Source organism: Periplaneta americana, chromosome 4 (genome assembly GCF_040183065.1).
Source record: "Periplaneta americana isolate PAMFEO1 chromosome 4, P.americana_PAMFEO1_priV1, whole genome shotgun sequence".
In the NCBI taxonomy this organism is placed as follows: Eukaryota; Metazoa; Arthropoda; class Insecta; order Blattodea; family Blattidae; genus Periplaneta; species Periplaneta americana.
This window is the reverse complement of record NC_091120.1, coordinates 15,151,434-15,380,965: the sequence shown is the minus strand read 5'-3', so window position 1 is coordinate 15,380,965 and position 229,532 is coordinate 15,151,434. Positions and strand designations below refer to the sequence as shown.

Sequence of the window (229,532 nt, the reverse complement as noted above, 5' to 3'; positions counted from 1 at the left end):
GTATTAAATTAAGATTAAATAAATCAATGAATACCTTACTATTTGCTGACGACCAGGTTTTGTTCGCCGAATCTGAAAATGATCTGCAAGAGAATGTAACAAAACTAAATAAAGTTTTGGAAACCTTTAATATGAAAATATCTATCAATAAAACCAAAGTAATGGCTATGGAAGGAAAATACAACAGAAGAGCTAAAATCGTTATAAAAGATCAGTTAATAGAACAGGTGAATACTTTTAAATACCTGGGATGCGACCTATCCATATATAATTTGAACCAAGATCTTGACAATAATGTAATAAAATATAATTAAATAAATGGATGTATTAACAGATACTTAGGAAATTCAATGAGGAAGGAGGTCAAACTCAGATTGCATAATATAGTATCGGAACCAATGTTACTTTATAGTAGTGAAACCTGGATAATGAGGAAAAAAGACAAAAATAAAATTGAAAGCTCAGAAATGAGATTTATGAGACGGCTATTAGGAGTATCTCTAAGAGACAGAGTGAGAAGTGCAGACATAAGAGCGGCACTGGGTGTAAGAAGTAGCATAGTGCAAGAGGCAATTCAGTACCAAAAGAACTGGCAAGAGCATGTCAATCGAATGTCCCCTGACAGACTACCGCAGCAAGCTTTATTTTATAAACCAAATGGAAGACGAGATATAGGACGGCCGAGAACCAGATGGAAAGACCAGTTTCAAGAATAAATGTCTTTGGCGCGGAACGGGATAAACCCCAATCCTTGGAAAGGCGGCAGAAGAAGAAGAAGAAGAAGAAGAAGAAGAAGAAGAAGAATATACATTCTAACCTTTCAACTCTAAACAAAGAGTATACATTTATTACCCGAAATTTTGCTTATTTGAAATAGGGTCAGGCCCCTTTATTTCTGTTAAAAGAGGTTTTCCTATAATTCAATAAAGCAGTACGGTACGCAAAATTTATGGTTCACAGTAGTACAATTCTAGATTGTGTGCAAAATAATTTAGTCCATTACTACAAAAGATTTAATTTCTTCAATTGCAAGTACTGATAGCTTCAGCTTTATTAAATGTTGACAAACATATAATTGACTCTTACTTGTAATCAACAGGAACATACCAGTCCCTCTTCTTTAGTGGCAATATTCTCGCGATAAATTAATTTACAAGTAATTAAAGCTTAAATGTGACGTATCATTTTTCTGTATTACAGCAGAATCCAAGGGATCAGAGTCATTTTGGATAACATGTGTCTTTTTTCGGTAAAGCACTAACAACTGCTTACCACCTACAGCATCACAGAAGTGAATACATGTGAAATTTTGGCGTAGAGGGAGGGTAGGTAGATCTAAGGTATATAAATAAAGAATAACTTTTATTTGACACGACAAACATAGATACCAAATGGCTGCTACCAAATACAAAACAAGTGAACTTAGGTTGTGGAAAGCAGATTTCTCTACCTACTGTAATCCTTAGAAAACATTCAGCCTTATTTGTAATCTTTCTGTGTGGTGAGCACAAGACAGTAGCTGTCTCATTGATATGCACTGACAGACCTTCGGAACACGATATGCAGTTATATTTTATAAAATACTTTTACTTTTTTAAGTGCGTATTATGGTTAAAAAATACAATATGTATTTTTACTCCACCATTCAGGTTAAACAGGATTTTGCTATATTATATTATTAATCATCAACAAGAACTGGACATAAACATTTCGCAACAACGTAGGAAATTACTGAAGGATATACCTCCTGAACCCAGAAGACTGGCAGTTGCAAGCTTTCGTCTTAACACTGAACATGACATTCTGGGTAAACACCTCAGTCGTCTTGGCATCCTTCCATCAGCATCCTGCATTTTGTGCCATCAACAGGAAGACATGGATAGACAACATCTTGCAAAATGCCCTGCTCTGAAATCCTCCAAGGAAGTCAACTGCTACTGGGAAGCCAGAGCCCGAATGTTTTTAATTACTTAATCCGTAGTCTTGTTCACCATTTTCTTGTTTTTCCCTCAGTCAATGATAGTAAATATCATGTACTAGTCATTAGACAAATAAATATTGTTACAACATATTTCGTTATTATTATATTCATCCCTTAACAGACATTTCTTTGACACTATTTATATACTTTAACATATTATTAGTTAATTACTTGTTTAGGTGAGCGGTTTGGACTTTTTCCATTGTTGGTTGTCACAATAAAAAATTAAGACACAACATTTCGAAGGGTGGTTCTCCCTTCGTCTTCAGGTGTAAAGGAGAGGAAGGAAAAAAAACCTACTGTTGGGATCATTACGTACAGCTATTCTGTATGACATTGGGTATCTATTCTGTATCAGTCATATAGAATAGCTATACGTAACGATCCCAACAGTAGGTTTTTTCCTTTCTCTCCTTCTTTCCACCTGAAGACGAAGGGAGAACCGCCCTTCAAAACGTTGTGTCTTAATTTTTGATTGTGACAACTAGCAATGGAAAAAGTCCAAACCCCTCACCTAAACATTAATGATCCACCACTGCTTTCGAACCCCTCATTTAGATCAACACTAGTTCATTACTTGTAAATTGCACAGCAACTATTGACTTAAGAATTGTTTGGATAGAGAAATAATTTGTGAACATGAATGATAAGATATCATATATGAAGTTAAGTGGTCCTGTAAACAATTGCAATCAAAGGAAAGCAAGAAAATTCCCATTCCAAGTCAAAATATGGTGGGAAGAGAGGATAACAGATGTGAATGAAGTGTGATTATAGATATTGAGAATCCTTCACTCTGTATGAAGCTATTTTAGACCAGATCATGAATAGCATAGAAATTAATTTGACTAGCAGAATAATTTAACATGGTTGTGAAAGCAGTGAATGTTCTAGTAGAGTAGTGTTAGTGTGAATTACAGAGTAGAGAGGAAATTTAATTATAAACGAAATAGTTACATGGAAGATAAGAGGTGCAGGCGAATTTATTAATGTATGTAACTTTATCATCATTTTAATATTTCGAATAGCAGGTGTGTTATCACATTATTGTATAAATTAATTTGTGTTTATATTTACTGGAGATGGTGGACTGAGAATTGGGTTACATCTAATCTGCCATGACCATGTGCATGAATGATAAAATAAAATAAATATTTGTTAATAATAATTGTGGTAAATTTTACCTTTTATACTCCTCCAAAAGCTCTAGATTGTAATAGAAACAGACTACATCCAGCTAATAGTGCAGTCCTGGAATCCTGTCTGCACGGCGAAGCTCTGTGAAATGCTAGAAACCAGCAAGTATGATCAACTATAGCCACTGCCCTTAATGACGCCGATTACAACACCTCTGAAGAAGTACATGGTCTCTCCGTCACTGGCAGTACACAGCATATAGATATAATAGCTTTCGAGAAATCTACAAACTCTGTATGATTAGTTATAGCCATTCCCTTAAAGATGCTGATTACAACACCTTTGAAGAAGTACATGGCAGTACACAGCACATAGATATAATAGCTTTCAAGGAATCTACAAGATCCAGATTCATAACTGACTCTACTGCTCATTTCGAAACGAATGAGGAACAGCTGGCAGAAGTCGATAAGGAAAAAAAGAATATCTACAATCCCACCAGTCCCTATTACCTCCAAAGCTACCGGCTAAAAGAGCTTAAAGTACGAGGGGCGTCCAGAAAGTAAGTTTCCCTAGGTCAACAGAAAGAAAATGCAATTCCACGGACAAGCTTTATTGTAGCAGATACAGCAAGTGTTGCATTATTTTTCCACATAACCACCACCAGAACTGAAACATTTGGCATACCGTGGGATCAACTTTTGTAATCCTGTGTCGTAGAAGTCTGCTGCCTGGGATAGGAACCAGTGTGTAAGCTGTTACACAATGCCTGCAACTTAATATCACTGTGATACACGTGATGCTGATCAGCAGGCTTCGAAACTTCGGACCAATAGAGCAGTTCAGTGGGAAATCCACATAACGACGTACTGAGTATAGTGGTAAAGCGTACAGTGGGTGGGGGTACTGTAGAATGAATGCCAACAAATACGCAAAGGAAAATGCTCTGGATTTGAAGGTTCTGACGAATAACTTGGTTTTCATACAAACCTATTTTCAAACTGTGTCTGAAACTGTTACACATTAGAAAAGTAAGAGCAAGAGATGCCGGAAGCCCTCAAATTAATTTAGAAAATGATGCAGAGAATTAATGAGACATCAAGTACACCGGGTACTGAACGTGTAAAACAGAAGTGGAAATCAATTTTATGTACAAATAACGGATATGGAGCATTGTGAAACATAAACAGCAAATTTGTGGACATAGAGTCACCCGAGAATAAAGGACTGTCTCTTAGAGACTGCAATGATGTTAGGTTTTTTTGTTTTGCTCCTATCACGTCATGCAAAGTAGAGCGCAGCTTTTCACAGTACAAACTTTGGCAGGTAACAGAAAAAGATTTACGTTTGAGACACTGAGGATGTATCTTGTAGTACATTGCAATTCGGTACTGTAACTGCACTTCCTAAAGACGACCAATAGGATAAATGAAAAAATTAAAATTGCTACATGCTTATTTCCACCATTAACACTGTGTATAATTAAACACAAATGCTTATAAAAGACAGGAGAATAAATGCTTTTCACATTCTTTTGACATTGTCATTGTGTAATGTATATTTACTTTTAGAATGTACATATGTGTGTGTTCCCCCATACTACCGTACTCTATTCTAAATAGCAACGTTGTTACCTCAACACATCTCTATCTACCTGCAGCGAGTCAACAACCTATAGTGCATGCACAGTAAACTTATTGTATCGGGTCCAAAGTCTCGAAGCCTGCTGATCAGACAGAAATTTCTTGAGGTGCAAGAAAAGATGGAAATAGCTGGGAGCGAAACCCTGGATATAGAGTGGAACTGCTGCGGAAGAGCTGTTGTGAGCCGAGTGTTATCATGCAGGATAACACCTGCACCGAGCATCCCACCCCGCTTGTTCTGAATGGCCCTTCGCAAATTCTTCATTGTTGCACAGTAACGTTCAGCATTCACCGTCTCACCTCTGGCCAGGAACTTTTTTTTTATTATTATTATCCAATTTAATAAACCCTATTTCACCCTGAGGTATATTAGGGTTATAGTTGGCATCAAAATACATATTTTATAAGCAATAAACAATAATAAAATTATAATACAAAATTGTGGTCAAGGTTACAATTCATACGAATTATGTACAAGAATGCACCTTAATGAAAGAATGGATCCTGTTAAAGATTAATGAGATGTTTGAGGAATAATCAATTCAAAGATATACAAGAATGTCTAACCCTTTCAGAGTAAATACACGACCTAAAAAGATAATCATTAGTACATTAATATAACAGAGTTTGACTTTCACTTTCAAATTTATATTTAAATCATGAACAATGGAACAGTTAAGAGTAATAAAAGGATATTACAAGCAATGATTTATGGTTACAAGTTATATACGTGATTCAGGAACAGGTACAATAATTGAAATAATAGCACAAGTAATGACTTATAACTAACGAAATTCTTGAAGGGCAATATATAATAGTAGGGGCAATACAAAAGATTTAAAAACAAATGTAAACAGTAAAGGAATAGTAGAAAAATTGACTTAAAATTACACATTCTTTTTAAACCAATAGGTAACAACAAATAGATACTAATAACAATACACTGACTGTAGTTAGAGATTAAACACATATTTTAAAACTTGATGAACTGGCCAGGAACTTGATGAGTAGAATGTCCTTTCTGTTCTAGAAGACTGTGTACAACACTTTCTGTATCGACAAAGTCTGCTTGAATTTGGTCATGGTCAGAGATCCACTGTGACGCCAATGCATTCACTGCTGTTTGGTTTCTGGGGTAAAATGTGCAACCGATGTTTCATCACCTGTCACGATCCAGTCCAGAAACTCGTTGCCGGCATCATGGTCAAATCAATCAAACTCCTGTATCTCCTCATGAGGAGCATAGGGCATTCACAAAGTGCCTCCATCGGACCCTATTTGTAGCCAACTTCTTCACTTCGCTCCATGTTTTCCCCTCCCTAGCAATTTCCTCCAAAACTGTTCTCTTCCATGTATTTTTTGGCCTTCCTCTTGTTCTACTACCCTGGGGGTTCCAATCCAAAGCCATTCTTTCTACTGCTCCATCTTCTTTCCTGATTGTGTGCCCTATCCAATTCCATTTTCATCTTTTGATTTCTATTGTAATTTCTTTCTGATTTGTTTTCTTCCATAGTTCTGAGTTTGTGATTATATCTGGCCATCTAATTTTTAAGATTCTTCATAAACATCTATTAACAAATGTTTGCAGTTTATTTTGTATAATTTTACTTGTTTTCCATGTCTCACAGCCATACAATAAGACTGATTTCACGTTACTGTTAAAGATTTTAATTTTTGTAGATCTAGATATAATATAAGACTTCCATATTGGGTACAACTGGACAAATGCACCGTTTGCATTTTTTATTCGGTTTTTTACATCCTCAAAGGCTCCACCATCCTTGTCAATTATACTACCCAGATATTTAAATTCTTGAACAGTATCAATGGTATTATTATTTATTATAACTCTATCTGTATTTTTACTATTTAATGTCATTTCTTTAGTTTTCTTTAAGTTTATTTTCATATGAGCCCCTTTTATTACTTCTAATAAAGTATTAACTTTATTCTGCATATCACCAAAACTATGGGAGAGCAAACAGATATCAGCGAAATCCAGATCTTCCAAGGTATCGTTTAATCCCCATCTTATACCTCTTCTAGCATTGCCAACAGACCTTTCCATAATATCATTCACAATAATCAGAAATATGATCAGAGAAAGAATGTAACCCTGTTTCACTCTGCATGTAGTTGTTATATTTTCTGACAGCATACCTTTGTGTATGACATTACAAGTATAGTTTTCATAAGTTTAATTAGTCTACAAATTTTTTCTGGTATACCAAATTTTGTTATTGTTCTCCATGTATAATCTCTATTCAGCGAGTCAAACGCTTTTTCAAAATCAATAAATAGTAACGTCATCATGGTATCGCTCCAGAAATGCCAATGCTGATCCCATGTGCTTTGTTTTGTGTTCGGGTATCAGTTGCTTCGGCACCCACTTGGCACACACTTTCTTAAACAACAGGTACTTCGTGATAATTTCATTTAATAAAGAGCGGGAGATCTGCGGAAAATAGCTGGCAAGTTCCGTAATCGTAAAGCGACGGTTCTCCACAATGTGCTGCCGCACTTCCTCCACAAGATCGTCCGTGGAGAGGGCTGGCCGCTCACTGCACTCCATATCATGCACATTCTGCCGACCTTCTGAAAACTGGCTGCACCAGCAACGCACCATCTGCTTGCTCATGATGTCCGGCCCATACACTTGACACAGTTGACAATGGATTTCGATCGGTGCCATGTTCTGTGCGTTCAAATACTTTACCACAGAATGAACCTCGCAATTGGCAGGGGATGGAATTAGAGCTACCGTATTCAACCGCTATACTGGTGCTACTATGAGAAATCAGGCAGTGTCAGGCGCTAGCCTGAGTAATGACGTAGCAATTTATTTATTTATTTATTTATTCTGGTGTAGTGAAGGCCATTAGGCCTTCTCTTCCACAACACCAGGAATACAAATACAATAATAGAAATAAACCGGAAAAAAATACACTATAATATACAAAGTAAAGCTACACAAGAATAAAGAGAGAGAGAGAGAGAAAAAAAAAACACTATAAACAAAGTAAAGCCACACAAAAATATACAGATTGCAGTCACACAAACTTTAAATGAGTGATTAAGTATCATAATTAATTCTATCCTAACTAATTAACTAACATAAACAAGAAACTTGCAATTTTAATGTAGGTTAAAAAAAGAAAAAGAAAAAAAAACACAAATCAATACTTCTAGCAATACCTAAAAAACATTAACTAAGACAAAATTTTCCAATTTAATTTTGAATTGTGATAAAGTCCGGCAGTCCCTGACATCATTAGGTAACGAATTCCAGAGGCGAGGTATTTCTACAATGTAGGAGGATGAGTATAAAGACATTCTATAATGAGGGATAGAAAGAAGTGCTTGATGCCAGTTTCGAAGAGTTGTAAGAAATTGAAAGCGCGATAACAGATAATTCAGAGTAGAAGTATGCATGATTCTAAACAGAAGAAACAGTGAATGTATTGTTCTTCATTCCTTCAGACGCACCCATGAAAGTAACTGGAGGGAAGGTGTTATATGGTCAAATTTACGAGTATTGCAGATGAATCGTATGCACACATTATGAACACGTTGTAGTCTCTCAGCTAAGAGTGAACTTACATTAGTTAGCAAGGAATCGCAATAATCAAAATGGGACATTACAAGCGTCTGAATAAGATTCTTTTTTAGACTAAGTGGTAGAAATTCTTTCATATGAAACAAGGAGTGAAGTTGAGAAAATATTTTTTTGCAAATGTGTGTTACTTGAGTATTCCAATTTAGATCGCTATCCATAAAAATGCCAAGAATTTGAACTGTTTCACTGTATTTAACAATAATCCCATTCAATATTATATGTGGTATAGTACTACTATCAAGAGTGCTTCGTAGACGATTATGTCCCATTATGATTGCTTGCGATTTCTCTGGATTTAACCTTAATCCAAATTTGTGTGCCCACAGTGAAATCGAATTTAAGTCTTCGTTTATTTTTGTTTACTGCGTCACTAGTCTCGTCAGGGTGGAAATGCAAATAAATTTGCAAGTCGTCAGCATACATATGGTATTTGCAGTGTTTTATCATATTAGTCACGTCATTAATATAGATCATGAAGAGTAAAGGTCCGAGAACTGATCCTTGTTGAATTCCAGATTTCACGACAAACCATTTTGAAGAATAATCGCATGCAATGACACATTGTTGACGGTCGCGAAGGTAGGATTCAAACCAAGTAACAGAACTTTCAGAAAGATTCAGAAGTCTTAATTTACATAATAGAAGGTCCATGTCAACTGTATCAAATGCCTTACTGAAGTCAAGTAATGTCTGTAATATTAATTTACATTCATCCGTGGCTTCACATATATCCTCATTCACTTTTAGTAGTGCTGTAGTCGTACTATGTCCATTTCTGAACCCGGATTGGTATTCATCCAATAAGGCATGTTCGGTTAGAGAGCAATGGTACGTGCCAGGTGACACTGCCTGATTGGAGTGTGTTCATTATGTGGGGACATAAGGTAGCATTTTTAAACTACCAGGCCTATTATATGAAACTTCATTATAACTGATACCTCAATGAAAAGACAATATAACTAAATACAACACAGCTGTTCAACATCTTTTGTTTTTATGGAATCCAACCTTTTTTTTTGGTGTCCACATACTTATGACTAGACACAAGCACATTACAAAAAATTTTGTCACAATATGAAATTATCAAATAAATATTTCAATGCTAAAATATATTCGTTTCTAAACTATTTGGGGCAGGCTTAAATCATTATTTACATAATAAACCTTTAGGGTTTAATAAACTGTCAAATAAAATGCAGTAAATTTGCTTAATTAAATGGTTTTTCGGCATCATCAAATCTTTACCAGAATGCAAGAACTAGATACTGCATTTTTTTTATAATGAAGAGGAAAAAAATAGTTCCTGTATCAGCTGAACTCAACACTGGTTATATTACAACACAAGTAACTTCGCAAATTCTGGCAAAAGATTACACTTTCTGTACAATGAAAAACCCATGAAGTTAAAAAATGAGAAGAAATTAAGTAGACAGCAAAACTGATGGTTGAAACACGTTTAAAACATTAATTTACACATATAAAAGTACACATGAAAACATTGAAAAGATTTGCACTGGATTCGAAAGAATGAGCAAAGATGGCATAGGAACCACATTTGTTTTGACTTCTCGAATTCGTTGGCAGTACAAGTTCAATGACTATAAAAGAAAATTTGGAGGTATTACTTGCCCTTAGGAATCCTGGAATGTTGGTGGAATGGGCGACTTGGATTGTTCCAGTGTTTCCTGGAAAACATCTTTATTGTCTCATACTCGGAAAGCCCAGTTCAGTATTAATTATAGAAATATTAATGCAGGAGAAAAATCATGCAAAATATGAAAAACATAAGATTTTTATGAAATAAGAAAATTTGTTTGCAGTCAATTGCCTTTTACATATTGTGAACTGTGAAAATCCTTGTTACCATACTGCTAACAGAAATGGTTTAGAATATGAAATTTCATATTTTGCCTGTTTCTACTTATACTGCGACATTATCTGTAACAGGATTCATGAAAAGGAACCTAGAGAAAGTAAGAGACTTTACTTTAAGAGAGGAAAGTGGATATTATTATCATTATGTTAAATAGGAATGTTGCTCACTGTTTCACCACTTTATTTTACAATTTATACCATTACAAGCAACTCATAATTGTAAACCATTCTTGGTTACCCCATTAACCTACACATTTTTAGAAATAAAATGACTTCTTATTGTCTGGCAGTATAATAACTCAAAACGAACCTCTCCATAAGGCCATTAAGTGAAAATTCAACAGGTTTTGAATCAAAAGTAAGTTAATTTTCAATCCTAGTATTACAAACACAGTGCCAGTTGTTACAACAGTCTGGTTGCCTTTAATAAAGATGTTTTTACATGTTAACAATATTAAAAGTTAAGCTAGAAGTTTATAAAATGATCCAAAATCCCCACAATTTTCTAGAAATCGTTCCAATAAAATTAACCCATATATCTTTAACGAGTCTAAATAAAAATAATTGCAACTTAGTTCCCTGACACCTCTTAATTTTACATATATTTTGTATTTGAGCTTGGAATTAGGTTTAGAAGTACTAATCCTAATTAAACATATGTATTCGTAACAATCATATGACAGGTAATGTATCAATCACTTCAATATGCAATTCAGCTTCATATGTAATAAATAGTAACTTGAGTAACAAAGAAATATTACCAACATAAACAAGTTCTATAATTTTTCCCCACACCAGATTGTAGAACTTTTTGATTACTCACATAAAATACAGAAACCTCCATATATGATGCCAATGGACATGCAGAAACACTGCATTCCACAGTGCACCTGTTGTACATGCCAAAGTCCAAGGGCATTTGTTCAGTGTTGCATGCATGCAGTTCACCTCAGACTATATTCTTATAATTGAATAATCTGTATTACATGACTTATGTAGTCATCACATACATACTATTATTGGAGAAAAATTCGTTCTGGCACCAGGAATCGAACTCAGGACTCCTCAGCGTGCCAAGCTGAGAAGTCCTGGGTTCAATTCCTAATGCTGGAACTAATTTTTCTCCAGTAATAGTAGTCACCTCAGACTGTTGTGAGCTACTGAAGGGATTCCTCATTTATGCATAATGTAGTGCAAGCTATTATTTTACCTAATTGTTTAAGAACACTGAAGGAATTACTCATTCGTGAGTAGTGTAGCGCAAACTATCGTGTTTCTTATAATTTGTTTGAGAACGGTGTTATCATATAAAGAAACAAGTTTTTGTAGTTTTAAATTATGCAAAATGTAGAAGCAAATATCTGTAAAGTCATTTCAAACATTTTGCATGAAGGGATGAGGGAATGTCATACAAACTATGTTTGTACGAGATTATCTGGGGTCATCTATTTGCTGAGACAATTAAAAGAAATTGGACTCAAAGACCTATCTCAAGAATGCCACTTATGTATTTTTTAAACATCATAATGTTACATGGGATTCATATATGGGGTAATGACAGTAGCATTTCTAAGATTTTAATCCTGCAGAAAAAGGCTATTCGTATTGTTACTGGTTCTTTTTGTCTTCTTGTACACCTTCATTTGTTGAGGAGGGTATTCTGACAGCCATTAATCTTAATATATATTTCAGTGTTCAATCAAACTTAAAAAGAATTTAAATCAATACCAGGAGAAATCTGATGTGCACCAGTATTCCATTAGGTTTATTTATCAGTTAGATGTGCTAAATACAAGAGTAAATGTAACTAAAATGTGTTTTACAACTGTGGCTTTAAAACATGTTTAATAAATTACAACTAGAAGCCCACATTATTAATCTGATTAATATGCAGCTGCACTTAAACAGTGGCTTGTAAATAATAAATTTTATAGTCTTAATGAGGTTTTTAATATGAATGTGTTTCTTTTTAATCTCTATTCATTTATTTTAAATAATATTGTTTTCTTGTAAACTCTTAATACTGCAGATTAGGATGCAAAGCTGAACTGTAAAGAATCAAGTCACTAGAAGTGGTGTGATTTGTAACAATTGAGGCCATTTCCTGAAGAAGAGCACGTAAGACAATATGGTGATTCGAGTAATCCTAGTTTAAAGATTTTGTTTTAATTTATTTCAATGAACACTTTATTCTTGCATACAAGATTAAATTAAATATATGTAGAATATCATTATGAACCCACTTTCACAATACAAAGCATCTTTATCAATATATTTAATTTTAAAATATTATTTTTTATAAGCCATTATGTGCCCCTTTTCCTGAAATCAGTCTAAATTTGAAACTATAAAGAATAGTACGTTCTTGGATGTTGATAAACTGATTTAACTGTTAAAGCATAATAAAACTTTACAATACCGGTACTATATGATTTTTACAGAATATTTCTTTGTGTAATATGAATATAGCACTGCCCTACATCACATAACATTATTTATTTTTCTGCTTGCTGAAATAATGTTCAAACCATTCTGTCCAGAGTGGAGAGGTGTTTTAGGCAATTTTTGGTTGCTGGTGGCTTTCTTCAAACATGCTGATCAACCAGAAACAGCTTTCAGCATCCATGTATTGAAACAAATCTGTGATATCCTCTTATTTTTCTGGCTTTACTGGACTGAAATACACCATGGAAAGTTTAATGGTTTTCAGACCTTCAGTACTGTGTTTCTTTTCCCAAATCCAGAAGGATGTGTAATCAACTGTGTACGTTATTAAGGCTAGTACAGAACCATCGGCAGTATTCAGCAGAACATACTTCTGTATTTGAAATACAGTTCCTTTGACCATCGGTTGAAAACGTATGGTTCATGACCTTCTTTCCAGTTTATTAGTTTCTGTCCATAAAAACAATAAAGGGAGACGGATGACTTCTGGCCATCATCATCACTGACAAGTAGGGTTTAGCAGTAGATATGGTTGCTTCTTCACTTTTGGCTTAATAAGGCCAAAGTTTTTTGATCACATTGACCAAACGAATGTCCCCGAACTGGTAAAAGGTGGATAACCTCCATGTTAATATCTTTAGCTATTCATTAAGAAAATGACATCACCACTGAGATCTTATTCTGACCACCACAGGCATCGGAGAGCAGAACAACATGCTTCACGTTTGGAAACTCCAACTTATTTTCCAATGCATCATGAACGAATGATACAACTGAGTTGGAATCTTTCTTGGCTTTCATTTCCAAGAAACAGTACATAAACGAAGAATCGTCGTTGTGTATATGGACATTGACAGCATTTAACCACAATAAGCATTTATAAAATTGGCTAGTCACATTTTGTTCGGGTACAGGATGATTCTGTGCATAATCAAACTCCATAACAAGATGAGTACACTTTTAGCTTTACAAATAAAGTTCTGCTTCATTTTTAAGTATGCCTGTACACTTCTTTTGTGGGTCATGTATTCTTCTTTGCAAAGATCATTTTTGACAGCATTAAGTTTCATTTCACAAGCAGTGCAAAAATCACAAACATCAGTTTTAGGCTGTTTGAAGCTGTAGTTACAGTGTTGATTGAAATATTTGAAGTTACGTAACATAACTCATTTGGAGCTTTTTACCTCTAAGAATTTCTTCCAAAAAAGATCGTACAGTATTCTGACACTTAGATTCGAATCTTCGAAATACCTGAAAGAAGATTTGTGTGAGCAGTAATGGCTTTCTTGGCTGGGAATTGTGTTTAGGCGTTCTTCTAACATTTGCAAATATTAGCCTCTATTTTGTGAATGTTTGGCTCTTCCCTCCACAAATGAATCATTGGCCAGTGTTTTATCTTGAATAACTCTGAGTCTTTTAACTGATACCTGATTTAGCCTTAATATCAAACCACGACAAACTTTCAATGTAGTGCCATCTGTATGGAGAAAATATTCCCACATATTTTCCCTGAGCTTCTTTGGATTTAATGTTGCCTTCCGAATGTGTGTATCTTGACTTCTTCGACATACATTGGCTTAAAAATGAATCCTGTGTTCCTTACCTTGATCACTACAAAACGTTCCAAAAAGCTCTTCTTGCTTACTAATAGGTACTTTGAGATAGCACTGTTCTTGACAACACAATGATACTGCTGAAAATGTTTTTTCTTTTATGTCAATTCCGTTGCTTGAAATGTAGGTCTGACTGATCTGTCGTTTTCTCTTCTTTTTTTTTTTCTCTTGTTATTAGAATCGTCATAAGATAGTCTTTTTTTGCCCATTAGTATGGCAGGAATAGAATGGCTATCGTACTAACAACCGCAGCCTGAACCTACTCTACACTTGATGTATTATTAGCAATGAATCTGAACAACTTTACGCTCGCAAAGAAAATGCTCTCCCGACCTCTAGCGTAGAGATAATGAAATAAAATTTTGGTGGAATAATCTACCTAATATAGCGGTTACGTTTAAACAATTTCCCGAAAAAGGGCCTATAGGACTATAGGCCCATCTTCCGGAAATCGCCTCAATTGTTGTTATAAGTGCATATAATGTATTTTTTTTGTTAAAAAATTGAAAAAAAAAAAGTTCTGTACGAAGCAACTATGGGATTCACAACACATTTTTAGTTTCAGTATACTAACCAATTAAAGAAATAGTACTTCTGAATACTCCATTCTCTATTTGTAACATTATTTTACCCTTAAAACTAAAGAAAAGAAAAGGTATTTTACAAACAGCTTCAAATTAGTGTAACTATGAAAATATTGAGAATAGGACCCGACCCATGTTTATATGACTTTTTCTGCTCAACATATCTTTGGAAATAAGCTCTCTAAGTAGCGGTAACTCCTAAATCACCCTGTGTATGTTCTTTGTATTTTTTTTACTTGACACTGTATAGCATCCATGGATGCTCATGACTGGAATAAAGATTGATTCATTGATATTTCAAAACAATCTTCAGAGATGTCAACAATGTACTGAAGTAGACAGAGGATACTTTGAACATCTCTTGTGTGCTAGGTAAGATGCACTTGTGTTCATTTTTAAGTTGCTTAAAATTACTTCTGTAGAAATGGCGGCCAATTTTGCAGTAACTGTTCAAAGCATGTAAGGCCTATATTACACTATCAAATTATTGTGTCACAGAATATGATAATATTTTAGTTCAAATATATATGATCAAATGTAAGATTTAGACTATATTACTCTATGTCAAAGCTTTGATCATATCTTTCATCACAGTTCTAATAATGGGTACACAATAGTTCTATGCTTGTTGTAACTGTAAAATATGCAGTAATGGTTATTGCATTAATACTGAAGAAGAAATTTTTAAAAATGTATTTCATCGCCTTAGAGTTTAAACCTGCTAACCAACAAAAAGGAAATTTTACAGGAGAAACAAAAAACTGAGTATAACTTAACTCTGAAACTTTAGGACCAAATCCAAAATACAGGTGATGAAGTCTCAGAGATAATTCATACTCAGTTTTTTGTTTCGCTTGTAAAATTTTCTTTTTGTTAGTTAGCAGGTTTACACTCTAAGCCGACAATTTGGGTTAGAGATTGGGATAGGGAGAAAAGATACAAAAGGAATCCATCAAACTCTATTGAGAGAACTTCAGCATGAAGATGTGAAATCATATACATATACATATATATATATATATATATATATATATATATATATATATATATATATATATATCGTCCCTCCTCTGGCAAACTAGCAAAAGTGACAAATAAGTGACCCTGCACTTAAGGTCTAAATTGTACTTAGTGCAATATAGACCTTAAATGTAGGGTCGCTTATTTGTCACTTTCGCTAGTTTGCCAGAGGAGGGATGATATATATAAGTATTTAATAACAGATGATGAAACATTTCATGTGACTCATAATGTGACATTAAAAGTTTTGTGGTTTTCACAGACCATGTGTACTTAATGTCCTCCATTTTCTTTTTCTCAGTCACAGCTTTTATCAAAGGTATGATGATGACCATAACTTTTATCACAGAACTATGTCACAGCTATATGTGGTCAAAGATGCTATATTACACTGTAAAAGATTTTATCATATATACTTCATCAAACTTCTGTGACACAGAAATTTGATACTGTAATATAGGCCTAACAGAAAATGCCGCTGAGCTTGTGGCATCATATAAGGAGGACTGCAACTGTTACGAATAGTAAAGATGTACAATGTGACATTTTATCAGTTTCAGCTACTTTTTAAGTGGGATAATTCAAACAATTTCAGTAAATAGAATAATTCGCAATATTCAAATCCAGTTTATACAAACCAAGCTACAGCACTTGCTGTACAATTTTCTCAACACTTCACTGTTTACTGAAGCAGGACTGCCCCATTCTTGTATGTGTTTAATTACGTCCGTTTCCAAACTCTTCCTTTCTCTTGTAGACTGTACAGGACTACGTGAAGTGGGGCTTACTCAAGCAAAGTTTGAACTTGTTAATATTTTTAGGTGACCGCACATTTTAGTTTTTTGATTTCATAAAAGAAATTGCTACAATTTACTGTTTCGTCGATTCTGAGATTCTGTTTAACTTATTTTAAATGTGATTGTTACTATTATGTCCATTTTACATCTCTTCACAGCAAAATTAAGTCACTTGCATTCTTCATCGATTATAATAAAAAAATGTACTATGACTAAACGAAAATTACAAGAAGAGCAAGACTTGTGTACACTCACAGCAGAACCACACAGACTTACTCTCTCATATCACACTTTAATACATGAGATTAATATAAGCTAGCATGACCTAGAGGTCGCCCACTAGTACTTTCAAATGACTGTTGGCATACTAATCGTCAAGTTCTAGTTACAACCCCTGTCCCAATCACTAATGTAACCCTCATTCAACTACAAATGTATCTGGATTTTTTTAAATATATATAATGACGTAATTATAATGCTTTATACCCAGTCTTTTTATATATATATATATATATATTGTATATTCATATAATTCCAAAAATAGGTACACTGTATCATGTTAATTAACCACCAAGATAGCACAACAAAATGCTGAACATAAAATCTCTCAATGTTTTTTCAATTTCTTGGCAGTCGACATATTTACAAAGAAACAAGTACATCTATCTAATAAAAAGGAAACGACTTCTCCATTTTAAAGCTGAAAATGACTAATTTAAAATATTTTAATTTTACAGTCTTTATAGTACCTTCTAAAACATACTTAGAAATTATGCTTTATACACCATAATGGATACCCACATCAGTGTCTCTGCAGATAGGAGCGAAATTGTAAGATTATGCTTTCCACATGAGTTAGCGATTAGAAATTATGTTCACTGCATAGGAATGACTTCAATACATCAATAGGAATTACAACATAAAATTTAAAAGTACAAAATAAAAAAAACACGGATCAAACTTACGAACATAGTAACACAACAGATTTGACTGACACACTTTGTGCACACTCACCATGCAATGTTTATGAGTTCTGATCTACAGGATCAGCTCTATCTACAGTTTCGGTCTTCATACATTTTAACTAACAAATTTACAATAAAATAACAGCTGAGAAGCATTTTTATAGGATTTTCTTTATTTTCATAAGACTATATTATAGCCTGAAGTAGTCATGTACATTCAGTCTAGAGTGTCGCACACAACACTCTGTTGAACTCTTAGTACAATCAAGTGGAAGTGGCCACATGCCTTAGTTAATAAATTCGTAATCACTTGAGAGAAATACGAATGAAAAAGTGGTATATACTAATCTTCTGCATGGATATTATTACTTTCATTCTCTAAAAGGGATAATAAACCAATTTAGAGTGATTGGAATCTTACCGGTACTAACATTTGCACGAGGGACATATTTTAAACAGTTGGCTTCAATCGGAGGAGTGCTAGGTTAATTGGTTTCTAGTAAATCAAGTGTTAGAATCTTTCTGTTGCTATCTCTCATGTCTTGTACAAAATAATAATATGTCGTCCTCTCTTACGACATAGGCAAAGGTAGGGAAAAAAAAAAAAAACAGAGCTATCTATAGACCAGAAAGTGAAAAAAAAAAAAAAAAATACTAAATGAATTTCATGCCACAAAAGCATCTGTGCATGAGTATCACCTGCTACAAAACAAACCTCAGCAAGAGTCATGAAAGAAGGGAAATAATGAGGTACAAACAACAAATTCTTCCTCCAAATCAGAAAATGGAGGCTAAAAAAAAAGATTTTGCACCTTCAGATAATTTCGGTCAGAAAGTCATAAGACGATAATTTCTACACCAGATAAAATTGGAGGCTAATCTTGAAATCATCCCTTCTTGTAAAAAAAAGTTTATTTAACAATGCTTGCAACTGTCGACGTTATATCAGCCGGAATTTTGTCTTGCAGGAGTTCTTTTATATGCCAGTAAATCTACTGATATGAGCCTGTCACGTTTAGGCACACTTAAATGCCATCGACCTGGGCAGGGATCGAACCCGCAACCTCAAGCACATAAGGCCAGCGCTATACCAACTACACAACCCAGACCAACCCCTTCTTGTATATCATGAAAAATTTTTGAGGAGGAAAAACGTCATCATTAAGAAAGCTTGGTACATACATAAATAATATGCTGGGTATATTTCCTTCACCTTCTATTACAGACTACAGAAGTTCAGATCAGAAATAGATATTTTTTTAGAGAGAATAAGACACAGTCACAATATATATATAGGCTATTCTTTGCAAACCTTAATCCAAACAAAAGACACTCTCCTTACATGTTAACCTAGAATTTAAAATCTCATATTGTTGATGCTGTTAAGATTCTGATCACTCTAAGTTTGGCAACATGCTGTAATCAATACAACTGGTAGAGGGAAAGCTGCGGAATGGATAGAAGTGAAGTACAGATGAAAAGAAATGGATCCCAATTTCCATAAATTGAAGAACATTGCAAAACTGTACTGATTTGCCAGGAGACTGATTTTCTCAAGTCTCGCCTTTAGAAACAACAGGAGAACAGATATATCTGTGGCAATAGCTATTGTTTTACATCAAGAATATTCTCATGCATGTCAGGGTATGACTTTGATCATCTCTTGAAAGAATGACAGTCTGACTGTTTGAGCATTACATACAACAGAAATGCTCATACAGTAAGGAAATGGTAAGAAGAAAAAAACAGGCTCACATAAATGAAACAGTATTATGTAACGTTAAAGCATTATAAGAATACAATTATGTTGTGTGTATTGCATGATGCCTATACTCGACAATTTAACTTCAATAAAATAAGGCATTAATGCTGATAATAAATGCAAAGCCTGTCTCAAAGTTTCAACAGTTCTGGAAGCGCTAATAAAACTATCTTCATAGTCTTTTGAAAAACATCTCCACAAGCTCTAGATGATATCTTTTATTTGCACCATTACGAGAACGATAACATATAAATATTATTGGCAATGAAGAGGCCATTAAGTTATAAAATTTGCAATTATTCCAATATAATACACAGGAAAATATGTAACATTTCAATCTGCTAAGATTCATATTTCTGTTCCATTTTATGGAAGGAATAACTTGAGTAATGAATACAAAATGTGTATTATCACATCCTATATTCTAATTTATCACATGGCTTAGTACCAAATCGTGTGTTCCAAGGTTGACAAGACAACAAGGAAAAAATGGCGTCATTTCATAATAAATTACCTACATAAATACAAAAACAATTACAACTCTTTTACATATTTAATATCTTTGGCACAATTGTTAAATTGCTCTCGTTAATTTCTTTGTATCGAAGTGCAATTTCATTGATCCCTTGTATGTTTTTATTAGTGAGTGATCATTTGCATTAAAAGAATGTGTTATTAGTGAGGAAAACTAATGTACAAGTGTTCAGAAGATTGATTTTGATTTAAACTATTTTAAACTTCATAGGTATGAAAAATATCAAGTGCAGAGATATGATTAACAATTCTTTGCTTACAGTAATACTTTGCACTTAATATCAACACAATGTGCTATAAAAATGCTTCTCAACCAATGTTAACATCAAAGCCTTAATATTATTTCTCCACTTATTAACACTTGTTAAAGTAAACATTTCTTACTGATTTTTTGCTTAAATTGACTTGACATGTCAAACGAATCCTCTTAGAGTAACACAATAGATTTAAAACTAGACAAATGTATGTTCTGTTAACATCTTGTAATCATAATATCATTTTTGTCTAGCTGTTAATGACCGGATACAAAGCGAAGAAAGTGATTTCTGTCAGATTTATCATCAGGGCAGGAAGCTACTGTATATTCCAGTATAGGGATCCCTGTTCCTAAATTTCATATAAAGACTGTACATTGATTCACCTCTATGTTAATGAAGTTGGAGAAAGCTGTTGATTTGTCTGTGACCAATCTTGATGGATATATTTACAAACTCTTTTTCCAGTTTTTTCTACATAACAGGAGTACAATTCTTTCACAAGCAGTTCCAGTACTGATGTCCCTAATCTTAGCCTAGATTATTGTTGTTGTTTGCTAATGCTCTTGGATTTGGATACCAACCATTTGCCGTTTTGTACCCCAATAGTACTTTTCTAGCAGAGAATCTTCATCAGTAGACTTCGTTGAATTGCCACACGCAGCATGCAATCAGGTTGCCGATGTACGGTAGTATAGAAGAGGTGAACGACCGCCCTGTCTCGTAGTATAAGCAGTTCATGTTTAGAGATGTGACCGGTCCAACTAGATAGAGCAGCTACAGCTAATGTATACCTATGTAAGCACTTGTTTTTGCATTACTGTGGTTGGAATAGTCAAAGCTTAACATTTGTTCAGTGCAGACAAGAATTCAATCAAACATACTACAATGAGAATGTTGCTGTTCCAAAGAATTGCCTCTGGAATACCCTTACCCCCGCAGCCAGTCTTGACCTGTTGGAAAACATGGTTGGATGCTGTTAATTATTATGCAGAATATTACGACAAAATAATGGAGGTAATTTATGCATTGGATAGCACAGACAGTTCCGCTGTTGCAGCTGTAATATCATTGCCTTCTGAACAGCTATTGGAAGATATTCTGTTCATTGATTCTAATTTTAAAATCGTGTCCAAAAGCATTACCGTGTTAGAATCGTCTAAACTACAACTCTCAGAAGCCCTTAATATAGTGTATAAAGTATCACAAACCGTTATCCAAAATAACAATTCACTAATTTCAGAAAAAGTGAAATGTAGGTTGGGAAACATTATTGCTAAAAATTCTGCCTATTCACAATTTCGTATTATAAATTATGTATTATCAGGTCACGACAAGACGTCTGAAGTTGGTGTACTAAAATGTAGTGACTTTCCGTTCTTCAAATATGTACGTATTACATCGTGTGATGTTGAATGTACATTTTCCCAATATAAAAACTGTTTGAGTGACCATCGGAGGAGGTTACTTTGCAGTCACTCAAAATGTACGTAACTCTTCACTGCAATGCATATATTCAAGGATGATGTGAGTATATTACATTAAATTTTAAGAGTTAATATATCTCACTACAAAATAATTGTGTATTTACATGTTTAGACATTTCCTACTTCAATGATCATTCATTATATTTCTTGAATGCAGGATACAGGTTTTATTGTAACCGCAGTATACTGCTCAGTGTTTACATTAGAGGCATACTCCATCCGTTGCACGTCCCTTTCTCATACAGTCTATACCTCGTGCGCAATAAACCTTACGATTCTCGTGGAAATTCCACAAAGTCTATTCATCAGTATCAATCTTCGTGAGGTCTCTATTAATTTCTTGCCACTTTCGTCATAGTGGGCAGTAAGGTGATGGCTGGACTGACATTCTGTGGAGGTGAGCTGCCAGTAACGTCCTGTGTGGAGACTGAATAAAGCCAATGATGTTGTCCTGGGAAAATCTGAGATTAGGCATTTACGAGGGGTAGTCATAAAGTTTTAATTATCATCTCGAAAAAATGAAGCTGCGACCATGAAACTTGGTGATGGTGTTAGTCCTTTTCTACATATTCACCCTTCAACACGACACATTTTTCCCAAGAGGAAGAAGTCACTGGGTGCCATATCAGGAGAATATGGGGGGGGGGGAGGGGTGAGGCAAAATTAGATAGCCTAAAGAAGCAGCAAGTGTGACTGTGTCCTGTGCAGAATGAGCTGGGGCGTTGTCATGAAGCAAAAGGACAGCTTCCCGCGACACTTCGTCTTGATAGCCTCCCGTAACCTCGTCAGGAGATTTCGGTAGTATGCTCCTGCGATGGTTTGCTCCTTCTGAGCATAATCTGTCAGCACCACACCTTGGATGTCCCAAGAAACACTCAGCATCACCTTGCCCGATGATGGTTGGGTCTTCGCCTTTTTCGGCAGTGGTGAATCCATGTGTTTCCACTCCTGTATTCTCCTGATATGGCAACCAGTGACTTCTTCCTCTTTCCTCGGATGAAGAAACCATTGCGTGGCAGGCATTTCCAGAATGACGACGAGGTGATTTTTGAGGTGGAATGTTTCCTGAACAGCCAAAATGCAACCAAGGCCTCTGTCAAGTCATCCATCATTGGGAAAAATGTGTCGCGTTGAAGGGTGAATATGTAGAAAAGGACTAACACCATCACCAAGTTTCATGGTCGCAGCTTCATTTTTTCGAGGTGATAATTAAGACTTTATGACTACCCCTCGTATCTTCCAAATTTCAAAACACTGTTTATTTTCACTTTTAGTTATGGAGTGCTCTTCAGATTTTCCTTTTAATTTTTAATTTTGCTTACTTCAATGAAACTGCAGAGCTGCTTGCAAAATATTAGTACTTTTTCTTTTGTTTTGGCAAGAAAGCCAGCATGTTCATTGTCAATCATCAGTCAACACAATTGCATCCAACGAAAAAAAATTACTTTTCGTAGATTTTGTTATGTAGGTACTTCACATATTGAATTATTTAATTTATTATCTAGTTTTAATGTGAAGGTTTTGCTACTGCTTTGAATACTACTTTTGAATCACATAATAATACTGTCTTTTTAAAAAGTTTGTTGTAAGGAAAGTTGTTTCTTAACCTACAGCAGATAACAGAACATTTGTTTTGAACCTCTTACCATTTTACATATGTGTGGGCCTACTGTTAATGCCAATTTTCAGGACATGTTGTAAGAATTTATATAATATGTCAATGTCAATAATGAATATATTAAATGAATGTTAATAAGTGGAGACTATTTTCTCACACAAACTAATTTTAAACTGCAGCATGGAATTTTCAGAACTAGGATGTTTGTATTCTTGCAAATAATTTAATCTGATTCAGAGATCAATAAATAAGTCAAGTGGTTGAAGTACATTAAGCATAAAACATAACAAGTAATTGTACAATAATCACCGACAATAATGTGTAATTTCTCAGTCGTCTTCTCGAAAAACTTTCACTTAATAAAACATTCGGTATCACCCATCCAACCAATGTGTGTACTGAGATATTTTAAAACAGAGCTTTTATTTCTCCCAGAGTATAATTTCGAAGTCAACATAACAGCTTCCACTTCCTTGGTAGGAAAATAAACATTTCTACAACTCCTCTTATTTCTTCTTAAAATAACCAGCCAGAATAAATAAAAGCTTGTTAATACAGACAGTAAAGTGGAAATAGTACATATATTTTTATAAGTGCAGGTTTTTTTTGACATGTTACAGAAACACTGCATCCACTTAAATATATATGTCTAATTGCAATGTAAATAAAGAAAACTTACATGAAATTGTTTTCAATTTGTAATTAAGAAATGTTCATTGTATTGGATATAAATAGAACTAATAATTTTAAGCTGATTTCTTGTGTTTCCCAATTTCTCTGAACAAATATAAAGACTATTACTTCTATGCATATTACGATCACTCTTTTTCGTATTATTTTCCTTTTCCTATTAATAAATGTTCCATTGCTTTAACTCAAAACAATCACAACATTTGTTAAGGAACATATACAGGAATTACTCAATCAAGTAAGTAATTAAACTGGAATCATACATATTATCTTTAAAATACAGAACACAAAGTATGATACGGAATATTATTAAAGTAAGAGAATAAATCCTACAATCAGAGCCTGCTATGAACTGTGCTACGAAATTTCTCTGTTGTAGGTAATAAGATGCTTAAAAATGGTTTCCAAAATAGTAAATTGTATGCTTCAGGTAACAGTATTTTACTACAGATAATTTTAATGCTCTCTATGTCACTTTTGCATCTTCAAGAATTTTAAATTATTTTAAAAATCTGTACATGGAATACATACAACAAAGCAAGTTCTGCATGGCCATGAATCATTTCCGAAGATTTTTATTCCAAAATACACAATTTTCAGACAAGAACTCTTCGATGTAATAATAAATATTCATCAAATGAAGCAGACAATCAAAGCACTAGTCAATGCAAAAATTCACATATAAGTCATTCCAAACTTCTTTACACCCACGAAGGCTCAAGATCATAATCTTCAGTCAAGAACAATTCCATGCTGCACGTCACTAGGCTATACAATATCCTGATTACATAAAACATTCAAGATTCAGATTCCCAATATTCTGACATAGTGAAATTGTTTACATACAATTTCTTCATACTGGTACTTAAAAATAGTACGATAAATAAAGACTATAAAAAGAGGATATTGTAAGTGGCAAGATGAGAAAACTTATACTGAAATGTCGATTACAACACACTGTTGCAATACAAATTCACTATGGTGAGCCTAATTTTGAGTCTTTACATACAATATTATTCGTTTTATTAAAAGTTGTCTTATGATAACATTAAACTAGCATATGTTACCTGAGCAAAAATAGTTCTCAATAAAACTTCATTAGAATATTGTAAAATGTCTATAACTAAAATAAATTTAGATTAGAACTGATGGAAAAGAAGAATTACTTAACACAAGTGCTATCATGGAGGCCATACGGGGCCATACATCATATGGGAACCTACAATTTTTTTAATTAATCATATGGAGAAAAGAAAATTTTGTCTGTATGGAGCCATACGGCATATGGGTGCCTAAGTTTTGTACGTGGAGATCTGTATAGATCTAAGATCATCTCTTGCTGTTCCTAATGTATTTTGTTTGATGTTCATAAACAAAAATTGTTCACCTCTGCAGCACTGGAATCCAGAATTATATAAAATAATGGTTGAAAAACAACAAGTGCTGCAAATACGCAGTCCAAGTCATCGAGACAAGTGTGCATCTACGGTGGTGCTACATGATGTATTCTTTAAATCAAACTTGTTGTACAATTAAAATGTAAAGCAAAACAATTTCTTTATTTCTTCTTTAATATTAAAATAGTACATTATTCAACGAGCCTATAATGGTAGTAATTAAGACGCGAGTATGTTTATGAAACAAGCGCAAGCGAGTTTCATAATTTTCATACAAGCGTCTTAATTACCATTATAGGCAAGTTTCATACGACTTTTTATGCTTGACCACATTTCTAACTTGAAATTATTCATAAGTATTCATGTTGTTCTTATCTGACTGGGGAGCAGAACTGACTTTGTGCAATATATCGTAAATTGTGAGATGTGCGGAGACGCGAAAGTATTGATTTTTTCCGAGAAACAAGTGTCATTGATCCTGATATAATCTAGAGAGTAAAATAAACATTAATCTTGATATAACCTTGAAATTGATTTAGACATTGAAAAACGAGATGACAAATTGAATTTATTTGAATATTATTTACAATTAACGCTAATTATTATAGTAACAGAACATAACCTTCTGCGACAGTATTGGATTTCCAGCCTCCGTGACGTTTCGCTAGTTGTCTTTCGATTGCATATCCGAGAATAATCGGTACTTGTGCTTTCATATTGCTACAATGGTGTTTTCTGATTGGTGGAACACTTGAACTTTAATGAGGTCCATTAAAGGGCTGCTACCAGGTGTATAATTACTACATTTCGCCATGGTCGAGCATAAAAATCATTAAATGACAGTCAGAGAGATAGAGAGAGGAGAGTAAAATATATTTCAAGGAAGAAAACAAGGGGTGGGGCATATGGCCAAGAAAAGAATTACCATGACAACACTGCTTAACACTGACCTTGGCTTTCTTTCAGGCAGGCGAAGAAAGGTGGGGGAGAATTTACAACTATTCATAAAATTGAACAGCTGTTTCAACACACGTAATATTAAAGAAAAATGTTTGCTACGCTGGAGAAACAAATACTGTAATTATTATCAGAAAGCTATGACTCTCACTAGTCTTGCTAACAATATCAAAACAAGATTAAAACTTTTCTTCCTCCACACAACTATCTTCCTACAACAATGGTGTAAAACAATTCGTAACGAATAAGGCTACAACCTTAACTGACCAACAATCAGCAGTCGATAAATTAAAATGGAACAATTTTTTTTATTTATTTTATTGGGTTATTTTACGACGCTCTATCAACATCTAGGTTATTTAGCGTCTGAATGAGGTGAAGGTGATAATGCCGCTGAAATGAGTCCGGGGTCCAGCACCGAAAGTTATCCAGCATTTGCTCATATTGGGTTGAGGGAAAACCCCGGAAAAAACCTCAACCAGGTAACCTGCCCTGACCGGGATTCGAACCCAGGCCACCTGGTTTCGCGGCCAGACGCCCTGACCGTTACTCCACAGGTGTGGACAAAATGGAACAATTCACAAGTGAAGTGAACGGAGAAAATTCACAAAGTCAAGGCACATACATCATAAATGGGAGTGGACATGTAAACAATGGGTAGAAAACGATAGAGCATGATGGTGACTATAGCACTTGACATGTTTACTCTCAATGCATACACAATTGCTATACCCAGATGTCCCAGCGCAGGGAAGATATATTGGATTTTCAAAGTATCTGGCAAGAAGAGATGTTAGTTGTCACTGCTGAGGTTTACCATAACAGCAAATCTACCAGCAACGTATTCACGAAAAAAACTTGGTGGCTGTCTCTCTGAAGCAGCTTATCTCCATTTTTGTTACATTTTTCATCACACAACCGAAATATATTCTAATTTCGAGCCGTCAATATACTGCCAGGTTTCTCCCTACTCAACTTCATTGTTTCTCCACTGAAATCATCCCTTCTAGCTAACATCATGAGAAACTTGCTTCTTATTAGAATTGTTGGACCTACTTTGATCAACATAAACCTTGACAACTGCGTTAAATCTTGGTTGCTAAAGTCCGTCATGTTGCATGAGATGTCACAAGGAAAGAGCATAATAGGAAAAAATTAAAATATTGAAGAAATGATTATGCTGTGGAAAATCTTTTAATACTTTGGGTACCGGTATGTAGTTTAGTAAAAGTCTTTGTTGCAAACCTATTATCTTGTTAACCCAAAATGGCAGTTTATACTAGCATGGATTTAATTTGTATTTCTTCTGAAAATTGCATTAATATGTGAAAAACAAAGGCCAATTATATTTTTAACTGGACAGTAATAATTTTCCTCCTATCACGTCACTAAATTTTATAGAGTTCCACCATCTTTTCCTCTAAAAAAAAAAAAAAAAACACTGTGTATATACTATATGTGTTTTACTATTGAATACTTAATTTGAACAATTTCGATGCATTACAGTATTAAAATGGATATATACACAAACATTAAATCTTTTCGAGTAGCTTAAAAAACATTGAACATTTCAGCCACGTAGCCCTGAAACTAACACATAGGAATGTGTGAGGAAAATCATATAAAACGAGTAGAGATCACAATACACGAAAGAACAGTTGAGCAAATTTCTGATATTGCATATTTTGAAAACAAGTTTTCAGAATACAAAAGTACTATCTGAGAAATACCAACATTGGACATAAAGTTTTAAGTACTTTATATAGTAACAGGAATTAGAAAAATGCATTCAGATTGCTTAGACAGAAACACATCCCTATTAGCATTTCATGAGCATACATAATAACTGGTAAATTCATGATGATTATAATGATTCTGAATTAAGGATGCAAGGGATAGTGAAGTGCATTCCATAACCTCTCCTATCCAAAACCCAACCTCAACCTGCTCGTGGTGCAACCTGCTTTTACAGATGAGGCTCTGGGGACCGAAACCACACCATCAGAAATAGAGGAAATGCTATTTCATCTCTTACGCTGGACTGCCACAGCGTAGAAATGTTCCACAAGTGGTGCTTGTGAGAAAGGTCAGTGGACTCTTAAAATTCCTCCCGGCTAGGTCCGATGGACCCATTAACCAACGACAGGTGTGGCCCTCCAGACATACTGGGGGTTTACGTGAGTGGGTGATGTAACCACCATTACAAACAAAAAATTGGTGCCCACTTAAAAAACGGTTACACTTATGCTAATTAACCTAATAGCAAATCCTTCAGATAAGTTTTCCGGAGGCAAAATAGTCCCCCTTTTCGATCTCCGGGTGGGGCCATCTGCAGGACGTCATTTACAGAACATCCTTAAAATTCTCCAATTAAAGAAGAAGAAATGACTGAAGATCATCTACAAACCTGTGAAGTTCTACCTGATGGATCCACCACAGAGAAATATTGGAGAGCAAGAACGCTATTGGCTTTGTTGCCAAAGCCTGGCATTAGATAACAACAACAACATGACTCTGAATTATGCCTATACACATACCCACAAATACGCACATATATCAGCACTGAAATACTAGTCAAAACGTAGTTAGGAGATAAAAAAAAGTATTTCTGCAACCTCTGAAAATATATTCCTCCCCTTGTTATCCTACAACTCCCAAGACTGCTGTAACTGAAGCAGAGAAAGAATAGGAAATAACAGAATCGTGTGTGTGTGTGTCTAATGCTCTGGATTTAACAATGAAGTCCTCATCCTTCTTGCTTCCCAATATTTTGATGGAAGGTCCACAAATGTCCTAAGAGTTTCACAATTAGCCAGGTGCTCCATCTCCATGTCCTCTTCTCTGGTGCACAGTAAGCATTTAGGTGAATTCAGTACTCCAATACGATGGAGGTGTTTACTGAGGCAATCATGACCAGTAATCAATCTAAACATGGTCAAGGCAGATTTTCGAGGTAGATAAGGAATTAGTTTTGGATCTTTAAATGATTCTTTCCATTTTGAATTTTGATGTTTTGCCTGTTCGCTGTTACTTATTCTTTTTATGACTCGTTTTATTGATTCATATGGGAACTTGAAATTTTATATCTCCCGCAGACCAACAGGTAATTGAGGGGTTTGCTGGAAGAAAGGCGGATAGACCTCTACGCCCTTCTTTGGGAAAACGGTTTAAAATGTAGTGAATAATTCGCTAATTATAGTAGCGAAATTTTGTTTTGATTGTACTGTACATACCTGCAGGACAGGGCTGCGTGCGTGCACGATTTAGTCATCAGTCTACAAGTAGAGCTAGTGCTGCACGTTACCGCATACTGTACTGTGTGTGTTTTCTCTTGGTAGAGACTAACAAATATATAGGCCTATAGTTCAATTTAGTCAGTCCAGTTGTTTCCTTTGACTACTTTTTATGTTCATTATTGTCCTTGTTTTAAGAGTAAACAAACTTATGAAACTCACAGATTCAGATGGAAATATTTTATGTTCTATAAAGAGATTTGTTACAATATTCAGATTTTTGGGCTTATTGTTATCAGGATTATACAAAGAATAAGTCTTATTTATGTTCACACAAAATGGAGATTTTATTTTTCTGTTATATTCAGAGATTTTGCTTTGCGTACTTAATGTCTACTCAGTATATCTGAAATAATGTAAATTACTTTAGAAGTAGATAATAAATGTCATAAAATGTATCTTTGTTTCAATTCCGTGTGAAATTTAAATCTGAAATCTACATTAAATCCCCTAAGCAAATCATTATATGGATAAAGGGCGTATAGACCGAAGTTTTATATGGTACAAATATAAGGAAATTTAATAATATAAATTGCCTAAATGCTACAAAACATTTATACTCGCTAAGATTTTTAATTTAATGTATAATTTTGTTCACTATCTGTATAACATTTTATTCAGGTGCGTTTTAAAATCTTAGATTGCCTGTATCTCAATTCACCATATTGATGTATACACCCTTTTTCCGGCAAACCCCTCAATTATCTATGCTAGCCTGTCATGGCATAGAGATGCGTCCCACAGGAGGCAGAGGTGGAAATGGTCAGTAGACTCAAGAAAGCCCTCCCGGCTAGGTCCGAAGGACCCACTGACCAAAGACAGGTGTGGTCCTCCTTTCATATAGGGGGTTGAGAAAGGACAGTACAACTGCCAACTCTTAAAAACATGGTGTCTTTCAAGAAAATGGTTCAAATCAGCTCATCAAAATGTTGCATCCCAAAGTAAAATAACAGAATCGAACATTCACATTATGAGTCATTCCACGTCAAAGTAAACACCCACTAAACACAACATTTTTATATTGGCTCCAAACGTTTTACATTCGTTTAATAGATCAAAACAATATTTTTTAGTAAGGGCAATATATCTATATTTTTAATTGCATGCAATTTAAAATTTTCGAAAATTGGACATGTAGCATTATAATGAAAGCCGTCTCCTACAGGGTATGTCGAAGAAATACAATACTGTACTTGGCCATAATGTGCCACCTTCTATTGGTCATTTTTTAAATTTGAAGTTGATAAATTCAGAGTGCCACTGATGAAACTCCTAGTTTGGGTGACAAATCCATTTTCAATTTTGATAACATTTCAAGAGATATGTCTTAACACATTGAATGCCACTTGATGCATATACACGTCACATGGACCTAGCACCATATGCCAATGACGCTTATGGATGTCATAGTTGTTTTCTTGCTTTCCTGTACATTATTCCTTCAGTATTGTTATGTAGTATTACTTACTGGAAGGGTCCTGCTACTTATTATCATTCTTGGTTATTACCTTCCACTCATTTAAGTAGAGGAATCATGGATGACAAATTAGATTATAATTTTGAGACGTCTCCAGGTCCTTCAAATGCAAAAAATCGTAAAAGTGCGCCAGATAAACTTGCAAGGATGACGAAATTGCGCGTCTAGTGAATACTTCAATGCCTGATTCGGACAGTGACAGTGATTTCAATCCAAATGAAAGTGAAAGTGAAAGTGATAGTGATAGTGATAGTGAAAGTGAAACTGATTTTGAAACATCTAATAATTCAAGTACTACTACAGTTCAAAATGTGGATATTTCGAGGTCTTATTTATCTCGATTGAATTTGAAGACAGTATTGTTGAAACAGTAAATAAAGAGGGCAAAAAGTACAAAAGCCGCATGCAATTGAAAAGTATAATAACCACATGTCAGGCGTCAATCAGCAAGATCAAATGCTTTCGTATTACCCATGTGAAAGAAAAAGGTTCGATGGTATAAAAAAATTGACATCCACCTCTTCCAAATAATGTTACTGAATGCACATAATTTGCATCCTCGGTACACCACAAGGAGTAGGATTTCGTTATATGATTTCAGACTTTCAGTAACACGATATTGCTCTCGTATGCAACACTCAGCAGTCCAACAATCAAACTGGTATCACCAGCTGTGAAACACCTGCCTACAAAACAACGCGCTAATGGGGGGGGGGAAAAAAAAAAAAAAAAAAAAAGATACGCTGCAAAGTGTGTTACGCAGAAGAAAAGAATCAACTTTCTACTGTCCTGATTGACATGGTCAACCTGGATTGTGTGTCGATCCCTGCTTTGGAATCTACTACAAATGAAGTAAGATAGGCCTAATTTGTTTTTCTCTAACAATATTTCAATATACGGTCACGTAAAAACAAAAATAAGTGTGACGCGTAAACCTGTCAAATGGCACTGATAATGGAATTAACGCGGTGCCGGTGACGCGTAAATGCATCATCAATATTTCAAACATTGTCTGTACTCGAAAATTGTATACAGAGGTTAAAAATTATTCATAGATACTATTACATGACAAACACAAAAAACTAATCAGCTCCTGGGGATAGAATTTGCAACAATACAGTCGGCAGCAAACGTGTTAAAGTTTCTCCCTCTGTTATAAATAGAATTCGTGTTTTGAACAGATTAAATCAGGTATAGTAATGTCACTTAATGTTCATTTCATGTTTTCAATGATGTGCACTGCAATTTGTAACTAAATATAGACTGGTTGAAAGCAAGAACACAGGAGGGTGAGAATAATGGTATACTTTCTTTTTCTCATATTTTTAAACTAATGATGTGTGTTTTAAATTTATTTTTAAGATATTGAATTATGTAAAACACGAAACATTTTTTGCACTGACTTAATTTTTAAAATTATATCTGGTTAAAGAATATATCCTGTACAATAAATGTCACTACAACAAATATTTTTACTAAGTAAAACTTGGATTACGAGCATAATTTGTTTCGAAAACGTGCTCTTAATCCAAAACACTCTCATATCAGAGTGACATTCTCCATAAAAACAATGCAAACTCAGTTTAATTCGTTTCACAACCTTTCATTCATATAAAACACAGTATAATTTAGGTAAAATTCAATACAATTGTGCAACATAAATTAGTTTACTGTATTTTGTTTTAAAGCGTCCTTCACCTGCTTTACTGCTTAGTAAACTTCTTGAACATTCAAATTAAATGTTTTCACTATCACTAACGGAATCACTTCTGACTGCCTGACTAACTGGAATCTTTTGCTTTGACTAAGAACCTAGCCAATGACACTTTTGCCTCGTTTTGAGGATTTTGAGGAAATGTGACATTGCATTGTCATTAAACAAATTTATCGCACACACTGCTACAACCTTAACAAGGTGGTAATCAATCAATCAATTAATCAATCAATCAATCAATCAATCAATCAATCAATCAATCTTCTTAATGTATCCAGCTGTTTGCTGACAACATAAAGTCCACTATAGTCCACTGTAGTCCATTCAGTTGTTGTTTTTCACGAGAAATGAGGGGTATTTTGATCGGTGTTCATTATAAATGCCTGTTGCTAGTAGCCAGAGGTGGGGTGTAGTCAATATATACTGCAGGGCTGTGTCTTCTGCAACTGGTACTGATGATTTTAATTTACTTCTTTTGTGGTTTATGGATGGACAGTATAGAAGAATGTGTTCCAGATCTTCATCATGATTATTACACCACAGACAAGTAGGATTATCAGAAATGTGAAATCGGTGTAGGTACAATTGAGTGACAATGTGACCTGTTCTGGCTCTTGTTAAAAATGTTTGAACATGTCTGGGCAAGTTTTTGTACATTTCCAGGTCATTTAGTTTCTTTTGTACAGACTGTAAAATTTTTCCTTTGTCAGAAGAGAGCCAAATGATGATCCATAGGTTTGTAAAATGAGAATATACTGAAGCAAAAGCACTGGATAGAGATATCACTTGAAGAGGTCTTGGTTGCAAATATGTTGCCTGTTTTGCAATATCGACTTTTTCGTTTCCAGGTATACCACAATGACTAGGTATCCATTGAAATGTTATTTCCTTTTGGAGTTCTTTTAGTTTACTTAGTTATTTCTGAATTGGAATAATTCTATGTGCATATAGGTTTGATACATATTTAATTATATTAAATATAGCCCCTCTTAACAAGGTGGTGAGTTTGAACAAAATTTTGCACTCCTTTCCATTTTTTACACACCTCTTTAATCTCATTTGAAGCAAGGAATTCGTCCACTCTTTTCGCCTCTTCCTCTTCAGACGAAATCCAATTCATTGCCTCTTGTTGTTGCTTGCACCATCAGTTCATCGGTCGTTACGCACAAATTGTGCTGCTCATATTGCAAGACATCGCTCGTTTATCAAACAAAAATGTTTTCTCATTGTTCGCTCGTTTTGCAAAACCTCATAAACAAGTTACTTGTAATCCAAGGTTTTACTGTAATACTATGATAGAGATATTAATGAAGCATACAATAAACCAGAGAGTTCGGTTCAAATCCCGGTCTACACTAAATTTGTAACTTGTGTTGGGCAAGCTTTTGGTCCAGACAAGACTAGGGTTTTTCCAGGTACATTGGTTCCTTTGTGACATCCCAACAATTCTCTATCATCATTCATTACGAATATAATGTGGACCCACCATCTATGGTGCATTCTGGGATAGTCTATGACTAAGAAGTCTATATACTCAGCACTAGCAACATCTATGAACCTGCCCATAGAGTTGGGTCAAATAAATTAAGAGCCCTGCCATTGAGAGGAAGGGGAGAAACAATAACAATAATAATAATAATAATAATAATAATAATAATAAATAAAATATATAAAATGTTTTCAATACTTAATAGTACATTATGCAACGAGCCTATAATGAAGGTAATTAAGAAGCGAGTATGGATATTTATGAAACGAGCGCAAGTGAGTTTCATAATTTTCATACGAGCTTCTTAATTACCATTATAGGCGAGTTTCATACGACTTTTTATGCTCGACCATATTTCTAACTTGATATTATTAATTTTCTTTGTATCTGACCTTGGCCAATGTTCCGTATTTTGTGAGATGTGCGCAGACGCGAAAGTATTGATTTTTTCCGAGGAACAGATGTTCACAATGACCTTGCTAGGGCATAAGAACCTACAGAGATAACATTGAAATTAAATTAGACATTGAAAAACGAGATGACAAATTGAATTTATTTGAATATTATTTACAATTAACGCTAATTATTATAGTAACAGAACATAACCTTCTGCGACAGTATTGAATTTCCAGCCTCCGTGACTTTTCGCTAATTCTCTTTCGATTGCATATCCGAGAATAATCGATACTTGCAGTTTTATAACGGTAGAAAGCTGACCTGTCATTGGCTGAACAGTTGTAACCTGAGTCGTCATTGGCTGAAAGACCTGACCTTTAATGAGTAGGTGTACTTGAATGAGGTCCATTAAAGGTCTGCTACCAGGTGTATAATTACTACATTTCGGCATGGTCGAGCATAAAGATTCTTATAGTTTCGGCAAGAAAGGAGAGAGAGAAAGCATTCATGTTTGATCCTTTGGTGCTTATATCCTCATAAAGAAAAAGGTGTTGAATTATTTTCAGAAGTACCATCTGCCAATACTTGGATTATTAAAAAGCAAGTCTTTCCAGCTCAGAGTGGAGAGAGATGATAAAAATGACAGCCATGGTAGCACCAGTTCGAGCTCTTCCAGGACATTCCATAGGCCCATCGCACTGCAAACACTGTAGTGAGTTTGAATCCCTACCTCATGTGCTTGGGAGGTGACCTTGGGGAGAAATCTTGAGAATAAAACGACTTAACATCATTCGTTCCCTTCTTGCTGCTGCTCTCCAAAACAAAGGTTTGGAAGTTTATAAAGAAGTTCATTGTTTGGCTGATCAAGATAGTGTACGGAGGATTGACATTATCGTCATCAATAGGAAAAAATCTGGAGCAGAGATCGACCCTACAATTCACTTTGAACAGTCCAAAGCACAATCTAAGGATGTTGATAAAAAGAAAAAATAAATATACGAGTCAATACATTACTTCCGTAACAAATGTAACTCCCAGAGTATCATAGTGACAGGTCAGCTGTTGGGGTTCCGAGGAACAGTCCCTAAATTTTTTGTGACATGAAAAGGAAAATATAAATTAGGCAAAAATATTCACGACGAAATTGTCCAAAACATAATCAAATACTCAATTGCCATTTTAAAAAATCATCTATATGGTAAACACTCCACATAAATGTTAAAATTATATATTTGTGATCAACAATCTGTGTTTTTTTATGTTCAACTTTTATCTACGTTTTTTGTTTCATATGCTCATTCATGTACAACCATTATTGTAAATTGTGTGTTATTCTGTGTCTGTAGGCAAGCTTTGGAAGGTCAGATAATAAAATAAAATAATAATATATGAAAAAAATATTGAATAAAACCTGAGACATAGAAGTAAAATTTGCATTGTTTCTTGTTCACTTTAACACTTGTTTAAAACTTAAAACTTTTTTAGATAAAACGTTAAAATTGTAACAATTTTAACATTTCAACTAACAAATGTTTCAAGTAAAATTTGCTTCAAAATTGGTCACGTCAATGTGGAAGGACTCGTATCTTAAACTCTCCAACACATTGTTAGAATGCTCAACGCAAAATGCTTTCAGATTAAGTACGTTGTTAACTAATGCTGAATACTTGGCAATAAAGTCATTAACTCTCACTATCTCCAATGTTTCTAATAGAGTGGATTCAGAAGAAAGTACTGGGCATGGCTGGAGATGATCTGATCCATTTTTTTCTGAAGACTGCATAATGGACAAAGTGGCGAAGAATTACTCTGATTTTGTTCAAGTATGACAAACAGTCATGTCCTCTGAATACTCCAAAGGATGCAACAGAACTTTACCGAAATCTAACATTCACAAAATCCTGGACAATAGCAAAAATATAAAAGGACACTAGAAAATTGTGTTCACAATTGGATACAGAGAACTGTAGCAAGAAGCAACAAAGCTATTCTCTGCATGCATTACAAGGAAAATGAGCAGTGTTACATAGGATTAGTAAAGAAAAATTTTCTGCATGTGGTTTCACGACAAGGAAGAAGAGACAGCAACACTAATACTATGTTATCAGACAATCAAAATTACAAAACCTAATTTCCAATAGAAAAACTAAATATAAAAATTCAATGGGGACAATTTCTTTATCCTCTCCCCTTGTTCATCTAAGGGTACGTACACGTTGGAGCAATGATAAACGATAAAAGAAATGATCTAGCGATGCTTTGGTATTATCAAAGAATCAAGTGTTCATATAGGAGCAACTAGATTGCGGGAAGCGAACATTTTGTTTTATCAGTAGAAGATATTCTATGCATCCATTTAATGAAAGAAGATATATAGGAAATATCAGCTGCTAAGTTCAAGGTTAATGTGACTTAAATACGTACAAAATTCAACCCATTTCTCATCCCGAAGATAGTATAAATTCGTTGTGTTGTGATTGGTTCTTGTGATCACATATAACGAATAAATACACAACTGATCAATTTGTCAATATGTACAATAATTAATTTAATAAGCCGAAATAATAATAAATCGATTAATATTCGGATATATTGATAACCACCGGTATATACACCGGTTAATATTATCTTAATCAGAGATCATATGAACGACAAGAGCGAAGAAAATGGAACTTTGGTTTTTCGTCGCTTTTATAGTGTATCTTTGCTTTTATCGTTACTCCAATATGCACACCTCAGGGGATTATTCCTGTGTTCGTCCATGGTCTGGAATTTAGGTTAAGTATAGATTTAAGACCTCTCCTGGCACCACATTATCATAATCATCCTATCATATCATCAGGGTAATGTAACTCCGCCTTCCAGGTGCCTCAACCTCAGAAGTGAGTTACAACTAAGCCAATGCCAGGAGAGAAGACCAGAAATGTTGAAAAGACAACCTGGTGGCATTGGATTAAAAAAAAAAAAAAAAAAAGAAATATGCACACCTCAATGACAATGCATGCTTCAATTCTCTCTGATATAGCATCGCTGCTTCTTTGATCGTTTATCGTCGCTCCAACGTGTACGTACCCTAAGGAAGAAGGTAGGTCTAGACTTCGAAATAAGTTTTCTACATTTCATCAGCAATCTAAATTTCTTCTGTAAAATTACCATCGATTTCTCCCCTTCTTTAAAAAAAATCTATACAACTCAAAATTCTTTGTTCTAAAGTAAATTCTTTAAGTTTACAACTAATTTAAAATATTCCACGTTATGTAGCACTATCACAAAGAAACTTCTATTGCTTTCGTCCCTTCAAGAACTTGGAATACACAAATTATCAATTAAAATGAGAGCTTAAGAACATAATGAAAAGTAAAACATAAAACATCTGGTCATCTTAAAAATTGATACCATTAAGAATTGTCATTTTTAATGAAAATAATATTCTAACTGTAGGAGAGAGAACTTGTTGGCCACTTGCATATTCTGAGCAAGTAAATGTAAACACATTAATGCTTAAAACTCAATCTGACAAGCCTACATTTGACAATGTGTTGTACTCAGTGCAGCACAACATTCACATTAATGTCATCAACTGAAATAAAATAAGTCAAAATAATAAATAATAGTTTTTCACGTGGAATAACAGAAGATGGGGAATCTGACGAGAAATGTTGTTACATTCATTGTATTTTCAGTACCAGCAATCATACCTTCTCATTTCAACAATAAAATAATAATAAAAACCTGCATTTGTTGGAATAGATGAATCGGATTTAGTTTCAATGCAGCTGATGTTATGAAATAGAAACACCCGGAAATGTGATGAAACTGCAACATAAAACATAAAAATGTATTAGTTCCTTAACTATGTCAACAAATTTAGGATATAGGTGGATTAACGACTTAAGTAAGAAAATGAAGTTTTGAGAAAATCGCAGTCAATATTTCAGAAATTATGGCAAATAAATAGTATTTAGTAACTGATGCTTAACTCATAATGATTTACTTCGATTCGTTGGATATCTAATACAAAGAAATCAACCTACAAGAAATAGAATCTGAAACAGCTCAGAAGCACTGGTGGACATCAGTCTTCACACCAGACCAAGAAAGGAAGCAGTGGCACTATTCCGCCTCAACACTGGTCATGATCTCCTTGCAAAACTCCTTTTTTCGCCAACATCAGTATGTGAATGTGTACTACCTAATTCTAGTGAAGAACTGCACCGTCTTCACCTCCAAGTGTGCTCTGTATTGCATTCCTCTTCAGAAGCAGAGATAGGAAGCCAGAAACTTGTTAATGTTTTTCGTTAAGTTCGTGGTTTATGATTTTATTACCGTACCTGACATTAGATAAATTAATTTTCACTTAGCCTCCTCACCTGCTATAGTATAAATAAAATTACAATAGTTCAAAGTTATTGTAATAATAGCTAGGATTCAGGGACGGATGCAAGGGGGGGGGGGATTAAGGGGATATATCCCCTCCCGAAATTTTGAGAAAAATACGAAACAAGAAACAAAAATAATATTAATTTTAATTCGTGAATGTACATAGGAATTAGAGAGTTTTCCACGTAAATTCTCTTTGCTAAAATGTTAAATTCCAAGAACTGCAGGATGACAAACATAGCGTTCTTACTTCAGGACAGAGAGTCATGAAGAGTATATTAGGCTTGTAATTTTCCTTCTCTTCTTAGACTATTTCATTGGTCAGCTCAAGGACAGGTTTTTAAATCATAAGGGAATCCTAAAGTCCATACAAACTTTTCTGCCTAAAAACATAGTGCGAGCATCAGATGAAGATTTAGAAACTGCTGTTCAGGCTGTAGTAAATCAGTGGCCCAATGATGTTGATGCATCACTAGAGTCTTTCTTCAATGAATTGAAGATGTGGAGAAGAAATTTCCTTGATCAAAAAAATCTTCACCTAATACCTACTGTTTTTATATCATCTTTGAACAGGTGCAATGAAATTATTTTTCCCTGCACTCGCAAGGCGCTGAAACTTTTCTGCACGTTGCCTGTAACTACAGCAACACCAGAACGGTCGTTCTCAACATTGCGGTATTTGAAGACTTACTTGAGGAGCAGACAGATTAAATGGACTGATCTTGATGATACATAAAAATGTAGAAATAAAAGCTTATGAAGTACTTGATGAAATGTCTAACAAGCCTCGTCACCTTCTTCTGTAAATATCATTCTGTCATTGTTTTCGTATTGCAGTCATTGTAAATGTTAAAATTAAAAAATTGTGGTTTATTTAACAACGCTCGCAATTGCCGAGGTTATATCAGCGTCGCCGGTGTGCCGGAATTTTTTCCCTCAGGACTTCTTTTACATGCTAGTAAATCGACTGATATGAGGCCTATCGCATTTAAACACACTGGGTTGGGGTAGAGCCCGCAACTTCGAGCACAGAAGGCTATACCGACTACGCTACTCAGGCCAACTTGTAATTGTTTGTGACTCGGAAACAAATTGTGAGTATATAAACTTATTTCTCATTACTCCATTTTTACTATCTCCTCAAATCCTTCCCCGAAAAAAAATCCTGCGTCCACCCCTGCTAGGATTTTAAACACTGCAGATAAAAAGTTTCGTTAGCAAACTGGTATTTAAAAAGTAACTAAGTCCAAAGATTTATAGATATACACTCAATTACATAAAAAGAATTTTGTTTCATGGAATATATATAAATAATTAGAAAAAATTATTAGCATATTCACCTGGAACTTCATGCCTGAGAAGTCAAATTAATAGGATGAATATCAGCCTCAATTTACAATGCTGTCCCGGCCATCCTGTCAGTTTGACCTAAAATCCCATTCTGTTCTGTTTTCATTTGAAATGGATTTCAAATATGATTCAAACTACAGTGCTTCTAAAAGAAGACATCAAATCATTAAGGGTACTAGGTAGAGCTGTTTGCAGTATTTTCGCTTATAAATATGAATAAATAATTCCCCCCCCCCCCGTTTCAGTGACTGACCATGACAATATCTTTGAAAAGTACTGGAGTGCAAGAAGTCAAATGACTTCACTGTCAAACGCCTGGCATCAAAAAACAACAACAGCAATTTAAAGTCACACAGTATAGTGTCTTTCATGCTGGATCACTGACGTCAACCCACTCGAGGTATGTGGACATAAAGAATTGGACTGTGATTGTGTATCGTTCCTGAATAGCTTAGTGGTAGAGCATTGGTGCACTTAGCCAAAGGTCCTGGGTTTGATACCCGGTCCCGGAATATTATTCACTAACATTTGTTTATCACATGGTGCAAAAGACATTAGTCTGTGTTTCATAGAAAGAGGAAAAAAATATTTATATATTCATATTTATAAGCGAAAATACTGCATACAGCTCTACCCAGTACTCTTAAGATAAACTGAATATAATATAATATAATGTAATATAAATTAATATAAAGTAATGTAATATATATAACATAATACTCAACACTTTATCTATACATACGTGGTACAGTCATTAAGTTCTGACACTGACGCCTGAAGGGTAGGCACTCACAAGAATCTGGATGTCTCAGAAGATGCCGCATCATACGGCGTACACTTAAACAGATCGACATCCTCCCTCAATATAGTCGCCATTGGCTGCTATGCACGTCTGCCAACGTTGGTGTAGCTGCTGGAAGCACCGCTGAAAGATGTTGGCAGGAAGATGCCGTACGGCTTCTCTTGTGGCAGTCATGACCTTTTTGGCCGCATAAAAATTACGCCCTCGTAGGATTGATTTCATGAGGGGAAAGACAAAAAAAGTCGCATGGTGCGAGATCAGGTGAGTACGGAGGGTGTGGCAAAACAGCGACCTGTTGCCTTGCAAGTTCCTCTTGGACAAGGATGGAGCGATGTGCAGGGGCGTTGTCGTGTAGTAACAGCCAATTCTTCCTATGCCAAAGCTCAGGACGCTTACGACGAATTGAATTGCTTAAACGGCCAAGAATCTCTTTGTAGAGGATCTTGTCTACAGTTGCACCTTGTGGGATGAATTCTATGTGAACAATTCCATTTGAATAAAAAAACTGTTAAAGCATCACCTTGCCTTTTGACCTGTCTTGTTGCGGATTTTTCTGTCGTGGAAATAATGGTGTTTTCCAGGTGGCGGATTGTCGCTTCAGTTGCGGATAGTAAAGGAAACACCATGTTTCGTCTCCAGTTATGATCGGTTATAGCAGTTTCGCCTAATTTCTGACAGAACGTCACGTTTGCCCGTTGCTCAAACTGCAACATACTCGAGTTCCGACGCGCGCATTCAAATCACCGTCACAACAAAGACCGTAGTTCTGCTTACAGTGCATGCACTCAACTGTCTCTTGTTGGGTCGAGAGACTAACTGAGAAGGTATCATACCATGGCGCCACCTATGCGCTACAGTGCACCACAACGCCACTTTGCGCTCAGTATTAGAACTTAATGACTGTACCACGTACAACTATACTGGCAAAAGAGATTCTTAAAATCGGTAAAACAGAGGTTGCACCCACTGTACACAGCTCTACATATTTATAAATTGTATTACTTTATTTTATTACAGAAAGTGAACAGAAATTCACTGTCTGTTTCAAAATCAGGGGAGAAGATAGTATCTTCACAAGTAATGTAACAATACACTCTAATTATAATATTCTAAGTTTTGTGAACTTATTTTCTGAAAGAGAGGGAACTGATTTCAGGCATCTGTCCTGATTTTATTTTATTTTATTTTTACTTGTTATTCAATGACACTATATTAACTACTAGGTCATTTAGTGTCGATCAGATTACCTGACATTCGCCTCCTGATTTTAATTCAAAACTCGGTGGTTATGTCCCGCTTCTGACTAAAACATAATGGCTACCGTACAAATACATATTCTGAAGCCTAAAACTATGTTCATAAATACCAACCTGCATAGGCAAGTAGACTGAAAGGCAGTCAAATCACTCTGAGGAAGAACTGTCATCAGCAACTACGACCTTGTGGCCAACTCTTCCAAAGTAAATGGAGTCACTTGGTATAAGAAGCATCGGTTACACACTCGGACAGGTTTCATGTGACCATATCGGGGGAGTGGGACGGAATTGGAGCTGCACCTTGCACAGAAAACCTGGGAACAAAATTAATATTATGTGATCAATACACTCACAAATGTGACTGAAGAAATGGCAATAGAAAACTGTGTTTAGAACATAGAGAAGTCGCAGAAAATAAAATGAACAGACAAATGCATAAACAAATATCATATGTTTGCAAGATGCTGTACTTTACATACAATATTAAGTTTCAAGCCATCGTATTAAAAAAAAAAATTATAATAAAAAATGGTACATGCACTCTGCAACCAACAACAGATGAAATAAAGTTCAGAAGTTAAAAAAAAAGTAACAATTTAAAATTTTCGTACGTGATATTGAAATGTTCGTAAGTAATGATAACGTAAAAATGAAATATCTTTGTTTTATAATATATAATAATAATAATAATAATAATAATAATAATAATAATGATAATGATAATGATCTATTTTAGCTGGCAGAGTTAAGGCCGTAAGACCTTCTCTTCCACTCAACCAGCAAAAAGTATACATACATATGTATGAACTTACAAAGAATTCAACAATTTGATTTAGATAAGTGCTACATGTATACAAGAGTTATTTACGAATTAAACAACAAAATACTATGAACTATTAATTAAACACTGAAATACAAACTATATAGCAGAATTAAGCTAAAATACATAGAATGTTAATATATTTCAAATAATGTTAGATAATAGAAAGAGATTAATATGAGACAATTTTGAAAATACAGCACTATCAGGATGCATGTCTAAAGGAAGGAGTAACAATGTATACAGTGATAGTTTAAGTCAGTATGATTGGAGTGAAATGCTAAGAAGGTTATCTTTTAAGCTGTTTTTAAAAATGTTTATTGTCTTGCAGCCCCTAATACTTTGTGACAGGGAATTCCATTGTCGCAAGGTGGATACTGTAAAAGATGATGAATAACGAGATGTTCTATGAAGAGGTATACTTAACGCGCCACAGATAAGTGATCTGGTATTTACGTCGTGGTTAGAATATAGATAAGAGAAACGAGACGAAACGTAATTTCGTGTTGAAGTGTGCAGAATTCGAAAGAGTAAAGACAAAGAGTGTAAAGTTCTACGTTCTTTAAGTCGGAGCCATGAAAGACTTGCGAAGGACGGTGATATGTGATCATATCGTCTGATGTTGCACACGTATCTGACGCACATATTCTGAACTCGCTGTAACTTGACTGACAGTAGGAATTTAGTAGGGGATTAAAAATATGTACGCAAAACTGAAAGGTACACAAAATAGAAGTCTCCTATACTGAGGAATACTTAAATCGTGTTAACTTCACCTAACTGGACTTACTTTTCCGCAGTTTCTGCAGTGATGACGCCTCCTCACGACTGTGAACACAGCTTCGCATGACATGCAGCGGGGAGCCATGTCATCTGGAATCCAAGGCGGAGGTGACTCCACTTCTGCTGGACTAGCTGGCGACTCCCAGCCTGTTGAAAGTGCTTCTTCAGCATTTTCCACAGGACGAGACAAATCTGAGTACAGCAAATTTAATACTGCATAAGGATACAACACTACAGAATATCTTACGACATTAGAACCGACTCACAAGAAATGTTGGAAAAACATTAACAATGTAACACTAACACAAGTGTGGACATTGATGGTATCTTATAATAATGATAATAATAATGATTTATTTAACCTGGCAGAGTTAAGGCCATATGGCCTTCTCCAACACTCAACCAGGAGTAAAACTGCGTTACAAAAAACACTACAAATTTACAATGTACACTACAATTTTACACACAAAACTGAATAAGATAATAATAATAAAATATAAACAACAAGTATCAGACATAATATATAACATACAGAAAGAAAGAAAAAAGCATAATAAAATGTGAACAGCAGGTCAAAATAAATGAGACATACAAAGTATAAAGTATAAACAAAAAATAAGACAATTATTAATATTAACAATAATGATACAAAATAAAAATAGTAGTAGTAATAATAATAATAATAATAATAATAATAATAATAATAATAGTAATAATAAAATAGTGCAGTACAAAGCATACAATGAATACAATATTTTTAAGTACACACAGTAAGGAAAATTATGATTATACAGTATATAGCTCAACTTATCACATTATAGATATACCATTATCGGAAAATATGTACAGTACGACCACTTTCAAGGTAATCTCCCTCAACCAAAATCGGTAAAACTGCTGGAAACAGACAAGAAAGAAATTCTGCAATCAACCAAAGGACATGTGCACCATACAGTTAACTTCTTGTGATGGAGGAATCCTACCTACAACAGAATTTTTGTGACCCACATCCATCCGAGATCAGACGAATCTTATCAATTCTATTCAGGTCATTACATGTCAGTTTATGATGAACAGATGCAACTTCAGAACTTCCTTTAGAAGCCTCATATCTGGCCATGTGTGAGAAACTACACTATCTGGTTTCAATATTTTGTCTCGTCTCTGCTCAACTACCGTTTCATTGTACATGTAATATTGCCTGGCTTAATATGTTGCTTGGTCAGGAAGAGGTGGAAGCACCACATTCTACTGACAAGGAAGAGGTGGAAGCACCAAATTCTGCTGATAAAGATTAAAGTGAGAAGGGCTGGAGATAGCTCATTCATGATTTCATAAAAACCTTTTCCTCTCAGCAGGTGAATAATTTGAGCAGTCATAGCCTGTATTCTTTGTCTGACATAGTATTAAATTTATAATAGTATTTCATAAAATAACGCTTATTATATTAAATTACATTAATACTTTTCATAGCAATACAGACCTCACCTTATAAAATAGAACAGAAATGTAGACGTATAATTAGTCTCAACCATGTTAGTTTTCTGAAAAATCTGGCAGAAACCTAAAAAACACAACCTTTGGCAAACATAGACCATTCTGTATGACTTGAGGCTTTCCCAGCGTTTGATATAGAATAACTCTTCTCGGGTTCTCAGCCAGGTGAGTTGGAGATTAGCTTCCAAGCTTTCGACGGCTAGCTCTGCCATCTTTTTCAGGGATGAAGTGATGTGGGACCATGTCTAGCCGGTATATATGCAAAAGTAGGGCATCCCGCTGCGGGCCAATCAGGAGCTAGTTCCTAGTCCCAACCAATTAATTGCTTCTTATTTAAAATAGATTGAATAATCAATACTTTTTGAATGCAACCCAAATGTTATACTTAACTACTATCCTATGATGCTATGAGGCGCATTCTGGTTGGTGGACGTGGCAGCCAATCAGGAGCTACTTGCTGGTCCTGACTGTCTGCCGTGTGGTGGTTGTCTAAGCGTATTGATGGCAGGTTTCCATGCTGTACTCAGCTGTAGACCCCCGTCTCTGTTGAAATTATTGCCATCTAGCTGGATTTCGATGGCTTCCTTCATAACCAAGTCCCAGTAACTTGATGTCTTGTCCAAGATGGTGGTGGCGCCGAAATCTATCTTGTGATCAGTTTCTAGGCTGTGTTGGGCTACTGCAGATTTATGAGGATAATATAGTCTTATGCTGCGTTGATGTTCCTTGCAGCATTCCATAATAGTGCGTCCCGTCTGCCCGATGTAGCATTTCCCACACTCACAAGGTATTCTGTAGACACCAGGTGTTCTAAGACCAAGGTTGTACTTAACTGGACTCAGCAAGTTCTGGATCTTTGTGGGCGGCTTATGGATGGTTTTAATCCCGTGTTTTCTTAGCATTCTGCTAATTTTTCCCGAGATGGGGCCGTAGAACGGGATGTATGCCATGCCCTTCGTCTCCTCTTGTTCCTCGGCAGGTGGTTTGTCCGAAAAGGTCCTTCTGAGGGCCAAGCCGATTTCCCTGTTGCCGAAGTTGTTCTGTTGGAACGTCTTACGTAGGTGACAGATCTCAGAAAGGATACTCTCTTTGTCCGAAATCCCTCTCGCCCTGTGTAGAAGAGTTGACAGGACCATTCATTTCTGTGCCAGGTGGTGGTGGCTGTGTCCATTCAGATATAGATCAGTATGTGTCGGTTTCCTGTATACTCTGAGACCCAGTGTGCCATCTGGCTTCCTGGAGATGAGAATGTCTAAGAAGGCGATCGGGACTAGGAACTAGCTCCTAATTGCCCCGCAGCGGGACCCCCTACTTTTGCATATATACCGGCTAGACATGGTCCCACATCATTTCATCCCTGAAGAAGATGGCAGAGCTAGCCGTCGAAAGCTTGGAAGCTAATCTCCAACTCACCTGGCTGAGAATCCGAGAAGAGTTATTCTATAGACCATTCTGTGTCTCGTACTCTGGAAATATGACGTCGTCATCATCATCATCCCTCCAAATATTAGGCCATGTAGCCCATTACAGTCTCAAAGAAGAATTGTCCCTCCAGCATTTCTTAGAACGTCCCAGTGATCTCTCTCCTCGAGGGAGATAACGAAGCATAGCTCTTGGAATTCTGTGTGATGACATCCACTGTAGATGGTCCATCCAGTTGGCCTGGTAATTTTGTATATAGTGGAGAAATATAACGTAACAATATGAAATGTGGCACATTTTGTTCTGTTCAAATAATGAGTGGCATATACCATTTTGAATAATTCATTAATAATAATATATCTCATTTTGCTCTATGTACTGATTTTATCCATGCATTTTACATGCCTAAAATAAACCATTTTCAAACTTAACCCCTCATTGTGTAAAGTCTTCAATCCAAATTTGCTAATGACGTCAATAATTCAGTTTCTAAAAAGAAAGTCACATAGCTCATTTTGATCGTGGTCCCTCAATTAACTTTACTCAAGTCATGTACGTGAAAGCTTAAACAAAGAAAAACGATGAAAGAAACATTACAAGTTTGTACTGGGAATCAAAAAGGAGAATGAGATGAAAGTCAAAATCCTGTCATTGTGAACAAACAAAAAAACGTTAGTAATAAAACCTATTAAAACAAATATACATACCACTGTCCCCTGGAGGAGGAGATGGCGGTCCTTGTTCTACTGTTTCAGTGGTCACAGGACTTTCCTCCAAATCATCATCTTCGACATTTGTATTACTTGCACTCATAAGAAACACACACTTCAAAATGTGTCGAAGATCGCCTGCAAAATTCGTCTGCAATTGATCTGCCACACCAGCAATGCATACAAATAAACGATGCACCAAGTCTTCACTTGACCTGTTCACACAACACAATTCAGAGTCATAAAAATAATAAGAGCTACAGAAAGGTAATAAGATTGTATACATATACATCCAAAAGTGAACCTATCATTACAACATTTATCGCACTCTGTATCATAGTCGGTGAAAACCATAATATTTGTGAACAACAAATCACAAACTTTGAAATCTATACTAATAATAAATCTGTAGCAGAAATTTTTCTGGTAATTTTGGATTTTCCAAAAATAATTGGTCCTAACATATAATTAACCACCCTGAAACAGAAAATCACTTTTTTGAAATTTTTGTTTGTATGTCGATAATGGCTGAACAGATTTCGATGAAAATTGGAATATAAATTAAGTTCGTTGTAACTTAGAATTTAGGCTATATGGCATTCAAAATACACTATTTAAAAGGGGGGTATTATTGATTTTTGTGAAATGTGTTACATAACGAAAGTTTCTTTGAAAATGATTTCCGATAAGTTTTATTCTTTGCAAAATTTTGATAGGACTGATAGTTAATGAGATAAATGAGTTTTAAAATTAAAATACAATGCCATCTAAGGCGGAGTAATGAAATGAAAACAAATGACTTCGTCTATAAGGGACCTTGGACAACAACAATCGAAAGCTATGAAACATAGCATACAGAGAATGTTTCTGTGTTTGTATGAAGTAAAATCGGAAGCTAAATTAACCGATTTGTATAATTATTATTTCACCATTGGAAAGTGTTGTTTTTTTAGATGGACATAATTCTATGATGTTATTACAGTAACTTCTGAGTGAATCGAGGAAAGGTAAGATTAAAATAGCTTCTTATGCAAAGAAAACTTGATAGGCTATTCTGTACATTCGTTTCCTGTATTTCTTAAAATAATGTTTATGTGCACATTCATTTCATCAAACACAAATGTTCCCTGGATCAAACGTCCTATTTTAATTGTGTAATTACTTTATATTAATTTCTAATAAGTGCAGCAGAGTGCACGGGTACAGCTAGTAAATGTAATAAAACCAAAAGGTAAAGAATGAAACAAACCTGAATTTGGCACGAGCTTCATTTCGATTGGCTATCTCAGCAGCTTGCATTGCCAAAGCAATTTCCTCATCATCCTGACATTCAGAATTAAAAGACGAAGTTTCACTGCTCATGCTGCAACTGAAACAAAGTTGAAAAGATAATATTAAATATGCCACAGCTTCCTGCAGTCTATCTCTACTTGTATTGGATCTTTCGAACACTTCAATATCAAATATATAAATGTCCACCAATTAAAAAGTAAATGGCAATACAATTAAATGGAATAAAAATATATACATATCTCAAATAAACAATTTCCAAAATTAAATAATTGCGATAAAATTCAGCTAAAAATACATACAATAGAGCAAAATAATGAATACATAGTAAGAGACGAATTCGAAATAAAGCAGTGAAACAAGTGGACAGCTTCAAATACTTGGGGTGTACTGTAAGTACTAACATGAGCTGCTGTCAGGAAGTCAAGAGGAGGATAGCAATGGCAAAGGAAGCTGTAAGGGGAGTTGGTCATTATCACATGCAAAATAATTGTAAAAAATAGCCTATCTTCAAGCAGTCATAAATATAATACTATTTATCAGAGGTCTTTCATTTTTGTTAGCTATGTGTCTATGCATATTAAGCTTTAAAATGAAAAGAATGGATATTCTAGAGTAAATCTTTATCCTTAAATTAATTTTTTTAATTAAGCACAATTTTTTTTATAAATTCACTATATGTCTGTCATTAGGTACACTCTATTCACTTATTATAGCACATATTGAATTGAAATTTTGACCACTTACTGCTAATAGATACTAAAACATACCCTACTAAAATTATTCATGTATCTGTAATATTATGGGCATAGGACTTATAGAAATGATCACCATGAATAAATTTAAAAAAATTGAAGATTAGTGTAAGCCCTATGCCCATAGTATTACAGATATTTTAACAATTTTAGTAGGGTATGTTTTAGTATCTATTAGCAGTAAGTGGCCAAAATTTTAATTCAATGTGTGCTATGATAAGTGAATAGAGTGTACCTAATCACAGGTATGTAGTGAATTTATATAAAAAATATGTTTAAATTTAACAATTAATTTAAGGGTGGGATTTACACTAGATTAACCATTATTTTTTCATTTTAAAGCTTAATATGTATACATATATCACTAAAAAAATGAAATAGCTGTGATAAATAGTATTACATTTATGACTGCTTGAAGATAGGCTATTTTTACCATTACTTTGCATGCGATAACGTCCAATTCCCCTTAATAGAAAAAGGAGCATCTTCTGCGGACCTCTGGAAAAAGAACTAAGGAAGAGACTAGTGAAGTGCTTTGTGTGGAGTGTAGCATTGTATGGGGCAGAAACATGGACATTATGACGAAATGACTGGAAGCATTCAAAATGTAGATATGGAGAAGATTGGAGCAGGTGAAATGGACAAACAAAATAAGAAACGAAGCTGTGCTAGAAAAAGTGGGTGAAGATAGAACAATGACGGAACAGATCAGAAATAATATAATGTAATGTAATATATGAAGCGTCCAATTCCAAAACTGTCTAAATTCATTTTTTTTTAATTGAGATAATGGCAGTTTCGTCATCTACCTAAATGTCTCTAGCAATTTTCTAATGAATGTTGTGCCTAAATTCCCTCTTTCCTTCCATAAATAAGCTTCAAATATGACGAACACTGCAAACAATTAGGAAAAAAGTTATCAGTTTTTGGCGTTTCCTGAATATTGTTAAAAATGGATGTAGAGAGTTTTGGAATTGGAAGCTTCATATATAATACTTAACACTTTATCTATACATACAAATATACTGGCAAAAGAGATTCTTAAAATCGGTAAAACAGAGGTTGCACCCACTGTACAGAGCTGTACATATTTATAAATTGTATTACTTTATTTTATTACAGAAAGTGAACAATAATTCACTGTCATTTCAAAATCAGGGGAGAAGATAGTATCTTCACAAGTATTGTAATAGGGTCCGTCTTTCACTGCCATACAGCAATGTTGAACTGCTAGTTTTACATGTTTCCAGTTTTGTGTGTTTTTTTTTTTTTTAACTTAGTTTGGTTTGAAAATTATTTGATTCAACAATCCTAATTAATATTTAAAATCTTATTTTCTCAGATTCTAAACTATTTTACTAGCATAGGGAGAATGTGACTACCATTCCCACCTCCCCAGTTAATGAAGTGCCTACCTGTCGGAGCTTACTGTGATGGAGCTCTGACAACTTGAACTTGTGGAAGAATAGCTGCTAGCTAGTGGCACATCAAGGCTCCTAACAACACAGTTTACAAACGGTATTAACAGTAATACCTAACAGGGTTGAAATAACAATACAGATCACTGAACTAGAATCGCAATATGAGAGGGAAGGAGAGAGGGGCAGAGGGAAGGAGGGAGGGAAAGCAGAAGAGGGAGTGTGAGGGAGAGGAAGGAGGGGTAGAGGGAGAGAGAGACAGAGGGGATGGGGAAAGGGGAGACGGAGGGAAACGGAAAGAGTGTGTGAGGAAGAGAGAGGGAGCGGGGAGAGGGGATGGGGAAGTGGGAGAAGGAGGAGAGAGAGAAGGGAAGAGGAAGGGGAGTGCGAGGGGGAAATAGGATTGGTTAGGGGAGAAAGGGAGGGGTAGAGACAGGAGGAGGGATAGAGGGAGAGGGACGGGGATATTGGTGGAGGGAGGGAGAGGCAGGAGATTGGGAGAGGGATAGATGGTGAGGGGAATGTGAGGGACAGAGTGGAAGGGGAGGGAGAGGGGAAAGAGAGGGAGGGGTAGATGAATGGGTAGATGGAGGGAAAGGGAGGTGGAGAGAGAGTGAAGGGGAGGGAGGAGGGAGAGAGGCGGAGAGGGAGAGGCAGGGGAGAGAGGGTTAGAGGGAAGAAGAGGGAAAGGGGAGTGTGATGGAGAGAGGATGGGAGGGAGAGAGAGGGAAGGGGAGAGGCAGAGGGAGGGAGATAGAGGGGAGGGTAGGGGAGAGAGGAAGAGGGGAGGGGAGATGGAGAAAGAGTGAGGGTTAGGGGACGCCGGATATGGAGGGGATGGAGAGAGATCAGGGAGAGGGAGAGAAAGGGTAGAGAGGAATGGGAAAGGGGGAGAGAGGGATGGGGGAGGGTAGGGAGATAGAGGAATGGTGAGAGGGGGAGGAAGGGGAGGGGAAAGGCAGGTGGTGAGAGAGGTGGGATTGGAGGAGGGGGAGGGGTTGGGAGATAGAGAGGAAGGGGGATGGGGAGAGGGAGAGAGGGAGGAGAGAGTGAGGGTTGGGGAGAGGGATGGAGAGAGAGAGGGACAGATGGTGAGAGGGAGAAGAGGAAGAGGGAGGGATAGAGATAGGGGAGAGGGGTAGGAGGAGGGGTATATATGTGTTCATGCTGTCAAATGCACCTCCACCTTGCTCTTTAATAAATGTTCAACTTTAAACAATATCTCAGATTTGTTTGTGTAAAACAAAGAAATTTAAGTTTTACAAATGCAAAATAGCCACGGTTATAATAAAATAACTCATGAGTAAAAAAACAGCCCTTCATGGGCTGTCACGCCACAAGTTACAGATAAGTAAGAAGTTGCTTGCATTTCATCTTCTGAAAACCTAACGTGAATATAGCTATAAAATGCACTGAAGAATCAAGACAGACACAAAGCAACAGCTAAACTGAGACTGTGAAAGTAATATCGTGTGTTAAGGGGGATGATGGGTGAAATTTCAATTTGATATTTCGTACACTTCATCCCCTCGCTGTAAGTATTCTTGCATGTAAGTTTCATCATGATCAAAAGAATGGGTTTTGAGTTATTCAAATTAATTGAAAAAAATGTGAATTTTTTTTATCGTATCACTGATATGGTTAGAAAAGAACTAAGCACCCAGAATTTTAAATTCATATCTACAAATGAAGAGAGAATTAAATACCGTATATATGTGAATACTCCGGATTCTAATTTTAGGAGAAAGAAATTGGCTGCAATGTTTTATTTACAAGAAATTAGGCCTAATCCTACGTAATGATGAGGAATCCAGTGTTTGAGGCAAAATGGTACCAATCTTATTTCAAATAATATGCGAGTACCAGTTTTTAGCTAAATTCTGGAAAAAAAAATATGTGAGAGTATTCACATATATACGGTATATACATACATGCAACTTCAAAATTTAAATTTTTAGTGACCACTCACTAAATGTTTTATTTTTTTAATTTTGAAAGTATTTATTTTATGGGAGAAAAAAGATAATGTGTTTCGCTAACAATATGCTATATTACATGAAGTAAAAATTTCATGTTCTTAAGATCAGAATTATAAGTCTTTGAAAGTGTGCATTTCAAGTTCAAAGTGCAGCCATTTAAATATGGCTTAATTTTTATGCTTTCAAGTGTCGCAGAACACAAACTTGCTCAATATAATATAAATAAGAGATTGCTGATTCATTAGAAAAAGATGAAAATGAATTTTTTTACTGAAAATGATCAATATTTCACCAGTCTTCCCTCATAACAGACTCGTGACCTTCTTCGCAAGTCCTACAGCAATTGGAATGTGCAGTACAAAAAGTAACAGGCTACTTTTTGCTTGTATGTGAAGAACATTTGCAGCTTCAGTAAAAAAGTTGCACAACAAAAGTAGTAACAATGTGTGATCATATCTTAAATTTTCAGCAGTACATTTACGAGGCGCATCCAGAAAGTAAGTTTCCCTATTTAAAAAAAAAAAAAAAAAAAAAAAAAAGAACACACACATTCAGGAAAACATTCATTGATTTATTGGCAACAGGTACAGCAATGTTTCAGCTATTTTTCAACATAGCCACCATCAGAATTGAGACACTTGTCGTATCATGGGATCAACTTTTGTATCCCTCTGTCGTAGAACTCTGCCGCCTGTGAACGGAACCAGCGTGTGACAGACGTCTGCACCTCTTCGTCATTGCCAAAACGCTCACCGGAGGACAGGAATTTCTTGAGAGAGAGAGAGAGAGAGAGAGAGAGAGAGAGAGAGGGAGAGGGAGAGGGAGAGGGAGAGAGAGAGAGACAGAGAGAGGGGGAGGGAGGGAGGGGGAGAGAGGAGGGAGAGAGAGAGGTGTTCGGCACATAGACCTGACAGAGCTGCCGATGAATTTCAATTGGCGCAATGCTTTGTGCATTAAAGAACTTTATCACCGACCGAACCCCTCACAGGTGGCGAGAGAAGGAATAAGAGCTTCCATTTCGGACCACTGCTGCCATGCTACTGGCACCAGGCGGGACCTGTCCGGCTGGCATATGATTGATACGTCATAGATCTGTTACACATGCGCAATTGACACGGCTAATTACGTTTACTTTCAAGGGGAAAAAATCGGGAAACTTACTTTCTGGATGCGCCTCGTACAACAAACATTTTTGAAATCAAGTTTATGTCACCGTGCTTCAAATACGTACCTCCCATTTCGACTAGGAACTACTGTCAATGTTGATCCACCCTGCTGAGAATTAGTGTCATTAGCACTAGACAAGGAAGATGAAACATTATTCGAGGAACTGGCCTGAATAACAGGTTTTCTGCTTCTTCTGACTCTAACAATATTTCGTTCCACATGACTAGTAACTGTTGTTGAACATTCAGGACCCAGCTGAAGCTTCGAGCTCGCAGGTTGCTTCCTCATCAGATGTTCCCAATTGCCTGCGTAGTTCAACAGACGGTCTGGAGTTTGACTCTGAGCTCCACCAATTTCACTGCTACTGCACAAAGTACACTGTCCACCTTCATTTGTTGCACTGTCCCAGTCCGCATCTCCTTCTTTTTGTCCTTCTTCAAGTTTAACCACAATACTTGGCAAAGGTTTGTGTTCACAAGTCTCAACTTTATCACTGTGAGACCTAATCGCAGGTCTAGAGCTACACTGTTCAACTGCATTCTCACCACTTTCTCTACTGGTATCATTTTTGTCGGACATTTGACAATCTTGAGGTACATTGGTATTACATAATGCAGCACTATGGACATCTGTGAAACTATGTCTTAGGTTATCAGAAATAAGAACACTTGTCTCTTCTTTACTATCCCGAAGGATATTAGAACACGAACTAAAACTCTCAGGTGTAGTTTCATCACATAAAACTCTGTCGCACCTATCACTTTTAGTAATAGTATAACTTGTAAATTCCTCACATTCGTCATTTAAGACTTCGAAAGATTTAAGATCGGGCGACAATAATTTCTCTTTGTCAAGATTTTCTACTTCTATAGGTAACAAACAATCCTGGCAAGCAACAATACTTTCAATATTACTGACACCACTTCCATCATCCAACATGTTATCACAGATATCATTATTACATTTCCTACGCGCACTTAAACAACATCTTCCCACATCTGCAGTCGCACCCGATTCCCTGGCAAGAGTCCTTACATCACATCCTTTGGCATATAAATCAGATGTACAGTCTCGTAACGGATCAGAACATCTGCCAAAATTAGTGGACACTGTAGGTCTATCACTAAGAGTACAACTACAAGGAATTGTTTCAACCTGCCATCGTTGTTGAAATTTGTGAGCATTATCGTAAGAAGTTTGAGCAGTACCTATGGATGACGACACATTTTCCACATTTCCTTTCGTTCCACTTGTTATTAACGCAGGAACCGAAGCTGTATCAGGGGATCTGTCAGAAAAACTTCCAGTGTCACTGCAACTTACAACAGTGCCAACTCCAGAGTCCAGAGGTGACTGAACACTTGAATCTTCTTCTACATCGTTCTCGAGGTTCTTTGACATTCCACCAACTGGGGAGATATCGGGGCTACTAAGTAACAAAGTCGACAGGGTTGCGGTTGCAACAGACAGAGCTTCTCGGGAATCTCCGTCAGGCAGGGAGCCCCCAGCTGTCGGCGATAAGTCAGGAATTCTAGGACTTAACCTTTCCATGGAGGCCAGCATCGATTCATGCCCCACTTGATTAGCAAGCAAGAAACCAGACACAACAGGTGAAGGTATCTTAATCGTTTCTGAACATGTAACGTGGTTGCAAGATTCAGAATTTTCAGAATCACTCGTACTGCCCACCAAGCTCGATGTAAAATCCTGTGATTCCAGCATCACGCCTTCCTGTTCTTCACAGTCCAGGTGGGACGAACAAGACTCCTGCTCCGGGTTTATATGCTCGCCAAACAGCAAGCTTTCCCTCAATCCAGGCTGTGTCGAAACGGCACACTCAGTAACAGGTGAATTTTTTTGAGAGGCAGAATCTTCTGGAAAAAACACCACAGTCTTGCTGTCACTTTCGACAGAACTCCCGATCTCCTCTGTTTCGTGATACGCGTCCGTCACCACAGTCTCACACTCCGAAGTCTCGCCCACCCATTCAGTTTCGTCCTCACTGTCTTCAGCGTTCTCCCATGATGGTACTACTTCCTCTCCATCTTCAGTCTTGCACATACTTGGAACACTGACATGTGATTCTGTCACATTACTATTTCTGGAAGCACTGTCGTTCACTTTTCTGCTTTGAGAATCCAATGTATCTCCTCCTGCAATCCTTGTTGAGGTACTCTCGTAAAAGTCCTTAACAAATTGTTTACAGCTCGGATAATCACTGTAAAAGCGTGCGACAAATTCGTCAAGATCAGGCACTGTGGGGTAAGATGGAGTCAAGTTGTTTGATGCAAAGGATTCAGCAGCATCATGGATTTCAACAGATTGCCCAGAAGCACGAAAATCGACAGGATCTTCTGAAGAGCAGAGAAGCTTTTCAAGCGTGAATAGTTCCTTGTTATTTAATGTCCATAACAGCTCACGTATCTTGTGCAAGAGAGTCTGCAATAAGAACGAAAGTATAATACAGAATTTACAACGATAAATAATTTTTCTTATACAGTAGAACTTGGTTTTGTGCGACACCTCGCCTATAACGTCAAATATTCTGTGGTCCCAACTAATTCCCCATAATACATATGCTTTTCTACCTTGCTTAATACAACAAACGCATATGCGTCTACCTCGCATATAACGTCATTTTCAACCTCAGTTTGGAATAAGATTTTCTAAGAACCAAAGTATTTTAATAAATATTTTGTTGAAATCTGACCCTGACAAATTCTTTACAGTCTCCTTCTGTCATAGACCTCTGGAACGCAGGCGGCGGATTCCCCACCCCCTTGTAACCTACCCGAATTCATGCGGTATTAGATCAGTTTCGACAGGAAGTTTTCACTAAGTGCACGCATTTTAACGCAGTATGGCCACTAAAAGAAGTGAGTGACGCTTTAGAAGTCATTAGAATTATGAACATGTTCTATGAAGCTAGGGAAGGGAGCAGTGAAGTTGTAACTGAAATTATGAACATAGAACGTAACTTAGCCCTAGAAATTGTGTATTGGGCAAGTAGAAGATAACAGAGTAAAATGACTGATTACTTCACTTCGAAGTAAAGTAGTTTGATGAGTACTGAACAAACTGTTTTAATACAGAATACTGTATTTATAATTGTAGCCCTACGTGTATTTTATTATGTTCATTGTAGGCTTAAAAGTCAATACATAAATCTAAAATAAGTCTAATTAAGTTTGTTATTTTTCATTTTCCACCTCACTAGATTGATAATGTGAATCTCGGTTACTACGACACTCGTTTATAACAACATAATTTTTAAGGTCCCTTAGATGTCATTATAACCAAGTTCTACTGAATTATATTTACTATTTCAGAAGAAGTTACCAATAAGAGAACTTTACAAAAACTCACAGATTTAAACTGTACAAACCCGGAAAGGACGGAACATTTCAGACATGTCAGAAGGAGTTCTGTCGAGGCACAGTGGACCATCAGGAAAAATCAACAATCCACTAACGATGGCAAGACGTGGGATAGTAAACATAAGAGCTGGATCATACATGTCCACCATTTCCTGTGTCAGAAGCTTCATTTTCAATGCCCTGTAACAAATATATACTTTTTAGACTACTATAAATCAAATATGATCTGTATATCATATCTAGTTACTGAATACAGAGAACATCACATGACTTTTTATAATCCATATCACTGATATACAACATGACTACAAGATACAGACATATAATAGGACTTGGATATCTTAGTTTCACACTAGAATCAATGCATGAAGATATGAGTACACATTTCCGTAATTATTCAGTTATGCCAGTGATGAGAATAGGACCAACAGATTTAAAAGTAACATGAAATGGAATCCAGTCAACAATCCCTATCCTGGAACTTAAATGGATGGTAGCAATTACAGCTTATATAAATAGATATTACAATATAAAAATGGTTGGTTTGTTTTCAATGCCGAGTGATAAATCATTGACTCTTCTCAATTTGTTTCAGCATAATGGACCATATGTACCATCAATCTAAAATACTATGACAAACCCCTCAGTATTGTACATGGCTGCACAATACACAGAATGAACTGTTGTAAGTAATTTCATTAATTTCAAAGGTTTATTCTTTGAGATATTTCAAACAAGAAGTTTAATACAATTCTGCTCGTTTTTGCTTCCTTTTCGCGACAAAAATGTTGCTGTTATCTAATGCCGGGCTTTGGCAATGAAGCCATTAGCGTTCTTGCTCTCCAATATTTCTCTGTTTTGGATCCATCAGGTAGAACTTCACAGGTTATGAGATGATCTTCAATCATTTCTTCTTCTTTGTTGCATAGAGGGCAATTTGGATTTGTGTAAATTCCTATTTTATTCAAGTGTTTGGCCAAACAATCGTGTTCTGTAAGCAGTCTGAATTTTGCTACTGCAGATTTACGTGGGATTTCTGGAATAATTTCTGGGTTTTTTATTAAAATGCTCCATTTTTTATCTTTGGCTTTGGTACATAGTGCTTGGGTTTGCTTGATTTTATATTTATTTTTAATTAGTCTTTTGATGGATGTAAAAGGTAGGCTTGTATTTGTATTCTGAATTAAATTGGATCCTTTTTTGGCAAGGAAGTCAGCAGTTTCATTTCCAGCAATTCCGCAATGTGCAGGTATCCATTGCAATTGAATTCTTTTCTGTAGTTTTTGAAGTTGTTGGATCATTTTGTGACATTCTTTAATTTGGATTGACACCATTTTATATGAATTTATTGCATATAATGCTGCTTTAGAATCAGAGAGAATGACAGCATTTTGAAATTTATCTATTCTGTACAGTAGGTGTTGGAGTGAGATATGAATATCCATTATTTCCGCATCAAAATTTGTTGTATGATGTCCTGCTGGTTGATAAAATGAGAATAACGCACACGTAATTCCTGATCCTGAGTTGTTATCTATAGTAGACCCATCTGTGTAGATATTTAACCATTCTTCTGGTGGGTATCTATTGTTCACTGTCCCTTGCAACCTTGCGACAAAAATTGTTTTATATGAAACATTTCATAGTGTGTTTTGGTAAAGCCAGTGATTTAATTCTCGATATGCTCAGTCGATTTAAGAAAGCAGTGTATTGTGATAATAAGTGATTGAAAGAATTTTAGTTTTGTTCTTTTAAATATCAAGATATTTGATCCAAACAAATGCAACATTATAAAATTCCTTTGCAGAACAAATAGTTACCGGTATATTTGTTCAGATCAAATTTCTGCACATTTAAAGGACAAAACTAAAACTCTTTCAATCACTTATTATCATAAAACATTGCTCTCTTAAACTGACTGAGCATATTGAGAGTTAAATCAATGGCTTTCCCAAAACACGCTATGAAATGCTTCATATAAAACAATTTTTATCTCGAAAAGGAAGCAAAATTAAGCAAACTTGCATTAAACTTTTTTTGTTTCAAATATCTCAAAGAATAAACGCCTGAAATTAATGACATATATATATATATATATATATATATATATATATATATATGTATATAGCTATTCTATCAATAGTCTCTAAACACACACCTTAATCTCAAACAGCAGAAATAACTAAAATGCTCTCTCAATTAATATCACTCAATAAAAGAATTGTATTCCAATGGATACCATCCCATTGTGGAATCCTGGGAAACGAGAATGCGGATGCTTTAGCAAAGAAGGGCAGCACTGCTACTTACAGACCTGTTACTAAATCTACTTATTACTCTGTGAAAAGATTTATTAAATCTACATACTTAGACTTCAACAAACAAAATTTGATAACACAATCCCAAGGGAAAAAATGGAACTCTCTGCATCAAAATCCACAGTTAATTCCCGATTTACCACGCAAATCGTCTGTAGCTGCATTTAGATTGGCAACAGGCCATGATTGTTTGGCCAAACACCTGCATAGAATTGGAATATATCAGTCCCCCAACTGTCCATTGTGCAACTCAAACCAAGAAATGGATTCGGAACACCTCAAAATCTGTGCTTCAGTGGCTGGTCATGATAATATCTTTGAAAAATATTGGAGTGCAAGAGGTCAAATAACTTTATTGTCAAATGCCTGGCATTAGAAAACAACATATATATATATATATATATATATATATATATATATATATATATAGCCAGTTTCTTGGTAAAAGTGACCAAGTCACATCGAAGGCTGCCAAGAATTATGAAAATTTAAGACATAATTTTATATTAAAAACTAATAATATAGCACATTTCCTTCAAAATAAAAGTAGTTATCTTTGGATGGATCATTAAACCTTTAAATGCCTTTTCTCAACAATTTTACATTTTGGACTTGGTTACTTTTACCAAGAAACCGATGATATATAAATCAAATCCTGGTCTGAAATATGTCAGTGTGTGATATAAAGGCATTACTGGGTATGATATAGTGGAGTTTAGCAGTGTATTACATAAGAGTGATCAGGGTTGAACGATTTAACTTTTCAGTAAGTATTATAAATGAACACAAGCATAATAAAACTATTTTTTTTATCCATAACAATGAACAAGTACTTTTACCTATTCAATAAAGAAATTATTACAAGTACTGTAATAACTGCATACACGTTTAGCAAGTCTCTTTTATCTGTAAGAATAAACTAGCGGCTGTGTGGACACATACAAAACTAACAAAAAATATCTAATCAAATAATGTTGTACAAGATATTTATTTCAAAGTTGTCACTTCTTCTATAACATCAGCTCAAAAGTATGAATTGATTTCTATTTCTACGACTATTGAAAAATTCGCCTCAGTAACTCTTCTTCTCAAAGATGTCTGGCATGTTGCAAAGTATTTAACAAAAACATAGTATCATGGAGTCTTGGGAGTTTAATACTTATGCATCACATTCCGAAACAAGAGAGCAGCTATTGTTTCATACCCTTGCACACGTGACTATAAGAACAAAAGACACAATAACGCTCACTCATTGGTCTCGTTCAGTCATCTCTTCCATTCTAATGCACCACAAGAAGTTCTCACGAGTGTGAGAGAGCAAGTTGTGTGTTTTTTTAAGTACATTATGTTGCAGAGTAAAGCAAATGACAGTGATAAAATATGTCAGATAAAATTCTGTGTTTTATGCAACCAGGCACGACATGTAATATTAAGGCTGTACGAGTTGTTTTTAAACGGTCAAATGATGAGGAAAGAAGCAAACTTAAGTTTCAAAAGTGTCAGGTTTTAACTGCACAAACATGCAGTGTGAAGCAATCTATAATGTCCCGCATATAGAGTAATTGTGATCGGGTATATCTATTTTAGCTGATTAAAAGGTTGTTTGATATCAGTTGTTACCTTTTACTTGAACAATTCTGGGACACATTAGCAGCTGTGAATTTAACACGGAAATAAACCCATTTCCTGCATACTAGCAGAAATATTCTTATACCACATAGAACAGACATACATACTAAACAAAGACAACAACAAACACACGACAACATCATATGAGTAGCTTAATATCAAAGACGGACATCTGACCTCAATCGAAATTTAGACAGCTGTAATTTTTTATACAATTTTTCATGCTCTTTCCATTTATAGTGAAACCATATGCAAACTCTAACACTATATTTATAAAATAAATTGTGTTAAATATTACAAAGAATACTGTGAATTAAAAAATTGCCTCTAGATCAAAACTATGGAGACGACAGATGTCAGTCTTTGATATTAAGCTACTCATATATTGGCACAGATACGTAGATGACATACTAATACTATACAAAGGAAACAAAAGACAGATCCAAAACCTACATCAACACATAAACAAAATATACCCAAAGCTACACAACACATTAGAAATTGAAAACAACAAATCCATAAATTTTCTAGACATCACAATAACAAAAGGAGACAACAAACACACATTCAAAGTATACAGAAAACCCACAACAACAACAACATATATACACAACACATCCAACCACCCCACACAACACAAACAAGCTGCATTCTGAACAATGGTACACAGACTACTCAACATACCAATGAACCAACATGACTACAACGAAGAACTAAACACAATCAAATACATAGCACAAGAAAACGGATACAACTCCAACATAATAGACAACATAATACATAAGACAAAACAAAACCACAAAAAACAGAAGAATAGAACACAAACACAAGAACACAAAAAATACATCACACTAACATACGAAAACAAAAACACGCATAAAATTGCAACCTCATTCACGAAATTAAACTACAACATCGCATACAGAACAACTAACACTCTACAAAAACATCTCAACATACAAACACAAACAAACAAATACAACCACACAGGCGTATACAAACTCAAATGTAACACCTGCAACAACTTCTATATAGGACAGACAGGCAGATCATTTCAAATACGTTACAAAGAACACATCACAGCCATAACAAAATTACAAAACACCTCCACATATGCAGAACACATCACAAATGCCAACCACACCTACAGAGACATCAACACAGACATGGAAATACTGCACATCCAACCAAAAAGCCAGAAACTCAACACACTAGAACAATATGAAATATACAGACACACGAAAACACACCCCAACGATATTTTCAACACACAACTCAATTTCAAAACACATACACCTTTGACTCTACACTACGAACGCACCCTCACAGGAAACAAGAGGCACCAAGACCAACAACGACCAGTTCCGAAGATGACCGAAAATAGGTCGAAACATGTTAACAAGGTATGTTAATATTTAACACAAGAAAGTTCTTATCATACATATTCCAAAGGAAATAAACTATTAATACAATTACTATAGTCACACATGGAAAAAATGTAACTTATAAATATATTATGCAGTGTGTGCTTGACAATTATTTCCTTTCTCAAGTTCCAGAAATGATTATTTATATTACAGCTTAGTCTATCTTAGTCTTGACAAGATTTTTATTCAATTCCTATTTCCAAGTGTGTGACACTTTTAGATGCTGTCAAAATATATATTTTTTTCTTTTTTTTTTCTCCAAAAACGCTGTAAACTAAGCAAGTCCATGTATTCAGAATTCAGGCAGTTCTGTAGTTCACAATTTCATCTTAAACCTTCCATAAAGTTTGGAAATCATCAATGGAAAAGGGCAGCACCACTTTTTAGTAACAAGAGTATTAATAATTATTATACATAACAGAACATGAAACAGTTCTTATCTGCTTCCTTGGCTCTGTGATAGGACTTGTCCTTTGTCATGTGTTATCTCAGATGTGACCTTGTGTCGTTCTGACACAGCCAGAAAGGCTCACAACATAAGCTTGTCTTCAGTATATAGTAGAGATGGGATAAACTGTTCTTTTTAAGAAACAGTTTCGACTGTAACTGTTTCATGAACGAAGCTGTTCCAAAATAACAGTTTCGAAGAAACAGTTTCATAAAAATATCAGTCTTACTAATAAACGGTGTACAGTTTTTATACGAGACTTATGTAGAGTTGAGACAGAAAACGTTAGTAATAAACCGTGAATAAGCTATGGACGTATAAACAGTCTGTAACTATACAATGGGAATTGCTTTCCAGTAGTTATATACACGAAACCCCTCGTTTAAGTGTTGCATATAGGGAAAAAAATGGCCGCCCCTCTAACAGCTGTTCGTATCGACTGTCATTTTATGATGGTGGTTACCTTGTAACCACAGAAGAACAAACCAAATATCATAGAATTATTAGAATAATATTGCTGTAGCTTGTACTCTTTGACCAAAATGTAATGTGGTAATCGATTAGAGCCAGTTGTACTATCGATATTTAACACGTCACACTAGAGCGCTCTCCAGATGCAATAGAGAACCTTGGATATTTTATTACCTTTTGTAACGAAGTAATGACGAAACTATGACGTAGCTGTGTAACAGTTATACTGTTATACACGACGTATGTAGTGATTATTAGTAAGGAATTTACACACGACTTATAAACGATCTACTCATTGTATAAGTATAAGACAGTTAAACGTCTGTATATAGAGTTTTTATTAGTAAGACCGTATGTTTACAACATCAGTGCCAACTGTTTCAACCTCTCATCTGCTTCAGGAACATGTTTCAAAGCCCTTGAATCGCCTTTAAATCAGCTGTTCAGTGTATTATGACGACAAAAGTCATTTTTCGTAGGTTACTGTTAAGGGTACAGTAAATAACAATTCAAAATGAATCCATTTTAGTAAAAATAATGCATATAACCCTAGAAGAGTTTAATAATGATGACATTAGCCGATGATATTTTTCGCGGGAATATTAATAATAATTAACACTGTCAGGGCACCATAAACATATTCTCCATCAATGGACAGCTAATAATTAGATTTATTAGGGAATTTGATTCGTACAATTAAATTGCGCGATCCTACATAGGCTACTGTTGCACACACGATGGTCGTGTGGAACATGGATAATATTATATATACACTTTTGATTGGAGGTCAATGATAGCGCTACACGTGGCCTTTGCAGACAACAAAGAAGAGGAAAACTGTTTTGAAATTGAACTGCTTATCTCTTGGAACCTTGTGGAAAGATGAAGTCATCACTGGAGCAGTGTAACACTCTTTGGAACAGTTGGAACACATATCACGAAACTGTTTTGTATCGAAACAGTTACAATTGTGAAACAGTTTCAAATAAACTGTTCCAGCTTTTTTTACCCATCTCTAGTATATAGTGAGGGTCACATAAGAACAGTTCCTAAACAGCAAATATCGCCGTCTTGTCAGTGTTGCCAACTGTTACCAGATATCACATTATTCTACGTACTAAATGATTTATTAATTACCGCACTTTATGTTGGAAGGTTATTCAAAATAATTCAATAATTTGTAACATATTTTCGTAGGCAAACTATACGGGAAAGGCATCAACATGTCAAGTATTTTGTCTGGCAGTATGAAATTCATTTGTCTCGCAGTATGAAATTCAATGGTTTGACTAAACAATTGACTCACGAGACCTAACCTAAAAATGTATTTTGTTTGGCCACACGAAATTATTATTACTAACTCCGAAAACTTAACTGACTATAGTCTTGAATTATAACCACAACCCAACATATAAAATAACTATTATGTATTAATATTAATACTGATATTAATTAATTATTAGTATGTTCAAATTTCACTAGCTTCCAGTAATCGGCTCAGAAATCTAGTACAATTTTATTTTCATGGAACTCCAATACCGACAAATATTGTCGATATTTGTCTCAGCTGCCAACATACCAGTTACAAAATCACTACCATTTGTAGTATTTGTCAGTATCAAAATTCGAAACGAAGTTGGCAAAAGAAAATTCAACCTGCAAACTAGAAAATCACCACAATCCACTAGCTTATGTAGTAATGGGGGAAAAAATGGTTAGGTTTCACCCTTAGGGTATGAAGTAAGCTGACTCGCACTATAGGTGGGAAGATAAACCTCCCCTACACTGCACTGGATTCCAAGTCCTTATTAAAAAGAAGAGGTAAAACAAAGAAAAAAAAAAAGAGGATAATAATTATTTTCAAAATGCATGCATTAACTAAAGCAACTTACTGTATTGAGTAAACGAATTTTATGTTGTGCCTAAAAACTGTGACTAGCTACATTTAACCCTACAAAGAATCAATCACATTTTGACATCATTTGCTTCCATAAGAAGGCTTAACATCATTTCTATGTGCATAGTATTGTTATATATATATAACCCTTTATTAGAACTGCTTTTGCAGTTGTCTGTAGAGGTCCCTAATAAAATATAACAATAATATTACAATCATGAGAACAGAGAGAAATAATAAAAACATTACAATGTAAATTACCAATGAAATTTAGAGATTAGGCATTATATAAATGGTTATGCAATATTCTTATGGAGTATTTTATAATGTAAACAGTCTTTTTTAATATCTTCACAAGTAAAGGAAGATCCTCGCATCTACCATGTATAACTGAAGAGTCCACTGCAAGAATGATGGATGTCACTTTCTTGTCGAAAATGAACCAAGACTGTCAATGCATAGCTTAAGACATATAGAATGTACATAGAGAGTTATATGGCATTAACACTGATAGTCACTGTCCAGTAATGATCGGAAAATCACAGTTAAGCTCTGAGCGCTAAGCATTTCAAACTTTCAATTGCTTCTCCTGCAAAATGTATTCCAAATAACATCCATCATTCTTGCAGTGGACTCTTCAATTATTAGTGTTGTAACTCTTAAATAAGGAACACATGGAAGATACAGTGATAGTTTTTCTTCATCTATAACCTGTGCTTGCTGAAGGTCCTTCTCAAATCGGACTGTTGGAGCAAAAATCTTTGTAGACCTGTTATGGCCACTATCAACTCGCTGATCACTAAAATCTTTAGAAATAAAATGTACCTCTTTATACTGCGTGTTCAGTTCAAAGTGTGACATGGCTCGCTGTATGCCGTCACGTGGCTAGCCGATGAGCCTAGAGAATTTAATCTTGCTACACTTCTGCAGAGGTGTAATACCTAAATGCGAGAGAAGTTGCCTAGCAAGTACGGCGTTCATTCTGAAGTACGCAGAGTCCGTGGAAGTATGTACCGATACGTGCGGTAACACCGGTAGTGCAGGAATGTGAACTGTTTGGAAACACATACTGAGGTGAATTTTTTCTTACTGTCAGGATATGGCGAGATGGTTAAGACAATTACTTACGTATTTGTTGACATTAACTTGGACAGTCAACATGGACACAGAGCATTTGATTTGTGTTGTGGAATGTTGCGGTATGCAACAGATGATAACAAATACCCTGCGTACGACTTGCCTGCGCAAAACACAGTTCGAAAGAGGTTATGGTAGCACACAGACCGTACAGACCACCATCTGTTGCTACGATGTTCAAGTTATACTGTACACGTTCTCAAGTTCAGATTGAATGCCTTGATTAATATACAACTTCTCTGACATAAAAGTTGAAACTCGCTTCAAATCGCTGACTCACAACAGTGACGTCATGACACACCTTGAAATGAACACCCAGTATAGTTTCAATTTGGCTCTTATAAGGAAAGGTGCAATAATGGACCGTACTCTGTGATGGTACAAGTTTCTTAACAAATCCCCCTTTGAACAATAACCCAAGACATATTCTTTTCTGGAATTTTCTATTGTGGTTGTTATGGGAAAATTATAATTATCAGAAAATTCAGTCCAGAACTTCAGACCAAGTATTCCATTCCAGGACAATACCAATAAGGAATGACAGCAGTCCTCTTCGATATCCCATAATTATATTCTAATTTATGCATTAACTGCAAGTCAGCATGTCTTAGTGTATCAGTATAGTAATTCTCTAATAGGAATCACAACATGGGAACTCCTCTTTTTTCTCTTGTAAAAAATAATACAACTACGACACAGCACTCCACTACTGGCTGTTGCCATATGCAGGAGCTTTGCATCAGGATAAAAAACAGCCAACTATTGACAGAAAGTAAAATCCACGCATGTTCTCTGTATATCTAATAATAAAAGAAAACTCACTACATACTCTAATAACCTAATTTCTATACACATACCTCTGCAATGTTTCCGAAAACAAAACAACAACAAGCTGTTGCAGTTCGTATTCCTTTGTTGACTTAACAGGTACCATTGCACTCACATAGCACAGTTCAAATTCTGCAAACAGGCGATCGAAAATTTTGAGTGCCTCCTGCAACCTTTCCCCAAAGACTTCATTGAAGTTGCTTGCTACGTTTGCTTTCAGTGAAGTACTGCTGGTATTTCCTCGGAGGCACTGCTCTCGAAGGAGATTGCGGACATTCTCCAGAGCCTTTGTTAATGCTTTTGCCAGAGGTCGCATTGCTGAGCTCTCACCCTCACGATTCATAATGCTGGAGCCAGCAGCTAAACACTGCAAGTAATGAAAACAGAACTAATGGAGCTTTGAGAATCAATAGCACATTTCTGGAGTAAAATTTTGCATTTAAATTACAATAAAAGAAAAACTTCATTTCTCAATAATAGGTATTTTATGAATACGTAAGTCAACTTCATTGTAAATGCGTTTAACAACTGAAACTGAAACAACAACAACAACAATAATAATAATAATAATAAATTTAATTAAATTATTGAAAACAATAAAAATTAGAAAGAAATACGGCATGTATGATATTAAAATGGTCTATTCTACAGTCAATTGTCTTTTATTGACGTCATCCAATCATCTCTTCTTCCATTGTAAAAGCGGCCATATTGTTACTGAAATCTATACTAATAATAAATCTGTAGCCAAAATTTTTCTGGTAATTTTCGATTTTCAAAAATAATTGGTGTTAACATGTATAATTAACCATCCTGAAACCGAAAATCGCTTTTTTGAAATTTTTGTTTGTATGTCTGTCTGCCTGCCTATCTGTCTGTCTGGATGTTTGTTACCTTTTCACGCGATAATGACTGAACCAATTTATATGAAAATTGGAATATAAATTAAGTTCGTTGTAACTTAGATTTTAGGCTATATGACATTCAAAATACTTTATTTAAAAAGGGGGGTTATAAGGGGGCTTGAATTAAATAAATCGAAATATCTCCCTTATTATTAATTTTCATGAAAAATGTTACATAACAAAAGTTTCTTTAAAAATAATTTCCGATAAGTTTTATTCTATACAAAATTTTGATAGGACTGATATTTATTGAGATAAATGAGTTTTAAAATTACAATAACAATGCCATCTAAGGCGCTGTAAAAGGTAAAGGTAAAGGTATCCCCGTAACATGCCATGAAGGCACTTGGGGGGCATGGAGGTAGAGCCCCATGCTTTCCGTGACCTCGGCACTAGAATGAGGTGGTGTGGTCGGCACCACGCTCTGACCGCCTTTTACCCCCGGGAAAGACCCGGTACTCAATCTTATAGGAGGCTGAGTGAACCTCGGGGCCGTTCTGAAAGTTTGGCAACGAGAAAAAATCCTGTCACCACCTGGGATCGAACCCCGGACCTTCCAGTCCGTAGCCAGCTGCTCTAATCTAAGGCGCTGTACTGAAATAAAAACAAATGACTTCATCTATAAGGGGCCTTGGACAACAACAGTCGAAAGCTATTAAACATAGCCTACAGAGAATGTTTCTGTGTTTGTATGAAGTAATATCGGAAGCTAATTAATTGTTTAATTATTATTTCACCATTGGAAATTGTAGTTTCTCTAGATGGATATAATTTTACAATGTTATTACAGTAACATATGAAACATATAGCAAGTAATATAAAATATACACATTAAAACTAAATTATGTGTCAATCTTCATTAAACTATGGTTGCATGTAATAACAATTAAGAAACATGTTAAAGGAATTGTCATTGCACCAAATGATTGCTCTCTGGACCAAAATGATCGCATTTTAATTATTTAAATTAAGTAGCATTTTAAACGATTTGTCCTATCAAACACGAATGTTCCCTGGATCAAATGTCCTATTTTAATTGTGTAATTACTTTATATTTATTTCTAATAAGTGCAGCGGAGCGCAGGGTACAGCTAGTATTAAATAAAATAACATTAAATTAAAATTACGTAAATGGGGGACGAGCTCTTGATTGAATGTGTCATGTGGCATGAATATACTATATAATATGGCGTAAAACACATTTTTGTTTAATATTTAAGAATTCAAAATCAAACATTAATAGGCAGCAAACATGACAGCATTCATAACACGTAAATTCAACCATTTTACTACATACAGTAGCTCTCTGTAAGGTGAAAGACTTCAGTGGGGGGGGGGGGGAGCCCAGGTTCGAACCTGCGGTCAATTCATTTTTTTTTTATTATTATTCTGATAATTTATTTACATTATTTTAGATACGTTATTTTATTTTAACTCGACATAAAGGAGGTTTTACTACATAAATAATATATCCGTAGTATTTTCATTTATGCTGTCTCAAACAAAGTTACCATACAATTATGAGAATATACGTACGCAATCTCACTGAAAATAACAGTGTATTAATTCTAAAATATATGTCTTTCAAAATACTGTTGTTCATGTCCGAATATGTGTTACTGCTAAATTATATCTGTATTATCATGTCGTGAATGTACAGTAGTATGGATGTTACGTCTACTGGAAATAACAATCTGTTAATTTTTAAAATAAGCTTTTCTCAAAATATTATTCTTCAAGTCCAAAAAATGATTCATTGCGAGATTATACTGTATTCTGTACATAAAACAAAAATGACATAATTCATATACAGTATTATGTACGAGTATTTGTAAGACGTCATTTTTCAAGTCATATGTAAGAAACCAGGTATGGCATAAGCGGGGATAAAGCGAACAAGAGGTATAAAATTCTCTAGTCCTATTATATATGTATATATATATATATATTTTTATTTACATATTGATTCTTTGATATGATCAATAAAGAGGTAAATTTTAACTCCCCATGATACCCCAAGGGGTTCAGACTGGGAACAAGAGAATTCCCTATTTATAGTCAACTGTCTTTAATCGTCAAGCAAAAGCACACATAGACAGGAAATTACATTAAATTTGTGTCAGAACAGCTTTAGATCATGTATAACATTAAGTCTATGCTAAACGGATATAAAGGGACCGAGGGAATGTTTGTGTCTAGCTGAACTAAAAAACAAAGCTAATTAAAAACAAAAATAGTAAGGTACACGACATCTTTTCTTTTTGGTGCCTGATCTTCAGCTGTTTTATAAAGTGTTAATCTTGGCAGGCGTTTTGGCTAAGAAAGTCATTAATTCATGTAACTGACGCTATGTAAAGATTCATCTTTAGGGACGAGGAAAGCTTAGTAAAGACAGTAATTCATCTTGGTTTTCTATAGTTGAGTTGCCGAGATCTCCTGAAGTCTGAAGCAAAAAGGAAAACGCAGGCAATGCCGGGTGCTTTTATCTATAGTCCCGACGCTGTTATTTCCGGCGTGACTCAGCCCCTTTGCTTACGTCTTAGAAAGTAAAGGCTCTATAAAGTCTAGGTAGGTAGTATTGTTCGCCATTTTTGTTCTCACATTGCCAAGCTACCATATGAGGAATCTATTTGCCACACCGTTAAACATTATCATGTCGTAGCTCCTATGATAATAAATCAAACGCAATGTAATTCAGGAACTAATTGAGCGGCAAATAACGTCTTCATGTGCTTTCTGCGAACGCCAAAAAAAAGAGCGAAAATGGCGGGCGATTATATTAAGTATTTATCGAGCCTTAAGAAATGAATCAGCGAATCACAAGATGTACACGTTTAAATGTAGCCGACCTGCAATGCGATTGGCTGCCAGAAATTAGAGCGACAGGACTTTAGTTGCAAATAATTCTTCAGAGATGTCAAGACTGAAGTTAATACATGTATTTACAAATTCTAACTAGTTTTCTCATTAAATTGAATATTGATCGGTTTCTTGGTAAGTGAAAACATATGGTATTTAGTTTTGATAATATTAATTCCCACTAGATTGTCTGTGCACCATTTCTCCAGTTTAATTAATATTGCTTTAAGAACATTATCAGGTTCTTGAATCTGAGTGCCAGATGACAAGGTCATGTGATACCAGTATGTAGAATTTTACACCAGGCTCAGAGGTAACATTGTAACAAGCTTATAATGTTTAAAAATAAGAAAATATTACTATCTTTTAACCCCTTTAAATACAACACAAAATATATACAGCAATACTCACTTCAGCACCAAACCACAGTTGTCCTGCCAAGTTTTCCTGCATTACGTCATCTGGAAACTTGACACGGAAGTCCCTATTTGCTCTCTCAGTAGGTATAATATCATCCATTATGCGATTGCATATTGTTAACACCTGAAATAAATCATCTGTTAATTCTATTACAAAAATCTTATACCATACCTTTTCTTATTCACATTTCAAATGCCTGGATTTAATATTCCTAATTGTGATTATGTCAGGTGAAGAATACAATGTGTGTAGTTCTGCACTGTGTAACTTTCTCCATTCTCCTGCAACTTCTTCCCTCTTAGCCTCAAATATATTCCTAAGAGCCTTATTCTCAAACACGCTTAATTTCTGTTCCTCTCTCAAAGGGAGAGACCGAGTTTCACAACCATACAGAACAACCGGTAATATAACTGTTTTATAAAGTCTAACTTTCAGATTTTTTGGCAGCAGACTAGAGGACAAAAGCTTCTCAACCGAATAATAACAGGCATTTCCCATATTTATTCTGTGTTTAATTTCCTCCAGCGTATCATTTACATTTGTTACCATTGCTCCAAGATATTTGAACTTTTCCACCTTATCAATGGATAAATTTTCAGTTTTTATATTTCCATTTCGTACTATATTCTGTTCACGAGACATAATCATATATTTTGTCTTTTCGAGATTTACTTCTAAATTTATCTCTTTACTTGCTTCAAGTGAAATTCCAGTCTACGGCCAAATTAAACCATAAACCACTAATATTTTCTTGTGACTGTATGAAACAGGTTTTCATGAAAACTGTTCTATATAATAATTTAACCAAAACTACTTTCTGAGCATGAAGAATTATAGTAAACTGGCTTCATTCCTTTGCTTTTTCAAAATTCCAATAAGGTCTAGTAAATATTTTCTTAACTTGAAATACCATACATAAAATTCGACAGTAAGTATATACTGAGAAAGAACAGTCAAGTTTCACTTCATTCTTTTCCATGTAGGGTCTCAGGGAGAAAAAAAAACTTAATGAAATTTCATGAACTTCTTTATGCAACTATCGAACATTCATTTAAATCTACAAACATAGTATAGAACTTTAAAATTTGTGCACAAAAAGCTGTTTTCTTTGAAAATGTTTACAATTAACAGCATTTTCGTTGAGAAATACTACCTTCAAATATCCAACTATGAAATTCGATACCTCTGTCTCCAGCTTAGATGGAATCAGTCCTCACCAAACATTTCACAAAAGTTAATTTGTTTCCGAACAAATCGACCTACAACTTCTTATGTAACTTCATTACCAACAGATTAGGTCTCCTGACACACAGCACTTAATGATAATTTCACTTTCCAATTGAGGTCTTGTCCTTGTTGAATAATTATCGTAACTTTAAAAACAAACACGATGTCCTTCACAAGGTAACCAATTGAGTCCATGCAGTGTGCTAATGAACAGTGTCACTAAACCAATACACTTTTGTGTCTCGTGAATAGAAGCATTTTATATTAGCATTTCCAAAGCTGTGAAGTAGCCTATGTATATATAATAAAAACTGCATATCAAAGTAGAGAATTAATTATTGTCGTCAATATGATTTTTACATTTGAAATAAACAAACCAGTAACAAAGCTTTCAACACAAAAATGTAATTTATTCTGGAGACTAAATTTCCACAAATCTGATCTACAAAAATCGTAATTAAATGTTGTTGTTGTTGTTGTTTTCTAATGCCAGGCATTTGACAATAAAGTCATTTGACCTCTTGCACTCCAATATTTTTCAAAGATATTATCATGGCCAGCCACTGAAGCACAGATTTTGAGGTGTTCCGAATACATTTCTTGGTTTGAGTTGCACAATGGACAGTTAGGAGACTGATATATTCCAATTCTATGCAGGTGTTTGGCCAAACAATCATGGCCTGTTGCCAATCTAAATGCAGCTACAGACGATTTTCGTGGTAAATCGGGAACTAACTGTGGATTTTGATGCAGAGAGTTCCATTTTTTCCCTTGGGATTGTGTTATCAAATTTTGTTGTTGAAGTGTAAGTATGTAGATTTAATAAATCTTTTCACAGAGTAATACGTAGATTTAGTAACAGGTCTGTAAGTAGCAGCGCTGCCCTTCTTTGCTGAAGCGTCTGCATTCTCGTTTCCCAGGATTCCACAATGGGATGGTATCCATTGGAATATAATTCTTTTATTGAGTGTTATTAGTTGAGAGAGCATTTTAGTTATTTCTGCTATTTGAGATGAAGGTGTGTGTCTAGAGACTATTGATATAATAGCTGCTTTAGAGTCTGACAATATAACTGCATTTTTAAATTTATTGATGTGGCAGAGAAGATTCCTGAGACTTCGTAATTAAATGTAAATTAATAACTTCCAATATGGATATAGACATGCAGAAGATTCAAAATTACATATATCAGACTCCAGTATCTAAAAATATATCTGCAAATAATATCTATTCCTATTAAGGCTAAAAATGCAAAATTCACACATTTGAAGCAACTGCAAAAATGGCACACATCTATATATATATATATATATATATATATATATATATAATTTTAACTGGTAATGGAAATTACGGGAAAACAGCTGAACGGACTTTAATAAATGGCCCCTCATTTTCAAGCTTGGAACCCAAAGTTTTTCGGAAAAATAGTAGTTTTCAGTGAAATGTCAATTTTCCTACATAATTTTCCTATTTTCCAAAATCCATCTGTCGTCAGTTTTGAGAACTAGCTAATTGCATTCAGGGGAAGCGAAGCGAGCATCAAGTCGGCCGTGTTGCATTTCAAAATAAAACAAAACACACACTACAGTAAACAATATTACACGAAGGCCATGATCTGCAAGAATGCTGACATATTTAGAGCTCAAATTAAATTGGTTATTAAAAACTTAACTTACTAAAAATAATTTACAGGTTCGATTCTGTGGTGTGTAATTTTCTGGGTACAGCTGTGTATTGGATATTAAAAACTACAAAACTTGAGGTGGTTTGATGACAATATTACTATTAGAAATTAAATATTATTGTAATTAATGCCGTGATGTGACTATTTTTCATTAATTATACATATTAATGCTATAGTGATGATATGAAAGTGAAACGTTTTGGGGTTATATAAGTAGATGTAGAGAATAACAAATTAGATTTTGATTTCTATATTTTACTGAGTGGCGGCTATATAGTATATATACTATATGTTACTGAAAGCTATAAAACTTACTTAAGATAATAATATTATCAAAAATCAAATATTTTTATAGTTATTAATCAAGTGGGGTTGGGTCTTTTTCATATATTTAATGACGGTGTGATGTAGATATATGCGTAGTTCTCTTCAGTATTGGCTCAAGAGAGAGTATGTTTCATTATTATGGAAGCAAATAACTTTCAGAATGTCTGGTATTCTTCATTGAAAATAAATCTGAAAAATTTTTATTTGAACGTCTAATGAACTTAGTTTGCAGCATTTGCTGCACAAGCCACTAGTACTAACATAATCCCATTATCACAGACTTTCATAAAGCTAATTTACTTTGCAGTATTTGTCACCTCACCTCACAGTCAGCAGAATTTTGTACCTCACAGTTCATTTTGAACACTCACAAAATACACAACAACAGCTTGTTACAACTAAACTCAGAGAATACTGAGGAAAGATGTTGGGTAAACCAGTCGACCTTGAATAGAGGGGGACTGACCTGCACAATGGGTCATTACTTCCTGGATCACTCTCATATGATTTATTTAAACCAATCTTATGCTAAAACAGAATTGACACGTATTTTTTACGCTTTACGGTGAATGTGATCAGAAATGTCAATACAATAAAAGAACTCGATACGATAAAAGAACTTCGATACGATAAAAGAACTACAATATGATAAAAGAACTTAAATGGGAAACTTTGGAAAACAGACATAGTAAAACTAGAATAACATCATTGTATAGAGAACATCTAGGTCAGAAAGCATGGGTAGGCATAACGGCTCGGTTAGAAAAGCCAACGTACTATGGTAGGAACAATCATGATTTTAAAATCAAATGTAGGAAACAGAAAACGGATGTAGGTAAATTCTCATTTTTAAATAGAACTATAAATGATTGGAATGACCTACCTGCAGCGGTCTTTGAGGGCTGTCCTTCCTTAAGGAGATTCAAGAATAACTTAAAAAGTTGTGTATAAATTGCAAATTAAAATTAAGGTGACATTTAACATTTAATTTTTTAAGGTGACATGTATTTATTTAGCCTGACGAGTTACTTCCTTGGTTTGAATTGTAAATTATTTAAAAATTGCGTGTAAGAGCCTTAGACTAGAAATGATTAGTTTAAATGCAGTTCTGTTTATAAGTATGCATAAGGATGTAATTATTTGACTTATTTGAACTGTTATATCAGTGAAGCGAGGTGAGTCAGTGGAGTTATGGTTTTACAATGCAGTGAATAGTTCCGATCAGTGGTAATTTATAGCGTCAATGAAATGTGTTCTATAGTGTCAGTGAAATGTGTTAAAGAGTGTCAGTGAAATGTGTGCTAAAGTGTCAGTGAAATGCGTCATAGTGCCACTACAGTGAGTGAGATGAGAGTAAAGTGAAAGACTATTGAAACTTATGTAGGGCCTATACATAATTATGTAGGTTGTATTGTAACATTAGGTATTTTATTTATGTTTTATTATTATTCTGTTAAATTGTATTGTGTATTCTTATTGTATTGTGTATAAAATTGTATTGTAAATTTTATTGTGTATTGCTTATCATTTTATTGTGTATTGTTTATATTGTGTATACCACTGCCACCGGGTGCTTGCCCACTTGCAGTGTAAATAAATACATACAAATAGACTTTTGGGTGAACTTAACATTTCCAATGTTTCAGAACTACATATAGGTTCCATCATTAGGACCTACTCCGTTCAGCTCGTTAAATCTGACTACCGGTACTCCAGATTACACAATATAAATGGAACAAACCATTACCATATAATTACATTACCTTATCTTGACACTGTCTCAGATGATTAACAAGTGCTGTGCATCTTTCAGGGTCTTTTCGCCCATCAAAACTATCCAATTCAGCTGCTACGAGGTTTAATGCCTCATCAGCATAGAAGAACTGGGCCAGCAAAGATGGATCATCTCTCTGCAAACCACATAATACCACATGTTAGCTTCAAAATACTTAAATTCTTATAAGCTCTCCCTTCAAATTAAATTAAGTAATATGCTATTAATTATTACAATATGTAACAGTTCTATTATGTCTTACCGGCCAACAACTGGGAAAAGAGCAGTCCTATACATATGAGAGGACATAAATCATATCCAACTTTCTCGTGTACATACGATACAAGATTATCGAGTTATTGCTAATGAGATTGTGAAATGCACACGACATCAGTTTACATGCTGTTATTAGGTCTGATTTATCTGTCTGTCAGTTGTGCTGCAGTCTATGACAATTCAGTCATTTCCCGTTTTGCATTTGAATATTGCTTTATGATGACCTCACAAGTTCCTGGAGTTTTGAAATGCTGTTTCTACTATCCAAATGTTCTGGTTCTTCATATAACATGCAATTCAAACACATTAACATTCACAAAGTATTTTTCCTTTTATCATTCTGTTGGCAGAGACACAACAAATTATGATGGTGAAATAGAGGCTATACACATTGCTCTCCGACAATTATTAAATCTTCCCTTAAATAAATATAACAAGATAGTAATTCTTTCAGATTCTAAAGCTGCAATTCAGGGAATATGTTCAAATGCTACAAAGAAGTCAACAAAAATAAGAGAATGCTACAAAATGTTAACACAACTCCAAAAAGTTAATAAGATTGTCCATCTCCAATGGATTCCAGCACACTGTGGAGTCAAGTCATGGGGAATGAAACCGCAGACACACTTGCAAAGAAAGGCACAACAATAAAACAAAAGCCTAAATTTAATTTCTCATATTCCTCAATAAAACGCTTGATCACTACAAAATTTTCTCATTCATACCTACAAGAAATGGAATCAAATGCTAAAGACAAAAAATGGATTACACTACTTTCCAACCCAGATATAATCCCCAGAGACCAAGGAAAACAGCAGTTGCAGCCTTCAGACTATTGACAAATCATGACTGTCTAGCAAGTCATCTCTACAGAACAGATATCTCAGCTTCACCAATATGTGTCCTATGTAACGATCCAGCAGAAATGAATGAAGACCACTTGAAGACCTGTGAAGCATTAAGATCAGAAGAAACTACAGTTCAAAAGTATTGGAAAGCACGACTGCTAATGGCTTCATTGCCAGATGCAAGGCACTAGACAACAACAACAACAACAACATTCACAAAGTATCGTGTTTGTTGGCATAAAAGACGCATTCCCTTTTTTGTACACATTTCTGAGGGAAAATATTTTATCATGAAATATAATAATGAATTTAAAATATCAAGCATAAATAAGTAGAAGTAGGTCTATTTCCATTAGATACCTAATCTAAAAAAAAAAAAAAATAAATAAATAAAAACCACGCACACACACACACATCTACCTCCTCCCCCCCCCCCCCCCGCACTGTTTTACCAGTCTCAACATCTCAGGTTATTTAGCATCTGAATGAAATGATGATAAAGCCATGAAATGAGTCCGAGGTCCAGCACCAATAGTATTGGCATATAAGATCATCCTGTTTTTCAAACCAATTTTCAAAGAAAAAAGAATGTGTCTTATACATCAGCAAATACGGTATATAAATATTCTGTAAGTCAAATGTGTTCAGTGACGAGTCTAAACTTTGCAACAACCAATGACAACAACGAATTCAATTTCAATTAGTCAGGCCTAAAGTTTTCCAAATTTGAATATTTTACAGTTCTGATTTCAGTTTTTCATAAATGTTAAATTTATCAAAAAGTTTGTTGTTTAGTCAACTGTCCGAAGTCAGGTTTGAATCTCATAAGTGAGACCAATAAGGCATCACTCATGAGGCAACTAAGCCAGGAGATAATGGGGCGTCGTAGCTAATTCCTTTCCTCCATTTTACCATTATGATAATTTGATTTCCCATGGATGGACTTTAGTTGCATTTTTTGGCAGTGTATCTGCAATTTAATTTTCATGCACCCCACAATGTGCTTGCAGCAATAAAATGCAGAACAATTTTTTCACTACACTGGCTAAGATTCTTCTATCAGGTGAATGTCCATAACACTTTATTTATTCAGGAAAGAGAAACATTAGGTGTAGGAATGTTCTTTCACAATAATGTCAAGCAGATACTAGATAGCTTACGAACTATTAATCACTTTTAACTGGGAAGCAGCATCATCATGAGCATCCTCACAGGTTGTAGTCCTTTGAAGAATTGTTACGGTCTACCAAAATTTTCTTTCCACTGTTTTTGAGGACGTCCCAATGATCTTTTTCCTGTTGAATTATAATTCACGATTGCTTTTGGTATTCCATTGTTTGACAATCAATTTACATGTTGGAGCCAATTGCTTTGATATTGATGTATGTGATCCAGAACAGGTATCATTTGAAGCTCGTTCAAGACATCTTCATTTTTTAAAGTCTGGGCACAAAACAAAGGTGGCGTAGAATGAGAAGTTTACGAAATTGGGATGATAACATTAAACAAATTATTGCAAACAAACGAGAAGCATATCATAAATATCTCTGCAGTAGAAGGGAAGATGACAAAATTAATTACCACGAAAAACAGAGATTGCCAAACGTGAAGTTAGAAAATACCATAGACAAAATTGAGGCAAATATGACTCCTTTCTTGAAAATAATATAACACGACCTCAATCACAAATATATAAAATAATGAAATTTCTTGGTAAAGAAATTAAGGAAACTCTAAGTTTAAATATAATTTCTACGGAAACATGGTTAAATTACAGTGAAACCTCTCATTTACGGACATCGAAGGGACATAATCTGTCTGCATCTGAGAGGTGTCCTTTATTGGGAGGGAGGCTCCCCAATCTAACAGTAAATTTATAATATGCATTATGTATTCCTTCATGCTTTAAATGAAATGTATTAATTACTGTAGTTTAATTCTAAATACAGTCTACTGTACTATAGTAAATTCTTTGAAACTTTGAACTACAGTAAATAAGACCGAAAAAGGAAAATACAGTACTGTGCCATGCAATTTTATTCTAGGTCTACAGTTATGCAGTACTGTAATTTACAGTTTTCAACTTAACCTTTACGTTCAGGTGCCATGTCTCTGGAAACAGAACAACTGACTGAAGTGAAGAGAATAATCCTACTAACAAGTCTTGTGTCGAATACAATTTCACGATTGCAGAAACCTTGGACCCATCAGACCGGTTAAATTTTATGATTTTGTTTATCCACCCGCTTCCAGCTAACAAGGGGTAGCCGGCTGGGCTAGTGGTAGCCTACGAGACCCTTATTGTCTTCTTTCATGTTAAGGAATTTCTGTACAGTTCTCAAAACTAAATTTTCCATTTCTGTAACACATTAGGTCTTAAAATCAAAATTCTGTCCGCAGTCAGGAGGTAAAGCAACCTTTAGGACTGTGAAACAGCTGTCCATGTCTCTATCTGAAAGTGTCTGTAAACGAGAGTTAAATTTATCATTATTTCTATATTATTTCAGTTGGGACATAAAAATCTATCCATATATAAGGAGTGTCAGTATCTTGGGGGTGTCTGTAAGAAGAGGTTTCACTGTATTATTATCAATGGCATCAAAACACTACCCCTTGATGTTACCATACTCTGGTAATTCTCATACAGAATCATTACCTTGAATGAACTTCTTACAGTCCTACGAAATATGAAAAGTAACAAAGCAATAAGTGAAGATTATATAAATACAGAATTGTTTAAATGTGCAGAACAAGCTTTCCTCTTAAAGATTCCTCTCTTTCCTGAACCTAATAAGGAATGGGCAAGAACCAACCAATAGTTGGTCTAAATCTATTGTAATTCCAATATACTTATAAGGCGACTGAAATAACTGCGTCAATTATAGAGGTGCCTAGTGAACAAATAAAACTATAAAATTTTTGCAAATATAATAAAAAATAGACTTCACGGTTATTATGAACATTTTTTGAGAGAAGAACAGAACGATTTTCGAAACTGTTTAACTAGGAAATACTATGGTTCTGTTTACTCCCATAATAGATCCTGCTTCCACTTCTCAGTTGCAGAATAAAGATCGGTAGAGCGTTCGCGCGCTAAGCGAAGGGTCCCGGGATCGATACCAGGCTCCGGAACAATTTTTCCTTGAAATTATTCAAACCTGCTTTACAGGGAGCTACTACCTGAAAGCCAGATTTGTATAATACCTTGAAAATGTCTTGAATTTATAGTATTGATTAGTAGAAATTGATGTGATCACTGGGAGAGCTGTAAACCTACCCAAACCACCCTAAATACGTACCTTACTTATATACGAAAATCGTCGAGCGTGAATGAAGAATGTAACAATGGGTTTCAGTATCTCCAACATAGTAATAATACTACACACCTAATCAAACCTAACCTAACCTCTCATAAAACTACACACCTAATCAAACCTAAACTAACCTGTTACATAATACAAACCTAATCTAATCTAACCTAACCTAACACATAATACTACACACCTGTAGTAACATTCCTCACATTTTGTATCATTTCATTTGTATGTATTGCCGGCCCTGCTCTCGTGTCGGTAGCCATATAGTGGAAGTGGATCGTAATTCCAGGAAGAAAAAATGGCGAATTTCATAATAATTATATGGTAATTTGCTAGGAGATGTCATTGCATATAGACCACTTTTACACTAAACCTAAAATTTGTTTTTGCAATATATACTAAATCCCTAAACTGACCTAACCTAACCTTTTCCTTAATCTGTGACAAATTAGGTTAGGTTAGTGTTTTAGTATACGTTGTAGCCTATACACTAAGGTTAGGTTTAGTGTAAAAGTGGTTTATATGCAATGACGTCTTCTAGCAAATTACCCATTCCTTCAGTAGGCCAATTTGACGAGAAATAATATTACCGTACTGAATTAGGATTTATATATAATATCAAATGTAGCCTAGGCCTAACGAAGTGATGGTGTCACGAATATTTCCGCCTCATGGAGAAAATATTATACTTTGTGTATTATAGATCCACACGGCCTTTCTTACACGTTGTCTATAGGTCTAGTAATGACAAACGTTTCACAAACCATCCCTCTAACGGACACAATTAGGATAGGCCCTAATATTAGGTATTTTGGTCCACGTGAGAAGACATCAAAGAGAGAAGGATTAGCGAAGTCTTGTAAATCTTTTGAAAAAGAAGTGTAGGCTTACTATAAATGAATTCACCGTTTCAAGAAGAGAGTTGATAACGAAAGTGAAAATGGTTTTACAAATTCTCTTTAAAAAACGATAGCACGTTTTCCCGTTACGGTATTTCAAAGACGAGTAACTTCTAAATATATATTCCGCATTTATTAACAACTTTTTAACTGCAATTAATACACTGAGCTAATCTCCATTGAAGTGTGAAAGAAAATCTTACAAATTAATTTCGAATAGGCCTACCGTACACCAAGGACAATGGCATTTCTTTATACGTAGTTCAAACTGTTTCCTAAAATGTAATTAGGCTACTGATTAAATAGCAAAGCTAATATTATTCACAATCGTATTCCTCATTACAGACAATACGTCATACACCAGAATATACAAGAAATGAAGAAAATTAACAGACATGACGTTTGCTGCATTGCAACTTCCTTATGCTTTATTTACCTTAGGTTTATAGAACCACTTCCTTATAGATTCCATCTTCAAATTATATGCAGAAATAAACGCTACAAAAATCCACAGAGCATGTAAAAATATTGTAAAATAACCATTTCGGAAACTTTCAAATGTAATCCTTCATTGCAATGATTCACACTCGGTCAAAACCTGGTGAAAACCGTCTATGAATTTTATGAACGAAAAGTGTCTGAAAAAGGAAATTACGAAAACAACAGACAATCGTATACCGTCGGCTATCGAAATGTGCGCATGCGTGCTGCTCAACGAGTAGAAGAGAGAACTCGTTGGTGCTACTTTTCTATTCCATGGTATTTGTAAACTGTGAACCATAGGGTCGTAACAGATTTTAGTGTTTCACATAGGGACCATTTTTGTGCAATTATTTACTTGTATGTACCAACGAGTTAGAAAGATAGTACGTACTTTTGTCACTACAGAGCCTGAGCCACAGTCTAATACATACAGTCACGCAACTCATACGTATAAAATATGCCAACATTTGACAGCTGACGCGACAGTAGCCCTCTAGCGGCAGGCAAGTAAGAAGTGTGCACACGACACATGATAACACATCAGAAAACGGGTTTTGCGTAATTTATTTTATATTTTTATGCTGTACAGTGAGTGTGTATGGTTCTTATTAATTATACTTTAGAATCCTTGAAGAATTTCACACGCAGTTAATCTACAAGTTTCAGAAGCTGGGAATAAACGTAATTCTTTCTGCTCCTTACAACTGAATCATGGCCCTGATCACGTATCATGGTTTGAAATAATATAATTGTTCGTACGTATATTGTTAATTTAATTCATTCCTAAATATATTTATGAATCATTAGAACTCTATATTTCCTGTCAGAAGAGTCAAAATTAGTAGCTTCAAAATTGTAGGGCATATCTCGTAGGGTACATTGCGTAGTGAACTCCTCTCCCTATTTCCTGAGAAATTAACTATTTTCTATACCGCAAATTGGGGTAAACACGGCCGCTGAGGTAAACTTGAAAATAAAAAAGGGGAGGATTTAAACCTTAAAATGACCGACATTGATTTACGAAGTTCATCATTTTTCATTTCTTAAGAACCGGTATTTCCTTTATTATTTTGAGTCATAAATAGTGCTCATATTATGGTGTAAATTTTTATGGCAAGTGTACCGCATTTTACATTACATTTCCAATTTTCACACATAAGCTTAATTTTAACTTATCCTACCTATATAATACGTAATTTGCATGCACTTACTGTTAATATGACGTAGGTGAGAACAAATAAATGAACACACAATTTTATTGAAAAAATAATTACAATTATTGTAACTTCAATTAACTCAAAAAATGTAGGCCTAATTTTATTTTCAGAGCATAAGTGGTGTAAGTCAAAAATGGGTAATGAGGGTTAAAGTAAACATTCTTTAAAATACAGCGCAAAGTTGCAGTTAATATTGAATTTATTTAAACTATTAGTAGTCAGTGAATAGCAAGAAGGATATTTTAATTGCTACTTTGCGCTGTATTTTACAGAATTTTTACTTTAAACCTCATTACCTAATTTTGACTTACACCACTTCTGCTCTGAACGGCTCAAATAATCACTGCGAATGTAAAATCAGCACCAATAACAGTCATGCAAATTATTACAGAAAAGATTGGTTTTTATATTAAATTTAAAAAGGCTCTTGAGAACTTAATACGTCTGCCACATGAATCTACACCAACACATCAGAAATTTATCGACACAGTCTGGATTTATTCAAGAAGTGAATATTTTGCAAAAAGATTACAATATTCCAGGAATTCTTGAAAAATTAACACCATGATCCCTACTTGAATGCCACAATAACATTCAACTTTTGACAAATATAAAGAAAAAAACACGAATATAAAAATTATGGAATTACTTGCATTAAAAATGTAGATACATTATCCAAACTCGGAATGGTTACACACTTACACATATGATCTCTGCAAAAAAATAATATACTGTAACAGGTATTTATTTACTTTGTTGAAAATCTACATTTTTTAACCAACCTTTTTAAGATATTTATCAGACAACATATGAAAGTAGACTAACATAACCATATATCAGAAACTTCAATTTCACTTTTTGATTCCTTAAAAAAAATGTAATTAAAAATTATTCTATTTCTTCAAAATGCCATATATTTTCTAAAAATTACTCAATTTTGAAATCTATTTCACTCAGTTATTGCTGTTTATGCGTACAATGCTCTGTACTAGGATTTTGCAGCTAACATTATTACAAAGAACATTTTAGTCTAAAAAACGCCATTTCAAACGTTAATACATACCTTAAACTCTCCTTCCTGACATACAAATAGGTAACTGATAACTATATAATAAATGTTTTATAGAACACAATACGTAGGCTACCTACAACGTGGATTATTGGTTATGACTAAGTTATGATTTTCTCTTGGTCTTTAGGGAAGCTGAAGAACGACAAATTGTTGTTACTGCAATTTTCGTCATTGCACACATTGCCTTTATTCCGACGCATCATTAAAACGTTATTATAACATCTCGCATCCCTTTAAAGCACGTGCTGGCTGAACGAGCCTGTATGAACCCTATGACCAGTGCCTTACCTGCCGCTTGGGCGCTAGTGTCGCGAATGTTGGCAAAAAAAAAAAAGTGAAGTTGCGCGACTGTATGTATTAGACTGTGATACGTACTATGTCGTGCAAACTATTTATAGATATAGATATAAGATAATCAGTTAATTTTAAAGATACGATGGGAAGGTTCGAAGTCAAATTCATTTAAATAATCCCCTCGACTATACTTGTTTTTTTTAAAGATGGGACATGACAGGAGCGTTGCGATCGGAAAAACAACTGAATGTCACATAGCGTGGTAGGCCTGTTGCAATGGTAACAACGATTGAGTTGCCAAACTTACCGTTCCCCTTGGTGACTGCTTAATAGCTCTCTTGGCGACATTTATTGTGCACACAATGTTAGCATTGGTGCGTTTCGTGTTTGATTCTCTGTCGATTTTTGTATTGTTTTCTCACCTTCGCGTCAATTGTCAATGAATGTTTTAACGTCAGCCATCTTAACAACAATTGCTAGCTTCCATCAGCTGGCAGCATAGTAGTCCATATTGGCAACATAGCACTGTAGTTCCAAGCCCGACCGCTTAGCTGTCATGTCCCATCTTTCAAAAAAACAAGTATAAACCTTGACCTTGTCAAATACGATCTTTATGGGTTAGGTTGGATAAATGAGGGATGTCCATTAATGTATTTAGGCGTGAATACATCTTTGTTCGAGGTACAATTTTTAGCGTAACACGAAGTTCAAGAACCTCCGCTAGATGTTGCATATGCCAAAGCTTAGATCATATATGTAACAGATAACTCCTCGCTACGTTAAAATCGGCAGCACTTTGAAGAGAACAACCGCCAGGATCGCCACTCGTCCGCCGTAAACGAACACGAGATGGCAGCACAGTCGCTAATGCAATTCAAATGGGTATTATGACGTGACTCCTTATGTAACAACTAGATGGCAGCGTAGTAAACCTGACAAACGTTGTTAACCTCAAAGCCTATAACCCCGACATATCTGTTACATATATGATCTATACTTGTTTTTTTTTAAAGATGGGACATGACAGGAGCGTTGCGATCGGAAAAACAACAGAATGTCACATAGCGTGATAGGCCTGTTGCTATGGTAACAACGGTTGAGTTGCCAAACTTACCGTTCCCACATGGCGAGTGCTTAATAGCTCTCTTGGCGACATTTATTGTGCACACAGTGTTAGCATTGGTACGTTTCGTCTTTGATTCTCTGTCGAATTTTGTGTTGTTTTCTTATCTTTGCGTCAATTGTCAATGAATGTTTTAACGTCAGTTGATACCTTCCATCAGCTGGCAACGTGGTAGTCCATATTGGCAACATAGCACTGTAGTTCCAAGTTCGGCCGCTAAACTGTCATGTCCCATCTTTCAAAAAACCAAGTATAGGGCCAAAGTCAACGAGTTAGAAGAGATCGTTGGCCAAAGTGTATGCGTGCTGCCATCTGTCGGGATTTATATAATCTACTTACGAAGAGCTTCGGACATGAAAAACAAATATATTGGTAGAGTAGCCTTGGTGACTGATTACATTTTCCACCATTTCTTTCTCCGTCCTACCACAGTCTAGCATATACAGTCGTGAAGCTCAATAAGTAGTAAATATGCAAACATTAGATAGTTGCTCACCACTTTTTTTTATAGGATAGCTAATATCGCCTCATTACAGGCAATGCAAAATAGTACCGTCACAGTCTATTGTTTCTAGCACCCTCAAAACTCAAGCTTCGTGACTGTATATAGTAGACTGTGGTCCTACAGTGAATCTACTGACATGAGCCTGTCGCGTTTAAGCACACTTAAATACAATCGACCTGGCCGGGGTGAACCCGCCAACCTTGGGCATAGGAGACCAGCACTATACCAACTGCGCCAATCAGGCCGACTTCTTCGCAGAAGATTATATATAAAGTATACACAGTAAATCTCAAAAAATTGTTAGAGAAATTTACGATTTTTTTTACATAATTATGCATCCAACAGAAAATAAAAAAAAATAAGACAAAGATATCCGTAACTTAATAAAAGCTGTTACAAAATGCTTTAAATGTATTACGAGGAAGTACCACCTCTGTAATATTTTTTTTTTTGTTCTAATTTAGTCAAACAGGCCAGATGAAAATATGTGCAGAGTAGGGGAAGAATGAATTCCTAAACAAGTATCAATATACGGTACATGCCAAAAGAAAAGAGAAGTTCAGTCAGTAGCAGCCAACAAATGACAGATTGAATTGTAACAGGTCAGATGACTTAAGAAAATGGAGGAGAATCAAGATGGCTATTTTCGTGTTACTGCATGTACTCTAAAACTACCAAATAAATTGTCATAATCAAAGAATGGCTCTTTATTTAAATTAAATTACTGAAACATGTTCATTACACTTATCAGTTGCAGACATTTCTATTTTTTTTATTTTATTAAGGCACAATGTTTCAAAAAGTAATTCACCTTCAATACACTGTTAAAAAAAGTTTCTAATACCAATATTTTACACGTACAACATTTATGGCTACTATTTACACAATGGCTGTCAATATGTACTGAAGTCGTAACAAGACTATGTAAATGACCCACAACCTATTCACAGACTGAAATGCGGGGGAAAGGGGAAGTTTAAACTCTTTGTAACATAGAACATGAAAAATATATATTACATGTCACCAGTAGTCCCCAGAATATTTTATACCACAAAGATGATTATGTTCAAACACAAAAAAACATACGTTGAAAGCTTGTTTTAAGAGCCATTCTCATTTAAAATTTCATCATGACCAAATTTGTCAAACTGAATTTTATATACAATCTGGGAAGTTTTTAGAATACTCTAATAACTTTTATGCTCGACCATGCCGAAATGTAGTAATTATACACCTGGTAACAGTCCTTTAATGCATGTCATTAAAGTACACCTACTCATTAAAGTACAGGTGTTTTCAGCCAATGACAACTCAGCTTACAGGTGTTCAGCCAATGACAAGTCAGCTTTGTACCATTATAAAACCGGAAGTATCGATTATTCTCGGATATGCAATCGAAAGAGAATTAGCGAAAAGTCACAGAGGCTGGAAATCCAATACTGTCACAGAAGGTTCTGTTCTGTTACTATAATAATTAGCGTTAATTGTAAATAATATTCAAATAAATTCAATTTGTCATCTTTTTTTTCAATGTCGAATTCAATAATCACGGTTATACCAAGTTTAACGGGATTACATCAAGGTCAATAACATTATTGTTCCTCGGAAAAAATCAATACTTTCACGTCTGCGCACATCTCACAATTCACGACCTAGAACAAGGTCACTTCCGATCTTGTCAGATACAAATATAATGTATACATCTGAATAATTTCAAGTTAGAAATATGGTCGAGCATAAAAAGTCGCATAATGTACTATTCTGCAATTGCAATACAAAAAGTGAGTGAAATGAATCATTCTAGAGACCAAAGTTACGGGGGCTACTGATTCACATGATTACGAAATACATCATACTCAATATGATTAAACTTAAATTTTATTCTTTGTCATCATTGAAGCATGACTGTTAATTCTCGAAGATGTTTATTCAGCTTTATATTTATAGCTTTGAGTACATTTGTGCCACGTCATCTACATACTTGTTGCGTACTTTGTCCAAGTACATGCTTCAATAATAAAAACTAAGTTTACACAGTATAAAGGTTATATCCATTTCACCAAGGAACTTGAATTACATACTACAGTTACCTCCTAATATTATGACGATGATGATGGTGTGGTAATAGTACTGCTAACGTCTTTTGAGTGCAAGCAATGAAAGGTGAACATTTGAGAGCATGACAATGAACTCAAGACACCAGACCCTTACGAACCACACACCCTTGTCAGCCCTGTTAAACTTAGGAGCGAATCATGCAAAGTAGCCTCAGTCTACTTGTTTTAGTGTAGACACAAAAGGCAAATCGTTATTCTTAGACAGAGTGAACTCATAGCAATCTACATATAGTAAGTCTAAGTAATAAGTGAGCTACATCAGTTTTATTTATGACAATATCTTTATCAACTACATGTGAAGTCTGCAGGTGAGCAACACTGATAATGAAGCAGTTAACATCTGCTCTGCTCAAAGGATATAACAACTTTATGAGATTAGAAATTATGATGTTCATGATGATGGCTACAACTGTAATGATCATTGAAAATATGCTTTTGTACCAAGTCAGTGGAAGCTGCACTATTCATGAATTATGAGTGTGAATTTAAAATTATCTTGGCATTAAAAACTTTCATTTCAAAACCATATTGTAAACAATATAATGAATGTATACATTATAAAAACAGCACCCTTCTTCGCAATTTATACACAACTTGCAGTAGCTCATGTAATTCCAGTAATTATTCAAACTATAAAAAAATGTAAACACTATTAGGAAAAAATGAACACCGATCAAAATAGCCCTCATTTCTCATGAAAACCAAGAACTGAAAAGACTACAGTGGACTATAGCGGACTTTATGTTGTCAGCAAACAGCTGGATATATTAAGAAAATCGATTGATTGATCGAAAATTCATTTTTCCCCTACAAACTGTTGTATGTATGATTTTTTTTAATACGAGCAAGGACCCCCTAATCATGACAACAATTTTCTTAATTTTCGTATTCTTAATTCTATGTTTATTGAATATGTACGGGAAAAACATTCTGCACAGAAGTACTAACAAAACAAGTTACACTGCATAATGATATACCAAATGAAAGAGAATTAAATAATGTCTTTATCAGATTCTTTGTTAGAACTGGAATAAAAATGTCAGACGCCATTTTGGTCTCTGGGTACCACTAATCACTAATAATCTACCTACAGTTCATTCACTGTTCTGTAACACAACAGTCTTTAAAAACTTTCAGCCAATCACTGCATGCACGCACACATACACACTAAATAATGTGGATAATAAAATTTGCTTCTATTATTTTTCCATACAATAAAATATTTTACTACTATAGAACTAGAAAAATTAACATGTTTTATAAACGTCCTCAATTAAGCAATGTAGCAGACAGATGGCCTGTACTCTAGAAGCATGAGCCAATTTTTACTACCATTTCATTGTGACAGTGAACATGAGGTATTTTACAAACTGTAAACAAATGGACATACGATTACAGCAGAACTTGGTTATAGCGACCTTGTTTTATGCGACACCTCGCCTATAACGTCAAATATTCTGTGGTTCCAACTAATTCCCATAAGACATATGCTTTTCTACCTTGCTTAATACGACAAACGTATATGTGTCTACCTCGCATATAACATCATTTTCAACCTCAGGTTGGAATACAATTTTCCAAGAACCAAAGTATTTTAAGAAATATTTTGCTGAAATCTGCCACATCCTTTATTCTTCCCTTCCATCATAGACCTCTGGAACGCAGGCAGATTCCCCATCCCATCGTAACCCGCCCGAATTCATGTGGTATTAATGGTACCTGCATGCGGTGAGTTCCGACACGAAGTTTTCACTAAGTGCATGCATTTTAACGCAGTATGGCCACTAAAAGAAATGAGTGACACTTTAGAAGCCATTAGAATTCTGAACATTTCTATGAAGCTAGAGGAGGGAGTATGAAGCTAGGAGAGGGAGCAGTGAAATTGCAACTGAAATAATGAACATAGAATTTAATTTAGAAAGTGTATATTGGGCAAGTAGGAGACAACAGAGTAAAATGACTGATTACTTGACTCCTCAGTAAATAAGTTTGGTGAGTAAACTGTTTTAATACAGAATACTGAATTTATAATTGTACATGTATTTTATTGTGTTCATGGTATGCTTAAAAGTGAATACATAAATTTAAAATAAGCCTAACTATGTTTATTATTTTTCATTTTCCACCTCACTAGACTGATAATATGAATCTCGGTTACTATGACACTTGTTTATAACAACATAATTTTCAAGGTCCTTTGGATATCAATATAACCAAGTTCTACTGTATTTATGGAGATGCTGGACAAAATTCTCTCTTGATTGTATGTATGTACAGGGACATCATTTTATTTTTACTAACATTTTTAATATTAACCTGACTATACCTTTAGAGAACCGGAAACACAGTTTGCTATCCCCTTCCACGACTGTAGTTCGATGATACTGGCGTAAAACACAAACAAATCACTCTACTGGGTATAGGAAGGAAGAAAAGTAGTTCATCCATTTACGTAAACTAGGAAATATCGCAATTTTGAGTTTCATAATTTTCATTAGGTTTTTGTTTAATCAAAGTACAGTACCGTATTAAGAATAAGTGTTTTTACTCATGAACTGAGGTATCCATGCGAACGTATTCATTATGCAGTGTATATTATACTGTCTACAGCACATTAGTGTACAATATAGAGAAAGAAATTAAATTGAAAAATAATCATAATATGAATATTTAAACACAAGTTTGAAAATGGTGGCCATTCATTTCGATACAGGCTTCAGTTCTTTTGTGCATATTATCGCACTATAGACTACTGCATCTAATTCCAATTGCCAGTTTCGTCCTTCGTACTAGTAACTCACGTTGAAATAATTCTGTACCTACTCTACGTACTGTAAATTCAATCTTCACTTCTGCCGGACCCGGAAATATAAAATTACTCAGACATGCTATCTACTGTCCGTCCAAGTGGTTATGCCGCAGGATTGTAGAAAGGGGGGAAATCACGTGACAGTTAATTACTTAACGAGGCCCTTTTATTTAAGTTAAATTAAACAGCTGTATAATATTACATAAACGTCCAATTCCAAACAGAAATTAATGTTTTCAGAAAAGAGCTAAGACAGCCCAGCTATTACATATATAAAATGATGTCCCTGTATGTATGCAGTGCTTTTTTTCTGGGGGAATGAGCCAGAATGCTGTTCTGTCACCTTTTCATTGTATTTTTCATAATGTGTTAATAATTATGTTTCTAACTGGACAGTAATCATCTCCCTGTCCGCTACACAAAGTTCCACCACCTTTTCCTCCAGAAGAAAAGCACTGTATGTATATATGTATGTACCTGGTACAGATTTATGAAGGAATAGTATTTCATCAGCACGTGAATGTTTGTGTCATGCTGAAGATTTTATACAGAGAAAGAAATTCTGCATCTTGTACAGTTATCATTCTCTTAGTTTAATTTTACCCTATCAGAACATTATCTAAGGATCTTTTCAATTTTTTTTAATATATTACAATTGAGCAAATAAGGAAACTCTTTTATTCATTACGAAATGTTAATTAACCCTTTTCCTTGTTGTTCAATGAGGTAACCGAGACAACTGATATGTGAAATCATTCAAAGGAAGCACATTAAGAGATGTTTAGTGATGCTGGTTAATAAACCCTTGTCCACTGCTGTAGTAACGGTTAGGATTCCTGATCGTGAAACGAGCAGGCCCAGGTTCGAATCCTGGTTGAGGTTTTTACAGGGTTTTCCCTCAACCCATTAAGAGCAAAAGCTAGGTAACTTTTGACGCTGGACCTTGACTCATTTCGCTGGCATTATCACCTTCATTTCATTCAGACACTATATAACCACAGCAGTTGAAAAAGCTTCATAAAATAACCAATAAAAAATAAATAAAAAAATATAAATTCTTCATGGTCTAAGATAAGTAATGTTTCGACTTTTTTGCTCATTAAATTTCCTTTCATCAACTCTATGTCTAATTCTTAAGTTTAATATCTGTTTTGTTCATAATTAGCATAACGAAATATTACAACTGACCATTTTTCTTAATTTAATAACTTCACGTAAAATGTGATAAAAAGATACAGATTCTGCATTAATTATTCAGTAAAATGTTATCACATTTAAACATATTACAGCAAAAGTCTTGAAACTTAACTCTTATAAATTATACTTTCATGATTCTCTTTAAATCATCTAATTTATCAAAATTCAAACTAATCACTTTACCTTATGTAAACAAAGAGATGAAGATTTCGATTTCTGTATGAAAATGTAGATAGCAGAAGACAGAAAACAAAAAATATATATAGTGGACACTTTTTAATTCGAACTCAAAGAGGAATTTAAAAAACTTCGAATTATCGAAACTTCGAATTAACAAAAAAAAAAAAAAACACTTTATTTTGCAAAATAGTGTGCCCTGAAATAAATGATTTCATACAAATACTATAATTAACATGCAATGCAACTCACCCTTTTAATTTCCATATTTTATCTATAAAAAGTGTAGTGTCCTAGTAGTGTGACACGGTGTTTAAAGCACTTGAGTACAAGACAAACAATCAGTAAAAAATTCACCTCCTCTTATGCGTTTTCTATTTCCACCACTTTGTAAGTTCCAACTCTCCAATATTTTTTCTTTATTCTTTATGTAGGTGGATAAAGTGTTCGGCAATATTCCATATTCCTTGGCAATAACGTTCTTCTTTTTTATTCCCTTTTCTACTTCCCTGAGCACTTCAACTTTTTTTGCCAGTGTTAAACTGGTGTACATTTCGCGTTTTAACATTGTACGTAAAACGAGTCACTGAAACATTCCTATCAACTGAAGGTTTTAAGTTCACTGAATTTTGTACTGCACGTACTGTGAAAGTAAGGGAGGGTACTGTACTTCGTTATTTCCAGTTCTTGGGCGATGAGGGAGGGGTGGGCGTCTACCTGAAGACACAAAGCGCTGGACAATAAGGTAGAGTTCGTTTGCCAGTAGTCACAGTCTAACGGAAATTCAACAATAAGCAACTAGGAATGCGGAAACTAGAAGATGGATTCTTTGAAATTTTAACTGAGATGTACACGAATCATATTTCCACTTTTATAAAATTCATAATACTTTTTTCATAATGAAAAAATTAAATTGTTCCTTCGAATTATCCAAATGGTGGCTTCAAAATGTCGAATTAAACGTAAATTTTTTACGTTATTTTAAATAGGAGTTTCAAGGGGATTGTACTTTTATTCGAATTGCCCAATAATTCGAATTAACCAGTGTCCACTGTATATGTCACTTTACAAATGACTTTTGACATTTTCTGACAGCCAAATATTAATTTACAGACTGATAAATGTATCGCATTGCAAGATACCACTCCCTTCTATCTCTCCATAGGTCTTCTCCCAATTGCCTTCTTTCCATAGCTTCCAGAATGCCCTTTTTCCATGTTGTCATAGGTCTTCCTCTTTTTCTTCTTCTTGATGGGGTCCAATCATATGCCAACCTTGGTAATCTTTCCGTATTCATTCTCATCATATGCCCATACCATATTAGTTGTTTTGTGAAAATATCCTCTACAATATCATTTTTAACGTGCATTTTCTCTCTGATTATATCATTTCTAATTCTGTCTCTTCTTGAAATGCCTGCTGATCGTCTCCAATAATCCATTTCTAAGGCCAAACATTTATTTTTGACTGCGTTTTGCAACTGCCAAGTTTCTGCCCCATATAAAGTTGTACTTCTCACAATTGATTTATAAATTTTATGTTTAGTTTCAATTTTGATTTTATTATCCCTTAATTATCCCATAATGCTTGATTAAGAGTGGAAAATGTTAGATGTTATGTTTTATTTAACGACGCTCGCAACTGCAGAGGTTATATCAGCATTGCCGGATGTGCCGGAATTTTGTCCTGGAGGAGTTCTTTTACATGCCAGTAAATCTACTGACATGAGCCTATCACATTTAAGACACTTAAATGCCATCGACCTGGCCCGGGATCTAACCTGCAACCTTGGGCATAGAAGGCCAGTGCTATACCAACTCGCCAACCAGGTCGACTTTAAGAGTGGATATTGCATATTTTTCTTTCTTCAAACGTTCTTTCATTTCTACATGGTTCCTTTCCTCATCTGTGATTGTAACACCTAAATATTTGTATTTATTACTATATTTAATAACACCTTTATTTTCAAGTATCAGATTTTGCTTCTTTTCCCCAATTTTTCAAAATTAAATTTTAATCCAGATTTTTCATATTCTTCAATGAGTTTCAGAACAAAATGCTTGCAGTAAATGGTAATACATTACTCAATATTCAACAAATTAAGTTATATAAATTTTAACCTCCCAATTTACTAAAGTCATTACCGAACAACGTGACTTTGAAATGCAACCACCATGGTAGCTTAGTGCTAGCACAATCCAGGTTCAAAACCCCAGTCAATCCACCCTGAATTCATAACTTGTGTTGGGTAAGCTTGTGGCCCAGCAAAACAGAGGTTTTCTCCAGGTACTCTGGTTCCTCTATGACATCCCAGTAAAGGTAAGTGTTCACTACATAGTATCGCACTCATCAGACAAATCACACGGATCGGAAAAAGACTATCTTTGCTGTAATTGTTATGTAACAGCGTTCACTACATCGTATCGGACACATCGCCTCACGGCAAATCCGTCCACGTTTCTCGGATGGGCAACTTTTCCGATGCGTGCGATCATGGCCTTCTTTAATAAATCAATTTTAATTAGTCAACTGTTACTATTATGTTGTGCCATGTTCAGTGTCGCGCCAAAATGGCAGACGGAAAACTTATTTCGCGTGTAGAAAATTGCGAAGAATTATATAATTTGAGGCGTTCCCATTACAGTAATCAATTCGTTTCTTGCAAATATATTATGTAACCAATATTTCTTTTGTTTCTTCCTCTTCAATTAAGACGCATGAAGCAATTACAAATTCTTATTCGCTAACAGACGTAATTAATAGACCTAACCTCAACTCCTCTGTTTTCAGCAATGTCAATATCGTACGACGCCATGTCTTAAACAGCTGATAGGGGATCCGATGAGGCGATGAGGTGGAGCCGTTACAGTGAACGCACTGCACTTAAAATATCCGTTGCGTGCGATTCATACGAGCAGTGCGATACGATGTAGTGAACGCTTACCTTAATTCTCCATCATCAAACATTATGAGTGCAATGTAGACTCATTGCCTGTGGTGCACTCTACATAATCTCTGACGAACTAAGTGGTCTATGCTTCTCAGCACTAGAGACATCTATGAGCCACACTTGTAGTCACGGTGAAAAATGATAAGAACACTGTCATTGTAAATAATAATAATAATAATAATAATAATCACCTTCTTCTTTTGAAACACATTTGAACATTTACACTGAAGGCCAAGATAGACATACCTGAAATTATGTATTAATATTCGTGAGCTATATAAAAAAGTTTACATCACATATAATTGATGAATTAAGCACATTTGTCCTCAATGTTAGTGTAAGTATAACTTCTTTGATCAAACAGATATTGTTACGGAAGACAAACAGGAAAAATAGATCTCTGTATGTTCATCACCAACCTTTCTCTTACACAAGATAAAGATCACTTTAAAGAAAGATGCTTACTATATTGTTAGTCATAGTCTCTTGTTACCTAATACACTCAACAATAAACTATAATGAGTATGCAAGCCATACAATGAATTGAATTCGAAGTCTAAAGCATAACATAGAATGTATATTTAGTATTGTAGAAGCTGTTCTTAATTCAATATAGAGAAATTCCTGATGCATCCACAAGTAGTTTTATTTGTTTATTTCTGGAGAAAACGAAACTGTCTATTGCATACTACTGCTATGATTGAGACAATGAATTCTAACACTTCTCACAAGCAAGTGATGCTTATTTACATGTTTCTTATATAAATGCCTTGCAGTAGCTCATTTTGTAATCCTTAAAGATTCTGCAACTGTAACTGATAACTATTTTTTATAAATTTATGTTTAAAAATTGTTTTTATAAAATTACCCATACTCAGTTATGAATCAAAACTAATTAAGTATATAATTTAAGCCAAGTTCCTCAGTAAATGGATTATTACCTGAGAATACAGAGGAAAAAAAGTCCTCACTGAATGATCATGATCAGTGTATTGCATTTTAAACACGCATATTAAAACATCTGCAAGGTATTGTGCCTTCTTATCTTACATATATAATTCGCTAATCTGTACAAAATTCATTATTCCCAGCACCATGAGCAGTTGTTAAGTAATATATATTTATATATGTATATATATAGTAGAGGCCTCAGGAATGTGTTTACATGCTTGAAACATTACTCAAAATATTCAATTACAAGTTGCCATATTTAACACATCAGAATGACGATGAATCTTACATGGTTTATATCTGGGACACACATAAATATCATAAATCAAACATGTAAAAACAATTTTGGGCCAACATGTATGTTAATACTTTCCCTGAATATATTTACAGATGCTTGATTTATATAACAAATATACAAAAAATCCTGCTAATTTCTCTTATATTCAGTCCATTGTTAATTAATATCCTGAATCTTCAAAAAATAAAGTAAACTATATATATATATCTTTTCAGAAATAATTAATATGAGCTCTTTTATACAACAGAAATATTATATTCACTTCGTCAAAGGAGCTGTGTGTGGAATGAATTAAATTTATTTAAAATAATATTTTAAGATTTAGATTTGGAATGCAAATAAAACACTACTTTATATGAAACTTAATATCCTTTGTTACGGTGTGTCAATTTAACGCTTTTTATAAATAGTTTCAATTAATAAAAAAATTCAGACATGCACTGCTGAAACAAACCAAAAATATTGCTTGCATATTGATATATACCTGCTATTGGAATAATCTATTTAACTGACGATTATTGTTTTTCACCATCAACTGGGAATTAAACATATACTTCATCTAAACGTCTGTAACAGCACTAATAGTAGTTAATCAGATTAGCCCTTCACCAATCCTATCTGAACCAGTAAACAATGTTTTTGTTTGTAGAAAAATCTTTTACTATTACAACAACATAAAATGTCCTAAACGCTTATACATAGGTTGAATAAAAAGTAATGGCAACACTGCTGTCACGTGATGATGGTGCGTTCGAGAGCTGCCAGCTGTGTGAACATGAACAAGGACTGTTAGATGAGTTAGTGCAGCCAGTGGACAGTACTCTGTCAATCTACTGCAGTGTGTAGAACGTTCACTTTCATAGGGATAGTGCGAGCGCCCTAAGACCATCCTTACAAAACTAGAGCAACGTTCCTGGATCAAAATTGAAATGGCACAAGGTCATAGTGCACAAAAATGTTTTCAGGGACTGCGTGAAGCGATGCAGCGTTGCCATATCGCACAGTTGCACGATGGGTTAAAGCGTTACAGGAATGCCTTGTTGCACCGGTACCAAAGGGAAGGTGACGACTTTCTTGGACGAATCGTCGCTATGGACGAAACCTGGACTCGCTCATATGAACCAAACTTGAAACGCCAATCAAATGAATGGAAGCATCCTGGTTCTCCTCGTCCAAAGAAAGTGCGCCCTACACAAAGTGCTGTGAAGGAGATGTTCATCGTGGCGTATGGCACTGATGGGGTAATACTGCACCATGTTGTACCTCCAAGGCAGACGGAAAACGCGGACTACTGGAACATCCACCGTACTCACCCGATATGATCCATGCGATTACGATCTTTTCACCAAAGTGAAAGAACCACTGCGAGGGACCCGGTACAATACCAGAGATGAACTTATCCGTGCTTTAGGGTGGTCAGTACAGAACATCAACAAAGATGGATGCGCTGATGGTGTACGACGCCTTCCAAACATTTGGCAAAAGGTAATAAATAAGGGGGGCGACTATATAGAAGGTACATGAATGTTGTACCCCTGTGAATAAAGCCATGTTAGAAATATCGAACTGTTGCCATTACTTTTTATCCAACCCAAGTATAACTGGCAAAATTGCTTCCCTTGTTATCCATTAAAATTAGCTTCAAGTGAGAGTTTGAACTTCAATAAATACATTCATACAACTGAGTGGCATGTATTTATGCATGTATCATATGCAGGAAGAAACACAGAAGTGAAGTATTATCACGTCTTTGAGGAGCATTGTTTCTAATCTTATTATGTCCAAGAAAAATTTTTTTACTGGAATGACACCGAATTACTCAAACTGGACAAGATTCCATTACACTACACACAACCACTTTTAAGCACTTGTTTCACGGTTTACAAATAGACGACTTGAAATGATCAGACTTCTCAACATGAAAGATAAAGTAAGAAGAAGTATTAAATTCAATTTCATCCACTTGTGGACTTAACACATTTTGAAAACATAACTGGATTTTTCAAATTTATTTATGGTAGCCAATAGGGATCAGATATATCTAAGTTTCATGACCAATGAAAAAATTTGCATACAATTTAAATATCTGAAACATCTTAGTGACACTAACACTGTATCAGATACAAGCAGTAGTAGTGGTCGTGGTGGTGTAGCATTTTATTTAACATGTTCAACTGGAGAGGTTGTGTCGAATTAATTTGTTGAGAAATGACCAGAAAATTTTGCCCGGAGCCCTCTACCAGGAACAGAGTTCTTCAATGTGCCACAAATCTAGATAAGCACTCAGCTTTACTTATCTCGTGGGCATGACCCTAATAAGTCGCTCATCACAGCATGGGCACAATGCCACTAACATTCTCCACCAACTATTACACGCCAAGCTACAAGAGTTTCAAATCCCATTCTTTTTCATCACACCTGATCTGCCGGCATGGTCAAAAGCCTTGTATACTGCTCAACCACAAATGCCTTTTTATCTATGTCACTAGGAAGTCTGCGTGCAATGAAAAGACGAAAAATTATCTCAAAAAGAAATACATGTATGTCCTCTATTATTCCTTTAGATCAGACTTGGGCATCATGCCTCACTGACCTTTACAGAGCTTATCGCTCTGAGTGACATCTTCACAGTCCCCGTTCCTTCCTCACACAGCTCCTAGGCATGGGCAGGTTTTATATCAGTTTCATAAGCAATATCAGTGGTGGCATAATGGCATTATCAAAGCAGTGTGTACGCGTTAGAAAACGATTATTTCATGAGAAATGGGAGGAAGAGTTTTTTTTGCTGTTTAGAAGGGGAGAACATACGATGTAAATTATGATCGAAAATCCTATTAGGCATTAATAAATTTAATAAATAACGACATTACTCCTTATGTCATAAAGAACATGCTGAATTAGAAGGTAAGACAAATTAAATGCTATTTTTTTCGTACTATTCCGAAGAAAATTTATGATCTTAACATTTCCATAGTATACTAAATACGACATTATACCTTAAACACGCTGCATTGAAAGGTACGATGAATTAAATGTTGTTTGTACGTATTATTTCCAAAAGAAATTTATATATATAAAAAAAAAAAGCATTAAATGTGCGTAGAAAACGAAATATGATTTTCTGAAATTATTTTAGGTCCAGAACGTGCAAATCTATTAAGTAATCTTGATAAACACCAGAATATTCAAGAAAATAAATGTAAACAACGTGATGGAATATTATTGGCTAGTTACGCAATTTCTCGCCTGTGATTTAAATCAATTCAGCGACGGAGAAACAGTAAAGAGGTTTATGATTAAAGCTGCCGAATTAATTTGCCAAATTGAATGAAAGTTTTCAAGAGTCTCACGTTAACCAAGCGCTTTCCTAATAGTTCGCCACTGACCGCCTTAGCGATTACGATAAGGTGACGCAGGTCACAGCAGTTTATATTTCCCATCCTACTCTGCAGTCTCCTCTCCTAGTAAACAAACTATTTCAAATCGAGTGCCTCACGTAACCGAAAATTGTGCCCATGTATGCTTTACATAATTTAAAAAAATCACTGTTGACAAATACGGACTTGCCCTCATATAATGTGATGTTTCATTGATATAACCAACATGTTGTGATGAAGTATAATTTCTGGACAGTTTCTGTCAACACACTCAATTCATAGAGCCAGAATTTCTCACGAAGTATGTAAACTTTCTTCACACTTTATTTGGAGACATATGAGACATTGCGGATATTATTGTTGTCTTTTAGACTAATGAATTGTGATGTAAATAAATAATTCATAGCGTAAGGTTTATAACTCATTTCAATAAGAGTCATCATTATATACAACAAAGTATACAAAGTTAATACTTTTGGCTGTAGAAACAATCCATCAACTCCTACTGGTTCAGACAGATACTTGATGAAAGGGCTGCAACTGTTATACACCTCAATACTATGCAATGAAACCAAAATTAATGCAAAAGTAATCTCGCAAACTTAATGAGAAAAGATGCAAAATAATTACAACAAATTTTTAACATACAGGAAAACCTCAATAGTTAGATATAAATCTAATCACGGTCTTTGAAATAATTACACTGAAAAGTGAGGTCCAAAAATTATGCAAAACACTACAAACCAATCAGAATTATGTTTTGTGTATTCCATCGTGTCCAATGTACAAACAGGTTCCACCATCAGGGCAAATAGGTAGACCAGTATGGTGTAACAAGCCCAACAGAAAAGCTGACCCCTTCTGGTCTTACTTATCTGCACTAATGGTGGAACCTTTAAGTAGTTTCAAAACATCGGAAATGCCAAGTTTCAGAACACGGTGGAATACCCAAAAACCTAATTCTGATCACAGTCACCGTGACAGCTTAAAGACTCACACTACAAACCAAATTATCCAAAATGTTTATTTAATTAGAAATTCTATATAAATGATGGTAGCAGTGGTGTTGATAGTAACACAGGCTGTCTAGGATTGTCGTCATAATAATAATAATAATAACAACAACAAATATTTTCTATTATTCTTATAAAAATTATCCTGTTATGACTATCCTGCTCCAAAAATTATCCTGTTATGACTATTCCACTCAAAGAAAAAACTAAAACATCTTGAGACATCTCAAATTCTATTAATACAACACCCGACACTGAAAAACAACTACATCATGTTATACATGTTATGTGCTAGCATACATACCCCATCAGAAATGCTGAAAATTAAAAGTTATATCAGTCCAAAAATACATTGCAAAATTCGACCCTCCCAAGTACTAACATTGTAACTCAATTTTTTTATGGTTTTGAGTTATCCTAGTTAATATAGTCTTAAATTGTTTCTTTTTCTTCCAGTACTATCATTGTAATTCTAAACCTCCCCAATTGTATGTAAAATCTTATTGTTACTCTACATATCTGTATACACTAATTTACACGATCATTTTAAAACTTCATTTTCATCTCCTGAAAAATGTAAGAAAGTGAGTTACAATGTTAGTACTTGTGAGGGTCGATCGATATATTTGTATGTGAAATACTGTGATAAAGTAGTGCTATTGTTATTTGTAACATTGCACATAACTTACACTATTTGTCATCTTATGCAATATTAAGGTAAGTTAAAATCTGTTCCCATTTGGAGATAGTGCACATGTACTTCTCTTTATTGTCAAGAAGCATCTACAGGAGACTAATAAATACTGAACAGTGTAATCTTCTTACTTCCTACTTCAATCACGGTAATGGCGATTACAGTACAGTAATAATTTACTTCAACCCCATCTAAACAGCTGTACAAAGACAGAAGTTTGATCTAGTCCGAATGTTCGTTTTGATGAAATTATTTACTCTAACAATACATATCATCTTTAAGATTCCTTCAGAATAGCATACAAAACAAAAAATTAACCTCCACAATTAAAAATTCGGTATTTCGACATGAACACTGCTTGCAATTCAAACTGTACTATTATCTCGTCCAAGTAGTAACAGAAGTGTTTTCAAAGTGAACTACATTCCAAGTTCAAGCATGTACAGAAAATTGAATAGTATTAATTCACCCTTGCAAAGGTGTGACAATTCCTGCAGAAGCCACCTACATTAGCAGTTTGACTGAGAAAGCTAATTTTGTACTTAAAATCTCACTTTGTGACAATATAAATATGAAAAAGTCATTACATATACATACCGTATTTACTCGCATAATTTCCTCTCTAAGTCCACACCTGTGGAGTAATGGTCAGCGCATCTGGCCATGAAACCAGGTGGCCCGGGTTCGAATCCTGGTCGGGGCAAGTTACCTGGGGTTTTCCCTCAACCCAATACGAGCAAATGTTGGGTGACTTTAGGTGCTGGACCCCGGACTCATTTCACCGGCATTATCACCTTCATTGCATTCAGACGCTAAATAATCTAGATGTTGATACAGCATCGTAAAATAACCCAATAAAATAAAAATTTCCTCTCTAAGATTTTTAGGATATGTTTTTCAGAATTTTATTATCCTTGAGTAATTTCCCCTCTTACTTCTTTGTCTTTCAAGAGCGTCTTTCGTGAAGATCCCAAGTATAAATAAAATAAGGATGGGAAAATCTAAAGTTACTAATCATCCCTTCTATAATGATAAATACTATCTATGTTTGTTCTAAGGACAAAGAAGATGATCTAGATTGGTTGTCTGTTAGAAGTGGTAGAGTGTAAAGTACATGTACTGTACTCCAACCACGAGAAAGTCTCGGGGGGAATGAAGCGCAGCGGGGTACTGCTGTGAATGAATGTTGATGTCATAAGGTCACACACGTGGGTACTCGTATCTCTATTGGCTAACTCTCACAGCACAAACGATAACACTGATACACACATATTTATACTACCCTAGTTACAAAATTAGATCAGTGTTAATCTCCTGGTCTTTTAATCACTCCATACAGGAAATAACATATGCAGGAGAGTATATGTTTTTTAAACTGATATTATAACGGTAATATTATCTAACTACTTCGCTCCAATAGATGACGCAATAGTAAGCACATTCCTTTCACGGTTAATCTCCTGGTTGGAGAACAGTATGTATATTTTCTTTGCCTAATTAAATTACAGTAATTTTGATACTGATATTTCACTGAGACATAGTATAACACCTTACTTATTTACAAATGGCTCTTAAGGAACTCTGAGGTTCATTGCCCCCCCTCGCATAAACCCACCATCGGTCCTAGTCTAACACCATGATCTGATATTAGTCAAGGTCAGCTACCTGCATTAGAATTGACATACAGCTGTACAAAGGAAGCCTCAAAATTGTCCATAATTACTTAAGTTGCTTGTATATATTTATAGTTATTTAGCATTAAACATTCATTTGATTAACGCATGAACTGTTTAATGTTATTTATGACCAGATTATTCTCGATATTTTGTAGTCTTCGCGTAATTTTCCCCTCGGCTTTTCACCTCCGAATTTTTAGGAAAAGGGGGAGGGGGAATTATGCGAGTAAATACAGTATGTATTACCAAATAGATCATCAAATAGTTATAGAAATATTGAAAAACAGTTATATTAAGTAGAAGCTTGCTAAAGTGGGAGTAAATAAACTAAAGCAAATGTTATTCATGAGAGCTCAAAATATTGAAAAATGTCTATAAAATTAAACTATAACAGTTTATAAAGCATTCTCCTAGTATACCATGTTGAGCCAGGAACTAAAAGAATATGGCTATGAGTTACGCCAATGAATTGTGAAATAAGCAAAATAAATATGTGCTAAGATAATGAGACATGTAACAAATATTGAAAATTGGAACTTTCAGTTTGACAGAATTGTACATTGTATATACACCTGCACAAAAATTGTCTTTAATAATAATTTAGACAAAATATGTTATAATTGTATCACAAATAATAGAAATAATTATTTATACAGGGTGTATTTAAATTGGTGTCAAATATTTCGGGGACGTGTTCCTAACATAAAAACAATTAAAAAAGTTAATAAGAACATGGGTCTGAAAACCATTCGTTAGGGAGTTATTAAAGGATTTGTCCCTTCATTAACCGCTGATTGTTTGATGATTTTTTGTTTGTTTGTATTTTGTAGAGCAAAGAAATCAGAAGAAAATGTATTCTGTGAGTGAACAGAACGAAATGATTTGCATCATTTAATTGATGATGTGCTTCTGGACGTCATCCAATGAATGTGTTTTAACATGATGCTGCTCCAGCTCATTTCAGTCTGATAGTTCGTAATTTTTTAATGATCGAAGGGGATTCATTGCATGGCCTGCTCGATCACCTGATTTGAATCCAATGGATTTCTTCGTCTGGTTTATGCGACTCCTGTACTTAATGTTGATATTCCGGGAGCGTATGCAAACTGGATTTCACGAAATACGAAACAGTCCAGGAATTTTCAACAGAGTACGCCAGAGCACGTAACGCAGGTTTAGGGGACACATCGAAGCAGGAGGAAGCCACTTCGAGCAATTTTTGTAACATTAAATTTTGTCTTGTAACTCTGAAATAAATTATTTTGAGACCAATGTTCATATGAACTTTTTGTAATGTTTTGGTGTTAGGAACATGTCCCCGAAATATTTGACACCAATTTAGATACACCCTGTATAGCAAGAGATAATTACCATATCACCCCACAAGTAAGAGTCTTACAAGAATCGTACAAATGAGAAGGGGAAACATACATTTGGCAACACAAATGCTAAGGCACATGTATTACCATCCCAAGAATTTAATTATCTTATATCGAGGTTTTCCTGTATATATGTTTCAATTAATGAACAGCAATTCATACATTGGAACTGTTTCTGATTGTCCAAATGTCTCCTAATATTGCATTATACTACAAATGTGAACTGTATGTTGACCTGTGAATTATCGACACCAGCTTATTATGCATTACGAGAATTAGGACGTCCTGCATCTTAATACACAACCTTGGAACAAATAAAATTTAGTAACTACTATTATATAATACTTTCCTTATATTGACATATATTCTGAATCGGAGAAAAGTGTCATCCAACTAGTGAACACTCAAAACTTAAGGGCGAGGTTATAAAAATATAATTTTCCACACTAATGCAAACATTATGCAACCCCAAAACACTCAACTCAGATAATATCATACTCTGGCATTTGAAACATCGTATCAGCTTTCCAACTTGTCCTATTAAAATATACCTAAAATGAGACAAGCTGGAAGCTAATATTTCATACAGGATGTAAACATGGAATGTGAACAACTTCAAAGCAACAGTTTCCAGCTAAAAAGTCGTAGGAATGAGGCATGAACACATATAAGACGTTTTCACAAAACTCATGAGGTTTTAGCGTATCCTTATGTTTTTGGGTCAGGAGAATCCAATGGCGCTATCAGAATTAAGCTAAAGTTGGTAAGTATATCAGTAAATTGATCTTGAAATAAAAAAGATTTTTCAAAACTCGGTATCTACAGTTGTGTATTTTAGAAAAGAATTGTCTTGAAAAAAAGAAGATTTTGTAGATAACGAGTTTTGTGAAAACGCCCCTCAATTTTACAAGGGGGTCACTAACACTTGAACTCTCAAGCTAGATGAGAATGAGATAGTGAATTTATATGTTTTCTGCATAAATGTGTATTCATTAGGCTTTAAAACTTTAATTACTGATCATTTTTCATAGCAAATTAAACCTCAATGTTACACTTTTAGAAACGAAAACCATAACGTAGCTATATTGGTTTGGGAACTCAGATCTTAACATACAAACACCTTCTCATCTCTAAAATGTATTCCAAGAAAAACAAATACTCTTTTTGAAAATGCTGATTCAGAAAAAAAATGGTACAAATACCTTATGTAAGAAATGATCACTGTAAACTTAGGACAGTACCAAGAATTGCAAAGCTGATATTACTTAACCAAAACCTCTCGGGCCAGAAGGCACCTGGTTTCAAGTCAAATTCAGAAAAAGTGTCTCTGTATTACATCAAACGAAAGTGTTTACATCTTATATATACATCCTGTATTTCATATTCACATTTGATAAGTCTTGACTTTGGCTTAGATATTTCGTTCTCTATATGACGCCATGTTTTATTCCCAGAAGTGAAAATGTTTTGACTAATGACAGAAGTTACCCTCATTTAAATGCAGGGAAGAATAGTTGATTTTGTGTTGACTGTTGCTGTTGCTGAATACCAACCATGCTGTGCTGTACAGGCCATGCCGGTGGCATAACAGGACTTGAAACACCTATCCCGGGAGACATGCCTATTAACAGATAAAGATAATGCACATTATGTCTCTGCAAGAACATAATATATATGAAAGAACACCATAAAAGCCAGTGGCGTAGCGTCAATGTAAGCTAAAAGCTCAGCTTCCCCAGTTAATAACAATTTCATAACAAATTTGCAGTTTATGAACAAAATTATTTATTAATTTTAATACAATTTATATTTAGGCATTAAATATTGTGATATGGCAGCTCAGGATGATTTGTGATGCAGCAGTAAACATTAAGCCTGCACACACCAGCTTCCAATCCCCTCATTCTTCTGTGTAACCCACCCCGCAGATTTTCCATCTCTTTCTAACGAAACTACCCTGCGATGAAAGAGTAATGGAACGGAGAAAAATTCTCTCCGGCGCCGGGATTTGAACCCGGGTTTTCAGCTCTACGTGCTGATGCTTTATCCACTAAGCCACACCGGATACAACTCCGACGCCGGTTAGAATCGTCTCAGATTAAGCTCCAAATCTTGGGTTCCCTCTAGTGGCCGCCCTCTGCACTACGTCATAGATGTTTATGAACGCAGGACCGAAGTCCACACATGTGCTGAGGTGCACTCGGTATGAGTGACTAGTTGGCCGGGATCCGACGGACTAAGCGCCGTCTTAAATCACGAAGTGATTTACGCATATCATATATATTATTTTAATGTACCGAAGTACATACGATATTTCCATGCAGATATTCTGCATCATCATACGATAAACTAATTAAAAACTATTCCTAGGCTAAGAGGGATATCTTTTCCCTTCATACTGCTTCTGGCAATAATTAGTCACTTTCCCGACAGAGTGAGTGTATTTTTATATGTTGGTTACAAACACAGTCCGGTGTGGCTTAGTGGATAAAGCGTCAGCACGTAGAGCTGAAAACCCGGGTTCAAATCCCGGCGCCGGAGAGAATTTTTCTCCGTTCCATTACTCTTCATCATATGATGACGCACTATATCTGCATGGAAATATCATATATACTTCGGTACATTAAAATAATATATATGATATGCGTAAATCACTTCGTGATTTAAGACGGCGCTTATTCCGTCGGATCCCGGTCAACTAGTCACTCATACCGAGTGCACCTCAGCACATGTGTGGACTTCGGTACTGCGTTCATAGACATCTATGACGTAGTGCAGAGGGCGGCCACTAGAGGGAACCCAAGATTTGGAGCTTAATCTGAGACGATTCTAACCGGCGTCGGAGTTGTATCCGGTGTGGCTTAGTGGATAAAGCATCAGCACGTAGAGCTGAAAACCCGGGTTCAAATCCCGGCGCCGGAGAGAATTTTTCTCCATTCCATTACTCTTTCATCGTATGATGACGCAGAATATCTGCATGGAAATATCATATGTACTTCGGTACATTAAAATAATATATAAACTACCCTGGTCGCAAGGTTCGCAGGAAGCTAGCTTTAACATTGAAAAGAATTTAGTTTCCGAGTTATCCCTTTCACGAGTTGTGTTCAGTTGAAGTGTTAGTGTGCACTGTGGCTGATATAATAAATAATGAATGAAATAACAGTTTCTGACACCAATTTACTTGAATGTTTAAGACAATTACATTTTCAAGACTGACTTACGAACAAAAGTGTGATTTAAAAAACGACCGACTCCCTTGCTATCAGTGAAGGACACAACCAAGACAGACGCATACTTATGTAATAATTACTAATACTGTATTTATTGACCGTTAATATTGTGCTTTCTCTAAAATATATGACAGGGAGTAAGCTAATGTTAAATTATAGGTATACGTGTCTATTTCTTAGAGATATGTGTAAACCATGAAATCATAATTTATTACGTATCATTTGAGATCATGTCTTATCGGTGTTACTTATGAGGTTCCAACCAATCTTCGGACTGCTGACATTGACTACTATTTATTTTAAGACTATATTTTTGCAATACATTTTCTCATATGTACAGTAGCTGATTTCAGAGCCTTGTTCACTCCAGAGCACAATAAACTGGTAACTAAGACTTTCGTGGTTCGAATCCTGCCTGGGAAGGAAACTTTTTTTTTTTTCCTTATTCAAATTTATTCCCAATACTTTTCGATTGCAGGTAAAATTGATGTTCTGGGAATAATAAGTTAATTAAGTAGTAAAATATCGCTGCAATCGAAAAGTATTGGGAATAAATTTGAATAAGGAACAAAAAAAAAAAGTTCCCTTCCCAGGCAAGATTCGAACCACGGAAGTCTTAGTTACCAGTCTATCGTGCTCTGAGTGAACAAGGTTCTGAAATCAGCTACAAGGGTCGGTCCGGTTTTTTTTTGCCACTACTGTACATGGAAGACAATTTGAGTTAGCTTCCCCTGCTCAAAATTTCATGCTACGCCACTGATAAAAGCTATAATGAAATGTTACTTAAAAAAGTGTATTATTCATATCTATACATCAGCAGTTTATATAAATAACAAGCTAAGTTAAGTTACTGATTGATGAGGATTAAGAAGAAAATACTTGGTCAGTACCGGTAATCATATATGGAAAATAATTAAGCTGAAATACAGAACTTCAAGTAGTGTTAGGGTGAACATATTCGTTGCTGCCAAGACAATATTTCGTATCTGCAAAATCACAATTCTTAAGGGAGGCCTACAGAGAAATACTGTATTTTTGGACAAAAAATTTATTATTTTTTTCTGTAAATAGTTCCTAATATCTTACTCTACACATTTGCAAATTAAACCAAACCCTTTAACTCTATTAAACATAGAATATAATCTAAATTTAACAGAAGAAATACTGAAATCAGAAGTAAACACTGAAATACTAAAACAATTGTCTTTAGAGACAATTAATATTAGGTACCCTCCACAAAACTGGCTTCATTTATACACCGACGGATCCTTGATCTCCAGAGAACAAGGTGCCGGTGCAGGTGTTACGTGCTGTCTCTTCTCACTTTATAGATCTCTTGGGTATGGAACAACAAGTTTTGATGGAGAAATCATTGCAATAAGGGAAAGTCTCAGGAATCTTCTATGCCACATCAATAAATTTAAGAATGCAGTTATATTGTCAAGACTCCAAAGCAGCTATTCTATCAATAGTCTCTAAACACACACCTTCATCTCAAACAGCAGAAATAACTAAAATGCTCTCTCGATTAATATCATTCAATAAAAGAATTGTATTCCAATGGATACCATCCCATTGTGGAATCCTGGGAAACGAGAATGCGGATGCTTTAGCAAAGAAGGGCAGCACTGCTACTTACAGACCTGTTACTAAATCTACTTATTACTCTGTGAAAAGATTTATTAAATCTACATACTTAGACTTCAATAAACAAAATTTTATAGCACAATCTCAAGGGAAAAAATGGAACTCTCTGCATCAAAATCCACAGTTAATTCCCGATGTACCACGAAAATCGTCTATAGCTGCATTTAGATTGGCAACAGGCCATGATTGTTTGGCCAAACACCTGCATAGAATTAGAATATATCAGTCCCTTAACTGCCCATTGTGCAACTCAAACCAAGAAATGGATTCGGAACACCTCAAAATCTGTGCTTCAGTGGCTGGTCATGATAATATCTTTGAAAAATATTGGAGTGCAAGAGGTCAAATGACTTTATTGTCAAATGCCTGGCATTAGAAACCAACCAATCAACATTTGCAAAATTCAAAGGCATAAGACAATTGGATACCCTCCTAATGACGTCATAATTAAAGATCTGTGCTCCTGAAGTGTCAACTTAAAAGCCATTTTTCTCTGCTATAATATTTTGTGTATTTCTCTTCATCCAAATCATTACAGCTTCTACAATACTGTAGCTATAAAACTGAATTTTTTTCTTTATATTCACTATACCATGCTCAACAATTCTGTGCATGTATTATTTTCTAACACTCCAACTTTTAAGAGAAAAAATATATGTGACATAAACAAAATAAATTTTAAAAAGTAGGTTTATTTCACAAATTATTTAAAATGAATTAAATGCATAGTTCTTTTCCTAGTGGTGCTGTATAAAAATATTCAGACTGATTGATATTTGTATGAGTAGAATTTTGAAAATTCCCCCCCCCCCAATTAATTAATTTGGTAAACTCTATTAGGTTGCTTAGATAGATGTGTACAAAAAAATGAAAGCTATATCTTAAAAAAATGTAGAAAATTCAATTTTCTCTATATAGTTTTTCCTTAAGGAAGTAGGTACTAATAGCTTTCTAAAATCAGTGAAAATACGTTTGAACTATTAGGCTGGGATTACAATCAATGTTCTTTTGCATTACGTTACATTGCTTTTGTCTGTACACTGAACTTCTACCAAATGTTCAGAGGTTGTGTATTATGATAGATGTTCGTGACAACTACAACACTCTGCCGACCATAATGAATACTAAAATGCACATGCTGGACGTCAGATGTTTATGATAAACATTTAATTTTATGGTAACTTTGTTTGAGATAGTATAATTAAAATATTGGTATTAGAAAAATATGGTAGGACAGAATAATATATAGAATGACGACAATAATAAAATCATAGATTACTAAATAGCAAGACTTAGCACGAATTACGGATATATTATTTATGTAGTAAAACCCCCTTGATTTCGGATTAAAATATAATATTTAAAATAATGTAAATAAATTAGCAATTTAAAATAATGTAAATAAATTATCAGAGAGAGAAAAAAAAGAATCAGTTGATCCCAGGTTCAAACATGCGTTCAATTACACCTTGCCCTTTTACTTTAACATTATGCTACAGAGGTCTATACAGTAAACTGGTTGACATTACGCATTCTTTCATGTTAGCTGCCTGCTACGTTTAATTTTGAATTCTTAAATATTAAACAAAAATGTGTTTCATGCCATATAGTGGAAATATATTCATGTGACCAACATATTCAATCAAAGGATCGCCCCTCATATTATGGCATTTTAAATTAATATCATTTTATTTAATATTTCAGTAGCAATATGGCCACATTTACAATGAAAGAAGAGGTAAAAACAAATGACGAGCTTCTGATTCGTAATTAGATGATGTTGAACTTACTTTTCTTTGTATTTGTGGAAACTAGGCTTTGACAATGTTGAATCAGCGCCATCTTGCATTCTTTCATTCTAATGTTGACCATAATCAAATACATGGAGCTTGATTTGTCAAACTTCAACAGACTTCACTGTAATGAAACGTAACACAAACGAATGTTGATCGTAATCCCGGCCTTTGAAAGTTACATTAAAATTTTATTTGAATGTTGGTTGGTTGCTAGTGGCTATCTGGGATATCGATATTGATCATTTTTCCCTAGCTTGGCAATATAATAAAGCTATTAAATTATCATTCTTATGTTATCAGTTATCTTCAAGTTGCCCTCCAATAAAAGTTCTTTATATAAAATTGCATTTTGATTTGCTATATAGTGGGCAGCAATTGTGTTTACTTATTTTCATTTATTTGGATGTTTAAAACTTAAATTAACAGACTTTAGAAAGTATTATTACTTCCTGAAAAGTTGTGATTTTGCATATTGGAGATATTCTTGTGGCAGCGACAATATACTCTTTTGAATGGGACTGTCCTGTTGCATAATGTTGATCTTGGTATCCCATCAGTTTGGCCTAAAATATTTAGTTATATAAATTCCTTATTTGATTCTCTGAAATTAGTGGAGAATAGTAATATGTGTTACAAGAGCGGTATGTTGAAGTTTTCATGTTCAAGGAAAAGTTTGAAAAAGCGAAACGTAGTTGAGCTTTTTTAATTTCCGAGAATTGAAAGAAAACATACCGCTCGTGTATCATACATTATTTTGTGCGAAGATCGTTTATTACATACCTGAAAGAGGAATTTCTAATTAGTTGCAATGAAATCTCAATCTTGGTTTCTGTTCAACGACGGCAAATTTGCAAAACAAAAATATCTATCTTCAACATTGTTGCTTTAAAATGTTTTCTGTGTTTACTATACTCCAGCAGGCCGTGATATATGTCTGTCTTTTTTTTCCCCCAGTCTGTGGTGAGTCTGGAATCTTGTTGATTTTTTCACGGCTTCCTTAATGTTACTTGCATCACGAATGCAGTAACTTTAGTGGAGTTGTAGAGTTTACTTAATTTTTGCAAATATTTAAAAACAATTTAATTCATACATGTAAGGTCAATTAAACAGTGTTCACCGATTAGATAATAAACATACAATATATATATAAAACACAGTTGTATGAACACTTTACAAATGATGATAATTAAGATTGGTAAAATTCAAACATTGTAAAGTGTTCATACAACTGTGTTTTATATATATATATAGTACGTTTATTATTTAAAAACAATAATTAACAGTGCAATTTAGGTGAAATTGCAGTGGTAAGTTTCCAATTTACAATTATTACTCATGGTCTAGTGGTCAGAGCTTCTGGCTATAGTTTATGAGGTCCCGGGTTCGATTCCTGGTTAGAGCACAGGAATTTTTCCTTAAAGGGGATTATTCTTGTGTTCGTCCATGGTCTGGAATTTAGGTTAAGTTTAGATTTAAGACCTCTCCTGGCACCACATTATCATAATCATCCTATCACATCATCGGGGTAATGTAACTCCGCCTTCCAGGCGCCCCAACCTCAGAAGTGGGTTACAACTAAGCCACGGCCAGGAGAGAAGACCAGAAATGTCGAAAGACAACCCGGTGGCATTGGATAAAAAAAAAATATTGAACGTCTCTAAAAATAATATGTTAAAAGCCTAAAGCAGTAAAATCAATATGTCACTTAAGCGGTAAGAAGAGGGAAATTGTTATGTGTGTTAGGTTGGGAATACTGAATGTGGAATTTTAGACTTTCCGCAGATTGGTTTTGTGCGGAAACCAAGCAAATACGCACGATTTCGCACAAAATAACATTTTGTATGAAATAAAATTCATGTTTAACATGCCCACATGCTAAAAAAAATGCCTTCCATTGTTAATACGGTACTGTTGGCATTTGATTTAGTACCTACATAGGTGCTACGTGGAAAAATAGTTGGGGCATTTGGACATCAGTAATCCAGAAAATACAGGTATTTCAAATCATGTCTCCATGTCTTCTGTCCACACTGTAATAATTACCTTTGCACTCCTATCAGAGCAAAAACTATTATATATTATGTAAGTTACAACAAACTGCCATGAAGCAGTGTATTACCTTGAAGCCGATTATTAGTCTGTGGAGGATGCAACGGAGAAGTAGGACTGCTTACAGCTAACTGGTTCATTGAAGGGGCAGATGCATTATTTTTGGACGACCCTCTGAAGCCAGATTTACTTAGATTGTCAATATCAATGTTCAGACTTCCGGAGTTGGTCCATGTACTGCCAATCTAATAACAAACATATTATAATATAACACTGCCAATATGTATACATATAATTCACTGTTATATTTCATGATATTGTATACTCCAGAGATTGAGAAATGTAAACAAATTTAATATCTGGAAACTCCATTTAAACGTAACTGCCTAATGTGAGGTTAGCTTCTGGTCCTTTAATAGTACATTATGCAACGAGCTTATAATGGTAGTAATTAAGACGCAAATATGTTTTTTTATGAAACAAGCACAAGCGAGTTTCATAATTTTCATACGAGCGTCTTAATTACCATTATAGGCAAGTTTCATACGACTTTTTATGCTCGACCATATTTCTAACTTGAAATTATTCAAAATTAGATCATGTTATGGTTATGTGCGAACTGACCTGAATTGTGAGATGTGCGCAGACGCGAAAGTATTGATTTTTTCCGAGGCCGAATGTCATTGACCTTGATAGAGAATAAGATGAACATTAGTCTGATATAACCTGGAAATTGATTTAGAATTGAAGAACGAGATGACAAATTGAATTTATTTGAATATTATTTACAATTAACGCTAATTATTATAGTAACAGAACATAACCTTCTGTGACAGTATTGGATTTCCAGCCTCCGTGACTTTTCGCTAATTGTCTTTCGATTGCATATCCGAGAATAATCGATACTTGCGGTTTTATAATGGTACAAAGGTGACTTGTCACTGGCTGAACACCTGAACTTTAATGAGGTGCATTAAAGGGCTACTACCAGGTGTATAATTACTACATTTCGGCATGGTCGAGCATAAAAAGAATAAATATTGAGGTCACCTACAATTTGAATAATGAAATGAAACATTGCACAAATATATCTCATAGACCAAAGAATTTTTAGATGGGAAAATTTGAAAATGGTAAAAATTGCATTTTTTCACCAGAACTCAGTAACACATTCCCTTAAGAACGAAAGTAATACTTCTCTTATCTTAAACATACGAAAGGCATGTTCATGAACAAGTTGCATACATAAATCATCCTTTTCATTACAGTTCAGAGCATTTGGTCTGTTCCAGCTTCAAGAGGTTTTCATTTCAACTACTCATTTAATATGGTACGGCCTCTAAATCTGTATCCTATTGGTTTATCATTCATAAGTTGTTTTTAGTAATCTGTGTTCTGACATACATTGAAAACATTTAAACCAGTCTTTCCTTACTTCATCTTTACTGTTAGATTAACAAGTGTAGTTTATTTGTAATATCTTATTTCATTTTCCATCCATAACAGTGTACCCTGTTGCTGAAAGGAGGAACTTCATCTCTGATGCTTCTACAGAGTTTCCAACCTCTTGAACCCTCAACAGCCCTTCTCTTGCTTAAGACTCACAGCATACTGCATCGGACATAGTCTCTGATGGGACAATTTCTTCTCGGACTATCTTGATACCACACAATATTGCTTCGGTCTGTCTAGGACTGTCTCAAATAGAATTTCGTTTTCCCATGAACTGCTACTCTCAATTGTGACACGATGGCAACCAACGAGGAAATTGTAGCAATGATCTATTATTTTTTATGCTCGACCATGCCGAAATGTAGTAATTATACACCTGGTAGCAGTCCTTTAATGCATGTCATTAAAGTACACCTACTCATTAAAGTACAGGTGTTCAGCCAATGACAACTCAGCTTACAGGTGTTCAGCCAATGACAAGTCAGCTTTGTACCGTCATAAAACCGCAAGTATCGATTATTCTCGGATATGCAATCGAAAGAGAATTAGCGAAAAGTCACGGAGGCTGGAAATCCAATACTGTCGCAGAAGGTTATGTTCTGTTACTATAATAATTAGCGTTAATTGTAAATAATATTCAAATAAATTCAATTTGTCATCTCGTTTTTCAATTCTAAATCAATTTCCAGGTTATACATTCTCTGCATTACATCAAGGTCAATGACATTATTGTTCCTCGGAAAAAATCAATACTTTTGCGTCTGCGCACATCTCACAATTTCGAGCTATGAACAAGGTCACTTTCGATCTTCTGTCAGATACAAATAAAATGAATATTTCTGAATAATTTCAAGTTAGAAATATCGTCGAGCATAAGAAGTCGTATGAAACTTGCCTATAAAGGTAATTAAGACGCTCGTATGAAAATTATGAAACTCGCTTGCGCTCGTTTCATAAACAAACATACTTGCGTCTTAATTACTATCATTATAGGCTCGTTGCATAATGTACTAATGTACTTGGAAAAAGGAATCACAAAAATAGAAGTTGTTCTATTAATCTGCTCAATAAAAACTTAATGTACCGCACTTGGTTTTATAAATGCATTAATGTAACTTTTTCCTACAGTTTATCTATCTAGGTCCTGCTATGCTGCTTTTTTAAATATATAATCAAAAGGTGGGGGCCTTGCATGCACACAAACAACTCTATCTGCTTCTACATCCATTTTAAATTCAATTTGAAAATACTCGTAAATACAATGTAAGAATAAAATTGTACCACCAAATATAACCCACACTGGACATAAGGTACAGCAAATCATGTGAGCGAGTGAGCAGACAGCAAACTTCATGCACGCACAGAATGAAATGTCCGATCATGTCTGCTAGCAAATGAAACTTAATGTGATGTCACCATTTTGTTCGAAACCATCCAGGATAATCCTTGGTTGACCAGAACGAATGTCCAATGCTGTATCCTGCAACCTCATAACTAGGGCTAGGATTGTGATGAAATTGCATCTTGTTTCCTAGTAAGCCACAAACATAGCTGCTTTAGTATATATATGTTATGTGATAAACTGAGTGTTTTAAGACATATTTGTTACGGCATTTTTTTTTTTTAATTTTTTGCCTGTTTCAACTCATAAGAGCATCTTTTGTTTTATTCGGTAATTTTTTTAGGCATTTTCATTTAATTTTGGCCATAAATCCCCATTAATGTAAAATAATGTTTATATCCTTCGATATTTTCTCTACATATTTTGTCCATTATTTTGTATAATATTTAAATTGTTTTTCTACACAAATATTGTCATTTTAACGTAGTATACCCCACGTAATGGATCAGTCCAACACCCCTTCAATATAGACTCGTCTATACCTGCTAGTTCCGGATAAGAGTGGCCTTGCGGTGGACTACATGGAACTACATCAGGTAAAATAATTAATTGAAGTGTGCAACTTAGAAAAAATTATGTAAAATTAAATAAACTTAAATGTTGGTACTAGTTTAATTTAATTACTAGTCTAAATATTTAGTACAAAACCTCTTTTCCTACTAAGCCAATAATTATGTAAGATCAATTTTTAGGGCATTTTAAGGGCGTTTTTGAAAGATTTTTAGGTCATAAATGCAATGTTTTTAGGACAATTTTTCATGATTTATAGGTCATAAAAATCCTAGCCCTACTCATAACAATGTGTGTAATCACCATCACATTGGACAGTCCAAAACAAAACTGTCCTGTCCGAGATAGATGTCTGATGCAGTCTAACAGGACCCACTTCCACAGTAGACAACAGGTACATAGATACATCTCGAAGGTTTCGTTACTAATAACTTCGCAACCTTTGAGTGTTGCATAATTTGGCTTTGATATATACCGGGGACAGAACATCTAGAAGCTTGGAGGCCGTTACTTTTAAGCGGTCCAACACCCCCTCCTCCCGCACTAGCAGGTACGGTACCATTCATCTGCAAAACATTTTCTGAATGGAAGTTAATGTATTGTGAGAGTGCAGCTGGATCAGTGAAAGTAAGTGATCAACGTTTTCAGATTGTAGTTCAACGAACAATTCTGCTGTGTATGTGGAAGCTTCTGTAGTGACGTCACTGAAGCCTCTAGTTGTTCTGTCCCCGGTATACCTTCACATAATTCTGTGACTTCACGGAAAAATGTGATTTGTTGTCATTTCTTGCAGTTCCCTCCCCCCCTCCCGCCCTTCCAAGAGCAAGCATTTTAAGTTTGAATGACTGTATAGGAATCATGTTTTATAACGGGTTAGAGAGAAAAATAATATAGATATGCATGACAATGTAATCTTTTGGCACAATAAAGATACCATCAGAATGGACATCATATTGCAAAATCTCAATTTAGCCAAAGATTGACATCTCACAGAATAACCTCGCATCTGAAACAGTATCATCAAAATGAGTGATCCCAAAGGTGTATCTTCTCCGTGTAAGACAGTATGTAACATCGTGACAAGTCAATTTGGTAATGTTTATTTGCAAAGTATCTGAAATATAAATGTATATTTATTTATTGTAATTAAAAATTATATTCAAGTCCACACTAAAACACTCAATAAAAAAAATGACCTCTATGGAAAAGTACATTGTCATCAACACGGTATTTCAATTGCAATGAACTAGTGGCCATAATTCCCTTCCTATGTTTCACACAATGAGAACCTTAATGAGTTTCATTCTACAAGCAGAGGAAATGCTCATGTAGTTAAATTAATGCATTTACAACATTCTGTACAATAGATAGATAGATAGCTACTTTATTGCTTGGACATAAATAAATTATGCATTAGCAACGTCAATATAAATAAAATCATACAAAATTATTTGCAAAGTTAAAATATTCGTTAATGCTATACAAACTGTGTTCATATAATTTTCTTTTAATTAACGATTTGAATGAATCTTAATTTAAATTTTTAGTTGAGTTAGGTAAGCTATTATAAAATTTCAGAGACATATAATAAAAACTGTTCTGTGTAGTCTTGTATCTACATAAATCAAGTTTTATATCGTTACAACTTCTCGTATGGTGTTCGTGAAAATGCAAGTTCAAAGGGAAATTATCTATATTCACTTTGGTATATAACACTGCAATACATATAGCGATGGAAGAGTGAGAATTTTACAGGGTTGAAATAACGGTTTACAATGTTCTTTTGGTCCAACACCACAAATAATTCTCACTGCTTTCTTCTGTAATTTAAAAATATTAAAAGATGAACTATGGTTCCCCCATCATAAAACGCCATATTGAAGATGACTATGAATACCGTATATGAAAAATATACTGTTCATAGCACTTTTGTTTCCACAGTTTTAGACAAACATCGTAACATAAATATTCCTTTAGATATCTTACCCGAAGTCATATTAATATGGCTATCCCAGCCCAAACCGCCTTCAATATAAATACCCAAAAATTTGATGTTATTATGAAAAGCATCACTTTTTCTATCTAAGCTAAATTTAAAATCTGTCACTTTACTTTCATTAATACATAAATAATTAGAAGAACACCACGACTTAATTAAGATATCATTCTCATCTAACAAATCTTGAGAGTCAGAATAACAATCAGCAGCTAGCTGAATAGCCAAATCATTAGCAAATAGATAAGGGTTTACAGAGTTACTATTAACAACACTAGGTAAATCATTAATACAAATAATAAACAATATAGGGCCTAAAACAGATCCCTGAGGTACACCATATACTAAAGACTTGAACTGTGATACTGAACCATTATAAGCTACACACTGTAATCTATTATTTAAGTAATAATTTATAAGATTCTTTGCCTCTGAACTAAAACCATAAAACATGAAAGTCATAGTATGTGTATTAACTTATCACTGAACATTCCTCATACTTTGGTCGTCTGTACTGGATCTAGTTATGAAAAATTCGATTTTAATGTACAAAATTTGAAGTAAATGCTACAGAAAAATACTGTACCTGCTGTTTTTGTTGCTGACTGGAAGACATTATTATGGGTTGCTGAGGTTGTCCTGGTACTGGTTGAAGAGGTGGTGTTCCTCCTATACTAGTAGTGGAGTTCAGCAATCCTCCTGCTTGCACACATTTTAGAATTCATAACAGAACATGAGTGATTCATTTGCCTAGGTAAACTCTTAAGATTCCTAGTAACTGACTGAGGTGGATAGGAAGAAGAAACAAATGCAAATATGTAAAAAGAAAGAAAAAAAATAAGCCGAACCTCTATGCAATGAAAATCAATATAACAATAAATCCTGTTGCAATGAGAAATTTGATTGGTCCCATGGTTTATCCTATTTTTTTCAATATGTTTTATCCATCACTGCATAACAATGGTCAAATTTTGGAGAAACCCCAATGTAATGATAAAAAAAATTACAATACGTATTTTTTAATATTCTTGGTTTTCATGCTGAATATTACACTTTTCACTTGGTATTGCACTCTTAAAAATGTTTTCCATTACACTAGTCGCCTGGAATCTGAAAGCATAGTAGCCGTTAGGTGTCGTCTGTAAAACAGAGAGTGCGCATGTGCGAGCAGCTATTATAGTACTGTTTCTCGTCACTCATGCCTGCAGATCCCAGGTGGGAAGTGTGCTCTGCTTACCCTCTTTCATACTTTTATTGACTGATCTTGACATTCTGTTACAATAGAATTCTATCTGCTTCAAGAGTGTGTGACCCTCAACACAATTTGACTTTATGTTTCTGCCACTATCTTCCTGACTGCCTTAAAACTGAACAATATTCTATGTAATAAATCCAAACTATAATCTTGTTCTTCAGCATCACTTTTACTACACTTAGCAAAGTAAATACTAGCTTTTACCACATACCTATCAGTATTATTTTCACAACCACGAGGGTGATTCAAAAAGGTAACGAGCTCTCAAGGGTGGCATATTCCCCCGGTTGTATAATTTTCAGCCAGGGCTGCAGCAGCAGACCACAAACTTTATCACGCAGCCATCAGATCGCAATATCAGTTGTAACATAGTTGTGCGCATAGAAACACAGCCAAACCTGAAAGTGTGTAGTGTGATCTGGTCAACTTGAGGTGAATGGTGCAAAATGGTGCTTCTGGTGGGAGGTACTGGACCATCCTCCCTACAGCCACGACCTGCCAACCAGTAATTTCCATCTCTTTGGACCATTGAAGAAGATTTTTCAATTTATTGGGTTATTTTACGATGCTGTATCAACATCTAGGTTATTTAGGGTCTGAATGAAATGAAGGTGATAATGCCAGTGAAATGAGTCCGGGGTCCAGCACCGAAAGTTACCCAGCATTTGCTCGTATTGGGTTGAGGGAAAACCCCGGAAAAAAACCTCAACCAGGTAGCTTGCCCTAACCAGGATTCGAACCTGGGCCACCTGGTTTCGCGGCCAGACGCGCTGACCATTACTCCACAGGTGTGGACTATTGAAGAAGAACCTGAGCCATTCTGCAAGCCATCATAATGTGGCTTCAGGGACATGACGCAGATTTCTTCTTCCGGCATTAATGCTTTGGTCTAATGTTGGAACAAGTGTTCAGACAAGCATGGTGCCTATGTTGAAAAGTAATGTGTACCAGTGCCCTGCTACTGTATATCAGGATAAAGTTTGTAAATGAGAGCTCTTGTTATCTTAGTTTTTGAAGCACCCTCATATGTTACCCTATAGTGAATACTGCTAATGTATGAAGTACAGGAGTGCCATTCTAAGAAACTGTACAAGAAGACAATCATTAATACTGCATTTACTCAAATACCACATATCTTCCAATAAGCCATGAACCCCAGTACCCTAACTCTTGTGAAATAAAAAATGTTTTTCAGAGATAAATTAAAAAAAAACATAATTACAAACACAGCCATTAATAGTAACATTCACAGCATTAACAATTATTTTCCATGTCTGTTCCATTTCCAGTTTTGGAGACAGAGCAGAACAGAGATAGAATGGTACATCAGATGTGTTGGATGGACAGTAGTATGAAAACAAAAAGTGTCTGTTCAGGTAAGTCACACACCCACTTTTTGATAGGATTTTTTCGGGGGGGGGGGGAAGTGTGCAGAATATTCGAGTAGATACAACTTACAAATAGTTTTTAAAGAATCCAGAGATACATTACCGATGTTCTGGTCATGAGACATAATCATATACTTTGTTTTTTTGAGATTTACTTTCAAACCTCTCTTCTTATGGCTTCAAGTAAAATTTCCGCGTTTTCCTTAATAGTTTGTGGATTTTCTCCAACATATTCACGTCATCTGTATAGACAAGCAGCTGATGTAACCCATTCAATTCCAAATCCTCTCCATTTTCCTGGATTTTCCTAATGGCTTATTCTAGAGCAACGTTAAAAAGTAAAGGTGATAGTGTATCTCCTTGTTTTAGCTTGGAGTGAATTGGAGAAGCGTCAGACAGAAACTGACCTATACGGACTTTGCTGTATGTTTCAATGAGATACATTTTAATTAATGGAACTAGCTTCTTGGGAATATCAGATTCAATAAGAATATTATATAAAACTTCTCTCTTAACCGAGTCATATGCCTTTTTGAAATCTATGAATAATGAACTGTGCCCTTATACACTGTTCGCCAGGGAAACAGGCGATTTTAACGTACGCACTACAGAAATATTGTAGGTGATAGAAGGTGCTGTTATCTGTTGTTACATTGCTGAAACTGCCATTTATGCTTAAGATAGATTGAATAATCAATACTTTTTGAATGCAACCCAAATGTTATATTTAACTACTATCCTATGATGCTCATTCTAAGGATCCCTGATTTCATTCATGGTATAAGCCGGCTAGTAGAATTAATAAAAATGTTGTTCTGATAATTGCTCATATTATAATTCTTGATGTGTATATAATAATTGTTATTAGCATTAATGATCAGTTGCCATGGAACAATGGAATGGCGCACAGCATGCATATGCTGTCAAAGTGTTTTCAAAAACAGTGACAGTTACGAGGTTGCTGATAGTTCTTTCACTCGGTGACCTTCCCTTCATAGCAGATCCTGTGGCCTCGAAATTTGTAATCCATAATTTGATTGGAAGTGCACTAGGCACAGGATCAAGACGTCCGATATTGAAATGTGTACGAAAATCTCGTCTAGCAATCGCGTAACTGTCATTGTTTTTAACGCTTTGATTGCATATGCACATTGTGCACCGTTCCATTGTTCCATGGCGACTGATCATGTAACGCTGTGTAAATGACATACTTTGGGCAATATAATAACAGATAACAGAACTTCCTATCACCTACAATATTTCTGTAGCACATACTTTAAAATCGCCAGTTTCTCGGCGAACCATGCACTTCCATTTCTTCTCCAATATCTGTCGAATACAAAAAATTTGATTAATAGTCGATTACGTCTAAAACCACATTCATGATCCCCCGGCTGCAAAAGGGTATCTGTCGGATACAGGGGAAGAGCCATTAATCCTTCCCATTGAAGGCTTTAAGGAACCAACCTGGACAAATACCCAATGTCCCATCCCTACCTTCCCGTGGTGCAGCTGTTAGTAAGCATAATTTTACGAGCTGAACTAAAGGGAGGGGCTACTCATCAATTAGCACTGGTCAGCTTGATGAGTTAATGACTGAATTTGGTATAATTTTCCTCTATTCAATACCTAATTCCCTCTTTACCCTTTCCTATCCAGTCCTCTGACTGAACTCTTAGTTTCTTCGACCCTGACGGCATTAGAGCATACGAGGCCTAGGGGTTCATTTCACTTTCCTTCCTCCTCTTTCTACTTTTCTGTTCCTAGTGCTGACCTGCTATGGCACTAAAATCGTCCTCCAGTGGCTTAAGGAGGGAAAGCTGGTGATCAACAAGATCTCCCAGCTAGGTCCAATGGACCCTTCGACCAACAGCAGGTGTGGTCCTCCAGACATTCTGGGGGTTGTGTGTGAATGAAGTAGCCACCAAAACGTTAAAATATGGTGTTCACTTAAATCAGCTATAACTTGCCATTTAACCGCTCCAATATGAAATGAGTACCATTAAGGTAAAATTATCCGGAGGTAAAATAGTCCCACAATCGGATCTCCGGGCGGGGACACTTTAATGGTACAGAATCACCTCAAAATCTGTGCTTCATTGGCTGGTCATGATAATATCTTGGAAAAATGTTGGAGTGCAAGAGGTCAAATGACTTTATTGTCAAATGCCTGGCATTAGAAAACAACAACAACATTCATGATCCCTAATAATTTCATCTAAGCCTACATAAGAAGTTAATCTTCTAAAAGAATATTGGACAAAATTTTGTATGACGTCAATAAAAGTGATATTCCTCGAAAGTTACTACAGTTAGGATTTCCCCCCCCCCCTTCTTAAAAATAGGTGCTATTATGGACTCGTTCCACTGCTTTTGTACAATTTCCTTTTCCCAAATAGCAAATACACGCTTATAAATTTCATTAGATATTAATTCTGCTAGAATTATTTTATTATATACTGGTGTCAGTATCAGACAACCATTAACAACTTACGTCAATCCTTTGCAAATAGTGCTCTTATTGTTAACAGATAGAAATAAGATTTAATTCTTTCTAGACAGGGTAGAGATAAGAATTTTCATCACTCTAACTGCAGTAATCCAACTGCAAATCAATCATCACATTCACAGACATCACCAGAAAGGTTTACGAGAATTAAAAGTTCGTTTTTTTGTGGAGTGAACATAAGGGAAAACAAAGACAGAAAACTTGTTACAAAAATTATTTAATTCCTTCTGTAGGTTGCAGTTCACAAAATTACTCAGTTGGAATGACTAGTTGACAACAATAACGATTCTTTATCATATGCAAATAAGTTTCTTGACGAAATATCTTAATATTATGAAATTATTTCAACTTAATACAATAAAACACATATGCTAAATATATTCACTGCCTTTTTTTTTTCACACAGTACAAAGTGTTTATAATAATTCTAACTTAAAAGAAAGTTTTATGAAAAATGAAATCATACACGAAAATTGAAATGCTTAGTTACTATTGTCGATCTTATAAAAAGGATGAAATTAAATTCAAGAATTAGAAAAAGTCAACATTTAAATACAGTCAACTCTTGATTATTCAACTTCAAAAAACTTTTATTTATTTTCATTATTTTTTTTTAATTAAGGACTTTCCGTATTTTCTTACAATATCTTTATGTTTTACTATTATTTTGAGTAGCTTGTACACGTGTGGTTGTGAACCATTATGTGCGAGAGGGACTGTTTTTGCGAAATAATGGGATTTTGAAACAGAAAGCATCCCCTAAGTAAAATACTCTTGGAAAGTGCAGAGAGGTATGTGGTGGAGGAGAGAGAGATGTATTTTTCTTCCTCCTCCTATAAAGCATGGAATGCTTGCTTAACCTACACATAGGATGTAAACAGCAGTGATTGGTTACTATGTATGTTGTACCCATACATGATCCTATTAAATTCAATTCTCTATATTCCCCTTCAAATTCACAGTAACTTTTGACATACAATAAGAAAATACATAAAATTTTATTCCATATGAAGTCAAAGAAAAAAAAAGTTTACTGAAAACATAAAACATTTTATTTACTTGCATTTCACGCTGTTTCATAGTGCTGTTTGTAGAACAATATAAAATATTGCGAGTTTGTAGTAAAGATAAGAGTTTCTTTAATCGAAAATGTGCACTAAGTGTAATTTTTAATTATCCATGGTAGTATTCCATGGATAACAGAAATTCACTGTACTCAGAATGATAGGATTTTCATCAATACCAAAAGGTAGATACAAAGAGCTTTTTTTTTTTTTTTTCAGTCTCTTCTCAAGATTCAGTAAAATAAGTGGAATATTAACACTTGAATAAAAATCAAGAGAAATTGTCGAGACAAACTTACGTCATTAACTTACTAGAGATGGTAGATTTTAGAAACTCAAAATAAAAAAATTAACAATTTAGAAATCAGATTTAGCATTTTATCTCTCTTAATTTATCTCTTGAGATCGTAACAGACCATAGGGCCTAATATTTGAAAGAAAGAAGAAGCTAGCACTAGAATTTAGCATTTTGTAGCATTTTAGGGTGAAACATTTTTTTAAGGAAAGTTTGATTGTAGAAATTCAATGTCATCAATGTGTTAATGGGTGTATTTTCTATATTTTACAGTTAAAATTCTAGAAAATAATGAACAAATAAAAGAACATATAAAATTACAGTCTTACTAATAAACCGTGTATAGTTTTTATACGAGACTTATGCAGAGTTGAGACAGAACACGTTACTAATAAACCATGCATAAGCGATGGGTGTATAAACAGGATGTAACTATACAATGGGAATTGCTTTGCAGTAGTTATATACACGAAACCCTTTGTTTAAGCGTTGTATATAGCGAAAAAATGGCCACCCCTCTAACAGCTGTTCGCATCGACTGTCATTTTATGATGATGGTTACCTTGTAACCACAGAAGAACAAACCAAAGATCATACAATTATTAGAATAATATTGCTGTATCTTGTACTCTTTGACCAAAATGTAGTGTGGTAATCGATTAGAGGCAGTTGTACTATCGATATTTAACACGCCACACTAGATCGCTCTACCGGATGCAATAGAGAACCTCAGATATTCTATTACCCTTCGTAACGAAGTAATGACGGAACTATGACGTAGCTGTGTAACAGTCATACTGTTATACACGACGTACATAGTGATTATTAGTAAGGAATTTACACACGACTTATAAACGAGCTACTCATTGTATAAGTATAAGACAGTTAAACGTCTGTATATAGAGTTTTTATTAGTAAGACCGTTAGAATTTAGCATTTTGTAGCATTTTAGGGTGAAACATTTTTTTTAAGGAAAGTTTGATTGTAGAAATTCAATGTCATCAATGTGTTAATGGGTGTATTTTCTATATTTTACAGTTAAAATTCTAGAAAATAATGAACAAATAAAAGAACATATAAAATTAGTGAAAGTGAAGATTAAAAAATGTGCCCAAAGACATGGTGTGATTTTATTCCGACCCATCTTGTTAATCACAATCACCCACCACCACATGATTTCTTTGGGAGTGAACACTGGACATAAGGGGACTACACAGGCAGCAAATATTCTGCCGCCAGCACCAGATTAGTTGAAAACTCAAGATAATGGTACAGATAACAACAAAGAAGCTTCCACATCCAGCGTAAATGTACACTAAGAGGCCATGGTCTACTGGTGATGTTATGTCTACAGCTGCGGTACAATTCACCCCCAACAGTTCAACACCACAATCCACAACCAAAACATTGGAATTCCTGGCACAGACAGAGCAAGCCACACCCAGTCCCCCTATAAATTATGACACGAAACTAGTTGCACCGCCAGTTGTCCCTGGCATGCTAAGATCACTACAATCTAGAAATCTAGAGTGCCTCACCACTCATGATGTCTACCGCAGCTATAAGTGAAATGTCTGGACGTAACTTTACCAGCAGACATTGGCCTCTTACCCCGGAAAACACTCAACCCAGCAAAGGGTGTCAGGTAGGTCACATTCCTACGATATTCATACCATAAAAGCTAACATGGAGAAGTGACTGAACTATTTGAAAAAATGTAAGAACCTGTATGTAACGAGGTCTGTAGATAATGGTTTTTTTACAAAAACAAACATGTCTCAAAGTGTAATTTCGCTTGTATTTTGTAGAAACACATTGCGCATTTTATCGCAGATTAAGGTGATGTGCTACTGGAAATAGTCGAATTTTGACAAATATAATTTTTTTTTATTTTCGTGCTAAAAATGTAAGGTTTCAAGAAAATTTTACCTCAATATCTTAATTATAAGTATACTTTTATACAATTAGTAGTTGTGTTAATGTACAAGTTATATCCTAGATCATATCGTCGTGTGAATGCAAGAACTAGGTAACTCGAAATTTGCGTTTTTTAGTAACCTCTTCTATAGCATAGCAAAAATCGCACAAAATGTAATGCAAGAACTTGGTAACTGATCGAACGATACCAGCGACATCTATTTTCCAATATAACAAATAGGTGAATGAAAACGAGACATATTCCTTAGTGCAATAAATAAGTAAATAGGCAATGTCACAAAATATGAAAAATCAAGTTACCTAGTTCTTGCATTCACACGATGATATATACCCAGACACTCTTATAGGCTTTGATGGTAACAATTTTTGTCAGGTTTACTATGCTGCCATCTAGTTGTTACATAATAAGTCATGTCATAACTCAATTGCATTAGTGACTGTACTGCCATCTTGTGTTCGTTTACGGTGGACAGGTGGTGATCCTGGCGGTTTTCTTCAAAGTGCTACCGATTTTAACATAGGGATCACCTGTTATATATATGATCTAGGGTTATATGTAACCAAAACTTTAAATTTAATCATCTCAAAAAAGAAATTTTCTACATTTTAGACAAGTATTCATTTTATTTCTCAGTGGTTAAAGCTAGAGTGATGAAACTTAACATACATATTCATTAATATCTTTGTTGTAAAATGGAGCATTTGATTGCTTGTATTCAGCATAGCTTTATTGCTAGAGAATTATATGTAAAGCAGTATAATTATTTTATTAAGGTTCGAACATTGAAAAAAATTATAATTTTATTTACAAATGAACAAATTGGACTAGAGCATTACTAATGCTCCATTGCACAATATGCATGTTACCTTTAAGAAAAAAATAGATTAAAAAATAGTAATTGTTTTAGAAATATGATTTTTACTACGAAAAAACAAATTAATTTTAATTTTTTTTGTAAGTGTTTATGAGAAAAGATTGAAATTTACAAATGCCCACGTGCATCAATGTCGGTTAGTGTAACCACCGGTTAAAATTGTCACCTAACTTGTGGTTAAGCATTTTTACAGTGGATCGACCTCGGTTACGACTTAAATAGGAGGTTAACCACAGTAATCTCTAACTGGCCATATTTGAGCGGTTAAAGGAGATAATCAGTGATTAGTAGACCAAGTAATGCAAAATGGCGGACGGAGCCACAGATGTTTATTTTGAAGACGACTATTATTGTACAGTTCTTGAATTACTTGGATAGAGAGTGAGCGTGAAGTTTCTTTAGTGGAAAGAGACAATTCTTACGAGGAATTAGGTGACAGAAAATTTCAGGAGGGATTTCGTTTATCAAAATCTACAAATGGATCACTTGATATAACACAAAAACAATCATTTTTCTCCTATGGATCAGCTGCTTATGTTACGAATCTGTGTAACTATTATTTTCTGTATTTTAAGAGGGAATACTCGAATATCTCTTTCTCTATGTCACTGGCTGAACAAAGAGAGGTTATGGATGGATCTTAGGATAATGAACAGTTCCCTGGTGTAAATGGGGTCCTGGATCGTACACACATTCCTACTTATCTTTTGCATCCTTTTCCTTTATGGATATTACTTCTTTTTTATATAATATATTTACATCTAGTAAGTAAGTCTATCAATACTTCAACCTCACATTGGGATATAATCATTCTTGCATCCAATTTCCATTTTGTACGATTTTAACCTAACAACACTGAAAACAAAGAAATGCAACTCGTAAATATAACAGTGCCGAAAGGCAAACAAATGCAACGCGAAAATATAGGACATGTTCATTTCGATGTAGAACAGAGTGAGCATAGTCGTTTTTAGATGTTGACTATTATCTTTGCAGTGGTATGGATGCTTTCCTTTAGTCATTTTGTAGAAACAGCGTATCATCATAGACTTTACTCTGGTTAAATGACGTGTCAGCTAGCCATGTTTAAGTAATCGGTGATTATGAATGGTTCACAGAAATTACATTTTAACCACGGTTACTGTTTAACCGTCGTTTCGTAATCTATGATTACTGCTTTTTTAACCGATGTTGATGCACTTTGCCAAAAGTGTGATTATGATACCGATATTCGGTAAAAATTGCAAATCTTTAGCTCAAAAATTGTGGATTTCAAAATTTCAGTAGAGCATCACCTTAAAAAAAACTATAATAATATACTTAACATGCTTTCAAATACAAAACTACTCAGCCTACTTTGACAGCATTTGGGCACATTTTGCATTTATCGTGATTGTGAAAATCTACCATCTCTGAGCACTTCACGTTTGAGTCATATAGTTACAAGCATTCAAAATTAGTTACAAAACGTCACTCTGCTATCGTATGATGAAGTGGATAGAATTTCCAAGCAATCTACATGAGCTTAATATGAGTATTAACAATTTTCAATTCTTGCATATGTATGAATACACACAACTATTTTAACAGAAAATAAAAGTGGAAGTTAAAACATTATTTGGTACCTAATTAACAAAACCAGATGCAAACACATTCTCATTCACAGTATTTCCAATCAACCACGTAACATACAATGCAAATTCCCTGCAATCAGAGTCTGGATCACCACGTCCAACTCCTGTTTCTGATGCCTCAATAAGCCACAATCTGAACTCCAGTACAAGTTCTTGTAATTCCAACAGTCTTGACCTGGGTACAGCCATTAGCACTGCTCCCACACACACCATCACAGCCAGTCGCACTTTAGCTTCGGAATGATACCTCAAGTTCCAACAAAAATCTAGCAACTCCTTTCCCATTCGTGTAGCTACTGGACAGTTGACAGACGCATTCATTACGACTGCAAGTGTATGCAAGAAATGAACTAGAAGCAAACAATTGTGATCTGCGTATGATTTCCTCCAAAAGCAGCTTTCTCCAGATGTCTGGCTAATGCCATAAAGCAAAGGGAAAAAGAATGAGCCAGCAACTGAAGAAAATTTATTAACATGACTAGCAGGTGGAGCTTTCGCAGCTGACACAAATCTTCTTGTATGAGACTCTATTCTCTTCTGTACAATATTCCTTGCCGAGTTTAATGAGGCATTACACACAAATTCGTCCCTCTTATCCTTTAAATTACTTAATTTTCTGTTAGTTTCCATTTTAAACTTTCCCAGACTTTCAGAATCTTCTGTAGTAGTTTTGAAAGAAGAGAGCTTCTTTGCAGCACCTGCTAAGCAGTCAAGCATGAATAATCTTTGTCCTATAGAATATTTACCAAAACCTGAACTAAACTGAGAACAAAGGTACTCTGCACACGGCGCCGGGAATACGGTGACTATGGCAACAGATGCAGAAAAACGACGAACATCAAAATGATCAACACAAAATTTCTCCTCTAGGCAAAGCAAGACTTCAAGGAGCTCAATTCCCATGGAGACATCGTCATTTGGCAGCTGAGATGTAACAAGTTCTTCACAAGCTTCCAGACTCTCAAGGAATCGTTCAGGATCTTCAGTTTCCAGTAAGCCATTATGAAGGTCACGTAAATATTTTGGTCGTTTTCTTGCAGAAAGTTTTACATCATTTGACATATCATATGGAATTAAATCATCATCACTATCCAAATCACTTTCAACCTCATTGTTGCTATGCATACTGTCATCCCCTTTCGTAATTACTGGTTCTTCATTCAATTCTTGTGCACTGAACTTTCCTATCTTTACACTGATGATCTCACTTGAGTCGCTGTCTCGTGTGGGCAATGTCAAACTGCATTCCAATTCCATTTCCTGTAGATGTTGATTGCCCATCGTAATGCAAGTAGTTTGCGTCTCAGTATCACAATTATTAAGAGCCTGGCTAGTACTGTTGAAGTTTCTATCATGTTCATTCATATCAATTAGAATTTCTTTAGGAGTCAACTTCTTCAGAGCATCCATTATCTGATTAGCTTCCTTACTCAAGTCTGCATATTCAAACTGCAGCTTTGGTTGACTAGGATTATCATCGTCTGCATGAAGAGCACTGGTCACTATTTCTGCTGTTATCATACCAATGACACGTATGCTTTCAACTGGAGATTCCAAATGGATGGGAACACCTAAGAAAATTTTATTTTTAATTGATTCCTTTTCATTTGATATAAGAGGTTTATGATGTTCAGAAGTTCCATGTTGGTCTTTCAGAACTACTTTAGTCTTATGAAGGTACAGAACTGCGAGGATAAGAGCCTGAGTAATATATACATGCTGGTCTAAAGGAGTATGATTCACTGCACTCTTATCACCCCAAACAGTCAAGAGGTTTGCCATAATTTCACCTAGTATTCCAGTGTTTGGATTCGATGACAAACCATCTGAACCAGAAACAGCTTTGCACACATTTTCAAAATGCAAATAAGCTAAATACCCTACGAGATTCTCAATAAATGCGCTATCTTGCCAATCGTGGTATGACATTATGAGAAATTTAGTACAGAGGACATGTGTCCAACTATGTGATTTGTGAATAACATTTCCCAGAATCTTCCGCACTGACAACGGACTTGAACACCTTGTGAATACCATTCTTGCACTCGCTTCCACAGCACTGTGTTGCAAGCCAAAGAAAACAGTTTGTATAATCGTACTATAAGCAGAATGTAAACACCAATCTTCAAAAATAGATATCAATTTCAGTAAGCCATCTGATTTCCCATAGTCATTGAAATTTGTAATGATTTTACTGAGAAGGAGAGATAATACTGATAGATTCTGTGGTGTGCATTTTTTCAAAGTAGCTTCTGACAGGAACTGAATGCACCTTGCTATGTGACAACATAAAATTTTACAATAGAAGTCAGGTACAAAAACATCCTTGACAAATTTAATTTTGTTCGACACTCTACTTGGCAATGACACCAACAACTGTACAGTGTCCTCCCAAATATGCACAAACTGACTGTGCGGTGGCTTAGCATTCTCAACACCACACTGATCTAGTACTGCGGACACGATTTCCCTACTCTGAACTAACTTCTCTAGCATGTCAATTATGAAGTCCTGTTTCTGACTTGGTTTTGTATCTCTTAAAGCTCTGGTTAATACACTGAGTGACTCATACAAAAGAGTAACTCCACCCCCATCGATCACCACTAGATTACTAACGAGAACTTCGATATCCTGGTCAAACCATACAGGATTGTAACTTTCTAAAAGAGCTTCCAGCACTTGTCCATACTGGGTCTCGTAAAATATAGTTAAATCTGAGGATGTAACATCAACTCCACATAACTTCTGTGGTGTAAAAGGTCCTGGCATAAAAGTTACCAAAGATTTGAGTAGCAATTTAATAGATTTTACATTGGGAGAATTATTTGAGAGTTGAGAAACTAGAGTAGCAGTTGCATCATGAATTCTATCGTAAATTGATTTATTATCAACAGCAGTAGGTGATGTAAGACTCTCTCCATCATGTTTATCCAAGCTGTTTGTTCTTTCTTCAAATGACTCCAAATGCGACCTTGATTGCAGTCTGGTTGCATCAGATTCTCTCTCACAGGTAGACGAAAGCGCGTTGCTTCGTCCATCTTCCTCTGATGATTCTGGCTCCCTTTTCCTTTTGATATCCTGTCTTCTCTCGGTAACTGCAAGGTGATAAATTTCACTTGGTGTTCCTCATTAAAACTCTTGTAGACGTAAGCACATGTGATACATAGAACTGAACTGAGAACTACAAGGATAGTTCAGTAATATATGCTGCGAGAAATACATGTTTACATAGCAGTGGGAAGATTTTTAAAATATTCATTTGTCTAAAACATTATTTGTTCTTACATCAAGTTATGCAAAGGTTTCATATTGCAAATTTAACAACATGGTTCAGATTATCCTGGTTTAAAGTGTACGAGGTTCCCGATTTATTGACATAATTACATCTAATGCACACGTTGGACTTCTTGATCAATTCTATGATTAACCACATCCATGTAATTAATCTATACTAATAATAAATCTGTAGCCGAAATTTTTCTGGTAATTTTCGCTTTTCCACTAACATGTATAATTAACCATCCTGAAACCTAAAATCGCTTTTTTGAAATTTTTGTTTGTCTGTCTGTCTGTCTGTTTGGATGTTTGTTACCTTTTCACGCGATAATGGCTGAACCAATTTATATCAAAATTGGAATATAAATTAAGTTCGTTGTAACTTAGATTTTAGGCTGTATGACATTCAAAATACTTTATTTAAAACGGGGGTTATAAGGAGGCTTGAATTAAATAAATCGAAATATCTCCCTTATTAATTTTCATGAAAGCTATTACATAACAAAAGTTTCTTTAAAAATGATTTCCGATAAGTTTTATCCCATGCAAAATTTTGATAGGACTGATATTTAATGAGATAAATGAGTTTTAAAATTAAGATAACGCCATCTAAGTCGCTGTAATGAAATAAAAAAAAATGACGTCTATAAGGGGCCTTGGACAACAACAATCGAAAGCTATTAAACATAGCCTACAAGAATGTTTCTGTGTTTGTATGAAGTAATATCGGAAGCTAAATTAACCGATTTGTATAATTAATTATTATTTCACCATTGGAAAGTGTAGTTTCTCTAGATGGGCATAATGCTATAATGTTATTACAGTAACTTCTGAGTGAATCCAGGACAGGTAAGATTAAAATAGCTTCTTATGTACAGAAAACTTGATAGGCTATTCTGTATATTCATATCCTGTATATTCATATCCTGTATTTCCTAAAATAATGTTTATGAACACATTCATTTTAATCTCAGAGAATTAACAATTGGTCTTAACATGTATAATTATCATTCTGAGACCGAAAATAGCTTTTTTGAAATTTTTGATTGTCTGTCTGTCTCGATGTTCGTTACCTTTTCACATGATAATGGCTGAACGGATTTCAATGAAAATTAGAATATAAATTAAGTTCGTTGTAAGTTAGATTTTAGCCTATATGGCATTCAAAATACTTTATTTGAAAGGAGATTATAAGGGGGCCTGAATTAAATAAACCAAAATATCTCGCTTATTGATTTTTGTGAAAAATTTTACATAACAAAAGTTTCTTTAAAAATGATTTCTGATACACGTTTCATTCCAAGCAAAATTTTGATGGGACCAAATTGTATCAAAAACGTATGTTCTCTGAACCAAATGATCATATTTTAATTATTTGCATGTAATAACAATTAAGAAACATGTTAAAGAAATTATCATTGCACCAAATGAGTGTCTCTGGACCAAAATGATCACATTTTAATTATTTAAATACAATTTAAATTAGGTAACATATTGCACAATTTATCCTTCTATCAAACACGAATGTTCCCTGGACCAAATGTTCTATTTTAATTATGGACCAAAATGATCGCATTTTAATTATTTAAATACAATTTAAATTAGGTAACATATTAAACGATTTATCCTTCCATCAAACACGAATGTTCCCTGGACCAGATGTTCTATTTTAATTATGGACCAAAATGATCGCATTTTAATTATTTAAATACAATTTAAATTAGGTAACATATTAAACGATTTATCCTTCCATCAAACACGAATGTTCCCTGGACCAGATGTTCTATTTTAATTACGGACCAAAATGATCGCATTTTAATTATTTAAATACAATTTAAATTAGGTAACATATTAAACGATTTATCCTTGTATCAAACACGAATGTTCCCTGGACCAGATGTTCTATTTTAATTATGGACCAAAATGATCGCATTTTAATTATTTAAATACAATTTAAATTAGGTAACATATTAAACGATTTATCCTTCTATCAAACACGAATGTTCCCTTGACCAGATGTTCTATTTTAATTATGGACCAAAATGATCGCATTTTAATTATTTAAATACAATTTAAATTAGGTAACATATTAAACGATTTATCCTTGTATCAAACACGAATGTTCCCTGGACCAGATGTTCTATTTTAATTATGGACCAAAATGATCGCATTTTAATTATTTAAATACAATTTAAATTAGGTAACATATTAAACGATTTATCCTTCTATCAAACACGAATGTTCCCTGGACCAGATGTTCTATTTTAATTATGGACCAAAATGATCGCATTTTAATTATTTAAATACAATTTAAATTAGGTAACATATTAAACGATTTATACTTCTATCAAAATATTTATTTCTAACAAGTGCAGTGGAGCGCAAGGGTACAGCCAGTATAAAAATAAAAAAAGACTTTAATTTGAGATTCTGAGACTTCACAGGAGAAGAATTTTGAGTATTTCACCATGTACTGGGAGCTAGGGCTAAATATATACAGCATTTTGGAAGTGTTTACCATCGGTTCCATCTTCAGAGCAATATAGCAAGACTGAAGGATCACCTAGCTCCATCAATATAAATTACTTTTACATCACATTCCTCATACTATTTCATGCAGTATCCAATAAATAAATTTTACTAGGTTGGTCATACTTATCCACTAATACTGTAATATAAAATATCTGGACTACTTCTTCACTATGTCAATAAATATTAGTACAGTAGAACCTCTATTATCCGTGGTAATGAAGGGGGTGGAGTGAACGGTTAATCGAAAAATCGGATAATCCGTACCATATAAGGTTTTCATAAATTAAGTGCATAGATTAATACAGTTTCGTAATTTCCTCTGTGGTCTCCTGTTTTAACATTCTAGATAACAGATCAGACGTTCACTAATTTAAGTCTGATTTTCAACGACAAAACTCCTTATGACGGCTGTCTGTGAAAAGATAGGAACAGTAGGCCTACAGGTCTCATGTTGTAGATTACATACTTTATACACTTTATTTATTTATTTTTTTTCATTAAATCGTGCACAGGTGTAATTCCTATTTCGTATTCTGATGCGAGATGAACCACAGTTTCTCTTTTTCCAAACCACACAATTACTTGTACTTTTTTCGTAGCACAACACATTTTCTTTTGACACCTGTAGAAAACATTTTGCATAGAAGTTAGACAGTATGGCCCCTTTAAGAGTAGACCATACTGTATAAGGGTAAAGGTTTGTAAAGAAAATACTCTGTAGAAAAAATTCGTACTAATATAATGTACATACAGTACTTCATATTTTTTCTACATAAAAAAAAGAGCGAGAGAGAAAGTTAGTCGGATAATCCATCAATCGGTTAATAGGGTGACAGATAATCGAGGTTCTACTGTATACAGTGTAACATCTCATATAAACAACAGTAGGGACTCAATCATCCAAATACTCTGTAAACTGAAGGACGCAGTAACTGAACGGGCTCAGAGACCTCCCTCCTCCACCCCCTCACTTGTCAAAACATGCAAACATTTCAGTGAATTGTTGGTCATCTGTTTCATCACACATTCGGTAAGTACGTAAACATCCAAGAAGTATGTAATAACTAAGAAATTACAAGTAGAGCTTAAGGTTTGATATTTCTCACTCAAAGCAAACATGTAAGTCCAGTCTGATGAAAAGTGAAATTACGTAACTAAAGCTCTAAATTCCTGAGTTCATAGGGAACAGTTATGTCTGAGCAATATATGCAAATCTGGCTTTCAGGTATAAGCGCCCTGTGAAGCAGACTTGAATAATTTCAAGGGAAAAATTGTTCCGGGACCAGGTATCGATCCTGAGACCCTTCGCTTAGCGCACAAATGCTCTACCGACTGAGCTACTCAGGAACTACACCCGACATCGTCCCAATTTTTCCCTCTATATCCAAACAACTCAAGTGGGCTGACAAGACGCCAGAAATCCAACCTTGAGTGCACACAAACTCTGCGGGACTTGAATTGTGGTTTTCTGTTAACATACCTAAAGTGAAGCATATATCATGCAAATCCGGCTTTCAGGTATAACTCCCTGTGAAGCAGACTTCAATAATTTCAAGGGAAAAATTGTTCAGGGGCCGGGTATCGATCCCAGGACCCTTCACTTAGCGCATGAATGCTCTACTGACTGGGCTACCCAGGAACTACAACCGACACCACCCCAATTTTTCCCTCTATATTGACACAACTCAAATGGGCTGAAATTATTCCAGTCTATTTCACAGGGAGCTATACCTGAAAGCCAGATTTGCATAATATATACGTCACTGTAGGTACGTTAACAGAAAACCACAATTCAAGTGACACAGATATAGAGGGGAAAAACTGGGATGGTGTCGGGTGTAGATCCAGGATAGCTCAGCCAGTAGAGCATTTGTGTGCTAAGCGATGGATCCCAGGATTGATATCCGGCCCCAAAACAGTTTTTCCCTTGAAATTATTCAAGTAGCAATATAACTAACTGAAAATTTGATACACTATTTTCCACTTCAAAATATGCATAAAATTTAACACTAAAAGTGGATGAGAGAGAGATGGAACGGAGAAAAATTCTCTCCGGCGCCGGGATTTGAACCCGGGTTTTCAGCTCTCCGTGCTGATGCTTTAACCACTAAGCCACGCCGGATACAATCCCGACACCGTTGAGAATCGTCTCAGATTAAGCTTAATCTGAGACGATTCTCAACGGTGTCGGGATTGTATCCGGCGTGGCTTAGTGGTTAAAGCATCAGCACGGAGAGCTGAAAACCCGGGTTCAAATCCCGGCGCCGGAGAGAATTTTTCTCCGTTCCATCTCTCTCTCATCATCTGAGAAAGCAGAATATCTGCATGGAAATATCATATGTACTTCGGTACATCAAAATAAATACTAAAAGTGGAGTTAAGCCACTTATGCTAGGAACCCCCTCCTCCATCAATTGCATGAATTAATGTTAAAAATCTTAAGTAATAATAGATGTAATTAATCATAAAAGATTACACACAACCAGTTTCTTTCTTATGCTTCAATATCAAGAACTACAGGTACTAGACACAACTGCAAAGTTGTGCATTGAGAAAAACGACTCACCTGGTGAAGTAAAGGTGGTTTCTAGTGGATTAAGGTTATGATTGGAGCTAAGCAACATGGCCGATTGAGCAGTATTATTGGTTACAGGAGCAGTTTGCAGCATACTAAAACCTCCACTAAGGCCAGAAAGCAAGTCTGTATTAGAGTGGATATCTGTAACAAAAGGGAAACAAATTTTGAATAGCAAAGAACAATGAAGAGGAAGAAAAGTTGTAACTCTACTACAAAACACAGTTTTGTCCCTGTATACTGAATGAAAGCCTCAATTTCTCAACCCATTTGTTACAGAGAAAAGACAGTTAAATCAACAACGATATGACTGCCCTCAATTTCATTATATAATTACACAACACGGTTCTTATATCACTTTTCATGCGACTTAATCCATAGAGCGCTCAGAACAATATGAGCCACTCGCACTTAAGCAACATCACCTAGTTGTAATGGCAACAATGTAGAGTAACAAATGTAGAGTCAAAGTAAATGCAGAATTGTCGGAAGCATTTGAAATAAGTAAGGGATTAAGGCAAGGAGATCCTTTAGCTTGCCTGTTGTTTAACGTCGCCCTAGAGAAGGTAATAAGGGCAGCTGGAGTACAAACAACTAATACTATTTTCTATAGAACATCCCAGACCTTGGCATTTGCTGATGACGTAGTTATCATTAGTAGAAACATCAAAAGTCTGAGTAATGAATTTGAGAGACTGAATGAAAAGGCTGGACACATGGGATTAGCTATCAATCAAGAGAAAAAATATATGTTTAATGGGTATTCTAGAATATCAATACCAAATGAGCTTAAGATACATTTGAGAGGGTCAAGTCTTTTAAATATTTGGGATCAGTAATAACAGAAAACAATACCATGGATAGTGAAATAGGAGCTAGATTAATAGCAGCCAATAAGAGCTATTTTGGGTTAGCAAATATATTAAAAGCAAAGAATGTTCCTTGTACGATTAAAACTAAAATTTATAAAACAATGATAAGACCAGTGTTGATTTATGGAGCGGAGACTTGGACCCTGACAAAAAGAGAGGAAAATTCTCTGGGAACTTTCGAAAGAAAGATCTTAAGAAGAATATATGGAGCGATTAATGAGGGAATTACATCAGTTATATGAAGAACCGGATATAGTGGCGATTATAAAAGCAGAAAGGATAAAATGGCTTGGTCATCTCATGAGAACGAGCGAAGACGAAATAGCCAAAAAGCTGCTTTTTAATGAAACTGGAGGGATAAGGAAAAAGGGAAGACCTAGGCTCAGATGGTTGGATGGCGTGACAGATGACTTGGTGGCACTGGGAGTGAGAAATTGGAGGAGGAAGGCACAGGAAAGACAAACATGGAAAAGAATTGTTGAGGACGCCAAGGCCCATGTGAGGCTGTAGTGCGGAGATGATGACCTAGTTGTAATAGTTCTTATATTCCTTTCCATGAGACTCAGTTCATGAAGGTCGCGGATTTTTAACTGCCCAGAACAACACGAGTAACTCGCACTTAAATGTTGCCTAGTTGTAATGGCAAGACTCAGTTGGTTTTAGTTATTATAACTTAAATATTACATGCGTCCAGACAAAATATTGCAGCCACGAAGAAGATAAGACATGCAATATGAGAATTAAGTCGCAAGAGAAGCATTAACTTATAGTTACAGCCACATGACTGTAACTTCCTACCAGTATATGCATACATATATTTTCATAATTTTATAGGGTGTCGGAGGCATCTTTGGAATGCAATAACGTTAATAAAAATTCTACTGCATACTTGTATTTTCTCATATTAACACAATTTGACATTTCTGAATTCCTTATGACATTCAATTAATAATGAATAGGCTAAACAATTTTTATCTGAAACAATACAATAGCCCAAACAGAACAAGGAAGACGATGAATAAGATGGTTGGATGAGATAAAAGGGGATGGGAGAATTAAGAAATGTTGCACAAGACAAAAATACATCTCATATATGCCAATGCGAAAGCTAGAAAATCCACATGAATCACTGAAAGTTACATGAGACCTAACAGAATAACATTATCAACATTACCATTCTCAGGTGTAATATACAGAGTGATTAAAAAATACGGGGCATAATTTCAGGTATTTCCCAAATGTAGACAATCAAAATAGTTCATTACAACATGTGTCCGGAAATGCTTATTTCCGAGTTATGGCCTTCACAACATTGAAATTCACCGGAACGTTTTTCTTTCCACAGGTCGTTGTCATTACAGAAGATGTTAAAAATGTCCACCTCCTGCTTGAATACAGACCTCACATCGATGTCTCATTGACCTGCGAACACGATCCCAAACTCCAGGAGTATTGCATATGACCTCAGAACATGCCACAATTCGATTCCGAAGGGATTCCAAATCAGGCACCGGAGACGAATAAAGCAATGATTTAAATGGCCCCACAAGTAGAAATCGAGAGGGTTCAGATCAGGTGAGCATGGAGGCCAAGCAATTGGGCCACCTCTACCTATCCATCGATCAGGAAACCTTCGATCCAAGTACCGGCGAGCCGTATGACTGAAGTGTGCAGGAGCGCCATCATGCAAGAAGTGAATGTGTTGACGATTGATCAGTGGAGTGTCTTCTAAAACATGAGGTATGGTGTTTTCCAGGAAGTTTGTGTATGCCTGCCCCGTAAGTCTGTTTACAAGTACATGGGGTCCAACTAATCAATCACCAATGATACCGGCCCACATGTTGAGGGAGAACCGCACCTGGTGATGAGATGGAACAGTTGCACGTGGGTTTTCATACGCCCATACATGCTGATTGTGGAAATTTGTTATGCCATCTCGTGTGAACTGTGCTTCATCTGTAAATAATACTAAGGCAGGAAAGTTCGGATTTACACCACACTGCTGCAAGAACCACTGACAGAACCTAACTCGTGCAGGGTGATCTGCTGGTGACAGGGCCTGTACACGTTGCAAATGATAAGGATACAATTGATACTCTTTCAACAGTCTCCAGACAGTCGTATGAGGAACATTGACTTGCAACGCTACCCTTCGTGTGCTGATAGAAGGAGTCATGTTCACAGACTCCAGAATCTCCTCCTGTACTTCTGGAGTTGTAGATCTTGGTCGTCCTCTTCCCAAACCAGGAGAGTTAAATTTTCCATACTCGCAGACGGTAATGGAGACGTACAAATGTCTTCCGATCTGGACATTGTCGCTGTGGGTACCTCTCCTGGTACAAACGACGAGCCAGCGCAGCATTGCTGTCCGCCTTACCGTACATGAAGTGTATCTCTGCCAGCTCTTGATTTGAATACATGTCGCACAGTCTAACGCCTACACAACACTGAATGTAACCTTCGCCTCAGAATGAACTGTCAGAGTGCCCTCCCCTCTTAATGTCTCCTTTGACGGCAACGACCTGCGGAAAGAAAAACGTTCCGGTGAATTTCAATGTTGTGAAGGCCATAACTCGGAAATAAAGCATTTCCGGACACATGTAGTAATGAACTATTTTGATTGTCTACATATGGGAAATACATACCTGAAATTATGCCCCGTATTTTTTAAACACCCTGTATAATGCTGGTGGTCAAATCACATACAATATAGTCTTACCAAGATTTCCATTGCTGGCCATTACCGGAGGATGACTGCTTATGTTACCAGCATTAAACTGTTGACTACTGCTGCCAATGTTATTGGAAGACAAAGTTACACCTTCATTGAATGCATTGGTGAAATCCGCAAAGTCATCATTTCCCTCACTGCAGAAGAAATAAAAACTGAATTATATAATGTTCCTGGCTATGGAAGCTGCAAAGCTTTGATTCAGTTAATTGTTATATGGGCATCTATACTAAAAGCCAGGTTATGAACTGACTAAACAGGAAGTAGTTGGCAGGGCTAGAGGAAAGTGCAGGTTAGAGGGGTAGCCTGTGCAGCGATGACACGTTGAGTGTGGGGGGGTTGGAGGGGAAAGGAAGAACAGAGCTTTTCATTGGCCCTCACGTGAAAATGTCGTCTGCTAAAGAAAATCTGGCAACAGAATCACGGAGACAGTGTAGCCAAATTTCCCCAGTTCATTTGCAGTACCACGTGCATTATGAGTCGCATTTCGTATCAGCGTCATTACCTCGTCCTTTCTTAGAAACCATAATTTTAATTACTAATATTGTTGATAGTGTTATCGAGAACTATATATAGTAGTTATTTTAAACATAATGGTGACAAACGCTGAACACGCTTTGAATCTCGCACCACTATGTGGCAACAGCTCAGAAAGAGAGCAACAGAACGTTGCTTCCGGTTTAGTCGGTTCATAATCTGGCTTTTAGTATAAGAGTGTGCCAGCGAATAGGGATTATAAAGAATGGACACTGAGCGAATTTTCCTGTGTTTTGTTTCTCTGTGTGCCAGCGTTTAGTTCCACTTTCAAGAGCTAGAGGTTAGTGTAATCGAGCATACGCTAAGATAATAATTGAGTATAGAGTTGAGACACAGGATCCAAACATCGCCTACCTTATTGCATAATCCAGTAACGCTTTGCTTCAAATAAATTCAACTTAACAGCTTTTCCTTATTTCTCAGTGACAAACTAGTTGTAATAATAATATTTTATATTTCAAATATAATAAATTGTATTATAAAATAATATAATACATTATAAAATTAAGTATCGAATTAGTTTAATATTTACATATAATATAATATACGTATATGGTTTTACTTCTCGTAAGAGTTTTGTTTTTCCATTTTCAGTGCTATCAAATCATTACATATTTTAATTGTTGTTGGGGTCAACGTCTCAACTGTCATTATAAAGGAACTCTAGAGTCTAGACATTACAGTTAATGACGGATTTATTATTTTATGGATCCAATTTATTTTATTTGAGTACATAATGTACCTAGATGTATTAATTATATGTGTTATATTTCCACTGTGTCGACTGCTAGCTGGTGTGATGTCAGCGCCAACTCTAGGGAGAAAGCAGAATCTCACGCTTTAGCTGGCTTGAAGGTCATTGAAATCAGTCCGGCTACATCAAAGGTACTGACACGAAGTGTCCATTCTTTATAATCCCTATTCGCTGAGTGTGCCAGCTGTTAATTTTAATGTCAAAGTTGGTAAACAAACATGTCATCCTATCGAAATATGGAATTCGGTATTGATGAGTTCTACAGCATTCGTTAAGCTCTTCCATTGAAGTTCTATAAAAAATAAGGTAATAGATTTAATTATGTTTTATTAAATTAAGTCAACATGATGGTATTAAGAAATGATATGTCTTGTAATACAACACTTCCTTTCAAAGTTTTATAACCTAAGAGAAAGATGCTGTAATTTGAACATCCATTGATGCAGTACTAAAGTACGACTTGTGTAAGTTCCTGTCGACCATTTTACCTGATTGTGATAGTGACACGCCTGTGATGGTAAATTGAAGGAATACTGAAGCTCGAATTTTCAATTTTAAAAAGTGGGAAATTACCTCGTTTTATTAGCTGCTGCCTTCTCAAATGCACTAGTGAAATCCCCAAACTCTCCTCCACTTGGAGCAACGGGATTCTCTGATGCTCTAGGATTAAAATCTTCATCATCCCCAATCCCTGTGTTACTGTTCTTAGCTTCAGTACCTCCAAGTATATCACTGAGCAGATCTCCGTGACCCTTGTCATTACCCTGCTGACTCTGATTAGGAGACGATTTTGCTGGAGTGCTGTTCTGTGAAATCAATTACAAAGCACATCATGAATAATAAGATCACTTTCACCTCATTGCTACAACCTAATTTACAGCAATTCAATGCTCGTACAAATTCCTTGCTATAAATTCTCTCTTATTACATGAAGCATTTGAAGTTGCATCCTCTTTTGAGAGGCGAAACAAGATCATGAACATGAAAGGTCGTCCAGTGACACACTATAAAAAAAATTGTAGTAGATAGTTTAAGAGAAGTTTATTAATAAATTGTTGATTCTACCTTACTTACTGGCTTTTAAGGAACCCGGAGGTTCATTGCCGTCCTCACATAAGCCCGCATTGATCCCTATCCTGAGCAAGATTAATCCAGTCTCTATCATCATATCCCACCTCCCTCAAATCCATTTTAATATTATCCTCCCATCTACGTCTCGACCTCCCCAAAAGATCTTTTCCCCTCTGGCCTCCCAACTAACACTCTACATGCATTTCTGGATTCGCCCATACGTGCTACATGCCCTGCCCATCTCAAACATCTGGATTTAATGTTCCTAATTATGTCAGGTGAAGGATGCAATGCGTGCAGCTCTGCGTTGTGTAACTTTCTCCATTCTCCTGTAACTTCATCCCTCTTAGCCCCAAATATTTTCCTAAGAACCTTATTCTCAAAAACCCTCAATCTCTGTTCCTCTCTCAAAGTGAGAGTCCAAGTTTCACAGTCATACAGAACAACCGGTAATATAACTGTTTTATAAATTCTAACTTTCAGATTTTTTGACAGCAGACTAGATGACAAAAGCTTCTCAACCGAATAATAACAGGCATTTCCCATATTTATTCTGCGTTTAATTTCCTCCCGAGTGTCATTTATATTTGTTACTGTTGTTCCAAGATATTTCAATTTTTCCACCTATTCAAAGGATAAATCTCCAACTTTTATAGTTCCATTTTGTACAATATTCTGATCACGCGACATAATCATATACTTCGTCTTTTCGGGATTTACTTCCAACCCTATCTCTCTACTTGCTTCAAGCAGAATTTCCGCGTTTTCCCTAATCGTTTGTGGATTTTCTCCTAACATATTCACGTCATCCGCATAGACAAGAAGCTGATGTAACCCGTTCAATTCCAAATCCTCTGTGTTGTCCTGAACTTTCCTAATGGCATATTCTAGAGCGAAGTTAAAAAGTAAAGGTGATAGTGCATCTCCCTGCTTTAGCCCGCAGGTTGATTCTACCTAGCTTAATGAAATGGGGAAAGAAAAGGTATATAAATTAGTGAGTAAATTTTCTTACAAAGTGAAGCCATGTTGTGTAGCTGTGATGTTGTAACAAAACCCAACCAAATTCAGGTTTGAAAAGTAGAATCTTGCTAATACAGCAAGCATCACTGCTGACATTTGTCACAGATTCACATTCCTCTATGCGTCCATTATGCGGGGAGTTCTTTTTATTTTAACGCGAAAAATTGGGGTACGTTCATTATGCGGGGACGTCCATTCCGCAGGTAAATACGGCATTACTTTCTATTTAACTATCTAATTTTTTAATAATACCGTCTTACTGAATTTTACATATCCTATATTGAAACATGTTTCTCCAATACTCACAGCCCAATACATGTGATATGCGTGATTGAACATTGTCGAATTCAAAGAAAGTGTATCAGTATCATTGTAGTGTAAAAAATGTATCCAACAGTCAAATATGATAAAGTAAAATAAAAAAAAAAAACATGAAACACAAAAATCTCAATCAGGGTCTGTTGCTACCCATTAGACACGAGTTTCCATGAAGCGTTATGACAACAATGTTAAAAAATGTTGTGGCTGGCTGTCTAAGCCTGTAACCTAGATACATTTGAGTGACTATTCAAATCCTACAATGTGGTACATGTTTCATTTCATTACAATATAGTATACCCATAATATGACAACCCTTGTTACATGCAGAGAAACAGTGAAGAAAACAGGTTTGCAAGACCAGGACTGTTATCCATCAAAGAAAAATAACAATGCTATATTCACTTTCTCCTCATGAAAATGAAACACAGAATAACACACAACTGCATTTACCAAGGAATGTGAATCCCTGCCATAGTGAGCAGCAGCACCTAGGTCAATCTTCTTGATGCTACTTGCGGCAGGTTTCGTCCTCACCGGAGTGCTAGGTTTGCTATTGTTGCGATCTTTCTTCTCTGTGGAGTCTAAGCTGTCACTGTCTTTATCTCTGTACTCGCGGCCTCCTCTTGAGTGGGTGCCACCTTCACTGTCTGAATCGTAACGATCTCCATCATCACTGTAAAGAGACGACTCAAGTTGAAGAAGAGAGAGATCTGAGATTTGCTGAAATGTCATACTTCACGAGAAGAGAACAAACCTGGCAGCAAAAAGGTGAAAACTATAACAAGTGGTATTTGCAGTAAGCAACACTGTAATATTAACGAAACAATTTGGCACCACTGCTGCAACCATTATTGTTGTTACTGTTATCTTCATATAACTGCCACTGATTTACAGGTGATTTCATAAACCATGATCAAGACAAGTTCACAATGTCAATTGTTTAAGGGGACACTCAACTTAAAAATTGGAGAAAAAGTGTCATAGAAATAAAAAATTAAATTTCTACACTAATTTACGTGACAGAACTAAATCAATATGCAGAATTCTTCCCCTATTCATTGAGAAGTCACAGTCAAATGCACAAAGCCAAAAAATAAAAAATGATAATTAAAAATGATATTTCAATTAATGATTGATTAAAAATTGAAATATTTTTTATTTTGAAAAGTATTGCATCTAATGAGCTGAGATTTTGCATGTTACTTTCCATGTGTATATTAAACTTTTTCTCCAAATTTGAAAAAGATTGGTCAAATAGGAAAAAAGTTCCAAAATATGGTTGAGTGTCCCCTTAATAATTTTCAAATAACTTAATTTCAATTTTTTTTTTCGCGTACTTATTTAAACTCGCTTTAACTCCTAGGTTATACCACAACTGTCTGTAGTTTACTGTTGGGAATGTTTGTTGTACTGTGTCTATTATTTCGTGGTAATTAGGATCCTATTCAGTCTTAGTCTTTAATTGAAAATTAGTTATAACTCGACAAGATTGCTCAGCACCAGGGATCGAACCCGGGACATCCCGAACGCAAATCCAGTTCATTATCACGGAGTCACCTCCCTCAATATTTTCAATTTTATCACAGTTCATAATTTGATATTCATCAAATTAAATGCTGAACATGGGACCTCGTCTAATAGTTGAAGTAGGTATTTACATAGATGGTTGTCTTGAATTCATTGGATGTAAGCAAATTTCGTAAAGCTTTAGTAAAATGGGTTAGGACTGAATGGGACCATCAATGCTTATCTATTAATTGTAGACTTTCAGTCTGAGCCGAAACACCGACATGAACACATCATTCAACAAGCTTCTGCACTATGCCTGGCTATTCTGAAACTCGAGAAGTGACAACATGAATTTTTTAAAACTCAACATTGTAAGCTGATACCAGATAATAACATCACTGCATTCCCACGACTGAAACCACACTACATAAGCACCACATATGCTGGGATTAATTGTTTCAATGTATTTTATTAATATGTAAAATATGATTGACATTATGACATTTATTTGTCAATTTTAGCGAGCATCACCTGCCAGTATGTTAAAGCTCATGGCTTACATTCTGTTTACTTATTCTGATCAGATTTAATTATCTTAACGTAGTATTTATAATTGCAATTAAGTGATTAACATTAATGACATTCATTTTGAATCCATCAAGCATTATCTGCTATTGCCAAAGCTAACGTTTTTAAATCTCTGTTTTTAATTGTTTTATTTAGTATGGGTGCTTAATTCATTATGAAGGGACAGTGTGTAATTAACAACAGTGTGAATATTGTAATCATAATATCATTTGAATAGTATATAACGGATATGTCGCTGTTATTCATGTTTTACCATTATGGCATTATCAAGTATGTATTAAGACTATCTTTTAACATCTGAAGATGGCACATATATGTGCCAAAAACGTTCATGATTAATAAATTGTAATATACCAATACAATTAATAGATAAGCATTGACGGTCCCATTCAATCCTAACCTACTGTACTTTGCTTATTGGTCAAAACCTCAACAAAATGATATATTGCAGGGATAGTTAAAGATGATAAGCGAATATTTTAATTAAAATAGTAGCATCTTCAACACAAGCTTGAAGGGCTGGAAAAGAAACGGATAGTTAAATGTTTGTATACATACCTTATACAGTCAAATATCTGTATGTCAAACAGTATGTTCAGTAACTTTTGAGGAAGAGGAGATCTAGCAAGAACCGAGTTCATAACTCTCTTCACACAAAGACTAACATTACCCAAGACAACACATAAGTAAACTAGTACAAAAATTATGAGTTTTACCTGTTATTACCCATGTCTTCAAAATTCCTACTTCCATGTCGGCCACTTCCCATACCTCTAGAAACTCCCCCACCCCTATCTGGATCCCAGTCACTAAATTCATCCTTCTTCCAACGTGGTGTATCATCCCACCCACCACTTCCACCTGTAAAAACAGACAAAAACAATACAACAAATGAGTGGTCAATGGGTCAGTGTGATGCAGCGTTTGATATAAAGTAATTTAAACCTAAAGGAGTTAGATCACTGCATTACGTCCTAGATCATATATGTAACAGATAACTCCTCGCTACGTTAAAATCGGCAGCACTTTGAAGAGAACAACCGCCAGGATCGCCACCCGTCCCCCGTAAACGAAAAACGAGATGGCAGCACAGTCGCTAATGCAATTCAAATGGGTATTATGACGTGACTCCTTATGTAACAACTCGATGGCAGTGTAGTAAACCTGACAAAAGTTGTTGACCTCAAAGCCTATAACCCCGACATATCTGTTACATAATATGATCTAGGATTACGTATAAGCCTTGAGATATATATAAATATTATATATATATATATATATATATGAGGGGCTCACAACAAGAGTGGACCAAGTCCACCAGTGATCAGTTTGTGGATTAATACAATCTCGGATGAAGAAAACTTAGATTTATTCATTGCCATAACAAACAAAGTCCATAACTCATTTGTTACTCCACAGAGGGCAGCATTTCCTATGGAAGGCGAAGGTTGCTAAGCGTGAGCCAGGAACGTTAAGACTCAATATCTCAGAACTATTCCAGATGGACTTGGTCCACTCTGGTTGTGAAAAAAAAAACACACACACACACACACAAAATTACTCTCAAGAACACACAAAGCAATTGAAGAGCTGCAAGAACAGCATTAGTCTGTTAACGTTGTTATACATAGGTTGAATTTTTTAGTTCTGGCAACTATTTTTTTCTCGATACATAGCATACTTATATGGTTCTAAGTTTTACAAGCCTTCGATGTAGTTACCAGCATTGCATACGTATTCCCAGTGATAAGGAAGCCTTGGATCCCGTTGGCACTGCCTAATCTATTGATGGTGCGAATAGAGCAGTCAGTTGCCTGTAAAATGTCTTCCACTGTTCACAAGCGAATCCCACAAAGTGGGTCTTTCATCTTAGGGAAAAGATCGAAGACGCAGGGACTTAAATCCGGAGAATATGGCAGGTGACAGAGTACTTCCCAGCCCCAGTGACTGAACAATTCAGACAACATCTGCTGTATGCGTCCTAGCATTTTCATGCAGAATAGGTGGGTTATCCACAAAGTGTCGCCGTTTTCTTCTCAGAGCTGCTCGCAGATTGTTTCACAAAAATGAACAGTAGTACTCTGCATTAACATTCTGCCTTGGAGGAATGGTATGCTTTAAGATTACACCATCCCAATCATAGGCAAGAATCAGCATAGCTGTCACATCAGTGAGGGTCTGCCGAACTGTTGTTTTTCGTGGTGACCCTTGATGATGCCACTCGTCCGATTGGTGTTTCAGCTGAGGTTCATATGATCTGGCCCAGGTCTCATCAATTGTACTGATACACCATACAAGGACCTCTCCTTCGCGCTCATATCGCTGCCATTTCTGCATGTTTGTTAAATCATGGAACCCACTTTGAGGCAATTTTCAACATTTTCAGACACTCCTTCAGAATGTAAAGCACAGTCGAAGACACCAATCCTGTATCACTCACTGGTGGGTGACCTGATCGAGGCATGTCCAACACACTTTCGCGTCCTTGTCTGAAGGCTCTAACCCACCTTGCTACCATTCAGTAAGGTAACGCAGTCACACTGCAAGCCTTGATGACACTGTCATGCCATGCGACCTTTAGCACATGGCCATGGATGAATATATAATAGGATGCGAAACTTACTGAGTTTCCTGTAACACATACTATAGGCGCTGTTGTAGAAATTGACCTTGCTGCCATCTGTTTGTGGGAGGGGCATTATTACATCTAGCATCGCACCAAGTAGCGAAAAGAGTAATTACTCCATGCATTTAGCGGCGCACCTGGTGACGAAAATGTTAAACTGTGCAGAAAGTATTCCCTCCCACCTTCATCGATATTCAAAACTAACCCAATTTAAAATAACACATTTACATTTTTATTCCTCACAGCATATTCTACTGAAAATTCTTACCGAAGCCAACAGAAAGATAAAAGAGACGATGTGTTTTACACTAACTGATTAAAATATAACCAGACAGAGACAAAAAATAAAGCAAAAGATTAGATAATTGGGATTGTATTCTTTGGGTATTTATTGTACAGCGCAATGGAAAAAGTCTGCAAGAACTACTTAGATAGTTCAATTTATTATATTACTATTACTTTACAATACATTCAACAATACTATTTTTACAACGTCCATAAACATCACTGTTTAACATACACTGCTTATACACACACGTATCACTTTATGTTCACTTATTAGCAAGTTTCAGTCCGCCATCTCGGCTCCTCGACTCTCCCGTATAGCAATATCTCGAACGGATAAATAGAGAACTCTGGGTAATGTACTCAACACGTAGTTCTAATGTTCACCACCTACGACGTTGGGTGCTGATCACCTTATTTCAGACCCCCAAAGCCAGATGGTGCTGACCGCAGTTTCGCATCCTATTATATATTTATCCATGACATGGCATTTTTAACCAGCTTCTCTGTTCCTCCTTCGAAAACACTGCAACTGTATTCTGCGACCGCTTGCTCACAACTGCTCGTCTTATTGTTGTCACTGTGAACGGACATGGAGGGAGGAGGGCGAGTTCATTAGCTCTGAGGGAGGGGAGGCATGTAAGCAGCCTGTGATATAAATGATATTGCACGGCATTTCTGCAGCATAGTTGCCACTATTAAAAAATCAACCCATGTACTCAAAACAATACACGGTGAAGTACTAAAGATCAAAGATGGCTGACACTACAATGCTACCAACCTTGAACGAACCTAAACCACTAATGTTACTAAGAACTTGTATTATGTAATGCGAATAAAACAGTAACATCACATACAACTAGCTATGATAAAGAAATAATAATATTACATTATCTATTTACAAATTGCTTTTAGAGAACCCGGAGGTTCATTGCCGCCCTCACATAAGCCCGCTATCGGTCCCTATCCTGAGCAAGATTAATCTAGTCTCTACCATCATACCTCACCTCTCTCAAATCCATTTTAATATTATCCTCCCATCTACGTCTCGACCTCCTTAAAGGTCTTTTTTCTTCAGGTCTTCCAACTAACAATTTATATGCATTTCTGGATTTGCTCATACATGCTACATGTCCTGCCCATCTCAAACGTCTGGTGAAGATTACAATGCGTGCAGTTCTGCATTATGTAAATTTCTCCATTCTCCTGTAACTTCATCCCTCTTTGCCCCAAATATTTTTCCTAAGCACCTTATTCTCGAACACCCTTAATCTCTATTCCTCTCTCAAACTGAGAGTCCATGTTTCACAACCATACAGAACAACAGGTAAAACAACTATTTTATAAATTCTAACTTGCTCAGTTTTTTTTTTTTTAAGCATATTAATGACAAAAGCTTCTCAACTGAATAACAGCAGACATTTCCAATATTTATTCTGCGTTTAATTTTCTCCCAAGTATCATTTATATTTGTTACTATTGCTCCAAGATATTTCAATTTTGTCACCTTTTCCAATAATAAATTTCCAATTTTTATATTTCTATTTCGTACTATGTTCTCGTCATGAGACATGATCATAGACTTTGTTTTTTTTTTTTTTTTCGAAATTTATTTCCAAACCTATGTCATTGCTTGCTTCTAGTAAAATTTCTGTGTTTTCCCTAATCGTTTGTCACTCACCAAACTCTCTCTGTTTTCCTGGACTTTCCTAATGGCATATTCTACAGCAAAGTTTAAAAAGTAAAGGTGATAGTGCATCTTCTTGCTTTAGTCCACAGTGAACTGGAAAAGCATCGAATAGAAACTGGTCTGTACAGACTCTGCTGTATGTTTCACTGAGACACATTTCAATTAATCGAACTAGCTTCTTGGAAATATCAAATTCTATAAGAATATTATATAAAACTTCTCTCTTAATCGAGTCACATGCCTTTTCGAAATCTATGAATAATAACTATATTTCTGTAATATATTACATTATAATCATGAATTAATGAACACACATGAACACTGAATAAAAGTGGTGAAATTAATTACAGTAGCTTGCCTTGCCTGATAAATATCTCAAATTGTATCAACCTAACAATTACAAAATGACTATCATGATATCTGTAAAATGCGTGTATTCGAAGAAGTGTTGCCAGTGGTGAAGTGAACCAAACAGCTAGAAAATCCCTAAATTTAAGTAAGTCATGAACCAATGGTGGAAGGAAGTTGAAGTTGCAACATAGTACCTCATGTTACATTGTACCGACTATGTTGCATAAATAGCTTTTCTCAAATATTATACATTATAAAAACTATAATTTTATTAATATATAAGGCTTTAACATACGATTACCAAATGTAAAGATTTTATTTCTAACAATACTGTGTTGAAATGCCTTATCTATTTTTTTTCAAAATCGATTTTTTACATTAACATTGTTATTGCATCTAGCTCCTCAATTATTAAATGCTGTAGTAATACCAGGTAGACTAGACATAAGATATCCGAGTCCTGGTAGATGTTACGAGAAGAAATAAAAAAATGTAAGACAGTGACATGAAGAAAGTTTGCATCTGTGCAGTACAGTAATTATAGTAGTGAAACTAAATTTAATATATTAACTCCACGTGTTAAATATTTTGCAATTCATTTTATGTGAATTTTCAGAAAAGTCTATATATATATATATATATATATATTGAAAGTTTATTGTTTCAGCCATTGACTTTACTGTTGTGTATGTTTTAGGTGTTAACATTTACATTATAAGTTACAAGACTTATAAACGTTTTCGTTGATCAATGTCAACATCTTCAGATACGAACAATCAATTTTGCAATATCATTACTCTCTACAATCTCTACACATACAATGCATGTTTAATGGCATACGGGGATAGAAACCTCTTAAAAAATTAATATAATTATAATACACATTAATATTCTAATATTCAAATATGGGTGCCCCTAATGTCAATATTTAAAAGTTTACATATGATGTACAATAGATATGCGTTTGCAAGTCTTCACATGTGGGCTGGGATATTAGTGAGATAATATTGTGAGGCTGAAAATAAAGTTAAAAATATAAAATTGAGCTGACTACATATTATATTACATTATACATGTGAAGATTTGCAATTACAATGTTTTATTACATGTTTTATTCATATCTCCGTATTTTAGTGATGCACATCTTTCCAATATATATCATAGTGTATGCTTCATAGCCTATCGTAAATGCTTAAGCAGATTATTGTAATAATCTTTATGCCAATATATTGGGTTTTGGTTGTTTGTTTTGACTTGGTGGTGCACGTTTGCTTTGTTGCTGTTCATTCACAAGATAAATAATCAAAATCCAATACTGTATATGTAGTGAATTATGCAGCAAGACGTGAGTCGGGTGCCTAAAATCGTTGTTGTGGATGTGCTTTCTTTAGATGTTGATTGTGTACTGGCTATGTGAAGACTCACTAATATCCCAGCCCACATGTGAAGACTTGCAAACGCATATCTATTGTACATCATATGTACACTTTTAAATATTGACATTAGGGGCACCCATATTTGAATATTAGAATATTAATGTGTATTATAATTATATTAATTTTAACAGGCTTCTATCCCCGTATGTCATTAAACATGCATTGTACGTGTAGAGATTGTAGAGAGTAATGATATTGCAAAATTGATTGTTCGTATCTGAAGATGTTGACATTGATCAACGAAAACGTTTATACGTCTTGTAACTTATTATGTAAACGTTAACACCTAAAACATACACAACAGTGAAGTCAATGACTGAAATAATAAACTTTCAATATCCACGTGTTAAGTTTTACATGTGGAAAACACACGAGGTTTCCTACATTCCAGTTGTTTTCAGTGGAAAGCGTGCCAAAAAAATTTTGTATGAGCGGACAGTGCTTTGTGTGAAGTGTGTATGTAACGAAATTTTAAACAGTTTCTTTTACAGAGATTGAACCAGTGTCCACAGGATTATGAGACTAACACTCTAGCCACTGCGCTGCCATAGTGGGTTTACTTTAATAACAACCAGCATCACTATTCTCGTAAACAATGTTAGCAAGTCTCCTGTTTAAAAATACACTATGAAAAACTAAAAAACTGTCTATGTTGTGTGTTTAGCAACTGTTACAAATAGTTTATTTTCACTGCTTCAAACAATAAAATATACAGAAACAGTATAATATACTACTGCCACATTTAGATAACACAGTTGTAAAAGTTCCAATGAAACCAATACAAAAAACGCTACAGCTACAATTCTGAAAAAACCTGCTCACACATCACTACTTCAAAGCGGCATCAAAAAGTTGCAAACAGCTGTTTCGACAACCATTACTTTTTGAGTTGCAACGCTGTTCACACGTCACAGTACGCAATGCGAATTGCACAGTATTTCGTACTGCAGCACTGCAAACGTAGCTATTTGTGACTGTGCTTTAAGATACAAAATGCTTTTCAATTATTTTGTTATATAAAGAAATGCAGATCTATTTACTGGATAAATCTTGTAATCTAGGGCCAAATACTAAAAACACAGAGTTCTTCTTTCATGTAACTTCAATTTCAAAGCAACCTAAATCAACTGCAAGTTACAAAACACGAAAATCTGGAGAAAAAAATCATGGACACAGTCCATATATCAAATATCTTACCAAATCTCATGCCTAACGCTTCACTGGACATTCCAACATATTTGTCTTTATTCTTCTTAGCTTTCTTCCTTTCTTCTCTAAGTTTGTCATCATCTTGGATAAAGTCGATCAATTCATGAACTTTATGTCTGAAAAAAAAAAAAAGCAGAAACGCAAAATAAAGTCACACTATTCCTAACCTTATTGAAATAGATAACATGTCAAAGCTGAGATATGCTATCTAAATCCACGTTCCACTTTCACTTTATTCTAAACACAAAGAAAGGTTGCAAAGCAGCAAAAAAAATTCCACCTGGAAAAAAAGCATGCACGCACACATTCCCCCCCCCTACCCCCCCCAACTCCAGCATGTAGTACGTTCTAGTGAATGTTATGGTCTCCCTCTCCCCCCCTCTCATTCTTGGTCTTCCCAAATTTCCACATCCTCTGGGAACATATAATACAATTTGTTCAGACAATAGGATGGAGGTCTCAGGATACTGAATATAAGCAAATATTTCATTCAGAATTACAAACCAATATGAATGTGATCTGTGGGCAAACCTAGGGCTGGAAAACCTGTGCAATAGGCACATTGCCCAGTCCATGTTTTGAAAGACATGTAAGAATTTACACTCTGATAAAGTCCGCTTGAATTCTTAGACGAAAACAGCACATAAAGATTTTTTTTTTTTTTTTCAGAATCTACTGTCAGGAATCATTCTGAATAATAATATAGAGCTTGTATGAACCAAACAGCCAGAAACTAAAATTTGACACATGTCACATTACTCTACTGTTGAACTGTGTAACTACAAGATTGGGTCCACATTGTGAAATGAGCAGGCTCAGGTGGAAATCACTGTCCCAAGACAAGTTATCTGACTGGGGTTTTTTCCCCAGGGTTTTCCCTCAGCCAAACAATTGTTTCAAAAGTTTGTTAATAATGAAGAAAGACGGTAAATATAGGGAATTATTAAGAATTACGTATGATGATTTTAAGGACTTAATCATTGATCTATACTATAATAATAATAAATCTGTAGCCAAAATTGTTCTGGTAATTTTCGATTTTCCAAAAATAATTGGTGTTAACGTGTATAATTAATCATCCTGAAACCGAAAATCGCTTTTTTGAAATTTTTGTTTGTATGTCTGTCTGTCTGGATGTTTGTTACCTTTTCACGCAATAATGGCTGAATGGATTTCGATGAAAATTGGAATATAAATTAAGTTCGTTGTAACTTAGATTTTGGGCTATATGATATTCAAAATACGTTATTTAAAAGGGGGGTTATAAGGGGGTCCGAATTAAATAAATCGAAATATCTCGCTTATTGATTTTTGTGAAATGTGTTACATGACAAAAGTTTCTTTAAAAATGATTTCCGATAAGTTTTATTCTTTGCAAAATTTTGATAGGACTGATATTTAATGAGATAAATGAGTTTTAACATTAAAATAACTGCCATCTAAGGCCGTATAATGAAATAAAAAACAAATGACTTCGTCTATAAGGGGCCTTGGACAGCAACAATCGAAAGCTATGAAAGATAGCCTACAGAGAATGTTTCTGTGTTTGTATGAAGTAATATCGGAAGCTAAATTAACCGATTTGTATAATTAATTATTATTTCACCATTGGAAAGTGTATTTCTCTAGATGGACATAATGCTATATGCTATTACAGTAACTTCTGAGTGAATCGAGGACAGGTAAGATTAAAATAGATTCTTATACACAGAAAACTTGATAGGCTATTCTGTATATTATTCGTTTCATATATTTCTTAAAATAATGTTTATGTAGGCCTACCACATTCATTTTCATCTCAGAGAATTAACGAACAATGAGAGTGTATTGATTTAGTATGCAGCAATAGTATGTTAGCTTAGCATTCCATTATTTTAACTAAGCTCAATTGAATTGTGTTAAAATAGATAAAATGAATAAACTGTGCAATAAATACATAAAGTCAATTCTACGCCATCATTTAAAGTTCAAGCATAGGCTTATCATGTAATTGGAAATTTTCTTCCAGCTGAAGTAAGAGCCTTCAATTCTTACAAGTATATTTAATTTCAGATCAATTTTTTTTATTTTTTATTTTTTTAGTAGATTATTTTACGATGCTTTATCAACATCTTAGGTTATTTAGCGTCTGAATAAGATGAAGGTGATAATGCCGGTGAAATGAGTCTGAGTTCCAGCACCAATAGTTACCGAGTATTTGCTCATATTGGATTGAGGGAAAACTCCGGAAAAAATCTCAACCAGCCCCGACCGGGATAGTATCAATCTTAAAAGCAGAGTTGACTGAATAACTCCAGGAAGTATTGCATGATAATAATAGTTAAATTCATTAGTTTTAAATACAACTTTGAAAATGATTCAGGAGCAAACGACTTACAACATACAAAAAGCTATTATTCACTAAGTAATTACAAAACTGTATTTAGATTTGTCAATATTTAATTCTAAGAAGTGCAGTGAAGCGCGCGAGTACGGCTAGTCTATAATAAATTTAAAATCAAGATGTAAGAAGCCTCTTGGTTCTGCTATAACAAAGTAAACCGTCCATTAGCCCCTCTGGTGCAGAGGGGCTAACATTCCTGAAAGCTCAAAAATCATCTGTAATTTTTATTTGTGCAAATAATAATGTCGGTAAACCAGTGTTTTATGCTCATTTTATCACCGTGAGAAATGTATGTGAATGAACCACTTTCCATGGAAAAACAGAATGGCAGAAAATTTACTCATACTTACATAATCAGAATGTTAAAAAAATAAACCAAAGATGCATAAAAGAGAATAATCTAACAGATCTGCATCATTTGCTCATTTCAAAAATCAGAATAATTTAAAATTCTGATTTTAAACCCCTCTTAGCCTATTTCTACACATATAAAATTAATTTATTTTATTTAAGTAGGTTATTTTACGACGTTGTATCAACATTTTAGGTTATTTAGCATCTGAATAATATGAAGGTGATAATGCTGGTGAAATGAGTCCGGGGTCCAACACCGAAAGTTACCCAGCATTTGCTCATATTGGGTTGAGGGAAAACCCCAGAAAAAACCTCAACTAGGTAACTTGCCCTGACCGGGATTCGAACCCGGGCCACCTGGTTTCACGGCCAGCCGTGCTAACCGTTACTGCATGGGTATGGACTATAAAATTAAAAGAGCGGTAATTTAGTACTCATATATTGATGTGTGTGTTCAATACTATAGTTGATAAGATAAAATAATAACTTGACAGTAAAGTATCTGTACGTTACTTACCTTACATTAATCCCTTGGTCCTTCCCAAACTCATCAATGTAAGTGTAATTTTCTAGACTACGAAGATCATAAATGTGTTCCCTTGCAGACGTCACAACACGTTCTGAACCATTGCGCACCAAATAGTTCAGCAGCAAAAGTGACTGAAACATATTAATACAACATTCCATTTAAAATACTGACCAGAAACTACTGACTTGTAGGGGTATTTACCAATGGGACTCATTCAGTGTCATCCTTGTACTTTGAAACCGAAGTTCGTGGGTTCAAACTCAGCAGACAGTGGCAGAATTTCGGGCAGAAAAATATATAGTGCGACTTCTTCCAGAAGGAAAGTAAAGCTGTGGGTCCATGTTGCTTCAGTGGGCCACACATGCACCGCTTCCTCCGTTTCTTGGCTCGAGGTGCCTCTCTGACAGGCAGTCAGAAGGGAAAAGCTGAAGATGTTATGTTTTATCTAACGATGCTAGCAACTGCAGAGGTTATATCAGCGTCGCCGGATGTGCTGGAATTTTGTCCCGCAGGAGTTCTTTTACATGCCAGTAAATCTACTGACATGAGCCTGTCGCATTTAAGCACACTTAAATGCCATCGACCTGGCCCGGGATCGAACCCGCAACCTTGGACATAGAAGGCCAGCGCTATACCAACTCGCCAACCAGGTCGACTGCTGAAGATTATATGAAGGAAGCTTCAGTTCCTGGAAGTTTCAACAGCAGTATATGCACGAGCATTATTCTGCAACAACATATTTTTCGATAGCAGTCCTCTGCATTTGCTTTGAACTGCAGGTTTCACCTTGTCAAACAGCATCTCACTGTAAAGCCACCGGTTAATATTGAGTGCTCTCCAGATAAGGTTCCAATACTAAGTCTTGTACATCCCAAAAAACTGTAAGCATCAGTTTTCATGTAATTGTGAATTTTCATTCCATATTCCACCACTTACTCTTTGTAATGGTGGATTCATATTTCGTCATTGTATATTAAATATTTTTTTTAATCCAATGCCACCAGGTTGTCTTTTCGACATTTCTAGTCTTCTCTCCTGGCCGTGGCTTAATTATAACCCACTTCTGAGGTTGGGGTGCCTGGAAGGCAGAGTTACATTACCCCGATGATGTGATAGGATGATTATGATAATGTGGTGCCAGGAGAGGTCTTAAATCTAAACTTAACCTAAATTCCAGACCATGGACGAACACAGGAATAATCCCCTTTAAGGAAAAATTCCTGTGCTCTAACCAGGAATCGAACCCGGGACCTCATGAACTATAGCCAGAAGCCCTGACCACTAGACCATTTACCCTATATTGTTAATTGTTTGAATTTTTAAAATTTCTATGTCTTTTTCTGTCTTTTTTAATTTTCCATGTGGATTAAACATTTAAGTGTATGTACGATTATTGTTTTTGTTTCCTATTATTCCTTTCGTGTGTTTATAGAAAATAAAAACCTATTTAAGTAAGACCATATCCCACTATAAACATGAGAGAGTTGAATTTCTGTCAAGCACATGTTAACATTTTAAAAATTCCGGCTAATATGTTCCGGAGCCAATTTTCTCTTTACACTATCATACATTTAAAACTTAAAATGCAATATTAAATATAGAGTATAATCTAAATTTAACAAAAGAAATACTGAAATCAGAAGTAAACAATGAAATAATAAAACAATTGTCTTCAGAGACAATATTAGGTATCCTTCACAAAACTGACTTCATTTATACACTAATGGAACAAGGAACAGGGAATAAGATGCAGGTGCAGGTGTTACGTGCTGTCTCTTCTCACTTTATAGATCTCTTGGATATGGAACAAGCTTTGATGGAGAAATCATTGCAATAAGTGAAAGTCTCAGGAATCTTCTATGCCACATCAATAAATTTAAAAATGCAGTTATATTGTGGGATTCCAAAGCAGCTATTCTATCAATAGTCTCTGGACACAGCAGAAATAACTAAAATGCTCTCTCAATAACTACCACTCAATAAAAGAATTGTATTCCAATGGATACCATCCCATTGTGGAATCCCAGGAAACGAGAATACAGATGCTTTAGCAAAGAAGGGCAGCACTGCTACTTATAGACCTGTTACTAAATCTACGTATTACTCTGTGAAAACATTTATTAAATCTACATACTTAGACTTCAACACACAAAATTTGATAACACAATCCCAAGGGAAAAAATGGAACTCTCTGCATCATAATCCACAGTTGATTCCCGATTTACCACGCAAACCGTCTGTAGCTGCATTTAGATTGGCAACAACCTATGACTATTTGGCCAAATACCTGCATAGAATTGGAATATATCAATTCCCTAACTGCCCATTGTACAATTCAAATCAAGAAAAAGATTCGGGACACCTCAAAATCTGTGCTTCAGTGGCTAGCTATGACAATATCTTTGAAAAATATTGGAGTGCAAGATGTCAAATGACTTTATCGTCAAACACCTGGCATTAGAAAACAACAACAACACATTTTGTCATCAGTGACAATTCTGTCCTAAAAGGTCTTGGTGATTCAAATGATGTTGACAGGTGTCAAAGAGCATTTGCAGAGGCACCGACTATGAAGTGGCTTATCTACAGGGTTGGCCACGTAAATTACACAATACATATTTTACACGATTTTCTATGCAGCATAATAAATTATTTTCATGGAAATTAATTAATAAGTTACATACTCTATTATGTGCTTCAAGATGCCGTGTTGCTGTATTTTTAATTATCGAGCCACAATTCTACATTCTACATTTTATTTTAAGTTTTGTGAGAATAAAACCAAGTTCGTCATACTTGCTATGCAAAGGTCTTCCTGCATACGAAATGTCAACTTTTTATTTTTAACACAGGATCTTACTAACTTTACAATCATCTATACTAATAATAAATCTGTAGCCGAAATTTTTCTGGTAATTTTCGATTTTCCAAAAATAATTTGTCCTAACATATACAATTAACCACCCTGAAACCGAAAATCGCTTTTTTGAAATTTTTGTTTGTATGTCTGTCTGTCTGGATGTTTGTTACCTTTTCACGCAATAATGGCTGAACCGATTTATATGTAAATTGGAATATAAATTAAGTTTGCTGTAACGTAGATTTTAGGCTATATGACATTCAAAATATGTTATTTAAAAGGGGCCTGAATTAAATAAATCGAAATATCTAGCTCATTATTGATTTTTGTGAAATATGTTACATAACAAACGTTTCTTTAAAAATAATTTGCGATAAGTTTTATTCCTTGAAAAAGTTTGATAAGACTGATATTTAATGAGATAAATGAGTTTTAAAATTAAAATAACTGCCATCTAAGGCCATGTAATGAATTAAAAAACAAACGACTTCGTCTATAAGGGGCCTTGGACAGCAACAATCGAAAGCTATGAAAGATAGCCTACAGAGAATGTTTCTGTGTTTGTATGAAGTAATATCGAAAGCTAAATTAACCGATTTGTATAATTAATTATTATTTCACCATTGGAAAGTGTAGTTTCTCTAGATGGACATAATGGTATAATGTTATTACAGTAACTTCTGAGTGCTCTCTGAACCAAAATGACCGCATTTTAATTATTAAAATACAATTTAAATTAAGTAACATGTTAAACGATTTATCCTTCTATCAAACACGAATGTTCCCTGGATCAAACGTCCTATTTTAATTATGTAATTACTTTATATTTATTTCTAACATGTGCAGCGGAGCGCACAGGTACGGCTAGTTTATTATAACTCTAACACTCCAGAACTATGCTGCGAACTTAAGTTGATTATGCCCCTCCATCCTTTTCAATTTCCTAGATCACTGGTTCCCAAAGTGTGGGTCGCGACACACTGAGTCATATAAAGAGCAGAGGAGGTATTGAGATGAAATACAAAATAAAGTCTGATTAACATACATTTCTGTTGTATATTTAGAAACATAATTATAAACAATGTTAAACATAAAAATAAGAAAATGTTTCAGTAGTTACAAAGTAAAAAATAGTTAATGTGATAAATGTGCCTGCTTTTCAGAAGGCAGCTTCTCAAATCTGGACACTCTATTCGATATATACTGATATTTTCAGTTTCAAGCAGATTTCTCACTTGTGATGTCGACCAGAAATCAAATTTCCTTTTAAATCCGTCGATTTTATAACTGTCATTATGTTAACACCTTGGTCTTACTTTACGTCCAAACCTATCTCTTTACTTGCTTCAAGTAAAATTCCCGTATTTTTCCTAATCGTTTGTAGATTTTTTCGTAACATATTCACGTCATCCACATAGACAAGCAGCTGATATAGGCCTAACCCGTTCAATTTCAAACCCTCTCTGTTATCCTGGATTTTCCTAATGGCATATTCTATTTGTTTTAGCTATCACAACTTAATAATTACTCATAAGCACAATGAAAACACAATCACATTCCAGTCATTTACGATCTGTCATCAGACTTGTTTCTAAAGTTCTCTCATCTTCAGTTAAATAGGCTTCAATTCCTCAGCTTTTTCTTCCAATAACATTTGTTTTTACAACTGCAGCTGTTTCAGCTCCACCTTAAGCAAGATGAAATAAGTGAAGAAGAACATGCTCAATTTCGTTACCTACAATCATTCAAACTTTTAACTTCGTTACTTTTCATTACCAATTACTTAAATTCGTTACTTTTGCTACCAGTAGACACCCTACTAACGTTACTTTGGGATGGAATGTGATTTAGTGGTATAGGTTGTCCATCAGAGATATGGGGTGTGTGTATACATACATATACATACGTACGTGTTCTGCCCGTGGGCAGGTCTTTCACTGCAAACCCTGCATTCTCCAATTTTTCCTAGTTTCTGCCTTCCTCTTAGTCTCTGCATATGATCCACATGGGATATGCATACAGTGGCAACATCTTTCACGAATGTTACAAATCTCAGCATTGTACATAAGTTAATTATAATGAGTCAAACTGATTGATTTAAAGTAAGTACCTCAGATACTTCGTTTCACACGCCCACCTCTGACACGATAGTACCACGCATACTCTCGCTTATGTCTGACCTAGCAAATAATTTTATGGAAGCTGTACACTCTTAACTATTGTATGATTTCGTGACAAGACCTTGTAACTATTGTCGGACCATCGGATCTGTGCCCCTTCAGTGCTGTCGTCGTTCTTGGAAAAGTTAACGCCTGTACTCACTCCATTCCACCCGCTTTCCTCCCACCACGTCAAACAGCAGACTACGAACCTTGCCGAATAGGGATGTTGCCAAACTTCAGTCAAACGGTGTCATAAATAACTGGTCCTCCATGCTGCAATATCATTTCTTTCAATCAAAATACATCTTGTATTTCTACATTTTTTAAACCTAAATCCCATGTCTCGAATCACTTTCCGTTGTTTTTCTCGCCAACCTTTGAAATTATTGCTTCTCTCGCAAGCTTCAGCAATTTCTTCAATGTTGAAACTTCTTTTTGAACGGTATAAAATTCTTGTATCTTTGTTCTTAAAATACATTGGCTCATATCACCTACAATAATTAAAAGTTCCCTTGGTCTGTTCTTCTCTGGTGATTCTAGCTTTTCATCTCCTGCACAGACTCCCACTCTCCTGATTTTATTTATTAGGAGCTCTGACTTGTCTATATAATTTACATAAAATGTTGTATTATTAGTATTAGTTAAGTAAGTAATTTTAATACGTAATCAATTGAAATAAAATAAGCCTCACCTGTGATATCAGCTGCTCTTTTCGTTGCCTGATTTATAGGAAACAGATAATGACTTGTTTGTTTCTCTTCTTCGCAAAATGCTATTACGTATTTACTTAATAATATTTCTTTCGCCACTCCGTGCTATAGTATTCATGTTGAGTTGACAACACTGGACTGCAAGTGCAAATATTGTAAACTGTCCCGCAAGAAGGCCAAAATTGTGAATAATGGGGGAGAGAAAGGGAGAGAGATAGGAATGCAGGGAGGGAAACGAATTACCGAGACTGAGAAGAAATTAGGGTTCAGTTCGCATATCTTACGGGGGCATGGATCCGATGGTGCGACTATACAATACTTAATTACAATTCTAGTATCCTTGCATAACTAACATTGATATGCAAAAATAATCCGTCTTGTCTCCCCCGTAACTGCTGCAAGTAGCTGCCATTATAGGTAAATGTGTCTTGTGTTCAGTGGTGTGTTGGTTCTTCGGTTCTGACATCCCCCCCCTACTTATTTTTATATTTTTAACCAATAACAGCTTGGTATGTCATTCTAACCTCATAAGACAACTGTAACGTAATAAAGATAGTTCACAGTGTCCATTTTCAACTGCTTCTGTAGCTCTGTACTTCAAAGTATTGGATACTGTTTCTGAGTAGGATAGACAATGTCACTTATTCCAATCTTAACACCTCCAGTGATAATTACGTATTTTATAATATAATAGTAAGGTTGTGTGTGTTACAGGATTAACAGTTAAGAGAGACAAGAAAAATGAGAGACATGGAGAATGAGATGGAATGTGGAGGGAAGGGAGAATGGATAATTTGATTGAAGAGCCATCTTTTAACCAAACTTTTTTTTTTGTCAAGCTATTTATACGTCGACTCAAGTCGCGTTATACATATTCCAAAAATAAAAAAATAACTACTGCTACCATTTTTGCCACAATAGATATGTATTACCTTATAGGTCCGCCTCCAATTCTTTTTATTATCTTGCAGCATTCTCTTCCATAACATAGTCATAACTTCAGGAAAATGTTCATACGTGAATGTTCCTTGTGCAACTTCCTGCATAAGTGCACCTTAAACAAAAGAAATAAAATATAGTAAGTATTTTCAACACTTTTAAACTATTGTAAATAGTCTACAGATAGCTAAAGTCTATTACGGTACCTGTAGGGCCCCAAGCATCGTCGTTTGTTGCTTCTCTAACTTTGGCTTCTATTTCAGTATAGTTCATCACAACATTGGTACTGCAAAGTAAATAAGATGAGGTACATTTTGGTATTAACAGAGCTTATGAATAAATAGCACTGCTGAATAAATATTTACTTTCAATAGTTAAATTTATACCCTTAAACTTAAATCGTTATGTCAAAACAACGCTGAACCTTCAGAGTCATACAATACATAGACATTTAAAATATCTAAAAACTTACACTTTGTCGGCTATTTCTCTCACTTTCCACATGATGAAAATTTATATGGAAACAAAATTAACTATTTTATAACAACTAAACTATCATAGCACTTAGGATGATAGCAGATTATGCCATTTATTACTCTACTCCTCAAATTTTCACGTCAAACAGCTGATATGTTCAATATGGCTACCGGGTAGGAAAACGTCATCAGTCATTGATTGGAAATCTTCTGCAGTCAAACCAACGAGTTAGATACTATCTAGCTCGTTGCTATACTTAAATGATAACCAACAGCATATTCACGTAATCAATGTTGGCAACCCTCCTGTTACTTACTTACAAATGGCTTTTAAGGAACCCGAAGGTTCATTGCCGCCGTCACATAAGCCCGCCATCGGTCCCTATCCTGTGCAAGATTAATCCAGTCTATATCATCATATCCCACCTTCCTCAAATTCATTTTAATATTATCCTCCCATCTACGTCTCGGCATCCCCAAAGGTCTTTTTCCCTCCGGTCTCCCAACTAACACTCTATATGCATTTCTGGATTCGCCCATACGTGCTACATGCCCTGCCCATCGCAAACGTCTGGATTTAATGTTCCTAATTATGTCAGGTGAAGAATACAATGCGTGCAGTTCTGCATTGTGTAACTTTCTCCATTCTCCTGTAACTTCATCCTTCTTAGCCCAAGCACCTTATTCTCAAACACCCTTAACCTATGTTCCTCTCTCAGAGTGAGAGTCCAAGTTTCACAACCATACAGAACAACCGGTAATATAACTGTTTTATAAATTCTAACTTTCAGATTTTTTGACAGCAGACTAGATGATAAAAGCTTCTCAGCCGAATAATAACACGCATTTGCCATATTTATTCTGCGTTTAATTTCCTCCCGAGTGTCATTTATATTTGTTACTGTTGCTCCAAGATATTTAAATTTTTCCACCCCTTCGAAGGATAAATCTCCAATTTTTATATTTCCATTTCGTACAATATTCTGGTCACGAGACATAATCATATACTTTGTCTTTTCGGGATTTACTTCCAAACCGATCGCTTTACTTGCTTCAAGTAAAATTTCCGTGTTTTCCCTAATCGTTTGTGGATTTTCTCCTAACATATTCACGTCATCGGCATAGACAAGAAGCCGATGTAACCCGTTCAATTCCAAACCCTGCCTGTTATCCTGAACTTTCTTAATGGCACATTCTAGAGCGAAGTTAAAAAGTAAAGGTGATAGTGCATCTCCCTGCTTTAGCCCGCAGTGAATCCTGTTTGAAACTACACTAAAGAAAATTAAAAAAAATATGAATTATATCGTCAGCAAATATGCTCAGACTGTGTTGTGCATTTAATAACTGTTACAAATAATTTATTTTCATCACATCTAACATTAAAATACTGTGACAGCTGCAACGGGGTTCGAACACGCGTCCGACAGGGCGCGCGGCAGACGAAACGCTGGTACGGGGAGCATCTGCATGCTGAAGGGCAGAGGGGGTGTATTACGGCAACGCGGCCGCGGCGAGGGGTGGTTGCGCGCGCAGCTGCTACTTGCGGAGTGAAGGGGGGACGGACTTCCCGAATCGTCCAGAGGAGTCCGTCGAAATGGAGATATCCAGATAATTCGAGAGAGCTATCTCTGCACACCCGTAGAAATTTCTCGTAACTATGGTTTAGCTATAAAAGAAGAAACGCGAGCGAACTTGAGCAGTTTCAGTTTAGTCATCCAGTCAGTCAGTCAGTAAGCCAGTCTTGTGTAGCAGTGAAGCCAGCTTCGAGACCAGAGCGCGACTTGAGTTGTGTCCGTAACTGTGGAGCCTGAAGCCCGGAGTTCGAGTGCAGTGGACCGCAGTTGGGGGACCTGAGTTCGAAGTTCAGCGGATCGTCTCTGAAGGTCTGTGGTTCGAGATTCTGTGAACGCGAGTGACTGAGCTAGAAGAACTAGCCAAGACAAACGAGCTGTGAACTGAGAACTGACCGTTCTGTGTTGTAAATAGTGCTTTGTAAATATTAGTTAAGATTAACAGTTCATTGTTGTTCGTAATAGTCCAAGTAAATTGTCATTGTCGTCAGTGGAGTGCACTAACGAATACTGTGTTACTGTGTGGAGAGCAAATCCTATTGTTGAGATAATAAAATTACATTGTTGTTGAGTTGAAATAAATTTACAATACATTCAAACAATAAAAGTATCATTGGCACATATGGGTGGCAACACTGGTCGCAACCGCAGCAAAAGTTTCAACAAAACCGATATCAAAAATGCTGCGGATGCAACCCTGAGAACCCTGTTCACACGTCGCTACTTTTAAGCTGCGCGCAGCATGAAAAAGTAGCGAGCAGCAGGTTCGGCAGCTACTTTTCGGGTTGCACAGTTGTTCACACGTCGCAGTACGAGATTTGCGCAGTTTTTTGTACTGCATCGCTGCAAAAGTAGCGATGTGTGACCGCACCTTTACACCTCAATATCAAACAAACACTGTCCATCTGACTTGTCTGCTGCTATAGTAGACATTAGTTAAACAACAAATTATCCAACTAACCATATGCCACCCTTCCAGATTGATTATAAGGCAAGGGTCCTAAGTAAAGGACCTGGTACTTAATCACACACTGCTCATTTATGATAAAAAAAAAAGCAAGAACAGAATCAAGTCAATTATCGAATACAGCAAAGAATTACAACAAATCTACTCTTGCACACTTGTGCACATTTCTTATTATTATACCTCTCTGCAAATACAGAGATTCCTATCGGAAGTGTTTCCTATCCAGGGGCAAGGCCCCTGTTCGATTTCAAATTTAATTGCTTCCTCAAATTTGCTCACATTGTTATTTTCATGTGTGCAAGGACGACCTAAGCAGGGACCGCTAAAGTTTACCATTGCCTTATTTATCAATGTTGCAGAAATCATTAGATTGGTGCCCACACCTGTTTGTATTTTGCAGTATTATAAATTTTATTTTTATTTTACATTTCTCTTACCGTCTTAATCCATATTTCCCAACTCCCTTTGTATTTCCCGGCGCTTTTATAGTGGTGCCATCGTTGGAGATAAAAATGAAGTCTGTTTTCAACAGTTAACAATTATGGTTGATGCAAGTGTGAAAAGGTGAACGGCGTGAAGGTGTTTGTAAATTTAAAGCGAGAGGGCTATCAGAAGTGGAGGAGGGACTGTTTTGAGGAGGTGTTGTATGTGTCACTTCCGTATTAACAACAAACTTCATTTCGCTGTCGAATTATGAAGAGAGTTATTGTGTTTAGAAATGGATCAGAAGTTGATGGGAAGGTATGTAGGATAGAATCTGCATTCTCTTAAAATTGTCCTGTCTTAATCGTTTGTTAAATATTTAGTAATAAAATTGTCCTGATATAATTATTTTAGGTTATATTGGTTACTCATTCTCTCGAAGAGTTACTGTCGTCAGCCAGTAGCAAGTTCGGAATTGTTGCTAAACGGCTGTTCACGCCTCAGGGTGGTGAGATAGACGATTTGAAATTAATTCGGTGAGTTATTTTGTGCTACAACTATTTATTGTAACATATTTTGAACATGACAGATATGGTCATGAAATTAATGTCTTTAAAAGTATTGTTTTTGACACTTTTATTATTATAGCATTTTATTTTCCAGGGATGATGACATTCTGTATGTAGCTGAAAGTGAGAATTTTATTCCAATTGGGTCATCGATTAGAAGTACCCCTTGTGCAGCAAATGTTACCGGTAGCAGTGTTTCATCATCTTCTTCAACATTTGTAACTGCAAATGAAGACAGTGTCCCAGTATGTTCAAAAATAAATTCTGAATGGGTCACTTTAAATGTTGGCGGAAAATATTTTACAACATCAAGAAGTACTTTAATGACTAAAGAACCGATGAGCATGTTAGCAAGGTTTGTAAATTATGTTATTAGGCCTATAGAATTGATATAGTCTGTACCAGTAGAGAATAAAAGTATAGAAATACAAGTTTTACAAGTAATATTGTTAGGAGTGTTACAATTCAATTATTCAATTTTAGTTTGGTACTGTTATCAGCACATGATACTGCTTTAGAAATGGTGGTCCACTTATATATATATAAAATCAGTGCTTTTTTTTTGGTGGTATGCAGTACAGCTGCATCTACAGGTTCAATTTTCCATATGCGTATGCATACAATCTGGGAAAAATATTTAAAGAATGAAGTTTAAAACGTGCGTTCAATTAAGATGCATGAAGATTATTGTGTCTACAGGTGCACCGTTTTGAACGTTATCTTCACTACGTATATAGGCTATATTAATATTAAATATTAATCTTGCATGCATTGCTTGAATGTGTAAAGTTGAAAGAAAAGTTGAATCGTGTAGATGCACCTTACTGGTACCTTTCCTCTTTAAATATTTTGAAATTAACATTTCTCTCATACAATGGCAAAATTATTGGTACAATAGGGACTGGACTTAAAACATTTCCTATAACAATACGTTCCTAACTCAGGTACTGTTATAAATCTGTATAACTTGCATATTTTGGTATATAGTCTAGGCTATATGAGAACACTGTGGCACTAATACAAGCACACAGAGATGCATGCATTTTGTATTACATGTTTAACACTTGATGTCATTCAACAGAATGTTTGCAGAGGGAGACAACGGCTTCATAATGACACCAAGTAATGTTGATAAAAATGGAGCATACCTCATTGACCGTAGCCCTACGTATTTTGAACCAATTTTGAATTACCTTCGAAATGGACAGCTAATTTTTGATAACAATGTTAATCCTGAGGGTGAGTTGTATTGCTTATCCATTTGAAACACTGAAAGTTTCAAGCAGTTTGCCACTAACATAACTAATTCAGAAATTAAAGAGAATCTTAGATAGAAAGATACATGTTCATATTTCTGTAACACTGCTACCATAGAAATCAGTTTTGGCGGGACAGTCACTCCAGACTACTACACTTCTTGACCAATAAGGTTAAAATGTTTACTCTAGAGTGCTAAACAAAGTAAAGACAACTTATGAGGCGCGTCCAAAAAGTAAGTACCATCCGCACATCTCTTGTGCATTAGGCAATAGCAGAGCTGTAATGCGTAGTCACTTCTTTCCCCTCAAGAACAAAGTGGGTCAATATTTTCTTTTTCTGATTAAGTTGAGGTTAGCTCTGAGTTGGTGGCTGTGTTTTAGGCTTGGCTAGTTTTGACCAGTGGGTGGTTTTTAATTGTCTAACTTTTGTAGGCCTAACTGACTTTAGTTTGAATTTAAATTTATAAAAGATAAGTAGTTTATTCAAATGGAAAATTACAGTCTCACCCATTTTGACCACATTTGGCCAATTTAAACCAATTTTGTCCACTATTCTGGTCAATATTAAAATTATATTTTTTTTTGCCAATCTTGCTCTGTTTAAAATAATTTGTCTACCCACGAGTTGTGAAATTTGATTGGTAATCAGTAGACCTCGGATTTTAGGTAAAAACCTATTTTGTTCCTCAAGATATATATACAAAAGAAAAGTTGTATATATATATACGAATTATGGAAATATATGTTCGAAAATGGTGGTCCTATACAACCTAAAAATACCTAATTTCACGTTAGAAACTATTTTTACCTAATTATACATTTCCCAATTTCTACAGTTGGTAATATGGGAACGCTGTGTAATTCTGTATGCCAGTCAGCTAAAAAACTTCTGCAGGACCCAACAATTGCCCGGGATATTGCATTCATCAAATCACATTATATATTTCTGGTCCCCATTATTAATGCTCTTAGAGTCTTCAGGCAAACCGGTCTACACGCAACTGGGATTGATAGAAGAGGTGACAGGAAAAATCAACATGGTTCCTGGTTATGTTGGTGAAAAAGTTTCTGAAAAACTCAAATCAGTGCTTCAAAAACACCCAGGACTGACAGTTCTCCGCACAGTTGCTGACATCTTGGCTGGCAAAGCACCTGAACATGAATGTGCTGTTCCCTTGCATCTAATACCAACATTTAAATATGCTCTGGTGCCATCAGTTGATGTGGAACGCTCATTTTCGGCATATAAGATGGTGTTATCTGAGAAGCGATGCAGTTTCTCAATGGAAAACTTAGAAAAAGTGTTAGTTGTTTACTCTGGCTCTAATTATTGACATGTACAATGAAATAATGTCAAATGTTTCGGCTAATTTGTAATGGGAAATGAAATAATGTCATTTTTTGTTCACCTATTTTTGTAATTTTAGAACCTATTTTAGGTACCTAATTTAAGATTTTTAGGACCTGAAAGTCCGAGGTCTAGTAATCAGGTTTCTGAACGTCACAAGAATTAGCTGAAATGAAATTGACCATCAAATTTATGAAGTCTACAGGTGTAGTGAGTGAAGATATGTTGAGGAAATGGGTTAGGACGTTCAGTGAAGGAAGGAAGAATATTCTTGACAAGGAGCACAATGGCCAACCATTCTTAACAACGCAGGAAGTTGATGAGGAAATTCGTTCAGATTGATAGTCAATGACTCCGGAATTGTCACTGCAGTTTCGTGATTCTTGCGTGAAATTGTGATGGAACACAACGTGTTTCATGATGGGTATTCAAAATGCTTATATACATTCATGAAACAAAAAGCATGAGAATTCTTGGAGCAGGAGGAACTGAGTTTTTGAAAAGATTATCACTGATGAAACGTGGATATTCCCTCTGATACCAGAAAGTAAACAACCATCAATATACTGGCTACCTGAAAGCCAAGAAATTAAGCAAACTCTTTCTTAAGAATAATGCAAGACAAATTTTTTCGTGCCTACTTACTGTAGTTGCCACATGGTACTTACTTTCTGGACGTGTTTAATGATATGTATATTTTCATAGTACGCTTATAGTTCTACTAAATGTTTATTTACAATGCTCTAACTTATTTTTCCCCTTTGTTTACTGTATGTAGGCATTTCTCTTCATAAATCAACACTGAAGACAAACTTATCTGCACTTTCATTTATTACTTGTAGGAGTTCTGGAAGAAGCCAGATTCTTTGGGATCGAGTCTCTAATTCCACAGTTGGAATCGTTAATTCAGAGCAGTCAGCGCTCACGTGATAATGTTCCTCTGACAAGACGAGATGTGGTCAATGCCCTGATTTTAACTCCATACACGGCTGAACTAAGGTTTCAAGGAGTCAATCTTGCGGGCTCTGATCTTTCACGTCTAGATCTCCGCTATATTAATTTCAAGGTATATCTATTATGTTGAAATAAAGACGGGGGTGGGTAGATTTAATAAGCCATAGAGCTTTTTTCCCCATAATGCTTTGCACTGACATTTATTATTATTATTATTATTATTATTATTATTATTATTATTATTATTGTTGTTGTTTTGTTTTGCTGAGATTAGATCGTGTCATTACAGATTAGTACTGGTAAAGTACGCGTAAAATGGTGGCGTGTGCAGCTTATAATATACAGTCAGATTCTCATTATGTGATAGAGGGCCACTATTATATTGACTGATCTATATAGGACTGAAAACAAGGGCTTTCGTTAATTTTAAATTCAGATTATTTTATATTAGTACCACATGACGGCAATATGCTGTAAAAAATGCATTCAATTTTAAAACATCGCACTTTTATAATATGCTCATTGGCACAAAGAGCTAAACACTTAAGTTTTCTTACTTTTTATTGTAAGATCTAAATTAATGCTATTGATGACCATACCTTACAACTTACAAATGGCTTTGAAGGAACCCGGAGATTCATTGTTACCCTCACATGGGCTCACTATCAGCCCCTATCCTGAGCAAGATTAATCCAGTCTCTACAATCATATCCCACCTCCCTCAAATCCATTGTAATATTATCTTCCCATGTCTCGGCCTCCCCAATGGTCTTTTTCCCTCTGGTCTCCCAACTAACACTCTGTATGCATTTCTGGATTCACCCATACGTGCTACATGCCCTGCCCATCTCAAACGTCTGGATTTAATGTTCCTAATTATGTCAGGTGAAGAATACAATGCATACAGTTCTGCGTTGTGTAACTTTCTTCATTCTCCTGTAACATCATCCCTCTTAACCCCAAATATTTTCCTAAGCACCTAATTCTTGAACACCTTAACCTCTGTTCCTCTGTCAAAGATGACCATATCAACCTAGTGAAAATATTTTGGTTACCACAATAATATACTGACATTTTATGGACATTTTGTTAATTAACAATTCTATTGTTTTCTACTCACAAACATATGCAGCAATTTGTATGAATACCTTAAATTAAAAAAAAGTTAGGTATTACATTTTTGTGCCAGTGAGTGTGTATATAGAGGGGCCTTGGACACACCAATTTTGTCATCTAAAGAAGACTTAATTAAATTTAGCCAAGCGAAGTTAGTTCAGGAAGTCCTCTGAATTGTCCAAAAATTACTGTTTTAATATACTGTAGTAATTCTGCTTTTGTTCACATTTAAATACGCTACAACAATGCAATTTTTGATGGCCTGTGAAATTCTACACAATAATTATAAGGACCATCCAGAAAGTAAGTTTCCCTGGGACCATTTACAGAAATAAAACACAATTTCATGGAAAGATTTATTGGCACAGATATAGCAATCATTGAGCTGTTTTTCAACATATTCCTGACCGGAATTGAGATATTTATCATACTGTGGGATCAACATTTGTATCCCTGTGTCACAGAAGTCTGCCACCTGGGATCGGAACCAGTGTGTGACAGATGTCTACTCTTCTCTGTTGATCCCACGGTATGACAGATGTCTCAATTCTGGTGGGGAGTATATTGAAAAATAGCTCGACAATTGTTGTATCTGCTCCAATAAATCTTTTCAAAAAACTGTGTTTTATTTCTGTAAACAACCCCAGGAAAGCTTACCTTCCGGACGTGCCTCGTATTATGTCCTGCTTAGAAATGTTTACAGAACAAATGTATTCATTCGCGAAAAATGAAATAGTTCTGTCAGTTTCATTAGCAAAATTACACTAAGGATTCAATATTAAACATTTTGATACATTATATGCAGGGAATTTTTTTAAGAATGAAATAATTTAATATTATACATATTGATAAACTTCACGAAAATGGGTTAGATTTACAGTAAAACAGTTTCGATGTACTTTAAATGTTTGGGAAGAAAATTTTGAGCCTTGGAGAATTTTCCACTGTATCACCTTCTGAATTTGAATTCATTAGGCCTACTGGAAGTTTCAGAACTGCTTGGACGTTTCAGTTAGGGTTGTATTATTACTAGAGACGAGAATTTCATGCACTATAAAATCCCAAAATATGCATGATCAAGCGAAAAAAAATGTATTAAAATATGCACTTTCATTTTTATTCCAAATTTATTTCACTTCACTTTTTTTTTTTTTTTTTTTTTTTTTTTTTTTTTTTTTTGCGCAGTTGACAACTGACAACATTTCTAAATTGATTTTTGTGAGGTTTGTGTGCTTGTCAGTCAATATGTTTTTGTAGACAGAGAATGACCTCTCTGCATTGCAAAAAGTTATGGGTACCTACAAACTTGAATAAACCTTTTTCTGTTATTTAGTTGTTTTTTTTTTTCTTTTCTTTTTCTGAAACAAATGAGGGTTATAAAAATCGAGAAATGAGTGTCCACTCAAAACCATTAAAACATGCATTTAAACTGAATATAATATGTATTATATGCATTATTAAACTAAAAGTTTCTTAAATATGCATTATGCATGTTTTTATCCCCAAAAAAGGCCAAAACATGCAAATATGCACGGAAAAAGTACACATATTTGGAACCGAAAATTAATGAAATGGATAAGCACTAAGTTTAACCTATGTCCCATGTTCCTATAAAAACATGCATTTGCATGGAATTATTACATAGTTCCAAACGTTGTGGAGATGTTAATTTTCAACACAGTTGACAAACCAAAATATTTCTGTACAATCCAATTACCAGGAAAGCCAGAAATCTTATCCACATACTTTTCATTAATATATAAATCAAGATTGTGAGTTTTACTCAAAATGAGATAGCTTATGCTCATTAACGCAAATGACATCTTTTGTATTTGAAGGAGTGTATTAATTTTTTTGTGACTGCAGTATGCATGTCTTCATGGATGTCGAATGGTTGGAGCAAATCTTAGCTGGTGTTGCCTGGAGAGAGCTGATCTATCACACGCACAACTAGAGGGTGCACAACTTCTAGGAGTGAAAATGCTATGTGCGAATCTGGAAGGTGCAAATCTGAGAGGCTGCAACTTCGAAGATCCCGCAGGCAGTAGGGCTAATATGGAAGGTTTGTAAAACAGAGAAGGCCACTGCATTACAAAGACTGATTTTATATAGGAAGTAGATGCTTTTAATCTTAATGGGAGTTGACTGTAGTTCATATGGGATATTCCATATGAAATCGATCAGTAAAAACCTCGCATTTTTTTATACTCTAATTTTTTCCCTACTTATACAAGGTGCTGAGGGGAGTGCATTTTCAAAAATATACTACCGAAAGTCAAACGGTTTTTGTATTATTGAGCGATAAATTTAGCGTATTTTATAAAAACAAGCCTCTTTCAGCGCTCAGAATTCTGGAACCATTTACTGCAGAACATTGAACGAGAGCTTATTTTGAAGCTGACATTTGGTAGGTTATGTTAAGAAGTATTTTTTATTGTACACAGAGAGACAGATAATCTGAATTTACTTGCTTTTAGGCTTTTTGGTCATTTGTAAAAATGTAAAAAAATATTGAGAAAAAACTTCGCATTATTAAGAGGGATTCGGCATTGTTTGCTTAATGGCTCGGCAATAAGTTTCGAGGGTATTAAATAAATTATTTTCACATGCCTAGACTTGAACGGCGCAGTACCGCAAGCACTGGCCGAGAGATGAAGATAAGCGAGCATTGCGAGTCATTTTACTCCTGTGTTTATGAAAACTTGTGATAAAGCTAGCCGAGCCATGACTGCTAGACGACACATCACGCGTTTGTCTCCTAGCCTTGCTTGTCTCGACTACCTACAGTCAGCTGGTTACTTCATGCGCGTACTATTTATTTTCTTTATTTGATATTTTCAATACTTTCTTATCAACGTACCACCAGCAAAAAATATGTGTTTATTTGTACTTTCAATGCGAAATCTAACCATATATTTTAAAAGTATTTTTTCGTGGCCAAAGGCGTCTTAATGAAGAAAAATCTAAATTTCTCCATTTCTATAAAAAGTAAGAAAAACTGTTTACATGTCAATATAAACTTTAACTTCTCAGCATCAAAATAAACCATGAGTTTGATCATTGGGTGAAAGGGTTTCGGAGCCAAAACAGTTTAAAGTTGCTAATTTTATGAAAATACAATAAATTTAAATATTATTAATTTAAACACTATGAAGTTCTGATGCCTCAAACTTTGCACAAAGCATTGTATCACAGTTGTCTACGGACAGAAAAAGTTTCATTGTATTTAAAAATTGCAAGGTCAATTTTCTCTATATTTTGATCGATTTGAGATGGAATAGCCCATATATTTCTTTACACTATTGATTGTATAGTAGATCTGTTTATAACTGAAGTTAACTATACTTCTTACATTTCTTTATACTACTGATTATAAAAGTGGGAAAAGCAAACTTTCCTTAGAGCTGTAGGCCTATAAAATGGAATGTAGAGTGCATATATACTTACGCAAAAGGAACCACATATACAGAAGGTACAACACGAAAATACCATAAATAGTTCGATTATCTTAAATACAGTTCTCAATTATCTCCCTTCCCAGAATTCTTGTTACTACCAGAATTTGATGTATGCAGTGGCAAAAGCAGAGGAAATTGTGCTCCACAGTAAAGGCTTAAAGCACAACTATTGTATTCATCACATGCATCTCTAATGTCTTTTGGTATTTCTTTTGTATTTTGTAATTTTTTGTTGTTACATAGTCAACTCAATACTAAGCCACAAGCAAACTGGCATAACAACAAAGAGATGAACTACTTGTGTTCACTCAGCACATTCTCTGTCATTCCAAGTGTGATTGTTGATGTAGCATACGATTTCAAAAGAAGCTGCATTGCCAGACATAATATGTAGTGTATCAAACTTTTGTTATTTTAAGACTCAATAAGACTCGAACAAATAGGCCTATATTTAACGATAAAAAAAGTAATTTCTTTTATTACAACCATTCAGCAATACAATTGCACTAGGTTACGTAAAAAAATTGTGGTGATTTGATGGTAAAATAAAGTAATTCCAAGGACCACTCAAATTAGTTGTATGATTTTTCGTAACTGTAACAGTTAAGGGTTAAATCAAGTCTTATAATTTCATTATTACTTGCTTTTATTTAGGTGTCAACTTGAAGGGTGCAAACTTAGAAGGTAGCAATATGGCTGGTGTGAACCTTCGTGTGGCTACACTCAAGAATGCTAATCTTCAGAACTGTGATTTGCGGGCAGCAGTGTTGGCAGGAGCTGACCTTGAGGCAAGCATCGCATGGCATAAGAATTTGAAGTGTATAGAAACACTGGAATCAAGATCCTACTTAATCCGACAGAAATTAGTAATATTTATAAGTCTCTTTACGATCAGTATTATGAAGAGTCACTTTTCAGAATACACTAAATGTTATATGCTGTGTATATAATAATAATAATAATTATTTATTTAACCTGGCAGAGTTAAGGCCATACGGCCTTCTCTAACACTCAACCAGGAGTAAAACTGAGTTACAAAAAACACTACAAATTTACAAAGCACACTACAATTTTACACGCAAAACTGAATAAGATAATAATAATAATAATAATAAAATGTAAACAACAAGTAAGTAGAAATCAGACATAATATAATATAACATACAGAAAGAAAGGAAAAAGCATAATAAAATGTGAACAGTAGGTCAAAATAAATGAGGCATACAAAGTATAAAAAAAAATAAGACAATTATTGATAATGATAATAATAATAATAATAATAATGATGATAAAAAATAAGAATAGTAGTAGTAATAATAATAATAATAATAGTAATAAAATAGTGCAGTACAAAGCATAGAATATTTTTAAGTACACACAGTAAGGAAATTTATGATTATATATAGCTCAGCTTATCACATTATAGATATACCATTATCGGAAAATATGAAAAGCAGAAATATAAAATAAGTTAAATATCACTAGAACATAAAAAATGAGAGTACGTGGAAACATGCAATACAACACTTGTCATAATAGTAAGTTAGTTTGGCAACTCGTCATAAGATAATTTTCTAACTTGGATTTGAAAGATTTCAATGTTCGGCAACCCTTGACTTCAAGCGGCAGAGAGTTCCAGTGACGAGAGGTAGCAACAGTGAAAGATGAGGAATACAGAGATGATGTGTGAAGTGGAATTTCTAGCGTGTTATTGCGTTGTGATCGAGTATTAATATTATGATAGCGAGAGGGAGTATGAAAACGAGCGAATAAATAATAGGGGGATGAAGTGTGCATAATTCGATATAAGAGAGAAAGTGAGTGCAGATTTCTCCTGTCATGTAACCTAAGCCATGATAACTTCTCGAAAGAAGGTGAGATATGATCATAGTATCGAACATTACAAATGAAGCGGACGCACGCATTATGAACATGCTGTAGTTTCTGAGCGGAATCAATCCTGAGATCACTGAACAAAACGTCGCAATAATCGAAGTGAGGTAGAATATGACCTATAAATGTAAACACTTGTTATTGTCCTACAATTTAGATGTTGTTAAATTAATTTGTTTCATTTTATAGTTTCCATTCTGTAACCATGTTTGCTGTTAGAAAAATCTACTTCAGACATTCCATATATCAATAAACTATTGCACTGTGTTTCTACAATCCACTCCGTAAACAGTATATGTAGTCAAAGCATTACAATTACAGAAATTGGTTACAAAATACAGGTAAGATGTGTAAAATATGAAGAGTTCGCGGGAAAAATGATGAATGTCACATTTCTGTTAAGGATTACATAATGATCTAATTGAGTCTATAACTGCGGGATGTAGTGCTGTTTCTATGGAAAATAAAGGAAAGGATTACTGTATTCGTGGTGATAATTCTCCTTTTTACCATTTTTCATAAGAACAGCATTGAATTTCGCAGTGATCCATTGAATTAGATAATGACATCAACCTTAACAAAACTGTGACATTCATCATTTTTCCCGCGAACTCTTCATATATTTTTGATTCCTAAAGTTATATGAAAGAAAACATGAAAATGCTGTTCTCAATAAATTTCCATAGTTTCTCTGAAATTCAGAATCGTATTCATTGCCTCAGCCAGAAATATAACATGTCCTGAAAACTGGTGTAGTTGAATTACTGTTTGAAATCGAAGGAAGTCTTACGACATGATAATACTCAACAATGTATGCTTGATAGAGACTGTTTAAAAAACATGATAGCAAACAGAAGAGAGAACATTAAACTTATTACGTATACTAAAATATTTTGGCGATCTGCTCGTAACTTTTTGCTTTTCTATCGTACATTTTTTATTTTGTAGTGAGCCTTATATGCGGGAAACTTTTTTTTTTTTTTTTACTTCATTATATCTTGAATTTGGGGTGTGCCTTACATTCGGAAATATATGGTAATTAAGTTGTGATAACTGAAACTAATTTTTGTTTCAAATTTTCGGTAGACACCCTGAATATGAAATTTAATTTGCTTTAAATATCCATGTTTTGTGTTCTCACTAATATAATATTTAAAAATTAACAAAATTTGTCAGCAACTTCTAGTTATGGGAGAAAACATAATTTCTATTAATTAATAGAGGAATGTAATTCAGTCAATACTTAACAAAGAGAAATACATAAAATTCTATATTATACCAAAAGTAACATTACATATATTTTGATGACAAACGTTTTCGCCAAGCATATTGGCATCCTCAGGTCGAGCAAAACATGTTAACAAAGTGAACACTGGTCTTAACTAGTTAAAAACAATATTAAAATCATGATATAACTTAAAACAAGTAATAAAATTGGGTAATGTAGCCACCAAGTTGTATGCAGAATGATATGTTGTAAAGACATGTATGAAGAGGGGGACGGCACGATCTCTTCTAGTATTGCGGTAACCGTTTCGGAATCAGATTAAAGATGCTACAAATAGGGCGGTTAAGTATTGATTAATTGATATTGTACTTAACGGACCATTATGCCTTTGAAAAAATAATTTCTATTGTTTTTCTGTTTCAGAATTGTGATTTGTCTGGAAGTGATTTACACGAAGCCAATTTACGTGGAGCAAATTTAAAAGATGCAGCATTTGAACTGATGTTAACTCCACTTCACATGTCTCAAACAATTCGTTAGTGTTACGTTTAATTAAGTTGTCACCAAGACTTGTTATATATTAAGTATGTAAGAATTTACATTTGAAAAATTATGATAAACTAAAATTCTTCGTACATGTAGAACACAAGAAAAGTGCTGAACGTAAAGCATTTTGTATTCTCTGTGTGAGAACGTATTATTTGTACCTTAAAACTTTTAACATATTTATTGCCTACAGAATTTAAATGTAAACCATAGAGAACATACGTGGTTGATAGTTATTTTCTTTGGTATAACTGTGTGAGGTAGAGGAGCAATACTGCCAAATATTGAGAGAAAAAAAAATGAAGACGCTATTTGACCTCATTATTTCTGTTAATTAAATCACATAAAGATTACTTTCTAGAGTTTATATGAGATGACTGTCACTAGAATATGTATTGAAAAGCGATTGGTTCTTATAAAATGTTTCTTAGATAATATTCTCTTGTATAACTATACAAAATTATTCATTTTTAGAAGCGAATTAAGAAAAAAAAAAGTCATAGACGTTTGATAATTGGTACAGAATATTGTTAATATTGTGTATTGGCTTTAGAATGGTATCTTGGTTCCGGACTTGTGGGTTCATTTCATTTCTGCATTTAGTTTCTAAATTTAGTTCTAAGCAATGTGAATGACTTACTTTAGTCAAATCAAGATTTCAGGTATAACTCCCTGTAAAGTTGATTTGAATAATTTCGAGGGAAAAATTGTTCCGGAGCCGGGTATCGAACCCGGGACCTTTGGTTTAACATACCAAGGCTCTACCACTGAGCTACGTTAAACCAAAGGTCCCGGGTTCGATACCCGGCTCCGGAACAATTTTTCCCTCGAAATTATTCGACTTACTTTAGTGTTTGGAAAATCAAAGTCTGACATTGAGATTGTCTTAGAAATATGGAAATCCTCGAAAACAAACAACTATACAAAACTATACAACGAAAATGTCTGATAACACAATATATCCTGTACAAAATGCAAACATATAGTTATTTACATTCCTATTTTTTACAGAGGCAAAAGCTACTTAGAACAAAGAACAATATATAATACAGTATATATAAAATTATGTTTCAAACAAGTAGGAGTTAAGCATGTTTAAAAGAAATGAACATCCCAGCAAACTTTATTTGATATTTCTTTCTTGATTTGTGCTGGATTGTTAATAAGTCTCAGCTTTATCTTATCTTTAAAATAGAAATGGAAAACAATCGTAATGCTAACATCATTTAAATGCAAAGGTCTTTTGTTAACTTATTGCTCTATGTTAAAGAATTTTCAGTTTCACAAAATCAAAAATTCGTTTGTTACAATTGTTCAGAAAATATAAATGTATGATTTTCATGTCCCATTAACAGAGCCTAAATCCAAAATAAGTGTTATTCTTTTGTGTGTTATCAAAACCTTCAAAGGTGCTTAATAAACAACGTAGTGCAGTGCACTTAAGTTTTATTAATTTGAAATAAAAATATTGTAAATAAGACATTATTTTGCACATATGTAAATTATTGCTGATGCTCGTCTTTACATTTTATAATTTAATTATATCGATAAGATTTTTTTTTTTTGTTATTATTGTGCCAACCAGAGAAATTTGCTTATTTTATAATTTCATTATATTGTTTTAGAAAGAACTCTTATTGTGTTGTCAACAAGAGAGATTTATTTGATCATAATATAAGTTATTTCCTGTTTTGAGAGATGTAACAGTCCTTTTAATGCCTCCAATTTGAATGTAGGTAGTGTATATTATTAACAACTTTGATATATCCAAATATTTTCTTGATACAAAATGTATGCACTGCTGCATAAAATAAAGCTAACATGAAAGATAATTAGAACAGCTAATGATTCTGCCAATTTTCTTGGATGTTATTATGAAACGAAGTGAATTTTTCGCACTTATATCCTCATTTGTTCAGCACAAAGGCTAACAACGTATATTTATGAAATATATACTAAGAAAGAAATTTAAAATTATTATAAATCCTAGACCAGTCTGAATTCTAACTCATTCATTCTCGTTCTGTTTGAAATAAATTAATATTTATGCAAAATTCAGCAGTGAATATGTTAAAAGTATAGTCATATGAAACTGTATTACCGTAAGTTTTAAAGAAACTTAACTCTGTCAATTTCTTTAATAATTGCATGAAGTTCTAGTCTCTCTTTGAGACGAGCATGTAAGAAACAAATGTAGTACCTGATAAATCTTGTATGTGTATATAATGTCTTCGTATTATGATGGTGTAATTTTTTTTTCCTTCCATATGTATGACTAATCACCCTTCCTCAGAATTGTATATTTTATGGTTCAAATGTATTCTTAAAGCTTTCATTTTTAATGCAAATACATGAATAAATGAAATAACGAATACAAGTGCATAAAAATAGAGCAATTATTTCACTTTCAACTCAGTATTGGAAAATTATCTGATTAAAAAAAATATACAAGCTGATCTGTTTGGGTATGGATAATATTAATTTATTATTATAAATAGGGAGCAGATTTTTATGTGCTAAAAATTTAAATATATTTATTTTTTATGTGCTAAAAAGTACAAAAATATATATATTTTTTAAATTACAATAAGCAATATAAACCTAGAGGACATCGTCGACCAGGAAGACCGTTAAGAAGACTGCTAGATGGGGCCGAAACAGGTCTACAGAGGCCTAATTCGTGAAGGATGATGATGATGATGATGATGATGATGATGAAATTACAATAATACCTTACTTAGCTTGAAAAAAAAAATACTAAGTACTCACCAACCACACTTGAGTGCTAGTAGTTGGCCGAGAATTGCAGTGAACAACAAATATCATTTCCAAATTCTCCATCACAAATGCATGCCGATTATCTATGAACAACGACTTATACTGTGAAAACGATCTTTCCACATCACAGGACGTCAGACATGCATATTTAAAGAGAGGAATGTCACAAACACAAACACCATCAATTTCACCTACAGGCATACCCTCCAATACTTGAGCAACTTTACACATTTTTTTATATCCACTGTTTTTCCCAAACACATTCTGGAATTTGTCCCTTAGTAATTGTGCTTCTGAACCTGGTAGCGAGTCTAGTTTAATTTCCACGGCACGCACCTCCCCGTTTCAGACAACAGGTTTTTGGATGTTTCGAGTTTTTTTGTGGTGTCACACAAAAAGCTTAAATTTGCTAATAGGAAAGCCAAATCGTTTTTTAAACTAGCATCTTTCAGTATATCTTGAAGGATATCGATTGACGAAGCCCAGTAACAGGGAATCACAACAAGATATATTGCCTTAATTGATAGACATGAGCGAGAGGCGAGAGATTTGTTTAAATTAAATAATGTTCATACCGAGCTCTTATCTGTTGTGTTTCACAAACAAAGCGTGGAATGAAATCATCTTCAGCAACAATAAACATTCCTAATTATGTGTTGCAAGATCTCTCCTCCTTGTCCATGTTAATTTATTCTCTAATAATAACACTGATATGCTGCCTAGCAGTTCTCAGAACTTGAGGCGATACTATTATGAAGATGTATCACAGATACACGAAGCAACCAAGAATTCTTAAAAAAGATAACGTACTTCTGAGTTATATAATTGATTTAGTTTTAAAATATTAAAAAGTTCTTGTAAAAAAATTATTTAAGTAAAAAAATTCCAAGATTTATGTGTTTATAATAGAAATGTTCCTGAAAATATGTATTTACATAATTTTTTTGTGAAAATATGTGTTTTAAACTTGAAACTTCATGTTCGGAATTTTTAACTTTGTTAATTGTGTTTTATCACACGCAAAAAGAATATTTAATTACATAGGAATCTGCTCCTTAATTATAAAGCTATTATGATAGTATGAGAAATTTCTTGCTGATAATAATATGCTTAAAAGATGGGAGTTTCCATACATGGCAAGAATGAAAATCAACATAATGTGAAATGAAAATCATAGATTTAAATAGAGTCTGCAAATCAACAGCAGACTCGATGTATTTTTTGGTATGTTAAATTTGAGTGTGTTAAACGAGTTCAAAGAGAATTTCGACATGAGTATGACATGCGTAATGTACCTAATACGATTCCATAATGTTGTGGTATCGAACATTTGTAGAAACAGGTTCTGTGTTTAAAAAAAACCATGCAGGAGGTCGCAGGCAAAATCCAATGAGAAGCAGCTATTTCTGAAGCCATGATGAGGAGCCCTACAAAAAGTTTTAAAGACGACTGTCAGCAGAAACGCTTATACCATATACATTCTGCCAGCGTATTGTTCGAAAGTATCTGAAACTGTACCCATATCATTTACAACGTCTACAAGCTCGATTAATCAATTAAATTCAAATAGTTAATCGATTAAATATCTTGATCGATCGACAGCACTAGTTGTAACACAGTTCAGACTAGAAGATTCAGATGATAGACAACATTAAAATGCATGGATCATATGTGGAAACAGGAAGGTGGAAAAGAGTGAAGAATGCTCAGTTTGCAGTGAAAGATCTGTCTTTGGGCAGAAATGAATGAATGAATGAATGAATGAATGAATGAAAAGTAACATAATATAAGCAAATACCTTACTATAATAATACCGAACAGCTAGCAGTTCTGTGCGTGAATGATGCTGGTGCTGCTACCTAGGCGGCCGGTGTGGCGATACTCGCTGTGATCAACTGCAATGTATATCGTTGCTGGGCTAGTTAATAGTTTTATTAATTAGTGCTGTGTTTAAATGTCAGGGTGAATATGTGCTGTTTATAATTATCACAAAATTACAACATTACAAATTGCTCCAAATCTTATTTTCGATTTCTGAGGGATCATAAAACATGAGTCAACAACATTCTTTAGTTGGCCTAATTCCTTCGTCTTTGTGTTGATAGAAAAATACAAATTAGCTTTTTTATTTAGACCTAATAAATGAATAGAAGTTAAAATGCATCGGAAATTTTAAGGTTTATCAAATTAAGTTTTATTGTTGTCCACATGTCTTTAATTATTACAAGCATATTACTATGAATTTTATCTTTGCAGTTGTCAGCAGTGCGTATATAAAGCATTATTGTAAATTCGTTCTTAATGTCATAATTGATTTTGTCTCGCTAAAGCAAAGAAAAAATATGTAACAATTAATTACGGAAAGTAATATGAAGTATGCAATATTTCTCATAATATGCAGCATCGATATAAGATAATAATTTTACATTAAATATTATTCAACATTTCTCAAGTGTTTCATATATTATTCCACATTAGTAACTCACGTTTTAAACTAGACCGAATCCGGCTATGTTAATATTTGTATTTGTGGACGTAATTCCACGCCGCTTTTCTAGATGTCAGGTCCGTGATATTTTGCACTCACGTCAATGCTGCTAGTATACAGTTGTCTGGTATTATTATAGTAAGGTATTTGGTATATGCTATGAATTAGGTTTTTGTACCATGGCTTTTACTGTATAATGGGAAGGTGTGATGAAGTACAGTAAACTTTTTTTCTAAAAAAAAAAATGAGCCTGCCTTACACTATTTCTTACTAGATAGATGGATGAATAGACAGACAGACAGAAGGACAAACAGAAACTCTACAATTCTACTCAGGGCAGAGTGATTGGGGCCCCATAGACAGGGACCAGGGACCTCTGCAATCCCTCCATAAGAAAACATTACTGTAATTCTAATTTCTTACTGTAGATGCTTTCTTCTTTTGGATCTACAATAGTGTTTTTCCTGCATGAAATAGGTAACAACAAATTGATGGGTGTGAAATTTAAATTAAAAATCCTACTAACATTCTAACGATTTACGAAGAAAATCCCTGTTACTATATAAAAGTTCTCATGCTAACTCAATGCACTAGCTTCTATTTCAGCTAATGAAAAATGTTACAGCAAATCTCCAGAAACCCAGCTATAACAGAACTGACGGTTTTGGATAGGAAGTTTCATTTCTGTAATTGATAAACTTTCATAATTTTTGTCTGACAGACTATGTGCTTATGATACGGTCATAAAATGGTTAGGGTTCCAGAGCTAGACTATGTGCTTATGCTACGGTCATAAAATGGTTAGGGTTCCAGAGCTAGACTATGTGCTTATGATACAGTCATAAAATGGTTAGGGTTCCGGAGCTAGACTATGTGCTTATGATACGGTCATAAAATGGTCAGGGTTCCAGAGCTAGACTATGTGCTTATGATACAGTCATAAAATGGTTAGGGTTCCAGAGCTAGACTATGTGCTTATGATAGTCATAAAATGGTTAGGGTTCCGGAGCTAGACTATGTGCTTATGATACGGTCATAAAATGGTTAGGGTTCTGGAGCTAGACTATGTGCTTATGATAGTCATAAAATGGTTAGGGTTCCAGAGCTAGACTATGTGCTTATGATACGGTCATAAAATAGTTAGGGTTCCAGAGCTAGACTATGTGCTTATGATAGTCATAAAATGGTTAGGGTTCCAGAGCTAGACTATGTGCTTATGATACGGTCATAAAATGGTTAGGGTTCCAGAGCTAGACTATGTGCTTATGATACGGTCATAAAATGGTTAGGGTTCTGGAGCTAGACTGTGTGCTTATGATAGTCATAAAATGGTTAGGGTTCCAGAGCTAGACTATGTGCTTATGATACGGTCATAAAATAGTTAGGGTTCCAGAGCTAGACTATGTGCTTATGATAGTCATAAAATGGTTAGGGTTCCAGAGCTAGACTATGTGCTTATGATACGGTCATAAAATGGTTAGGGTTCCAGAGCTAGACTATGTGCTTATGATACGGTCATAAAATGGTTAGGGTTCTGGAGCTAGACTATGTGCTTATGATAGTCATAAAATGGTTAGGGTTCCAGAGCTAGACTATGTGCTTATGATACGGTCATAAAATGGTCAGGGTTCCAGAGCTAGACTATGTGCTTATGATATGGTCATAAAATGGTTAGGGTTCCAGAGCTAGACTATGTGCTTATGATAGTCATAAAATGGTTAGGGTTCCGGAGCTAGACTATGTGCTTATGATACGGTCATAAAATGGTTAGGGTTCTGGAGCTAGACTATGTGCTTATGATAGTCATAAAATGGTTAGGGTTCCAGAGCTAGACTATGTGCTTATGATATGGTCATAAAATAGTTAGGGTTCCAGAGCTAGACTATGTGCTTATGATAGTCATAAAATGGTTAGGGTTCCAGAGCTAGACTATGTGCTTATGATACGGTCATAAAATGGTTAGGGTTCCAGAGCTAGACTATGTGCTTATGATACGGTCATAAAATGGTTAGGGTTCCAGAGCTAGAATCTGTGCTTATGATAGTCATAAAATTGTTAGGGTTCCGGAGCTAGACTATGTGCTTATGATACGGTCATAAAATGGTTAGGGTTCTGGAGCTAGACTATGTGCTTATGATAGTCATAAAATGGTTAGGGTTCCAGAGCTAGACTATGTGCTTATGATACGGTCATAAAATGGTTAGGGTTCCAGAGCCAGCTATGTTTGAAATTCATCTGAGAATTTGTCTACAGCTACTAATCTTGTCACTCAGTATAGTAATGAAGAATGAACTAGTATAGTTTGTGGACAGGAAAGAAAACCACAAAGACTGTCTTTCAAAGGAAATGTTCATTTATGAAATCCTCAACGAACTCAATTTTAGAGCAACATTCCCAATGCTGAAATACTTTAAGAATGCATTGAGTACTTATGGTGTCAGCTGTAGTGGGGAAAGGTCTTCTTTTTAAATGAAGTCTAGAAAAAATTGGTTCTGTACAACCATGAAACAAAATCATCTAACATTCCCCTTTTTTTTTTTTTTTTTTTTACTCAACATGAAAAGTGCTATTCTTCATGCAACGGACAACATATTATGGACACGTTTGCTGCAAAGGAAGGAAAGTTTGTATAATATAATTGTCTCTAATATATTAGTAGCTTACATTTGTGTAAAATCAAACAGTTGCTTAATTTGTACATTTCCTCAGATATACTGTGACGTAATTTATATGGGTTTCTGAGGTCCCCCCACATGCATGCAAATGCAAGTAATAAATTAGTATCTTGCATAATACCTTGCTATTGTTTTTCTCAGAAGTTTAAAAATGAGAGTCTATTGTTGAGTTTTCAATACTTTCACTGCCTAGAAATGGAAAATTACATGGGATTCAGAAGGAAGCTAAAAAATACGATGTAAATCAGAGACAGAAAAACCAGTTCATTATTTAAATGAAACTAATTTATTATATTAAAGTACAATTTTTTCAACCAACCGTAAGTTAAATGCCCAGCTATAATGCACTGTCTTCAACCTGATATGAAAAATTTACAGTGTACAAATTTGTCACAATTTCTGAGTTGTCTTTGTTCTATTATGAATGACTAGGCCCTCATACCTTACATCATGTAAGTACGTACAACATGGTTTTAGTGATCTGCTTCATGAAAGGCACATAGTCATCTTCAAAGTGTATAATGAAACGTTATTTATCTGAAAAAGTTTACACAGATTAACTTTTAATTTGATATATATCTATTATTTTGACAGAAATTATGAAGGTCACTCCAAAAGAAATGCAAAACTTTTTTAAATTACATTTTTATTCTAGACTTTTGCAAATTATGGAGTTCATAGAAGCATCCTTCTTGCTTGTATTCAAATTTAATTCAACCACTACCATCAGTGGCATCTTCATAGCACTCCAAGATGGCTGCTGCATTCGACATTATTTTGTTAAAATCAACGTACTGTTACAGAGTTCCTGTGTCGTGAGAATGAGATGACAGTGGGAAACATTCACAAGATATTGTAAATGATGTATGGAGATACTAATGTCGATTGCAGTACAGTTAGTTAATGGGCAAGCAGATTATCTGGTGAAAGAGGGCATGCCAAAATTCGGGATTCTCCTCGCAGCAACAGACCACACACTGCACAAAGTCCTGACAATGTGCAGCGCATTATCAACATGATTTCTGGCCGACAAACGCGTAACAGTGAAAGAATTACCCATCACTATAAGTTGGAATAGGAGAAGTAAGTGTATGCAGAATCAATTGGGGCTGAAAAAGGTTCGTGTCAAGTGAGTTTCGAGAATGTTGACAGAAAAAAAAACAGTGTGCAGCTAACTTTAGGAACAGTACAAGAATGGTGGAGATAACTATCTTGCAAGAATTGTAAGAGATGAACATGGCTGTACCATTTTGAACTGGAGACGAAGAGACAAATAATGGAGTGGCATCATGCAAACTCGCCCAAAAAGAAATACAAAACTGCGTCTTCGGCAAGAAAAGTTATGGCTTCTGTGTTTTTTTTATTCAAAATGACTCCTGCTTGTAGTCATCATGCCACACGCAACAAACATTAATTCTGATATATATGTAGCCTACAGCAACTCTAAAGAAACTTCAAGCATAAATACGTGTTCGACCACATTGGCAGAAGTAATATGTTTTGCTGTTGCACAACGCCCGGCCACATTTCAGTCACAAAACCACGGAAGAGATCAGAAAACTTGGATGGACAACACTGAAACATCAGCCTTACAGCCCTGATCTGGCACTGTGTGATTACAATCTCTTTGGTAAACTGAAGGAATCCTTTTGGAGAACGAGATTTGAAGATGATGATTCCCTCACGAACATGCAGGTGTAGATTTTTATCATGTGGGGGTATACAGGCCCTAGTTTCAAGGTGATGTAAGGGAACTGAAAGGAGATGGGAATTATCTGAAAAAAAAAAAAAAAAAATACATTTTGTTCCTAAAGGATGTATCTACATTCTATAAAAATAGAAAAGCTGTAGGTTAAAAATTTAATTAAATGAAAAATGTTCTGCATTTTTTTTTTAAGTGAGCCACATAATTATTATCGTAATGCACACTTATCTTTATCTATTTCACTATAAAACGTTAGGTTGTTTGGAATGAAGATTCAAATGCACTTCGGTTGCAACAAATGACACTGTAAACGTGTAAAGCATCACATATCAGAATCTTTATTCTAATTATCAGTCTCCTTCCTTATGCAATATTTACAGACATTGCCTTCAAATTCAGTAGAAAAGTAGGAACTTCATACAAACTTGTATACTATAATGTTAAAACGAGAGTGAGACTTCCTCATTTGATGTTTACTACTAACATCACTTTATAATTCAAGTTAGTTTTTACAATAAAACTGAAAGCAAAGTTCAAAAATACCATGGAAAATGTCCAATATCACATGTAACGAATCACACACACTATAATATATTGTACTACAAGACTCCCTGCAAAACTAATCATTCAAGACGAGAAAGCCTTACAAACACAACTCGTACAATTTCAGAAATAATTTCTGGTTGAAGTATTATGCTACTTGCAGAATGTTAATACTCCAAACTTACACACTGCAATTATAATCATGAAAAGGCACCAAAGTGTGTTGAAATCATATCATGTGCTGCACAAAATATAGGCACATTAACTTCATACATAATTAGATTGAAACTTCTTTTACTTGCCTTCACAAGATCGCATTTCAAGTCCCAAGACATTATCACGTTATCTTGTAACAAAAGTTTTATCTTCCTTCTTTTAGTTACAGACTATTTAAATTTCATTAGATGCGCAAAACAAAATAGTGCAAGACATTTTACCACACGTGATCTAGAGAGGTAGCTTATGACGTAATATTTATAAAGATCACCTACACAAAAATGATCAATAATTGAGAGTTGTTTGTGTGGAATTCGAGAAACAGGAGCCCATGTTAGATTGTGTAAATATTTGAATATATTACTGCTTTGAGACCGAACGATACTGTATACAAAAAATTTCAAGTACATTCAAACGGTTTAACATGATGCCACCATTGTGTCACATTTATTCCAGTTATAATATATCTGATGGCATGCAGAGTTACTTAAGACAAATACAGAGTGGTTTATATAGAACTGACACATTTCTTTCTTTAATTATTCCGTTGGAAATTCATTCAATGACCCAATTTTAGCACCAAATTAAGCAGAATGTTCTAGAGTTTAGATTCCTTGTCACTAGATGCGCAAATGTTTATGTTTTATTCCTATTGTTGGCAGCACTAGATGAGCAGATGTTTATGTTTTATTCCTATTGTTGGCAGCTGTTTTCGACATTTTGTGTCAACGTGAAAATGCAGTACACATTAAATCAACGACTCTTCCTTGTGAAGCAATACTGGATTACGAATTCAATTACAGCTACTCAAAGGGCATACCAGAGAGAATTTGGCGTTCACAATCCTCCCAAAAGAAACACAATACTGGGACTGGTAAACAAATTGGAAACAACTGGATCTCTAGTGAGTGAACCAGACTGTGAACACTGCAGAGTACCGACTAATTTTCATGGAGTTTGTTGAGCAACTGGACGATGTATAGCTGAGTCAAGGATATTTTCAGCAAGATGGCGCTACATGCCATACATCAAATGAATCCATGGAACTAATTGCAAGTTTCTTTGACGACCGAATAATTTCCAGGAACCTGTGGCCACCGAGATCTCCGGATTTGACAACACCGGACTTCTTTCTATGGGGTCACTTAAAAGACAGGGTTTACGCCACACGTCCCCAGACATTGGACGATCTGAAGCACAACATCACACAGGAGATTCAAGCTAACAACAGAGTCCTCCAACGAGTGGCCAGTAACATGGAACGACGTGTTGAGTTGTGCCTTATGCAGGATGGAGGACATTTTCAACATTTACTATAGAGGTAAATAATCTCCCAAAATTCTTCTACATTTTAGGTATAATAAGTTGTCGCTAGCACAATTCGTTTTGAAACAATTAATGAAAGAAATGTGTCAGTTCTATATAAATCACTCTGTATAAACGCCCTAAGATGAGCTGTATTTGATTGGATAATGTAACAAACCTATAATAAAATAATGGGCTAGAAAGTCAACATAGTATGTTCTGATATGAAATAATTTCTAAGACAATTTACGAACATGGTCTTTTAAAAAATTCGGGGAGGTGGAGGGGAACTTAAAAGTACCAACATAGTGACAAAATTATTTATTTTTTAATTATGTTATGAATTCCTGCTTATACTTAAAATTAGTAGGCCTACTTTCAAACAATTAAGTATATTTCTTGACTTAATGGGGTAATAATTTATTATACCTAGTTTTTCTTTTAATTTTAAAGTGGCATCTTATGGACCACGATTCTGTTTATAAGGCAGGTGGCTTATGGAGACTGTAATGGTAAAAAATCGCTGCTTTAAATCCCTGTGCTTTTAATACAAAACTAATTTTATGTAATTTGTAGACAACCTCAATCTGACGAAACGAAATAATTTATTTTTAAGAATATTCAAATAAAAATGCTACACATTCAAAGGAACCTAACAGAACACAGGTCAATAGCAAGAAGATAATTCCATCATGGACAGGGCTATTTTTTCTTCTTACCTTCTCTCCTTTTATATACCGTACGTGTTTAAGGGAATGGCAAAATATTCTGCATTACCTTCACTTCTTTTCTTTTTAAGTATCTGTGTACTAAATGACATATTTCCGTTTGCTCTTTGGTTTTCACCATTCTTTCGATTTATTTGTACACAGGTACTTCCAAAGACGCATTACAGTATGAGTTAAAACAAATGATACATGATAAAACGTCAATAGATCTTATAAGTTACTGTGGCTGTAAAATACTGTATTCAAAGATTAACACTAATGTTTCCATTCTTCAAACATGATAGCTACCACCATCCCATTTTTCATCTGACAACCATGCTACGACCCATCCTGCGAAATCTTCTGAAGCCCAGATCCAGCTCAACACTATGGCTTCAAAGACGCCTAACATAACACCACCTATTACATCTAACAAGTGATGTCTGCGTAGGAGAACACGAGAGATGCATACTGAAGTTGCCCATGCTGTCAGTGGCATGTAGAATATGAAAAACAACGGATACAAAAATATAAAGAACAGTGCAATAAAGCAAGCTCTTGAAGCGTGGCCAGATGGGAAAGAGAATTTGTCAGGACCCATCGCAGCAAACATATCGGATCGATTTGATGATGGCCTCCGACGTCTTGTATATGCTTTCAGCACAGCAACAAACAAAATGTCCAACAATAATCCTGAAAAAATTAAAATTCACACTTTTAGTAGGAACAAAGAATAGAAAATAATTATACATCTTAATTACACAACTTTTAACACTGTATCACTTCGGAATTCGTATGATAAGAACTTTCTTGTGTTAAATATTATTAACGTACCTTGTTAACATGTTTCGACCTATTTTTCAGTCATCTTCGGAACTGGTCGTTGTTGGTCTTGGTGCCTCTTGTTTCCTGTGTGGGTGCGTTTTGTAGTGTAGAGTCAAAGAATATGTGTGTTATGAAATTGAGTTGTGTGTTGAGAATATCGTTGGGGTGTGTTTTCGTGTGTCTGTATATTTCGTATTGTTCTAGTGTGTTGAGTTTCTGGCTTTTTGGTTGGATGTGCAGTATTTCCATGTCTGTGTTGATGTCTCTGTAGGTGTTTTTGCCATTTGTGATGTGTTCTGCATATGTGGAGGTGTTTTACAATTTTGTTATGGCTGTGATGTGTTCTTTGTAATGTGTTTGAAATGATCTGCCTGTCTGTCCTATGTAGAAGTTGTTGCAGGTGTTGCATTTGAGTTTGTATACGCCTGTGTGGTTGTATTTGTTTGTTTGTATTGTTTGTGTGTTGAGATGTTTTTGTAGAGTGTTATTTGTTCTGTATGCGATGTTGTAGTTTAATTTTTTGAATGAGGTTGCAATTTTATGTGTGTTTTTGTTTTCGTATGTTAGTGTGATGTATTTTTTGTGTTCTTGTGTTTGTGTTGTATTCTTCTGTTTTTTGTGGTGTTGTTTTGTCTTACGTATTATGTTGTCTATTATGTTGGGGTTATATCCGTTTTCTTGTGCTATGTATTTGATTGTGTTTAGTTCTTCGTTATAATCCTGTTGATTCATTGGTATGTTGAGTAGTCTGTCTATCATTGTTCGGAATCCAGCTTGTTTGTGTTGTGTGGGGTGGTTGGATGTGTTGTGTATGTGTGTTGTTGTTGTTGTAGTTTTCTGTATACTTTGAATGCGTGTTTGTACTGCACATCCAACCAAAAAGCCAGAAACTCAACACACTAGAACAATACGAAATATACAAACACACGAAAACACAACCCAACGATATTCTCAACACACAACTCAATTTCAAAACACATACACTCTTTGACTCTACACTACGAACGCACCCTCACAGGAAACAAAAGGCGCCAAGACCAACAACGACCAGTTCCGAAGATGACCGAAAAATAGGTCGAAACATGTTAACAAGGTACGTTAATAATATTTAACACTAGAAAGTTATTATCATACAAATTCCGAAGAAAATAATTATTTTAATATTGATGAAAAGGCAGAAACTTTCTGCAAATATACATCACGTTGGCCAGTTTCATGACTGAATTCTCGAATTATACACAGCTGGATATATTAGTACTTCTTCTAACAATAAATTCCATTTATTATAAAGAGCAGATACACAGCATTTAAAAATCAGTTACCACTTTCTGTTACACAATATGGATGCCTGCAGTTTAAAGTTCTGCTTAGCTATGTAGTGCAGGATATATAAAAAGGGATAGGAACAAAGATGGCTCTAAAGCTTATGAGACAAGAAATCAAGTGATATAAAGGCTTTTCTATAGGTAGGAAAAAATTAAGCCAGTTAAATCATTAAACTAGAATTTAACAAAAAACATATTAAAGAGAATGTTGGTTGGTTCAATGCCTAGGCACTTGGCAATGTAGTCATTTGCCATCTTGCATTCCAGTATTTTTGTACGATGTCAACTTCTTGTAGCAATGCTGTACATTAGGAGGAAATAGGGAGGGTTGGCAACCCTACTTGACCACCAAATGAATTTATTATCATAGCCTTTTTATTGTGACTTTTATTTAAATTTAGATTTTTTTTTTAATTATATTACATTTCATTTGTTGTATTCTTCCTTACATTTCCCCTGTAAACTATTTGTACTAATTGAGTTGGTTGCGTAATATTCCAGTCTTTAGATCTGAATTTTACTTCTTTTTTTGTATTACCGTTCTGTATTATTTTCATTTTGTACAGTGTCAACTCTTGTTATGTTGTTATTTTCTATAATATGTTAGTATTTTGTTCGTTCACTTTTTGTTAAATTTTCACTGCTTGTGTACTTTGTGTTCACTTACAAACCTTGTATCTTTTATCTTGTAAAAATTTCAGTATGATATCTTCAGTAGTTCCTGAGATTATGATTAATTAAATAAGCAAATTTAACATTGGTGGTATAGGGTAGTTAATCTCCCTTTAAACTGTTATTTGTAACATTCATATTGATGTGTTAACAACAAGATCTTAAACTAGTGCATGCAATGTGAGAGAGGTGAATGATATGTTATACTAACTACAATAATTAGATATATTATCTCACCTATAAAGAAGTTCACTTGCATCTGATAAAGAGATGGCTTATCCATAAGCCATATAAAAGCAATCCATCCACATATCCAGGGTATCCCATGGCATGATATCTTTAAATAAAATAATATCACTTAGATCGAGTAATGACAATTAGTGGGTGATTGTGACAATGGTGGTGATACAACAGACATTTATTTTATTCATTTTCTGTTATGGATGTAGTTTTCAACAGGCCAAGCATGGGTTTAGAGCTTTAGTCTGTTCCCAATTTACTTGCACCTTCCTATGTAGCCAGAGAACATCTGATATGTCAGCAACATTAGAGACTGAGTTTTATTTATGAGTTCTGATAGAATTATTGAAATATGTTTGTTTGGGCAATCAAAAAATAGATGGCATGACCAGAAGCAGTGAAACAGGATGTAGTGGATATAATCCGTAATTGTTCATGATGATGATGATGATGATATTTGTTTTCCCATTCTCTACATTACATTGAATATATCCAGTCCTGTTTGTGTGTCTGAATTTATAATTATCAGATGTTACGATCTATGAATTAGTATATGGCAACCCTCCCCCCCCCTCCCCCCACAGAATTGAATTCTCTCCGTACTCCTTTGATGATGTGAAGTAAATCTGAAATGAGTTACTTTAATTCTCATTGTTTATAACAAATAGGGCCCGAAATTCATGCTCTAAAATACTGCTAAATATGCATTAATAAATTAAGTTTCCTATAGCAATATGAATGCTAATGAGTATGAATTTATATTATTCCTTAGAGGTTGAAGCAGAGTTAGTTTCGTTATCTAAAATCAGCGAAGAGTTGCAGTTTACGACCAATGCGTGGCTGAGGTTTTCAATTATTGAGAAACTGCATTTGTTACCTCTGAAAATGCTTTTATATCGTAAAAACGTTTATATCCAGGATTTTTTAAAACATGTTAGTCACTTTTTTCTTTAATTTTTGCCCTACACTGCTAGGAACACAACTCAGATCAGATTTCGTATATTAAAAAGTGGGTAGTGACACATGTAAGGCAGTGTCAACAGTTTCTAGTGAAATGATTGCTTTTGGTAAACCGGAAAAATATCAGACACAAGATGCAAAATTCCCTTCCAACTCATTGTTTGCAAGTATATTTTGAGCTGTCTCAATACACGCAGTATTATTACAGTCCAGCGAATTCACCACCTAAAACTGCTTGTAGATGCTAAGCATAATATAAGGCCGCATTAAGCCACATTTCCCATTGGGTTAACACTGGTGCAGGTGGAAGTGGAATATTAGGTGCTATTGATCTAAATAACTGAACTCTCTGATGGGCATCCAACAAAAATTTTCTTTATGTAGACATGCAAGTCAGTGGCATAGCATGCGATGTTCAAGTGTTCATATTTTAACATGGTGATTCACACAGTCTGTCTCCCAAGTAGCTCCCTGCTTTTGCGTTCACAAAGGAAAACAATCTTGTAAATCTTATGCATTTATAAACATGACGAAATATGCACTTATATGCAACATAAAACAACCCTAATAAACTTAAAAGTAAATAATTCGTATTGACATTATGTAAGTTATACCCTCTAGAAAAAAAAGTACGTAAATGCATCAACTTCCGGGCCCTAATAATAAGTTTCACTTAAAAGAGCTAAATTAAAAATTAAATAATTCGTTGTTTTCAGTGTTGTATGGATGATCAATGTAAACAGTGGTTTGTCCAAAATACGAAAATCTCTGTATTACAATGTGTAATAACATACTAATTACAGCAGCATTGTGGTACTTGGTTTCTAACTCTTGAAACCAATAATGAAATGCTCTACCCTTAGCAAACCATTATGTATTCATTAGGCAGGTGCAAATGCTATGAACAATACCCAAAAGTCTACTTCTGAGCATAATCACCATTAAAGAATGAAAACTCTCAAGAATAATGATATCTAACACATTTTGAATTTTAAATATACATTTACTACAATTATTACAATCAGAAAACCACAAAAATACATATTAAATGTAATAGAAACAAAGATAAATTAAAAAACTATTATATACATAGAACAAAAATGAACATGTCAAATATTTAAATAAAACAGAAATATAAATTAAACTCCCGTATGAGCAAGCACCTGTGGTCGGGAGTTCAAAACTGCATTATAGATAAGCATAAAGAAGAAGAAATCTATACTAATAATAAATCTGTAGCCGAAATTTTTCTGGTAATTTTCGATTTTCCAAAAATAATTGATCCTAACATATATAATTAACCACCCTGAAACCGAAAATCACTTTTTTGAAATTTTTGTTTGTATGTCTGTCTGTCTGTAAGTTTGTTACCTTTTCACGCGATAATGGATGAACGGATTTCGATGAAAATTCGAATATAAATTATGTTCGTTGTAACTTAGATTTTAGGCTATATGGCAATTCAAAATGCATTATTTAAAAGGGGGGTTATAAGGGGGCCTGAATTAAATAAATCGAAATATCTCGCTTATTATTGACTTTTGTGAAAAATATTACATAACACAAGTTTCTTTAAAAAAAATTTGCGATAAGTTTTATTCCTTGAAAAATTTTGATAGGACTGATATTTAATGAGATAAATGAGTTTTAACATTAAAATAACTGCCATGTAAGGCAGTATAATGAAATAAAAAACAAATGACTTCGTCTATAAGGGGCCTTGGACAGCAACAATCGAAAGCTATGAAAGATAGCCTACAGAGAATGTTTCTGTGTTTGTATGAAGTAATATCGGAAGCTAAATTAACCGAATTGTATAATTAATTATTATTTCACCACTGGAAAGTGTAGTTTCTCTAGATGGACATAATGCTATAATGTTATTACAGTAACTTCTGATATGATATGATATGATATATGATATGATATGATATGATATGATATATGATATGATATGATATGATATGATATGATATATGATATGATATGATATAATATAATATAATATAATATAATATAATATATGTAATGTAATATTATATAATATAATTTAAGTTATTTGAAGGGTTCAGAACCATAGTGGGCAAAACGCCATTTACTGAATACGTAGAAAAAAGGGTTAAAATTAAATTATTACCATAATTCAATGGAAACCTATAACAAGTAAAATAAAGTATACACATTAAATCTAAATGATGTCAATGTTCATTAAACTATGGTTGCATGTAATAAAAATTAGAAACATGTTAAAGGAATTGTCATTGCACCAATGAGTGGTCTCTGGACCAAAATGATCGCATTTTAATTATTTGGATGCAATTTAAATTAAGTAACATATTAAACGATTTATCCTTCTATCAAACACGAATGTTCCCTGGATCAAACGTTCTATTTTAATTATGTAATTACTTTATATTTATTTCTAACGGGTGCAGCGGAGCGCATGGGTACGGCTAGTAATTAATATAAGCAATAAAATAGCACAGATTACAAAAACAAGAGCCTATATGATAAAGAACAATCACAATTGAAAACGTTTATAACCAATATTCACAAGGATATAAAACTAATATTTACCAATTAATTATCTAACCCTATGTTAAGTTCCCTTACTAATTTCTTTAATTTTTAGTTTAAATTTAATCATACTTATGTTAGTTAAAACAGGGAACTGAGAAATTAATTTGTTGCAAAGTTTTAAGCCATAGTTGAAGCCATGTTTCATACCAACAGCCATTGAACTTTTGGATTCTGTAAAATTAAATAATATGTTTCTTCTCGTATTATAATTACTGCTGATTAAATTTCCAACTTCTTTACTGTATTAATATTTAGGATTTACCTTAGCTGACTAGTTCTTCATTGTCCAAAGCCTAGTCCAATTGAAGAATTATAATTATGCCAATATGTGTTGAAATTTTTCTTGTTCTTATGAAAGAAAGTTAATAATGTATATTTATATATTTGCTCCAATTTGAAAACGTTAAAATCCAAATAAAGAAGTTCAGTACGGTAATCAATAGACTTTTTCAGACAAATTTTGATTATTCTCTTTTGTAGTAAATTCTTGAAAATTGTTTGTAGCCTATAATACAACTTGTTACTCTAAAACCACCAACTAATTGAAATGTATAATGGCTTGAACACTTACTTCCAAAACTTTATAGTGTATTCTCAGCGATCGTAACGGAAGGAAGCAATTGGCCCAATTGCAAAACTTATCTGTGAGGATAACATCTGCAGCTAGTATCTTCTGCAGGACTGTTGGAATCTCACGCTTCTTTTTGTGTGTCTGAAAACATAAGTAGGTACCTATGTTATTAAAAATACCATGCACTTTTACTTCAGATAAAGCTGTGTCTATTCTAACAGCTCCGAAGGACATGTACCTGTAATAGTGACAGTTTATGTTAATACTAGTAAATGTGACAGCTGTATGTAGATGGGAGCGTGGGGTATTTTTAGTATTTAGTATTTATTTATTTAACCTGGTACAGATAAGGTCGTCAGGCCTTCTCTGCCCCTCTACCAGGAGATTCCAACTATAATATGAAGAATAAAATTACAATTAGTATTACATTTACAATTACAAATAAAATTACAATTAGTATTAAATTTACAATTACAATTACAATAAAAATCGAAGTACGAAAAGATTACCAGACTAATTAAAGCTAGATAATTTATCATAGAAAAACAAAGAATATTTTATATTTACTGAATTGCAAATTAAACCTAGAATAACAAAATTGTGTGTGTGGTGTGCTGTATGTGCATAGACCCTTGTAGAAAATAGACTGATAAATGCAGTAAGGACAAGTAAAGATTCATATTCTTTCTGCTGATAATTATATCAAAGTCATCTTATACAGTAAACCCTCGTTAAGACAAATCTCAAGGGACCGAAAAATCGCCTGTTTGTATGAACGAAGTTCGTCTTATTCGAATTCTCATCGATTTTTGTTACAATGTCTTTCCATTTTTTCCTTGGTTGGTCCAAGTTTCTCTTCCAGATATATGGGTTATCCAGTTTATAAGAATTATCACTGTTATTACCACAATTAATTTAATTTAAGTCACTTCTAACTCACTTATATTGCCCTCATATTGTTGAAACATTCGAGAACCTCAGATTCCACTTGTTCATGTTTTGCTGCACGAATTCGCTTAATTCTTCCTGATGAAGAACCGGAAGCTGCAGCAGTGTCAATTTTAACTTTATTTTTTATTATTGTGGAAGAAGTAGATTTTGGAATTTGAAAATGTACCATGAGACCAGTGGCGGCTCCTACGTATTTCTTAAGAGGAGGAAAGAAGGTAACAAGACGAAATGACACCTTCTTGAATGAAACATGCTACAAATTAGCCAACATGCATACATGTAAGACCAGGTAGTGTTGGGGTTGGCCTTTACTTCTGTATAGCAATAATCTGTTCTTGTAAACTGAGTTTCCTAAATTTTCCAAAATATATAATGTTTTCACTTCCATTCATTGTTGCACAAATTAACAATTACAAGGAAATTCACCTCGCAGCATTTTTCGAGCACACTACAGCATCACACGTATTGGAAGAGACTATAGCTACTAACACGTAATCAGAACCATGGAAATGGGAATGGGAAATAATCTGAGGAAAGCGAGAACACTGCACCCACCCACGTGGTCTGTGTTGCCACATGTGCATTTTAAAAGTTCAGTGTCACATACTTTTGAAGAATATCAGTTCTTGTAAAGTTATACTACCATTATTGTTCAAAGTTCCCGGTGGCCAATTAATTTTTTATGTTAAAAAATAATGTAGTTTGGAGTACTACTTTCAATTTCAAATATATTTGCACAAAACTGACAACTTGGCTGTTGTCCTGTCTAGTACACAATGAATGGAAGTGAATTTCAGGGGCCAAAAAGATCTGCGATACTAATCTACAACTACTTCCTCTTTGTTTTATATAAACCCGACTTTAACTTTCAAATATCCTTGAAAGTTTGAAACCATGAATAGTAGCTTATATAAAGTGCAATGAATAATATTTATCTATAATTAAAAAAAAGTTTATATGGCGTCTTTCATAGCATTGCGTTAAAACTGTTTTTATTGTGCCTCCTCCTAGATGTGTTACAGTCTGGTTGAATGCAAGATCGTTAGATGGCAGCGGTATCGAGCTTGCTGCACAACCAGTTGGTTTCTATTTCCTGCCCATGTGCTGATTCAGAGGAGAATCTCCTCCCTATCCATTCATTTACTCGCTTTAAAACTCTGCTTCTTTCTCTCGCCGCTAGTGCGCTGTTGTCTATGTGTGTTAACTGCAGTAAAGGAGGAAAGGATTGACTTTCCTCCACACAAAAAATCTCGCATCTTTCTCACAGTTTTCTAGCAGCACATGAGCGCGCAACGTTTAAAACTCGACCAACCAAGGTTTTCTTATAGCTGTGAACTTAAAAATTATCGAAACTTCCTCAAATTTCAAGGCACATTTTATTTGGTATTTACTTTCAAAAGAAGAAATATGTGAGGAGGACGTTCCTCCCTTCCCTCCCCCGAGAAACCGCCACTGCGTGAGACACTTATATTTGGGAGTGAAAATGAGTGGTCATTATCTTCTTGTGGAGTCTATGTCACAAAAAAATTTTGATAGAAAAATCGATAAACATCTGCTCTATAAAAAAAGATATAAGAAGCAGATTTTTTCCAGCGTACCCAGTGTTTACATCTTAGCTTCGCCACTGCATGTAATCAATTATATTCCTGTTTATATTTTACTTTCTTAAATTATAATCCAAAATGTACATGTAAGTAATTTATTATACAACCAAATAAGAAGAATTAATTACAGCAATTCAGTGGCGGTTCCTCGGGGGAGGGAAGGGAGGAACGTCCTCCTCACATTTTTCTTCTTTTGAAAGTAAATACCAAATGAAATATATGCCTTGAAATTCGAGGAAGATTCGATAACTTTTAAGTTCACAGCTATAAGAAAACCTCGGTTGATCGAGTTTTAAACGACGCGCACTCATGTGCTACTAGAAAACTGTGAGAAGGATGCGAGATTGTTTGTGTGGAGGAAAGTCAATCCATTCCTCCTTTACTGCACTTAATACACACAGACAACAGCATGCTAGCGGTCAGAGAAAGAAGCAGAGTTTTAAAGCAAGTAAATGAACGTTGAGGGAGGAGATCCTCCTCTGAATCAGTGCATGGGCAGGAAATAGAAACCGACTGGTCTTGCAGCAAGCTCGCTACCGCTGCCATCTAACGATGCTGCATTCAACCAGACTATAACACATCTAGGAGGAGACACAATAAAAACAGTTTTAATGCAAAGCTATGAAAGACATCATATGAACTTTTTTTTTTTTTAATTATAAATCAAAATATATTATTCATTGCACTTTATATAAGCTACTATTTGTAGTTTGAAACTTTCGAGGATATCTGAAAGTTGAAGTTGGATTTATATAAAACAAAGAGGGAGTAGTTCTAAGTTAGTATCGCAGATCTTTTTGGCCTCTGAAATTCACTTCCATTCATTGTCTACTAGTCAGGACAACAGCCAAGTTGTCAGTTTTGTACAAATATATTTGAAATTGAAATACTGCAAACTACATAATTTTTAACATAAAAAATTAATTGGCCATCGGCACCTTTGAACAATAATGGTAGTATGACTTTACAAGAACTGACATTCTTAAAAAGCGTGTGATACTGAACTTGTAAAATGTACATGTGGCAACTCAGACCACTTGGGTGGGTGCAGTGTTCTCCCTTTCCTAACAGATTATTTTCCATTCCCACTTCTGTAAAATGGTTCCGGTTACGTGTTAGTAGCTGGTCTTTTCCAACACGTGTGTTGCTGTAGTGTGCGCGAAAAATGCTACGATGTTGTGAATTTCCTTGTAATTGTTAATTTGTGCAATTATTCAACAATGAATGGAAGTGAAAACATATTATATTTTGGACAATTTAGGAAACTCAGTTTACAAAAACAGGTTATTGCTATACAAAAGGGAAGACCAACCCTAACACTAACTGCTCTTACATGTATGCATGTAGGCTAATTTGTAGCATGTTTCATTTAAGAAGGTGTCATTTTGCGCTGTTAACTTCTTTCCTCCTCTTAAGAAATATGCAGGAGCCGCCACTGCAGTAATTATTATTTCATTGAGATGAATTCACAATGTTTAGATTCCTAGGCGAAGCATGCAATCCTTTGGTGTGTCGCATGTTTTAACATCGTAACAGGTATACATAAGACGTTTTTTAAATTTTTAAAATATAAAATTTGAGTAACTTCTACAGTTACTATTTCGTACTGCATAATGAAAAAACAGACATTAATGCAGTCTTACATGACTAAGTTTACTGAAAGCAGATATGTACCGGACCTCCTTTTCTGCTTATCACTTAATTATTTGTTATCTCATTCGACTACATAATGGAATAAACACCACATATGTTTTTCAAGTTAACTTATCACACCAGGAGTCCCATGTCAGATTGAAGCTATCTGAATGGATAAGAGGCTAAGCTACGACAAAGACTAATTGTCTAAGACAGCTCGGATATTAATGGTGGACAATATCAATACCACTTCAACTAAATCTATAGTAGGGCTATGAAGAGGACTAAAAAAAATCGGGGTCGAGAAAATGACACATAGGCCCTACTTTCGGACGCGTTTCCATACAGGGGAGTGGCATTTCCTCTAAGGTTAGAGCCTAGTTTAGGTGCATTAATCGAAAATTAGGAGCTAGAAAATATTGAGAATAAGACGCATGTTTATATGACATTTTTTTTTTCAATTAATACACACACACACACACACACCTAAACTGGGCTCTAACCTTAGAGAAATGCCACTGCCCCTGTATGGAATGCACCCCTACTTTCTCATAGGTTTTACACATTTCGCAATACTTCAGATATTGTTGTTGTTGTTTTCTAATGCCAGGCATTTGACAATAAAGTCATTTGACCTCTTGTACTCCAATATTTTTCAAAGATATTATCATGGCCAGCCACTGAAGCACAGATTTTGAGGTGTTCCGAATCCATTTCTTGGTTTGAGTTACACAATGGGCAGTTAGGGGACTGATATATTCCAATTCACTCCAATATACTTCAGATGTTTATTTCGCAATACTTCAGATGTTTATCCTGTTACAGATGGAATTTCTGTTTAAATGTTATGTTTTATTTAACGACGCTCGCAGCTGCAGAGGTTATATCAGTGTCGCCGGATGTGCTGGAATTTTGTCCCGCAGGAGTTCTTTTACATGCCAGTAAATCTACTGACATGAGCCTGTCGCATTTAAGCACACTTAAATGCCATCGAGCTGGCCTGGGATCGAACCCGGAACCTTGGGCAGCGCTATACCAACTCACCAACCAGGTCGACATTTCTGTTTACATTTGCAACTATTATTTACAAGATATAATTATTATGGAAATGGAACTATTTATTATGTACTGTAATAAGATAAAACTTTTATTTTTTGCGCAGTGCACCAGGGTCTATTTTAAGTTCATTCATAGGCCTATTCTTGATCATGGTAAATGACTCACCTGATAATATAAGTACTACTGGTAATTCAATGTTAACTGCAGATGATATGACTCTCTACTTATTAAATTAAAACATAAATCTACTAATCAGAATAATAAAATGTGTAGGCTATACAGTGAAGTGCTTGCAGATTAATGATTTGTCTAAATTTAAAAAACAATCACAGAATATATTGTTTTGGGAAGGCCCCTGTCTATACTATAAAGATAACCATAAAGAGCCATATTGCAGCACTATATAAAAATGGAACCAATATCAATCATACAGCTCGACCAAGTTAATTAAATCTGCAAGCCGAGAGGGGAAGTTGGAGACAGTTCTGTAGGGAAAGGAGGCGGTAACGAGAGGAGACCAGTACAGTCTCATATGACAGCAATGTTTTCCTACTGCGCTTCAATTCATAGAGTGGTAACAATTTAAGACGCTTTGAAATAGACTGTACTTCTACTTCTGCTTGACAGTGAGGTTTGGCATTCTGATTGGCAAGCGTGGGCGTAGGAGAGAAAGTTGCATGAGGGGGGAGGCAGCGTAACTGTTGCCTTTATCTGAAGACAAGGACAACAAATGCGTGCGCTCCATAGTGTATTTTAAACAATGTGCACACGTTGAAATCTGAGCGTCAAGTGACCTATGTGGCAACTGTGTTTTGCCTCTACATTCCATCCTGATATCCCCACTCGCAGACTTGACTTGGACGAGCTGTATGCATATAACATACCGGTAACTATTATTCTGCTGCTGAATGACAACTGTACTTAATTACTTCCTCAAGCGAGTAATGCTGTTATTTTCTTCTTCTTTCTTTTGTATTACGCCTGAAGCTTGCTGCGTCCATTCATCAATGTTTTGTAAGGACATCTTTCCATATCAGTTTTGGCGTCCTAAACTTCTCTTTCCAGTTGGTTTCCAATCTCTAATTCCCTTCACTAATCTGTTGTCCTTCATACGATCAATGTGTTCATTCCACTTAATTTTCCTAATCATTATCAAATTATTCACAGGTTCAATTTTCCATTCATCCCTAACGTCACTTCTGATTTCATCCCTTAGTGATTTTTGTGTTCATTTATCCACTTACTTTTTTCATACCCGTAAGTATTGATCTTACAAGTGATTTGTATTTCATAATTTTTGCTTTCTTTCTTACATTCTTATTAATTCCACATGGTAGTATTGAGGCAACTTGCAATTTTGTTAGCAGCATTGGCTTGATGTATTACTTCATCATTTATTGTGTTCGTGGATTAATTTCAATGCCTAGATATTTAAATTTCATTACCTGCTCTATTATTTTACCATCTAACTTCTGTCTAATTTAACTATTCTAGGTTCTTTTGATACTGCTAAAATACTTTTGTTTTGATCTAAATGAGGGGTTGGAAAGCAATGGTGGATCATTAATGTTTAGGTGAGGGATTTGGACTTTTTCCATTGCTGGTTGTCACAATCAAAAATTAAGACACAATGTTTCGAAGGGAGAACCACCCTTCGAAACGTTGTGTCTTAATTTTTTATTGTGACAACCAGAAATGGAAAAAGTCCAAACCCTTCACCTAAATACTTTTGTTTTGTTTACTGAGATTTCATATTATATTCGCTTGCTATTTGTTTAAAATTTGTGTAGTATTTGTAAATTATTTTCAGAATGTGCTAAAAGTTAATGTTGTCTACATAACTGACCAGGTTTAAATTTATATTAAGTAGCCTATTTAACTTACCTCATTTTTATTTTTTACTTCTTTATTTAATTTTCTTGTCATTTCAGCCATAACGAGACTAAAGAGGGTAGGAATTAAGGAGTCTCCTTGCTTATTTCTTTCTTGATTAAGATTTTAGATAAACAGTTTTTGTCTTACTGTCGTACTATCTGTGTATATTTCTTTCATGATATTGATCAAACTTCGTGAGAGTTTCTTCTTTCTAAAATATTAAGTACATCCTTTAATAGCAGTGGCGTAGCATGAAATTTTGAGCAGGGGAAGCTAACTCAAATTCTCTTCCATGTACATATTGGAAAAATATAGTCTTAAAGTAAATAGTAATCAATATCAAGTCAGGAGTCCGAAGATTGGTTGGAACCTCGTAAGCAATACCAATAAGGCATCACCTCAAATGGTACGCAGTAAAATATGATTTCATGGTTTACACATATCTCTAACAAATAGACACGTTTACGTATAATTTAACACTAGCTCACTCTCTGTCATAATTAGAGAAATCACAATATTAATGGTCAATAAATACAGTATTAGTAATTACGTAAGTTATGCGTCTGTCTTGGTTGTGTCCTTCATTGATAGCAAGGGAGTCGGTCGTTTGTTTTTTAAATCATACTTTTGTTCATAAGTCAGTTTTGATAATGAAATTGTCCTAAAATTTCAAGTTAATTAGTGTCAGCAACAGTTATTTCACTCATTATTTATTATATCAGCCACAATGCACACTAACACTTCAACTAAACACAACTCACGAAAGGGATAACTCGGAAACTAAATGTTTTTTCATGTTAAAGCTAGCTTTTTGCGAGCCTTGCGATCAGGGTAGTTTAGTTAGAAAGAGATGGAAAATCTGCGGGTAGGGTTACACAGAAGAATGAGGGGATTGGAAGCTGGTGTGTGCTGGCTTCATGTTTACTGCTGCATCACAAATCATCCTGAGCTGCCGCATCACAATATTTAACACGTAAATATAAATTGTATTAAAATTAATAAATGATTTTGTTCATAAACTGCAGGTTTCTTATGAAATTATTATTAACTGGGGAAGGTGAGCTTTTTAGCTTACATCGACACTACGCCACTGTTTAATAGTACCCTATCAATGCTGTTACACTACGGAAATTCCGATCAAAAGAATAAACTTTTACAAGTTCATGGCTGAAACACTTTATACCGCCGCTGCCACCGTCCCCACCACCACTACCACCACCAGAAAATGTGTACAAGATAGCCTATTCAAATAATATTTTCTTACCATCATAATACAAATACTACAGCACAGACTAAAGTGATTTATGGCTTATTAATTCCATCCAGTCTACCCCCTATTTCATCCCTCCAGGGAAAAGTGTCGGAAATTACCACTGATTAGGAAAGAGCTTAACATATTTAATACAAAATGAAACATGAGAATATCGACACACACCTCTCATTGAGGTTCTGATTGATAAATCTACTGGGTCATCCAATATTGTCTGGCCAGAGCCGCTGCAGGAATTGTGCCAGCCTATTAGCTATCGCTTCCCACCAGCCTGGCAATACACGAGTCTGTGGCTCAACAGTAAACCTGTTATGCTAGAGTGACTGCCTAACAGTGGCGGCTGATTGACTGAGGCAAGTGAGGCCCTCAGTCACTTGGCTTAACTGAAATCAAATTTTGTGTTTTTATATAATGTATTAGTTATTTGAATGAAGCGTATATCGCTGTAGAAGTATTTGAAAACTTTGATGTATATAGACCTGTTTTGCAGTAAAATTTGTTTCTGAGGTCAGGATTGCTCGTGCCGGGTCTGGCTTGTTATGTATATATACCTGTTTTGCAGTAAAATTTGTTCCTGAGGCCAGAATCGTTCGTGCCTGGTCTGGCTTAATGCATTTCATATCCTTTTGCGGGCTTTGAGTTTACGCTTAAAACGTTGTAGCTGAGGCACAATTCGGCTGGCCTGGTCAGGTTTCACTCGTCCCATCCATGGGCCGGTCTCAATGGTAGAGTGGGGTGGGAATAGCAGTGGTGACTTGTCTTCCTAACTAGGCCATAAATAACAAAATTCCAGCTCTTTGGCAGGCAGAAACCCACTCGATTCTCTCCCCTTATGTCTCAGTTCATGACATAAGCGAGGGTGTTCTACTATTGTACTTCGTAGTACAGTAGTGAATCTGGGCCAGTGTTGTTATATATTTTGGGAAAATATAAACAGAAACAAATGAGAGAAATAATGCTGGTGCAGTTAATTCATTGTTAGAGTGTCCTTTTTCGAGAAGAAATAAAACTAAAAGAAAGAAAGTTTTAAATAAAGAGAGAGACTACCGAGATACCTACGACATCGCTGATAATTTTTCTGACACATAATCTTAAAACGCGAGTTTCTATTGCAACCTGGTATGGGCAACATAAATGGTTATGTGGTAATGTGATGCAAAATAAACTTCTCTTGCCTTGTTTGTTGCTGTCAAAAGAAAAAAAGAAAAAGAAAAGAAAGAAAGGGGAATTTCAACACATAATATGGGATGCTTCATCACACTGAAACAATCACTGAAACTCAGAGCATAACAGCTTATTTGGTGAGTGAAATTATTATTTTTCATTGATAGTAATAAGAATAGACTAATAATAGTAACAATAATAATAATAATACAGTAATAATGATATTAATAATATAATAGCAATACTAATTAATATCATATATAAACATTTCCTATTGGAGGCACTTAAACTAGTTGCATCTGGCCTCACCAAGGATTTTGATCACCGGCCGCTACTGCTGCCTAATAAATTCTAATGCACTTTAAAAGTTATGTACCCCCTCCCCCTTGTCACCCAAGGAGATGTTGGAACTTCCTGCTTTCATTTTCCACAAATTTCTGGCATCTGCTTAAGGAATTACCCATTACCTTTCTTAGTTCTCTTCGACAAATTGAATTGAGTTTCTTCTGTGAGCACTGTACATCAACTTCTTCGCTTCTTATCTTAAACACTTCCCATTTCCCGAAATTTATTAACTAATTTATGAATCGTATCATGACTTGGAACTCGAACACCTGAGAATTTCTTCTGAAATCTTCTAACGACACGAGCAAATTCTGTATGCACATACGAATCATAAATAAACTTCCAATATGGAATAGAATAATTAGGCATATTATTTGCCATTTATTCTTAGCAGACCGTACATGTGTAGTTGCTTGCACTGTTCAAACAACACTAACTGTGTCAGGTGAAAGTCAGGTAAAAATCAAATGACCCCACTTGCTCACTTCCCCATCTGGCTGTAGGTGTTGACTTATTGGCTGCAGCTCTGGTCAGAAGATAATTGGATGACCCAGTATTACAAGCAGTACATCTCATTTGACGATAGATATCAGAGGAAGAACAACTGCTGCACGCATCTCAAGTCTGATTAGTGAACCAGGGCTATGTTACTATTATAGTCAGTGATATATGCAATGGAGGGGAGAAGGAACTGGCCACCCTAGTCCATCATCTCCTGGCTTAGTGCCTCATGAATGATCCTTATTAGTCTCATTTATAGGGTTACAACCAGTCTTCAGACTGCTGACTAAACATACATTCATACATACACAGCCTACTGACACAAATGCAGAGTTTGCTTGTACAGGTTGAATCTTGCATTTCAAAATTAATAATGAGTTACAAAACAATTGACTAGAAGATTGCTAACATCTATATACTGTACTAATCGTTGAAAGTAGGCTACATCTTTGAAGTGGAATCCGCGTTTTGAAATTTATCCAATAATTCATATTTTCCTTGAAGTTCTTTCACTCAGAAACAACATGAAGCCTCCCAAAATTACTTATTTCCTGAAGGAAGTCATGCTACAGATTTTTATCACTCTTTGAAAAATTACCACCCTTTACATGACTCTTCAGACTGTTGCGTTGGTTTTCCTTATTACTAAACTGACACTGTTGGTTATTAAAATATAAATTTAATAAAAAAAAAAAAAACAAAAACAGTACTTATAGACAATTACAATTAGGTCTGCGGTTTGCTTCTAATACATTTTGCCTGATTTTGTAGTTGTTTGTAGTAAGATTTAAATCAATCCAGAAAATGACACAGACTATGTTCTATTGAGGTTAGGTGAAACCCACATGCAAAACATTTTCATGTCTCTTTAACTTTATTTGAAATCATTTCAGCAGGTATGATTAATTAATAGGTAATAGAGTTAGTTACCTGATCGTGCATTTTAATTCTTCCTAAATGAAGCTCACTGCATGTATAAATTCCACAAGCACAATTCAATTTGGGTAGACAAACACTGTCAACCAATCTTTTACGTTGAAGTACTATGACTATACTGGTATTTAACCACTGATCTTCAGTTCAAAGGGTACAGAGATAAGCCAATCAGCTAACGCTGTCAGGGCTGCCCAAATCTTTCACCTACAATAAACATTAGGCGGCACCACAGTCCACTCCTATTTATAAGCGACTAGTTCGAAAAAAAAAATGTCAGTGTGGCCAACATCAGAACTACCTTTCCAGCTTTCTAAAGCCAGCTACTTTTCTCTAAAACCAGCTAAGTTACATTTGAAATTTTACACTTATCTTGATGGATTTATAACAATATGGATGTAACAATAGGAATAACAGAGATTAGGCCTACAACACAGATAACACTGAACAATATATCTGTAAGACATTCACTGAAATTATACAATGTAATTAATAATAAATATATCTTTTTTTTCATGGTGCTACAGCCCATGAAGGGCCAAGACCGGCCGGTCGGCTGCTAGCCTCACGCCCAGATGCCGAAGCAGAGGTGGACGATCATCCAACCAGTACGGAGGTATGGTGTGGTTAGCACGATGTTCCCCCAGCTGTTACAGCTGGTTTGCAAAACCAGATTTTTGCTACCTATCGTAGCTCCCCAAGTGCATCACGATCCTGGGTGAGAACTGGTCCCATACACTGGCCGAAATTTCATGAGAAAATTTCTTCTCCCATGAGGACTCGAACCAGTGCGCATTCCGTAATGTGAGTCCTAGGCAAAATGCCTTAGACCGCGACGCCATGCCGTGGGACAATAATAAATAAATAATCATATTTTTTCACCATGAAATGAGTGCTAGTAGCTAACACTGCTAACAAATTATAATTCCCTATGGCGGCTGAGTAACCTAGGAAAAGATGGAAGGACTCAATCAAGGAAGATTGCCAGCAGCTATTGAAATGTAGGAATTGGAAAGTGAGAGCCCGGGATAGAGAAGATTGGAGGCAGAGAATCAAGAAGGCCAGGGCCCGTTTTGGGCTGTAGCGCCGATGATGATGATGATGATGGCGGCTGAGTGTTCAGACATTCAGCCTGTCTCACAAGCAGTCTGGGTTCGAATCTTGGTCAGGCCTGGGATTTTTCATTTCTCCATTTCATCATTATCCCATAATATTCCTGAAGACTGGCTGGCAATGCATGGAGGAAGCTGGCCTAGAGACAAGTGGAGTTGCCTGCTCGAAACATGGGTATGCCAGTCTACTATATACAGTCACGAAGCTTGAGTTTTGAGGGTGCTATAAACAATAGACTGTGACGGTACTATTTTGCATTGCCTGTAATGAGGCGATATTAGCGATCCTAGTGGTGAGCAACTATCTAATGTTTACATATTTACTACGTATTTAGCTTCGCGACTGTATATACTAGACTGTGGGTATGCAGTGAACCTTGTGCAGTCAGCCGATGTGGGTTTGGGAATGTGCCTGGCTTGACAGTTAGCACAATTAACCTTAAAAGGCCATAGTGCACCTATCTCGAAATTCCATTTCATTCCAACAAATTACAATAATTTAAACTGCAGAAAGTCTCAGCAAACGTTAATGCAAAGTAAATTTGTCAACCAGCAGTAAGACTTCCACAATACTGCCATGTCATTTGTTGAAGTACATTAGCCTACATCAACAGTCACTGAGAGTATAGAATTGGGTCCTTCAAATTTTCGACACCTCTCCTGCCCTCGATACTTGGAAGTACTCTTGAGAGACTTCCAGTAGGATATAATAAAGTTTATGGAATCATGTGGTATATGATATCCATCTCTGTTTCGCACTTTACATAAATGTGAATCTTTTCCACCAAGGATATATTATAAGAGTTATACTTGTTTTTTTGAAAGATGGGACATGACAGGAGCGTTGTGATCGGAAAAACAACTGAATATCACATAGCGTGGTAGGCCTGTTGCTATGATAACAACGGTTGAGTTGCCAAACTTACAGGCTCCACATGGCGAGTGTTTAATAGCTCTCTTGGAAACATTTATTGTGCACACAATGTTAGCATTGGTACGTTTCATCTTTGATTCTCTGTCGATTTTTGTATTGTTTTCTTACCTTCGCGTCAATTGTCAATGAATGTTTTAACATCAGCCATCTTAACGACAATTGCTAGCTTCCATCAGCTGGCAGCTGGTAGTCCATGTTGGCAACATGGCACTGTAGTTCCAAGCTTGGCCGCTTAACTGTCATGTCCCATCTTTCAAAAAAACAAGTATAGATTGTAAAATAATCCTAACCCTTGGTAAACAAAATACAGAGCCAATCAAAAAATCAACTACTGTATTATGGATAATTTTTGAAATGATGTTCATTCTTACAAGAAAGAATCCTTCCCAGTGCCATACAGTCGATTTGGAAACAAACAACCTCTCCCCTCACCGCCAGAGGAAGCTAATTATCCATGTGTAATGTGCATTTGATGCCAACTTAAAATGACCTGGAGCATGGCCTTCTATAAGCTAAGGATAATGGCACACGGCCATGCCTATACACATTGTTGTGATAGACTGGAATGATAAAAGGCCACGCAGCCACTTAACATTATTTCAGAAGAGAAAAATTGAACTTGGAAACAGTGTTACTCAAATTAAGTGTTTATTCGGTAGACAAAGCGTTTCCAAGCAAGTGGCTCTGTCACACAGACCCAATCCGTTGGCCTCCATGATCATCTGATTTGACTCCCTGGACTTCTTTTTTCTGGGGTTTCATCAAGGATAGTATCTATGCAACTAAGCCACGCAACATTCCTGAATTAGTGGAACGAATTGAACACACGATACAAATGGTTACGCCTGACATGCTTACCAGAATCCATGAAGAGTTGATACGTCACTTACATTTGTGCATTCAGCAGAATGGAAGATATTTTGAAAATTGTACACCATAATTTGTCAACAATTGAAACTGTTTTTTGTTCCACTAGGAATATTTGAATAATCAATCAAATCAATTTATTAGTGATATACAAATCAGGCTTTCAGGTATAATTCCCTGTAAAGTTGATTTGAATAATTTCGAGGGAAAAATTGTTCCAGGCTGGGTATCGAACCCGGGACTTTTGGTTAAACGTACCAACACTCTCCCAACTGAGCTACCCGGGAACTCTACCAGACACCGATCCATGACATATTCGTCACTACCTGTTTTACATATGGTAGTTATGTGTGGCCACCACAATAAAGTTCAGCATGTAGGATATTACCAGTATATGACTATTATAATTCGCTAAAACCCACAGTTTAAAATAAAAACGTATAGATTTACCTCTAATAAATTGTTTGCATTGTGCCACTAATATGGTACAGTACAGTACCAGTATAGGTACTCTTAGCAATGCAAACTGTACCGGTACTATTGAAAATATTCAGATAAATGAACAATATTCTTATCAGTATTATCATTCAAGTGAATGTGTTTTTTTTTCTAAATCTGTTTATATGGACTCATTTTTCATTTATACTGAATTGGTACCAATTATCACTCAAGTTATTATTAGTATTATCATACATGTGAATGTGTTTTTCTTCAAATCTGTATATATAGACTGATTCAGAAGCTGAAGTTACTTTACAGTCAGGTTTCTCCTGCCAATATATTCTTTTATTTGGTAATCAGGAATAAACTGAGAGAAGCATTATGCCTAACACAGTACAAATTTCATCATAATATTAGGTTACATTCAAATTGATTATGGTTTCCCTTTTGTCTGTAAAACAATAAGCTGAATTAGATAATCTGAAAAAAATCTTTTGAATGAGTCTAGTAATGATTTTACTATAGTGTTTGATAAGATATTGTAGTGTATGTGGACCATAACTCACATTTTAATTTTCACTTCCGGAATCCAGTTTGATTTTTTTTCTCACTACTCCATTTGGACGAAGATGATCTTATTCTTGGCTGTTTCGAAACACACAATCTCGCCTCCGAGCCTTCCTGTTGTTTAGATTCTTCTTATTTTAAGCATTTTATAGGCATTGTGTTCAATCTTGGAATTCCATCATTATCTTATTTCTCATCATAGTTTTGAGTGATAACTAAATCGTAAACTGCAGTTTCATTGCATTCAACTGTAATCCATATCTGGTGCGTCATAAGGAGGCATAACTCCAACACATCTGTTTTCTTACTAGGCCTATCTTCTTCTAGAAAACTTATTTCATCTACCACGTACAAACTCTCACCAGACTTAAAATTTAAACATTTGAGTGGCAAAATTTGTCATATAACTTCCCTAGCAGCAAATTTATGTATAAAATAATAAGGTAAATAATTATTTTTTAAATAGATTACTAGTACCGGTATTCTAGTTTCTATTTACATTTTTCTTGTAAGCCGCAAGAGTCCTTCACACACACCAAAAAAATTATGTCATTATGTAACAACAACCAATGAAAAAAATTTATTGTTGTTTGTTGTTTAGTCAACTGTCCGAAGACAGGTCTGAACCTCACAAGTGATACCAAGGAGGCACCACTTATGAGGCAATTAGACCAGGAGATAATGGGGTAGGATGGTCAGTTCCTTTCCCCCTCCATTGCATACATCGCCGACTAGCTACATATTACACTAATCAAACTTCATATATATATATATATAAACAACTGTTCTTCCTCCGACACACATCGTCAAGTGAGGTGTACTGCCTGATAATAGATGTACCCTACATATCAGCCAGAACCTCTGTGTTCTCTAATTTCTACAATGGAATAATATAAGTTGTAGAAGAACTGTCAACAGCCAAATCCCTTTCAGCAAAATATCCCTTATCTATAGAAATTCATAATAAACTTGGTGTTACTTACCACTGGGCATTAGTAGGTTAAGTATAGATGACCTGGCGCTATAAACAATTATTATTATTATTATTATTATTATTATTATTATTATTATTATTATAGCTACTATTGTAAAAGTTCCTTTATTACTCAGAACATTTAATATAATGAACAATGAGAGCACACAAGCACACAGGGATCAAGTAGATAAAAGAATTATTAAACCAGATTCATCAACAAAAGAATTTATTTAACAATGTACATTTACAATTCAGCATATTAGATTGTCTTCTAGAGGTTAATTTTAACTTCTATAAAGATACATTACAGCTGAAAGTCCCACATTTTACTAAATGATGTACTTGCTCTAATTTTTAAACTTCCACCAGTTTTTGTACATGACAAGGTACACACCACATTCTTTAATGAGCTCAAGAAGACAAATATGTATAATGTAAGATAATAATACTTCTCAAGCTATTGCTTAAAAAATCATTCACAAAAATTAAGTACATTCCTTACTGTTCAACATCTAAACAATTTCAATTTTCAATTATGAAGAAATTACTGATAAGTATCAGTACCTATAGTATTATTTCTGACTCGTGGAATTGTTAGCAGGTCTCTCAGTTTGTATATAAAAATTATATCGTACCAGTATCTAAAAGTACTAAAACAATGCAGCAGTCAACTTAATGTCGAGTATACTCCTCAAATTGGCACACAATTGAAATAAATACATTTCTTCATTAAACTTCATAAATAAAGTTATAACTTCACCAACTTCAGCTTGAATAATTTACGAATTAAATTCTTGGGTCATTTAGTGCTGGGTGATATGTAAACAACACACGCACACAAAGAATGTTGGCAATGAGATGTTAACAAAAATAATATGTTGGTAGGAAGATTACATGTCATGATTAACTACAATCATAACAAAATACTTCTGTTATGTGCAGAATTTAAATTAAAATATCCTTAAGTTCTTATGCCATTGCTCTTGAATGGTGAACTTTATATTAATTTATATCAAGTTGTTTAAGGATAGCCTATATAATTTACAGCCTATAATTTTCAATAGAAAATATTTTCCATTTTATTTTATTTTTTCTTCATAAATATAATTGATTATTCATTCAAATTAAACATTTCTGGGAACAAGTGGCCTCTATGTTTCATTTGCTCTATTTTAAGCCAAGAGAAAACGAACAAGGGAGCCAATTTCAATGAATTCATAATTTTGTAGAATTTTTGTGTAAAATCTAGATATACGAATAAAGTACAAGTACATCATTTTTAATAACATTTATGGCACTTTATATACAAACTTCCTAGATATTCCTCAGTGGTTGTAAAAGTCCGTACTCAGATGGACATGCAGACATATGGACAAATAGATGGACTGATGACTGGACAAACACCAAGCTATAAACCGCCTATATGATGTGAAGATTGTGGTAGTAATAGTAGTAATCTAATGCCCACGATCTTGGATGATCTTCATTCTCATTCTTGCTTCCCAGTATATTTCTGACAAAGGTTCATGCCGAAAGTTATGAAGTGTCATTCTGTAAGAATATTACAGATGGTGATTGCAGAATGGATAGACAAAATTGGCAATTTGCCGGAAGAAGACGGGCTGAGGGTTTAATCATTACTTCCGCAACTTAAAATCATTTTATTACTAAATAAAAGGAAGAGATTCTTGAGATATATTATTAATATTAAGAATAAAGAAAATTGATTTTGAAGTCACTGGTTCAAATTGGTAGATACTGAACCTCTGTAACATTTTTAAAGTTGACCATAAAATGTCCCTTTAGTACACCTTCAGGAACTAGGGAAAAATTAAGTAAAATTTGCTTTGCCTTGCGATTACTAATAAAAACATCACCTATTGAATCTGCTCGCACATTGTACTTTGCATACTTTCACTCTATCCTAACGTATGGTATAATCTTTTGGGGTAATTCACCTAATGCAATTCAAATACAGTATTTAAACTACAAAAGAGAGCTATTAGAACCATAGTTCAAGTATCTCAAACTACCAGCTGCAGGCCATTCTTCAAAAAATTACATATCTTGCCGTATTTATATTTATGAAACCTTAAATGTTATCAAATATAATTTGTATAGCTTTCCTACAAATTCAGACACACATCAGCACAATACAAGAAATGAAAATAATATTTTTATTGCAAGTTTTAACACCAACTCTATATAAAAACAGTTTCATTCGTGCTGGTCTTCTTATAATGGCCTACCAAATTATCTTAAAGAAATATCTGCACATCAAAAATTTAAGAAAACTCTTTACAAAATTTAAATCAAAAATTGCTTTTACAGTATGAACGAATTTATTGAAAATTGCCATAACTTAATATAAAAAGAACGCCTTACTTAAAAAATTTTACTTCCTCTTTTCCAGATCCTGACTTCGAGAAGGATGTCTTCTCATGAAGGATGCGTTGGTCGAAATTTACTCCAGACTGCTAAATGAAATGTGATTTGTCTTGTAAAGTGTACTATCTGTTCTTGTCATTGTTATTTGTTAATGTTGAAATTTGTGTTGTATTTTAGTTAACGTACCGGTACTATGTTGTATTTTAATTCTGTTGTAGCTTAATAAATGTGTTACCGGTACTTTTGACATGTCCCATGTCATATAGTAAGTGATCAGTTGAATGCAATATGAATACTGGAACAGTAGGGGCTACTACTTCACCATCAGACATCATAGGTGTAAGTAGAGAAAGTATAGCGGTGCTAAAAATAGAAACAGGAAATATAAACAAAATACACTCACATGTGTAGGCCTACACAGAGGGAAGTAAATGAACGAAAGATAGAATAATGGAAAAATTATTTGCAAGGAAAGTTCAGACTCTGAAACAATAAAGAAGATAAACCCAAATAATAGTTTAGTTTTCAGAATTACAAGAAATTTCACACTTATTGAAGTCAATTAAAAGAAATAACACGCAACGTTTAAAAATTAACTAACTCTGTCTTGTGTTTCAATATTTGCAAAATATCATGAGTTGGAGAAATATACTGTACTTCTTTATAAAATAATCAAGGTATTGAAAACCTTATTCAAAAATAAAATTAAATTCAATAAAATGGATTCCTCTAAATATGGGGATTTCTGGATTGAAAAGGCAGCTGAAATAGCTGAATCTGTCATATTGAAGAATCCTCTTAAGAACTGTTAATCCATGTGGAAGCAAAGTTCTAAAAAGAGATTTAAAGAAATTAAAAATTCAGTCTAAATATTCGTTATTATGTAAATCACATTAACCCATTTAATTGGAAAATACCAATCTCAATTATGATATCTATATTACAAACATGCCATGCAAAATCTATGAACTTCGTTAATGTAGCCCACAATGTTTCCAAAAGTTTGACATCAACAGTAAATTATTAATTGGAAGTATCAAACTTCGTGAAGCTGACCTAATTAGATCGACTGGGATAAGGAGACAACAGCAACACAATAGTGTTGAATTTTAATAGACATTCTCATTTTTAGCATATTGATGCTTTTACAGTTATTTACTCTGCTTATCTATCTAAAAACTTTTTCTTACTAATAGATATCTGCCAATCAGTTTAAATGCAAACTCACATAATATTATAACGTCTCCTACAGCAGTAACTGAGTAGAATGTAAATTGTACCTTGCGATTTTTTTATTTTGCAAATATCTTATTTCTTTTCAGTTGGAAAATAGGTCAAGGAGATATTAAAATATGCTTATTATATGCTGTCAGTTTTAAGGTTTGGTGATTGCTTTGCCATTTCATTTAGTTTAAGAATACCGGTAATTAAGATACACAATTCAAATTTCTCGTAACTCTTTAGTTATTTGTCCACTTTTATTCGTATGTCTGAAACTTCAGTGAAAGATTAAGTGTAGAATTTATTCAGCTAGGGATTGGAGTTAACAGATACTCTTTTGTAGTATAACTAACTTAAAAATAATTTCTCTGAATATTTTATTTTGTTGTTTATGGTATCACACACAACTCCGTACTCAGCATCTGTTAATGTATGAGTCCACTACAATCAATGTCTGTAGTAAGAAAGTTCACAATTGTTTCAGGATATTGTTAATATTATTATTGTTATTTTTCTGAACAAAATGATTACAGTTTTGCTTAAATAATTTGAATTTCAGTCAGAAGTTAAATATTAGTGGTAAAGATAGGGATAATTTGGTATTCTTAAATACAGTGAAACCTGTTCAAATCGGAACCTGAATAATCCGGAATCCTGTCTATTTCGGAACAATTTATTGGTCCCGGCGAAATTTGTATGTATTGTGTAATTTTTCCTGAATAAAACGGAAACTGTCCAACGTGGAAACGGAAACTGTCCAATGCGGAAACGGAAATTGTCCAACGCGGAAATGGAAGCTGTCTGCTACTGTTCAAAACGGAAACAATATTTTGGACATACTATATTTTGTAACTATATTTTGAAACAGCGTGTAATTTCAAGGAATATACGAAATATGTAGGTCACTAAGATAAAAACTAATTTTATTTGCAAAATTTTAGAGGTTACGAGAGTGTGTCGGCCTGTTGATCATAAATTTTATTAACCTGTTGACTAGGCAGACGAGTGCCTTCAAAGATTTTCAATGCTTCACACCCGTATACTTTCGTAGCTAAATAGAGCGCAAGTGTAGTGATTTCCAGGTAAAAAAAAATAAACTGCGTAAAATGTGTCATTAGCATTAAGTGATGAAGTAAACGTTATCGAGATAAAGGGAAATTAGAAACAAAGTCTATGTGAATTAATGTTGTTGTTTTCTAATGCCAGGCGTTTGACAGTAAAGTCATTTGACCTCTTGCACTCCAATATTTTTCAAAGATATTATCATGGCCAGCCACTGAACCACAGATTTATGTGAATTAATGTTGAAGTTCAGTTGTGGAAAACTCAGGTGTGACACTTTAAAAATTAAAGATCATAACGAGTGAGTGGCTTGCGGCCAATATTGGTGACACAAAAGGAACCAGAAAGCAACTGTTTATATGGAAATAAATGAACTGTTGTGGGAGTGGGTTCTTCATGATCTCTCAAAGAACATGCCAATTTCTGGATCTATTCTGCAAAGCAAGCTATTGAACTAGGAAAGAAATTAAATAAACCAGAATTCAAGGCTTCTAATAAATAGCTCCTAGTCCAATTAATTAATAATGTGCAGTGATATACAATACAGTAACTTAGCATACCGTTAGATATTAAATTCAATGAGATTAGTAAACTTTAGTAATGTTTAATGACTGAGTTACGATAACATTTATACAGAAAATGAGATTTTAATCAAGATGATTCACCAACGGAATAAGCGACAGAAAGCTGATTCAGTGCGAATACTGTTAAACGAAATATTTTGTACTTCTTGCAGTTTGCGGCATGCCATTTGGTTTTTCATGTATAGAATGACAAAATATTCCATTTTAATGTCACATCTGACTAATACGGAAACCTGTCCACAACGGAAAAAAAATTAGGACCACGTCACTTCCGTCTTGGACAGGTTTCACTGTATATGTCACTCTGATATTGTAATGTTCTGCACTGAAAAAAAGTCCCAGTTTAAAAGAGAAAATATTACAGTAAACCTACATTTAAAAAAACCCACTGACCACGGATATAAGATACCGGTAATTTGGAACTTACTGAAATGTATGACAATTGATTAACAAGAAAATTATGTGGAAAATATGGAAACTTGAACATAAAATAAATGGCAGCGATAAGACAGAAAAACAACTAGTGCTGTCGCTTCAATATTAAATTATACAATGCACGAAAATTTGCTCCTTAATGCCATCTTCTTCTTCTTTCTACGGTCTACTCGACGAATTCTCTTGGCTTCTATTCAAGGCTGCCAATGTGTATTTTCCAAGTGGGGGAAGCTGATGTAGAGCTCCACTACCAGAGAGATGCAAGGCCACCGTGAAGAAAATGTTCAGTAATTTGACCTTGTGGAAGTATCTGAACATAATTTTATGCACCAGTTATTTAAGAATTTCAAGCACAAACTTTCATAAAAATGTGGTTCTATAATAATTAACAACTACAAAAATATGTGTCTGAACACAAAATAAATAAATATATTTTTGTTAATATAAGTGAAAGTAATAGCTTTGTAATGAAATTAAAATAATAAAAATTGGTAAATTTTAAAAATTAAATCTAATGCATACAAAAAGTGAAAAACAGAATAACTCTGTTACAGTTACAAATTGAACTGGAAGCACCAAAATAAAAGTAAAACTGTTAAACTATGCAATTTTTTTTCGGAAACGTCTCTAATACAAGTTTTTATCAGAAAAAAAAAACAATTGCAGAGTTCTCTTGCTTTAGAAAATGTTTCTAAAGATCTCTCTTCCAAGTCCAGTTTTTTTAAGTCTTCTAAAAAAGAAATGCTTACGAAAGAAAATGATGTCTGTTCTCAACAATAATTTACTGGCAGGGGTGTATTTGAGGCCTGCCGAGCTCTGATGACACTACTATTTTTCGACGTCTGGCGGTGCCACAGCACTTTCCTGATTTTCATATTGTCGTTATTTTGCAATAATAATAAAAAGTCATATTCATATTTGAACAATTTCATAGCGAAATCTAATATCTCTTTATCTAGATTTGAACCCATATATATTTTCGTCTGACATTGCATAAGTATTCTTGTGGAAATGGTGGTGGTGGTGGTGGTGGTGGTGGTGGTGGTGGTGGTGGTGGTGGTGGTGGTGGTGGTGGTAACGATGATTAAGAAGAAGGCGACGACGAAGACAACTACTGCCGGTACTGCCAAAATTCCAGAGCCAGGACACTTTTTTGTTTAGAAATATGCCACTGTTTACAGGCAATTCCAACATACATAATTTAATTTTTACATAAATAAATCGATGTAAAAAATATTATAGAGCCAGGGAGGGGGCTCAGGCCCCAGTTCGTCCCCCCTAATGGGCGCCCATGTTTCTACTTATACTCGTTCTTTGTCTAATGAATGTTATGAAATTGCAAAGGAGTGAAACACATTATGATTACCTTGAAGAGCCTCTCACTCATTCTGAGAAGAAATCAAAAAAGGTAAATATGTACAAAAGAGAGAGAAAAAAAAAAAGACAGTGTACATACTCATTTAAGACAGTAATGTATTTTGAACAACAAAACAAGATTAAAAATATAATTCAAATACCGATACTGAAGAATATGGAAGCTGTATTTATTAATTCATATTAGTAGTTCGAGAGAAGTGTTTAATTCAGTTTTTTGATTACATAAATAAGCCTAATTTAACATAAACTGACCGTGAAATTCGCAATAAATTTTCAGTGTGCATTTATTATTAGCTCCTGTCATATCACCGAATTTAATTCTGCTTCTCTTTCAATACCAGTAACGATATTTGAGGAAAAATAAAGTGATATGGCATCGGATTATAAATTCAATAGCCATAGTTATGCAGGTAATTAATTACTACTCTACGAAAATGTTAAGGCAACATTTCATTTCACGAATATAATTTGCAAAAGTGCACTTTTATACAGGAAAGGCATCTTCGGTAAACTTTTAGAATGTTCATTACAGCAGACTTTCATTCTTGATTCCACACCTTTAACAAATATTTGTGTATCTGTAGTGATCTGTTGAATTTGTTAAGTTAACAACTTTTTTATTTTGCTGTGTTAATATTGAAACTACAGTAAACCCTCGTTCATACACTCCTGCTTGTAATGCTATCCCGTTCATTATGCTCTTTTTATATGGTCCCTGGACATTTCATATATAATCCTGCATAATTTTATCCTCTTATAACAGTACCAAATCCCACTTGTAGCACTTTTTTCGGATCGAAAATGAGTAAAAAATTCCATATAAATTGCGAAACTTATAGTTTTAATAGCATGGTGAAGAAATATGTGGCTGTGGCTACTGAGAGTCTTTGCACCATGAGTGCAAGAAAGAAATTTCATCCTCTACCTAAAAAAAACCCTCTGTCAACATTGTCCGAAGATGTATTTACTGGTATTTTCCTTTGTACGAAAGGATTTTAACAATTAAACATCTCCCTGTCAATAGATTTCCGTTCTTTCTGTAAAATTTAGTTATCCTTTGAATTCTGTGGAGTGTAATGTAAGCTTGATAGGCAAAATGGCAAAGCAGAAACCTCCATCTATAGTGAAAAAATTACATTAGAGTTGCTCCTAGCGGTGCATCAAGCGAAGTTATCTTGATTATTCATCTTGATTACACAACTTTTAACACTGTATCACTTCGGAATATGTATGATAAGAACTTTCTTGTGTTAAATTTTTAACGTACCTTGTTAACATGTTTCGACCTATTTTCGGTCATCTTCGGAACTGGTCTTTGTTGGTCTTGGCGCCTCTTGTTTCCTGTATGGGTGCGTTCGTAGTGTAGAGTCAAAGAGTGTATGTATTTTGAAATTGAGTTGTGTGTTGAGAATATCGTTGGGGTGTGTTTTCGTGTGTCTGTATATTTCATATTGTTCTAGCGTGTTCATTGTTCATTTCAAACACGTTACAAAGAACACATCACAGCCATAACAAAATTGTAAAACACCTCCACATATGCAGAACACATCACAAATGGCAAAAACACCTACAGAGACATCAACACAGACATGGAAATACTGCACATCCAACCAAAAAGCCAGAAACTCAACACACTAGAACAATACGAAATATACAGACACACGAAAACACACCCCAACGATATTCTCAACACACAACTCAATTTCAAAACACATACACTCTTTGACTCTACACTACGAACGCACCCACATAGGAAACAAAAGGCGCCAACAACAACAACGACCAGTTCCGAAGATGACCGAAAATAGGTCGAAACATGTTAACAAGGTGCGTTAAAAATTTAACACAAGAAAGTTCTTATCATACATATTCCGAAGTTATCTGTAGTTATTTGAACCGCAGAGAAAATGTTATCATTCATAATAGCAGTACAAACGCGCGACAAACAACAATCAAAGATTTTTTTCCATATAAGTTGAGCTCTTATTTGCATTTTGCACTGTAACTAATGCACAATAAAACATACCGTATGTTTCCTATGAAGTTGTGTCTAAATTATTTTCCCCATTTCATACATCATTTCCCATCTATAGCGCTGTTCTGCTTATAATGCTTTAAGGCCTCAGCTCCTTGATGAGCGTATTAACAGGGTTATACTGCATTATGATATTTTACTTTAATGGCTAGTTTCGGCAGGAATGTACGCCATCTTCAGATTGCTAGTCTAAAGCAGTTAGCTTAGTATAGAGCTCACTGGTCAGAAGATGACTTACATTACCACTGAAACTAGTCATCAAGGTAAAATATCATAAGTTTCTATATTAACACAGTAAAGTTAAAAAAGTTGTTAATTTAACAAATTTAACATATTATAAAGCAGACTGTTGAAAGTATTAACTTTTTCATTATTTATAAATGTTCACTACCAATAGAGGACTGCACAGCGTTTGTGGTAGAGGTTTAGTTTCACTTCAATCACATTGAAATGGAATTTGTTAATGTAAAGGTTCTATTGCAATAAAAATATGTAGGCCTATTGTTAGAAAAATTTAATTTAATTGTGTGTCTCTATTATCCAATAAAACACACATGAAAAGTGTAAAAAAAAAAAGACAGAAATTAAAGTCATCACAGATGTATGGAATATTCTGTAGGCTTATGTGCTAGAAACGATCATAAATAAACTGATTTATTAGGTAAATTGTTATTAAATTGTGTTCCAATATTATAACTATTGTAGTAATCATATATATTACCGGTATCGTAAATTAGAACTACTGAGAAAGTAAAGTAGGTAATAAAATGAACACAAACACATTGTGCACAACGTCATGAATTTTCGTAGAGGAAATTACGTCAGAATTAAATGAACCGAGCCTCTCGTAATTAGTACAAACTTAATTAATATAACAGATAAAACAGAAGTTGTCAACTCTATACAAATCGTACAAAATGTTTGCTATAATTCCACTTTAAATTTACATCTGTGGTGTCAGTTGTAACTTACACATTGTTTTCACAATGATTAACCGTTTGCAGGGATAGAAGTAAATGGAATGGAGTATTTAGGGCATTTCATTTGATTTACACAACAAAAGATGTCTATATTAAAATACAAAAAGAGGAAAAAAAAATCAATACTGAATATTTAAATATATGCCATAGCTCCTAAGAATATTCGATCTTCCACTGATGAGAATACTGGTACAGACGATCATCTCAGATGAAATTATTCAATTAATCTATCTGAAAGCTCTGCTTGACTCGATAAGCGGTTGCATTCTCCTCTCTGTAATAAGGCAAAAAGATTCATTCATTTAACTTACAGTACTACATGTTTAATAACAGAATAGAGCTACTATTTTTATGCTAATCTAATTCACCACATATTTATAATAAAATTCCACCACGGTACATATTTATATTTATAAAAATGGCTCATTAATATGAAGGTAAAGGTTAAAGTTCCCACTTCATATACCATGAAAGTGCATGGGGGCATGCTTTCATGACCATGGAACTAAAATGTTGTGGTACAGTAATATAGTTTTTAATATTTTGCTTCACATATCATCATGAAATTTTAAATTCTGAAATAGACTTGCAAAATGGATTTTATGTCTAAAATTATACAATACAATGTGAATTCCAGCAAGCATTTCTCAATTATTGTTTCCATAATCACGGAGACTTTCAGTAATTACTAATTATAAATACATTATCCGTTAATGTACTGCTGAAGCCATTCTGTATTAGCAAAATTACAGAATACAACTTGAAATAATAGTAATAATAATACTTACTTGCGCTTTTAGAGAACCCGGAGGTTTATTGCCGCTCTCACATAAACCTGCCATCGGTCCCTATCCTGAGGAAGATTAATCTAGTCTCTACCATCATATTCCACCTGTCTCAAATCCATTTTAATATTATCCTCCTAAACACCTTATTCACAAATATCCTTAATCTCTGTTCCTCTCTCAAAGTGAGAGTCCAAGTTTCACAACCATACAGAATAACCAGTAATATAACTGTTTTATAAATTCTAACTCTCAACTTTTTTGAGAGCAGACTTATAATAAAAGCTTCTCAACCGAATAATGACACTCATTTCCCATATTTTTCTGCGTTTAATTTCCTCCCGAGTGTCATTTATATTTGTTACTATTGCTCCAAGATATTTGAATTTTTCCACGTCTTTAAAGGATAAATTTTCAATTTTTATATTTCCATTTCGTACTATATTCTCGTCACGAGACATAATCATATACTTTGTTTTTTTTGGGATTTACTTCCAAACCTATTGCTTTACTTGCTTCAAGTAAAATTCCCGTGTTTTCCCTAATTGTTTGTGGATTTTTCCCTAACATGTTCACGTCATCCGCATAAACAAGGAGCTGATGTAACGCATTCTATTCCAAACCCTCTCTATTTTCCTGAACTTTCCTAATGGCATATTCTAGAGCAAAGTTAAAAAGTAAAGGGGACAGTGCATCTCCTTGATTTAGTCCGTACTGAATTGGAATAGCATCCAACAGATACTGGTCTATACAGACTCAATGTATGTTTCACTGAGATATATATTGAAATATAATTAAAATATTTAGTTTGTATGTTCAGAATTAACTACTGGTAGTTACAGTATTCAATGGTCAAATGTCGTGTTAGTACAGTACTACAAGTACCGGGTATGA

The 229,532-nt window shown here is 34.9% G+C and overlaps 5 protein-coding genes and 2 non-coding genes across 9 annotated transcripts in view; 2 read left to right on the top strand and 5 right to left on the bottom strand.

Annotated features, from left to right (window-relative positions):
* Nucleotides 1-31,926: 31,926 nt before the first annotated feature.
* Nucleotides 31,927-83,121, bottom strand: LOC138697549 (lateral signaling target protein 2 homolog). The gene is made up of 12 exons (XM_069822883.1): nt 82,881-83,121; nt 77,094-77,240; nt 72,081-72,212; nt 67,935-68,272; nt 57,759-57,930; nt 54,438-56,812; nt 51,225-51,305; nt 49,014-49,133; nt 47,762-47,979; nt 44,143-44,327; nt 42,647-42,846; nt 31,927-38,560 (listed from the first exon to the last, which is right to left on the bottom strand). Exons 1-11 carry the CDS (start codon nt 82,914-82,916, stop codon nt 42,709-42,711), a joined length of 3,942 nt encoding a protein of 1,313 aa, XP_069678984.1. The 5' UTR covers nt 82,917-83,121; the 3' UTR covers nt 31,927-38,560; nt 42,647-42,708.
* Nucleotides 83,122-87,830: 4,709 nt separating this feature from the next.
* On the bottom strand, nt 87,831-166,801 carry lqfR (clathrin interactor lqfR). Of its 3 annotated transcripts, none has more exons than XM_069822881.1 (13): nt 166,612-166,797; nt 166,346-166,425; nt 166,133-166,254; nt 159,457-159,599; nt 156,191-156,318; nt 149,322-149,466; nt 146,959-147,181; nt 144,670-144,902; nt 142,794-142,942; nt 139,194-139,346; nt 120,448-120,563; nt 114,572-114,746; nt 87,831-107,397 (listed from the first exon to the last, which is right to left on the bottom strand). In XM_069822881.1, exons 1-13 carry the CDS (start codon nt 166,641-166,643, stop codon nt 107,267-107,269), a joined length of 1,830 nt encoding a protein of 609 aa, XP_069678982.1. In that variant the 5' UTR covers nt 166,644-166,797; the 3' UTR covers nt 87,831-107,266. The 3 variants fall into 3 exon arrangements, with proteins under 3 accessions (XP_069678982.1, XP_069678983.1, XP_069678981.1); XM_069822882.1 differs by having other exon boundaries at nt 120,448-120,560; nt 166,612-166,796; XM_069822880.1 differs by lacking the exons at nt 87,831-107,397; nt 114,572-114,746; nt 120,448-120,563 and adding an exon at nt 125,215-133,914 and having other exon boundaries at nt 166,612-166,801.
* TRNAS-GGA (transfer RNA serine (anticodon GGA)) lies at nt 138,678-138,749 on the bottom strand. Its single transcript has one exon. It is a non-coding gene; the product is annotated as a tRNA-Ser (tRNA).
* Nucleotides 138,826-138,897, top strand: TRNAS-GGA (transfer RNA serine (anticodon GGA)). Its single transcript has one exon. It is a non-coding gene; the product is annotated as a tRNA-Ser (tRNA).
* A 2,889-nt stretch (nt 166,802-169,690) lies between the features above and the next one.
* On the top strand, nt 169,691-182,165 carry LOC138697546 (BTB/POZ domain-containing protein KCTD9). The gene is made up of 8 exons (XM_069822879.1): nt 169,691-169,894; nt 169,991-170,112; nt 170,240-170,500; nt 171,227-171,384; nt 173,595-173,818; nt 176,689-176,884; nt 178,935-179,068; nt 181,825-182,165. Exons 1-8 carry the CDS (start codon nt 169,847-169,849, stop codon nt 181,939-181,941), a joined length of 1,260 nt encoding a protein of 419 aa, XP_069678980.1. The 5' UTR covers nt 169,691-169,846; the 3' UTR covers nt 181,942-182,165.
* Nucleotides 182,166-194,507: 12,342 nt separating this feature from the next.
* Nucleotides 194,508-213,148, bottom strand: LOC138697545 (polyisoprenoid diphosphate/phosphate phosphohydrolase PLPP6). The gene is made up of 4 exons (XM_069822878.1): nt 212,872-213,148; nt 201,538-201,678; nt 197,424-197,523; nt 194,508-195,057 (listed from the first exon to the last, which is right to left on the bottom strand). The coding sequence occupies exons 1-4, from the start codon at nt 212,881-212,883 to the stop codon at nt 194,657-194,659; spliced, it is 654 nt and encodes a 217-aa protein (XP_069678979.1). The 5' UTR covers nt 212,884-213,148; the 3' UTR covers nt 194,508-194,656.
* An 11,768-nt stretch (nt 213,149-224,916) lies between these two features.
* LOC138697544 (uncharacterized) overlaps nt 224,917-229,532 on the bottom strand; it is a 123,236-nt gene continuing 118,620 nt past the window's right edge. The window contains exon 9 of the mRNA XM_069822877.1: nt 224,917-228,127. The gene's annotated coding sequence lies outside the window, so the exon portion shown is untranslated. The remainder of the gene's footprint in view (nt 228,128-229,532) is intronic.

Bases quoted from the DNA above. Each gene is read 5' to 3' on its own strand.
- LOC138697546 (XM_069822879.1), top strand. From the start codon at position 169,847: ATGAAGAGAGTTATTGTGTTTAGAAATGGATCAGAAGTTGATGGGAAG. The intron at 170,113-170,239 runs GTGAGTTATTTT...TTTATTTTCCAG, and splicing joins GACGATTTGAAATTAATTCG to GGATGATGACATTCTGTATG. The intron at 171,385-173,594 runs GTGAGTTGTATT...TATTACTTGTAG, and splicing joins TAACAATGTTAATCCTGAGG to GAGTTCTGGAAGAAGCCAGA.
- lqfR (XM_069822880.1), bottom strand. From the start codon at position 166,643: ATGTGGAAAGTGAGAGAAATAGCCGACAAAGT. The intron at 166,426-166,611 runs GTAAGTTTTTAG...TTTACTTTGCAG, and splicing joins AGAGAAATAGCCGACAAAGT to TACCAATGTTGTGATGAACT. The intron at 147,182-149,321 runs GTAAAACTCATA...GTCTCTTTACAG, and splicing joins GAAGACATGGGTAATAACAG to TGATGATGGAGATCGTTACG.
- LOC138697545 (XM_069822878.1), bottom strand. The intron at 197,524-201,537 runs GTAAGTGTTCAA...TTTTATTTAAAG, and splicing joins TACACTATAAAGTTTTGGAA to ATATCATGCCATGGGATACC. The intron at 195,058-197,423 runs GTGAGATAATAT...TAATTTTTTCAG, and splicing joins GCAAGTGAACTTCTTTATAG to GATTATTGTTGGACATTTTG.
- LOC138697549 (XM_069822883.1), bottom strand. From the start codon at position 82,916: ATGGAATCTATAAGGAAGTGGTTCTATAAACCTAAG. The intron at 77,241-82,880 runs GTAAATAAAGCA...TGTGGTTTGCAG, and splicing joins AGTGGTTCTATAAACCTAAG to AGAGATGATCCATCTTTGCT. The intron at 56,813-57,758 runs GTTTGTACAGTT...TTCTTATTGCAG, and splicing joins AAATGTTCCGTCCTTTCCGG to ACTCTCTTGCACAAGATACG.